Source organism: Mobula hypostoma, chromosome 2 (assembly GCF_963921235.1).
Source record: "Mobula hypostoma chromosome 2, sMobHyp1.1, whole genome shotgun sequence".
Lineage (NCBI taxonomy): Eukaryota > Metazoa > Chordata > Chondrichthyes > Myliobatiformes > Myliobatidae > Mobula > Mobula hypostoma.
Window position 1 is genome coordinate 22,570,093 of NC_086098.1, and position 288,358 is coordinate 22,858,450.

The 288,358-nt window shown below is 42.2% G+C and overlaps 2 protein-coding genes across 14 annotated transcripts in view; one reads left to right on the plus strand and one right to left on the minus strand.

The window, feature by feature from the left end:
* Positions 1-282: 282 nt before the first annotated feature.
* Positions 283-148,113, minus strand: trdn (triadin). 13 transcript variants are annotated; one of them, XM_063034112.1, is made up of 9 exons: positions 147,897-148,113; positions 69,249-69,455; positions 63,634-63,687; positions 45,596-45,649; positions 43,622-43,765; positions 35,149-35,178; positions 24,899-24,928; positions 18,227-18,256; positions 539-650 (listed from the first exon to the last, which is right to left on the minus strand). In XM_063034112.1, the coding sequence occupies exons 1-9, from the start codon at positions 147,916-147,918 to the stop codon at positions 583-585; spliced, it is 639 nt and encodes a 212-aa protein (XP_062890182.1). In that variant the 5' UTR covers positions 147,919-148,113; the 3' UTR covers positions 539-582. The 13 variants fall into 13 exon arrangements, 12 of the variants coding, with proteins under 12 accessions (XP_062890244.1, XP_062890182.1, XP_062890208.1 ...); XM_063034138.1 differs by lacking the exon at positions 539-650 and adding an exon at positions 9,928-10,132; XM_063034088.1 differs by lacking the exon at positions 539-650 and adding an exon at positions 10,143-13,990.
* A 96,564-nt stretch (positions 148,114-244,677) lies between these two features.
* The window catches only part of nkain2 (sodium/potassium transporting ATPase interacting 2), a 663,645-nt gene continuing 619,964 nt past the window's right edge, over positions 244,678-288,358 (plus strand). Inside the window, exon 1 of the mRNA XM_063034222.1 lies at positions 244,678-245,265. Within this exon, the coding sequence (XP_062890292.1) occupies positions 245,212-245,265 (54 nt within the window). The 5' untranslated portion in view covers positions 244,678-245,211. The remainder of the gene's footprint in view (positions 245,266-288,358) is intronic.

Consider the following 288,358-nt stretch of genomic DNA (forward strand, 5'->3'; position numbering starts at 1 on the left):
AAGAGTGAATAATGATCTCGATGGGAATAAACAATGACATTTCAAGCCTCAACACTAAAGACAGATGCTGCCTGACTTACTGAGTTCCTTCAGCATTTTGTGAGCATTGCTCAGGATTTCTAATATCTGCAGAATCTCTTGTGTTAATGATGTTGATGTTTTGTTTTCGCCTACACATGGAAGCTACAAATATTCCTTTGCCTCTGCAGGTTCTGGTTGGAGTTTACCTTTCAACTGAGCTTTTTGTTTCACTTCTTCTTTTACTTTGATCTTCTTTTCCGGTTTCATTTTTTTACTCTCTGTGTTAGTGAAAGTACAAACATTGAGGTTGAGAAAAGATGAAAAAATAAACAACAAAAGCAATAATGTTGTTGAACAACATCCTTTCTCAAGGAAAGCCAACTCTGTTAATAATGGTACACAAAACTATCTTTGTAACATCAAAATCTGGTTTATTTTCATCATGAATAGTAAACAGGCATTTAAAATAGATATCCAATAAAATGTTTTGGAAAAAAGTGCAGAATACAATTTCTTTACCTTATTGCCTGTATCATTACATGCTCTTATCAAGCAACACTGTCAGAGTTGCATCAAGTTTAAAGAACAAGAAAAATACATTGGAAGTTTCTTCTTACCTAGTGGTGGAGCTGAAGAAAAAGACAAAAACAAGGAAAATTATTATTTTACAAATAATTAATCTACTCCAAATATTATCCTTAATTAAAATTCAGAAATAACTTAAATTCACATGACTAGTTTCTACTTAACTATTTTTATAAATAGGTGTGTTACAAAAGCAAAGATTATAACTATGCAAACAATATATAAAAATGACCGTAAGGATTCAGTCAGCCCTCTGAAATTCTGCCATTTGAATGTTGTTCTTGTGAAGGACAGCACCTCATTTTTATTTCAATAGATTTTATTCAAATCTGCTTATAAAATGAAATCATATTGTCTGATCCCATGCGATACCAGAATGTTCAGCTGAATAGCAGTGAACCAGAATATCTCTTCCCAGTAACCTAACTGCTCAGTAACTCCTTCCCCACATTCAATTTACAGGAACAGTTTCACCAATACCATCTGTTTAGTAGTTCCCTCTTTCAACCCCCAAGACCAATATCTGACATAAACAGTGAGTTACAGTGCATAATTGTGCTGAAAACCGGTGAACTATCCTGCTTATTTGCAAAACAGGCCTTGTATATCATGTGCAAAATAAAAACCTCTGGAAAAGATTGTTATGAATTCCCTGAGCACAATAGTCTTTACATATGTTTCACATCAGCACAACTGTGAACTGATTCCACAACCTGTAGACCAACATTCAAGGACAACTCATGTTCTCAATATTAATTTTTTTTTAATCTGCACAGCTTGTCTTATTTTGCACTTTGGTGTTTGTCAATCTTTGTGTGTCATTTTTCATTGACTCTATTGTATTTCTTTGCTCTACTGTGAATGCCAGCAATAAAATGCATCTCAAGGTAATATATGATGACATAAAAATTTACTTTGATGTTTGATATTGAAAAATTGCTGTAAAATTATCTCAGACAATATCACATTTGCATCATTTATAACCAGCCCCAATGTAACCTCAGGCATGGAAAAGAAAATAAATATATCTCTATTCCAGGTAGCTGGCCTATCTACAATCAGGTGATCAGTGACAAGTTGTGACATAAAAACCGAAAAGGTGGAAATACTCAGCAAGTCAAGCAGCATCTACAGAAAAGGATTTAGGATCATCTAAGACCCTTTTTACAGAACGTAGAATAGGACAGCACAGTACAGGCCCTTCGGCCCACAATGTTGTGCTGACCCTCAAACCCTGCCTCCCATATAACCCACCTTAAATTCCTCCATATACCTGTCTAGTAGTCTCTTAAACTTCACGAGTGTATCTGCCTCCACCACTGACTCAGGCAGTGCATTCCATGCACCAACCACTCTCTGAGTAAAAATCCTTCCTCTAATATCCCCCTTGAACTTCCCACCCCTTACCTTAAAGCCATGTCCTCTTGTATTCAGCAGTGGTGCCCTGGGGAAGAGGCTCTGGCTATCCATTCTACCTATTCCTCTTATTATCTTGTACACCTCTATCATGTCTCCTCTCATTCTCCTTCTCTCCAAAGAGTAAAGCCCTAGCTCCTTTAATCTCTGATCATAATGCATACTCTCTAAACCAGGCAGCATCCTGGTAAATCTCCTTTGTACCCTTTCCAATGCTTCCATATCCTTCCTATAGTGAGTGACCAGAACTGGACACAATACTCCAAGTGTGGCCTAACCAGAGTTTTATAGAGCTGCATCATTACGTCGCGACTCTTAAACTCTATCCCTCGACTTATGAAAGCTAATATCCCATAAGATTTCTTAACTACCCTATTTACCTGTGAGGCAACTTTCAGGGATCTGTGGACATGTACCCCGAAATCCCTCTGCTCCTCCACACTATCAAGTATCCTGCCATTTACTTTGTACTCTGCCTTGGAATTTGTCCTTCCAAAGTGCACCACCTCACACTTCTCCAGGTTGAACTCCATCTGCCACTTCTCAGCCCACTTCTGCATCCTATCAATGTCTCTCTGCAATCTTCGACAATCCTCTACACTATCTACAACACCACCAACCTTTGTGTCATCTACAAACTTGCCAACCCATCCTTCTACCCCCACATCCAGGTTGTTAATAAAAATCACGAAAAGTAGAGGTCCCAGAGCAGATCCTTGTGGGACACCACTAGTCACAATCCTCCAATCTGAATGTACTCCCTCCACCACCACCCTCTGCCTTCTGCAGGCAAACTTGAATCCACCTGGCCAAATTTCCCTGGATCCCATGCCTTCTGACTTTCTGAATAAGCCTACCGTGGCTTATTCCGTTTGTAGATAAACATGGATCTGAAGTGTATTCACCATACATGGAACATGTTCCCATTAGTTTTGAAGAGATCTGAACTACATATTGACCTGCCCAATTCACAATTTCCCTGTCTCTCGGAGAGGGTACCACATTGAAAGGGATTTCTTCATGCTGCATGTTCTGGTGCACAATACCAAGTTAAACTGGGAAGCAAAAGCAAGAGTAAAAACAATGAATACCATTTCTTTACTGCTGAGTGCCAAACACACCTGTTTTATTTGTTTCATGCACTGCTTATCTTTGACTATCCAGTTCAAAGAGCTCTTTAGCAAAGAGCTCCAACACATTTAACATGCCATTTGAGAAGAATAAACAGTTGGCATTTCAGGCCAAGACCCTTTATCAGGACTGGAAAGGAAGGGGAAAAGTCAAAATAGGTGAGGGGGCGGAATAAGTGGCAGGTAATAGGTGAAACCAGGAGTGGGGTAGGGGTGATATAAGAACATAAGAAATAGGAGCAGGAGTAGGCCATCCAGCCCATCGAGCCTGACCCATCATTCAATAAGATCGTGGCTGATCTGTCCGTGAACTCAGCTCCATCTACTTGCCTTTTCCCCACAACCCTTAATTCCCCTATTATGTAAAAATCAATTGAACTGCATCTTAAATATATTGTGTGAAGAAGCCTCAACTGCTTCCCTGGCAGAGAATTCCACAGATTCACCACTCTCTGGGAAAAACCCATCCTACATTTTCTCCCCTGAATCTTGAGGCAATGTCCCCTAGTTCTAGTCTCACCTACCAATGGAAACAACTTTCCTACTTCTATCTTATCTATCCCTTTCAAATTTTGTATGTTTCTATAAGCTCCCCTTTCATTCTTCTGAATTCCAGAGAGTATCCTTCCAGGCGACTCAATCTCTCCTCGTAGGTTAACCCCTTCATCTTTGGAATCAACCTGGTGAACCTCCCCTGTACTGCCTCCAAAGCCAGTATATCCTTCCTTAAGTATGGAGACCAGAACTGCACACAGTACTCCAGGTGTGGCCTCACCAGTACCCTATATGATAGGCAGCATGACCTCCCTGCTCTTGAATTCAATCCCTCTAGCAATGAAGGCTAACATTCCGTTTGCCTTCTTAATAACCTGTTGTACCTGCAAGCCAACTTTTTGAGATTCATGCACAAGCACTCCCAAGTCCCTCTGCACAACAGCCTGCTGCAATCTTTCACCAATTAAATAATAATCTGCTCTTCTATTATTCCTTCCAAAGTGAATGATCTCGCATTTGCCAGTGTTGTATTCCATCTGCCAGATCTTGGCCTGCTCACTTAACCTATCTATATCCCTCTGCAGACTCTCCACATCCTTTGTACAGTTTGCTTTTCTACTCAGTTTAGTGTCATCAGCAAATTTTGCTACGCTACACTGAATCCTCTCTTCCAAATCATCAATGTAAATGGTAAACAGCTGCGGGCCCAGCACCACCACCGACTGCCAACACCCGTTTATACCAACTCTCTGCCTTCTATTGGTTATCCATGCCAATACACTTCCTCCAACTCCATGCATCAGTATCTTATTTATAAGTCTCTTGTGCACCACCTTATCGAACGCCTTCTGGAAATCCAAGTATACAACATCCACCTGTTCCCCTCTATCCACTGCACTCATTATGTCCTTAAAGAACTCCAGTAAGTTTGTCAAACAGGAACTGCCCTTTCTGAATCCATGCTGAGTCTGTCTAATGGAAGCACTCCTTTCTAAATGTTTCGCTATTTCTTCCTTAATGGCAGCTTCAAGCGTAAAGAGCTGGGAAGTTGTTTGGTGAATGAGATTGACTGGAGAAGGGGGAATCTGATCAGAGAGGGCAGAAGACTATGGAAGGTAGGGAGTGCCAAATATAGCTGTATTATTTATTTCATGCATTGCTTATATTTGACTGCCTGGACCAAAGATTTATTTACCAAAGAGCTCCAACATATATGCCATGCAATCTTCTGTTCTGTAAATGCCTGAGGTTGTACAGCCTCAGGCTTTTCAAAGTTTACTTCCTGGATAAAATATGAATGATTTCAGTTTCCTCAGATTGCCTGTCAATGAAAAGAAATGGTTCCTCTATTACTCAGTAATGTCTTTATTTTGTGGTTCCTTTGCTGATATTATGAAAGTAAATTTCCTTGACAAGTTTTCTACTTTGGCATTGAAATCCTTGGACGCTACTGATTTGTAACAAATTTCTTTTATTGTTATTAGTAAGCTTTTGACCTATATATGACTTTCACAGTAAAAGTGCATCACTTTTGGCCATTAAGATTTTATCTTTTGACCCACAACATCAGTTATTCTTTTTTTTTGAAGAAGTACATGATGATTTCTGCATCTCTCACAACAGATACTGTTCACAGGAGTATCTATAGAGTATCAGGCATCATCTTTGGAAAGGAATAAGCAGTCGATTGTTTGGTCCAAGCTCTCTTTGCTTCTCTGCTTCTTCATCTCAGATTTAGATTTATTTATTACATACAGTACTGTGTAAAAGTCTTAGGTACATGTAAAAAAATCTGTAAAGCACTGCATTGGCCACAGCTCTTCTGTGTCAGGAGACACGGCCGTTAGTATATAATCCCCGTGTCTGCACCATTCTAATGACAGACTAGAATTATTAGGCTGTTAACTGTCAGATTATATTTCTTCCGTCTGATATGTCACCTTCTGTTTGAACATCCAAAATGAAGGATTTAATATTGGCCTTCTTATGATAGTTAAAAAAATTTTGCAATTCTGAATGATCTAGTTTGACAAAGTATTTCTAAACTCCCATAATGCTGCAGTGAACCAGAATTACACATTTTACAGTGTGTCTGAAAGATGTATTTGCATCATAATTAATTTTCCAGTTGCTGAAAGGTTTTCTTCTATGTATCGCCCCTTTGAAATTTTGTGCCTCTATTCATTTTTAAAATAGCTCTTTAATGAGAGTGAGATTGCAGATGAAAATTCAAACCACATATCAGCTCTAATTGGCCTATCTCAATAGCAGATCATAGTGTTTGCAAATTCCCACTTGGCACTTTATTGCTTTAGTGATATGCCATCTTTTCCAAACACTGAATCATAAAAGCCAAGCTTCTTTTTCACCAAGTCTCTATCAAGTAATAAAGATTTGGTAGAAATTGTCTTCGGTTATCTTCATTAAATATGCAACGTGAAAGTGACTGCACATTGTATCCAGCTTTTGAAGTTCGGCAGACTCTGCAGCATCCATAGCACAGTGGATCTCACTTTGACACAGAAAAAAGGCCATCAATATCATAAAGTATCTCATCCACCTTGCTCAAGGACTGTTAGTCCCACTCCCATCAGAGAGGAGTCTACGTAACCTCCACACCAGAAACACCAGACTCAAAGACAGTTACTTTCCTCAACCATTAAGGCTGATTAACACCTCCATCCACTAAGCCATCCCAACCACCACTGCTTATCATTTCCTGTCAGAGTCACCTTACGTTCAGGCACTCCTGTGCTTAGCATCACTTTTTAGACATACAATCATTCTATGTATAGTAGCTACGTTACATAAGTTATATTTATTATGTATTTTTTATTGTTGTGTTCTTTATCTTATTCTGTTTTTTTGTGCTGCATCAGATTTGGAGTAATGATTATTTCATTCTACTTTACACTTGTGTGCTGGAAATGACATTAAACACTCTTGAATCTTGAAGTGCCCATCATTCTCAACATTTATCTCAACAGAACTCTGCTTCATCAAATTTAAATTTTGATTTATGCTACTGAGATACCCTTGACTCTGATCTGACTCACAGCATTCTAAGGTAATCACCTACTTTGAGATGTGAAGAAAAGTTCTAGCTAGTTCAAAGTCTGAAGAATGACAAACAAGCATTAAAAATTAATTCATATGAACTCACTGAAGGCAAAGAAGTGCTCACATTTCATCCCATCTGCTATGCTATTTATATAATGTAATTTTTATTTTTATTTCCTCTTAGATCATTAAACATCTTGGGTCTTCCAAACCATGGAAACCTCCGATTACACAATCTATGCTGCACCCTGGGGCAATCCCATTTCCTCCCGATGCTTTCCGATATTTTGGATAATTCAGCAACTTGGAAGAGCATTGTACAGTAGAACTCACAATCATATGAAAATATTAGCACCTTATCTTCTCGACATTAAACTGCATGTGACATAGACCCTCTTCAACAAGCTATTCAGGTCCTTAACCTAAACCCTTGCTTAAGCCCCTTACCAAATACATAGGCTTTTGAGGCTATCTGGCTCTCCTCCGGCATAAACCCATGAGATTTCTTGAAGTTAGTTAAGCCTGGAATTTCTGACTTGATCATCCACTTTAGGAGGCATAATGATCTGCACACTTACACTGATGAAGCATGATCCCAGTCTGCAATCTATTGATAACATTTGAATATAACGCATTACTTCATGGGTACTTATGTTGTCCACACAAGGAGAGAGAGCAGCTGGCATTAAGACAGATAGCCTTAATTTGGCAGCAATCTCACTATGACTTATTGCAGATGGCAAAAATGATATAATTGCACTGAAGGACAGTTCAAATACAGTAATTTATCTTAATCTCTCTCCTTTATTCATTATGATAGATTGTTGATAAAGTCTGAGTATAAAAGATGCATGACCAATAGATGTAATACACAAAAAATGATGAACATCATTCCATGTTTCCATAACAACCAATCTTGTTCTTTATTACACGACAATCAAGTTTATTAAAAAGCCCAATGAACTTGGCAATGTCTTTATGTAAAGTAACTACTCTCATTATGACAAATAGGCCTCCTATCTGCTCCTTGTTTCAACACATGCTGATTTCATCTTGATTTATTAATGTAAAATATCACAAATGCCGTTAATTATTATTCCTTTTATTGAAAATGATGAAACCAAAATTGCTGATTTTTTCATAATGACTTTCTCTTATTTCTCAAATCAGTCTGTACTGAAAACAATGTCCTTTAGAGTCAACAATGCCATTTTGGTAATTAGTATAAAACCTTTGGTTTTAGCTAAAGGCAATTAAATTTTAGGACATTAGTTACAGTCTGTTCCAAAGCATAATTTTCATGTCCCGTTTATTTTCTCCAACAAATGGTCCAGCACAGACTAGATAGGCCAAAGGGCCTATTTCTGTGTTGTACCTTTCCATGACTCTATGACCTTTGGGTAGCAATATCTCTCCTCCACTCATCAGTGCCAGCTACTTTATTCTGAGCTCCACAGTCAAGTCAACATAACCATGTTTTCAAATGATCATTAGACAATTGCTGAGACAAATAAGATCATTTTGCCTTGAGTTGCACATCATGATTCAATGTTAATGTGCAGAGCTCAGCTTCAGCTCAATGTGCTTTGTCACTCACACTCTCAGCCATTTGGCAAGATCCTCAAATTTACCAGATCTGGATCGCCGCAGTCAATCCTGCTGGCCGAGAGAGTCCTGTGTGATGCATGGGCCTCAAACCATGTGATCAAATCACCGCTGTAGGTCAGAACGAGTTCAGCTCACAAAACTCCTCTGGAAATCTTTGAAAGGTGGTGAGTTCTGGCCTCCAGCTTTACTCTCTGTCAAGGCTGTCAAGTTAATATTTTCAAGGCATATGAATGGCTCTCCCATGTCAAAATGGAAAGAACCACAAAAAGTAGTAGAGACAGCCCAGTTCATCACAGGTAAAACCCTCCCCACCATTAAGTACACTTACTAGGGGCACCATCATCAGGAAGCAGGATCAATCATCAGGGACACCCTCCCCACCTCCATCCAGGTCATGTGCTCTTCTTACTGATGCAGTCAGGAAGAATGTACAGGAGCATATGGACTTACACTACCAGGTTCCTCAAGCTTCAGGCTCCTTAACCAGAGAGGGTAACTTCAATCACGTCAGCACTGAACTGATTCTACAACATATGGACTCACTTTTAAGGACTCTGCAGCTCGTGCTCTCGATATTTATTGTTTATTTATTTACTATAATGGGGTCTATAACTAACCCACTACTTCCTTGGAATTGTGTCTTAACGGAAAGTAATTGTAGCTATTGAAAGCCAAACACGTGTAAGCTCGCTTCATGAAATATAGTAGCTTATTAATAATTTCAAAGAACAAGGACGCCGTCAAAACAGGGCTTTAAAACTCAGAGAAAGATGTTGAATTCTGATAATTGATTATTTGTCATAAGACAGATGAATATTTGACATCATGTCAATCGGAAGGCTGAGGATAGGTATTGAAATTTCACTCCTTTTTTCTGAAAGTGAAGAGTTTTAATTCACAGACTTCTATCCAATTTTTCAACAACATGACTGTTCTACATGAGGCAATTGAACACAAAGAATCGACAGAACATTCATCCTTCATGCTCCTGCATTCTCACCTTTATACATAAAGGCTTGGCCTCCACAGACACACCGATAACCTACATATTCTCTGGCTAAAGAAATTCCTCCTCATCTTCGTTCTAAAAGGATGCTCCTCTTTTCTGAGGCTGTGTCCTCACCACCATAGGAAACATCCTTGCCACATCCACGCTATCCAGGCCTCTCACCATTCAATAAGTTTCAATGAGGTCACCCCTCATTCTTCTAAATTCTGGAGGATACCGACCCAGAGCCATCAAACGCTCCGCATATGACAAGTCATTCAATCCTGGAATCATTTTTGTGAACTTCCTTCGAACCCTTTCCAGTTCCATTACATCCTTTCTAAGATAAGGGGCACAAAACTGCTCACAATACTCCAAGCGAAGCCTCACCGGTGCTTTATAAAGCTGCAACATTACATTGTTGTTTTCATATTCTAGTTCTCTTGAAATGCATGCTAACATCGCATTTGCCTTCCTCGCCAATCATCTTTCCTTTTAGTTTGGGAAGGCAAATGCGATGTTAGCATGCATTTCAAGAGAACTAGAATATGAAAACAACAATGTAATGTTGCAGCTTTATAAAGCACCGGTGAGGCTTCACTTGGAGTATTGTGAGCAGTTTTGTGCCCCTTATCTTAGAAAGGATGTAATGGAACTGGAAAGGGTTCGAAGGAAGTTCACAAAAATGATTCCAGGATTCCAACATGGTCAGCACAGACGATTTGGGTCGAAGGGCTTGACTCCATGCTGTATAACTTTATGAGAATCTCTCCAATCTGTCAGTCAGGCAAAGTCTGAGTGAGGACACTTCCCTTCTTATCCCAGTCTTCTAAATTTTCAGAAAAAAGTGTTTATTCATCTAATAGTTCACAGAGCCTCCCTTTGTTCTGCAATATTTCTCATCTAAAGTTGTTACAACACTTGGCACCAAACTAATCACAAGAAGCAAGCTGAAAAGAGGTGACTACATTGCAGGAGTGATTATTGTTATCAGACTGAAAATGCTTGTACCACGTAGGTTGCATCTGCTCTACTGTCTCCATAAACTGGATGGAAGGACAATAGATATTTTCTTATCTCAGTGGATGAATTTTGACTGGTCCACTTCACACAATCCAAAGCACTGACATCTATAATTTTCTTGCAATTGCTCTGATTCATACGTTCTTATTATCCTCACTGAATAACATTCTTTTTCAATTTCTCTGGTCTTCAAAGTTCAAATCTTCTTTTTTAGGCTTAAATCTCTTCATGCCCCAAATTATCTCTGTTACCTCTTCCATCCTGATCTAGCTTTCATTCTATCATTTTCAGCTGCAAATCCAATCCTGTAAGCCCTGTTCAATTCCTAACTTTTCTGCCTATCCTTTTATTTAGTTAAGTCTCTGGAACCAGTTCAATCATTCCCTCAGATCCACTTTTGTTCTTTGAAAAGGCTGGAATAGAACAAAGAACAAAGAATAGTCAAAGAACACTGAGGCTATCTACAAGAAGGGTCAGAGCCGTCTCTATTTCCTGAGGAGACTGAGGTCCTTTAACATCTGCTAGACGATGCTGAGGATGTTCTATGAGTCTGTGGTGGCCAGTGCGATCATGTTTGCTGTTGTGTGCTGGGGCAGCAGGCTGAGGGTAGCAGACACCAACTGAATCGACAAACTCATTCGTAAGGCCAGTGATGTTGTGGGGATGGAACTGGACTCTCTCACGGTGGTGTCTGAAAAGAGGATGCTGTCTAAGTTGCATGCCATCTTGGTCAATGTCTCCCATCCACTACATAATGTACTGGGTGGGCACAGGAGTACATTCAGCCAGAGACTCATTCCACCGAGATGCAGCACAGAGCGTCATAGGAAGTCATTCCTGCCTGTGGCCATCAAACTTTACAACTCCTCCCTTGGAGGGTCAGAGACCCTGAGCCAATAGGCTGGTCCTGGACTTATTTCATAATTTCCTGGCATAAATTACATATAACTATTTAACTATTTATGGTTCTATTACTATTTATTATTTATGGTGCAACTGTAACGAAAACCAATTCCCCCCGGGATCAATAAAGTATGACTATGACTATGAATAAGACTACTAGACAAGGTAACAGAATAGGACATGACTCGTCGAGTCTGCTCTGCCATGGCTGATCCAATTTCCCTCTCAGTCGCAATCTCCTGCCTTCTCCCCCACATCCCTTCATGCCCTGACTATTCAAGAATCCACCTGCCTTAAATATACCCCATGACTTGGCCTCCACAGTCCCTGTGGCAATGAATCCCATGGATTCGCCACTCTTTGTCCAAAGAAATTCTTCCTCATCTTCATTCTAAATGGATGTCCCTTGATTCTGAGGCTGTGTCCTCCAGTTTTAAACAATCTCACCATCGGAAACATCTTCTCCACATCCAAACTTTTGAAGTCTTTCAACATTCGATAGGTTTCAAGAGGGTCACCCCTCATTTTTCTGAATAAATATCAGATCAAACTTGCTCTCGCCATCATCTGTTCATAAGTTTCCACTATGTAAGGAGATTGGAGTGAAACACTCAATATTAACTTAGGGCCAGGAACATGATTAATTTAAACAACACACACAAAATGCTGGAGAAACTCAGCAGGTCAGGCAGCAACTGTGAAAATGAAAAGGCTGTCAACATTTCAAACTGAGACCCTTCTTCAGGACTGGAAAGGAAGGAGGAATATGCTGGGATAAAAAGGTGGGGAGAAGAGAAAGAGGCTAACTAGAAGGTGATAGGTCAGGCCAGGTGGGTGGGAAAGGTAAAATGCTGAAGAAGACGAATCTGATAGCAGAGGAGAGCAGATCATAGGAGAAGGGGAAGCAGAAGGGGACCCAAGGGGAGGTGAAAGGCAGGTCAGAAGAAGTAAGAAGCCAGAGTGGGAAATAATAGAAGAGGGGAGGGTATTCTTTACCAGAAGGAGAAATTGATATTCATGCTGTCAGGTTGGATGCTACGCAGACAGAATATATGGTGTTGCTCCTCCACGCTGAGGGTGGCCTCATTTTGGCACAAGAGGAGGCCATGGACCAACATTATCAGAAAGGTCCATGGCAGATGCAGGAGAGAGACCCGGAGCTGTGACAGAGAAGGGTTAACTTAACCCTTATCATCTGATTTCCAAAGGCCTTATCACAACTTGTGACCAACTAGCTTTAATGAGGTAACCAGTGAAGAAACAGACCTACCCACTTGCAATAGATCACAGGCTTCAGCGTAAAAAGGAACCTTCTAGAGCCTAAGGCCTGTGTTGACCTCTGTGCTGTGGGCTGGAGGAGACTTTTTAAGCGCTGTGTCTCATGTGTGCACAACCAAAAAATGCACTGGTACTATTAATGTGTTGCATTTAGTGTTTTTGGAAAAGAAAAGGAGATTAAATTCCTGCCAATAGCAGATCTGAATAATATCAAAGCCTTAGCAGTGGCAACAACTACACAATGTGTTCTCTAAAAATAAAACGATATTTTTAAAAAATGCTAGGTGTTTGGAAACTGTCATTTTTAAAGTTATACAACTCACTTGTTCAGCCAGTAAAACGATCAGCTATTTGTAAAGTACATGTGTAATAATCTGAAAAACTGTACATATAACAAATTCCAAATGAATGAACTTGGAATTACTTAAATACTCAGCTCATTATGTTGTACAAGGGCACCAACTGAAAAAAGATGGAGAGTTTCACAATTTCAGAGATATTCAGAACCAACTTTTTCTATTCAGTTTTGCCACTGTTAATGACTATTACTGCTTTCCCAGCTAGTCCAGCGAATTTAGCCATAAATCTGATTAAAAAAACTGTATGGGGCAGTAGAAAGATGATGCTGTGACTTTCCCCCCAAATCTTTCACCTTGATTTTCCTGTTCAATTCTATTTTCAAAAGCTGGTGTCTTTTAAAGGTGCCCAAAGGATTTCAAACATGTTGCTAATAGGATAGTTTTCTCTGGGAGTGCTCCCCTCCAAACTCAAATTGGAAAAGTGTCTTTAAAACTAATGAATAACAATTAGAATCAATCCACACTTGTTTTTGTTTTGTATCACACTGCGACATGTTTCAAAGCTGAGTGCCTGAGGAATGGTGGGATTTTCTTAGTACATGTGGTGAAGCCACTTGCATCTAAATTGCTGATGTTGCACAGTGAACTCACAGAAAAACCTTTTATTTTCCAGTGTTGACTGCGACCAAGAGAGATGGTCCTACTATTATGGGCATCAAAGGGTATGGGGAGAAGGCAGGGGAGTGGGGATGACTGGAAGAATTGGATCAGCCCATGATTGAATGGTGGAGCAGACTCGATGGGCCAAATGGCCTACTTCTGCTCCTATATCTTATGGTCATATATCCTCAAAAATAATTATCAAAATCTAACTCAAGTATCAAGACAACTGATATTTGCCACTGATTTTCTTTATATTTGTCAGCAATACGAAGGTCTTACTTATCATCTCCAGCCAAGTCTCGGCTAGTAAGCTTCTTATATGATGAGCGTAGAAAGAATAGACAGCCAACACCTTTTTCCCGGGGAGTGATGGGACAGTCAATACTTTTTCTGCAGGGCAGTGATGAGATTGTCAACACCTTTTCCTAGGGCAGTGATGGGACAGCCAACACCACTTTTCCAGGGGAGTGATGGGACATTCAACACCCTTTTTCTCAGGGCAGCGATGAGATTGTCATCACCTTTTTGGAGAAATTGTAAGTGGAGGTGAACACCTTGGAATTGTCAGTAAACAACTATAATGATCAAATTGCAAAGAGATAATAAAACAAATCCAGTAAGATGGTGGCTGTGCGAATACAATGGCCTCTCCGGGGCCAACCAAAGGCGCCTTTTTCTTTGTAAGATGTGTTTTTTACGTTCCAAAGACAATTCTACTCCAAGAACATCAGGTAAATGCAGAGCTTCTCCATCAGTGAACTGCTCATTGATCAGAGTAGCTGGACTAGTGTCTGTGGCGGAGCCGGCCAAGATGTCAAAAGGGGTCAGCCAAGGTGTCGAAGAAGCTGGTTGAGATCTCGGAGTAGCCATTCGGAGCGTTGGAGGAGCTGGTTTCAGTTCGAAGGAGCTGACCTAGCTGGAGATCTTGTTGCTTCCTGCGACTCAGCAGCATCAAAGTTGGTACAGTATAACTGTGGGAGATTGTCTCGTACATTTCACTTGTGACTGTTGGACAGTGATAATGTAAGTTGCCACAGGCCTGTTACCCTTGAATGGTGATGGAACAGACGACATGGGAGCTATGTAGCCTCGGTTGTAGCAGGGATATTGCACTGTTTTGTGCACTTTATGCAGTCCTGGGTAGGTCTGTAGTCTAGTGTGATTTTTGTGTTGTTTTACATAGTTCTGTGTAGTTTTTGTATTGTTTCATGTAGCACCATGGTCCTGAAAAACGTTGTCTCGTTTTTACTGTGTACTGTACCAGCAGTTATGGTCGAAATGACAATAAGAAGTGACTTGACCTGACTTGACTAGGCCTCAAGTCTCGGCCTTGCCTGTTGCTACAGACCAGGTGAGAGTCGCGGAAGTGTTTACAGCATGGCGTCCAAGCTCGACTGGGGCCTGGCATCTCCTGTCAGTGCCGCCCTCCCACTTTCAAGCAGTGGAATAACAGGCTGTATTGCATGTGTCTGTACATTGCCGGGAGAACATACTATCGATTGCTGGACGTTGTCACTCAGGACCAGTATATGTTTTTTTTCAAATGAATATGCTTCTTTGCTCACTATTTTGCATTATGTTACTCACTATTTTTGAATGTTTGCTTGCTATTTTGAATTTTTTACACCTTGGCCCCAGAAGAACGTTGTCTCATTCAGCTATGTATAATTTGAATGATAATCAAACTTAATTTGATTTGAGATCAGGATAGCCAAACAAGAATTCTCCTTGAGAAACTCTTGCAATTATGTCCTGGGGCTGGAATGATTAATCCCCTGCAACTCACAACATATTTTAAATTTTTTTTCAGGTATCCTTGTATCTTCTGGCCTGTGTCAATTTCTTCTCAGCTCAGATATGATCAAACACCTTGGTGTTACTCTCTACTTGATGCTGAAGGATAACTAATTCATACCATAGAATACTTATTGCACATTCACAACTGAATCAAACTGCACTCAGACCTGAAGCTGAGTATTGTGACATGGGAGATCAGATTGTCCCGCAATAGGAGGACTGATGATTGGCAGTACGTTAGGGTCTGTAATTGGATAGTTAGTTATATATCTGGGCGATCACCCATAGTGTCGAGCAGATGTTACATTTACAGCTGAAATGATACTGCTTGACTAGGTGATCAACCAGCACCAGTACTGAGTTCTTTAATCATTCAAAAATTGAGTTAATTTCGTTGTTAAGTGGAATGAACATTTGCTATTTACTCGTGAATTGCCCACCTCAGTTTGTTCAAAACTCTCTTCTGGAGTAATATTAAAAATACACTCAATGGCCACCTTAATAGGAACACCTATACGCCTGCTTGTTAATGAAAATATCCAATCAGCTAGTCATCTGGCAGCAGCTCAATGCATAAAAACATGCGGGTGTGGTCAAGAGATCCGGTTGTTGATCAGACCAAACATCAGAAAGGGGAAGAAATGCCATCTAAGTGACTTTGACCATGCAATGATTATTGGTGGAAAACGGGGTGGTTTGATTCTCTCAGAAATTACTGATCTTCTGGGATTGTCACACACAGCCGGCTCTAGGGTTTACAGAGAATGGTGTGTAAAACGAAAAAACATATCCAAAGAGTGGCATTTCTGTGGGTAAAAATGCTTTGTTAATGAGACAGGTCAGAGGAGAATAGCCAGACTGGGGCAGCAGTCTGGAAAACCACCGTAACTCAAATAACCACGCATTACAACTGCTGTGCAGAAGAGCATGGCTGAACACACACAACATTTTGAACTTTGAAGTGGATGGGCTACAGGAGCAGAAGACTATGAACATACACATAATGGCTACTTTAAGAGATATGAGATACCTAATAAAGTTGCCACTGTGTGTATAGCTCAATGTTACTCTATAAGAATAGATAAAATTACTTAACACACTTACAAAGCAGACTCTCTGATACATATTACAAGTCAAGTCAAGTCAAGTCACTTTTTATTGTCATTTCGACCATAACTGCTGGTGCAGTACACAGTAAAAATGAGAGAACGTTTTTCAGGACCATGATGCTACATGAAGCAATATAAAAACTACACTGAACTACGTAAAACAACACAAAAACTACACTAGACTACAGACCAACCCAGGACTGCATAAAGTGCACAAAACAGTGCAGGCATTACAACAAATAATAAGCAAGACAATAGGCACAGTAGAGGGCAGTAGTTTGGTGTCAGTCCAGGCTCTGGGTATTGAGGAATCTGATGAATTGGAGGAAGAAACTGTTACATAGTCTGGTTGTGAGAGCCTGAATACCTTGGTGTCTTTTGCCAGATGGCAGGAGGGAGAAGAGTTTGTATGAGAGATGCGTGGAGTCCTTCATAATGCTGTTTGCTTTACGGATGCAGCGTGTAGTGTAAATGTCTGTAATGGCAGGAAGAGAGACCCCGATAATCTTCTCACTATTCACTGCAGGGCCTTGCGATCCGAGATGGTGCAATTTCCGAACCAGGCAGTGATGCAGCTGCTCAGGATGCTCTCAATACAACCTCTGTAGAATGTGGTGAGGATAGGGGATGGGAGATGGACTTTTCTCAGCCTTCGTAGAAAGTACAGACACTGCTGGGCTTTCTTTGCTATGGAGCTTGTGTTGAGGGACCAGGTGAGATTCTCCGCCAAGTGAACACCAAGAAATTTGGTGCTCTTAACGATCTCTATGGAGGAGTTGTCGATGTTCAGCGGAGAGTGGTCGTCCCATGTCCTCCTGAAGTCAACAACCATCTCTTTTGTTCATTCAGTGGAAAGAACAATACACACAAAATGCTAGAAGCCTTGCTGAGGGGCCTCAACCCGAAACGTTGACTGTACCCTCTTCCATAGATGCCGCCTAACATGCTGAATTCCTCCAGAATTTTGTGTGTGTTGCTTGGATTTCCCGCATCTGCAGATTGTCTCTTGTTTGTGATTCAATGGAAATAAAGTGGTTTACTGCAGTACAGCCAATCAAATAAAGTTAGTTTTATAGCAAATTGGTAAATTCATAATACTGCATTAAATAACAAGAGTAAAAAAATGAAGCTCCTTTGAAATAGTCACTTTCTATACTTCTACAAGTAATGTAAAATAACAAATCCAAATAAGTCTTTATTTTTAGTAAAATAATGCTAAATTGTATCATCAATTGTAGAACTTATTGATCTTATGAAAATGATCAATATCAGGCTTAAATGCAGGTACTTCACAGAAGAAGAAACGTTCAAAAATGCTCTGTTGCTCAAACGGAATTAAATCAGTGCCAATTGCAGAAGTTATTTATCTACATTGTTTCATGGAAAATATTCAGTTGTAGATCCTCTGCTGACTAATAGACAATCAAATATGAGATCCCTTTCACTGTTCAATTGCAAATCGGCAATTTGGAAATTGAAAGGCCCAGGAGATATAGAGTGAATTTTGAAATACTTTAAATCTGAAGAGCAAAAATGCTGAAACTTCTGCATATAAGAAGATAACTGCATTCTAAGTAGTTCTGTAGTAACACATAATTGAGAAAGCTGAATTATTACTATATACCTCATATACACATAAGCACAATTTTATACAAAATATATAATTTAAATATTTTTTAATCATTGACAGCCAAAACAGGACAACTATAAAGTCAACAAAACCAGAATCCTACAAACTACTGAATACGATTGAGGCACTCAGAATAATTACAATGATATTTTAGTTTCAGGTTGGCAATATCTATTAAAAAAATTTTCATTGTACAATATTAAAGATGAAAAATCACTAACCTTTTCTTTTAGATGGAAGATGAATTTCACCTGGAGAAAACAAAAAGATTGTTGTTTTTTTTTGAAATGACATTTCCAGAAGGTGGTCCTAGAACATGGAAATCTACAGCACATTACAGGCCCTTCGGCCCACAATGTTGTGCCGACCATGTAACCTTCTCTAGAAACTACCTAGAATTTCCCTACCACATAGCCCTCTAATTTCCTAAGTTCCATGTACCTACCTAAGAGACTCTTAAAAGACCCTATTGTATCCACTTCCGCCACAGCCGCCAGTGGCATATTCCACGCACCCACCACTGTCTGTGTGAAAATCTTATCCCTGACATCCCCTCGGTACCAAGCACCTTAAAACTATGCCTCTCATCATCTTATACACCTCTATCAGTTCACTTCTCATCCTCTGTCACTCCAAGGAGAAAAGGCCAAGTTCACTCAACCTGTTCTCATAAGGAACACCCTCCAATCCAGGCAACATCCTTGTAAATCTCCCCTGCACTCTCTCTCTATAGTTTCCACATACTTCCTGTAGTGAGGTGACCAGAACTGAACACAGTACTCCAAGTGGGGTCCGACCAAGATCTTACATAGTTGTAAAATTACCTCACAGATCTTGAACTCAATCCCATGATTAATGAATGTCAACACACCATAAGCCCTCTTAACAACACCGGCAACCTGTGCAGTAGCTTTGTGTTTCCTATGGACTCAGATGCCAAGATCTCACTGATCCTCCACACCGCCAAGAGTCTTACCATTAATATTATATTCTGTCTTCAAATTTGACCTTCCAAATTGAACTAGTTCACACTTATCTGGGTTGAAGTCCATCTGCCACTTCTCAGTCCAGTTCTGCATCCTATCGATGTCCTGCTGTAACCTCTGACAACCTTCCAGACTATCCACAACACCCCCAACCTTTGTGTCATCAGCAAACTTACTATCCAACCCTTCTACTTCTTCATCCAGGTCATTTATAAAAATCACAAAGAGGAGGGGTCCCAGAATGGATCCCTGCAGAACACCACTGGCCACCACCCTCCTTGCAGAATACAAACCATCCACAACCACCCTTTGGCTTCTGTGAGCAAGCCAATTCTGGATGCACACAGCAAGGTCTCCTTGGATCCAATGCCTCATTACTTTCTGAAGGAGCCTGCATGGAGAACCTTATCAAATACCTTACTGAAATCCGTATACTCACCATCCACTGCTCTACCTTCATCAATGTATTTTGTTAAATCCTCAAAGAATTCCATCAGGCTTGAAATGCATGGCCTGCCCTTGACAAAACCATGCTGACTACCCCTAATCAGATTATGTCTCTCCAAATGCTCCTAAATCTTGCCTCTCAGGATTTTGTCCAACAAATTTCCCACCACTGAAGTTAGACTCGCTGGTCTATAATTTCCTGGGTTATTTCTACCTTTCTTGAACAAAGGAACAACATTTGCAACCCTCTCATCCTCCGGTATTTCTCCCGTCCCTATTGGATCATGGATCATTGCAAGAAGCTCAGAATCTCCTTCCTCACTTCCCACAGTAGCCTGAGGTATATCTCATCTGGTCTCAGCGACTTATCTAACTTAATGCTTTTCAAAGACCCCAGCACGTATTTTCCAGTCCAATGAAAAATAATCACAGTTCAACTCATAAGAGAGAGTTCTTGTAGAGTACAATTGTCAAGATAGCAAGATAATATTTTCCATGTTTCTATGCTGCTATATAGTATATAGATTTTTCTTTCCAATTTCAGATGTTGGAAATTTGAAACCAAAACAAAAAATGCTGATATAAGCCAGTCAATTAGGCAGCATCTATGAAAGAGAAGCAAGCAGTCAACATTCAGGGTCCATGACTCATCATTAGAACTAGGAATGTCAGAAATACTGGTTTATGTTGGCAAGCAATTTTGTTCTGGTATATTTAAACCTATTTCAGAATTCCTATGGTTGAATTTTCCAAACCTCTGCAAATCTCATGCAGTTATAGTCTTCCTCCAGATATGTCAAAACAAAACATTTACTTGCTCTCAATAAAATCAATAACATTCCACTATTTATTTATAACAAAATATATACCAGATTTAAATTAATTCCCAAAGCAGTTATCTTCATGGAATTATTTATCCTGGGAAACGTAAGGTAACAAAAAATAATTGGGAGCAGGAAATCCTCATTCAAGAACTAATGAACTAACTTTGGAAATATAATTCCCAAAGATGGCCAAATGCTTTCTGATGAATTCCATTCAAATGCTAAGTAATTATAGTCAGTAAATCTAACAAACATAAAAGAATCAATGACAAATGGCACCCAACAGGACAGACAAACAACCGATGTGCAAAAGGCAACAAGTGGTGCAAGGACAAGAGAAAAATAAAAGAAATAATAATAAATAAATAAGCAATAAATATTCAGAACATGAGATGAAGAGTCCTTGAAAGTGAGTCCATAGGTTGTGGGAACCGGTCTGGGATGGGGCAAGTGAAGTTGAGTGATGTTATCTCCACTGGTTCAAGAGCATGATGGTTGAGGGTTGTAACTTCCTGAACCCGGTGGTGTGAGGTCCTTTAACATCTGCTGGACGATGCTGAGGATGTTCTACAAGTCTGTAGTGGCCAGTGCTATCATGTTTGCTGTTGTGTGCTGGGGCAGCAGGCTGAGGGTAGCAGACACCAACAGAATCAACAAACTCATTCGTAAGGCCAGTGATGTTGTGGGGATGGAACTGGACTCTCTCACGGTGGTGTCTGAAAAGAGGATGCTGTCCAAGTTGCATGCCATCTTGGTCAATGTCTCCCATCCACTACATAATGGACTGGTTGAGCACAGGAGTACATTCAGCCAGAGACTCATTCCACCGAGATGCAAAACAGAGCGTCATAGGAAGTCATTCCTGCCTGTGGCCATCAAACTTTACAACTCCTCCCTTGGAGGGTCAGACACCCTGAGCCAATGGGCTGGTCCTGGACTTATTTCCCGTCATAATTTACTTTTTACTATTTAACTATTTATAGAAACATAGAAACATAGAAAATAGGTGCAGGAGTAGGCCATTCGGCCCTTCGAGCCTGCACCGCCATTTATTATGATCATGGCTGATCATCCAACTCAGAACCCCGCCCCAGCCTTCCCTCCATACCCCCTGACCCCTGTAGCCACAAGGGCCATATCTAACTCCCTCTTAAACATAGCCAATGAACTGGCCTCAACAGTTTCCTGTGGCAGAGAATTCCACAGATTCACCACTCTCTGTGTGAAGAAGTTTTTCCTAATCTCGGTCCTAAAAGGCTTCCCCTCTATCCTCAAACTGTGACCCCTCGTTCTGGACTTCCCCAACATCGGGAACAATCTTCCTGCATCTAGCCTGTCCAATCCCTTTAGGATCTTATACGTTTCAATCAGATCCCCCCTCAATCTTCTAAATTCCAACGAGTACAAGCCCAGTTCATCCAGTCTTTCTTCATATGAAAGTCCTGCCATCCCAGGAATCAATCTGGTGAACCTCCTTTGTACTCCCTCTATGGCAAAGATGTCTTTCCTCAGATTAGGGGACCAAAACTGCACACAATACTCCAGGTGTGGTCTCACCAAGGCCTTGTACAACTGCAGTAGTACCTCCCTGCTCCTGTACTCGAATCCTCTCGCTATAAATGCCAGCATACCATTCGCCTTTTTCACCGCCTGCTGTACCTGCATGCCCACTTTCAATGACTGGTGTATAATGACACCCAGGTCTCGTTGCACCTCCCCTTTTCCTAATCGGCCACGATTCAGATAATAATCTGTTTTCCTATTTTTGCCACCAAAGTGGATAACTTCACATTTATCCACATTAAATTGCATCTGCCATGAGTTTGCCCACTCACCCAACCTATCCAAGTCACCCTGCATCCTCTCAGCATCCTCCTCACTGCTAACACTGCCACCCAGCTTCGTGTCATCCGCAAACTTGGAGGCTGCATTTAATTCCCTCATCCAAGTCATTAATATATATTGTAAACAACTGGGGTCCCAGCACTGAGCCTTGCGGTACCCCACTAGTCACCGCCTGCCATTCTGAAAAGGTCCTGTTTATTCCCACTCTTTGCTTCCTGTCTGCTAACCAATTCTCCACCCACACCAATACCTTACCCCCAATACCGTGTGCTTTAAGTTTGCACACTAATCTCCTGTGTGGGACCTTGTCAAAAGCCTTTTGAAAATCCAAATATACCACATCCACTGGTTCTCCCCTATTCACTCTACTAGTTACATTCTCAAAAAATTCTCTGAGATTCGTCAGACATGATTTTCCTTTCACAAATCCATGCTGACTTTGTCTGATCATTTCACCGCTTTCCAAATGTGCTGTTATCACATCCTTGATAACTGACTCCAGCAGTTTCCCCACCACCGACGTTAGGCTAACCGGTCTATAATTCCCCGGTTTCTCTCTCCCTCTTTTTTTATGGTTTATTACTATTTATTATTTATGATGCAACTGTAAAGAAAACCAATTTCCCCCGGGATCAATAAAGTATGACTATGGCTATGACTATGACTATGTGAGCCCTGAGGCTCCTGTACTTTCTTCAAGACGGCAGCAGGGAAAAGAGAGCATGGCTTGGATGGTGGGGATCCTTGATAATGGATGCTGCTTTTCTGCAACAGTGCTCCATGTAGGTGTGTCCAATGGTGGGGAGGGCTTTTCCTGTGATGGACTGGGCTGTATCCACCACTTTCTGTTGGATTTTCCGATCATGGGCATTGGTGTTTCCATACCAGGATGTGATGCAACCAGTCAATATACTCTCCACCATACGTCTATGGAAGTTTGTCAAAATTTAAGGTCGGATTGAAGGTTAAAGGCCCTACATTAGAAGTGGTGAAGAGAGAAAATTAGTTTGGTTTATGCTGCAGGAAGTGTGGGAAACAGATGAATAGGGCAAAATCAGTTACTGCACAATGATGTTAGATATAGTTGCATCATCTGGATTCTTTAGCAATCAAACCAGGCCCTTGACAAGTTCCTTGTACCCAGATGCTATTATGTGTCCTTCTTTTCAGTTGGTAATGTGAGAAAAGTTGTATTAATGTCCAACATTCTTTCCCCTACAAAATAGCCAGGCTACATGTAGAGTGTGATATGAACTGGCAGCTCTTACAAATAAAATTCATGAGTTCAATTCCTCCATCCTAGATTGAAATCTATATCCCTTTTGGATCCTTGCAGAAATGAAAATGAACCATACAATTTCATCTTTTCCTGCTCAGACAATGTGAAGGTTTTAGGGCAAAATTAAATGAGATTTTTCTCTTTGGTGCAAAGGAGGATGATAGGTGACTTACTAAAGGTGCATAAGATGTTACCAGGCATAGAGACAATGAACAGTCAGTGTCTTTTATCCCCAGGACAGCCATGGCTAATAGGAGAGGACACAATTTTAAGATAATTCCAGGGAAGTATCTGGGGAGATGGCAAAGTTAGGTTTTTTTTTATACAAAGACCGGTAAGCACATGGAACACACTGTCAGGAGTGGTGTTAGAGACAGATATATTGGTTCATTAGTTATGTGCTGTGTTGTATGACATGGACGATCATGGTCTTTCCATTACCATGACTGTTCTCGGCAATTTTTTCTGCAGAAGTGGTTTGCCATTGCCTTCTTCTGCGCAGAGTCTTTACAAGACAGGTGTAAATTATCCACACCCAACCATTATCTCTTCAGAGATTGCCTGCCTGGCATTAGTGGTCACATAACCTGGATGTGATACGAATCAACTGCTCATATAACCATCCACCACCTCCTGCCATGGCTTCACACGACCCTGACTGAGGGGCTAAGCAGATGCTACACTTTGCCCGAGGGTGACCTACAGGCTAGCAGAGAAAAGGAGCACACTGCACTTCCTTTAGAAGAAATGTATCTCCACCCCACCCCCATGCATATACATTAGGGATATTTAAGAGACTTTCAGATAAGTAAATGGATGAAAGAAAATGTGGGGTTCTGTGGGAGGGAAGGATTAGGTTGATCTTGGAGTAGGTTATAAAGTTATTATGGGCTTAAGGGGCCTGTATTGTGCTGTAATATTCCAGGTTCTCTGATTGTAAAAAGAATGCATATGCATGCAAGGATATTTAAAAAATGGAAAAGGACATACTCTATTCTCATTGCTACCATTAGGTAGGAGGTACAGAAGCCTGAAGGCACACACTCAGTGATCCAGGAACAGCTTCTTTCCCTCTGCCATCCAATTTCTGAATGGACATTGAACCCACCTCGCTACTTTTTTAATTCCCTATTTTTGCACTATTTATTTATCTATATACATTTACTGTAATTCACAGTTTTTTTCTCTATTATCTTGCATTGCATTTTACTGCTGCTGTAAAGTTAACAACATATACCAACAATATTAAACCTGATTCTGATACCATCAGTTTGCAGAAAAGATCTGAACAAGACTTAAACACATTTATTCTAGTTAATCTGCATTCAAGTAAATTTGAGAAATTAAATTGAAGACAGTTAAGTTTGTACAGCTGGTGCAATTCCATCCTAATTCAATATGTCTACATATGGCTTTCTTTCAGTAATTAATGACTAAGAATTCAGATCACTAAGCATTGAGATTAATTTTACCAATAAAACCAATATTTTTTTTTACAGTGAGATTACCAACCTTTTCGTTTAGCTGGGGGGTGATAAACTCCTAAAATGGATAAAAAAAAGAGAAAAATAACCATCATTTAATATTACAATTAAGTATATAATTAGACCATTACTTATTTAAATACATTTTCAAAATCCATCCATATAAAGCAAAATGACTTATAATGTTGCAAAATTATAATTTATGGAATTCAATTTAAGATACTAGAATGGGGCAAATTTCACTTCAAACAGAATAAAGTTGGCATATGGAACATTTGGGAAATGGGATCTTCAGGCAACAGTAAAGCATACAGCAAGTCTAATTGTCAAAGCTTCCGTGGAACGTAAAAGATTTAAAGTTAATCAAAAAGCTAAAATTAATTAAAGTAATATGTTTGGCTTTGCAAACAGAGGACTTGAGTATAAAAATGATCAGGAATAATATACAGACTTCAGGGCACTCTACTTCCAAAAGATTTATGTTTGGCACAAAATTTTCAAGGTTTCAGTACTTACGGAGCTTCAATGCTTATAGAGCTTGCATTGACTAGTTAAACGATATGTGGAAAGTTAACATGTGAATCAATATTTTTGAATTTTGAGTGAAATTGAATAAGAAATGAAGAGCAGCTATGTCCATTGGACTAGAACAAGGTTTCAGTGAGAGCTGCTAGGTTGAAACTCCAATCTGTCTCTCAAGTGAATATAGATGTTATTAGAATATCTTGTGTATTATGCCTAACACTTCTCTATCTGTGGTAAACCATATATATGTTGTAACTGGGTTAACTGTCTGGGCACGCCCCTCTGCTGACTGCCCCTGTGGCTCCTCCCACAGACCCCTGAATAAAGGTGATTTCACCTTGCTCCTCCCCCTCAGTCTGGGGACAGTCACTCAGCATGGAAGTCGTATTTTACTACAATTAAAAGCCTTTCAGTATTTGCTTTACTTCAGTCTTTCGGAGTTATTGAAGGTGCTTCACTATCAACCACCACAAAATAGATTAATTGATTAATTGATCAATTATTTCTGTCTTTGGATGTTTGGAATGCCTAAATTGATTGGCGTGATTATCCTTAAATTACATACAAGCATGGTTATATCTCAGAAAACTCAAAATGTGATGAATACAAATGGATTCGCAGCTGGATTTACTGAACTCACTTTGGTGCAGATTTGTGGCAAGGAGTCAGGGAGCCGCGGATATCATACAACCTTGGCTGTGGGGGGGGTGGGCATGAGGGACAAATGACTGAGGAGCTCATTGCCCCGTGGATTTTTTAAAAAAATGCACTTTACTTCAAGAGGAATGATTGCAGTAACAATGCTGGTGGAACTTCACTGCCAGGCTTTCTCAACGTAGCCCCGATAGGAACGTGGAATGTGGCCTTTAAGTAAAAGCAGATGATAATCGTCACGAGTATCTCACACTCATAAACATGGGGGATTCGATAGTTAGGGGGACAGATAGGAGGTTCTGTGGGAGAGATCGAGAATCCAGATGGTCTGTTGCCTCCCTGGTGCCAGGGTCTGCGATATCTCAGATCGAGTTCTCAGTATTCTCAAGAGGGAGCGTGAGCAGCCAGATGTCATGGTCCATGTAGGGACCAGTGACGTGGATAGGAAGAAAGAGGAGGTCCTGCAAAGAGAATTTAGGAAGTTAGGTTCCTAAATTGAAGGACAGGACCTCCAGGGTTGCAAACTCAGGATTGCTATCTGTGCCACATGCTAGTGAGGCTAGAAATAGGAAGATAATGCAGCTAAATACGTGGCTAAGGAGTTGGTGCAGGAGGGAGGGCTTCATGTTTCTGGACAATTGGGCTTTGTTCCAGGGAAGATGGGACCTGTTCCAACAGGATGGGTTGCACCTGAGATGGAGGGGGACTAACATCCTTGCAGGAAAGTTTGCTAGTGCTGCTCCGGGGGGGTTAAACTAAATTTACAGGGGGAGGGGAACCAGAGTGTTAGAGCAGATAGTGAGGTGGAGGAGGATAAAGGTCATGCGAGAACTGCAAGTATAGTGCATGGAGTAAAGCCAGATCAAAAATATAAAGAGGCTTTGAGGAAAGAGAAACAGAATAAACAGTGTAAAGGTAGTAAGGTAGAAGGGCTAAAGTGTGTGTACTTCAATGCAAGAAGCATCAGGAACAAAGGTGATGAACTGAGAGCTTGGATACATACATGGAATTATGATGTAGTGGCCATTACAGAGACTTGGCTGGCACCAGGGCAGGAATGGATTCTCAATATTCCTGGATTTCAGTGCTTTAAAAGGGATGGGGGGGGGGAAGGGAAGGAGGGGTGGCATTACTGGTCAGGGATACTATTACAGCTACAGAAAGGGTGGGTAATGTAGCAGGATCCTCTTTTAAATCAGTATCGGTAGAAGTCAGGAACAGTAAAGGAGCAGTTACTCTATTGAGAGTATTCTATAGGCCCCCTGCCTAGCAGCAGAGATACCGAGGAGCAGATTGGGAGGCAGATTTTGGACAGGTACAAAAATAACAGGTTTGTTATCGTGGGTAACTTTAACATCCCTAATATTGATTGGCACTTGATCAGTTCCAATGGTTTAGACGAGGCAGAGTTTGTTAAGTGTGTCCAGGACGGATTCCTGTCACAGTATGTTAACAGGCTGACTAGGGGGAATGCCATACTAGTTCTAGTATTAGGTAACGAACCGAGTCAGGTCACAGATCTCTCAGTGGGTGAGCATCTGGGGGACAGTGACCACCGCTCCCTGGCCTGTAACATTATCATGCAAAAGGATAGAATCAGAGAGGACCGGAAATTTTTTAATCGGGGAAGGGCAAATTATGAGGCTAGTAGACTAGAACTGCAGGTGTGAATTGGGATGATGTTTTTGCAGGGAAATGTATTATGGACATGTAGTCGATGTTTCCGGATCTCTTGCAGGATGTTAGGGATAAATTTGTCCCAGTGAGGAAGATAAAGAATGGTAGGGTGAAGGAACCATGGGTGACAAGTGAGGTGGAAAATCTAGTCAGGTGGAAGAAGGCAGCATACATGAAGTTTAGGAAGCAAGGATCAGATGGGTCTATTGAGGAATATAGGGAAGCAAGAAAGGAGCTTAAGAAGGGGCTGAGAAGAGCAAGAAGGGGGCATGAGAAGGCCTTGGTGAATAGGGTAAAGGAAAACCCCAAAACACTTTTCAATTATGTGAAGAAAAAAAAGGATGACAGGAGTGAAGGTAGGACCAATTAGAGATAAAGGTGGGAAGATGTGCCTAGAGGCTGTGGAAGTGAGCGAGGTCCTCAATGAATACTTCTCTTCGGTATTCACCAATGAGAGGGAACTTGATGATGGTGAGGACAATATGAGTGAGGTTGATGTTCTGGAACATGTTGATATTAAGGGAGAGGAGGTGTTGGAGTTGTTAAACTACATTAGGACAGATAAGTCCCTGGGGCCTGATGGAATATTCCCCAGGTTGCTCCACAAGGCGAGGGAAGAGATTGCTGAGCCTCTGGCTAAGATCTTTATGTCCTCGTTGTCCACGAGAATGGTACCGGAGGATTGGAGGGAGGCGAATGTTGTCCCCTTGTTCAAAAAAGGTAGTAGAGATAGTCCGGGTAATTATAGACCAGTGAGCCTTACATCTGTGGTGGGAAAGCTGTTGGAAAAGATTCTTAGAGACAGGATCTATGGGCATTTGAAGAATCATGGTCTGATCAGGGACAGTCAGCATGGCTTTGTGAAGGGCAGATCATGTCTAACAAGTCTGATGGAGTTCTTTAAGGAAGTGACCAAGCATATAGATGAGGGTAGTGCAGTGGATGTGATCTATATGGATTTTAGTAAGGCATTTGACAAGGTTCCACATGGTGGGCTTATTCAGAAAGTCAGAAGGCATGGGATCCAGGGAAGTTTGGCCAGGTGGATTCAGAATTGGCTTGCCTGCAGAAGGCAGAGGGTGGTGGTGGATGGAGTACATTCAGATTGGAGGATTGGTGTCCCACAAGGATCGGTTCTGGGATCTCTACTTTTCGTGATTTTTTATTAATGACCTGGATGTGGGGTTGGAAGGGTGGGTTGGCAAGTTTGCAGACAACACAAAGGTTGGTGGTGTTGTAGATAGTGTAGAGGATTGTCAAAGGTTACAGAGAGACATTGATAGGATGCAGAAGTGGGCTGAGAAGTGGCAGATGGAGTTCAACCCAGAGAAGTGTGAGGTTGTACACTTTGGAAGGACAAACTCCAAGGCAAAGTACAAAGTAAATGGCAGGATACTTGGTAGTGTGGAGGAGCAGAGGGACCTGGGGGTACGTGTCCACAGATCCCTGAAAGTTGCCTCACAGGTAGATAGGGTAGTTAAGAAAACTTATGGAGTGTTAGCTTTCATAAGTCAAGGGATAGAGTTTAAGAGTCGCGGGGTAATGATGCAGCTCTATAAAACTTTGGTTAGGCCACACTTGGAGTACTGTGTCCAGTTCTGGTCGCTTCACTATAAGAAGGATGTGGAAGCATTGGAAAGGGTACAGAGGAGATTTACCAGGATGCTGCCTGGTTTAGGGAGTATGCATTATGATCAGAGATTAAGGGAGCTAGGACTTTACTCTTTGGAGAGAAGGAGGATGAGAGGAGACATGATAGAGGTGTACAAGATAATAAGAGGAATAGATAGAGTGGACAGCCAGCGCCTCTTCCCCAGGGCACCACTGTTCAATACAAGAGGACATGGCTTTAAGGTAAGGGATGGGAAGTTCAAGGGGGATATTAGAAGAAGGCTTTTTACTCAGAGAGTGGTTGGTGCGTGGAATGCACTGCCTGAGTCAGTGGTGGAGGCAGATACGCTAGTGAAATTTAAGAGACCACTAGACAGGTATATAGAGGAATTTAAGGCGGGGGGTTATATGGAAGGCAGGATTTAAGGGTCGGCACAACACTGTGGGCTGAAGGGCCTGTACTGTGCTGTACTATTCTATGTTCTATGTTCTAAAATTGCAGGAGGGACTTTAGTTGTGTACATATTACTCATTGTCTGAAATAACTTAAATGTGACCAGATGTCTCCCTGCAAGAACATCCCATGAGGTCAAGACCACAGTTCCACAAGCATTTTATGTATGAATTTTGCACAGCAATCAGGCTTCAGATTGAATGGCATGATGTTGATCTTAACAAAATAAAAACATGCAACAGAATGTAAAAATATTGCACAGTCTCTTGCATCTTTTGATTGGAAGACCATTATGAATCTATATAATTTATATTGGATACTCTTATGATGACCGCAAATTCTGGGGACATTTATGTAGTACTTACACTAATCTTCCTGAGAAATGCAAACTGTCTGCATGCTCTGAACATCCTTCAAAGCTCAAAGTAAATTTATTATCTAAGTACAGATATGTCATCGTGTACACCCGAGGTTCACTTTCTTATGGGCACTCTCAATAAAACCAATATAACAATCAATGAAAGATCACATCAATGGTGGCATTCAGTCTTGCAGAAGACAACAAACTGCACAAATACAAAAAGAAAGAAATAATAATAGCAAATAAGCAATAATTATTGAGAACTAGAGATGAAGAGTCCTTGAAAATGAGTCCATAGGTTGTGGGAACATTTCAATGATGAGGCAAATGAAGTTGAGTTAAGATATCCCCTTTGGTTGAGGAATAATAACTGTTCCTGAACCTGGTAGTGTGAGTCCTGAGGCTCCCTTACCTTCTTCCTGATGTCAGCAGCAAGAAGAGAACATGACCTGGGTGCTGGCTGTCCCTGATGATGGATGCTACTTTCCTGTGACAACACTCAGTGTCAATGTGCTCAATGGTGGGAAGGGCATTACCCATGATGGACTGGGCCATATCCACTACATTTTGTCGGATTTTCTTTTCAAGGGCATTTGTGTTTCCAAACCAGGCTGTAATGCAGCCAGTCAATGTACCCTCCACTGTGCAGTTGTAGAGGTTTGTCGAAGTTTTAGATATCATGCTGAATCCTCGCAAACTTCTAAGGAAGTAGAAGTGCTGTTGTGCTTTCTTCATAATCGCACTCATGTGCTTGGCCCTCCAACATGATAACCCTGTAGAATTTAAAGTTGCTGACCTCTCCACATCTGATCCTCCAATGAGGACTGGCTCATACACCTCTGGTTTCCTCCTTCTGAAGTCTATAACCAGCTCCTGAGACTTGCTGGTATTGCATAAGAGGTTGCTGTTGTGGTACCACTCAGCCAGATTTTCAATCTCCCTCCTATATGCTGATTCATCATCACTTTTGATTCGGCCTACAACAGTAGTGTTGCCAGCAAAATTGGATATGGCCTTGGAGCTGTGCTTTGGCACACATCGTAAGTGTAAAGTGAGCAGAGCAGGGGCCTGAGCACACAGCCTTGTGAGCACCTGTGCTGATGGAGATTGTAGAGATGTTGTTGCCAATCCCAACAGTCTGGGGACTGCAAAAGAGGAAATTGAGGATCCAATTGCACAAGGAGGAATTGTGGCCAAGGTCTTAAAACTTATTAATTAGTTTTGACAGGATGATGGTATTGAATGCCATGCTATAGATGATTAAGTGCAGCCTGCTGTACGCACTTTTGCTGTCCAGATATTCGAAGACCATCGGCAGTGGAACTTTGCTGACTGCATTCTGGCACTGAATCCTCATGGATTCTAGCAGTAATGGAGCCAAACGTTTCCAGTAATCGGAATGATGAATGTGTCTGCTGAGGCCATGCTAAGTTAAACTTGGACTGGAACAGCCACTTGACACTTTTGAATTGAATGGATTGCAATCTCAATAACTTCCAAAGAGTTAAATACCTTTAGAAGACATAAATAGCATTAAATAATTTAGATTTTAATTGAATAAGTTTGCTTAAATGTTTTAAATCATGTGCCAATGTGTTTATGTTTTAATTTTTATGACTTAAATTTGTTAATAGTTTAATTCATTTTTTATATGTCTCAGTAGCAATGAAGGGAGGGTGATATATGATCAAAGATAGAGTGTAACTTAAAAGGGAAAGTATGAATGGTGTCATTCCCAGGCACCTGTTACATTCGCAATGGTGGTTTTAAATTTGGAAGGTGATAAAGTTAGATAGAGTACAGTTTAAACAGAGCATTGTTGGACATGCATTCATCTAACTGAATTGTGAGTCTTCCCTTGTGCACCTCACGTCCACCTTGCAGATGGGAAAAAGGTTTTACAATGTCAGGAGATAATTCAGTAATTGCAGGATGCCCATCTGACCTTCAGTCTCTCATATTTATGTGGCTGGCTTGGGTGAACTTCTGTTCGACAGAAACCCAAAGATGTTGATGGTGAGGAACTCCACAATGATATTGCATGTTGGAATTGGTCAGTACTTTCCCATGTCTATATATTCGCTACATCTTCCACATAGGCTGCTTCATTTACTAAGGAGACGCAAGTGTAGTTGATCAATGATCTATAATCAGCAGAGATGCTGACAGTGGAAGTAAGGTCATTGGTGAAGTTTAGGCCCAGAATACCACCCTGAGGAAATCCAGCAGTGTATCCTGAGGGATAGTTTTCTATTGTAATAACATTTCAGAGGATATGTCCTGGGGCCAGCACGTAGTGCCATTATAAAGAAGGCACTGCTGCACATCTACTTTCTTAGAAGTTTGCACAGACTTGGCACGTCATCTAAGGCTTTGAAAATTTTCTATACATGCACAGCGGAGAATATCCTGACTGGTTGCATCATGGCCTGGTATGGAAAAGCCAGTACCCATGAACGGAAACATCAACAAAAAATAGAGGGTACAGATCAGTCCGTCACAGGAAAAGCCCTCCCCACAGTTGAGCACAACTACAAGGAGCAAGAAAGTAGCATCCATCAACAAGGGCCCCCACCATCCAGGCCATGCTCTCTTCTCACAAACAAGAGAAATTCTCCAGAAGCTGGAAATCCATGCAACACACACAAAATGCTGGAGAAACTCAGGAGGCCAGGCAGCATCTATGGAAATGAGTAAAAAGTCAATGTTTCGGGCCGAGGCCCTCCATGAAGACAGGAAAAAAAAGATGAGAAGTCAGAGGAAGAATGTGGGAGGAAAGGAAGAAGAAACAGAAGGCGATGGGTGAAACTGGAAGGGGGAGAAGAGTGAAGTAAAGAGCTGGGAAGTTAATTGGTGAAAAAGCTAAAGGGCTGGAGAAGGGGAAATCTGACAGGAGAGGACAGAAGGCCATGGAAGGAAGAGAAGGGAGAGGAGCACCAGAGGGTGGTGATGGGCAGGTAAGGAGATAAGTAGAGAGAGGGAAGTGGGAATGGGGAATGTGAAGGGGGGGATTAATGGAAGTTTGAGATATCAATGTCCATGCCATCAAGTTGGATGTTGCTCCTCCAACCTGAGTGTGACCTCGTGGCAATAGAGGAGACCATGGACTGACATTTCAGAATAGGATTGGGAAGTGGAATTTAAATGGGTGGCCACTGAGAGATCCCACTTTTTCTGATGGACGGAGCATAGATGCTGAGCAAAGCAGTCTCCCAATCTACCTCTGGTCTTACCGATATACAGGAGGCCACACCAGGATACAGTAGGAGTGTCCCCATTGGACTCATAGGTAGTGTCGCCTCACCTGGAAGGACTGTTCGGGCCCTGAATGGTAGTGAGGGAGGAGATGTGGGGTCAGGTGTGGCACTTGTTCAGCTTGCAAGGATAAGTGCCAGGAAGAAGATCAGTGGGAGGGATGAATGGACAAGGGAGTCACGAAGGAAGTCATCGCAGAAGAAAGCAGAAAGTGGGGGTGGGGGGTGGGAGGAAATTATGTATGTGGTAGTGGGATCCCTTTGGAGATGGCGGAAGTTACGGAGAATTATGTGCTGGACATGGAGGCTGTTAGATGAGGACAAGAGGATCCCTATCCTTGGAGAGGTGGTGGGATGATGGGGTGAGGGAAGCTGTGTGTGAAATGGAAGAGATGCAGTTGAGGACAGCGTTGAAGGTGGAGGAAGGAAAGCCCCTTTACTTGAAGAAGAAGGACATCTCCTTGGTTCTTGAAAGGAAAGCCTCATCCTGAGAGCAGATGTGGCACAGGTGGAGGAATTGAGAGAAGGAGATGGCATTTTTACAAGGAAGAGGTATAGTCCAGGTAGCTGTGAGAGTCAGTGGGTTTATAAAAGACATCAGTGGATAAGCTGTTGCCAGAGATAGAGACAGAGAATTTGAGAAAGGAGAGGGAGGTGTTGGAAATGGATGCGTTCTTCTCACTGCTGCCATTGGGAAGGAGGTACAGAAGCCTTCGGACCCACACCACCAGGTTCAGGAACAATTAATACCCTTCAACCATCAGGGTCCTGAACCTATCGACTCACTTTCAAGTACTCTACAATTTACGTTCCCAGTATTATTTATTTATTTATCTCAGTAGTTTGTCTTCTTTTGCACATTGGTTGTTTGTCAGTCTTTGTGTATAGTTATTTCTCAATTCCATTGTGTTTCTTTGTTCTATTGTGAATGCCTGCAAAAAAATAAATTTCAAGATACTATATATGGTGGCATACACATAGATAATAAATTTATTTTGAACTTTGAACTCTAAGCTACTCAGTACTTCATTATTTAAAGCAAATAATATTTAAATAAATAATATTGCAAACCCTGAAAATGATTCAAGAATAGATTTTTCTAACTTTACAAAAAGCTAATAAGCAATGCCTAATTGTGTTCTGCTGATACAAAGTCACACCCAGCAGATATCAGAGGCAGGATCAAGGAGGGTTAGAAATCTCCTATGAAAATGATGCAGTTATTTATTTTCTTTCAGTTTCCGTACAGTCTGTGGATAATATATTTTTGAATAAATCATATCTTTCTTATACTGAAGTACCTCTACTTTACATTAATTTTATATTTTGGCAAAATCATCATGTTCCTCCGATATAATTATTTCATCCTGTCTCTTTTGAAATATAGCAAGTATTAGAGACTTCCTCAGCACCATTTTTAATATAATTAATTACAGCTTGAAAAATCTAATGAGCAGTGCACTAAGAATCTGGACCGCTCGTGTTTTACAAAGCAATGCTTTCAGGAATTCTGCATTTCCTCTGGCCTGTGAAGGCATTGTGCGTTATGGTTAACAAAGCATTAAGGGTCTGTCAGTTAATTATTACAAGTACAATCTAGTTAAGATTGAATTGCCCCATGAAAAGACCCCATGTCACTCATGCAGTGTTCAGCTGACTTGAAACTTGAAAATGGCACCACTAACAACATTTCAAATTGTCTCTGTTTTCAGTGTGCACATGTAATGCTGTAAATCACCCACCTTTCTTTTTTGTCTGAGATTCAATTTCACCTAAACCAGAATAAAGACAAGATGAGCTGGAGTAATTATGTTGTGCGGATAAACACAAGATTAGGGTGTCAAAATATTACACAAATCTATAATCATCCAACAGAATAACATGCTAAAAATAACAATGACTTGGGATAATTAAGATTAAAATTCCAACATATTACTGAGTTCTCTATTTTCTGCTATATCCACAGAATGTGCATGCAACACATAAGCAGTTAAGCATCTCAACACTTCCTCCTCAGAAAAGAATGGAATAAAATCATTAATGAAAAAAATCTATCTCTTCATGCTCACTTTGGATTCATATTAAAGAGAAAGTTAACTATTTTTCAGAATATTACATATTCTCAAATTTGAAAAAGTAATACAAATTTCAAATTCCAAGTTTAAAAAAATGTGTATCATCAGTAGAAAATTAATGGACCATTGTTTTAAAGCAGTATTTTTACAAATATTTTCGAGTTCCAATCTACAAATGAAATAACTATTTATCACTTCCTGTTGTTACAATTGATAAGAATGTAATCAATCTATTTTGGGCATGGCAGCAGTACAGTTTGTGAGTATGATCCCTATCTCTTTCCACAGTGCACTGAAAATGCAACAGTAAAGTCACCTTCAGTGTGATGGGCTGAATGGCCTAATTCTATTCCAATGTCTTATAGTTTTATGGAATTTCACAACTCCTAGCCTTCCCAACAAAGGTAAAGTATTCCTGAGCAGTGTGAAGTAAAATGTATAAATGATCCAGATGGTTCTTGAACTTCCTTGAGAATTTCATAAATTTGGTTTAGAACCTTTTAAACTTCATTGCAAAAAGAATATGGGTTTCCTCTGGGTGTTCTGGTTTCCTCACATAGTCCAAAGACATATCAGTTGGAAGCTTAATTGGTCGTTATAAATTGTTCTGTAATAAGGTTATGATTAAACCACATCACCTTGAGAATTGTGAGCAGTTTTGGGCTCCTCTCTAAGAAAAGATGTGCTGGCATTGGAGAGGGTTCAGAGGAGATTCATGAGGATGATTCCGGGAACAAAAGGTTATTAGAGGAGGAATATTTGATGGCTCTGGGTCTATACTTGCTGGAATTTAGAAAGATGAGGGGAGATCTCATTAAAACCTTTCGAATGTTGAAAAGCCTAGACAGAGTAGGTGTGAATGGGGATGTTTTCCATGGTGGAGGAGTCTAGGACAAGAGGGCAGAGCCTCAGAATACAGGGATGTCCATTTAAATACAGAGAAACTTCTTTAGCCAGAGGGCGTCAACTGTGGAGGCCAGGTCATTGGGCAGAAATTGGTAGGTTCTTAATTGGACACGGCATCGAAGGTTACAGAGGGAAGGCCGGGAGGTGGGGCTAAGGAGGGGAGGAAAAGGATCAGCCATGATTAAATAGCAGAGCAAACTCGATGGGCTGAATGGCCTCATTCTGCTCCTACGCCTTATGGTCTAAATTGGGGGTTACTGGGCAGTGTAGCTCAAAGTGCCAGAAGGGCTAGAAAGGCCCATTCCACGCTGTATGTCAATAAAGAAATAAGTTCATAATTTTTCTTTAATTCTCAAGTATAACAAAAACTAATGCAATTGCCTGTGCTCAAACACATTGAAAGCTAATAGCTTAGTCAGAACTAAAATCGAAATCAGAATCAAGTTTATTATCATTGGAATATATCATGACATTTGTTGATATGTGGCAGCAGATGGATAGAGAGTAATATAATTGTGTATGAGTTAAAGGTAATCATGGGTTAACTTTTGAAGGAAATTACAGAGAGTGCAATGTGAATAAACAGGCTGAAAAAGATATGAAAGCTGGTGTACTAGCAATGAACAGTCCTCACACCAAAATGAGATCAATGAGCAAATTCCAAAATGACTGTTTATACTTAAGGCGGTTAAGTGAGAGGGCTCTGGAAACAAATATTTAATGGAGCTTTGGATTAACAAGATGAAGTAAATCCAAATCAAAGATCAACAGGAAAGCCTCCTTTCTAACTATATTTTATGGATTTTTCAGAATTATATACTGAAAATCTGATGTGAGTTAGTTTTCAGACACAGGGATAACACTCCATTACATTTTATGGAGAAAGCTATATGTGGCATAGAAAACATATAAAAATAGAATGCAAGATATCTTCAGAAGAGTCTCCTAATCTGTAATGAACTGAATTAATAACATTCCTGATCCCTGAAGGGTGTTTAACTTGTGAGTGTTGTAATCATATCAGAATGGTTGAATTCTTATACAGATTCCGTATATTCTTATATTGTTTTCCATACCCGTATGCTTTAAGCTTTCTTCCCCTACAGTTTAAATTAGTAGAGTCAGCAGCATTGATTGGAGCCTTCTTGCTGCACCTCACAAGCCACAGACACTGGTCCGAAATAAAAATCTATTGCTTAACAGAAGCTAAAGAATAATTTAGCTTTATGGTCTCTGTCTAACTACATTTTAATGATTCCAACCTGATTAGCCAATTGTGCCAGTCTCATTTAGGAATAATCACATTTTCAGGCACTTTTAGATTTGGCAAAAATCCCATTTACTTTTATTGCTGTTGTAGCCACGGGAATATTCTTCCTGCAGGAGAGGAACACTGAATACTTCAATCAGCTTAAAGCCCACTGTTGCAGTTTAGACTCTGCCTTCTTGCACAGTGATTCACACAGTCTCTTGGTACTACTTTGATATATTCAATAATGTCCTATGAATTCTGCTCCACTGCATATTACAGTCATTTTCTGCAACCAAACCCATTAAGTTGCTCAATAACAATAATCTGCAGTGATCCGAGGCACCAACAGTGAAGCCAAGGGAAAAATGGAGATTTTGTTTCTGATGCAACGCACATAAAATGCTGGAGGAGCTCAGCCTGTCAGGCAGCATCCATGGAAACGAATAGACAGTCGATGTTTCAGGCCAAGACCATTCTTCAGGACTGAGTAGGAAGGGGGAAGATGCCAGAATTAAAAGGTGGCGGGGCGGGGGGGGGGAGGCTAGTTGGAAGGTGATAGGTGAAGCCAGGTGGGTGGGAAAGGTCAAATGACCATAGGAGAAATGGAAGGAGGAGGGGACCCAGGAAGAAGTAATAGGCAGGTGAAAAGAGGTAAAAAGGTCAGAGTGGAGAATAGAAGGAGGTGGGGGGGGTGGTATTTCTATCTCTGACACCTACTAAAACTCAAGCACAAGGTGTAGTAAGTTGTTGACGTGTCACTGCTCACTTTGTGTGTTAAGGCACATTTTAACCACACATAAGCCATTCCTTTTCATAGTACCTATCATATATCTTTTACTATTCAGTAACATTTTAACTGATATGGAATATATATTCATTCAATGCTTACTGGTTGGATCACTGCTTTTATAGAGATACATTATCTAGAACAGGAGTCCCCAAACTTTTTTACACCATGGACCAATACCATTAAGCAAGAGGTCTACGGACCAGAGGGAGGGAACCCCTGATCTAAACCCTTGATCATTACTGAACCTAGTTGATGGAATACCCCTCAGCTAGAGACATAAGATTAAACCTAACAAGTAAATTGAGTGACCTGGTCTAACGATAATTAAGGATTTAGGCCACAAAGTAGGGAAGAGTTGAGTTGGACCACCAAACCTGATCGTATTGAATGGTGGAGAAGACTACAAGAGGTTACCAGGCATCTATTTTGTATACACTGTTTTCTCTATTCAAAAGGATAAATTAGTAAATATTTTATTGACTTGGGGATTCTTCAGTATTATTAAAAATGCCATTAGGGAACATACCAATAATAATGCCAGTCATAAGCCTACCATAAGCCTACGTGTGGGCACGTGGCCAAGTGGTTAAGGCATTGGATTAGCGGCCTGAAGGTCGTGAGTTTGAGCCCCAGCCTAGGGAACGTGTTGTGTCCTTGAGCAAGGCACTTAACCACACATTGCTCTGCGACGACACTGGTGCCAAGCTGTATGGGTCCCAAGGCCTGAATCACCAGGTACTGTGGAGACTGAAGATAAGAATGTGAAAATGCACCTTCCTGTATCTAGAGCAGGTGTTCCCAAACTTTCCATGCCATAGATGTGCACCATTAGCCAAGGGGTCTGTGGAAACCAGGCTGGGAACCCCTGATCTTGAGACTGGAAAATCAGAATACAGGAAAACTGATCCCAGGACATGGCTGAAAGATTCAATGGGAGCAAAGAGGGCAGGAAACATATTGGAACTCAATAGCATAGGGCCTGGAGTCTTTGAGAGTGGGTCTAAAGCTTGGCAATGCAAGTTCAAAGGTGATTACTAGAGGAATGGACAGGGTTGCAGGTTGTCATCGGGGAGAGGTTGCAAGATAAAGAGTTGCAAGATCAGTGTTGAAGGTTTGTTGATAAGTGTGGAAAGTGTAGGAATCAGCATAATGGGGATTGGGATGGGGATTCAGGAGAGCAGATAACCTGGTTAGATCTTGGTCTAGGAAAGCAGAAAACATGGTTGCTCTGGAATTCTCAAGTAACAAGAAGACCTAATTTCCCAGCCTTGCATCCATATTGTGCCGAGAATAACATTGTTCTCTGCATGATTAATAGAGTAATCACTTGGTCAATGCAAAGGTGATTTGTTACTGCTAGAGCTGAGTCAAAATTCTGCCGTGGTGCCGTTTCGACCCTGAAATGGTTGCGGTTTCCTTCCACCATTAAATAAGTGAAGAACAGTCACACATCACTGACAAGAAGCATTAACCAACTCAATTTTTAGGTCATTAGCAGTTCTGCTGACTTAATTGATCTCACATAGAAACATAGAAAATCTACAGCACAATACAGGCCCTTCAGCCCTCAAAGTTGTGCTGAACACGTCCCTACCTTAGAAATTACTAGGCTTACCCATAGCCCTCTATTTTTCTAAGCTCCATGTACCTATCCAAAAGTCTCTTAAAAGACTCTATTATATCCACTTCCACCACTGTTGCCGGCAGCCCATTCCACGCACTCACCTCTCTCTGCGTAAAAAACTTACCCCTGACATCTCCTCTGTACCTGCTCCCCAGCACCTTAAACCCATGTCCTCTTGTGGCAACCATTTTAGCCCTGGGAAAAGGACTAAGCTTATAACAGGTGTTAATGACCTTAGAGTGAATGGAGAGTTGAGATTCTGTCTATAACCTGCTTCCACCTCCAGTTTCCCTCACCTGCACTGACATCCTCATTCATGCTTTTCCTACTTTTCTCCAGACTTAGGTATTCCAATGTCCTTCTAATTTCCATAAGACATGCCTTTTCCCTCAGTTGCTCAAGTACAGGGGTTCCCAACCTGAGGTTCACAGACCCCTTGGTTAATGGTAGGGGTCCATGGCATAAAAAGTGCTGGGAACCCCTGTTCTAGAACATTCATCCGCTTATCTTTGTTTTTTCTTAATTTCTTTATCATCCTCCCTGACCTTTCTCAATCCTATTTTTTGTTTTTCTATACAGTACTTACTCACTTACTGCCCATTATGCCGGTGGAGTTTAGAACCACAATGAAAGTGCTCCATCTCTGTCTGTAAAGAAGGAGTCTTCATTGCTGTTTCTGTAGCAATTGTTTTTTTCACCAGTCAGGGTTGTTGGCCCTGAGCTGAACCCATGAATATGGAGAACGAGTGGAATCCCCTAAGTCTGGCCTCTACCCTTTGACTTGCTTGGCATGAGTGAGCCTACCAAGAGCCAAAGCACAAGGCCAGCATAGCTCTCTGGGTCATTGAGGTATGAAAGGCTCCAAACCCTATGACAAGTCCGTGGTCTTCTTGGAGGTTTGTTTGGCTATAGACTCATTTATTCAAATTCTGTCCACTTTCTCATCCCAACATTTTTATTCCTGCATATGGGGACTGTGGTTTAGCTAATCTAAACTTTGATCAATCTAAAGCTACTGCACCCCAAGTTTTTTCTTGTAAAATAGCTTTAAATCAGGGGTTCCCAACAACTTTATGCCATGGAGCCTTCCCATCAACTGAGGGGTCTGCAGAGCCCAAAATGGGAACCGCTGCCTTAAATCAACTTCATTTTGTTTACACTTCTGTAAGGTGCTTTGGAAGTATGGGAAGGGGCACAAGTTAGGAGTACATTTTCTGACTGATATTCACTGAATTATGTTGAAAACTGCGAATGTACCAAGACTGAATTAGATTCGGGTTAACAATAATCAACCCAATCATGGTGTTGTTTTCTTTCTTGGCTGTCTGTGAGAAGACAAATCTCAGGGATGTAGAGAGCATACATACTTTGATAATAAAATTTACTTTGAATCTTTGAAGGAGAATAGCGATAACAATAAGATGTCCCCAGCAACAGATCTGAGAGCCACTAAGTGGAGCATATGAATTGAAAAGCAATTTACAGCATTAAACAAACCACTTAGTTTGGTGGGGGTGGGAGAGTCTACTGCACAGAATCAAAGTAAGCTGCAGAGAGTTGTAAGCTCGTCAGCTCCATCATGGGCACCAGCCTCCATAGTATCCAGAACATCATCAAGGAGCAATGCCTCAAAAAGGTGGCATCCATCATTAAGAACCCCTATCACCCAGGACATGCCCTCTTCTCATTGCTACCATCAGGGAGGAGGTACAGGAGCCCGAAGGCACACAGTCATTGATTCAGGCACAGCTTCTTCCCCTCTGCCATCTGATGTCTGAATGGACATTAAACTCATGAACACTACCTCACTACTTCCTTTATTTTTATTTGTGAACTACTAATTTAACTACTTTTGTATCTCAAGTGTTGTGTATTACATTGTACTGCTGCTGCAAATACAACAAATTTCATCACATATGCCAGTGATATTATACCTCATTCTGATTCTGATAAATTTCTTCTTTGACTTTCACAATCACATTCAAAGATTTAATTTTAGTCAGAGCATCTTTAGCATATCTTTACTAGCACTTACTTTTATGAGGAGTTATAGATCAAAGTTCAAAATCCATGCTACTGTATATTAATCATATACACTGAATTGGCACGCAAACTCACAAGGCATCAACATAGTCAAAAAGCATTTGATTTCTCTTTCCACAACACACTGACTAGAAACTGGCTATTTGGAAAGAAAATTAGACATTCAAAAGGAAGAATGATAACTATAATCAAGAACATCAACATGGCACAAAGACATTTTAACCAAAAAATCAATCCAAACATGATCATCCATTCACAGCATGTCTCGGATGGCATTTTTTATCCTTCCCGATGTGAAGGAATAGTGTGGTGACAAAAATGATTTTGGGATCATGTTAAGACGGGAGTTAAAACAAAATGGGATTATGGCTCATTGCTATCCCAGTATTCAAACCTGTTAATAGGGCAGCCAGATCTGTTTCAGGCAGTTTCAGGAAATAAAGCATTGGATTGTTTTCTTTTTACACATTTTTGACAAAACTATGTACCTTTTTTCACTTAGATTTAAAAAAATATTAGATGTATCATATTTGTTTTATCCTCTGGTTATTTTCAGTTAAAAAAAAAGCTTTTAATCTTTATTTACAGGCAAGTGTTAGGCAGAGCTAATTAAAAATTGATGGGGGCAATCTTATAAAATATAGATTACCACCTTAGATTCTTACTCGTTGACAATATAAATTATATCTCAGACTTCTTGCTGATGCAAGTTAATGAATGGAAATCCTTTATAAATATATATCTGAATATGTATATATACTGTATATAGGACACGCTCAGTAGGAGATGCTTCGTGCTAGAAGGATAGATTTGTTACAACACTAGAAATGTGAATTGTTTTCTTTTATATATTATCCAATTGTTTCCAGGTTTAATGTTGCCTGAATGAGGTGTTTGATCAAGCTCACTCAAATCTGATACAACAAATATGCTAGGATTTTAGATACCTTCTGGGTCAATAAAGTATTGCAAGTTATCTTCTGAACATCTTAAATCAGTGTGGTTGTTTGGTGTGAAATGACATTTTCACCCTGTTGTAACGTTATCAGGAGGGAAGTGGTTTGTAGCAGATCAAACAAACTTCGTACTGAACGTAACAATAGGAGATTTTCATCTTATCAGACATTCTTGGGATAAAATGGAAGTTCCTAACCCATTGCTCCAAACAATTTGTAATACTCATAAAAAGGTAGAAGCACAAAATAGATTGTTTGCCTATTTAATAAAATACAATTAATAGTTTTAATATTTTGTTTTCTACTCTCTGAACTGATGGAGTTAAGAGATGATAACCGTCACTATACCTGGCAGTAAAACAGAAATGTACCACGTATTTTTTCAATGCACAAAGTTTCCAAATTCATGAAGAACCAAATAGTTGAATGGGCAAGCTTAGAAATTAAAATTAATACTCAAGTTTAAATGATGCCACAAATATTAACTGTAATTACTCTGTGTTTATATAATTTAATCATCCTAAACATTTTTTAATGTACAATGTGCAACTGCTACAGATTCTGAATACCTTCATCCATATCGTCATCAGGGTATTCTTTTGTTGATAATATATCAGACAGTAAAGATATAAAGCCATAGATCCAAGTTGAGGTATCCTCCACAGCCTCATCTATGACTTTCATAGGATCTGAGCTTAAATCTTTAAAACCTCCTGAATGCATATAAGGAAAGAGCAGTAAGAAATAAAGAACATGGTTCAGAGATTAAAAGGAGAAATCAAACATAAACAAAATCATGTATTGTGTGAACTCTCCTTTACAGAAATAAGTTGTTAAGGTTTACCCAGAAATATTATATATATATATATTTCATAACAGTGCCAGGGAAATCTCTTTGAACTAGTTTACCAGATGCAGTGAAAGAAATTAAAAAGCATCAGGCATTTTTTTAATTGTACATATGAATATTCACTTAATGAGTGAAACCATAGATTTTGATGAGGTGCTATTTATTTATAAATAAAATCAAAAATCTTTTAATTTTTCCCAATAGCACAAAATGTTATTTTGAAAACATTTTATAAAGATTATATTTAAGATGTGTAGTAAACCAGTTAGAAATGTTTTTAAAAATAGAAAATAACATTCATCAATGAGACTGGCAGAAAACTAGCATTGATTTTATTCAAATCTGAAATTCATGTTGCTTTGATTATACCAATGTAGATCCATTTATGCAAACAGTGTTAATTTGTGCGAATGTGTGAAAACGTGACACAAATATTAATTCTGGAAATTCCATGGAGTATCTCTCTCCAAGTACATGAATTGATTTGCTCAGGAATTTTTATGGGTACAAATAAAACTATGGAATTTCAATTGATTTAGCCACGGTTGCTTTGGAATGCATGTTTGCTAAATAAGTTTTGTGATATTCTCTCTGTGATTTGGATAATTTGATGAAGGAAGTATGAAGCCCAGAATGAGAAAACAGACTCTACAATTTATTGTAATGAGAAGTAATGGCATTATAGATTAGATTTATATCGTCACTGCTCCGAGTTCAAATCTCAGTGGGAAGACAAACCTAGACAGTGGATCAACATGGTATAAAGCCTTTACACTCCTCATCCTTCCCCCAGTCCTACCCAGCTAAAAATCAGCTGAAAGGTTCTGTGATCAGTGACTTAATGCTTACACCAGGCAGTCAAAATGAAAATCCACTCCCATATGCTTTGAGTCCTCAGTGTTCACAGAATATGCACAGAGGAATTTATTGAAGGATTGAGGCCATTGCTACCTTTAGGGGGATGTAAAAATAACAACTGATTCCCTGATTCTCTGTGTGAAGCCTGTATATACTGCATTTTTCCAAGCAAGCAAAAGTGCTACAAAGGCAGAAGCAGACAAGTAAAGACGGAGATGCAATTCATTTGGAAAACGTGCAGTGAACATCCACAAAACCAAAAACCTATGTGTTAGTGTCTAAACATTTCAATACGTGTTAGGAACAAAGTAAAGCTCTCTTATCTCTCCGATCAGTGAATGGGAACAGCCTAATCAGCCCCGGTCAGTTGTGCTAAACGTAGTATGCCAGGATGTTATCATTCATTTTGGATATTCATTATCTTAACCTCACTGAATTTCTATGTGGTACAATCTGATTCCTTTCCAATCAACCCGTTTTCATGGAATATTGAAGTATTTTAATACATTCCACCCTGTCAAAATAACCAGTGTGGAGAACATCTAGTAAAATCAGACATAGATTGAGGAGTAATATGCTTGATGTCACAACTGATGAAACTCATAATGCAAACATTTTAAAGTCACATAATCCATGTTCAAATCACTGCAAAAATACTTCCCTTCAAGGAATACAATTTTTCTATTGATCACACCTTTTGGTCAATGGTAGGTCACAATATTTTATGAATGCATTACTATTTACCACATTGATTTGGGATAGAAGCTCAGGTGATAGAATTCCTTGAAGGTAATGCCAACAAAATTCTAGTGAACAACATAAAACCAGTTCTTGCCTTTTAGGCTCGGTGCTTCTTTTAAAACTTTGTCGACACCAACTTGCTGTTTTCCTGTTAGGATGAGATGAATTAAGAAAGGGAGAGCAACGAGTAATACAAACTTGCAACACAGGAAAAAATCAAAAGAGATCATTTAGTCTCCTTGATACCATGTTTGTGGTGTAAGTGACAGGAGCTGATAATGCAAAAAAAATTCCTCACAAGCTGGTAGCTAACACTTTACACTGATTCAAAGGGAGATAAAACTGAGGCTTTAAAATTCATTCTACTCAGTTAATTAATCACTAAGACCTCCGTGTTATTCATTAGACTCTTTGTGGGACTTCCTTAACAATTCAGATGCAATTTATTTTTTTTAAATATATCGATAGATGAAGAAATGGTGCAGAATTACTGTTCTTAGGTTTAAGTAGCATGTGATATTTTATTGAATGAAGCAAACATAAAATAGTTAATGTCATATTTTGATATGAGTTGGCAAATTTATCTTTCAGCAAAAGAGTGGGATGCCAGGTACATCTATACTGTATTGTTCAAGCATTTAACATTAATTATAGCATAATTAGAGAATACAATTCTAATTGTATTTTTATTTGCCGTGTAAAAGTATAAGACCCATTCTCTTCGTGATTTTTATAAATGACCTGGATGAGGAAGTGAAAGGATGGGTTAGTAAATTTGCTGATGACACAAAAGTTGGGGGTGTTGTGGATAATGTGGAGGGCTGTCAGAGGTTACAGTAGGGCATCGATAGGATGCAAAACTGGGCTGAGAAGTGATAGATAGAGTTCAACACAGTTAAGTGTGAGGTGGTTCATTTTGGTAGGTCAAATATGATGGCAGAGAATAGAATTAATGGTAAGACTTGGCAGTGTTGAGGATCAGAGCGATCTTGGGGTCCGAGTCCATAGGACACTCAAAGCTGCTGCATAGGTTGACTCTGTGGTTAAGAAGGCATACAGTGTATTGGCCTTCATCAACTGTGGGATTGAGTTTAAGAGCCGAGAGGTAATGTTACAGCTATATAGGACCCTGGTCAGACCCCACTTGGAGTACTGTGCTCAGTTCTGATCACCTCACTACAGGAAGGACGTGGAAACTATAAAAAGGGTGCAAAGAAGATTTACAAGGATGTTGCCTGAATTGGGGAGCATGCCCTATGGGAATAGATTAACTGAACTTCGCATTTTCTCCTTGAAGCGACGGAGGATGAGAGGTGACAGGATAGAGGTGTATAAGATGATGAGAGGCATCGATCGTGTGGATAGTCAGAAGCTTTTTTCCCCAGGGCTGAAATAGCCAACAGGAGAGGGCTCAGTTTTAAGGTGCTTGGAGTAGGTACAGAGGAGATGTCAGGGGTATGTTTTTTACGCGGAGGGTGGTGAGTGCGTGGAACAGGCTGCTGGCGACGGTGGTGGAGGCAGATACAATAGGATCATTTAAGAGACTCTTGGATAGGTACAAGGACCTTAGAAAAATAGAGGGCTATGGGTAACCCTAGGTAAGCACAGCACCGTGGGCTGAAGGGCCTGTATTGTGCTGTAGGTTTTCTATGTTCAATGTTCTATGTAAAGAAAATTAAGTAAGAAGTGAAAATTCAGATGATTTAGCCTGTTAAACTGCCAAAGATCCATGAAGAAGCCCCACTATTCAGAAATAGTGACGTAGTAGAAAGGGTCTCCTGTTTCAAGTTTTTGGGGATGAACATCACTGAGGAGTTGTCTTTGTCAGTCAGCACAACCTCGAGAGTAGAAAAGGAACAACAGTGACTATACTACCTGAGGTGCTTAAGGAGAGCTAAACTGCCCCGAAAATTGCTGGCCAATTTTTATTGATGTGCAGTAAAGAGCATACTGACATACGAAGTGACAGTGTGGTACTCTAGCTGCAGCAAGACAGATCACAAAGCACTCCAACGGGTGATTAGAATGGCTCAGCACATTATTAGAACTCAAACACTGGACTTAGAGACAATGTACCACTCTTGATGACTTTGGCACGCTTGTAACATCATTAAAAGATCCATCCCATCCTGGATACTGTCTCTTCAATCTCCTGTCATCAGGTAGGAGACGCAGAAAGATCTTAGCTAAGACAGTAAGACTGAAAAATAGCTTCTCCCTGAGGGGTATTGTACAGCTGAATAATGCAACTCCCCAGCTTGCCAATGGCCTTTGAGTGATATGGACTATTAAAGTCACTTGTTGCATGTCAATATGGGATTTTTAAATTAAGTCATAGCACCACAATCTCTTTGTCTTGATCAATGAAAATAAAGTTCTGTGGCGACCCACTTTCTGGCACCCACGAACCGGCTCACGAAACAGCGCGCGCAGGCAGAGGGCCGGCAGCAAAAAGGGCGCCAGGACATCTTCACCAGCAGGGGGAAAATCCCGCGCGCAGAAAGGGTCTGGGAATATGCATTCCCCACAGTAGTCCCGCCCAGGGAGGGCGGGAACGGGAAGGCTTTAAAGCGGGCCGCGAAGTTTGAATAAATCTCTTTCATCGCAACTCTAACTCACCGACTCCGTGTGGTTATTCTAGCGAATTGGTGACCCCGACGGCCCAAACGATATTTGGACCAGAGATGACCGACGCTGCATCTGTTCACGCAGTTTCGTTAAAACTGCCAAGCTTCTGGACGCTGCGACGCCATTTATAGTTCGAACAAGCAGAAGCACAATTCCACATTCGGCAGATAACCTCGGAGTCCACTCGCTACTACTACGTGCTGAGCTCCCTCGACCAGGAGACTGCTGCACAAGTTGAGGAGTTTATACAGTCGCCCCCTGGACGGCAAATACACAGCATTCAAAACCCTGCTCATAAGGACTTTCGGACTCACGGCGCGAACGAGTACGCCGCTTAATGCACCTGGATGGGTTGGGAGACAGGCCGCCGTCAGCATTAATGAACGAAATGCTGACCCTGGCTGAAGGACACAAACCCTGCCTCATGTTTGAGCAGGCGTTCCTAGAGCAACTGCCCGAGGACATATGCCTGCTGCTGTCCGACGCAGATTTCAGCAAACCCCGGGAGGTGGCGGCCCGGGCAGATGTGCTGTGGAATGCCAGGAAAGAGAGAGGGGCATCCGTCGCACAGATCACCAAGCCGCGTGCCCAACGACAGACCAGACCAGGCCCGGCAGCAGAGCCTACAAAACCCGGCGACGGGAGTGAGAAGCCCAACGAACAATGGTGTTTCTACCACCAGCGGTGGGGCACGGAGGCCCGCCGCTGCAGACCACCCTGCAAATTCCCGGGAAACGCCAGGGCCAGCCGCCGCTGATGGCTACGGCGGCTGGCCATCAGGACAGCCTCCTGTACGTCTGGGACAAGCAGTCGGGACGTCGCTTTTTGGTCGACACCGGAGCGGAGATCAGCGTCTTACCTCCAACGAGTTACGACACCCGCAACAGAGAACCGGGACCCACCCTGAGGGCCGCTAATGGCAGCACAATACGAACCTACGGCACCCGCACGGTGCGGCTATAGTTCAGCTCCAGCCGGTTCACGTGGGACTTCACACTGGCCGCCGTGGCCCAACCACTCCTGGGGGTGGATTTTCTACGAGCCCACAGCCTGCTGGTCGACTTGCAAGGGAAGCGATTAGTCCACGCCAAGACTTTTCAAACGTTCTCCCTGGGTTTAGCACAGTTGCCAGCCCCACACCTGGACTCCATCACGCTGTCCGACGACGAATTCACCAGGGTCCTGGCAGATTTCTCATCAGTACTGACACCGCAGTTCACGGCAGCCATGCCCAGACACGGAGTACAGCACCACATCCCGACCCAGGGACCACCCCTCCACGCCCGTGCTCGAAGGCTTCCCCCGGACAAGCTCCGACTGGCGAAGGAGGAATTACGGATCATACGACGGTCCGACAGCCCATGGGCCTCCCCCCTTCACATGGTGCCCAAGGCAACGGGGGGGCTGGAGACCATGCGGTGACTACCGCAGACTGAACGAGGCTACAACGCCAGACCGCTACCCTGTGCCGCACATTCAAGACTTCGCAGCAAACCTACACGGCGCAAGGATCTTTTCCAAGGTAGACCTTGTCCGGGGATACCATCAAATCCCTGTACATCCGGACGACATCCCCAAAACAGCACTCATCACCCCGTTCGGACTTTTCGAATTCCTCCGAATGCCGTTTGGTCTGCCGCACAGACTTTCCAGCGGCTAATGGACGCGGTGGGACGCGACCTGGACTTTGCATTCATCTATTTGGACGACATCCTCATAGCCAGCAGTAGTCGGCAGGAGCATCTGTCCCACCTCCGCCAGCTCTACTCCCGCCTGAGCGAATTCGGCCTTACAATCAACCCAGCCAAATGCCAGTTCGGACTCGACACCATCGACTTCCTGGGCCACAGGATTACTAAAGACGGGGCAACCCTGCTGCCCGCCAAGGTAGACGCGGGCCGCCACTTCCCCCGACCCAATACAATCAAAGGCTTGCAGGAATTCGTGGGTATGGTGAATTTCTACCACCGTTTCCTCCCCTACAGTTCTATTCTATTCATGAGCATAAACCACAAGATGTAATCATGTATACTTTTTTCTCGAAACATAAGACCATAAGACAAAGGAGCGGAAGTAGGCCATTCGGCCCATCGAGTCTGCTCTGCCATTTTATCATGAGCTGATCCATTCTCCTATTTAGTCCCACTCCCCCATCTTCTCACCATAACGTTTGATGCCCTGGCTGCTCAGATACCTATCAATCTCTGCCTTAATCTCGGCCTACTTCTGCTCCTTTGTCTTATGGTCTTAAATACACCCAATGACTTGGCCTCCACTGCTGCCCGTGGCAACAAATTCCATAGATTCACCACCCTCTGACTAAAAAAATTTCTTCGAAATCATGGCTAATTCAAGGATGCATAATTTTACGATAATTGGAGGAAAGTATAGGGATGCTGGAGGTAACTTTTTTTACACAGAGGGTGGTAGGTGCATGGAACATGCTTCCAGCAGTAGGGTAGAGACAGATACATTAGGGACGTTTAAGGCACACAAGTGAAACAAAAATGGAAAGCAATGTGGGAGGAAAGTTTTAGATTGATTTTGTATACATTAAAGAGTTGGCAAAATATTGTGGGCAGAAGGGCCTGTATTATGCTATACCATCCTATGTTCTGTGTTCTCTAAGTGAAAATGTGTTAAAATGGGGGAGATGCAGATCAGAATCAGAATCAAGTTTAATATAAGACCATAAGGAAAGGAGCAGATTTAGGGTATATGGTGTCATCAAGTCTACTCCACCATTCAATCACAACTGATTTATTATCCTTCTCAATCCCATTCTCCTGCTTTTTCACACCATAACATTTGATGTCCTGACTAATCTAGAAGCTATCAACCTCTGCTTTAAAATATTTGACAACTTGGCCTCCACAGTCAAACATGACAATGAATTCCACAGATTACCACACTGGCTAAAGAAATTCCTTCTCATCTCTACTCTGAGTGGACGTCCATCTATTCTAAGGATGTGCCTTCTGGTCCTAGACTCAATCACTATAGGAAACATCCTCTCCACATCCATTCTATTGCGACCTTTCAATATTTGAAAGGTTTCAATGAGAAACCCCTCATTCTTTAAACTCCAGGGAGTACAGACCCAGAACCGTCAAACACTCCGCATATATTAACCCTTTCATTCCCAGGATCATGCTCGTGAACCTCCTCTGCACCCTCTCCAATACCAGCAGATCTTTTCGTAGATAAGGGGCAGAACTGATCACAATACACAAAGTGCGGTCTCAAAAAATGTCTTATAAAGACTCAGCATCACATCCTTGCTCTTATGTTCTAGTCCTCTCAAAATGAATGCTAACATTGCATTTGCCATCCTGACCACCAAATCAACCTCCAAATTAACCTTCAGGGAAACTTGTGCAAGCACTCCCAAGTCCCTTTGCACCTCCAAGTTTTGAATTTTCTCCCCAATTTGAAAGCAGTCTATGCTTTTCTACCTTCTACCTTCTGTACCGCCTCCTTGATGGTAGCAATGAGAAGTGTGCATGTCTGGGTGATGGGGGTCCTCAATAATGGATGCTGCATTTTTGAGGTATCACCTTTTGCAGATGTCCTGGATGCTGGGAAGGCTATTGCCCATAATGGAGCTGGAAGAGTTCACAACTTTCTGCAGGTTTTTCTGGCTCTGGGCAGTGGCCCCTCCATAACAGACGGTGATGCAGTAGTCAGAATGCTCTCCACGGTACATCAGTAAAGCTAACATAGCAATTCTCCTCAAATTCCTAATGGCATATAGCTGCTGTTGTGCCTTCATTGTAATTCTATCAATATGTTGGACCCAGGATAGATCTTCAGAGATGTTGACACCCAGAAACTTGAAAGTGCTCACCCTTTCGACTTCTGATCCCTTGATGGAGACAGGTATATGTTCCCTCGTCCTACCCTTTCTGAAGTCCACAATCAGCCCCTTGGTCAGTGTGAAGCTGAGTGCAAAACCACTCAACCAGCTGATCTATCTTGCTCCTGTACGCCTCCTCATCACCAAGTAAATACTGCTGACAGTAGTTGTGTCGTCAGCAAATTTATTGATAGTTTTGGAGACGTGCCAAGCCACACAGTCATGGGTGTAGAGAAAGTAGAGCAGTGGGCTAAGCATACATCCTCGAGGTGCACTAGTGTTTATTATCAGCGAGGAGGAGATGTTGTTTCTGATTCGCATAGACTATGGTCTCTCAGCGAGGAAGTAAAGGATCCAACACCTATTGGTGCTCACTCTGGTAGTCTATGTGGATTGTGCATATGTCTAATTCTGATATTTTCCCCAGCAGCACAAGCTCAAGTAATATTGAGTATTCTGCACACAAATAAACTGACCTATGCTAATTCAAATCATTCTGCCATTTCTTAAAGAGCAGGTAAGCAGTGAATGCAACCTCTGCTGATAAGTCAGGTGTAGCTTGGGCAGCATTGCCTGGAGGTGTGGCTGTCACTTCACAGAAAACAACAATCACCCTGATCAATGAGGAGGCCAGGAAGACACTGAGGACAAATCTGAAACCGCAGAAAGGAACCAGGAGTAGTGGGAAGTGGGTTGTCTGCACCACTCTCTGCAGAGTCCTGCGATTGAGGGAAGTACAGTTCCCATACCAGGCAGTGATGCAGCCAGCCAGGATGCTCTCAACTGTGCTCCTGTAGAAAGTTCTTAGGATTTGGGGGCCCATACCAAACTTCCTCAACCATCTTTTGAGGTCTTTTGAGAAATTTGGTGCCTTTGAGGAATTTTAAGGTGGGTGATTATTTTTCATCAAGAAGGGACTGTAATAATTATCTTGTGAATTGTTTGATAAGAATGACAAGCATTGTCTGAAAGTATATTGGCCTGAGATTTTGATGATATTTGAAAGGGCTTGCTTAATAGTTATTATGTACTGGATCAACATTTAGTGCACTGCTTAATTCCTTCATAGAACGTCACTAAGGAATTAAGAATGAGCTATTCATGATGTGGTCTTTCTAATGAGAATTCACTAATATAGAGGACACAAAGGAATTCTGATACATGTGGGAATTGATATATATGTCAAAATAATGGGTGAATGGCTTAAAGGTCGGGAGGATTGGTGGGCCAGTATCTGAGGGGTGGTTGATAAGCTCATGACCTAAGGTAGAAGGAGATATGCTATACAGCTCTTAAACTTTATAACTCTCCTGCACCTTTCGAGTTGCCCCAGAAACTCATTCCTGTTCTGCTGTCGTCCCTGCTAGTGTCCCTTTTCCAAACAACTTTGGCCAGTTCCTCTCTAATGCCTCTGTCATTCCCTTTACCTCACTGTAATATTGATGCATTTGACTTTATCTTCTTCCTCTCCAACTGCAGGGTGAATTATGATCACAGCCTCCTTAGGATCCTTTTACTTTAAGCTCCCTAATCAAATCTGGGTCACTACATAATACCTAATCCAAAATTGCCTTTCCCCTAATGCACACAACCACAAGCTGCTCTAAAAAGCCATCTCATATGCATTCTATTAATTCCCCCTCATGGGATCCAGCACCAACCTAATTTTCCCAATCTACCTGCGTATTCAATTTCCCATGACCAAGGTAACATTGACCTTTTTGCATACTTTTTCTATCTCCCACTGAATTTTGTATACCATGACCTGTCTATTGTTCAGGGGCCTTTATATAACTCCCATCAGTGCATTCCTACCCTTGCAGTTTCTTAACTCTACCCATAAGGATTATACGAGGGGTGATTGTTAAGTTTGTGGCCTAAGGTAGAAGGAGGTGAGTTATACAGCTCTCGTTACATGCATGTGCAGTTCAATTCTTTGAGTGATTATGCAGAAAGTTTGAGGTTAATAGCTCATCAGTTAATAACTCATCAGGGGTGATTGATAAGTTCGTGGCCTAAGGTAGAAGGATGGGTTATTATCTTCAACCTTTCTGCATAATCACTCAGTGTTGAACTGCACATGCATGTAACGAGAGCTGTATAACTCATGTCCTTCTACCTTAGGCCACAAACTTATCAATCACTCCTGCTGTGGACCACTCTAGACGTCCAAGACGCCGACTTCTACAAAGAAGGGATCTTTATGCTCCACGACCGCTGGACTAAGTGTGTAAATGTAGGAGGGGACTATGTTGAAAAAGTAAATGTGCTAGGTTTTCTAAAATTGACTCTTTCTGCTTAGGCCACGAACTTATCATTCACCCCTCGTATTGTTTAGTCAAGCAAGTGTCGTAGGATTCCACGTTACAGGTTTGGGGTCATGCCAGGGATGTATCAGCAGCAGAAGTACTGGAGTCAATAACTGGTGGTGCAGGGTTGCAGGCTTCTGAGTGGGGGGGGGGGTCAGTAATTAGGCAACATTGGGCATTGACCATTGGGCAGCGGAGGATTGCAGTCAGGGATCTGACTGCTGGAGGAGGCATTGCAGAAAGGTGGTAGGACATAAATATCCTGACGAATCTCATGGATAAATTTTAGAATTATCAAGTTCCCAAGTAAACTGGCTCAGATCAGAGGATGGAGTGCAGGGCAAGGTTTGCGAGCTTGAGAGGGAGTGTTGAGATGGGTACCGAGACAAAGTCTCAGTGGAGTACCTTTAAGTCAGAGGTAGGCTCCACAGTAACTCTGAAACTTTATCATAAGTGACCCACAGAGAGTATGTGCCACGGCATTCAGACATGGTGCTGCACATCATTTGATTCTATAATGCTTGTCCAAGGTCCTATATGCATTTTGGCACCAAAAACACAGACACAAAATGATGATAGTAGGTTTTGTGATCAATGGGGTAAATCATCAATTTTAATAACATTTTAATTCTTACAGAAATTGGATCACCCAACATGCCAAAAGAACAATATCCAATCAGATCCCTTGAAATTTAAAAAGTGATTTATGTTTGTAGAATCATTTTGTACAAGAAGTCCTCAGCTAGTACGTTAAACTTGTAATCATTTAGAATATTGATTATCTCATATGTATGATACAATATTTATGTATATTTGGTAGAAATATAAAAATTGTACATCAACGATTTGGATTATGGAACAGATGGCTTTGTGGCTAAGTTTGCTGATGATATGAAGATAGGTGGAGGGGCCGGTAGTGCTGAGGAAACAGAGAGTCTGCAGAGAGACTTGGATAGATTGGAAGAATGAGCAAAGAAGTGGCAAATGAAATACAATGTTGGAAAGTGTATGGTTATGCACTTTGGCAGAAGAAATAGACGGGCAGACTATTATTTAAATGGGGAAAGAATTCAAAGTTCTAAGATGCAACGGGACTTGGGAGTCCTCATACAGGATACCCTTAAAGTTAACCTCCAGGTGGAGTCAGTAGTGAAGAAGGCGAATGCAATGTTGGCATTCATTTCTAGAGGAATAGAGTATAGGAGCAGGGATGTGATGTTGAGGCTCTATAAGGCGCTGGTGAGGCCTCACTTGGAGTACTGTGGGCAGTTTTGGTGTCCTTATTTAAGAAAGGATGTGCTGACGTTGGAGAGGGTACAGAGAAGATTCACTAGAATGATTCCGGGAATGAGGGGGTTAACATATGAGGAACGTTTGTCCGCTCTTGGACTGTATTCCTTGGAATTTAGAAGAATGAGGGGAGACCTCATAGGAACATTTCGAATGTTGAAAGGCATGGACAGAGTGGATGTGGCAAAGTTGTTTCCCATGATGGGGGAGTCTAGTACGAGAGGGCATGACTTAAGGATTGAAGGGCGCCCATTCAGAACAGAAATGCGAAGAAATTTTTTAGTCAGAGGGTGGTGAATCTATGGAATTTGTTGCCATGGGCAGCAGTGGAGGCCAAGTCATTGGGTGTATTTAAGACAGAGATTGATAGGTATCTGAGTAGCCAGGGCATCAAAGGTTATAGTGAGAAGGCGGGGGAGTGGGACTAAATGGGAGAATGGATCAGCTCATGATAAAATGGTGGAGCAGACTCGATGGGCCGAATGGCCTACTTCTGCTCCTTTGTCTTATGGTCTTATGGTCTAAATTCAAAAGCCACAGGATAAAAGGTCACTCTTGGCAGTAAAATTAGTATTCTAATAAGCATAAAAGTTTCAAAGTTTATTTCCAAAAATTATAAAGACTTTTCTGTTTAATTTTGATGATTGATTATTAAGATGAAAGGAATGTGTTTTTCTTTCCATATTATAACCAAACTTTGCAAAAGAAATTTAATTATATTTAAAATTAATCCCTCTTTATGGAATTTATGTACTTAGGCATATCTCAAAATAAAACCATTTGAATTCATTGCAATCAATATCACTGAGTATTATATTAATAACATAAAGGTAAAATATGCTAAAGAACTTTAACTGCTACTTTTTAAATAATTTGTTCAAAAGCTAAAACTGATGCAAGATTAAGGAATAAAAGTATAATTCATAAAGTATTCTGGCATCACTGGTACTGACAATGTTGTAAAGCCTAATAACCCTATAATTTATTGTGTTTTTTTGTACAATCAGTTCACTGTGCTCAGTGTGCTGTAATAGAGAATTATCTCTGACAATCCAATAGAAAAAGCTTATCAGAACTGTAAGGATTACTGACAGTAACAACAGAAATAATACTAGCATGATGCATCACTTCTGAAGTCAAAGGTAAACACGCATTTGTGTGAAATCCAGTGCATTGGTATTTCAAAAGGTACTGAGAAAATACTACGTTTTCCTATTTTATATGATTTTTCTGTATTTTACCATATTGACTGTCTTTCTCAGGGCAGAAAAAAGATAGCAGATCTCAATTGTAGGTTCCAAAATTCTAGTCCAAATTAAGCCATATGACTAAAGCTATGATTTCAGAAGGCATTAGCAGTAACTAACATGACAAAGCAGATAGCTCTACAATTACAGAAATCCCTTCTGCTAAACCCTCTCTAGAACTGGAATCAATATTTTTCATAAAATTACTGTATGAACCTTAAATTTCACTGGACTTTCCTGTGTGGGAATATACTGTACTCTTTATGATATTACAACAGAGACTATATTTCATTAACTGTAAAGTGCATTTACACTTTAATGGATATTAAGAATCTCAAGCATGGCAGGTTTACCCAGCTCAATAGTGGTGCAGCTGGATTTGTTGCCCATTGTTTTGCAGGAGGTATCAGAGGCCGTGTGTGGCTAACAAATGGTGGAAATGACTGGCTTGGACATTTGTATTTACAAACACTCTGCGGCTGTGGGCTTGCTTTCGGAGACTCGGCACTCCATGGTCCTTGTGTTTATTTGTTTACTTATTTTTTCCATTTTTTGCGAACATCAGCACAGCGCTGAGGATTCACTTTTTGGATCCCTGATATTTGTTTACTTTTTATCGTTTGCACGGTTTTGTTGTTTTTTTCTCACAGTTCGTGTTCGATGGTCTTGTTTGGGGTTTTTCTTTGAATGGGTTCTGTTGTGCCTGTTTTGTGGCTGCCTGCAAGAAGACGAATCTCAAGGGTGTATGCCGTATTCAAACTTCGATAGTAAATGTACTTTGTGCTTTGAACTTTATTGTGATCTCAAGGCCCTGTCGGACATTGCTAGTGTAGAACACTATGAGTCCGATTCACTAGTTCATTGGCGAGACCAAAGCTGGGGGAATTGCATGGCCTCAATGGAGGCGTGGACCAGGTCCTCATACCTGTTGCATCCACCGGGGAAGGAGTCACCACAGCTGTGTGCCAGTGGATTCCGTACTGGGCTGGGGGCTGGCCCCTCCAGTGTTCACTCCTGTGAAGACAAGCTAGATTGCATTTGTGTGCAGCTGCGAGATAAGGCACTGCTGCAGGCTGTTCTTACAGAAATGTGGCTCCAGCACAACATCCATCAATCTACAAGCCCTGACACCCAGAGACGTGGGCTATATATTATTATTAATTTTTAATCTTTTTGTAGCTGTATGATTTTCTGCCATCATAATTGTACTGCATGCGCTATGTGTGCTGTGTGTAACTGTTGGTACTCTGTTTTGCACTTTGGCCCCAGAGGAAAGCTGTTTCGTTTGTTTGCATTCATGTATATGGTTGAATGACAATTAAACTTGAACTTGAACTTTAGATGTTCTGAGCTCATGAAAATCACCAAATAAATGTGGCTATTCAGTCAATTAATTAATTAATTAGATTAGATTAGATTGACAGCCAAAATAGATTAATCAATGCCATATCTTCTCATCCATTCATCAAAGAAAAGATGAATCTGATGGGAATACTAAAACACTCAGAAGTGTTTCACAGCTGGGGTCGCTCGAACAAGAACACCATCAAATAAATGTTACGGTTTCCTATATGCAGTCATGATAACGAATACAGAGAAAGCTGTGAATCAGAGGTTGGCTGGGAGAGTTTGATTATATTGTGTTATGGAAGTAAGATTTATCACTTACACTGTTTAAGGTTTTAATTTGTTAATTGCAAAGATGCTAAGATAAAAGAAAGCAATTTAGAAGGAAATATGAAGGCGATGCAGCACAGGGGGAAATTTATTGATGTGGGAAATCATTTGCTGAAGATGTTTAATGACTGAGTCCAAGGCTGAAAATAGTTGAAGAAACTGAAATGGGCGGTCATCAGTCCAATAGATCAAGAAGGAAGTTAAGTCCACAACAAAGGATGTTGCACAGATGGTTCACAGTTCATGTCACGTACTAAGCAAGAATGTAATGGAGGACATAGAAATAAGCACAAGATTATGAGGGGCATAGTTATAGTGGACAGAGAGTATCGATTTCCCAGGGTCTAATACCCAAGGGCATGCATTGAAGGCAAGACTGGATAGGTTCAAGGGGAATGTGAGGGTTAAATTTTTCACTCAGAGAGTCATGGATGCCTGGAATGCGCTGCCTGGTATGGTGGTGGAAGCAAATTCATCAGAGGTGTTTTAAGCGACATTTGGATGTAAGGAAGTTGGAGGGATATGGACATGGTGTAGGTAGCAGGGATTAGTGTGTGGGTGTTTTTGATTTGCTCTTTAGCTGGTTCGGCACAACACTGTGGGTCGAATGGCCTGTTCTTGTGCTAGACTCGTCTATGTCCCATGTTCTATGTTAAGAAACTAGACATTAGTGCTCAGGAAAGGAAAATTATTTCCCCACTCATAAACTAAATTTAAAAGTGCACAATATCCTTTTTAATCATATGGAATGTTTAGGGAACAGATCCGCACCATCCCCCATGTGAAGTCAACTAGTTCTTCTATTTGTACAAAATGGGGATATGGGTGATAAAGGTTGGGTGAATGAAAAGCTACTACTGTAGAACAGAAGAATGGCACCTCAAATCATTTATTCTGTTTGCTTTGTGGAACAGTTTTGCCCAAGGAATCTAAACATATGACTAGTGGAGTGCTGCAGGGATTGGTGCTGGGTCTTGTTGTTTATCATCTCTATCAATATTTTAGATGACTATGTGATTAACAGCAAATTCACAGATGACACCAAGATTAGAGGTGCAGTGGATAGCAAGGAGGACTATCAGAGCTTGCAGCGGGATCTGCACCAGCCAGAAAAATGGCAGGTGGAATTTGATGCATACGTGCGAGCTGCTGCACTTTGGAAGGAGCAACCGGGGTAGGTCTTTCTCAATGAATAGTACAGCACTGAGGAGTGCTGTACAACAAAGGGATCTGGGAATACAAGTCCATAATTCATTGGAAGTAGTGTCACAGATGGTGTCATAAAGATAGTTTTTGCCACATTGGCCTTCATAAATCAAAATATTGATTTATGAAGCCCAATTTATTGATGGGAGGCTATGATGAAGTTGTGTAAGGTGATGGTGAAGCCTAATTTGGAGTATTGTGTGCAGTCTTGGTCACCTATCTACAGGAAAGATACAAACAAAGTTAAAACAGTACAGAGAAAAATTCCTGGGTCTAGAAGACCTGAGTTAGAAGGAATGATTGAAAAGGTTAAGGACTTTATTCCTTGTAACCTAAAAGATTGCGAGGAGATTTGGTAGAGGTATACAAAATTATGTGGGGTATAGAGAGTATAAATGTAAGTAGGCTTTTCTGCTGAGGTTGTTGGGACTAAAACCAGAGGTCATAGAATAAGAGTGAAAGATGAAAAGTTTAAGGGGAATGTGAGGGGAAACTTCTTCACTCAGAGGGTCATGAGAGTGTGGAATGAGCTGTCACCACAAATGATGCATGCGAGCTCGATTTCAACATTAAGAGAAGTTTGGATAGGTGCATGGATAACAGGGATATGAAGGGTTATGGACCAGGTGCAGGTCAATGGGATTAGGCAGTTTAAATGGTTCAGCATGGACTAGATGGGCTGAAGGGCCTCGTTCTGTGCTGTACTTTTCTATCTATGAAGCTATGAATTCCGCAAATAGAACTAAGCAGTCTAGCCTCTGTGACCACTGTAAGCAGCTATGCAATTCAAGAGAAAGTCTGCAGATGCAGGAAATCCAAAGCATTACCTGCAAAATGCTGGATCAGCTCAGTAGCTCAAGCAGCATCTATGGAAATGAAGAACAGTCGACTTTTCAGGCCAAGACCCCTCTTCAGGACTGAAATGGAAGGGGAAGATGCCAGAATAAAGAAGTGGGAAAAGGGGAAGGAGGTTGGCAAGAATGTGAAAGGTGAAGCAAAGTGGGTAGGAAAAGTAAAGGCTGGAGAAGAACAAATCTGATAGGAGAATAGAGAGGACCACAGGAGAAAGTGAAGGAGGAGGGCACCTGGGGGAGATGAATTCATGACCCGGGGGGCAGGTGAGGAGAGGTAAAAAGTCAGAGTGGGGGAAAAAAAAGAGGGCAGGGGGCAGGTAAAAAACTGATTCGTTTCTATCTTTATGTGATTCATATCTGTCATTATATGTTTTGTTGGTCCTTTGAATATCTGGTTCAGACCAGACATAGATGCTAGCAGATTGTTCAAGCGGATATAGGGAAGCCTAGGCAGGGAATGGATGAGGATATGAGGGAAACATTAGGATTAGTGTAGATGGGTGATTATAGCATAATCATGGTGGGCTGTGCAACTTTTTATGTTGTACTTTGATTCATATTTTTCTTAAGCTATAGAAGAAGAGCATTTGGCCCATCAAGTTTATACTGACTCTCAGACCAATCCCATAAATCCAAATCCACCCATGGATTTTCCAAGAAGCACAGTCTACGTATGCCTAGCAATTCATCCCGTGATTTTCCTACCACCACCTACGTAGCGACAATTTACACAAACCGGTTAACCTATCGGCATGCCTTTTTGTGATGTGAGAGGAAACTGGAAGAGCCAGATGGAGAACTCCACACAGGGGTCAGTATTAGATCTAGGTTTTGAGCTGTGAGGCGGAAGCTTTAATTAGACCATAGGACACAGGAAAAGAATTAGTCATTGAGTCTGCTCTGCCATTCCATTATGGTTGGTTTATTAACCCCCACAGCCCCATTTTCCTGCCTTTGGTGTTCTTAATAATCAAGAACCTATCAACCTCAATAATATCTGAGTAATCTTCTGCATCAATATTGGTTAATTTAAATTATTGTTCATTTAAATAATTCATTACAGGCTATATGTATAAATACATGAATTAAAGACAACATGATGCTACCACAAAGTTAAGCCTACATTCCTGGACTCCTGTGTCTTCCTTTGAATTAATTTAATGTTTTGGAGTTACAAAATATAACACTCATCTTTAAACATGCACGATGACTTGGCCTCCACAGCTGTCTGTGACTATGAATTCCACAGATTCATCATAATCTGACAAAAGAAATTCCTCCTCACCTCTGTTCCAAATGGACATCTCTCTATTCTGACGCTCTTTGGTGCCAGACTCCCCACCAGAGGAAACACCTTTCCCTCATCCACTTTCTCTTGGCCTTTCAATATTCATTTAGTTTCAATGAGATTCCCCCTCATTCTTCTAAACTCCAGCAAGTACAGGCCCAGAGCCAATAATCCTTTCATTCCCAGAACCAATCTCATGAACCTACTCTGATCCGGTTTATTTCTGCTAGTGCTACTCCATGACTTGATAGCTCTGTTAATCAATTCCTACGAGAAGAGTCTTAGTTAATAGCAGTGACTGACACCACTGAGAGGATATATGAATTCATGATCTGAATTCATACAGAAGTATTTTATTGACCATAGATATTCATAGTTACTTTGGCTTAATCTATAATTCTGAAATCTTGTGGAAAGCAATTACTCATACCTTATCAGAGAAATAATAATACTGTCAAATTTTTTTGCACCAAATATATTACTTTTGCAATTCTACAGATGCTAGAGTTTGTTAAATGTGCTTTGATTTCACTAAAGTATCCAATACCAATTTATCTTTTGATGATGGTTCACCTTTGACTTTACATACCATAAGACAATCAGAAATCATAAAGCTGGCATAAATGCAGCCTGAAACATTTGAAAATGGAGCAAAAGCACTCTGAAAGCTATCTTTGCTTGGATTTTACAAGTTCCACTGTGTGTGTAAGTACCATTTTATGATAGCTATTCAGTTATGTACTTATTGGTACCTACTGCACTATCAAAGTGGTTCTGTTGTTTTACTTACTTACTGCCCTTTATGCTGCTGGTGATTAGGGCAGCAATGAAGGTCCCCCATCTCTGTATGTCCACACAGATATAGAAGGATTCCTCACTGCTGTTTCCATAACAATTGTGTTTCACATGTTAGTGTTGTTAGTGCTGAGCTGAACCCCCAATCCTGGAGGATCAGTGGACCACTTGGTAGGGTCACCCACGTCGAACAGGTCGAAGGCCTCTATCCGTTTGGCGTTGCTGACCCTGCAAGAGCCCCTGACTCCAGCCGACATAGCTCTCCCTGTTATTGAGGCAGTGAAGCTCCAAACCCTACAACAAGGTTGTGGTCCTTTTGGAGGTCTGTTGTTTTAACTATCTATTTAATTCATTCACTGTTGTACATTACATTAGATCTGCTCCTGACTACCTTTTGTAAGCAATCCAGAACCAGCTGTTGTTAACTTTTAATAAAGAAACCAGCCTTTTTCATGCGCTGTGATAATAAATTTACACAAATATTTTTTGGCATAATAACACATTAGCAGTCAGTATGACACAGATGAATGTAAGAGTTGATTATAAGTTGTCTTCTTCTTTCCTTCCTCCTAATAAACGTGGTTAAATCCAATATATAAATAAAAGATCAAAGTTCATGCTATGATTTTCCTTGAATAAAAGCAGGCTGTTAGATCCCTAATCTCAAGAAAGTTAAATAAGCTTTCATTCTTTCTAATGAGCATGGTAAGTCTGTGTTGAGTCATATGTATTAACCATCCAGCTACAGGCATCTGGAGACATATTGAGAAACATTCAGTACATTGCTGGCATAATAGAAGTTAATTATTTATAGATCATCTCCATAATTGGGGAGGTAGAAATGTTTGATTATTTTTGGAAAATCAGCCATGCCAGATTAGGATCAATTAACTAGCTAGACCTAAATGTATTTTCAAACACTCCAGAATTAAAAGCAATCCAAACAGTTCCAACATCACTACTGCATGCAGTATGTCTTTACCAGGTGGCAAACAGGGCTCATCACAGTACAGAGAATAGGCAGGATCTAAGTCAGCTTTAGAAACCAGGATGCCAACGAGATGAAGTGTGTCATGATCGATCGAGAGAGGAGGAAAAGCATTAAAAATAATGAGGACCCAGGAATGACTCAAATGCCAATGGAATGCAGAGAAACATTCATCACTTCAATGAAAGGTGACAGTAAAAACATCAGGAAATGGCTACATTGCAATGTTTTTGGGTGTGCATACATTGTAGGGCAAAGCCTACTGGAGCCAGGTGTCATTTTAACACATGAAAGTCTTCAGGTACTACCCATTGAATTAATACTTTAAAAGCATTAGCAATTGATATTTTTACTGTTTAGAACTGCAGCAAAAATGAAGATATTCAATATAAACTGTTAATATAGATTTTATTGTTTTGATAGCCAATCAAACTTCAAATAGGTTGCTTAATTTTCTGACTTCATTATCCCTTTGTGGAACATTAATTGCTCAAATAAGATGTAAGCATTTATGAATTAGTTAATAAACCTGTGGAAAAAGATGAAGGCTGGAATAGCTTGAGTCATTTTTTCCTTGTTTTACATGTTTTTAATTTTATTTTACATTTTTTAAATTAAAATATATTTGTATCTAGCCAGTGACTTAGTAACTCGGTTTCTTAACGTTGTCATGACTGGGGGCGGTAGTGGGGATAAGCTCCCACTGCCTATTAAATGCTGCCAATGGTGTGCGACTCAAGTAGCCTCCGAAAACCAAGTCCAGCTCCTGGCCTTCATGTGTGGCTTAGCTGTTAAGCCCAGTGGAGCCGTTCCTACTGACAGGAGAAGGGACAGAGGCAGGTCACCGCCATTTTAAAGCCAGTCGCTTTGGGCAGATGGAACTTGTCAGCCGTAATTGGCAGCTCATCTAGAAGGAAACTTTGATCTCAAACTTCCGCTGCCTTGAGGCAATACACAGTCATGGGGAAGGCTTCAGGAGTAAACCCTGATTGAGCATGGCTCAATTGCAGGCATTGATAACCATTGTCTTCAATTAACTGTAATCTATGGTAAAACTCTCTTATTATGTGTAACTTTTCTCCTGTACTGGCCATTGACCACTGGTCTGGTGGAAGACTTTGTTCTATCACAGTATCAGACGAGGATAGGTACACCACAACAGTCCAGCACATCCAGATTCTGACTCACGGCAGCTGTCTATGAGGAGTTTACATCTTGTCCCTGTGAGGGTATGCATTTCCTCCAGATGCTCCACTCTCCTCCCATATTCCAAGGACATGCAGGCTAATTGGACGCTATAAATTGTCCATGCTGGGTAGGTGAGCGGTAGAATCTGTGATACTGGATGTGATTGTTAGGAGACTAAAATGAGATTAACATGGGATTAATGAAAATCAATTCTGAGTCATTGGCATGGATTCAGGGGGGTGAGGGGCCTGTTTTCATCCTTTATGATTCCATGACACAATGAGGGAAGTTATGCATTCTATACCCATCTCATCAAAAACAATGGCACCTAGCAGTTCATCTGTGCCTGGCAGAATAAAGCAAAGTTGATCTGCCTACAATTCTACTGACATCATTGGAATGAATTTTAGTAACAATGTATAAAGTTTTGATGTGACTAGACTTCATCTTTTGTCCATCAGTTTCTAAGCTAAAAATAAAGGTATAATTTACTTGAAAAGTCTGTCTTTTTTTCATTCAATACTTTAACATTGGGAGCATCTACACATGGGTTTGAAATACTGTTGTCATAGAAACAGCTTTATCTGTATGGAGGTTTACAATGCAAATTTATAAATTAAGGAGATAATAAGTATTTCACAAGACAGGACAAAATAAGCCTGTGAAGTAGAACTGCAATTGCTTTAATGAGATGGGATTGATGCAAAACTCCATGTATTACAGATTAATGAAAACAAGTATATGTCGCTATATCAGTCACTCATGTTTCCATCCCTGCAGTTTTTCAAAGAAGCAGTTAAAATCACCTGAGTGTGGTCTAATTAGCTGTTAGTTATTTAGAATGTCTTCTAAACTCTCAAGCATACTAAGTTGAAATTAAGCTCAATGTTTTCTATAAATAAATTGACTACACAGCTAATATGTAAATAGAAACATGTCAATTAGTAGACAGCTTCCCTCCAACTTAATTATCCTATTAAGTGAAATGTGCTAATCTATTAAAGACAGTCTTATAATTAGCAACAATGCCCTTTAAAGCATCATTGCCTGATAGCTGTATAAATTGTTGATTATACCTTCAACTCCCAGTTTGGCTCACTTCCATTTAAACTGGCTCAAAAATCATTTGCTGGGAAGATTAGCGTCCCTCTAAATGATGCTAACAGCATAGCCTCTCCAGTTGCCTTCCCTATCTTCATCAACACCCACAAGAGATGATTCATTCCTTTTAATTATGATGATGTGGTCACAACTTTGACCTCACTGTCATTGGAGCACTTTATTTCCTTTACAGAACTCTTAGAATGTTTCACTTTCAGAATGTATCTGTTGAACACAGTATATTGCGGGCCATTTCCAACTAGGGGACAGAATATCTACCGTCTACAGTATCATTTCTGCAGACTTTTTTTGTGTAGAAGTCGTTCTATCACTTGTTATATAATTTTTGTACGACAGAAAGGGAGGTGCAATACGTTAACAAACTATTTATGACTCCTTGTATCTAGTATGCTGTTTAAAATCAGAAAGGATTTTTAAAATTAAAGATTATTTTTTGAATTATTTCTTCAATTTGCTGATACAGAATTTCTGGAGAGATAACACAATGATAATATAGAATTAAATGTGACCAAATAGACATTAATTTTGCTATGTTTCTGATGGCTACGATGTCAACCATTTTAGATAATGAGTGTTACAGAAGCCAAAGCAAGAAGAAATTATCTTTGACATGCAGTATAATTGTACCAAAATTCACTTTAATATGTAGCTGATATTATATAGTACACTCAAAATGAGTGCTAGCTCAATCTTCAATCGTGCATTTACTACCATTAACTTTTTTAATTAATTCTGATTATGATGCAATCTGTCTAAAGACAATTTCCAGCTATACAAGTTTAGTGCAGATGCAACACCAATAGAACAAAATCTTCACTGCAACCAGCTCCTTATGTGGAACAAAGGTGTGGATATATTTTACTTCAAAGTAGGTAGATACCTTAAAATTAAGTTACTACTTTTTACTGGCTAGTATGAATTATTATTGGAAATATTTTGCTTTGTCATTGGTTTTAATAAGACCTGCCTGCCAATGCCTTATTGCAATCTCTGCGGGCTGTATATTTTGCTGCTGTTTTCCCATCTGATCTGTTTGATTTTCTGGATCAGACTGAAGTTATTATTATGTTGACTAATTCATCAGCAAAATCCTGTAAACTCTCTGAAAATTTTCCGTCTGGTTGTTTCACAGCCAAGCAAAACTATCAGAAAATGGGCCCAGTCACCTTAGGAGGCCAAAATGAGAAATGGTTAGAATATCATCTGTGCCAACTTTGTGACCTGCTAGACAGGGTTTAGGGAGTGAATCGTGAAGCAGTGCAAGCACCACTTTCAAAGTATTTTATGATTTAGACAAAGGACATTTGTATTTTAATGATATCTCATTTAATACCAGCAGTCCTTAAGGACTAGAACCTCAATGATATTGGACACTCATCTGGTGCCATGAAGCCACAGGACTCCACACCTCAAAATACTTGTGAACTTACTAAATAAGCAAAATGATTCCAATGCATGGAAGGTAGAAAGCACTAATTATTTTAGATTGCTTTTAGGGAACAGGTGCTATTGTTAAGTATAAGTGGATTTTTCTGCATATAAACTTCTCATGCCATCGAATTTCATTCGTAAGGCCAGTGATGTTGTGGGGATGGAACTGGATTCTCTCACGGTGGTGTCTGAAAAGAGGATGCTGTCCAAGTTGCATGCCATCTTGGACAATGTCTCCTATCCACTACATAATGTACTGGTTGGGCACAGGAGTACATTCAGCCAGAGACTCATTCCACTGAGATGCAACACAGAGCGTCATAGGAAGTCATTCCTGCCTGTGGCCATCAAACTTTACAACTCCTCCCTTGGAGGGTCAGACACCCTGAGCCAATAGGTTGGTCCGGGACTTATTTCCTGGCACAATTTACATAATACTATTTAACTATTTACGGTTTTATTACTATTTAATTATTTATGGTGCAACTGCAACGAAAACCAATTTCCCCCAGGATCAATAAAGTATGACTATGACTATGAATTTGAAATGTATTACATTGACAGGCAGTAGTCAACATCTGATAATAAAAACGATTGGAAATCTGCTGCTAGTACGACTAGTCTATTTTACAGCATCAAAGCTTAGTGAGAAAGAGGGCTTTATAACACACACAAAGCGCTGGAGGCAGTCAACAGGGCAGGCAGCATTTATGGAGGGGAATAAACAGTCTACATTTTGGGGCCAAGACCCTTCATCAGGAATGGAATGGAAGGGAGACAAAGCCAGAGTAAGAAGGTAGGTGGAAGGGGAAGGAGTACAAACTGACAGGTGATAGGTGAGAGCAGGTGAGTGGTAAGGTAGGTGGATGGGTAGGGGAGGGGGATGAAGTGAGAAGCTAAGAGGTGATAGATGGAAGAGAGTGCTTTACAGTGGGTAAGACTGAGGTTCTAGAGCAACTGAGTTTAAGAGGTCACATATTCCTGTTGAACTACATTAAACCTCCGCCAATAAAAGTAAGAGTCAGTAGAATACCTCACCAAAATGATAAAAAGTAGTGATTTTTTTTCAATTATACATCATGATATTCATCAAGCAAAAACTAAAATAATATTCATGACCAAATTGAATGTACCTTTCTGCTGATTTTCTTGAAACAATAAAGATTGGTTTCAGAAATCTTCAATTTGCAATTTTGTTAATGGGCTAAAAGTACCTATTAGCTCAAAATTAAATTAATTATGACAAAAATAATATTCACACCTGATGCTTTTTTTGTTCATGGGTTGAGAGAGGGGATACTTCTACCACTGCATTTGCAAACTAGTGAAACACCACCCAGTGTTATAATATTTGATCGTCCCAATTTCAGCACTTGGCATTTTCAATGAGTGTTTCTTTCTCAAAAATTTCACCAGATAAGAGTGTATATCATAAATATTGGCTTGTGTTCAGAATATTAATTTGAATTACTAATATGCACAGTTTGGCAAATGAGTTTCTTCATCAGTATTGCAAAATTGGAGAGGTATCTTCTTTAATGAGCATCTGGTAAACTCCTGCAATTTACTGAAAATTATCAGCTCCAGTTTTGTAAGTATTCGATCCAGTATCAAGAAAAAGAATTTTCAACTGTCTGTTTCGACTAGCTTTGGTAATATAATGCTCTTTGAGAGAAACTCTCAAATTAAAACTACCTTAGTAGTTAACTTAAAATAGTAAAATCCTATTTTGAACAATGTTTAAAGACATTGAAGATGTTTCCACCCACTTTTATCATAATGTACAATAAGCATATGCTTGTTTGTACACTTCTTCCATTTTTATCTGCAAATTTGATGCAATATTTCTCGTGGATTGCTTTACATACCAACAAGGTTCTTGTAGTCCATCAGGTCAAACATGACAATAGCCACTGCGGACCAAGTTACAATCAAAGCCACGACTAGGAACCATGCTGCTGGAGAGCTGAAAGTTGAGGCCAGGTCATCAGACACAGATTTTTTCGACATCTTTGCCATATGTGTTGCAACAGCTCCATTCTTGTCATCAAAGCCAGCAGTGCTCACTGGGTAACCTGGATAATTAATGTTATAATCACCATTATAATCCAATATTTGTGAAAACGAATCAATAATATATAGATAACCTGATGAAAATCTTTAAAATGTGCTACAGTTTTTATAATCATCTGACATAATTTTTAAATGCTCTAAACAAGTGGTGGGTTTTAATCCATTCCACACAGTGGGAACAGTGTGGAGGACATTAAAAACTGGGAGTTTATGTTGTCATAAAACTGCAAAAGGCAGTCATTCAGCCATCATACCAAAAAATCAACTACTTTTCCCAGCTTCTGGTGTGGAACATTGTAAGTTCTAACTTGTCTAATACTTCACCCCCACCACCCCAAGTACTTGCTAAGTGTGGAGAAAACTTATGCCTCCACAATCCTTTCAGGCAGGGAGCTACAAACCTGCACCCGAACCCCACCAACCCAAACCCCAATCCCCTTCCCCGCTCCACTCCACCCTACTTCTCATTGAGTGAAAAATTATCTCCTCAGATGCCTTCTTTAAATTTGACCATTTAAATTTGTGGCCCTTAGTTACCGTCCTTTCTACTATAGGAAAGTAGACCATGTTGGCCTCTCTCATGATTGCACAGTACATCCCACAATCACTTCTCCCCTCAGTTTCCTTTGTCTCAAAGAAATCAAACCTGAGCCAGTTTCTCCTCAGGCAACATCCTAAACACTGCTCCTTGGACCCTCCCTCACTCTGTCACAAGCACAAGAGACTCTGCAGATGCTAGCAATCCAGAGTAACACACACAAGATGCTGCAGGAAATCAACAGGTCAGACAGTATCTATGGAAAAAAATAAATAATCAATATTTCTGGCCGAGGCCTTCATTAGCACTTCCATATACTTGATAACCAGAACTGTACTAGCTGTGACCTTTTAATCAGTTCCAGCATGATGTCTCTGCTCTTGTATAAAAAGACTGTGCTGCATGTTTCAAGGATTTCCACATATGTTCTTCAAGAACCCTTTTGACCTACACATCTTTTAGTATACTACCATTTTTTAAGTAATACCCTAAAAATGGTAACTTGACAACAGCCCATGAATTCTACCTCATTATTTTTGTTCTTTTTTTAAACATTTTAATTTATGTATATATTTCTTTCTGTAACTTATAGCTTTTTGTGTATTGCACTGTACTAGTGCCGCAAAAACAATAAATTTCATGACGTACAGTCTGTGGCCACTTTATTAGGTATCTCTGTGCCTAATAGAATGGTCATTGAGCTCAGGTTTGTGGTCTTCTGCTGTAGCCCATCCTCTATGAGGTTCGATGTGTTGTGCATTCAGAGATGCTCTTCTGCACACCATTGTTGTAATGCATGGTTATTTGAGTTACTGTCACCTTCGTCTGCTTGAACCAGTCTCCTTGTTTCCCACAGAACTGTTGCTCACTGGACTTTTTTTAGTTCCTTGTACCATTTTCTGTAACCACTAGAAACTGTTGGGTAAGAAAATCTCAGGAGATCAGCGGTTGCTGAGATACTCAAACCATTCCATCTGGCACCAGCAATCATTCCGCAATCAAAGTCACTTGGGTCACATTTCTTTCCCCCATTCTGGTGTTTGGTCTCAGCAACAGTGGAGTCTCTTGACAGTGCCCACAAGTTTTTATGCATTGAGATGCTGCCACATGATTGGCTGATTAGATATTTACATTAATGAGCAGATGAACAGGTGTAGCTGCTAAGTGGTCACTGAGTGTACGTCAGTGATATTAAACCTGATTCTGATTCTGATTCGGAAATGGAATTGCTGATTTTTCTCCACAATGATGTCATTTGTAGTGCATTAGTACTTTCATGTGACTACAACCTGACTGTGTGTTAGTACTTTCATGTGACTACAACCTGACTGTGTATCTCTTTAAAACTCAGATTGGTCACTTTAAGACAGAATTTAAAGAGAAGAATTAGCTTTATTTGTCACGTGTATGTTAAAGCATGCAGTGAAATGTATTGTTTGCGTCAATGAAACAAGGTGGAGCTCAGGAGGGTTAATGGTGCCTAACAGCCACTCCTTTGCCTGCATTTTCGGAAGCAGCTCTATTTCCATCTTTAATATCTCTATTCTTTCCCTTTCAGGGTTCTTTTGAAGACCCTGACCTGGAGTTACATGCTGACTATGGTTCTTTGCAGGAATGGGACCCGATTTCGGGGTTTTACATCTGGCCGTTGTTCTGCACACCAAGGGCTCAGCCTAAGAGCTCCGCTCCCCTTCTGAGGCCCAGGATCTCGTGGCTCTGGAGACGGGAGGATTGGAGGTCGGTGCCTCTGCAGGAGATAGGTATGTCATTGGAGACGGAAGATCTCTGGCTCTGTGCCCAGAAACCTGAGATCTTTGGACACAGAGCTTGGAAAAAGCGATGCAACTGACTCTTAACATTGTAAATCAGCAAATTGTTTATGTCTCCCCTTTCGCTGTGAAACGGAGACATCTCTTTCTCCCTTATTAGGGAGAGAGATCACTTATGGTATGTCAAATGCCGGGTGAACAATGTAGTCTTTGGAGTACTGCAAGTCTGTGTCTTTGCTGTTGCCTTGCTCATGCCTGAGTGCTCGGTGGCGGGTGCTGATGCTTTTTTTTTGCCGGTGGGGAGAGGGGGATCATTGCTTTCTGCCGCTTACACGCGGGAGGGAGGGGAGCTAGGGGGAACTTTGAGGTTCTAACACTTAAACTGTTGTCCATTCTCTGGGGGCACTCCTCTGTTTTCTTGAATGGTTGTGAAGAAAAAGTACTTCAGGATGTATATTGTATACATTTCTGTGACATTAAATGTACCTTCGAAAACTTTTGAGCAGCACAGACCGAGGTTGCGGTGAAGGCAGCCCACAAGTGTCACCACACTTTCAATGCCAACATAGCAGACACACAGCTTACCAACTCTAACCTGCACGTCTGTAGAATGAGGGACAAAGCTAAAGCACCCAGAGGAAACCCACGTGGTCCCAGAGAGAGCATATAATCTCCTTACAGACATTGGCAAGAATTGAACCCTGGTCGATGATCACTGGCACTGTATGGCATTGTGCATATGATTGTTGTTGAAAACTCCCAAGCTGTACTGCCATATATCAATTGAAATGCCAAAAGTAATATTCCAATATTGTCAGTGGTTACTGGCAAAATAGATTCACCTGGCAACTACCATCCGTGACATGAATGGATATTTACTTAACCTGTTAAACTAATTCTCTGGTCTAAACTTAATTTCTCTTCCAAACACGTATGGATATATGGTATATGGTCACCTTCTGACCATCGACTATGTGCAAATCTCGCCAGGGAGACTGGAATTGTTTCTAGATACTTTATATTTCAAAGGTTGATTTATGTGCTTTAGTCGATTCAGAAGTTTAGCCTAGAATCAACAAAGGCAAAAAGAAAGAAGAGCTTTTGAGGAAAGGGGAATATAGTAGAGGCATTTAATATGCGAGCAGTATTTACATAATATTTCTGCAGCAGGTGTGAACAAGAACAAAGGGACCAAGAGCAGGACAATTTGTCCCTGAGCCCGCTCCACTATTCGTCAAAAGCTCCATCTTAAGGACATCACCATGGCCTGGTGGAGAGGCTTGTGAACTCCTGAGATCTCTCGAGCGATGCTGACTGGAGCCCAACTCCTGTGGGTCACCCATGGCGACAAAGTCAAAAGGGAAGTTTCGGAAAAAGAGCGATCCCACCAAGATTTTAATGGTGAAGCAGGCAGAAGACGATGCCACATCATAGTGGAAGTGAAAATGTAGAACGGCTGCAGCCATCTTGCATATCATGCCACTGGACCCTGATTCCAATCTGTGATAGACTACGTGACGTCTGCCTCCCCATGTTAAGCAAAGTCATGCACAAGTATTCTATGTCAAGGCAATAACTCCTTGGGGGAACATCTTACTTGATTTGAGTGATCGCACTACAGTATACGAAGGCCATTTATTGGCCCAATCCCTGTAGCTCTTTATTCCTTTAATAACCAGAAATCCAACTGTCTACGGTTTGAATAAACTCCATAGCTGAGTTTCCACAGCCCTGTAAGTTGAGAATTTCAAAAAGCTCTGCTGCTCTGTGCACTTCTTCTTGCAGTCCTAAATGGGCTACTCCATATTGTAGGATGCTAGTTCCTGCTTCTGAACTCCTGAGCCCCAGAAATACAAATCATGCAACCAGCCTGTTAAGTGCATAAGATTTTTAGAAGTTTTAGTCAGATCTCTTTTCATTTCATTAAATTCTTGAAGATATAGAGCTGGTCTACTCAATATCTTTTGCATTAATTATACATACCATTTCTGGGATCAGTCTAGTGAATATTGGAGTCATAGAGAAGTACAGCACAGAAACAAGTCCTTCAGCCCATCTAGTCCATGCTGAAACCATTTAAACTGCCTACTCCCAACGATCTGCACCTGGACCATAGCCTTCCATAACTCTACTATCCAAACTTCTCTTAAACGTTAGAATTGAGTTTACATACACTACTTGTGCTGGCAGCTTATTCACAACCCTCTGAGTGAAGAAGTTTCCCCTCATGTTCCGCTTAAATTCTTCACCTTTCACCCTCAATCCATGTCCTCTGGTTGCAGTCCCACCCAACCTCAGCGGAAAAAGGCTGCTTGCATTTACCTGTAATGCCCTAGTAAAGTGGTTACCCCTAATGTTGTAGGGTATTTCGTGTAATGGTTTTTTTGTAGAAGCAATGTGTTTTACTGGCAGTGTTTGGGTTACTGTTAAAAATTAGAGTTGCTTAGGAATGTTGTGTCATCCAATCAGCAGGGTCAAACTGGGACAAAGTTCTAGAGAACGCTGGGGGAGAAGTTTTTGTGATGGACACTGAGGTGGGTCGAGGTCTTTTTTGGCGGGAGATGGAACAAGAAGGAGCTCAAGAGAACCAGCCGTAGAATTTGATCAGGCAGGAACGCAGAATGCAGTGAATATGAGTTGGTGTAGTGAGTACATCAGACACAATGGCTTTTGGAAGATTTGAGCGCCAACTGTGTACCTTTGACTATTTAATTATAATGGGCCCTTTCTTTTTGTTTTTTTTATTATTTCTTTTCTTTCGTAACTGTTTGGTTAAGATAACATTCATAAACATACTTTCTTTATAAATATATGCAGTGTATGATCTGTTATTTCTTGCTGACGGGCAATTGCTTGTAAAGCTCACAACATTCACACAAACTGCGGTTTGAGTGGGTGAAACATCCCAAACTCATGGGTTTGGTGGGACCCAAACCATATCTACTCCAGACATAAGGAGTCTGAGAAAAGTGGTTTTCTCAATGCTAAGTCTGGTAGCGAGGGATTGATGAGCCACATCCAAAGAGATGCCCTGTAAAAGGGGATTCCATACCCTACCTATACCTCGCATAACTTTGTATACCTCTATCAAATCTCCTCTCAATTTTCTACGTTCTAAAACATACAGTCCTAACCTATTCAATCTTTCCTTATCACTCAGGTCCTCCAAACCCGGCAACATCCTTGCAAATTTCCTCTGGACTCTTTCAACCTTGTTTACATCTTTCCTGTAGGTAGGTGAACAAACCTGCACACAATGCTCTAGATTAGGTCTCACCTACATCTTATACAACTTCAACATAACATCCCATCTTCTGCACTCAATAAACACACCCAAAATGCTGGAGGAACTCAGCAGGCCAGGCAGCATCTATGGAAAAATGTACAGTTGACGCTTCGAGCCGAAACCCTTCGGCCGGACTGAATTTGGATTGCTTGGATTTCCAGCATCTGCAGATTTTCTCTTGTTTCTGTACTCGATACATTGATTTATAAAGGCCAATGTGCCAAAACCTTTCTTTATGACGATAACTACCTGTGACACCACTTTCAATGAATTATGTACCTGTATTCCCAAATCCCGTTGTTCTACCAAATTCCTCAGTGCCTTACCATTCACTGTGTAAGACCTACCCTGTTTGGTCCTACCGAAGTGCAAAACCTCGCACTTGTTTGCATTAAATTCCATCTGCCATTTTTCAGCCCATCTTACCAGCTGCTACAGATCCCTTTGCATGCCTTGATAGCCTTCCTCACTGTCCATGACACCCCCAATCTTGGTGCCATCTGCAAATTTGCTGATCCAGATCATTGATATACTGTAGATGACCAACAACAAAGGACCCAGCATTGATCCCTGAGGCACACCACGGGCCTCTGGTCAGAGAGTCAACCATCTACTACCACTGTCTGGCTTTTCTCACAAAGCTAATACCTAATCCAATTTACTACCTCATCCTGAATGAAGAGCAACTGAACCTTCTTGACTACCTCCCATGAGGGACCTTGTCAAATGCCTTACTAAAGTCCATCCACTGCCTTGGCTTCATCCACTTTCCCGTTAACGTCCTCAAAAAACTCTATAAGATTGGTCAGACATGACCTACCACATATTAGGCCATGCCTACATCCTTATCACCATGTTCATACAAATACTTATTTATCCGGTCTCTTAGGGTACCTTCCAATAACTTTCTCACGTTTGATGTCAGACTCACCAGCCTATAATTTCCTGGCTTCTGTTTAGAGCTGTTTTTAAACAGCAGACCGACATTGGCTATCCTCCAATCCTCTGGTACTTCTCCTGTTTTAAGTATCTCTGCTAGGGCCCCAGCAGTTTCTGCACTTGCGTCCTGTAGGGTCCAAGGCAACATTTTGTCAGGCCCTGGGGATTTATCCAGGGTAGCAAATGCCTCCTGCTCTGTAATCTGTATAGGATCCATGAAGTTGAAGCCACCTAGCCTCACTTCTATCGACTGCATCCATCTCCCAAGTCAATACAGGTGCAAATAATGCACTTAAGATATTCCCTATTTATTTTGGCTCCACACATGGATTATCATTCTGGTCTTCCAGAGGACCAGTTTTGTTCCTAGCAATCCTTTTGCTCTTAACATACCTGTAGAATCCCTTGGGATTCTCCTTCACCTTGTCTGAAGCTTTGTACTTGCAAAGTTTTGTTACTTTCCAAGTACACCTTTGTCAGAAAACAGCCTTCTCAATTCACACTTGCCAGATCATTTCTGATACCATCAAAATTGGCCTTTCTCCAATTTTGAATCTCAACCCGCAGACCAGACCTATCTCTTTGCATATTTACTTTGAAACGAATGGCATTGTGGTCACTGGATGCAAAGTGTTCCCCTACACAAACTTCTGTCACCTGTCCTATCTCGTCCTCTAATAGCAGATCCATTATTACATGCTCTATCATTGGGACTCCTACGTACTGACGAAGGAACACTCACAACACGCTGGAGGAACTCAGCAGGTCGGGCAGCATCCGTAGAAACAATGAGTCGAAGTTTCGGGCCGGAATCCTTTGTCAGGACTGAGTTCCTCCAGCGTGTTGTGAGTGTTGCTTTGGCCCCAGCATCTGCAGATTATTTTGTGTTTACTGACGAAGGAAGTTTTTCTGAACACGGTTGACAAAGTCTATCCCATCTAGTCCTTTTACAGTATAGGATTCCCAGTTAGTATGTGCAAAGTTTAAATCATCTACTGTCACAATCTTATGTTGCTTGCAACAGTCTGTGATATTCTTTTGAAAATTTGTTCCTCTAAATTCCTAGAACTGTTGGATGATCTATATTATAGCCCCATTAACATGGTCTACCTTTCTTATTTCTCAGTTCCACCCAAAGCGACTCAGTAGTCAAGTTTTCCAATATCTGAGGAGAACTGCTGTGATATTTTCCCTGACTAGTAACACCACTGTTCCTCCTTTAATCTCTCCTATTCTGTCACATCTAAAACAACCGAACCCCAGAACATTGAGCTGCCAGTCCTGCCCCTCCTGCAAACAAGTCTTACTAATGGCTACAATATCATAATTCCAGATGTTGATCCATGTTCTGAGCTCATCCGCCTTTCCTACGATACTTTTTGCATTGAAATATATGCGGCTCAGGACACAAGTCACACTATGCCAAACCTTTTTGTTTCCCAACATCTGCCTCCCCAACCATTCCACTAACTGTTCTAGCACTCTGGTTCACTTCCCCCCTGCAACTCCGGTTTAAATCTCACCGTGCAGCGTTAACAAACCTTCCCACTAGGATGTAAGTACCCCTTCTGTTCAGGTGCAAATTGCCCTCCTGTACAGGTCCCACCTTCCATGGAAGAGAGCACAATGATCCAAAAATCTATTGCCCTCCCTCCTGCATCAACTCCTTAGCCACGTACGAAACTGTATAACTTTCCTAGTTCTGGTCTCACTAGCACGTTGCCTGGGTAGAAATCCTGAGATCACAACCTTGGAGGTTCTACCCTTTAACTTAGCACCTAACTCCCTGAACTCCCTATGTAAAACTTTGTCACTCTCCCTACCTGTACCATGACCTCTGGCTGTTCACCCTCTCACTTTAGAATGATGAGGACTCAATCCAAGATGTCCCAGGCCCTGGTACCCAGGAGGCAACATATCACCTGGGAATCCCATTCTCAGCCACAGAACATCCTGTCCGTTCCCCTAACTAACAAATCTCCTGTCACCACAGTGAGCCTCTTCAGCCCCCCTTCCCTTCTGAGTCACAGAGGCGGACTCAGTGCCAGAGATTCAGCCACTACGAGTTTTCTCTTTTAGATTATCCCCCTCCCCTAACAGTATCCAAAATGATGTAACTGTTGATGAGGGGGATGGCCACAGGAACTCTGCACTCGCTCCTCGACCCCTTTCCCCTTCCTCACTGTCACTCAGATTCCTGTGTCCTGCACCTTGGGTGAAACTACTTCTCTATGTGTCCTATCTATCACCCCTTCAGCCTCCCAAATGATCCGGAGTTCATCCAGTTCCAGTTCCAACTCCTTAGCATGGATTTTTAGAAGGTACAGCTGGATGCACTTCTCATAGTTGTAGTCGTCAGCGACGCCGGAGGTCTCCCTGCCTTCCCACATGAAGAGCATTCAGCTCTCTTGCCTATCATCTCTACTGTCCTAGCTAAGCAGAAGGGAAGGGAAAAAAAAACTTAGATTATTTTCTTTTCTTTGCTTTCTCTGACTGAAGCCCCGAAGAGCTAAAGCCTCAAGATCATCATTTTGACTCTGTCCAATCAGATAATGGCTACTGTTTCCTCTATTCTAATGTTCTTGTAACTATCCTAATCACTTGCTATGCCTTTAAAATTATTTTCACCAACGTGTGCACACAGACATCCTGATTCGAACAACAATATTAAATGTTCTCCTACCATATAAAAAGTACTTTATTTTCTCTGGGGAAACACACAAAAATTCACCTCACCCTCCATCCAATGCCCCAACACTATACTGCCAGATCCTTAATCTATCATAATGAACAGAAATCATTTCAATTTCCCTCCTGACTAAAGGACATGAATTTTAGCAGCCACACTTTAAGGTTTTCCTCTGAACCCAAAAAATACACAAGGCTTACGTTTTAACTTACGTAAGGTTGTCAAGTGATGTATAAAATGACATTTTTGTAGCCACCTTCAGTACTTCTTCTGTTGAATAGGTTTTGCCCTCACAGAAGACAAACGCACAGAGAACACAGACAAATGCTGATCTATTTATATATGTATATACAGGATTATTTCTGTCTGTCCTACTATGGTATGTTCCCTTGGTCACTAACTAAATATCAAACATCAAGCACTCTGCCAGCACAAAGTTCAATGACTTCTCTATGCTCACAGATAAGTAGGAAGGTTGATGTCCACAATATTTCAGTGCAGGTCATATTTTCTTGTTCCAGTGTTTCCCTTCCAACAGATTTCCTTTTTAATATCAATTTGCAGGGAAAAAAAACTGCTTCTAGCACAAGGAGAGTAACTGAAGCAGGAAATTGCTTTCAGAGTAATGAATATGGAGATAATAGAGCATCTCTGGGTGGTGGGGTGGAGATCCATCTCTTCCAAAGGAGGTGCAAGGCTCTCTTTCCCGTTGCTAGCCTGCAGGTCACCCTTGGGCAAGGGGGAGCACCTACCTAAACCCCCCCTCCCCACAATTAGGGTCACGTGAAGCCACGAGAGCAGGTGCTGAATGGTCACATGAGCAGCTGGTGCATATCACAAGTCCCAGTTATGCGACCACTGACACCAAGCAGACAATCCCTGAAGAGTATTGATACTGGCTGAGGTCACTCATCTTGTGATGACACTGCCCAGTAGAAGGCAGTGGCAAACCACTTCAGTAGAAAAACGTGCCGAGAACTATCATGGCCATGGAAAGACTACGACAAGGCACGTAACAAATGAACAAGGAAAGTCATTGTGGGAAGGTGGTCAGATGTTTCCATAGGTTCTTGGCTGATATTTCTTGCTTTTCACTTGATTCACACATTTGTTCCCTTGCAAGGTGGGTTGCATCCACATGGTAATCATTCCTCATGTACAGCAGTGTTTTAAAAATATATCCGTACAAACACCGCAGTGTATGTCCATCCTTTGATGCACTACTGTGTAAATCAATGCTAAACCAAGAAAGACGCTAGACCTCACATCACCCTGTGTTATACCAGGTTCAGATTCATGGCTTGTGGCTGTGAATTTGTTTTGCGGAACTTTAAGTCTCATTCAAAGATTCAAGATTCAGAAAACTTTATTGTCATTCTAACCATACATCAGCTCTGCAGGGCAGAATGAGACAGCGTTTCTCAGGGGCAGTGCAATCATAACATAACAAACGCAACACTAAATAATAAACATAACAATAAATAGTAAAACACAACAGCCATGTGTCAGTTAAAATCAGTTATAAGTGTCCAGCGCAAGTTAAAAGTGTCCAAAACAGAGTCAGGTAGAGCAGCTATTTAGCAGTCTGACTGCCTGTGGGAGGAAGCTGTTTAGTAGCCTTGTGGTTTTAGTTTTGATGCTCCTGTAACGTTTGCCTGATGGCAGGAGAACAAACAGTTCATGGTGAGGGTGTGAGGGGTCTTTAATGATGTACCGTGTCTTCTGGAGGCATCGACTCTGAAAGAGGTCTTGGACAGAAGGTAGGGAGACCCCAATAACCTTCTCTGCTCCCCTAACCACCCTCTGCAAGCCTTTTTTGTCGACAGCACTGCAGCTGGAGTACCAGGTTGTGATGCAAAAGGTCAGCACACTCTCAACCACGCCTCTGTAGAATGTAGTTAAGATGTTAGTGGGGAGTGATGCTTATTTAAGCTTCCTCAGAAAGTGCAATCTCTGCTGGGCCCGTTTCACAATCCCAGTGGTGTTCCTGGACCAGGTGAGATTGTCCGAGATCTGCACCCCAAGGAACTTGATGTTTTCCACTCTCTCCACTGTGGAGCCGCTGATGCTGAGGGGTGTGTGCTCAGGCTGAGACCGTCCGAAATCGACGATCATCTCCTTGGTTTTGGTGACATTAAGCATCAAGTTGTTATCCCTGCACCAGCTCTCGAGGTGTTTGACCTCCTCCCTGTACATAGAATCATCATTTTTGCTGATGAGCCCCACCACTGTGGTATCATCTGCAAATTTAATGATCAGGTTCTCCTTGAATCTGGCTGCACAGTCATGTGTTAGCAGTGTAAACAGCAATGGGTTAAGCACACAGTCTTTTGGGGATCCAGTGCTCAGTGTGATGGAGTCAGAGATGTTCCTGCCAACACAGATTGACTGTGGTCTCTCTGTCAAGAAATCCAGAATCCAGTGACACATGGCAGTGCTAAGGCCAAGCAGCGACAGTTTCTCCACTAGTCTCTGCGGGATGATTGTATTGAACGGTGAAATGAAATCAACGTACAGGATTCTGGCGTAAGTGTCCAAGTGAGAGAGAACTGTGCGCAGTGTGGTGGATACTGCATCCTCCGTAGAGCGATTTGGTCGATAAGCAAACTGTAGAGGATCCGGTGGTGAGGGGAGGCTGGCTGTGATATGAGGCTTGACAAGCTGTTCAAAACATTTCATCACTATGGGGGTCAGGGCAACGGGATGGTAATCATTCAGACAGGCTACAGCTGATTTCTTTGCTACAGGGATGATTGTGGAGGTTTTGAAGCATCTGGGGACAATAGCTTGACTAAGGGAGATGTTGAAAATGTCTGTCAGGACATCTGCTAATACATCAGCACACTTCAGCCCATGTTGTATGTGTTACTGTTTACTGGTTACTGTTTCTGGGCAGTCTGATTGAGGCAATTGCTTATGACGAGGGAGTGTCGGTGAAGGGTGGCTCTGCAGCCTGCAGTTGGGGAGTGGCGCTGAACTGAACTAAACTGAGTGCTCCCAGGCTCCTCGTTTGATGTTTGATATTCTATGTGTTGTTTGCTCGCTCTTCGCAATTTGCACAATTTGCTCTTTGTTTCCCGTGTTAGATGTTTGATGCTTTTTTTGAACGGGTTCCCAGGTTTCATAGCAGCCTGCGGGAGGACAAATCCCAGAGTTGTATCCTGTGTACATACTTTGATAGTAAATGTAAACAACAACAATAACCAAACAAGCCACTTTCTTTCCTCCCACCTTCTCCCGCACACATACAGTCCTCCAGCCCCAGTACAGGCTGCCTCCAGACCTCCGGCCTCCAATGGGCTCGCACACATGCAGACATCGGCCCTTTGATTTCTCCCCCCAGGACCTACAAAGTCGTGGATCCAGGGCTTCCGCGATCAGCCCTCTGGACTCGTTGACTTCGATCTTTGATATAGACCCCAGGACTTGTCGATGACAGGATCCCGAACTCCAGACTCACCAGTGACAAGACTCCAAACTCCAGGCCATGAACTCTGCACTCACCAATGAGAAGACCCCAAATCCCTGGCCTAGAACTCTGGAAGTGTGATTGTTCTCTCAGCTTTATTACCACAAAGAAATACACTTCATAGTAAGTGATCCTATAATTACAATATTAGATCTATCATGCTTCAGGTTCAATTGGGTGTCGGCTGCCAGAATAATGAGATGTGTTATTCTTTGAAACTATCAGCCTAAGCAACTTCTATAATACTCCACTGTGCCGGACATGAAGAAGAAGAAGACACTAGACTAGCAACAAGGAGCAGATAGCCACTGTAATAGTCTGTATTTCCAGAATCAGCAAAGTAAAGAAAGATTGGTAAAGCAGAAGGTTAAATCTCTCAATACTGAAATAGAGAATTAGAAAGTATAAGCTGGCCTCTATATTTTCATTTATTGAGATATACTGCAGAATTGGCCCTTCCATCCCTTCGAGGCCTGCCACCCAGCAATCCCCAGATTTAATCCTAGCCTAATTATGAGGTGGATTACAATGACCAATTATCCTACCAACCAGTACGTCTTTGAACCACTGGAGGAAACCGGAGCACCCGGAGGAAACCCACACAGTCACAGGGAGAACATACAAACCTCTTACAGGCAGTGGCCGGAATTGAAGCCCGGATGCTGGTACTGTAAAGTGTTGAGCTAAATAGAATACACTGGAACACTGGAAATATGTCAGAGCACAAGAGACATTTCGGACTTAACTTGATTGACTGAGTTGATATTTTCTTCCCAGCAAATAACCTTTTAGAAAATACAAATGAAAATGCTGAAGAACAAATGCTGTAGACTGTGAGTGAAAGGAAGTTCTACCATACCATGAGTGGAAATGGCATGAATATTTATGCCCACAAACATTCTGGCTCATACAACATGGTGGATGTTCCATCTAATGAGATGGCTCCGATATTAACGACTCATTTTCATCTGGTGTCATCTCAAATATTTTATCTGGTATCTTTAGCCAAATACCAGAGAGATAATCAGTGATAACATTGTGAACTTAAAAAAATAGTGAGTCTTTAGGCCTAAGGTGATTTACATCCACTTGCACTTGGTGTGTTCTCAAAGTTCAAAGTTCAAAGTAAATGTTATTATCAAAGTACATAAATTTCACCATATACTTCCCTGAGATTCATTTTCTTTTGGGCATACTTAACGAACTATAGATTAATAACTATAACAGAATCAGTGAAAGAGTGCCCAACCAGGGCGTTCAACTAGAGTGCAGAAGACAACAAACTGTGCAATTACAAAAGAAGCAACAACAATAATAAATAAATAAGAAATAAGTATCGAGAACATATAAGATGAAGGGTCCTTGAAAGTGAGTCTATTGGTATGGAAACATTTCAATGATGGGGCAAGTGAGGTTGAGTGAAGTTACACACATCAAAGTTGCTTGAATTTCCAGCATCTGCAGAATTCCTGTTGTTTGAGTGAAGTTACCCCTTTTAGTCCAAGAGCCTGGTGGTTAAGAGTAGTCACTGTTCTGTTAATAAAGCGAATGCAGCAGCCAAAGACTCCTCCACAAATTGAGCAGATGGTGGCTGGATGGTTGTGTGGGAGGAGGGGGATAGGGGTCATTTGTATGGGAAACTTGTGTGGTGGTTCTCTCTTTCTGTAACTCACACAGGTGTTTCATGCATCTACATTGATGAATACACTGGTGTGTGGACTAACTGAAAATGCAATTTAGTGAGGGTACTCTCCTTAGCCAAAGCATGAGGAATTTCTGATAAATCTGAGATGGCAGAAGTAAAATAGGTTAATCAACACAGACTTCCAAAATGTGGAAGGCTACATATACAGGACGGTATTGTCTTCATCTGCTACATTACATTGAGGTGTGGTGAGGTGAGTATAAAGGGTAGGAAACCACGGACTATGTGGCACTGAAAGGCAGAGAAGACTAGAGATCTGGTCATGGACATCCCTCCAAACATTATATTGAAGTAGGTAAATGTGTATGTGATAAATGACACTCACGCAACAACTGATGACCAGGTACATCTGTCAGTACTACATACACAAAATTCTGCAAGAGCTCAGCAGGTCAGGCAGCATCTATGGAGGTAAATCAACATTCAACATTTCAGGCCAAGAACTTTCGTCAGTACGGATCTTGTCCCAAAACTTCAATTGCTTGTTTCTCTCCGTAGATGCTGCCTGATCTGCTATGGTCTTCCAGCATTTTGTGTATGTTCCTCTGGATTTCCAGCTTCGAAAGAATCTCTTTTGTTTTCATCAGTAGAACAGATATTTACAAGTTAAAAATTAACACTGACACAGCTGTTTGTTCATTCATTATGTGCTGTGTTGTGTAATGTGGTCCATCGTGTTCTCTCCATTACCATGACGGATCTTGGCAAATATTCTACAGCAATGGATTGCCACTGCCTTCTTCTGGGCAGTGTCTTTACAAGTTGGTGACCCCAGCCATTATCAGAGATCATTTGCCTATCGTCAGTGGTCGCATAACCAAGGCTTGTGATATGCACCAGCCGCTCATACAACCTGCTTCCTTGGCTTCACATGACCCTGATTGGGTGGGAGGGGGGCAAAGCAGGTGCTACACCTTGCCCAAGGGTGACCTGCAGGCTAGCGGAGGGGAGCCTTGTACCTCCTTTGGTTGAGATGTAACCCCAGCTGTAGATTCTTCAATACTGGGAAGTGATGCGCATATGCAGAAGTTCCACAATATTTTACTGACCAGTAGCAACAGCAAATTGCTGACCCAGTCAGTAATGATACTGAAGAGCTTGGGTAAAAATAACACTCATTGTTCTGTATGATGGTAGAAGGATTACAATACCGACCATTCTTGCAAGCAATCCACATGTAACCACATTCCTGAATAGGGACTGCATACAACTACTTCAATTCAACTGGGCACATAATATTACCTGATCAAGGCTGATTGATCTGTGAATTTGTTTAATTAATCTCAGCGTGGAATAACTGGGCTGTATAAAATTATTATTCAATAGATGAGAGTAAGGGGAAACATAGATTAAAATATATAACCACCTACTGCATCTTTTTTAATATTTCTCTTTGCAGGAAGAGCCTTTAATCAAGGAACAGTTAGAGTTAATGCAGTACTTACTGGAACATGTTTCTTGACATGGTCACACAACAGCCGCAGAATTCAGGAAAGTAATTGCGTAGCTCTCTGATGGGGAATGACACCAGCAGTGCAGGAATGTGTGACCTTTTCTCTCATCCCCTTGATTTTAATCAGTGCAGTTACAAATTTGAAACTACTGTGAAATGATTTAATGATGGCTTGGTATCATTAGATTTTTGCTACCATAATTGGAGGGCAGCATTAAAAGATCTGAGAAAATCTTGGTTCCTGATATTATTCAAGAGAATGATTAAAATAAAGCTTCAGAAGGCAAGATATTTTACCTCCTTCTCAAACTTTATGCTGATAATGTATTCAGAATTAACTTTGAAGTTTCTGCTTAGAAAACCCTTGTAGATTATTCAATGATTTAAAAGGAATGAACTTTTGAAAAGTACAGCATAATAAATGGGGGTACTAATTAAAGTACAGTACTTAAAGTTTGAGTCAACAAACAATTGGAAGAGTGACATTAATTTTGTTCGTGCATGACTAGTAACAACAAGGAGCGTAATTAGGTAACTGGTCTGGCAACTTGAAAGAAGAATCAGTTCAGGGCTGTAATATCTGGGAAGCTTGTATTGTAATCAAAACATGAGGTGATATGAAGACAGTACGGATTAAAAATACCTTGATTGGCAACATAGCCTACTTCTTTAGAAATGTTTTACTTCCATGTTTGGTATCATTCTTGCCCGTTATAATATAAATCTTGGAACTATTTTTCAGCACAAACTATTTCACACCATTTAGCTCTTGAAATGTATTTCAACGGGAAGATAAAACGTTGCTGCCGTATAATTTAGGCAACCAATTCAAAATAGAAGAATAAAACCAAAGCATCAAATGGACCGTGTAGACTTGCTACAATGCAATAAATCTACAACAGTACAGTGAACAATTGCCTGCATTATATTCAGTCATTAACTCATTAATATCTTGCCCTCAGCTACAATGGGCAAACAATGGCAATTACTCTTGTTAATGATTTTATTTCAACAGGTGGCACAGAATAATATTTTTATGTATTACAGCATTTAAAAAGACACTAAAATTGGTAAGAAGAAATACATGTAGTGAAGAAATAATCCACAGTAAGTCAATGGTGCTTATAATTCCCATCCCATTATAAGGGATGTGGAACCAGAACCTGAGAATAGGATCAAATGTCCGGTAGCAACATGCCATTGGGGGTTTAGCTCAGGGCTAGCTACTTTGACTGGGCAAAGAAAACTGTTCCAGAAACAGCGATGAAGAATCATTTGAGTGCAACAGTATTCCTCAGTCTCCACCCAGGACTTACATGGCCTAGAGTAGTGAAAACCAAAAGGAAGCTAGTGGCACGATGAAGGAAGCCCTGAACACTGCCAAGGAAATGGAGGAACCTCATTGCTGCCATAAACAGGCAGTAAGTAAATAAATTACACTTGTGGACTGTCAAATGACAGGAAACAATCTTGAATCTTGAAGATTTTCTTGTTGCTACTGGCTTCACTGTGGACATGTTCTAACTTAATTGAAGATCATCTTCGTCCTTCTAAACAAATGTTGGTTATTTCACCAAAGAGGAATGTAAAAATAGATTTAGCATTCAGGGTTTGGTTAAAATACCATTGGGGTCTCGTAGAAGCAATTGTCCAAATTTTGTATAAATGCCTTTTGCTCCTGCATGGCTATGTGACTGCCTCAAATCTCTGCTGTGATTCCGATTGTGCCCACTCAAGAAAAAAGAGTGGTGAATAGTTAAATTAAGAGTATCATTCTCAATGAAGTGTTACTGATGTATTTGAAGTCACTGCCATTTATTAACTTTAGCACTTTGATCTTGGCAATGATGGTAGAAAGCGGCAGTTGCTCATGTTGGGAACCTTGGAGGTGCCTGTGACTAGTCACTTCTAGGTACTCGAATATGTGAGTGTTTGACTGCGTACATCTGCTGCTGCCAGGATTGTCTGGTCCAGTTGGCTTCCTGTCATACTGGTCAGCATTACAATGCCAAAAGAGCAGATGTTCTGAGAGAAAGCAGCACTCAAAGCTGCCTTAATGTGACTGCCATTTCATTACTTCTGGGTTTTGCCAGTTCCATTGATGTGCTGTAGATCAGTGCCTCTTTGAAAAAACCCAATTATCTCTTCTTCTGTAATGTGTTGCCTTTCCAATACATAATACAGGTTTAAGCCCATTGTTGCTGTGACAACCAATGCAGCTTCTACCAGCGTTTCATTGGTTGATAATATTAAATATCATTATTGTGTCTTGGATGTGGACACACTCACTCGGTAAGAGATTTTTTTATTTAATTATTCAATTTTTGGGCAGGTACATCACTGGAAAGTCCAGTATTTATCCACAGTTCTCAACCTGATAGTACTGTTAGTAACTGTGACGAAAAACCAAGTTATCAGAAGATTGATGCTAATGAGGGAGAGATAAGTGAGTCAATGGAGAAACATTCAAAATGCTAAAAAGAGAGAAGAGAGAGATTAACGAGAAAGAAGCACATTTCAGAATATTGACAGACCGGTTGCTTTGAACCTGAACTGTTTGAAGTTTGATGGACAGGCAATACCCCAGCAGGGGGATAAAAAGAACAGGTTTGCTAAGGCACGACACACACCATGAGATCACGAGATAACGAGACCCTGGAAGAGCGGTGTGCCCCCACAAGTTAGTGGGAGTTGGAGGTCTGGTTCGAGGGAACCGACCATAGACTGACAGGGTGAAAAGGGACGATCAGCGGGAACCTGGTGTGTGTGCCGCCCTTGCCTGGGTGCCGGGTTCACCGCGGAAGAACGGTCGTATCCGTAACGGAGGGGTCACAGTCGGTGACCACAGAAGACATAAAAGGGTTCGCCTGAAAGCTAACTGCGAACAACATCAAAGGTCCGTTTGAACCAAAATTTGCATTCTCTCTCTCTCTCCAACAGCACAACAGCGATTACTGCGAACTGTACTAAGCTGAACTGAACTCTGCATCACTTGAGACTGATCATTTTACCCCTAGACTGCGATAGAGCTTGATTGATTCCTATTACCCTAGTTCTGTGTACATGTGTGTTTTATCATTGCTAACCTGTTGCATTTATATCCTTACGATTAGAGTACTGTGTTACTTATTTCTTTAATAAAACTTCAGTAGTTTCTGTTAAACCAGACTCCAACACATGGTCCATTTCTGCTGGTTTGGCAACCCAGTTACGAGGTACGTAACTTAAGTGGGGATCTCGTCCGCGATTTTGAACGCCAAATTTGGGACTGGGTGAATTGATTGAGTTAAAATTCCCGAAAGAAAGAAAGGTGCGAACAGCAGAAATGGAGACTGAGGAATTTCTAAAGGCGCCAACCTTGGAGGCATTACAGGATGCCAGGAAAACAGAATTGGCAACTGTTGCCAAACGGTTGAATCTTTTTAAGGGGAAGCCGACAATGAGGAGAGCGGAGATGCACAGAGCTATCATTGAGCATTATGTATCTAAAGGTGTGTTTCCCCAAGGGGAGCTGGAGGTGGTATCTCTGGGCAAACCTGGTGGAGAAGCAGTACAGCTGCAGATGGAAAAATTGAGACTCGAGCACGAGTCCCGGTTAAGACAGCTGGAGCGAGAAGAGAGGGACAGGCAGTTAGAACGAGAAGAGAGAGAGAAACAGAGGGAAAGGGAATTTGAGCTAGAGAAGTTAAGGATGAGGCTAGCGCAGGGGCCCATGCTGAACCAAGGTGGAGGGCTCAGGGCGACCCAGGAGGTTAGGCTGATTCCCCCATTTGAGGAGGCCGATGTTGATCGGTACTTTCTACATTTTGAAAAAGTTGCTGCAAGTCAGGACTGGCCAAGGGATAAGTGGGCTGTTTTGCTTCAGAGCGTACTTAAAGGGAAGGCTCAACAAGCTTACTCGGCCTTGTCCGCAGAAGATGCCCAGAGGTATGATGTGGTGAAAGAGGCGATACTCAGGATTTATGAGTTGGTCCCGGAGGCATACCGGCAGAGGTTCCAGAATGTGAGGAAGCAGTGGGGCCGCACGTATTTAGAGTTTGCCCATGAGATGCAGATATATTGTGAGCGTTGGTGCGCCTCGAAAGGGGTCAGTGAGGATTATGACAGACTGCTACAGCTAATACTGATTGAGCAGTTTAAAGATTGTGTCCCTGAAGGTATGAGACCCTACCTAGATGAGAAAGAGGCAGACACCTTAGCCGCAACTGCTAAGTTAGCGGATGAGTACGCGTTAACACACAAGGCGAAGTTTACCCCGAGTAAAAGCTACCGCAAGGGTAGTCGAGAGGGTGGAGAGAGTCCACCGGGAAAGTCAGAAAGTAAGCCGGGGACTAGTGAGAAGGATAAGGAAGACAGGAAGCAGTTTGGTAGGAAGTCTCCTGGGGTCGTATGCTATAATTGTGGGAAAGCCGGTCACTTTGTGTCCAGGTGTTTTGCCCCAAAGAAGGAGACGGGGAAACGAAAAAGGACTCCGACTGGCTGTATTGAGCTGGCAAACAAACCGCTAGGGGAGAAGAGGTCTGATACAGTTCAGGAAGGGCACGAGAAGTTTATTTCGGCCGGATTGGTGTTGGTGAAGGAGGGGTCAAACCCAGTTCCAGTGTGGATCTGGAGAGACACTGGAGCTTGTCAGTCACTGATCTTAAGGAGTGTTTTAGACTTTAGTTCAGAGACCGAGACTGGGGAGGTCAGTGTGATAAAAGGCATTGGGAAAGGGACTGAAGCAGTACCTTTGCACCAGATACACCTAAAAAGCGACTTGGTCTCTGGACCGGTCACGATTGTGGTGAGGCCCGAACTACCGATGGATGATGTGAGGTCTTACTCAGTAATGACCTCGCCGGCGGAGAGGTGTACCCAGCAGTAAGATTGACAAACCAGCCTGCCAGCATTGAGACCCCGCCCATGGACTCACAGGTATATCCCGTTTGCGCAGTGACTCGGCGCATATCCAGAAAGGCTGCAGAAGCGAATGTAGATTTAGCTGAGACGTTTTTACCAGCCTTGTACCAGGAGGGGTTAGAAAGTGAGAAGAAGGGGCGTAGTGAAATGGAAGTTGAGGTAGACTTATCATTAGCAAGGAAGGAAATTATACAGGCACAGGAGCGAGACGAGGAGCTGATGGTTTTGGCGGAGACAGCTCTCTCCGAAGCAGAATTAAAAAGAGAGCCAGTGGGCTATTATGTGAAGGAGGGAGTACTAATGAGGAAATGGAGACAACGTACCATGCCCGCAGATGAGGAATGGGGGGTGGTACACCAGGTGGTAGTGCCGAAAATTTATAGGGGCGAGATTTTTAACCTGGCCCACGAGATACCCCTTCGGTGGACATTTTGGGACGAGGAAGACAGTCGATAGAATTATGAAAGAGTCTTACTGGCCGAACATGAGGAAGGATATTGTTGAATATTGTAGGCAATGTCATTTATGCCAGGTGGTAGGAAAGCCAAATCAGGCCCTGCCTAAAGCGCCCCTTCGACTGATACCCGCTTTCGGGGAACCTTTTTCCCGAATAATTGTGGATTTTGTCGGTCCCCTGCCCAGAACTGCAAGTGGGCGAGAGTATGTGATGACTACGATGTGTGCCACCACCAGGTTTCTGGAGGCGGTGCCCCTGGCAAGCGTCAAGGCTCCCGCAGTGGTAAAGGCGCTTGTGAAATTTTTCACTACGGTGGGGCTACCCAGGGAAATCCAGTCAGATCAGGGGAGTGTCTTCACATCTCACACATTCCGACGGATGTTGGATGAGATGGGAGCAAAGCAGATTTTGGCCTCTGCATACCAGCCAGAGTCCCAAGGGGTGTTAGAACTATTCCACGTAACATTAAAGACTATGATCAAAATTTACTGTCAAGAGAACGATAAGGGCTGGGATGATGCTTTGCCCCTTTTGCTACTTGCCATGAGGGACACGGTTCAGGAGTCATTGGGGTTCAGCCCATTCGAGCTCGTCTTCAGTCATCGGCCCAGGGGCCCCATAACCTTACTGAAAGAGCAATGGTCCAGTCCAGCAGTCCAAGTTAATGTGATTGATTATGTTTTAAAATTTCATGAGAGGTTTAAAAGGATCTGTGACCTTGCCAAAGAAAATCTGCGACACTCCCAAACTAAAATGAAACAATGGTATGACAGGTGTGCCCGCGTACAAGTGTTCCAAGTGGGCGATCGGGTCTTAGTACTGTTCCCAGTGGTAACCAACCCCCTCCAGGTGAGATTCCACGGTCCGTACAAGGTAATTAAAAAGATAGACTCTTTGAATTATGTTATCGAAACGCCGGACAGGCGTAAACCCACGCAGTTGGTACACATTAACATGTTAAAAGCTTACCACGATCAGAAAGCAGATCTAGTTGGTGTTATCACAAAAATTAATGAGACTGGGGTGTCAAATGATACGGGGAAAACCCATCTTGAAAAGATGAATATGGTGCCGACCCGATTGGAGAACTCTATTGTTTTGGCCAATTTTGCTGATAAGGTCTCTCACCTAACCCCCGAACAGAGCAAGCCGCTGATAAAGCTAATTAACCAGCACGCAGATGTATGTCCCGATGTCCCGAGGCAATGCAAAGGGACAGTGCATGATGTTGTTGCACCTCAGACCAGCCTATTCAACAACACTCCTATAAGGATGAACTTGGAGAAGGGCAAGCTAGTGGAGAAAGAAATTGAACACATGCTAGCCACAGATATTATTAGGCCATCCAAATCGGAATGGGCGTCCCCCTGTGTGGTTGTCCCAAAAGTTGATGGGAGCATACGATTCTGTACAGATTACAGAAAAGTGAACGCCATCACAAAAACTGATGCTTACCCCATCCCAAGGGTAGACAATTGCATCGATAAAGTGGGGAGAGCTACGTACATCACAAAGATCGGTTTGCTGAAAGGGTACTGGTGCATTCCTTTATCTGACCGGGCTAGAGAAATCTCAGCATTTGTCAGTCCATCCGGGTTATACGAGTATAATGTTTTACCTTTTGGCATGAAAAACACCCCAGGGACCTTCCAGAGGATGATTAATTCAGTGATAAAAGGGTTAAAGAATGCAGAAGCGTATATTGACGATCTAGTGGTCTGGAGTGACACGTGGGAGGAGCACATTGTGGCAGTAGAGGACCTGTTTAAGAGGCTGTTGGAAGCCAACCTGAGAGTGAACCTCGCAAAAAGTGAATTCGGCCACGTAAAGGTCACTTATCTGGGATTTGTGGTAGGACAGGGGCAGCTGGCACCAATGCAGGCTAAGGTGCGGGCTATCTCTGAAGTCCCCACCCCGACAGACAAGAGAGCCCTGAGAAGGTTCTTGGGGATGGTGGGGTACTATAGGAAGTTATGCAAAAACTTTGCAGATATTACCCTCCCTCTTACTAAGCTCTTGCCAAAGAATGTGAAGTTTGTGTGGAACGACCTTTGTCATCAGGCCTTCGAGAGTCTGAAGGCGATTGTGTGTCACCATCCTGTGCTGAATGCGCCTGACTTTTCAAAACCCTTCTCCCTAGCACCAGATGCTAGTGACGAAGCATCCGGGGCGGTGCTGTTGCAGACAGACAAAGAGGGGGTTGACCACCCAGTAGCTTATTTTTCTAAGAAATTTAATATCCATCAGAGAAATTATTCCACTGTGGAGAAAGAGTTACTGGCCATCATACTAGCATTACAACATTTTGAGGTTTATATTTGTCCGGCACGGAAACCACTGGTAATTTACACTGATCACAACCCATTAGTGTTTTTGGCCACTATGAAGGATAAAAACAAAAAGTTGCTAAGTTGGAGCCTGGTCTTACAGGAATTTGATATCAAAATAAAACATATAAAGGGAACGGAAAATGTGATTGCTGACTGTCTGTCAAGGTGTTGAAAACGTAAAGTTCTCTGTATTAGCCGAATAGCTGATGACCATGTATATTAGTGTGTATCTAATAATGTATTCATGCCCATAATTTTTACCCCGGTAAAAATCCTTTGAAGGATAGGGGTGTGACGAAAAACCAAGTTATCAGAAGATTGATGCTAATGAGAGAGAGATAAGTGAGACAATAGAGAAACATTCAAAATGCTAAAAAGAGAGAAGAGAGAGATTAACGAGAAAGAAGCACATTTCAGAATATTGACAGACCGGTTGCTTTGAACCTGAACTGTTTGAAGTTTGATGGACAGGCGATACCCCAGCAGGGGGATAAAGAGAACAGGTTCGCTAAGGCACAACACACACCACGAGATAACGAGACCCTGGAAGAGTGGTGTGCCCCCACAAGTTAGTGGGAGTTGGAGGTTTGGTTCGAGGGAACCGACCATAGACTGACAGGGTGAAAAGGGACGATCAGCGGGAACCTGGTGTTTGTGTCCGCCCTTGCCTGGGTGCCGGGTTCACCGTGGAAGAACGGTCATATCCGGAACGGAGGGGTCACAGTCGGTGACCACAGAAGACATAAAAGGGTTCGCCCGAAAGCTAACTGCGAACAACATCAAAGGTCTGTTTGAATCAAAATTTGTATTCTCTCTCTCTCTCCAATGGCACCACAGCAATTACTGCGAACTGTACTAAGCTGAACTGAACTCTGCGTCACTTGAGACTGATCATTTTACCCCTAGACTGCGATAGAGCTTGATTGATTCCTATTACCCTAGTTCTGTGTACATGTGTGTTTTATCATTGCTAACCTGTTGCATTTATATCCTTACGATTAGAGTACTGTGTTACTTATTCCTTTAGTAAAACTTTATTAGTTTCTGTTAAACCAGACTCCAACACGTGGTCCATTTCTGCTGGTTTGGCAACCCAGTTACGGGGTACGTAACAGTAACCCACACTCCCGAATCTCAGGGAATAATCCTTCAGGTGAAGGTACTTCCACAATGTTGTTGGGTTGTGTAATAGTTACCACGATGTTATTACAGCTTGAGGTGTTCAGAGTTGAACTCCGGCGCTGTCCTGTAATGAGTCTCAGTACATCCTCCCTGTGGTGAGGAAGGCAAATGTAATGCTGGCATTCATTTCGAGAGGACTAGAATATGTGTGGCGCATGGCCAAGTGGTTAGGGCGTTGGGCTCGCAATCTGAAGGTCGTGGGTTCGAGTCTCGGCCAAGGCAGCGTGTTGTGTCTTTGAGCAAGGCACTTAGCCACACACTGCTCCAGTCCACCCAGCTGAAAATGGGTACCAGCAAATGCTGGGGGTTAACCTCGCGATAGACTGGTGTCCTATCCGGGGCAGGGGGAGGGGGAGTCTCATACTCTCAGTCGCTTCACGCCACAGAAACCGGCATAAGCACCAGCCTGATGGGCCACAAGTTTGGGACGGACTTAAAAGAAAAGAATATGAAAGCAAGGATGCAATGTTGAGGCTTTTTGAATCAGTAGTACAGTGAGCAGTTTTGGGACCTTTATCTAAGAAAGAACATTCTAACATTGGACAGATTTCAGAGAAGCTTCATGAGAATAATTCCAGTAATGAAAGGTCCAATTGATGGCTTTGAGCCTATGTTTCAGAAGAATGAGGTGGGGGCGGGAGAGGTAGAATCTCATTGGAACCCATCAAATGTTGAAAGGCCTCCGTAGAGTGGATATGAGAGGATGTTTCTGGCGGTGGGGATGGCTTGGACCATAGAGGGCTGTCCATTTAGAAAGGAGATGAGGAGGAATTTCTTCAGCCACAGAGTGGTGAATCTGTGGAATTCATTGGCTATGGGGGCCAAGTCATTATGTATATTTAAGGCGGAGGTTGATAGATTTGTGATTAGATCATAAGACCATAAGACATTTTGGCCTATCAAGTCTGCAGCGGAATTCAATCATGGCTGATCCTTTTCTCCCCTCCTCAGCCCCACTCCCCAGCTTTCCCATAACCTTTGAGGCCATGTCCAATCAAGAATCTATCAAGCTCTGCCTTAAATATACACAATGACCGGCCCTCCACAGCTGTCTATGATAATAAATTCCACAAATTTACCACCCTTTGGCAAAAGAAATTTCTCCACATCTCTGTTCTAAATGGATACCCCTCTATCCTGAGGCTGTGCACTCTTGTCCTGGACACCCCCACCATTGGAAACAACCTTTCCGCATCTATTCTGTCTAGGCCTTTCAACATTCAAAAGGTTTCAATTAGATCCCCCCTCATCCTTCTAAGTTCCAGTGAATACAGACACAGAGCTATCAAACGTTCTTCATATGATTACCTTTTCTTTCCTGGAATCATTCCTGTGAACTGCCTCTGAACTCTCTCCAATGCCAGCACATCTTTTCTTGGATGAGGAGCCCAAAACTGTTCATAGTACTCAAGGTGAGGCCTCACCAGTACCTCATAAAGCATCATATCCCTGCGCTTGTATTCTAGATCTCTTGAAATGAATGCTAACATTGCAATTGCCTTCTTCAACACCACCTCCACCTGCAAGTTAACCTTTAGGATGTACTACACAAGGATACCCGAATCCCTTTGCATCTCAGATTTTTGGATTTTCTCCAGTTTTAGAAAACAGTCTGCACATTTATTTCTACTACCAAAGTGCACGACCATGCATTTTCCAACATTGTATTTCATTTGCCACTTTCTCACCGATTCTCCTAATCTTTATAAGTCTTTCTGTATCCTATCTGTTTCCTTAACACTACCTACCCTTCCACCAATCTTCGTATCATCTGCAAACTTGGCAACAAAGCCATCTATTCCATCATCCAAATCATTGATATACAGCATAAAAAGATGCAGTCCCAACACCAACCCTTGTGGAACACTAGTCACTGGCAGCCTACCAGACAAGGATCCTTTTATTCCCACTCGCTGCCTCCTACCAGTCAACCAATGGTCTTACCATGCCAGTAACTTTCCTGTAATATCATGGGCTTCTCGTCAAAGGCCTTCTGAAAGTCCAAATATACAACATCGGCTGCATCCCCTTTATCAATGCTATGTGTAATATCCTCAAAGAATTCCAACAGAATTTCCCTAAAGAAACCATGCTGACTTTGTCCTATCTTGTCCTGTGTCAGCAAGTACTCCATAACCTCATCCTTAACAATTGACTCCAACATTTTCCCAACCCCTGAGGTCAGGCTAATTTCCTTTCTACTGCCTTCCTCCTTTCTTAAAGAGTGAAGTGACATTTGCAATTTTCCTGTCTTCTGGCACCATGCCAGAGTCCAATGATTTCTGAAAGATCATTACTAATGCCACCACAATCTCTAATGCTACCTCTTTCAGAACCATAGGGTGTAGTTCGTCTGGTCCCGGTCACTTATGTACTCTTAGGTCTTTCAGCTTTTTGGGCATGTTCTCCCCTGTAATAGTAATTGCAGTCATTTCTCTTCCCTCTCACCCTTCAACATCTGGCAACACTGCTAATGTCTTCCACAGTGAAGACTGATGCAAAATACTCATTTAGTTCATCTGCCATCTCTTTACCCCCTGTTATTATTCTCCAGCCTCATTTTCTAATGGTCCTATATCCATTCTCAACTCTCTTTTATTTTTCACATACTTGAAAAAACTTTTACTACCCACTTTGATACTGTTTGCTAGCTTGCTTTCATATTTCATCTTTTCTCTCCTGCTGTTCATTTTAGTTGCTCTCTGTAGGGTTTTAAAAGCTTCCCAATCCTTTATCTTTCCAGTAATTTTTGCTTTGTTGTATTGCCTCTCTTTTGCTTTTACATTGGCTTTGACCTTCCTTGTCAGCCACGTTTGTACTATTTTGCAATTTGAGTATTTCTTTGTTTTTGGAATATATCTATCCTGTACTTTCCTTATTTTTCCTAGAAACTCACGCCATTGCTGCTCTGCTGTCATCCCTGTCAGCATCTCCTTCCAATTTACTTTGGCCAACTCCTGTCTCATATCACTGTAATTTCCTTGACTCCGTTGAAATACTGCTACATCAGACTTTACTTTCTCCCTATCAAATTTCAAGTTGAATTCAATCATATTGTGATCACGGTCTCCTAAGGGTTATTTTACCTTAAGCTCCCTTATTAGATAACACCCAATCCAGTATAGCTGATCCCCTAAGTAGGTTCAATGACAACCTGCTCTAAAAAGCTATCTCGTAGGCATTCAACAAACTCACTCTCCTGAGATCCATTTCCAACCTGATTTTTCCAATGGACCTGCATGTTGAAATCTCCCGTGACTCTTATGACATTGCCCTTTTCACATGTCTTTTCTATTTCTTCTTGTAATTTGTGGTCCACATCCCAGCTACTATTGGGAGGCCTGTATAAAACTGCCATCAGGGTCCTTTCTTCACTCAACCTACAAGGATTCAACATCTTCCAATCCTATGTCACATCTTTGTACTGATTTGATGCTATTCTTTACCAGCAGAGCCACAACAACCCCTCTGACGACTTTCCTATTCCTCTGATACAGCGTTTAACCTTGGGCATTCAGCTCCCAACTACAACCATCTTTCAGCCACGATTCAGTGATGGCCACAACATCATACCCGACAATCTGTAAAAGTGCAACAAGATCAGCTACCTTATTTCTTGTACTCGGTGCATTGAGATACAACACTTTGAGTACTGTATTTGCTACCCTTTTTGATTCTGCATCTCTAATGCACTGATACCCAGCCTGCTGGCTGAAATTATGTCCCATTGTCTGCCTGTCCTTCCTGACAGTCCATTGCATGCTATCTTTGTTTTTTTACTATCCGTCCTACCCTGAGTACCTTCACTCCAGTTCCCAACCCCTTGCTAAATTCATTTAAACCCTCCCCAACAGCTCTAACAAACCTGCCCACAAGAATATTGGTTCCCCTTGAGTTCAGATGCAACCTGTCACTTTTGAACAGGTTTTATCTCCCCAAGTAGAGAAACCAATGATCCAGGAGCCTGAACACCTACCCCCCGCACCAGCTTCGCAGCCACACATTTTCAGCCATGATTAGTCAGGGCATGAAGGGTTATGGGGAAAAGGCAGGAGACTGGTGCTGAGATGAAAATGGATCAGCCATGATAAAATGGCGGAGCAAACTTGATCAGCCAAATGGCCTAATTCTGCTCTTATAGTCTTATGAATTGTGTCGGTTTCCTCAAGGCCCAACTAGATTGTAGGGAGGGTTGTGTCCCTGATGGAGCTGGACCAGATATAGCCTTCTGCAGCTCCTTTTGATCCTACAATTTGGAGCATCTACTTCAGGGAGTGATGTAGGCAGTCAGATTGACCTTCACCATGCAAGAAACGTTGTTGACATACCGAAGCTCCTCAAACTCCGAATGAAATGGAGCGGCTGGCATGCTTTATTTATGATTGCAGCAATGTGTTATGTCCAGGATAGATCCTTGCAAGGGTTCTCCCTCCTGAAGGATGTTCTGACATTGGCCTCTGAGACAGAAATCACAGGGTTGCCGGATGTAGTGGGGCTTCGCATAGCTGTGGTGTTATTCTGTCTTCCAAGGTGTGCATGAAAGCATCTCGATGCGGTGAACTGGCTCCATGCAGAGAATTGTCAAGCCCCAGTCTGGGCTCTCCCTATGCCTTTGACAGCTCATGCTATCAAAATATTAAGAGAATAAATACGACCGGACCAGCTACATATTCCAGCCATGACTGACAAAAAGCTGCACAGTCTTCAGTTAATTGAGTATCAAACCTGGCATGGTCTACTGGGCAGCAGTGATCTCTGCCATCCCACATTCTTGTGAGGCTAGGACCACCTACAGCAGAAACCTCAAAGCACTGGAGAGATAACACCAAATCCTCCTCTGAGAAATCTAACTAATTATTTTTTTAATTTTCATTTTTTTTATTTCTACAATTTGTCATGTTTGCACATTGGTTGTTTGTCAGTCTTTGCTTCTGTATAGGTTTTCATCCATTCTATTGCATTTCTTTATTTTCCTATAAATGTCTGCGAGAAAATGAATCTCAAAGTAGTGTCTTGTGGCATACAGTATACGTACTTCTATAATAAATTTGACTTTGAGTTTATTCACCAGAAGGGTAAGTTAAACAATAACCATGTCTTCTCCTAGTCAATATTCCCAGCATTAGGGCCCTAGTTAAATGAGGGTGGCTGTGTTAGGCAGGCTACATCATTTGAATGCTGACATCAGAATCCCAAAACAGACACTCTATTTCAAGGTCTGTCATGGGTAGAAATTGCCAGGTAATCAGAAAAAGATACAAAGCATGCTTAATGACAGCATTACGGGCAGCGATTGGTTTATCAGCAAATCACAAAGGTTTATCTGATTTAACTTCAGCTGATCTTTAATATTTTGAAAATAACATTGCACAATGGGATAACAAACAATTTGCCTGAAGTATACATTAAGTATACTAATAAAGTGGCCACTGATTATATGTTTGTGATCTGCTGTTGTAGCCCTTCCACTTCAAGGTTCAACATCTCGTGCATTCAGGGGTACTCTTCCGCACAGTACTGTTGCTTTCCTGTCGGCTTGAACCAGTCTGGCTATTCACCTCTGACCTCTCTTATTTTCAAGGCATTTGTGCCCACAGAACTGCTGCTCATTGGATGTCTTGGTTTTGCTTTTCATACCAATGTCCGTAAACTCTATGGACTGGCATGCATAAAAATCCCAGGAGATCAGTGGTTTCTGAGATACCATCCTGTCTGGCATCAACAATCATTCCATGGTCAGAGTTAGACCACATTTCTTCCTCATTCTGAAGTTTAGTCTGAACAAAAGCTAAATCTCTTGACCATGCCTGCATGCTTTTATGCACTGAGTTGTTGCCATAATTAGCTAATTAGATATTTGGATTAATGAGGTATCCGGGTGTACCTAATAAAGTGGCCACCGAGTGTATGTTTTTTTTAAAATCATTCTAGTTTAAGCTCCTTCAGCACCTCCACTGGCTACTAATGAAGTAAATCGAAGGGTCATTATGATGTAGAGCACAAGATAAATGCACTCCTTACGTGCGCGGATTCACACACGCACAAACGTTACCTTGTCAGGGTGGACATAGCGAAGGATTACAAATACCTGGGGATACGAATTGACAATAAACTGGACTGGTCAAAGAACACTGAGGCTGTCTACAAGAAGGGTCAGAGCCGTCCCTATTTCCTGAGGAGACTGAGGTCCTTTAATATCTGCCAGACGATGCTGATGATGTTCTACGAGTCTGTGGTGGCCAGTGCTATCATGTTTGCTGTTGTGTGCTGGGGCAGCAGGCTGAGGGTAGCAGACACCAACAGAATCAACAAACTCATTCGTAAGGCCAGTGATGTTGTGGGGATGGAACTGGACTCTCTGATGGTGGTGTCTGAAAAGAGGATGCTGTCCAAGTTGCATGCCATCTTGGACAATGTCTCCCATCCACTTCATAATGTAATGTTTGGGCACAGGAGTACATTCAGCCAGAGACTCATTCCACCGAGATGCAACACAGAGCGTCATAGGAAATCATTCCTGCCTGTGGCCATCAAACTTTACAACTCCTCCCTTGGAGGGTCAGACACGCTGACCCAATAGGCTGGTCCTGGACTTATTTCCTGGCATAATTTACATATTACTATTTAACTATTTATGGTTTTATTACTATTTATTATTTATGGAGCAAATGTAACGAAAACCCATTTCCCCCGGGATCAGTAAAAATATGACTATGGCTATGACTATGACTATTTGTCATTCTGCTGCTGTTGTACTGAGTGTATGTAATGTCTTCCCTGGAATAGTCTCATAATTCGTCCTAAACTGAGCTGATGCATTTGGGTTGGCTTTATGGTGCCTTTCCCACCATACACAGTGGATGCAATGAGGATGCGTAAACGTGTATACATTGTTAGTATACTGTATTTAAGGTGGATACTTCTGTTTATTTTGTAATTTGATTATAACTACATTGTGGGGTGCATCATATTCTGTCTTAAGTTAACTTTGTGAGTATTTAAAGATGGTATATCCTGGTGCCTAATAATTGGGGTTCCTCACCCTCAATGTGAGAGAGAGAGAGATCAGGGTTGTCAGGAGTTCACACTGGACAAGAATAAGTATGGAGCTATTAGTGTGTCTTCTGGCAAATATCTTTTTGTAAGTATTAGCAGTTTTCACTATTTTCACTAATTTTTGTTAGTTTTATTTTTTGCCCTACCTAATAAACACCCTCGCACTAAAGTGCTAAGTGACTCCAGACATTTTTCCCTTTGGTCATAACCCATGTGTCTAACAGTAACAGTGCGCAGTTACACAACAATATCACATAATCTAAACTTTAATGATAATTGTCATATACTGCACATGAACAAACATCTCCAAAACATAAACATTTCTATGGCAATACAAACCAAAGTCCAAATATCAGTACATATAATAATGAAAGCAGTTTTAAAGTATATTGATTCTTCAGTCAGAATAATTTCTAACCGTGTTGTACAAATTAGTTTGAATTGTTGCTGGGTGAGCAATCAGGAGAATAATTTCTTTTGTCTTCACAAGATTTACTGTAATATGGCATCACCACAGCGTGTTTCAGTCATTAGTTTTTGATATGTTTTTATGTCAGAGAAATTAAATTCTCCAGATGTTGTGAAAATACTAATTGATCTCATTGAGCAGTTCTCATCAAAGGTTCAGAATGAAACCTTCATTTACCTAAAGAGTACGGAAATACACAAATCAAGACTATAAAAGAAGAAACTCAACTTAAAAAAATCCTGCTTCCATGGTCTTCTACCCTGTCCTATCAGATTCCCCCTCCTCCAGTCCTTTACCTCTTTCACCAATCAACTTCCTACCTCTTTACTTCACCCCTCCCCCTCCCAGTTTCACCTATCACCTACCACCTCGTTCTTCTTCCTCCCCTCCCCCCACCTTCTTACATCTGACATCTCATTTTTTTTTCCAATCCTGATGAAAGGACTCAGCCTGAAACGCCAACTCTTTACTCTTTTCCATCGATGGTGCCTGGCCTGCTGAAATCCTCCAGCATGTTGTGTGTGTTGCTAAGCCCACAATTTAACTACTGAGAGCAAGCTAGGAAAATTACAGAAGGCCAAGCACACAATGGGGGAAGATGCCCATATTCAAGAGATGGCCAAATTTAATGGATGAGCAACTTCTAAGGACACCAACATATCCCTGGAATTTAAAAAATCTGAAATGGTACAATTACTTGAGATTCTCTGTCATTTGGACACATAAATATCACAGCATCTCTGATTATTATTTGTTTTATCATTTAGCTAAAAAACACTTTGTCATGGATTAGCCAGAATAACGATTAACTACTCTACGATGCTTGTTATTAGATCCATTTCTCCACAAGTCACGATCTCATCCATTTTCAAGAGGTGTCAAGCAAATGTAATCGGGGGACTAATCACACTACATAATATCAATGGGGTATTTTTGTCGTTGTTCCTCTCTATGCCTTGCGGCGCAACAGACGGCATTCTTGCAGGTTCCTTAGCATTTGTCTGTTTCTTACAAAGCCGAGTTGCTAGCTTGACCCTCAACCCAGCACAGATGGAAAGCATGCAAGGAGCCAACCAGATTTGATCCTGGGGCCACTTGCCTCGAAGTCCAGTGTGGATACTACTACAAACACCAGCCGGGTAAATTAGGGCGTTGCGGTGTTCCCAAAATGCATTCCATTTTGCTCTCCTGATATGAATCCACTTTCTATGCCAATATGTTCACTTCATAGATATTGGCTGCACTGATATTATTCAAATAGATCAAGAGTACTAAAGCTGATATTATGGCCTGCATCACTCGTTTTGTTAACAGCCACAAAGAACTGTTTTGAATAAATGTGCAAAAACGCTCCTCTGATCATGCAATTTTTTTTGTTCTTTAGCTAGAATTATCAATGTGTTAACTGGTAGTTTGTTGTGAAGATGTTAGGCTATTAGAAACATAGAAAACCTACAACACAATACAGGCCCTTCGGCCCACAAAGTTGTGCCGAACATATCCCTACCTTAGAAATTACTAGACTTCCCCATAGCCCTCTATTTTTCTAAACTCCATGTACCCATCTAAAAGTCTCTTAAAAGATGCTACTGAATCCACCTCCACCACCGTTGCCAGCAGCCCACTCCACAAACTCACCACTCTCCGAGTAAAAAACTTACCCTTGACATCTCCTCTGTACCTGCTCCCCAGCACCTTAAACCTGTGTCCTCTTGTGGCAACCATTTCAGCCCTGGAAAAAAGCCTCTGACTATCTACACAATCAATGCCTCTCATCTTATACACCTCTATCAGGTCACCTCTCATCCTCTGAGCTTTAAAGAATTACTTCCCCGTTGCCATGACGATGATGGAATAGAAGTACAGATGTGCACCAGTCATCAAACAAGAAGAAAACTGGAAAGGAAAATAATTTGTCCTTTGCCGAGATTTTCTGATGAGCATGAATGGACCTGAAGTGGGGGAATAGTTTCCAAAGGAAAATATCTTAAACACGGAAGATGTTTCGAAAATGCAGGGACTGACACTTTAATGAGATTAGTCCTTATCTAATGCTATTTTTGGTTTGCTCTCATTACTTGGAACCTTGGTTTGTATATTTGTTTATTCTCTTTCAGTATTTCAGCTTTGCTGCTAGACACCACACAGCTCAAAAGCCTTTGCCTGACTGTTTCTTCTGGCTCTGAGAAATATATTCTTTCTTCTCAGCTCAGCAAAAGCAAATTAGCACAAGTGGACACTTTCAACCTTTTGTCACCAAGAAGATGACTTCCACTTTAAGATGTATTGCTTCATATTTCATATTTAAAATTTCATCACTCTCAACTCCTCCCAGTACTCACTTCCCAGTAAGTGTACTACTGTAAATCTCTAATAATCCAGCAAATTGGTGAAACCAGAAGGGCTGGTCTATCAGGGCTTCTAAACTTATTAGGGGTTCTTAAGACCCCAACACATCATTCAAGTTTTTTTTAGATGTTACTCTGTGTTATAATAAACAGTAAGTTTAAGGGCGCATGGGAACAAAGGCATGGGAACCATGTCTGAATGTGGGTCCTGATTAAGTCGAAAGGGAACATGTGAAATTGGGTTCCTCCGAGTTTTGAGGGAATGTGGTAAACCTCTCCTAATTTACCAGATGCCAAACACTCAGGATTTCTGAATAATTGAGTAGTAAGTTATCAAAGATTTAATGTAGCTAGATTTAATGAGAAGCTAATGAAATATCAATGAATGTGTACGACTCTTGTAAAATACTTTGGGAACAACAGGCTAATGTTATGGAAGTGCCAGTGGAATTATGGCTGAATATAAATGAAATACCTGAGGTTAATTGCCAGATACCATACCATTTTCCTGCTTAAAGTCCCAAAGAATTGAAATTTCTATTGAAAAACAAAGATCTTCAGTAATTTTTTTCCATATAATATATTCATTCTCAATTACAAAAAGACTTAGAGTTAGCCAAAAGATGCATCAACATTTGGAGAATAAAACAAAAGATCAACACTTCGAGTTTTGATCTCCATCAGAACAGTTCTGGCAGAGTATCCAAAATGCTAATGGACTTGTTTTCAGTTTTGTAGACAGATGGGAGTATTCCAACATGCACTGGAATGATGCTTTGATCTCCGAGCCACAACATCAAACTTCATTTATCACTAAGGCTTTGGTTCAATTAACTATGCTCATATTTAAATGCTTGCAAACGTACTGGTGGTCTTCCTAGGACAGGCCTCAGTCATTGGTGGTTTGAATTCCAGAGAGCAAGACTTTTGATGCCAAGAGGGGAGGTAGGCTAGGAAACTAGCTGGGAATATGGGAACTGGGAATATGAGGAGTGGGAAACAAACTGGGAGGACTATCATGGGGTTAGCGATAGGGACTCAAGAATTTCTTAAATATATTACTTGCTTGCACACTCGTCGGGTGAGGTAAGGGCAGCAGGGTGGTGCAGCAGTTAGCGTAATGCTTTACAGTGCCAGCAATCTGAAGATCAGTGTTCAATTCCCGCTTATGTATTGTAGGTATGTTCTCCCCATGACTGTGTGGGTTTCTTCTGGGTGCTCTGATTCATCCCACATTCCGCAGATCAGCACCAGAATCAGGTTTAATATCACAAGCATATGTCGTGAAATTTGATGTTATGCGGCAGCAGTACAATGCAGTACATGATAATAAAGAGAAAAAAAACAGTGAATTACATTGGGGGTGGGGAACGTAGACTCAGATCATGAGAGGCCTTGTGTTGGGCACGTGGCCAAGTGCTCAAGGCGTTCGTCTAGTGATCTCAAGCTCGCTAGTTTGAGCCTCAACTGTGGCAACGTGTTTGTGTCCTTGAGCAAGGCACTTAACCACACATTACTCTAGTGTCTGTGCGAGGAATGGCGCCCCACACAGACTTCCAACCTGTGCTTTGTAAGGCATGAAAATGCCTGACGCAGGCCTCTCATGGTCTGAGTCGACGTTCCCTCCCCCGGATTACATTAATTATATATCTATATTAAATAGTTAAATGAGTAATGCAAAAATAGCAATTTAAAAAGTAGTGAAGTGGTTTTCATGGGTTGCATGTCCATTCAGAAATCGGATGGCAGAATCTGTTCCTGAATCATTGAGTGTGTGCCTTCATGGTTCTGTACCTCCTCCCTGATGGTAGCAATGAGAACAAGGCATGACCTGAGTGATGGGGGTCCTTAACGATGGATGCCTCATTTCTGAGGCATCGCTCCTAGAAGATGTCCTAGTTATTACAGAGGCTAGAGCTCATGATGGAGCTGACTAAATTTTTACAACTCTCTGAAGCTTACTTTGATTTTGTGCAGTAGCTGTCACATACCATACAGTGATGCAGCTAGTTAGAATGCTCTCCACACATCTGTAGAAATTTGAGTGTTTTGGGGTTATGGTTATTAGGGCTTTCATGATGTATGGGTTATGTACATGCTATGTTGGTGCCAGAAACATGGTGACACTTATGGGCTGTCCCCAGAACATTTTCAGAATGTATTGGTCATTGACACAAATTATGTATTTCACTGTATGTTTCTATGTATATGTGACAAAGAAAGCTAAACTTAATCTAATCTTTAAGTGATGGGAAAACAGTTCAACGGGAGTTATGGAAACAAACAGACATAAATGGGATCTCAGTAGGTGATAAGATGAGGCAGACTCAAATTGCATGTATGTTATGACAGGTATACAAGGATGCTCAAATCAGAGTCAAACAGGGCAGCAAGGCTATGAAAAGGAAGTGCAGAGGGGGTTCAGCAGGTTGATACCAGAAATAAGGTGGGGTTGGGATATAAGGAGCAATTGAATCACCTGGGACTATACTCACTGGAATTCAGAATGAAAGGTGTTCTGATAGAAACATACAGTATAAAATTATGAGAGGGATAGATAAATAGAGGCATTTTACATTGTCGAGTGTAAAACTGGGGGACATAGCTTCAATATTCATGGGAATAGGTTTGGAATGGAGATGAGGAAACAACCCTTTTCCCAGAGAGTAGTGAATCTCCGGAATCCTCCGCCCAGGGAAGCAGTAGAGGCTACCTCATTAAATATATTTAAGATACAGTTACATCAATTTTGCAAAGCAGGGGAATTAATGGTTTTAGGGAAAAGGCAGGTGTGTAAGTGGAGCTGAGTCCATGGTTAGATCAGCCATGATCTTATGGAATGGTGGAGCAGGCTCAATGGGCCAGACGACCTACTCCAGCCCCTATGTCATTATGACAACTGGCAGGGAGCAGGAAAAAGACAAGGAACTAAGCTGGTCATAGAAAACTACAGCACAGAAACAGGCCCTTCAGATATATAGTCTGTGCAGAATCATTTAAACTGCCTAGTCCCATCGACCTATGCCCAGACCATAGCACCCCATGCCCCTCCCATCCATGCACCTATCCAAACTTCTCTTAATCATTGAAATTTAAACCACATCCACCACTTGTTCCACACTCTCACCACCCTCTGGTTGAAGAAGTTCCCCCTCTTATTCCCCTTTCACCCAAAACCCATGACATCTAGTTGTAATCTCACCGAACCTCAGAGGAAAAAGCCTGCTTGTATTAACCCTATCTATACCCCTCATAATTTTGTATACCTCTATTAAATCTCCCCTCAGTCTTCTATGTTCCAAGGAATAAAGTCCTATTCTATTCAATCTTTCCTTATAACTCAGATCCTCCAGTCCAGATGACATCCTTGTAAATTTTCTCTGCACTCTTTCAATCTTATTTACATCTTTCTCATAGGTAGGTGACCAAAACTGTGCACAGTGCTCCAAATTAGGCCTCACCAACATCTTATACATCTTCAACATAACATCCCATAGTCTAAAGGCCAGACTTCAAACTTTTTTTGCATAAGGATATGAAGATTGGGTCACATTTGGAACAGGCACTGAACACCTTCAGATTTACTTACATGTTCCAAATGCATTCATGACATTACTGCTATTTGCATGTAAATCAGGACTTTAATCATAGCCGACAGTTGAATGATTTCCTACTGTGCACATCAGACATTAAGTAAGCACTAGTAAATGGTAGCACAAGCAACACTGCAGGAAGTCCTCCAGCACAGCATTCCCAGAGCAGAAATTTTTTAATTGTTTAATCAATAAACTTCTCCTTCTAGAAGGTCACAAGTGGAGATGTTCTCCAATGATTACACAATGTTCTAGTCTCTTTGCAACCCTTCAGCAGATGAAACAGTCCACACCCTGCATCGAATAAGAGCAAAGCGACTTTCAGGCTCGGGCTATTAAGGGGTAGATAACAGCTATGTCGAAAATGTACTAGAGCATCTCCACAAGTGAACCTAGCCGCCTGCCCCAAACATTGATAAGTGCTCCCTCACTCATTACCAGTAATAACCTGGGAACTCAGTTTGACCAGCAATGTAACTATTGCGTCTTCAGGAACACAGCAGAAGCTGCAGTAGTGGCCTATACCCCATTCTTGCACCGTAGAGTCACACAACCATCTTCTATTTTATCTAGGGATCCAGAATGGACATCTTCCTTCAGACCATGATATACAAGTCTCCTGATAAAAGAGGGGAAGTGTATCTAGCATAGTCCTCATCCTAAAGGTCACCTTTGTTTATGGTTGTATAAAACTTTGTGAAAAGCCAGACTACACAAATATCAAGTATCACCATATTCTTGTTTTAATTGTCCTTGCTGTTGTGACTAATAGGCCTGATCTCGCTGTCACACAACATTCAGTGAAACACAGATCCATCAAACAGTTGTCCGTAGGTCCTATAGTAGAAGGACATGGTGGTTCTGACAAGATGGTTGCCATGAAAGACTGTGAAAACCATTTGGCAGAACGTCTCATTGCCAGAGTTCACAACCACCAAGACCTTACATGGCTGACAGTGAAAAAGAGCTCTACACATCATATCCTTCCTGCACAGTGAGTCTCATTCCTGCTGCATGCTGTCCCAGAAATAGCCATTGTCCAATGAAATGATCATCTACTGTGTGTCCTGTTAGACTGTGCTTTACTAAGATATGGACACGTATGCAAATTTCATACAGAGGTTTGCCCTAGGCATTTGCTTAACATTGTTCCTGAGACAGTTAACAATTGCTATTGGAAGACCACCAACTTAACAAAAAGCATTCCTTGGTCTTCCTGTAAACCTTCGGTTTTTCACTATCGGGAGGTGTCCATGTGTGAGTGCTGACAGCTGGCACATTCTAAGGTGCAAGAGTAAGTGCTGAGACACACACAGATGCTCAGTTCAGCCATTGTGGAAACTTTCCAGAGAGGACCAGAGTTTAGAGCCCTACCACCCCTGGACTCTGAGAGGCTGAACCCTGTCTACAAGCTCCCAAATGCATTCTCTCTGAAAACAATGGTGCATTGTTATTGGAGGGGATGTGACTGGCTTTGATGCGTTGTAAGGTATTGAATAGATGGTACAATGAATGCACAGAAAAGCATGTACCAATTGTATTACCGTATAAATACCAAAAATAAGGTTTATTTTTAAAATTAAGAGGACTGAATATTCCATGACAAGTGTTTCACTTCTTCATGTGGTTAAAAATTTCCCTCATCTCAAAGGCATTCCACTAGTGTAATGGAAATTTCTCCACTTGTCTGAATGAAGGTAGTTCTAACAACACTCTAAAAGCTCAATGCAGCCTGGTTGATTGATACTTTATCTCCTTCAATCACCAGTACACATTTCTTGCCGTTTATACCTTCTACAAAATTCAGTGAGACTAGATTACTTTGACAGCATCTTACAAATTTACAGCCTGTACCATTGAAAGGGACAAGGGCTTCAGACACAATCAACCATAGAATATTGCAGTTCCTGCTCTGAAGCATCACCCAGACTTGGAAAAATATCACAGTTCCTTCATTATCAACGGGCCCAAATGTCAGAACTCACTGCAAAGCACCTTCATTAAATGGACAGCAGTGGTTCAAGAAAATGTCTCACTACTATGACAGTAAATACTCACATTGCTATCATTCTAAATCTCCCAAAATAACAAAAAGAATAATTTAAGCATCAAAGGTGTCTTGCAGAAGCAAATCAATATCTATACTTCCCGACTTGAAGACACGTTCTTGCCACGAAAAGATGCACTCTGCACATGGGTGAAGAATCACTCAAGAGAGGTGCCAATAAAACTTCTGATGTAAGTTAGCTGCCTATCTGCCCATTCAAACAGAAAATGTATAAACAGTGTAAGGTTAAGACAGCTTACTCTCCAGTCATCAGAAACAATGCAGCAGGACACATTTCTAATTTAACAACATTTTATTGATTCTTGCAGCCTGTCATATGTTCAACTGTATTTAGAGTATATATGACAATTCATATTATACTTTGAAGCCTTTCTCTTTATGATTCTTTCTCCAGCAGAATTAACAAGCAAAATGGTTGACTGCTGTGCCCCAATACATGCTTTGGAATTGGAATTGGGAGTTGTTTATTATTGTTCCATGTGCCAAAATACAGTGAAGAGCTTGTCTTGCATACTGTCCAGACAGATTAGATTATTGCACAGTGCTTTGAGGTAGAACAAGGTGAAAAAAATAACAAGGAAAAAGAAAACGTAACAGCTACAGAGAAAATGCGGTACAGGTGAATAATAAGTTTACCTGAACTGGAAGCGGAATGAGATACGTGGTGAGGTCAAGATCGATTGTATTAGACTATAAGACCACAATATATAGGAGCAGAATTAGGCCATTCAGCCCATTGAGTCTGCTCTGCCATTCTATCATGGCCTATTCCCTTGCCATATTAGTTTAAGCCACTCTCAACAGCTCTAGCAAGCCTCCCCACAAGAATATTGGTTCCCCTCAAATTCAAGTGCAACTCGTCCCTTTTGTACAGGTCACACCTGTCCCAGAAGAGGTCCCAATTATCCAGAAATCTGAATTCCTGCCCCTTGCACCAATTCTTCAGCCACACATTTATCTGCCACCTCATTCTATTCCTATCCTCACTGTCGCATGGCACAGGTAGCAATCCTGTCTCTGGCACAAACTTCCTCAAAGAAGCTGGATCCAACCTGGCTGGCAACCTGCCCAGGGCCCCATCTATCAATGATTTCACAGAACTTTGACAATCAGTGAAGCAAGGTGAAATCATCTGTCCAAAAGTAGAGTAGGTTAGTTATTTGTCTGTTTGTTTGTTTATTTATTTACATTGTGGAACAGGCCCTTCCGGATCTTCAAGTCATCCCAGCCAGTAAATCCCAATTTAACCCCAGCCTACCATGGGACAATTTACAATGTCTAATTAACCTACCAACTGGCACATCTTTGGACTGTGGGAGGAAACCGGAGAATCTGGAGAAAACCAACATGGTCATGGGGAAAACATACAAGCTCCTTACCATGGCAGCAGGAATTGAATCCAGGTCCATAAGACAGTAAGACATAGGATCAGAATCGGTCCATTTGGCCCATCGAGGCTGCTCTGCTGATTCATTTTCCCTCTCAGCCATAAATACCTTAACCTACTTCCTGTGTCTCTTCATGCCCTGACCAAACAAATAATCTATCAACCTCTGCCTTTAATATACATAAAGATGTCACCTCCACAGCTGCTTGTAGCCATGAATTCCACAAATTCAGTGCTCTCCGGCAAAAGAAATTTGACCTGCCTCTCGGCTTTTTTGCACTACCTTATTTTCCATTTTTCTATTTTCTATTTATGATTTATAATTTAAATTTTTAATATTTACTAATTTTAACTATGTTTAATATTTTTAATATTTGTAATCCAGGGAGTGGGAAGTGCAGAGTCAAATATCGCTGTGATGATTGTACGTTCTAGTACCAATTGTTTGGCGACAATAAAGTATGAAGTATGAAGTATAAAAGAGATATTAATACAGATAAAAAAAATACAAACAATGTAATTTAAACATAACATAATAAGGTAACATAATAGTATACTAATTTATATATATATATCAATAGAGAAAAGGAAAAAAAAAACCCCAAAAAAACCCACCGTGCAACTAAACTAAAAGCAAAGCAAAGCAATGGGCTAACTTGGAACCAAGTAGAGTTAAAGAATTTAAAATCACGTCCTCAAACTCGACCTCCATTAAAAACAGTAAAAAAAAAACAAGAAGGGAATATAAATATGGAGCAAAAAAGAGAAGAAAAAAAAATTACATTAAATGAAAATATTGAATAAAAGATCTCCAGGTCTGTTCAAATTTAAATCATAGAGATTGCTTCTAATTTTCTCCAAATTCAAGCATAATATCGTCTGAGAAAACCAAAAAAAGGTAGTTGGAGCATTAAGCTCTTTCCAATGTTGTAAGATACATCTTTACGCCATTAAAGTAAAAATGCAATCATTCTACGGGCTGAAGGAGAAAGATTACTGGAAATCTTAGGTAGTCCAAAGATAGCAGTAATAGGGTGAGGAGGGATATCTATATTCAATACCTTTGAGATAATATTAAAAATGTCTCTCCAAAAAGTTTCCAGAGTAGGACAAGACCAAAACAGATGAGTTAAAGAGGCTATCTGCCCCGGACATCTATCACAAAAAAGATTAATATGAGAATAAAAACGAGCTAATTTATCTTTGGACATATGTGCTCTATGAACAACTTTAAATTGAATTAGGGAATGTTTAGCACGGATAGAAGAAGTAAAATCTGCCCCCAGTCATCCACGGAAATGATAGAACCCAATTCCTGTTCCCAATCTACCCTAATCTTATCAAATGGAGCTTTCCTAAGTTTCATAATAATATTATAAATCATACCCGATGCACCTTTCTGACATGGATTAAGGTTAATTATAGTATCTAAAATATATGTAGGAGGAAGCATTGGAAAGGAAGAAAGTATAGTCCTTAGGAAATTTCTAACTTGTAGATATCTAAAAAAATGTATTCTTGATAAATTATATTTATTAGATAATTGTTCAAAAGACATAAGGGAACCATCTAAAAATAAATCCAAAAACCATGAAATACCCTTAGTCTTCCAAATTTGAAAAGCACAATCTGTGAAAGAGGGAGGAAAAAATATGTTACCTAAAATAGGAATCGCTAGCCCAAATTGGTTAAGATCAAAAAATTTTCTGAATTGAAACCAAATACGTAAGGTATATTTAACTATCGGGTTAGAGACCTGTTTGAGACGTTTCAAATCAAAAGGAAGAGAGGAACCTAAAATAGAGCCAAGTGTATAGCCCTGAACAGATTGTAATTCCATTGCTACCCACTTAGGAATGGATAGTATATCCTGGTCAAGTAACCAAAATTTCATATGTCGAATATTAATTGCCCAATAATAGAATCTACAGTTAGGTAATGCTAAACCTCCATCTCTCTTAGCTTTCTGTAAATGTATTTTACCCAGTCTCGGGTTTTTATTTTGTCAAATAAATGAAGAAATTTTTGAGTCAACTTTATCAAAAAAAGATTTTGGAACAAAAATCGGTAATGCCTGAAATATATAGAAAAATTTTGGCAGAAAAAACATCTTAACTGCATTAATACGACCAATCAAAGTTAAATGTAATGGAAACCATTTAGATGAAAGTTGAATAATATGGTCAATTAAGGGTAAAAAATTAATCTTAAATAAATCTTTGTGTTTACAAGTAATTTTAATCCCAAGATATGAAAAATAATTATTAATCAATTTAAACGGAAAGTTATGATACAAGGGAAGTTGTTTATTAATTGGGAAAAGTTCACTCTTACTAAGATTTAATTTATAACCTGAAAAAGAAAATTGTGCTAATAAATCTAAAACAGCAGGGATGGATTTTTGAGGATTAGAAATATATAAAAGCATAGAGTGATATTTTATGGGATTTTAAGCCCCGAGTTATCCCAGTAATATTTGGAGATTCTCGAATGGCAATTGCAAGAGGTTCTAATGCAATATCAAATAATAAAGGACTAAGAGGACAACCTTGTCGAGTACCTCGAAAAAGAGGGAAAAAAGGTGAGCTTAAAGAGTTAGTACGGACTGAGGCCACAGGAGAATGATATAACAGTTTGATCCAGGATATAAATTTCGAGCTAAAATTAAACATTTCAAGCACCTTAAATAAGTAAGGCCATTTTACTCTATCAAAAGCTTTCTCAGCATCTAAAGAGATAACACACTCAGGAATATTTTGTGAGGGGTATAAACAATATTTAACAGTGTGCGAATGTTATAAAAAGAGTAACGACCTTTAATAAAACCCGTTTGGTCTTCCGAAATAATAAAAGGAAGTACTTTTTCTAATCTGTTTGCTAATAATTTAGAAAAAAATTTAGAATCAACATTTAATAAAGATATTGGTCTATAAGATGCACATTGAGCAGGATCTTTATCCTTCTTTAATATTAGAGAGATTGACACTCTATTGAAAGGTTCGGGAAGTTTACCAAGTTCTAATGAAGCCTCGAAAACCCTACAGAACCAAGGGATTAATGAAGGTGCAAAACATTTATAAAATTCTGCGGTAAACCCATCAGGGCCAGGAGCTTTCCCCAGGTTCATAGAGGAAATAACATTCTTAATCTCATCAGTGGTAATGGGAGTATCTAGCATAGAAGACATATCCTGTGAAATCTCAGGGAAATCTAGGTTATCTAAAAAATCATTCATATATTTAGAGTCTCGAGAAGACTCTGATTGATATAAGGAAGAATAAAAATCAAAGAAGATTTGATTAATCCCCGCATGATCAAGTATCAGTCGATCATTTTGATTATAAATCTGATTAATTTGAGATTTAGCATAATTAGACTTCAATTGGTTAGCCAACAGTTTGCCAGTTTTGTCACTGTGTACATAAAATTCACTTCTTGTTTTCTTTAATTGGTTTACAATCCAGGACGAAAGTAATAAACTGTGTTCCATTTGAAGTTCAGTTCTTTGTTTATATAACTCCTCAGAGGGAGCTGTAACATATTTCTTATCAATTTCCTTAATCTTCTCCACAATTACCAACTCCTCCTGCTTCAGCTTCTTCCTCAAAGCAGCAGAATACGAGATAATCTGACCACGAATATAAGCTTTAAAAGTATCCCAAAGAATGTTCACAGAAATATCCTCTGTATAGTTGATTGTAAAAAAAAGATCAATCTGTTCATTCATACAGTTAACAAAGTCCAAGTCCTGAAGCAACAGCGAATTAAAACGCCATTGTCTATTATTTTGTGTATTGGCCTGAATTTTAATAGAAAGCTTAAGTGGAACATGATCCGAAATGGTTATAGAGTCATAATCACATTTAATCACTGAAGAAATAAGACGAGAGTCAATAAAGAAATAATCAATTCTTGAATAGGAATGGTGAACATGTGAAAAAAAAGAAAAATCTTTTTCCTGAGGATGCAAAAAACGCCAAATGTCCGTCGACCTAGAATCAGAGAGGAATGAATTAATCAAAGTTGCCGATTTATTAGGTAAGGTCCGTAGAGGAGCCGAACGGTCCAAAGCTGGAGATAAACAGGTATTGAGATCTCTGCCCCAGATCAATGAAAACTCATTCAAATTCGGGAACTGATTGAATAATGATTTATAAAATTCCGGACAGTCCATATTGGGAGCATAAACATTAACCAAAACTACCTTTTTATTAAATAGTAGACCACTAACCAGTAGAAATCTACCATTCGGATCAGAGATAATATCATGTTGTATAAAAGTAACTGAGGAGTCTATAAAAATAGAGACGCCTCGAATCTTAGCGTTAGAGTTCGAATGAAACTGTTGTTCCTTCCAGAATTTAAAAAAACGTAGTCTGTTCCCCCCTCATGGGTCTCTTGTAAAAATAGAATTTGTGCTTTAAGTCTCCGGAACACTTTAAAAACTTTTTTCCTTTTAATAGGATAGTTAAGACCATTAGTATTCCAGGAGACAAAATTAATAATAGACTCCATAAACCCTAAAGTCAACCCGCAAAAAGGAGGATTGACGATAGGCTCGACCCACGAACCCAGAAAGGGAACAAAACAAGCAAAAGATACCGGGGAGGAGATCGCAACCAATACTTCAATAGTGTAAATAGCCCAAGAAGAAAAAAACTAAAATGTGAAGCCCCTCCCACCACCCCACCCCAAGACCCCAAGGCTAAATCTAAAACAGACCAGCCGGAAAGAAGCAAGCACTAAAACTACCCCCATGACTTCCGATAGACGCTCACTAAAAAAAAGTGTAAATATAAAAAAGATCAGCTAGTTATAAAACAGTAAAAGAATAAAAAAAGTAAATCAATTAAAACAAACACAATATAACAGAGAAAAAGCCAGAAAATATAAAAAAAATCGCAACAAACCCTGGACCCTATGAATAAACAAAAAAAAGAAATAAAATTATTAACATAAACTAGTTATGAAAACCTACAAAAAAAAAGTAGATTTAAAAACTACAAAATTTAAGGCCTCAAAGGAAATACGCAGAATGACGCTGAGGAAATAACCACCCAGAATCCCCTGGGAAAAAGAAAGGAATGATGCAGATAGAAAGAAAGTTTAGCAACCATATTAATTAATCAAAAATAAACTTTTCTGCCCATATAAGGCAAAAAAAAATTAAGGCCGACAGATTCACTACCTCCGATCAAACAGAGATAGTTAAAAATTACGATTAAGATGTTGAAGGTGAAAATTGATCCAGATAACTCTGGGCATCCGATGGAGATTCAAAAAAACGGAGGGCTCCATCCAACGTATGAATCCTTAGACGTGCTGGGTAAAGCAGTGCTGGTTTTAAATCCATCTTGTAGAGTTCCGACATCACAGATCTGTAACGAACCCGTTGATCCCGAATTGGTTTGCTGAAATCCTCCACGAACCGGAAATGAAGATCCAAAAAATCAATATAACCTTTAGATCGAACGAATCGAAACAGTTTCTCCGTGTCTTGAAAGTAATGAAAACGTAAGATGGCATGTCGAGGTTTATCTGACTTAGACAAGTCTGATGGAACTCTGTGAGCCCGATCCAATAATGGTGGTTGGTCAGGAAATACAGTAGGAAATGCATCTTTTAAAAGTTGAGAAAAAAACTTCATAGGGTTGTCAGATTCAACAGCTTCACACACACCAATCATTCGAAGATTCTGCCGTCGCATTCTGGATTCTAAGTCAGAGTTTTTAAAGGTCAGAAAGTCAAGTTTTTTCTTCATTATAGTAATTGTTTCTTCAATTTTCCCCATCTTGAGTTCATTTTGTTGCGTGGATTTTTGAAGATTAGATATAGCCGACTGATGTTCCGTGATAGATGTTTGTATTTTATCGATTGAATCGGCAATTTTCTGAAAATTAATTGAAATTTCCGCACAAATCAGCTCCGTAATAGAGGTTGAAATTTCCCTTTGAATTAGATCCGATATAGCTTTCAAAGTCACCGGTGATTCAGTCGGAGGAAAATCGGTACCTTTCGGTCTAACCGGAGGTTTGCCGTCTTTCCCATTTTTTCCATTCTTAGACATAGCAGACCTTAAAAGCATCCGATTATCAAAGAGCCCAATTTTGTCCTTTCAATACAATGTGTATCCTTGGTCTTTAAGCTCCCAGCTATAATCTCCTTTCAGCGATAATTCAGTGATGCCTACTACATCATACAATGCTACACATGCAAAATGCTGGAGGAACTCAGCAGGCCAGGTAAAAAGAAATGGTTATCTCAGGAGAGCCCAACTTTAAATGTACGGATGGAAATTACAATGGGCATTTACAAAATGAAGAAGATAACAGCATTTGTTAAACATAAGTAGGAACAATTTGATTCATACTGGGAAAATGGTTTAACTACATAACACCTCACAGGCCCGATTTTATTCTCACACGTCAATGAATATGTTGTTAAAAAAAAAGATCACTCCCTACTTTGTACATAGTTTTCTTCTTTTGATTGTTCTTTCTTTCATCTCCTTTCCATAAGTGTACACCTCAGATAAATATTATGTGGAGATTTATGACAAATATGACTATATGATATATATGTACAGTATCTGAAATACATCAAATGCTTGTTTGATGATTAAATTCAATAAAAAATAAATTACAAATACAAAGAAAGTACAGTCTGTACATCTTTCCACAAATGCTGCCTGGCCTGTTGAGTTCCTCCAACATTTTGTGTGTGTTGCTCGGATTTCCAGCACCTGCAGATTTTCTCTTGTTTTTGACATCATACATGCCAATCTGTAACTGTGCTACAAGTTGATTTACCTTATTCTGTATAACACCTTTGTCTGTCTTTTACATTGCAACTCATCCTGCTGACTGCAATTTTGCCCTATCGTCAGCCTCTGCTTGCTTGGAGTCTCACCATACATTGCTCTGTTTGTAAACCAACTACCCCATCCTCAGCACTATCACTCTGGTTTCCAACCAGCTGCCAATTTAGTTTAAACCCTCCCAAGCAACTCCAGCAAGCCTCTCTGCAAAGATATTGGACCCCATCAGGCTCAGGTGTAACCCATTCCTTTTGTACAGGTTATACCTTCCCCAAAAGAGTTCGTAATGATCCCCTACACCAGTTCCTCAACTACGCATTCACCTGCCCTATCATCCTATTCTTACCCTTACTGGCACGTGGCACAGGCAGCAATCCAGAGATCGCTACCTTGGAGGTCCTGCTTATTTTCTACCTAGCTCCCTAAAATCTCTTTTCAGGACCTCCTCGCCTTTTCTACCTACGTCATTGGAGCCAATATGTACCATGACTCTGGCTGCTCACCTTCTCCCTTGAGAATGCCATGGACCCAAGAGGAGACATTCCTGACCCTGGCTCCTGGGAGGCAACATACCATCTGGGTGTCTCCATTACACCCACAGAACCTCGTCTCTGTTTCTCTACCTATGGAATCTTCACCTCTCTTCTCTTCTGAGCCACAGCACCAGACTCAGTGCCAAATACCTGGTTATTGTGGCTCTTCTCTGGTAGGTCATCCCCCTCAATAGTCTCAAAAATTGTATGCTTATTATTGAGGGGAATGGCCACTGGTGTACTCTGCACTGGCTGTGCATCTCCCCTCCTTCTCCTGACAGTCACCCAGTTACCTGTCTCCTGCAACCTAGGGGTAACTACCCCCTGTTGATCACCTCCACATTTTCCCATACGAGTCGAAGGTCACTGAGCTGCAGCTCCAGTTCCTTAATACGTTCTCTCAGGAGTTGTAGCTTGGTGCTCCTGGTGGAAATGTCCTTATCCAGGAGACTGGCAGACATCTAGACTTCTCACATCCCATGCATAGTACATTATTCTGCCCCTGGATCCATTCCCATGACACTCCTATGCCCTAACAGATAAGGATGAACAAATATGGACAGAAGGAGAGAAACTTACCAAATATTTTACCTCACCTAAGCTTGATGAACGAAGGCTACTCTAAACACTGGCACTCTCCAAACAATGGCCGCTCCACTTGCACTTGCATTATTTTTAATGCCCTTTTCCAATGAATCCCTCTCACTGATTGGTCTCTCCACAGCTCAGAGAAACCGCCACAAAGCTCTGTCTTTCTCAATCTCAAGTGTGAAGTGGTTCATTTTGGTAAGTCAAAAATGATGGCAGAATATAGTATAAATGGTAAGATTCTTGGCAGTGTGGAGGATCAGAGGGATCTTGGGGTCCGAGTCCATAGGACACCCAAAGCAGCTGCACAGGTTGATTCTGTGGTTAAGAAGGCGTACGGTGTATTGGCGTTCATCAATCATGGAATTGAATTTAGGAGCCGAGAGGTAATGTTGCAGCTATATAGGACCCTGTTCAGACCACACTTGGAGTACTGTGCTCAGTTCTGGCCGCCTCACTACAGGAAGGATGTGGAAGCCATAGAAAGGGTGCAGAGGAGATTTACAAGAATGTTGCCTGGATTGGGGAGCATGCTTTATGAGAATAGGTTGAGTGAATTCGCCCTTTTCTCCTTGGAGCGACGGAAGATGAGAGGTGACCTGATAGAGGTGTATAAGATGATGAGAGGCATTGATCGTGTGGATAGTCAGAGGCCTTTTCCCAGGGCTGAAATGGTTGCCACAAGAGGACACAGGTTTAGGAGCTGGGGAGTAGGTACAGAGGAGATATCAGGTGTAAGTTTTTTACTCAAAGAGCGGTGAGTGTGTGGAATGGGCTGTCGGCAACGGTGGTGGAGGCGGATACGATAGGGTCTTTTAAGAGACTACATGGAGCTTAGTAAAATAGAGGGCTGCAGGTAAGCCTAGTAATTTCTACGGTAGAGACATGTTCAGCACAACTCTGTGGGCCAAAGGGCCTGTATTGTGCTGTAGGTTTTCTATGTTTCTATGTTTCAATCAAGAACATGGACCTGATTGAAACGTAGCTCTTTTTACGCACTGCCTCTTGCTAACTGGCCGCTCCGCAACTCACCGGTATTGTGCTAGCCACTACACTGCAGTGCCGCCCACAACACAGCTGACAGTTGCAATAAGAAAAACGATTATAAAATTACCAGGAATTGAACATTAACCACAAAGGTTAACACCAGTGCATCACTTTGAGTCAATTCAGAACCAATTAACCGTGAATAGTCTGTGAGAGATCTCACAAGGAGAACTCGCCAGTCACAGAGAAATAAATGGAGAGTTGAAAGTTCTATACACATACAAGGTCAAATTGTCCATCATTGTACTGAAAGCAAACAAACCTTGAAAGAAAAAAATGGTTACATTCTTTGAAGATAAAGTGAACTGAATCATACAGTGCTTTAACCAAATTCACATCACAAGACAAGGTCATGAGGGTACTTTTAAGTGTTTATACTGACACCAGCACTCCAAGGATTCAAGGCAAAGAGAATGTTGAGAGGAATCTATACACATCACCACATGTAATACTCTGTGCTCTGAGAGAAAAATGTATAGCAAGAACTGAAATACATGACTTCACTCTAAAACATTTCTTCCAAGTTTGAGTGAAGGTAGACCCATATTTATGATGGTAAAGTCCAATGGTTGTGTGGTAATATGTGATGATTATAAAGCAATCAGGTTGTTGAATGTTAACCATGTGATACTTTGGCAATTGAACACCATGTCTGAACAATGATTTAGGAGCCATACAGGCGGAATTGAGGTGGTGGAGTCCAGGCCCCAAAGCATATTGAGGGGACTGAACTTGATGTTTGGACAAGGATTTAAACACCAGGCTGAATAAGAAACGTTGGGTACAGGCCGAATTGAAGCAGTGGAGTCCAGGCGCCAGAGCACACCGAGGCAACTGAACTTGATGTTTGGATGTCGATTTTGGTACTGGGCCAAGTTTAAATGGTCAGGTTATCAGGGCCCGAGGCGAAAGCTTGCTGTTCTGCGACTTTTACTCGGCTCTTCGCTAAAGTATGGATCTCAGACTCAGACTCTTTTTGTGGACTTCAGTTCAGAGAGCTATTTGCCTACGGTTATTGTTTGCATGATTTGTTTATTTTCTCTTTGCACATTTGCTGTTTGATGGTTTTCCTTTTTTATGGGTTCTTTTGGGTTTCTTTGTTTCATGGCTGCCCATTAGGAGACAAATCTCATGGTTGTATAATGTATACATACTTTGATAATAAATATACTTTCAATCTGAACTTTGAAATTGTCACAACCCTGACGAGAGACTAGATTTTTTTCAAAGTTAGGTTTCACAATGCCTACTTTCAACTTAGTTGGATAAAAGGTCCAACTCATTCCAAAAATAAATCCTGGGTCATTTTCAGGTTAATTAGTTGCCATTTCATGTTTGATTCAAAGTACATTTATTATCAAAGTATTTATGCAGTATACAACCCTGAGATTTGCCTTCCCACAGACAGCCACAAAACAAAGAAACACCATGGAACCCATTTAAAGAAAACATCAAATATCCAAACAAAAGAACAAATCACACAAACATCAAAATATGAGCAAGTAACATACAAAATATTAAACATCAGGCCACAGAGTCCTTGGAACTGTCTTGGGATGTTCAGTTTAGTTCAGTTTAATGCCCTGTTGTTCGTTGACCTGGAAGCTGCAGAGCCAGTCCACCCTAATCAAAATTGGGCAAAGTAGCAATTAAAAAATGAAGTAACCAGAAACATCAAGCCTCCTGCACCTTCTTCTGGCAGTAGCGAGTGAGAGGGAGAGAGAGACGGACCAAACACAGGGTGATGCGCTGAACATGCCTTCCACTCTCGTCCACATTGATTTCAATCATTCTCAACGCTTTAATCAGCAAGTTGGTCAAGAATTGGAGCCAATCATGGGTTTGCGCTCTGCCATTAGGCCGCACACTCCATTCCCAACCTCACTCTCAACTACACCGTATACGCTCGGAGAAAGCAAAAGTGCCCGATCCCTTAGTCAGCCCGAAAACACATTATCAAAATGCAAATTATAGGAGCTAATTGCACACAGATTAGTAGCAGACATATATTAAAAGAAGGAGAAGAAGAAATAGTTTTGTGAACTGTCTGCAGGACATCACCGTTAGTTGCATTAGTTGCTGACACCATCTTGCACCACTCAGTAAAAGCTGCAGAAAGTGGAAAACTGAATTGAAATCAGAAAATTTGGGAAAAGCTAAGCAGTTCAGTCAGAAACTTCAGGAAGGAAAACAGTTAATGTTTTAGGTTTGGGACACTTCAGCAGACCTCATTAAGTACCTGATGGTCAGCCTGACATAAATGGCAGATGGTCCAGTCTCTGTTCTGTATGACTTTAAGTCAATGACTACCTATGACAGAGAGGCTGTGATACAAGTCAGTCTCAAGCGAAGAGATGGACCACCTAGGGCTGAAATAAGGAGAAATTCCTTCAGTAAAAGGTTAGGCAATATAGGATCCTTGCAAAATAATGACACTCAGTGGCCACTGTCTTAGGTATTTCTTTGACCTAATAAAGTGGCCGCTGAGTATATGTTCATGGTCTTTGCTGCAGTTGTCCATCCGCTTCAAGTTCCAATATGTTCTATGTTCAAAGATGCTCACCACTGTTGAAATGTGTGGTTATTTAAGATACTGTCACCTTCCTGGCAGCTTGAATCAGTCTGGCAACTCTCCTCTCATCTTTCTCATCAACAAGGTGTTTTCACCCATAGAACTGCTGCATACTGGATTTTTTCTCTGTAATCTTTCGTGACTGCTTTCTGTTATTCCACAGTCTAAGCCACTTAGGTCATATTTCTTCCCCATTCTGATATTTACAGGTCAGTCTCAAGTAAAGCAAAGTCTAAACAACAGCTGAACCTCTTGACCGTGTCTGTATGCTATTATGCATTGAATTGCTGCCACATGATTGGCTGATTAGATATTTGCATTAACAAGCAGGTGTATAGGAGTACCGGTGTACCAAATAAAGTGGCCACTGGAGCACTAGAATGTAAAGGGTAGATTATGTTGCATATACACATATCGCTGGTTGGACTACAGCAGGGTTGCTGTATGATTTCCAAGCATCTGGGCACCAGCCACACCTGACAAAGGACATATTAGATGAGATCTTTTGTTGCCCAGCAACATCTCTGACCTCACCAATCACTTGTGCTTGAACTGTGCTGTTTCTTCTCGGGAAGACCAGCTCCCAACTGATCAGAGACTCGGTGTCTCACTAAATGAAGGTGGCCAGACGCACTCCCATAATATTTCAGTGCCAAAGATATTCACAAACATTCCAAAATATAAAAATAAGATTTAAGCAAAAAGTAGATTTAAAGCATTCGTAAAAAATAAATGTTCTAAAGCACTGGCTTGAACATTTAGAAACCTTTCAAATATCCAAATTAAAATAGATTAAAAGGTCTATCAGTCCTCTGGAAGACTTTGTTGATCCTTTGAACTGCTAAACTTACACTAAACTTACTCTTTCATTCTCACGTTTGAGGAGCAACATTCCGTCTGGCTAACTTCCAACCTGATGGCATGAGCATTAATTTGTTTAATTTTGGATAATTTTCCCCCTTCCCCGTCCATCTTCTTCCATTCCCCACTCTTATCTCCTTTTCCCTCCTCGCCTCCATATGTTCCTGCCTTTAAGCTCTTAAAAATCCTGTGCTACAACACTGATATCAACAATTTCCAATCAGAAAACAGTGGGTTCTGTTATGTGCAGGCTTTTAATTCTAGCAAAAGTGAAAGGAGTAAATGTTGAATTGGGAATTGAGAATCAGAAATGTTACCCAAATGTCAAGGACAGTCACAGCTTTAACTGACTTTGTGAACTTGCATTATTAATATCCCTGTGCTGGCACAGCTACTGGTATTTGTTACTTCACACATTTGACAGTTGACATGGTCAGCATTTTGATATGTCAACATACTTCTGACAATGTAGGTTTAAAAGGAGGTCCATTTGTCATCATTCACAGCTTTTTGTTTTAGCAATTGTGTTCTTAGTTTACAATTAAGAGCAATAAAGATGTTTGGCAAGATAACCAGCTTCCTTACATACTGCAGTGCCCTTTCAGGTACAACAATTATTCAATGTCTTACTTCAGTCGCTGAAATATGATATTTTCCCAGTTCTAATTCTCTTCTGTGCCAAGTGTTGGCCAGAAAAAAACGTGCAATCTATAAATCAATGAATTGGAATGAATCATGGACTGTGGAAACAGACTGACCCATTGCCTTTGCCCTTGCCATGTGCTTGGGGATGGAGGCTGCCATTTTATGAAGACACTCTGCTCTCCATTTTGTGAGCTTAAGTTGTTTGGCTTGATCATTGTTTTAAAGAAGACACAATGATGCTTCAGGGAATCTGCCAGACTAGAGATTATTTCCAAATAAGAAGTTATTTGTGAGATGTTTGATGTTCGATGTTCGAATATAACATGCAGATTTTTGATTGTTGGAGACTGTATCTGTTCTGCATGATCCACGCTGGTTGCTGATTGAGAACAAAGCACCATAAATTACCAATTGTCACTTGTTGGGAAGAGGGAAATACATAGATGCTGGCCTGGAGCAGAGCCAATTACAAGGAACAGCAGAGCAAGATAAAAAAAAATCTTTTATTATTTCTGATATTAGGAAGTGAAGATAAAACTTACAATTTTTGATTCATATGCAAATGAAGGATATAAAAAGAATTTTAAATGAGTGCCTTGGAAGCACGACTGAAACTTCAGGAAAAGTCTCCACAGAGATCTTTAATTTTATTTTTTTGGATCCGGGCATCAGTAATGAGGCTGGCATTGACTGTCTAATCCAAACTGCCATGTGCAGGTCTTGATCCACCTTCTCAAACTGGACCATAAGACGACAGAAGCATTGGAGTAGAATTCCATCATTCGGCCCATCAAGTTTGGCTGCCGGTGACTAGTGATGTTCCACAGGGGTCTGTGTTGGGTGCACTTCATTTTAGTTTGTTTGTCAATAATTTGCATGATGAACTTGATGGCTTTCTGACCATGCTTGTGAACGATACAAAGATAAGTGGAGGGGCAGGTAATGCTGAGGAAGCAGAGAGACTACAGAAGGACTTGGACAGATAAGGAGAATGGGCAAAGAGGCGGCAGATGGAATACAATATCAGAAAATGTATAGTCATGTACTTTGGTAGAAGAAATAAAAGCATAGACTCTTTTCTAAATGCAGAAAGACCCAAAGGGTTTTGGGAGTCCTCATGCAGGATTCCCTACAGGTTAATTTGCAGGTTGAATCGGTAGTGAGGAAGGTGAATGCAACGTTAGCATTCATTTCAAGGGGACTAGAATATAAAAGCAAGGTCCTAATGTTGAGGCTGTATAAGCCACTGGTGAGACCTCACTTGGAGTATTGTGAGCATTTTTGGGCCCCTTATTGAAGAAAAGGTGTGCTGACATTGGAGAGGGTTCAGAAGAAGTTCATGAGAATGATTCCAGAAATTAATATGAGCAGAAATTGAAGGACGTGGGCCTGTACTCAGTGGAATTCAGAAAAGTGAGAGGGGGATCTCATTGAAATCTATTGTATGTTGAAAGGCCTCAAAAAGTGGATGCGAAGAGGATATTTCCATTCGTGAGGAAGTCTAAGAACAAGGGGCACTGCCTCAAAATGGAGGGATATCCCTTTAGAATGGTGAGGATTTTCTTAGCTGGGGGGTGCTGAATCTGTGGGGTTCATGGCCACAGCTGGCTGTGTGCATTTAAGGTGGAGAATGATAGGATCTTGATTAGTCAGGGCATGAAATGTTACAGGGAGAAGGCAGGAGAATAGAGTTGAGAGGGAAATAGATCAGCCATGATGAAATGGCGGAGCAGATTCAATGGGCTGAGTCACCTAATTCTGCTCTTATGTCTTATGATCTTTATGTTCTTATGGTCTTACATCTGCTCCATCATTCCATCATGGTTGATTTATATTCCTCTCAACACCATTCTCCTGCCTTCACCCCATGACCTTTGACGTCCTTACTAATCAAGAACTTATCAACCTGCTCTTTAAATATACCCAAGGACTTGGCCTCGATAGCCATCTTTGACAATGAAGTCAACAGATTCACCACCCCTCTGGCTAAAGAACTGCTACAGTTCGTCCATTGAAAACACTCCCACAATGACCTAACGACCATGAACTTACATTCAAAAATGATGAACATAAATGACTCAAAAATGATGAAAGCACTGTTGCTGAGGAAGAATTTTCAGATTAGACCCAACATTGATCAAGGACTGCAGTGTCACTGCAGAGCCATGAGTAACTTGGAGGGGAGCCTGCAGGTGGTCGTGTCTCCATGATTCTGTTGTGCTTGCATTTCCTAGTGAGGAAAAAGCATGGTTTTCAGCGATGCCCTCAGAGCAATCCAAGTCAGTAACTATGGTGTGCTTTGTTTATGCTGCACACTGCGACCACTCTGCCCTAGTGATGGATGAAATGAAATTTTAAGATGGTTGAGTGAGACATCCTGTCCCAAATGGTGAAGGTTCTCTTATGATTGTCGATATTGCATTCTTCCAGGCAAGTGGGAAATATTACATTATACACTTGACGGGCCTAGATAGAGTGGAAAGGGTGTTTCAAATAGTGGGAGAATCCTTTGTAGGTAGGTACATCCTATCCCAATAGCAGGACAGATCCACCAGAGGTTGTTGCACAGTGAAAAGGAAGTAGAGGAAATAGCCCTTAGTATCTTCATGTTGACTCAGTATCCATGAAGTCTCATGCCACCAAGCAGATTATCGGCACCCAATTGCCCACCATTGAGAACATCTACCATAAACACTGCCTGGGCAGGGCGAAAGGCATTATCAAGGATGCATCTCACCCTAACCATGGACCTTTTACTCTCCTCCCATCCGGTAGGCGCGACAGGAGCCTCCGCTCCCGCACCAGCAGACACAGGAAGAGCTTCTTCCCTGGGGCTGTGACACTGCTGAACCTCTCATCACAGTGCTAAGCAGTATTGCATCCGTATTGTACTGTCTCAGTACTTTTATATTTGTGTGCTGTAGCACTTACTTTTTATTTGGAGTTATTTTGTAAATAACACTATTCTTTGCATTTCTGGTCAGATGCTAAATGCATTTAATTGGCTTTGTATCTGTACTCGGCACAATGACAATAAAGTTGAATCTAATCTAATCTAATCTATGATGCCATCAGAACATCAAGTTTTACATGGTGATGGAAGCCTCCTACTTACCATGTACCAGTTCCTTTAGCCCATGAATCAATGCTGTTGAATATGTTGAAGTTAACCAAGTTGAATAACACCTGGAAGAATTACTGACCAAACAGATTACTCAGCTGGTCAAGTCTCTGGTAATGTCTTGATTAAGTTATGGGGAGAAGGCTGGAGAATAGGGTTGAGAGGGAAAATGAATCAGCCATGATGGAATGCCAATGTAGACGCGATGTGCTGAATGGCCAGATTCTGCTCCCATGTCCTATGGTCTAAAGTGTCAAAGTCCCTAAGCTGCCTGATTGAGTCTGTGGCAGGGAGTAAATGATGTAACAGGAGGATTCAACCTATTTGGTCATATGCTCATGTGGAGACGAAGTCCCATCTTCACCATTGTGGTGCATAGAAATTAGATATCAATAAGCACTGTGGACTATCAGCAAAACCAGGCGTGTATATCACCTCAATGAATAATTTCATGGCCCAGCGTATATCTCATTATCAAACCAGGGTCCATTCCATTCATTATACGCAATGTAAATTTGTAGCAACCAGCCTTTGAACAAAGTGTTCTCATTAGTCCAACGCTTGCTGCCTGATAACTATTCCGTTCCAGTTGCTAAATAATTTCTAGACTAATGTGTTTCCCATTCACGTCCCATGTGGTGGCACTTGTATTAAAAAAAAAGGAGAATGTGCATTAGAACCATCAGTGGCAGTGGTGAAGTTGGTAGAGCTCAGGACTCCCAATTGTGAGCACATCAGTGAAGGAGTGTCACTGATCAGTTTTTATTTATTCAATGTTTTTATTTCGAGATACAGTGCAGTACAGGCCCTTCCCGCCCAGCAACCTGCTCTGCCCAGCAGCCAACTTACTTGACACTAACCGAATCACGGACAATTTACAATGACCAATTAACCTACTAATTGGTAAGTTTTTGTACTGTGGGAGTAAACCAAAGCACCCAGAAGACACCTGCAAGGTTCATGGAGAGACCATACAAACTCCTTGCAGAGGGCGCCAGAATTGAACTCTGACCGCCAGAATACCCCGAGCTGTAATAGCATCACACTAACAACAAGGCTATCATGACACCCTAACAGTGTGTGTTATCAAATACGGGTTGCACTTGAACAGGGTCTTAATGAAACAATTCCCTGGATCTTTAATATCACTCATTTGAAGTTAAATATTTCACTTCTAGTCTTTTAATAAACTATCAATCTCTCTCCAAAATCTGAAAAGCTTTCCTTCCTTTCCTCAAGGTCATCAACAATAATTGTATGTGCTTAACCCTAGGCCAGACCTAGATAAATAGATTATTTTACAAAAATAAAGTTGTGTAGATTTAAGAAATTCGATGTAAAAATTTTTAAAAGTGCTAGTAAAAGATCAACAAGCCAGACAAAACATCTTCAGAGAGATGTTTTATGCTGCTGATCTCCCAATTTCTCAACATCCACAAACTTACTGAGCAAGCCTTGTGCATCCACAGTTAAATCATTTACATAAATGATGAATAATAAATGTCCTATCACTGACCCCTGCGGCACAGCTCTAGTCACTGGCCTCCATTCCGAGAAATAATCCTCAACTATCACCTTCTGCTTCAACTTTCAGGCAATTTTGAACAACCTAACTATTTCTCTCTGTATTCCATGGGACGTAACCTTCCACACCAGCCTACCATGTGGGATCTCATCAAAGACCGAGCTAAAGTCCAAATAGACAACTTTCCACACACATAGCTATGCAAACTCCTAATCAGACTCTGTCTATCCAAATGCTGGTAGGTTCTGTCCCTCAGAAATCCCTCCATAACTTCCCTGCAGCTAACGTCAGGCTGATCAGCCTGTTGGTCCTTGGTTTGTCCTTATCATTCTTAAACAACAGAACAATATTGGGAACTTCACCAATGGCTAACAATGAAACAACTATCTCCACACGGGCTTCTGTGATTTCTCCTCTAGCCTCCCACAATCTCAAATTCAAGTACAAGTTTATCATTATTCCCCCATGTATGCAGCTAAACAAAACATTTCCTCTGGGGTCAAGATACAAAACACAGTACATACAGTCACACACAGCACCTGTAGTTACAATCCAGCACATACAGTCACAAAATAATATTAACACAAGCCAGTGAGTGACAAGACCTGAAGATTGTTAGGTTGACATTAAGTGCGAGGGGCACGTTTATATAAGACAGATTTGAGGATGCATTTGGTCAGGCCCTGGAAATTTATCCACCTTAATATGTTGTAAGACTGTGAATGCCTTCTCCCTGGTAATATGAATGTTCTCCAAATCATCACCACTTGCTTCTTTTATCTCAGTAAACACTGATGAGAAATATTTGTTAAAAATCTAGTTCATCTCCTGTGGCTTGAGGTAGGGGGCCCTGCTGGCCTCTTAAAGGACCTACTCTCTCCTTAGTCACTCTTTTATTCTTAATCTAGCTGTAAAACCTCGATTTTCCTTAACCTTACCTAGCAGTTTCATCTCATACCCTCTCTTTGCCCTCCTGGTTTCCCTCTTAAGAATATTCCTAATCTTTTTTATCGCGATTTTATAATGTTGACTTAGAATGCGTGAATTTCTAAATTCTAGAGCAGTTCTTCATTCATTACATGGTGCTTTGAAATAATGCATTGCTTAAACATCCTCTGATGCCAAAATCTAATGGCATTATCTTTTCACTCGCTCGTTTTTTTTCAGGACATGTATCACTGGGAAGGGAAGATTTATTGTTCATCCATTGTTGCTTCTGAGAGTCAGAGCCATCTTCCTGAACCACTGTTAAACAGCCGCCCCAAGCCATAGATAACAAAAGCAAGTATGGTTCATCGATCAGCAGTAACCCTCAAGCAAACTTAAATATCGAAATCAATATTTCAAGGAAATGGCTACATCTGCTATATAAAGTCAATTAGCCTTTCACTATGAGATAAATGTACTTCAGTCACCACTGTGGGAATGAGGTGATTGCATTGGGGAGGTTGTAGAAGAAAATTAACAGAACGTTGCCAGGCTTACAGCATCTCAGTTATAAGGAGAGACTGCTAGGCCGGGTCAGTTTTACCTGAACTGGAGGATGCTGAAGGGTGATAAAATTATAAGGGAGATAGATAGAGTATATTGTAAGGTTTTTGCTCATGAATGGGTTGTCTGAAGCAAAGGGATATAGGATTAAGATGAGAAATAAGACGTAATTGAGAGATGGGAGGTAACAGGAGACAGGAGATAGAGGAGTTGTTAAAGTCTGGACTTCTCTGCCTGAAGAAGTAATGGTAACAGGAGACAGGAGAGGTAACAGGAGACAGGAGACAGAGAGTTGTTAAAGTCTGGACTTATCTGCCTGAAAAAGTAATGGTAAAGGTCGCCTGACGACGTTTAAGAAGCATCTAGACAAGTACAGTACTCAAATCACCAAGGCGTAGAAAGCTATGAGACTAATGTTGGTAAATTGGATTAACATAAAAAGATACAGTGGCCAGCATAGAGATGGTAGGCCGAAGTTTCTGCTCTGCACGGCTCCATGACTCTGTAATTCCTACAACTTTCCAATGGTCCATTTTGAATACTGGGCTGTCCTGGCTCAGCCAATTTCTTCCCATTATCAAACACTACAGAACAGCAGCTGAATCCAGGCTACCAGATTTTAATGGCTCTGTGTCTGATGGAGGCAGGTTTCTGACAAGGCCACTGGAAGGGGAAGGGTCCATTGGACCTGCATTCACAACAATCTCTGCTTCCTTATGGAGGCCAGAGGAGCTCTCCTCCTCCTGCTAATGTCACAAGGATTAAATTTAACTTAGCTCTCAAATTCTCTTTGGCTCAGCCGCCATCAGATACTGAGCTGAAATCTGTCTTAATCAAAGTGGTACTGAAATCCTATTTGGTCTTATTGGATCACAGTACAAATATTTCAATCAACTTAGCAGCCTATTTTTTTTCTTTCACAGTTGCCTGCAGCAATAAGTTTCACAGATTCACCACCCACTGGCTCAAGAAATTCCTCCTGATCTCTGTTCTAAATGGACATCCCTCTGTTCTGAGGCTATGCTATCGAATCAGAATCAGAATCAGGTTTATCATCGCCGCATGTGACGTGAAATTTGTTAACTTAGGAGCAGCAGTTCAAGGCAATACATAACCTAGAAGAGAAATTACAGTATGCATACATTGAATAGATAAAAAAAGTGCAAAAACTGAAATACTGTATATTAAAAAAGTGAGGCAGCGACCAAGGATTCAATGTCCATTCAGGAATCAGATGGCAGAGGGGAAGAAGCTGTTCCTGAATCACTGAGAGTGCGTCTTCAGGCTTCTGTACCTCCTACCTGATGGTAACAGTGAGAAAAGGGCATGCCCTGGGTGCTGGAGGTTCTTAATAATCGATGCTGCCTTTCTGAGACACCACTCCCTGAAGATGTCCTGGGTACTTTGTGGGCTAGTACCCAAGATGGAGCTGACTAGATTTACAACCCTCTGCAGCTTCTTTTGGTCCTGTGCCGTACCCCCCCCCCCACCCCGCCCCATACCAAACAGTGATGCAGCCTGTCAGAATGCTCTCCAGGGTACAACTATATAAGTTTTTGAATGTATTTGTTGACATGCCAAAACTCTTCAAACTCCCAATGAAGCATAGCTGTTGTCCTGCCTTCTTTTTAACAGCATCAATAACTTGATGAATATCAGAGATCTTGACACCTAGCTACTTGAAACTGCTCACTCTCTCCACTTCTGATCCTTGTAGGAGGATTGGTATGTGTTCCTTCGTCTTACTCTTCCTGAAGTCCACTATCAGCTCTTTTGTCTTACTGACGTAGAGTGCCAGGCTGTTGCTGCGGCACCACTCCACTAGTTGGCATATCTCACTCCTGTACGCCCCCTCGTCACCACCGAGATTCCATCAACAATGGTTGAATCGGCAGCAAGTTCATAGATGGTATTTGATATGCTTCTTGTAATAAAACTGCCACAAATCAGCAGATTGTTTCAGAGGAAAATAAAACAGTTTTCAGTTAGATAGAACTCCTCAAATTATTTGACCTTTCCATGTAAACAGACTTACTACTTATTGCTTGGCAAGTATCCTTCAGTTCCCCTCCTCCTTCCTTTTATCCCATGCTCTTAGAACTTTTTCTTCAGACCTTTACCTCTAACTTCATTACCTCTCCTCCACACATCCACCTTGCCCTAATCTGGTCTCAACTATCCCATGCCAGCATGTCTCCTTTTCCTGCCCCTTCCTTCTTATTCTGGTTTCTGCCCCCTTTCTTTCCATTTCTGATGGGGGGTCTTGGCCTGAAATATCGACTCTTTATTCTCCTTAATAGATGCCTGACTTGCTGAGTTCCTCCATCAATTTGTGTGTGTTGTTCAAGACCTCCAGCACCACAGGTTCTCTCATGTCTATCATAATTGATTGTTTTGTGTTCATTATATCCATTGAGAAGATTATGCCAAATGAACTTTAGACCTTCATTCCTTAAAACACATCCTCCATCAATGTGGTTTAATGAACTATTATCACAAACAAGAGAAAATCTGCAGATGCTGGAATTCCAAGCAGCACACACAAAGTGCTGAAGGGACTCAGCAGGCCAGGCGGCATCTACAGATAAGAGTAAACAGTCGACGTTTCAGGCCGAGAGCCTTCACCAGTGCTTGTTGGTGTAGGGAAAAAGTGTGCAGAAAATGTCACAGACAAGATCACATAGACAGAGTGTGCAAGTCAGACAAAAAGCGCAACCAAACAGAAAAACCACACTAAGTGAAGAGCTTCACACACAAATCTGAACAATTACATAAAGTGACTGAATGTGAAACAGACAACACAGAGGGTGACAAAGGTGAGCTGTCATGTCTAAAATTGCATAGTATTTCTGAAGCAGATGACAAAATCATATGGATCATAATAGCTGTGTCTGCTGTAAAACTGAAAATGGAGTTGAACAGAAGGTCAGCTTTGTCTGTAATTTCAGAGGCTGACTACAACAGACTGTTTTCTAAGATACCATTAGAGAAGACCTCAGTGATACTAAAGACCAACACAGGTGAAAAGTGTCCCCTAAAGGCAAACTGAAGGTAAATATGATGTGTGGAAGTCAAACCCAGCAGTTAGAGCTTTATGTATTGGGAAGTGGAGGGCCAACACTTCTCGAATTTAAATGGTTGAGAAAAATCCAGCTGGACTGGCACTCAATCAAAGCTCTCAATGTGACATGAGCAGGCAATGGCAGCACTAATCAAACACTGGCACAGCTGCTTAATGCTAATCGGAAGGTATTTGAGAAGGGAATAGATAAACAGATCGAAGACCTGGCCAAAAACTGTTCGACAGGCCAAAAGGTTCAAAATGCACCCCCACAGGCTGCATTACACCCATGAGAGTGGCCATCTTCACCATGGCAACAAGTACATGTTGACTTTTCTGCACCATTTATGGACTCCATGTTTCTGATTGCTGTGGGTGCTCATTCAAAATGGCTGGAGGTTATACCAATGAAGTCAACCACCTCAGCAAAGACTGTCTCCGCTCTGAGGACTATCTTTACCAGAAATGCTTACCCAGAACAAATTGTGAGTGACAACGGACCACAATACATGTTAGAAGAATTCAGACTGTTCATGAAGAAAAATGGCATCAGACATTTCAAGTCAGTTCCTCATCACCCAGCAACAAATGGGTTAGCTGAAAGGTTTATCCAAATCTTCAAGAAGTTCATTAAAATGATGGTCAAGGAGGATATTTCTCTACAGCACAAAGTGGACAATTTCGTTTTTGTGTATCAGAACTCTGTCCATGCGATGACAAATCAAGTACCTGCAATGCTGTTCATGAACAGGAATCTGAGATCTTGCATAAACCTCCTGAAACCAGACCTCTGGAGGGAAGTGCAGAATAAACTATTCAGCCAGATGCCAAGTGTTGCAGCAAGGACCTTCAGGATTGGACAGAAAGTCCTAGCATACGATTACTGAGAAGTTAAGTGGACAGCCAGTAGGATAGTTTCAAGAATTGAACCACTGATGTACACAGTGGATGTTGGAGATCAGGCATGGAGAGATCATGTGAACCAGATACTGGATGCCCAGCTGAAGAACACACCTGAGCTGATTGCATGTACAAGACAGACACATTACAGTCACTGGATTTACCTCACAGTGATGATCATGTCACTGACGTGTCAAAGTGTGAACGTGACACGGGAAACAAGAATGTTGTCTTCGGCAAGACACCTATCAAACCTGATGCCACTCCACAGGTCCTGAGGCGCTATCCTGAAAGAAACAGAGTGCCACTCAAGAGACTGAACCTTTAGAACTGTGAAGTTACAAACGTCTGCAGTTATGGACTGTTATTGTGAAGGCATGTTTATTTGGAATATGGGTTTGTGAAAGGGAAATTGAATGTTTTGTCCATATTCAGTTTTACGTTGCATAAAGGGGGAGGAAGTGTAATGTATGGGTCTATTTCTTTTAGAGCAATGACTGCCCCCTCTATGTCTTGACCTGTTGTTTGCGCATGCACAATGTTCTCTCTCCCCCTCGCTGCAACATGAATGCACCAATTAAAGCCATCACCCACATGTATGCTTTTATTTAATTAATACGTAGTTCTGCAGAGATGCAGCAAGAACAATCAAGTAACAAAGATCACAGTGATAGCAGATGGATAATAATTTTATGCAATTCCACTAAAGGTAACTATGAAAATCTTCAAGTCCAATGGGAAGTTTGAAATGGTGTCTTCAGGCCTGTCCTGGGGTTAATGGACTGTGTTTGTGCTTGGATGGGAGGGAGGAACAGGGCTTGCTTTGCAACTTTTACACTGGATTAAAAGTGGCATCACTTATCACTCATCTACTAAGAAGAAGCATTTATTTTCTTAGCTTGATACATGAAAAATTGAGGAACGTTCACTGGTCATTCAAAGCTTGTTCAGAGCAATAACATACAATTTACTCATACTGTCTTAGCTCACTCTCAGCACCAACCATGCTGGCTCCAATGTTCCTGTCAATAATAAGTTATGCATTTCCTGGGAAAAGTATTATAAATTGAGAGAAAATTGCAGTAATAATTTCATATGCATCTGGGCACCAAATTCAAAGCTAAAATGCATTTTGACACAATTGATAGAAACCTATGGGAAAGCTCCTCTTGTAAATACACATCTTCAGAACAGATCTGTAATTTCACTTCCAAATCTGAGAAAGCTGGTGAACCAAAAGGAATTCTAAATTCTCAAAACATTGTCAGTCAGAGAAACTGCTGTTAAATTTATAATTTTAAGCATTTATGGCTTTTCTGTAATAATGCAAATTGTTAACTGCTGTCTCTGTAACTTCCCACAATTCACATTCTAATCTTGACCGTGTAGAGCACCATGTGACTGCAGAATCAGAATCAGAATCGGGTCCACTACCGCTGACGTAGGCAGTGAAATTTGCTGTTTTATGGCAGCAGTACAGTACAATACATTAAGATTAAAAAATCTATATATTACAATAAGAAAATATATTTTAGAAGTTAAATTAAATAAATAGTGCAAAAAGAGAGCAAAAGAAAGAAGCAGTGAGTAGTGAACGTGTATTCATTGTCCATTCAGTAATCCAGCGGCAGAGTGGAAGAAACAGATTAACAAAGAATGAGTCTGAGCTGTGGATCTAAGACTTGTAAGTCGTGTGATGAGCAATAAGCAGCTATATGTTCAATCAAGCAATGAAGTCAATTTACTTCAGTTTCTACATAAGGCTACCATAGGGCTCAATAACCATGCCTGTGTTCTTCTACAGTTACCGGAGTGACAAGCTTCAAAGATCAAGGTTCGAAGTATTAGTCTTAGTCATAGTCATACTTTATTGATCCCGGGGGAAATTGATTTTTGTTACATTTGCACCATAAATAATTAAATAGTAATAAAGCCATAAATAGTTAAATAGTAATATGTAACTTGTGCCAGGAAATAAGTCCAGGACCAGCCTATCGGCTCAGGGTGTCTGACCCTCCAAGGGAGGAGTTGTAAAGTTTGATGGCCACAGGCAGGAATGACTTCCTATGACGCTCTGTGTTGCATCTCAGTGGAATGAGTCTCTGGCTGAATGTACTCCTGTGCCCAACCAGTACATTATGTAGTGGATGGGAGACATTGTCCAAGATGGCATGCAACTTGGACAGCATCCTCTTTTCAGACACCACTGTCATCAAAGTACTCAACGGTTTTCAGAGTATTTATACATTATACAGCCTCGAGATTTCTCTCCTTACAGGCCATCACAAAAAAAAGAGACCCAAAAGAACCCATCAAAAAAATACCATCGAACACACAATGTGCAGAGAAAGAGAGAAAAACAAATTGTGCAGACCATAAAAGCAAACAAACTTGCATTCAGAACCGAAGCTCATGAAAGACAGCCCATCCACAGACACGAAGCTACAGCCTCAGATCAGCGCAGAGCCAGGTAAACATTGTGGAGCAGCGAGCCGAACTGGCCTGTCCCTCACCTCCGGCTCCGACACCCTAACATTTTCTATCTGGCTCGGCAGCTGAACATCAGCTCTTTCCTCACCCTCGGACAAGTGCTCTGCTGCCTCGATATGCTCTGGGGCCTGCACTTCGCTGCTTCGATTCAGCCTGGTGTTTAAATCAATCAATCCACCTCAGCTTTGTCTCACCTCGCCTCGGTTACGCTGCATTGAATCGCCTCCAAGTCCAAAGGGAAGTTACAGGCTGTTGTTTGCGGTGAAAGTTTACCATAAAAGGTGTTATTTATAAAGTATTGAGTTGTTTCCTTTGTTTTGTTTGGTGACGGTAAGTGGTCTCTGAGCTTCACCAGCACCGTCAGATTCAACATTCAAGATTCGAGTTTTATTTGTCACATGTACATTAAAAACAAATGTGAAAAGCATCATTTACGCTAGCAATCCAAACGCCTAAGTGAGTCTGGAGGAAGCCCGCAAACGTTGCCACACATACTTGCACCAACATAGCATAGCCACGATGCTCAGCAGAACAACACAGAACATAACAAGCAACAACAGCAGAAACAAGCCCCATTCCTCCCCCGACCCATGCACATACACAGTCACTTAACACCAGGACTGGCCTCCAGTGAATATGGATTCAGGCCTGCAGTCACTGGCTTTGACCTCTCCATTCAACCCGCAGAGGTTCTGATATGACCATCGGCCTTCAATCCCAGGCCATACCAATAACCAAACACCAGGCCTTGAACTCCAGACTCAACAATAACCGGACCCAGAAAACTGGGGCTTCAGCTCCAGTCTCACCGATTTACAAACCCAAAGGGTCATCAGGACTTGTCCCTCCTACCCACACAGAGCTCCAACTCCTGAACCCGTTGACAACACTGATTCTCTCTGTCATTCTCTCTGTTAGTCTGACATCTAACTTCCGACCATGGATGTCCCATGTCCATATCACTGGCCTTCGAACATGGAGCAGAAAATTAGACTTCGGCCTGACCTTTAATTCCCCTACATGCCTGTCCCTAATCCAGAACCTGACTCCACTTCCCCTCTCCATCCCCAAAAACCATTCTTACTGATCTAAGAGACATATAAGATTAAAACAATCTGAGCTGCAACTCAACAGAGATTGAACCTTAATATTAGATTTCCGAATGCAGAAGACCATGGAGCCAAGCACCATGGTGTGATATTTCCAGAAGTGGAAACCTCAACCAAGTAGAATAGTTAATATGCTCCATTTTGACAAGAGGAACAGTAAGTACAACCTGACAGGAACATCTGCAACAGCATTGTGCTACTAGGCTCCTCTCTGGACCTTAGCGTAAACCAGGAGCACATGCTAACCTTCCATAGATACTTGAAGGAGGTATCCACTAAGATGAAAAGAGTCATCCTAAAATGGGATGCACATGGATTCTGAGTTTTTTTAAAGTTCTGTTTGTCCCATTATTGGTGCTACTGCATCACGAATAAATGGAGTTTGCCTTCAGTGAGAACACAGGACAAAAATTCTGCACGTTCCATGCTATTATCTCCCCAACCAACAGAGATAAAGACAGAGTGAGTGACGCACAGAAAATGCTTGAGGAACTCACTATGCCAGGCAGTATCTATGGAGGGGAATGAGCAGTCAGTATTTTGAGCTGAGTCCCTTCATCAGGACTGAAAAAGAAGGGGGGAGGAGGAGAAGTCGTACAAACTGACATGGGATAGGTGAGACCAGGGGAGGGGGAAGGTGGAAGAAGGGGGAGAAGAGTGATGAAGAAGCTGGGAAGGGATGGGTGGAAGAGATAAAGGACTGAGGAAGAAGGGATCTAATTGGAGAAGACAATGGACTGCAGAAGAAAGGAAAGTGGGGGGGGGGAACCAGAGGAATGTCCATTCTCCATTCCTGCTTTCCCTCTCACCCCTTCTCTTCCTTTCACCTGTCCATTGCTTTCCTCTAGTGCCCCTCCTGAGATCGTAGAATGGTAAAAATGAGGTCAAAGGTCATCTTTAAGGATTCAAAGTCTCATTCTCTCGTGAGTCTCATCACCTTAAGTATGTCAGGTTTCTTTCTGCGAATATTTAATGCCACTTAGAAAGCTTAGGCAAGAACATCCAGATGGTCCTGCAGAAAAATTTGCAGAACTTATTTTACTTGCGGTTGCAGGTCACCCGGCTGGCTTTATTATTGTTCTGCTTTTCATTGTGGTTTGCTGCAGACCGGTCTCTTGCCAGCCAGCTGAGCGTTCCGAGTCTCTCGCAGGATAGATCGTTTTTTTTACACAAATCTAGAATGTTCTTTGTCACATTATAGCACTGACATTTCATTTCAGGTTTGTTTAAAGATTTGATCATTTTTAACTCAGTTGTCAAGGCCTAATGGATTATTAGTCTGGTATCAGACCCACTTTGCTATTATATTCTGATCAGGTTGTTCAGCCCAGCATCAGAATGGTACACTCCTCTACTCCTGACATCTTCAGCTTAAACACTCGAATGCTAAATTTTAATTGTCACACTCCTAATTCAGCTATAGGGGGAGAAAAAAAAGAAATACGGAATTAAAAGCACAAAGGGTGTCATTTTTGGTGTAACTGCTACAATTTGCTAAAACTTTCGCAGGACAAAAGATAGACAGATAGATACTTTATGGATTCCAAAGGAAATTACAGTGCCACAGTAGCATTACAAGTGCACAGATATACAAATATTAGAATGGAAGTAGAAAGAATAAAAAATAAGTTACTACAAACAGTCTAACAGGAGGGGTAATCACTTCCCCAGCTATAGGTTGACTCATTATGGAGCCTAATGGCCGAAGGTAAAAATGGCCTCTTTAAAGCAGCACAGTTGTCTTAGTCTATTACTAAAAGTGCTCCTCTGTTCAGCCAAGGCGGCAGGCAGAAGGTGAGAAACATTGTCCAGAACTGGCAGGATTGCTTGAGAAATTTTCAATTTAGTTTGAAGAAATGGGCTTCACAATATGAGTCTCCCTGAGTTTGGGACGATACAAGGAAGATTATGAGATAAAGGAAGGTGCCAGATTGATGAAAGTGAGACTGATGCATCATCAGGTCTGTTAGTTTCTATCACACTGCCAGCTTGCTCATAGATCTTACAAGCCCAGTTTTCTTATGTGGATTTCTCTATCCTTCAAAACTCCTGATGACAGCACTTTCCTCACTCAGAGAACTATGGGTTCATTTGCTTCAAATGCTGCAGCCTATTTCAGTGAGAAGATCAGTGTTATTTTCATCAGTGCAACTAACTTAATGCCTTAAACTTTATATCTGGATTATTCCAGACAGCCTCAGGTGACCTTTCCCCTGACGGTCTGATAACATTTCATTGCAGTATAAATAGTGTGTCACTATGTCCCAGCAACTGAGTGGATCTGCAAAGCAAGTCAAATCATTTCTATAGGGCAGCAGAATTCCCCCAGATACAAGACAACATGGACAGAGACATATGACCTTGTGCATCCCTCTAATCTAATAAAAGAAATAGTTTTCACTCTGTCAATACCAAGCTGGTGTGCAATCCAATCATCTTACGCTGCACTTCTTTATCTGTCATGAATGGTTGGCTAGACTCTTTTAGATATTGCACTACACGTCCCCCATGGCACTGCAAATTATTCAGTTTCAAATGCCTGTCCAATTACTTACTGAATGCACTGGTTCTCTTTCCACCATATTTAATGGCTGTAAATTCCAGATCTTAACAACTCTATGTACAAAGCAAATTATCCGCACTTCCCTCACAAAAAACAAAGCTCCAAAGGGAATTACCTCAATGTCTCCTATATAAACTTACATCTGTGAACCAAAGCACCAGAACAGATCGTGGAGTGTTTGTGGAGAAAGAGATTGCTAAAGCCTATATACAATGTCAGGAATGGAAAAGTCGAGCATCTCCGGAGGGAAGGCCCCAAAATCCCCGGCTTTGCCTGCTGCTGACCACTGAGGCTGGGGTCAAAGCGTTCCATAGAGATGGTGCTCGGTACTCGGTGTTGGAGGGCTGATCAGAGCTCAAAGTTTTTGGACGACTCAGAGTCAGACTGTGGTCAGACATGGCAGGAAGAGTTTTCTTCCTTCTCCAATCTGCGTGAGATATGGGACTTTCGAGAGACTTGGAACTTTTTTACTGTGCCCATGGCCTGTTCATCAAGTTATGCACTGTTGTAATTATATGTTATAATTATGTGGTTTTTGTTAGTTTTTCAGTCCTGGTCTGTCCTGTGTTTCTGTGATATCACACCAGAGGAATATTGTATCATTTCTTAATGCATGCATTACTAAATGACAATAAAAGAGGACTGTATGTCCTCATAATCTAAGCTAATCTAATATACAATGTCAGGAATGGAAAAGTCGAGCATGGTGGGACTAATATTTTGAGCTGTTTATATTTCATTGCAAGGAGTACTGTAGGGAAGGTGGATTGATTTAGGGCATGGATCATCACATGGAATTATGACATTGTAGTCATGAGTGAACCTAGTTGCAGGAGGGGCAGGCTCAATGTCCCAGGGTTCTGTTGTTTTCATGATAGAGCAGGAGGGATTAAAGGGGCACTACTAGTCGGGAAAATTGTCATGGCAGTGCTCAGATGGGACAGGACAGAGAGCTTGTCTAGCAAGGCTTTATGGGTAGAACTGAGGAATAAGAAAGGTATGACCATGTTATTAGGGTTATGTTATGGATCGTCCAGAAGTCCACGGGATTCAGAGGAGTAAATTTGTAGAGAGATTGCAGCCTGTTGCAAGGAACATAAGGTTGTGATGGTAGGTGACTTCAACTTCCACACGTTGATTGGGACTCCCATACAGTAGAAGAGTGGATAGAAAATAATTTGTCCAATGTGTTTAGGAAAGTTTCCTTCATCAGTACATAGTAGTCCCAGCTAGGGAGAGTGGGCAATATTGGGTCTCCTTTTAGGGAATAAGACAGGGCAAGTGACAGATGTTTCTGTAGGAGAACACTTTGCATCTGGTGATCACAATGACATTAGTTTAAAGGTAATTATGGAAAAACATAGAAACATAAAAATATAGAAAACCTACAGCACAATACAATGCTGTGTTGAACATGTGCTTACTTTAGAAGTTACCTAGGGTTACCCATAGCCCTCTATTATTCTAGGGTCCATGTACCTATCCAGGAGCCTCTTAAAAGACCCTATTGTATCTGACTCCACCACAGTCGCCGGCAGCTCATTCCACGCACTCACCACTCTCTGTGTAAACAACTTACCCCTGACATCCCCTCTGTACCTACTTCAAAGCACCTTAAAACTATGCCCTCTTGTGTTAACCATTTCAGCCCTGGGAAAAAACCTCTGACTATCCACACAATCAATGCCTCTCATCATCTTATACACGTCTATCAGGTCACCTCTCATCGTCCATTGTTCCAAAGAGAAAAGTCCAAGTTCACTCATCCTGTTCTCATAAGGCATGTTCCCCAATCCAGACAACATCCTTGTAAATCTCCTCTGCACCCTTTCTATAGTTTTCACGTCCTTCCTATAGTGAGGTGACCAGAACTGAGCACAGTGCTCCAAATGGGACCCAGCCAGGGTCCTATATGGCTGAAACATGACCTCTCAGCACTTGAACTCGATCCCACGATTGATGGAGGCCAATGCACCGTATGTCATCTTAACCACACAGTCAACCTGCACAGCAGTTTAGAGTGTCCTATGGACTCGGATCCCAAGGTCCCTCTAAACCTCCACACTGCCAAGGGTCTTATCATTAATACTATATTCTGCCATCATATTTGGTCTACCAAAATGAACCACCTTCCACTTCTCAGCACAGTTTTGGATCCTACCAAATGAACTCCACCTTCCACTTCTCAGCACAGTTTTGGATCCTACCAATGTTCCGCTGAAACCTCTGACAGCCCTCCACACCATCCAAAACACCTCCAACCTTTGTGTCATCAGCAAATTTACTAACCCATCCCTCCAATTCCTCATTCAGGTGAGTTAAAAAAAATCACGAAGAGAAGGGGTCCCAGAACAGATCCCTGCGACATACCACTGGTTACCAACCTCCATACAGAATATGAACCATCTACAACTACTCTTTATCTTCTAGCATGCCAATTCTATATCCACAAACCAAGGTCCCCTTGGATCCCATGCCTCCCTATTTTCTCAGTAAACCTTGCATGGGGTACCTTATCAAATGCCTTGCTGAAACCCATATACACTACATCTACTGCTCTACCTTTATCAATGTGTTTAGTCACATCCTCGAAAAATTCATTGTCTCATAAGGCGCAACCTGCTGATTATTCCTAATAATATTATGCCTCTCCAAATGTTCATAAATCCTGCCTCTCAGGATCTTCTCCATCAACTTACTGAAGTAAGATTCCCTGGTCTATAATTTCCTGGGCTATCTCTACTCCCTTTCTTGAATAAGGGAACAACATCTGCAACCCTCCACTATTCTGGAAACTCTCATGTCCCCATTGATGATACAAAGATCATTGCCAGAGGCTTAGCAATCTCCTCTGTCACCTCCCATGATAGCCTGGGGTTTATTGTATCCTGTCCAGTCCCGGTGGCATATCCAAATTGATACTTTCCAAAAGCTCCTGCTGATCCCCTTTCTTAATGTAAAAGGATAGGTCTGGTCCTCAGGTTGAGATTCTAAATTGGAGAAAGGCCAATTTTGATGGTATCAGAAAGGATCTGGCAAGTATGGATTAGAACAGGTTGTTTTTTGCAAAGTCATACTTGGAAAGTTGGAGGCTTTCAGAAGTAAAATTTTGAGAGCACAGAGTTTGCATACTCCTGTCAGAATAAAATGCAAGGATAACAAGTTTATGGAACCTTGCTTTTTGAGAGATAGTGAGGCCCTGGTTGAGAAAAATAAGGAAGTGCATAGCTAGTATAGGCCGATAGGAATAAATAGGTACTTGTGAAGTATAAGAAATGCAAGAGGAAACTTAAGAAGGAAATCAGGAAATCTAAAAGAAGACATGACATTGCTCTCACAGGCAAGGTGACGAAGAACCTTAAGACCTTTTACAGATTTGTTAAAAACAATAGGATAGCGAGGACAAAATTGGTCCTCTGGAAGATCAGAATGGTAATCTATGTGTGGAGCTAAAGATAGGAGAGATCTTAGATAGGTATTTTGCACCTGTATTTATTCAGGAGACAGACACAGAGTCTATTGATCTGAAGCAATGCAACAGCGAGACCATGGACCATATACAGATTACAGAAGAGGACATATTTCTGTCTTGAGGCAAATTAGGATCGATAAATCTCCAGGGCCTGACAGTCTGTTCCTTCGGACCCTGTGGGAGGCTAGTGCAGAAATTGTTGGGCCCCCTAGCAAAGATATTTTCAACATCGCTAGCCATGGGTGAGATGCCAGAGGATCGGAGGATAATTAATGTTGTTCAGTTGTTTAAGAAAGGCTCTAAGAATAAGTCAGGAAATTATAGGCTAGCTGTGGTAAAATTACTGGAAGGCATTCTAAGGACCGGATATAAAATTCTTTGGATAGGCAAGGACTGATTAGAGATAGTCAACATGGCATTGTGCACGGTGAGTCATGTCCCACTATTATAGAGTTTTTCAAAGAAGTTACGAGAAAAATTGATCAAGGTAAGGCAGTGGATGTTGTCTGCAGCAAGGCCTTTGACGAGGTCCCGCACGGGTGGTTGGTCAAGAAGGTTCATTTGCTTGGCATTCAAGATGAGGTAGTAAATTGGATTAGGCATTGGCTTTGAGGAAGAAGCCAGATTGGTTGTAAATGGTTGCCTTTCTAACTGGAAGCCCATGACTAGTGATGTGCCACAGGGATCAGTGACGGGTCCATTAATGTTTGTTGTCTATATCAATGATCAGGATGATAATGGGTAAACTAGATCTGCAAATTTCCAGATTACATCAAGATTGAGGGTGTAGTGGACAGCGAGGAAGACTCTCAACAGTTACAACAAGATCTGGACCAGCTGGAAAAATTAGCTGAAAAATGGCCGATGGAAGTTAATGCAGACAAGTGTGAGGTGTTGCACTTTGGGAAGTCCAACCAGAGTAGGTCTTAAACAGTGAAGAGTGGGACACTGAGGAGTGCATAGAACAAAGGGATCTGGGAATACAGATCCATACATAACTCCTTGAAAATGGTGTCACAGGTAGATAGGCTCATAAAGAAGGTTTTTGGCACATTGGCCTTCATAAATCAATGTATTGAGTACAAGATTTGGGAAGTTATGTTGAATTTGCACAAGACATTGGTGAGGCCTAATTTAGAGTATTGTGTTCAGATTTGGTCATCTACCTACAGAAATGATATATATGAGATTGAAAATGTACAGAGAAAAATTTACAAGGATGTTGCCAGGACTTGAGGACCTGAGTTATAGTGAAAGATCGAATTAGGATTTTATTCCCAGGCCAGAAAGATGATTGATGGAAGAATTGATGATGGTATTCATAATTATAAGGGATATAGAAAGGGTAATGCAAGCAAGCTTTTTCCACTGAGGTTGGGTGAGACTAGAATTAGAGGTCATGCGTTAAGTGTAAAAGTTAAAATATTTAAGGGGAACTTGAGGGGGAACTTACTCGCTCAGAGGGTGGTGAGAGACCGGAACGAGCTGTCAGCACAAGTGGTGGATGTAGAGCCGATTTTGACACTTAAGAGAAATTTGGATACAGACATGGATGGGAGGGGCATGGAGGACTATGGTCCTAGTGCAGGTTGATGTGACTAGACAGATTAATGGTTCAGCATGAACTAGGTGGGCCAAGGCATCTCTTTCTCTGCCATAGTGGTCTATGACTCTTATATGGTTCTATCTGAAACCTCCACTCACTAGATTCTTTAGGTTAAGTCTTTTCTGCACTCTCTCTAGGACCTACAGACTCTCTCTTAGACACAAATCCAAAATTGGAAGCAAGACGCCAATAAAGACCTACTATCATTGTGTATCTGAAGGCACAATATAGGCTAGAAAATGAAAAGAAAAAACAGCATAGTTTCTTCCCTACATGGACATAATGAACATTTATGTTTTTCACAGCAGCCTGGTAATTTCCTGGTCACCGTTAATGATGTCAGCCTTGTATTCAAGGTTTATATCTTAATCAATTAGCTGGATTGAATTTTCTAGATACCATGGTATATATTGAATTTACCTATAGATCAATAGTCTGGACCTTTGGATTTTCTAGTCCAGGAACATGTGGTATTTCTATCCTTTTGTCACAGAAAGCCCTTTCTCCATTATTCTTATCACTGAAAAAAACCTCATTCAGAGACTTCCTCAGTGTGATGTTAATCCTGAATTTTTCATCAATTATTTTTGCTAAAACAAGCTATTGCAAACTCAGTGTAGGATTGCACTCAATACTGCCTCCCAGGCTGAGATCAGCTGGGAGTTGGCTCCTAAAGCAAGAGAATACATGTTAATGTCTGACAATCAATTCACTGCTCTCTATCATTTAAATTTAATGTAACAAAGGATATTTATTTATTGAGAGCACAGAGAAGGTCTTTCTGGGTCTTCGAGCCATGCTGTCCAGCAATTCCTCAATTTAATCCTAGCCTAATCACAGGACAATTTGCAATGACTAATTAACCTACCAACCTGTACATCTTTGTATTGTGGAAGGAAACCCTTCCAGTCATGGGAAGAAAGTACAAATTCCTCACAAACATCTGCGGGAAATAAACCTGGGTCATCTGTACCTTAAAAAGTTGTGCTAACCGCTACGCTACCGTGCCAAATTCTTTTGACCCAACATGCAAAACAGCTAAAGCTTTCAGAAGTTCTAATTTCAGATATTTGTTTGGAATCAGCATTGTTTTCGTTAGAGAGACAGAAAGCTTGACTTCCCACACCTAGAGAAGCTGCTCAAGGACACATTTTTGTGCAACCTGTGGCCATAACATGGGTATCCTTGCCTTGCAGTGTCAAGCATGAAGTATTTGTCTCCATAAACCCAGAAACATGGAAAAGATTGTAAAAATAACAACCTCCTGCTCTGAAAATCAGAAAAAAATATTATCACCATTTCTTGATAAACCTTTTTAACAATAAACAGCAAATTTTCCTTTTAAAGCAATGCTCACAAAATGCTAGAGGAACTTAGCAGGTCATCAGGCAACATCCATGGAAAAGATTCAGGCTGAGACACTTCTTCAGGACTGAACCCTTCATATATAAAGAATTGTCTGCATGCATTATGTGGAAGAAAGTTGAGCAGGGTTGAATAAATGTCCTAAACAGAACCCAACCCAGCATCTACCCACTTATATTAATAAATAGGATATCAAGTGGAATCGTCCTCAGTAAGTTACACTCGGGCCATTCTTACTGTCTCAGTCTAATGAAAATAAAATTCTGAATATAATATTTTTGTGGATATGCAAGGAGATTAAATTCTCACCTTTCCTTGGTTTGAAGTAGAGAGTATAATGCACTCCACATAACTGTCCAACTTAATTAGTTTATTTTATGCTTTGCCACAGCTTGTATGATTCAAATTCAACTCATTGAAAGTATTCAGCAAAAACAGTTTACTGCACTGTTTACACTATTAATGGAGTAGTGTAATTTGAACAATTTTATTATTATCTTCCTAAATAATTTGAACAATACATCTGGCCTTTCCAAATAATACAATTAGTATTCTTTAGCCCACATACTTGTTGAGTAAAACATAATGGATAATTTTTAATCAAAGCACAAATAATGGTGCTTTTTAACTAATTGATATCAATCTCTTTCTTCGTATCTAATGATTTTTTAATAAACAAACAAATAAATAGATGGAGTAAATATTAGCGATCTGTTTAATGTTGCCATCCATGAGAAATCTCAACAATGCTGCCGCAATCATTATTACCCTAATTAATTTGAAATGCATGCATCTTAAATTAATTTGCCCATCTCCCTCATACTCTAGCTATAACTCTCCCACATAATTTCTCAGACTGCGCAATCTGTGCTATTTTTAGAAAGCTATGGTAATCTAATTCTGATGCAGTAAATTCCAATTCACACAGTAACTTGGAACTTCTTTTAACAGCACAACATGGATTTTTTTTCTTTAGAACATTCAAATGCAGACATTAAGCACATGAAACAGATTATTTCTTCAGTCCTTCACAGTACCTTCAGCAGTGATTTCAGTCATAATGGCCAAAATTCCTATTTCCACTTTCCTGGCAGTTCAACGAACTTCTTCAAGTATGTAGAATTTGGTTACTTAGTACATTGCCAATATTAAGAAAGGAGGAGGTGATCTTTCATGTCTAGAGTGGTACTGTGGAGATCCTCTGTGTCCTTTGCAGAGTCCTCCCCCCAGCAAGAGCTTTCACAACTGGATGCTTGTTGCTTGCAATAAGGATATCAACTTCAATCTAAAATAGAAATGCTTCACAATGTATTTCTATGCTCCAGTTTTAGAATCATTAGTATCAGAAGGGACTCAGCAGAAAGGACCAGCAAAGCAGGTTTGGGCACTAAAAAGCACAGCTATTCTGTGGCACAGTTCAATCCCTTAAACTCATGAAACGACCCTTCTGTATTTACAACTGCCTAAACTTCAGGTCAAAAATGAAAAAATGTTTACTTCAAGGTAACCTTATCCATTATTAGTCAATTATATTATTAGAACAGTTAATACTCAGTCTATTCTGCATTGCCTTTTTAGGCAGGGGAGGGTCATGGCACAACGGGTGACAGAAGCAATGAATTATGGGTACTGAGCTCATTTTTTATGTTCCTGCTGATTTAAATTCCAGCTGCCAAGAGGAGTTTATAGGAATAGAAGATTAGTTTTGTATTAAGACAGATTATACAATAAAGCTTCATTTTTTCTTGTTTTTCTTTGCATTTATGTATATAGATGAATGCAAATTATTTGCGTGCATTTTCTTTCATTCATATGTGATTAGTAATTTGCTTTCACCTTGTATAAGCAGTGAACGGTACCTCCATTGGTTTACAGTTGTCCCAGTAATGCTTGGCTTCAACTGAGCAACATCTTCACTACAAAAAGGTGATAAGCACTTTTCACAAACTCAAGCACACTTCAGCCAGTGAATTACTTTTGAAATGTAGTCATTGTTTTCATGCAGAAAAAGCAGAGAGTAATTTGCACATGAGAAGATTTAACAGCCCACAACCCAACTCACTGTCTGCAGGTCTGTGGAAGGAGTTGTTTCCAAGATCTTGTTACCATGGCCATCTGCAAAGCTCCAGACTGTCAAAGGCCAGTGTAGTGCTTTCAAATGTTTTTGACACGTTGAAATCTCTTTAAATGGATTTCAGAGATTAGAGATTACTGTTACATGTACATTGAAACATACAGTGAAATGCATTGATTTTGTCAAATCAAATCAGTGAAGACACAAGTGTCGACACCTTTCTAGTCCCAACATAGCATGCCCACAATTTACTAACCCTAAACTGTACATCTTTGGAATGTGGGAGAAAGCAGAGCACTTGGAGGAAACCCACACAGTTATGATGAGAACATACAAACTCCTCACATAGGCGATAGATATAGGCACAAGTAAGTGATGTATAGGCAGTGGTTCAGGAAGCATGCCCAGTCCAACATAATTGAGTCCACTATTAGTTGCCCCATTTTGTCAACAATGCACTGCCACAAAAGGTTCAAAGCTTCATTTTATTCTCAAAATGTGCATGTAGAATACAACTCTGGGATTTGTCTTCTCCAGACAGCCATAAAGTTCAGAAAACCATAGAAGTAGTTGAAAAAAAGACATCAATGCCACTCCCATGCATGAAGAGAAAAAGAAACAAAAACTTTCAAACCCCAAACACTTCAAACCCTCCCTCGCACAATAACTAACAGATCGTCCACATGGAGAAACAACAACAGAACAACAAACCCCAAACCCCAGCCCTCCAATCGACAACAAGAGAGAATGGGCGACAACACGAAAAAAAACATGGAACTCAAAGAGGCCAATATGAAGTACAGCTAGCTTGAACTACAGTCCAATCCATAAATTTCGGTAACATCACCAAGAACACTGGGATCCAGCAACCCCTCTGAGGCAGCAGCTTGAACCCAGCAACCTCTCCGAGGATCATTTGCTCTTCTCCACATTTGCCTCTATGTTTCAATCTTTCTCAGCACTTTACTAGGTGAGAAATGTAATTGATCATGGCCTGTCATCTTGTCTCTGAGCTCGTGTAGCTCATCACGAGGCTCATTCAAGGTCACTCACCTTCAATGTCCACTAAAGCAACAGGCCATCAACAAAGTCACGCATGTTTCATATGTGGAATTATCGTACCATTGCCTACTAATCCAACCCAGAGCAAGCTGTTAGGCACTGACATGAAAAACTCCAATTCTACCTTGGAATATACCTCCCTCAATTTGTACTAATGTTGTTACATTTATTTCGCGTAGGTTATGTATAATTTATGTTCATTCATGTAATTATGTTTGTAATGTAGTATACTGCCGCAAAAAGCTACATTTCATGACATTTATACTCTGGGTACATTTGCCTTGACAGAACTTGAACTTGAGTTTCTTTCAACAGTGACAACTTCAAACTATCCATTGCAGAAACTTTTATGGTCCTTTGGAAACCCATATGACCTATAGGTAACTAGTAAGGGGTGATTTATTTGTTTGTTTGTTTGCTTAGCAATACAACGTGGAGTAGGCTCCTCTGCCCCTTTGAGGCACCCCGCCCAGAAATCCCCGACAAACACCATTAACCTAATCTAAACATGTGACTATTTACAATATCCAATTAACCTACCCGGTACATCTTTGGACTGTATTCCGAGCTCCGGAGCACCCAAGCTGTAATAGTGTCACGCTAACCATACGGCGCCAAGCTATGAGTAATCAGTAGGTTCAGGAATCTAAAATCCAATGCAGTACATACAGTCAAACACATGAAACATGCAAAGCTCAAGCAAATTGTGTGTGTTTATTCAAAGGTTCTTCACAGCCAGCCATTCTGGAACTTCTCTGCAATCCAGAGAGCAGTTAGTCACATGGTACAAAGAGAGTGATTGCCTTAAATTAACGACAATTGTCCGCATCCAATATCACATATGTATGTACCACTACGAGTTAAGAGATGGATGGAAATAAACACTAACATCTTATTTCTAGACAACACAACCTTCTTGGGTCACATGGAACTTTGGGGAAGATTACTAAGTGAATGAATAAAAACAAGCATGGTGAATAGAGTTACATCACAGAATGCTGGAAGAACTCAGCAAGTCAGGTAACATCTATGGAGAGGAATAACAAGCCAAGAGACTTCATCGGGACAAGTCCTGATGATGACAAGTATACCAATTCTGATGAAGGGTCTTGACCCGAAATGTTGACTCTTTATTCCTTTCATTAGATACAGCCTGACCTGCTGAGTTCCTCCAGCATTTTGTGTGTGTAACTCTGGGTCTCCAGCATCAGCAGAATCGCTTATGTTTAAACATGGTGAACAGAAAGGAAACATCTTCTAATTCATTTGTAGCAGATACCTCATGAACAAACCAAAACTGCTGAGAGATTGAGTGAGGGTATTAACAATGTGTGTCGCGCTTCCAAATAACCGTGTTCCAAGTTGACAAAAGTACTTTTGATTCTTTATTGTGAAACCAGCAAAGACGAACAACAAAAACAATCAAAAACGGCAATAAAAACTAATGAAACTAGTGAAGCAATAACAAAATTAGAGACGCAAACAACAGGAATTCTGCAGATGCTGGAAATTCAAGCAACACACATCAAAGTTGCTGGTGAACGCAGCAGGCCAAGCAACATCTCTAGGAAGAGGTGCAGTCGATGTCCTGACGAAGGGTCTCGGCCTGAAACGTCGACTGCACCTCTTCCTAGAGATGCTGCTTGGCCTGCTGCGTTCACCAGCAACTTTGATGTGTGTTGACAAAATTAGAGATGTCAGCAGTCAACAAAAAAGATCTATGGTATTGGGGGCAGAGTACTGACATGGATTGAAAATTGGCTGGCTGACAGGAAACAAAGAGTACCGATTAATGGGTCCCTTTCGGAATGGCAGGCGGTGACCAGTGGGGTACCACAGGGTTCAGTGCTGGTACCGCAGCTGTTTACAATATTTATTAATGATTTAGATGAGGGAATTAAAAGTAACATTAGCAAATTTGCTGATGACACAAAGCTGGGTGGCAGTGTGAAAGGTGAGGAGGATCTTATGAGAACGCAAAGTGACTTGGACAGGCTGGGTGAGTGGGCAGATGCATGGCAGATGCAGTTTAATGTGGATAAATGTGAGGTTATCCACTTTGGTGGTAAGAACAGGAAGGCAGATTATTATCTAAATGGAGTCAAGTTAGGAAAAGGGCAAGCACAACGAGATCTAGGTGTTCTTGTACATCAGTCACTGAAATTAAGCATGCAAGTACATCAGGCAGTGAAGAAAGCTAATGGCATGCTGGGCTTCATAACAAGAGGAATTGAGTACAAGAGCAAAGAGGTCCTTCTGCAGCTGTACAGGTCCCTGGTGAGACCACACCTGGAGTACTGTGTGCAGTTTTGGTCTCCAAATTTGAGGAAGGACATTCTTGCTATTGAGGGAGTGCAGCGTAAGTTCACAAGGGTAATTTCCGGGATGGCGGAACTGTCATATGTCGAAAGATTGGAGCGACTGGGCTTGTATACTCTGGAATTTAGAAGGCTGAGAAGGGATCTTATTGAAACATATAAGATTATTAAGGGATTGGACATGCTGGAGGCAGGAAGCATGTACCTGCTGATGGGTGAGTCCAGAACCAGAGGCAACAGTTTAAGAATAAGGAGTAGGCCATTTAGAACGGAGTTGAGGAAAAACTTTTTCACCCAGAGAGTGGTGGATATATGGAATACTCTGCCCCAGAAGGCTGTGGAGGCCAAGTCTCCGGATGCTTTCAAGAAAGAGATGGATAGAGCTCTTAAAGATAGCAGAATCAAAGTTCATGGGGATAAGGCAGGAACTAGATACTGATAGTGGATGATCAGCCATGATCACAGTGAATGGCCATGCTGGCTCAAAGGGCCGAATGGCCTACTCCCGCACCTATTGTCTATTGCCTATTGTCTATTATCTATACCCTTGCTCCCCCCACTCAAACTGCACAATGGCACAAAGGGTGAATACATGACTACATTCATTTACTTCTACCGTGCCCAAACCCACATGACAAATTACCGTAACCCATACTAAAAATGCACAACACAAAATATAATACAGACAGAAAATAGATGCAAATTATTATATTGAACATTATCTAACCAACAGAATGCATGCCTAAATTAACTCATCAGCTGTACCAAGTAAATTATATCTGTACTGACTGGATGAGCTTGACAACATACAGTACATGCTTTTAATTAGTATATAGCACTTACTATCAAGTATTCACATATGATTTAATTCTCTAAACCTTTATTTTATCCAGGACCTACATCTGTTTAAATGTATGCTTTTAAAGAATGATGTGTAATTCATTTATAAATGAATTTCAAGGGAATGCACATCACATAAGGAATGATCTTCTATTTAAAAGACTGTGTAATCAATATGGCCAGAGAAAGCTACTGCCAAAAATAAAGGAGAAATGAGACCCAGGTGAAATCAGCATTTTATACATGTATGACCAAGGCTTACTTAATAACCTAATCACATACTATCAGCTAAGCAGCTCAGAGTCTAGAGACTAAAAAATAGTTCAAATTATTCCGATCATATTGAACCAGAGATAAATGTATGGAAGTGAAAAATAACTATGAATTTGTATCAAAGCAAAAGGGAATGCTTCATCCCATTCTTAAAAAAAAATAAATATTCACTAACTGGAAAGGAATTTAAAAAGAAAAAGTTCTAAGTTCAAAAGTTCAAAGTACTAAGTAAATTTATTATCTAAGTATGTATATGTTACTATATACAATCCTGAAATTCATTTTCTTGTGGGCATACTCATTAAATCTATAGAATGACAATGACAGCAGAATCAATGAAAGACTGCCCCACTTTGTCATTCAACCAGAGTGCAGAAGACAACAAACTGCGCAAATACAAAAAGAAAGAAATAAGAATAATAAATGTGTAAGTAATAAATATCAAGAACATGAGATGAAGAGTCCTTGAAAGTGAGGGCAATGGTTCTGGGAACATCTCAATGATGGGGCAAGTGAAGCTAAGTGAAGTTTTCCTCTTTGGTTCAAGAGCGTGATGGTTCCGTGCTGGAACCAGGGCAGGTCCTCTGAAATAATAACATTGAGGAATTTGAAGCTGCTTAACCTCTCCAGTTCTAGTTCACAGACCTCTGGTTTCCTTCTCTTTAAGTCAATCATCAGATCCTTGTTCTTGCTGATATTGAGTAAGTGGTTGTTGTTATGGCACCATTCAGGTATATTGTCAATCTGTGTCCTATACAATCTCTCTCCTATATATTTGAAAGGTCAAAAATAGATTTTTGTGTGGCAAAGGAAGCACCGACACCCAGGGACAATTGAGGCTTCGTAAGGTAAACAAGCACTGCTCATTCTCCCTTGAGCACCAAGTGGGCTGCGGACGAGTAGAGGCACCTGCACCAGACTTCGAGGTGAGTGGTCCTGGGTTTGATTCCGGCAGGCTCTTCAACATAGAAACATAGAAAATAGGTGCAGGAGCAGGCCATTCGGCCCTTCGAGCCTGCACTGCCATTCAGTATGATCATGGCTTGAAATGATCATCCAACATAGAACCCTGTACCAGCCTTCCCTCCATACCCCCTGATCCCTTTAGCTACAAGGGCCATATCTAACTCCCTCTTAAATATAGCCAATAAACTGGCCTCAACTGTTTCCTGTGGCAGAGAATTCCACAGATTCACCACTCGCTGTGTGAAGAAGTTTTTCCTAATCTCGGTCCTAAAAGGCTTCCCCTTTATCGTCAAACTGTGACCCCTCATTCTAGACTTCACCAACATTGGGAACAATCTTTCTGCATCTAGCCTGTCCAATCCCTATATGTTTCAGTAAGATCCCCCCTCAATCTTCTAAATTCCAATGAGTATAAGCCTAGATGATTCAGTCTTTCATCATATGAAAGTCCTGCCATCCCAGGAATCAATCTGCTGAACCTTTGTACTCCCTCTATGGCAAGGATGTCTTTCCTCAGATTAGGGGACCAAAACTGCACACAATACTCCAGGTGTGGTCTCACCAAGGCCTTGTACAACTGCAGTAGTACCTCCCTGCTCCTGAACTCGAATCTTCTTGCTATGAATACCAACATACCATTCACCTTTTTCACCACCTGCTGTACCTGCATGCCCACTTTCAATGACTGGTGTATAATGACACCCAGGTCTCATTGCACCTCCCCTTTTCCTAATCGGCCACCATTCAGATAATAATCTGTTTTCCTGTTTCTGCCACCAAAGTGGATAACCTGACATTTATCCACATTAAATTGCATCTGCCATGAATTTGCCCACTCACCTAACCTATCCAAGTCACCCTGCATCCTCTTAGCATCCTCCTCACAGCTAACACTGCCGCCCAGCTTCGTGTCATCCGCAAACTTGGAGATGCTGCATTTAATTCCCTCATCTAAGTCATTAATATATATTGTAAACAACTGGGGTCCCAGCACTGAGCCTTGCGGTACCCCACTAGTCACTGCCTGCCATTCTGAAAAGGTCCCGTTTATTCCCACTCTTTGCTTCCTGTCTGCCAACCAATTCTCTATCCACATCAATACCTTACCCCCAATACCATGTGCTTTAAGTTTGCACACTAATCTCCTGTGTGGGACCTTGTCAAAAGCCTTTTGAAAATCCAAATATACCACATCCATTGGTTCTCCCCTATTCACTCTACTAGTTACATCCTCAAAAAATTCTATGAGATTCATCAGACATGATTTTCCTTTCACAAATCCATGCTAACTTTGTCCGATGATTTCACCACTTTCCAAATGTGCTGTTATCACATCTTTGATAACTGACTCCAGCAGTTTCCCCACCACCGATGTTAGGCTAACCGGTCTATAATTCCCCCGTTTCTCTCTCCCTCCTTTTTTAAAAAGTGGGGTTACATTAGCCACCCTCCAATCCTTAGGAACTAGTCCAGAATCTAAAGAGTTTTGAAAAATTATCACTAATGCATCCACTATTTCTTGGGCTACTTCCTTAAGCACTCTGGGATGCAGACCATCTGGCCCTGGGGATTTATCTGCCTTTAATCCCTTCAATTTACCTAACACCACTTCCCTACTAACATGTATTTCCCTCACTTCCTCCATCTCACTGGATCCTCTGTCCCCTACTATTTCTAGAAGATTACTTATGTCCTCCTTAGTGAAGACAGAACCAAGAGTAGTTATTCAATTGGTCTGCCATGTCCTTGTTCCCCATAATCAATTCACCTGTTTCTGTCTGCAGGGGACCTACATTTGTCTTTACCAGTCTTTTCCTTTTTACATATCTATAAAAGCTTTTACAGTCCGTTTTTATGTTCCCTGCCAGTTTTCTCTCATAATCTTTTTCCCCTTCCTAATTAAGCCCTTTGTCCTCCTCTGCTGAACTCTGAATTTCTTCCAGTCCTCAGGTGAGCCACTTTCTCTGGCTAATTTGTATGCTTCTTCTTTGGAATTGATACTATCCCTAATTTCTCTTGTCAGCCACGGGTGCACTACCTTCCTTGATTTATTCTTTTATTCTTTTGCCAAACTGGGATGAACAATTGTTGTAGTTCATCCATGCAACCTTTAAATGCCTGCCATTGCATATCCACCGTCAACTCTTCCCACGCTTTCCATCTGTACTGGGTTGCACATCGAGTTAGCTGCTCTGTAAAAATCAGACAAAAACTCTAAAGAAACAGCAAGGTTGCTCCCCGATGCGCCACAAGATGCAGAAAGGAAGAACAAAAACAACAAGCAGGCAGGATGCTGCAGAGACTGAGGATGAAAGGACAATATGCTGCCATGGAAGTAGACATGCAAGGGGTAAACTTCTTCAAAGATTCCACTAAACAGCTCAGTCTCTGGCAAGTAACAAAGAAACCAATTGTCTTGGCAGTAATACTCTTGATGAATCACATTTTACACTAAATGTTTTCAGCCAACTTTCAAAAATAAACATCAATATGATCACATAAGTTCAGGCTGTTCTGCAAACTCCCTGTGGATCAGATGGAAAGATCACGTAGTAATGCAATCATTTCCATCAAATTACCCAAGGGTTAACACATAATACTTTTGTAACAGATTTCTTCAGAGAGTCATAGAGTAATACAGCACAGAAGCAGACTTCTCAGCACAGTTTAATCACGCGGATTAAGATGGCCATCTATGCTAGTCTGATTTGCTCATATTTGGCTCATATCTCTCTAAACCAGGGGTTCCCAACTTTTTTTATACCATGGACCCTTACTATTAACTGAGGGGTCCGCAGACCACAGGTGGGAACTTCTGCTCTAAACCTCTCCTATCAATGTACCTGTCCAAAAGTCTTTTAAATGTTGTTATCGTACTTTCTTCCACCGCTTTCTCTGACAGATTTTTCCATAGACACTCAGATCCCTTCTTCACACTCCGCACGATAAAGTTGCTCCTCAGGTCCATTTTACATCTTTCCCCTCTCACTTTAGACCTATGCCCTCTAGATTTTGATTCCCATTCCTTGGGGAAGAGACTGTACGAAGTCACCACAACTGCCCCACACAATCTGTGTGGTCTTCCCTCAGTCTCTAATACTCCAAAAAATAAAGTCCCAGACTGTTAGTCTTTCCAACCTTTCCCTGCAACTCCAGCCCTCAAGCCCTGCCAACATCCTTGTAAATCTTCTTTGCACTCTTTCTAACTTAATGACATAATTTTTATAAAAAGATAATAAATAGTGCGGGAGGAGAAGATGGCGGCGCGCCTGCGTGTGCGCAGCCCTCCGGTGAAAAATGATATCGTATCTGTTAAATAGGGGCCGTGGACAATTCTGATTTGATGGAGAGTGGACGTGAAGGCACAGAGGAACATCTGGAGAAATCTCTGAAATGCCCGTTCGCTGCTGTCGTTACTGTGTGGTTGGGAATCTTTCGGAGGGTAGGCCTCAAAATCCCCGGCCTTGCCTGCTTTTGGCGACTGAGAAAAAGGTCGAATCATTCGGACAGAGGGGTGTCGGAGAGCTGATTAGAGCTCGAAGTTTTCGAATGACTCAGAGTCGGACCGTGGTCGGGTATGGCAGGGAGAGTTTTTCTTCCTTCTCCCATCTGCTTGAGATATGGGACATTTGAGAAACTTTGAACTTTACTCTGCTCATGGACTTCTTCATCAAGTTATGGTATTGTTGCACTGTTTGTAACTATATGTTATAATTATGTAGTTTTGTCAGTTTTTTCAGTCTTGGTCTCTCCTGTGTTTTGTGATATCACACCGGAGGAAATAATGTATCATTTCTTAATGCATGCATTACTAAATGACAATAAAAGGGGACTGCGTGTCTTCATAATCTAAAAACTATCCACAATGCACAAGGTACAGGTTCACCAACACCTGATGAAGCTGCAACATAGCATCCCATCTCCGACACTCAATGCCTTGTCTGAAGGCTAACATGCCAAATGCCTTCACTACCATGTATAGTTGTGATGCCACTTTCAGGGAATTATGTACTTGTAATGTTAGACACAAGACATTCTGCAGGTGTTGGAAATCGAGACTGAAGCACACAAAATGCTGGAGAAACTCGGCAGGTCAAGGCAGCATCCATGGAGGGAGATGTTCAGCACAACTTTGTGGGCTGAAGGGCCTGTATTGTGCTGTAGGTTTTCTATGTTTCTATGAGATGAACGGACGATGTTACAGGCTGAGACAGTTACGAGGACTGTCTTGGCCCAAACAGTCAACTATACATTTCCCTCCACAGATACAGCCTGACCTGTTGAGTTCCTTCAGCTTTTTGCATTTGTGCTTGTGTAACGTTCCATTATATTGGCTCGTATATGTCTAGGGGAAATCCCACCCAGCACCTGCCTCAATGCTCCCCACAGGGTCGGTTGCCGACCGAATCAAGCCCAAACATCAATCATCAGCCAGCACACCCAGTAAATTTTAACAAGTACACTTTATAGATATTACTAATTCTATGACATTAATATAAATTCGATACAGAAAGGGAAGTAATGAAAAAAAGGGCACCAAGACTTATCAAAGTCCAACTTCTTCGCGCACAACCGTCGGAGCTCAATCGATTCCTGACGACCACCTGGATCCTGTCGACTCACGGCTTGGGACCACCCGGAGTGATCGACCGGAGCCTTTCCGCACGTCCGCCGTCCTCCCCGTCTCTCCTCCGACTCCCCGTCTCTCTGGCGTCCTCCCCATCTCTCCACCATCCTCCTCATCTCTCCTCCGTCCTCCCCGTCTCTCCTCCGACTCCCCGTCAAAAACCCCGTCCACCGTCCTCCCCGTCTCTCCTCCGACTCCCCGTCTCTCTTCTGACTCCCCATCTCTCCACTGTCCTCCTCGTCTCTCCTCCGACTCCCTGTCTCTCGGCCGTCCTCCTCGTCTCTCCTCCGACTCCCCCCCAAAAATCCATCCGCCGTCCTCCTCGTCTCTCCTCCGACTCCCCGTCTCTCCTCCGACTCCCCCCCAAAAACCCGTCCACCGTCCTCCTCGTCTCTCCCCCGACTCCCCATCTCTCCTCCGACTCCCCCCCAAAAACCCTGTCCACCGTCCTCCCCGTCCCTCCTCCGACACCTCGTCTCTCCTCCGACTCCCCACCAAAACCCTGTCCACCATCCTCCTCGTCTCTCCTCCGACTCCCCCCCAAAAACCCCGTCCACCGTCCTCCCCGTCTCTCCTCCGACTCCCCCCCAAAAACCCCGTCTCTCCTCCGACTCCCCCCCAAAAACCCCGTCCACCGTCCTCCTCGTCTCTCCTCCGACTCCCCACCAAAACTCCCGTCCGCCGTCCTCCTCATCTCTCCTCCGACTCCCCACCAAAACCCTGTCCACCATCCTCCTCGTCTCTCCTCTGACTCCCCCCCAAAAACCCCGTCCACCGTCCTCCTGGTCTCTCCTCCGACTCCCCCCATAAACCCCCGCATGTCCACCGTCCTCCCCATCTCTCCTCTGCCCCCCCCAAAACCCCGTCCACCGTCCTCCTTATCTCTCCTCCGACTCCCCCCAAAAACCCCCGCATGTCCACCGTCCTCCTCATCTCTCCTCCGACTCCCCACCAAAACCCCGTCCACCGTCCTCCCCGTCTCTCCTCCGACTCCCCACCAAAACCCCCGTCCACCGTCCTCCTGGTCTCTCATCCAACTCCCCACCAAAACCCCCGTCCACCGTCCTCCTGGTCTCTCCTCTGACTCCCCCCAAAAACCCCCGCACGTCCACCATCCTCCCCGTCTCTCCTCCGACTCCCCCCGAAAAACCCCGTCCACCGTTCTCCTCGTCTCTCCTCCGACTCCCCGCCAAAAGCCCCGTCCACCATCCTCCTCGTCTCTCCTCCGACTCCCCACCAAAACCCCGTCCACCGTCCTCCCCGTCTCTCCTCCGACTCCCCCCCAAAAACCCCGTCCACTGTCCTCCTCGTCTCTCCTCCGACTCCCCACCAAAACCCTGTCCACCATCCTCCTCGTCTCTCCGACTCCCCCCCAAAAACCCCGTCCACCGTCCTCCCCGTCTCTCCTCCGACTCCCCCCCAAAAACCCCGTCCACCGTCCTCCTCGTCTCTCCTCCGACTCCCCACCAAAACTCCCGTCCACCGTCCTCCTGGTCTCTCCTCCGACTCCCCCAAAAACCCCCGCATGTCCACCGTCCTCCCCATCTCTCCTCTGCCTCCCCCCCAAAACCCCGTCCACCGTCCTCCTCATCTCTCCTCCGACTCCCCCCAAAAACCCCCGCATGTCCACCGTCCTCCCCGTCTCTCCTCCGACTCCCCCCCAAAAACCCCGTCCACTGTCCTCCTCGTCTCTCCTCCGACTCCACACCAAAACCCCCGTCCACCGTCCTCCTGGTCTGTCATCCAACTCCCCACCAAAACCCCCGTCCACCGTCCTCCTGGTCTCTCCTCCGACTCCCCCCAAAAACCCCCGCATGTCCGCCATCCTCCCCGTCTCTCCTCCGACTCCCCCCCAAAAACCCGTCCACCGTTCTCCCCGTCTCTCCTCTGACTCCCCGCCAAAACCCCCGTCCACCGTCCTCCTCGTCTCTCCTCCGACTCCCCGTCTCTCCTCTGACTCCCCGCCAACCCCCCGCACGTCCACCGTCCTCCTCGTCTCTCCTCCGACTCCCCCCGAGAAACCCCCGCACGTCCACCGTCCTCCCCGTCTCTCCTCCAACTCCCCCTAAAACCCCGTCCACCATCCTCCCCGTGTCTCCTCCGACTTCCCCCTAAAAACCCCATCCACCGTCCTCCTCGTCTCTCCTCCGACTACCCCCCAAAAACCCCGTCCACTGTCCTCCCCGTCTCTCCTCCGACTCCCCACCAAAACCCCCATCCACCGTCCTCCCCGTCTCTCGTCCGACTCCCCCCAAAACCCTGTCCACAGTCATATGATACAGCATTGTATCCGAAAACAAAACGATACATGACCACCCATTGGTTAATAGCACCCTGCTATCTCTATTAACCCAAGCAACTCTCTAGTTAGAGACTTTCTCAGCATTCCCCAGTATAACATAACAAAAGAAGCCATTTTAAATTTAACAAAAAAGAAAGACCCCATGCACTCTCCCCCCACCAATAAAAGTCATGCCCTCATGACGTTAACAGAGTTCACCAGTGCTCCTTGTAAAACACAAAACCAACCCAGGTGCATAAAGCAGTGACATAACTTTACAGGGCAGTTGAGCTCACACCCTGTTCTCCCGGCGCTGTATAAGTTAGTCTCTCCAGGGGATGCCTACTCCTCTGAGGCCTCTGGACTTCCTGTGCTGACTCTCCCTGTTCAGACACACCAGGTGACCCCCCGGGCCTATCTGTCAGACCCTCCCCTTCACCGGGACCCCTCAGCCCCTGTGAGCCCTCTGGCTCGGGTTCTGCCTCCACCCTCTCCTCCCCCAGTCCCGGCTGTAATACAGGCGGCTCTGCAACACCCTCCCCCAATCCCGGCTGGAATACAGGCGGCTCTGCAACACCCTCCCTCGGTTCCCCTGACTCAGTGATGGAAGGGCCAGGAGCCTCTTCTCCTGGCACCAGGGAATCAGCGAACGGAAACAGGTACCACACGTCCGAATCATCATCTTCTGATGACGTATCCCTTCTCGAGGTGGGGACCGGCCCCGTCTCCTTCACAGCGGGCTCTTCCCTCGCCCCACGCCCTCGCAGAGTCCTCGTACTAGGCGTAAACTCCCATTCGGGCTCTGGGTCTACCTTCACCTCTCGACCCAGAGGCAACAGGTGGTTCCGATGTAGTACCTGGACAGGCCCCTTCCCATCCTCGGGTCTCACCCGGTAAACAGGGAGATTCGGCATCTGACTCTCCACCATGTAGGGGGTGACTGCCCAACGATCCCCCAACTTGTGCTTACCAGGTAGTCGTAAATTCCAGATAAGTACTCGGTCTCCTGGCAATAGCTGTACGAACGTTACTTTCTGATCATACCTCTTCTTATTCCGCTGGTTCTGCTTGGTGGCTGCCGCCTCAGCCAACTCGTACGCACTCTTCAACTCTCTCCTCATATCGGACACGTACTTCAGACATGGCTTCAAAGGTATTTCATCCGCTTCAATCCCAAAACACAGTTCAATGGGCAACCTCGCTTCCCGTCCGAACATCAGATAGCAGGGTGAGTACCCCGTAGCATCATTGCGTGTACAATTGGAACAGTGAACCAAATGGGCGATGTGCTGACTCCACTTACTCTTCTGTCCAATCTCCAAGGTGCCGAGCATGTCCAGCAGGGTCCGGTTAAACCTCTCGGGCTGAGGATCACCCTGCGGGTGATAGGGGGTGGTCCTGGATTTCTCAACCCCAAGTATACCCAGTAATTCATGGATAAGCCTGCTCTCGAAGTCCCGTCCCTGATCACTGTGGATCAGCTGGGGAAGGCCATAATGAACAAAGTACTTCTCCCATAACACCTTCGCCACTATAGTCTCTTTCTGATCCTTAGTAGGAAAAGCCTGCGCATATCTAGTGTAGCGATCCGTGAGGACCAAGACATTCGCGGTATTGCTGGTGTCTGGCTCAATAGACAGGAAATCCATACACACCAGGTCCATGGGTCCCGCACTCTGCAAATGGGACAACAGAGCCGCCTGTGCAGGCAAGGTCTTCCTCCTGACGCAATGGCTACAGGTCTTACAGTATTCTTCCACCTCCCCCCTCATCCGGGGCCAGTAAAACCAGTCCTTGAGTAATCCATAGGTCTTCTCTACCCCCAAGTGCCCGGAATCATCATGTAGAGCCTGGAGCACAGTCTTCCGATACATCTCAGGCATGACCAGCTGCCAGCGCCGGGGGTGGTCCGGAGGCGACGTGACTCGGTACAGGACGTGGTTCTTCAGCTTCAACCGGGGCCACTCCTTCAGTAGTGGGGGAACAGAGGCATGCTTTGCCTTCTCCACCTGCCCCATATCACCCTGGCTAACCGCGTACCAGATAGTGCCAATGCTCGGGTCATCACGCTGAGCCGCCCCCACTTCCTGGGGGCTCAACTCCGGCAGCTGCCTGTTCCTCAGAGCAGTCACATTACAGTAAACAGTGGGTAGCGCGTCATCGTCAGCCCCCAGGTGATCTACTGCCCGATCCGTTCCCATCTGTGCTCCTACTTCCCCGTCGCTCCCAACTTGACACATGGCCTTTACTCCCTGGGCGGGGACACTCTTCCACTCCTCGGCCGTGCCCGACTCTTCGTGCGCCCGACGAGACAGGGCATCTGCATCGATGTTCCGACTCCCCGGCCGGTACTTCAGGCTGAACTCATAGACAGACAAGGCTGCTAACCACCGGTGCCCAGTAGCGTCCAGCTTTTCCAAGGTCAGGATATAGGTGAGGGGGTTGTTATCAGTTCTCACCTCAAACTGGGCCCCGTATAGGTAGTCACTCAACTTGTCCACCACCGCCCATTTCAATGCCAAGAACTCCAGCTTGTGAGTGGGATAGTTTCTCTCAGATGGCGACAAGCTCCAGCTGACAAACGCCACCGGCCTCAATCCGTTGCCCTGTTCCTGGTACAGAACAGCCCCCAGACCCTCGTGACTGGCATCAGTGTGTAGAACATACGACTTCCGGAGATCAGCAAAAGCCAACACTGGGGCCTGAGTCAGCGCCCTTTTTAGAGTTTGGAACGCCTCCTCACATTGAGCATCCCACCTCAATCCAAAAGGCTCCCCCGGGTTCAAGTATCCTCCTACCTCCGGCCCTCAGTCTCCCTTCCTTTTCCTTCCCACAGGTGGATAACCACAAAACAGTTGGTTCAATGGGTGACTTATTTTCGCATATCCTTTCACGAATCGCTGGTAATATCTGCAAAACCCCAAAAATGAGCGTAAGGCGCTCACCTTCTGAGGTCTCGGCCAGGTGGTTACAGCGGCTATCTTACCCGGATCAGTGGCCACTCCATTTCACGAGATTATGTGCCCGACATAACTGACTGATGTCTTACAGAACTGAAATTTATCCAGGGAAAGTTTTAACCCTTCCTCCTTCAGCCGGCTCAGCACCTTCAGCAGCCACTCCTCATGTTCCTCCAACATAGATCCAAATACTATCAGGTCATCCAGGTACACCAATACCTCCAGCTGGACTCCAGTTCTTTCCCACACCTTCTAGCTATAAATTCTACCTGCCCGATACCTTTAATCATACACAACCCTGGCACTAGTACATCTGCCGGAATGCGAAAATCGACCCCACTTAGCACGCATGCCTGATTCACCAGTACCTCCTCTAATTCACACCAACTTACAATCTTATCTCGATCCATCTTTGCACCACTTAACGCGACAACTATACAGCTTTACCAAAAATCCAAACCCAGATCCGGATGGTAGCCCCCACTTGTACCATTCAGTTATATTGGCTCGTATATGTCTAGGGGAAATCCCACCCAGCACCTGCCTCAACACTCCCCACAGGGTCGGTGGCCGCCCGAATCAATCCCAAACATCAATCATCAGCCAGCACACCCAGTAAATTTTAACAAGTACACTTTATAGATGTTACTAATTCTATGACATTAATATAAATTCGATACAGAAAGGGAAGTAATGAAAAAAAAGGGCGCCAAGGCTTATCAAAGTCCAAGTTCTTCGCGCGCAACCGTTGGAGCTCAATCGATTCCTGACGACCACCCGGATCCTGTCGACTCACGGCTCGGGACCACCCAGAGTGATCGACTGGAGCCTTTCCGCACATCCGCCATCCTCCCCGTCTCTCCTCCGACTCCCCGTCTCTCCACCGTCCTCCCCGTCTCTCCTCCGACTCCCCCCAAAAACCCCATCCACCATTCTCCTTGTCTCTCCTTCAACTCCCCCCAAAAACCCCGTCCACCGTCCTCCCCGTCTCTCCTCCGACTCCCCGCCAAAAACCCCGTCCGCTGTCCTCCCCGTCTCTCCTCTGACTCCCCACCAGAAACCCCGTCCACCGTCCACCCCGTCTCTCCTCCGACTCCCCCCCAAAACCCCATCCACCGTCCTCCCCGTCTCTCCTCCGACTCCCCCCCAAAACCCCATCCACCGTCCTCCCCGTCTCTCCTTCGACTCCCCCCAAAAACCCGTCCACCGTCCTCCCCGTCTCTCCTCCGACTCCCCATCAAAACCCCATCCACCATCCTCCCCGTCTCTCCTCCGACTCCCTGCCAAAAACCCCGTCCGCTGTCCTCCCCGTCTCTCTTCCGACTCCCCACCAGAAACCCCGTCTCTCCTCCGACTCCCCCCCAAAACCCCATCCACCGTCCTCCCCGTCTCTCCTCCGACTCCCCCCAAAAACCCCATCCACCATCCTCCTCGGCTCTCCTTCAACTCCCCCCAAAAACCCCATCCACCGTCCTCCCCGTCTCTCCTCCGACTCCCCGCCAAAAACCCCGTCCGCTGTCCTCCCCGTCTCTCCTCTGACTCCCCACCAGAAACCCCGTCCACCGTCCACCCCGTCTCTCCTCCGACTCCCCCCCAAAACCCCATCCACCGTCCTCCCCGTCTCTCCTCCGACTCCCCCCAAAAACCCCATCCACCGTCCTCCTCGTCTCTCCTTCGACTCCCCCCAAAAACCCCATCCACCGTCCTCCCCGTCTCTCCTCCGACTCTCCATCAAAACCCCATCCACCGTCCTCCTCGTCTCTCCTCCGACTCCCCGCCAAAAACCCCGTCCGCTGTCCTCCCCGTCTCTCCTCCGACTCCCCACCAGAAACCCCGTCCACCGTCCACCCCGTCTCTCCTCCGACTCCCCCCCAAAACCCCATCCACCGTCCTCCCTGTCTCTCCTCTGACTCCCCCCAAAAACCCCATCCACCATCCTCCTCGTCTCTCCTTCAACTCCCCCCAAAAACCCCGTCCACCATCCTCCCCGTCTCTCCTCCGACTCCCCATCAAAACCCCATCCACCGTCCTCCCCATCTCTCCTCCGACTCCCCGCCGAAAACCCCGTCCGCCGTCCTCCCCATCTCTCCTCCAACTCTCCGCCAGAAACCCCGTCCACCGTCCTCCCTGTCTCTCCTCCGACTCCCCGCCAAAAACCCCCGCACGACCACCGTCCTCCTCGTCTCTCCTCCGACTCCCCCCAAAAACCCCGTCCCCAGTCATATGATACAGCATTGTATCCGAAAACAAAATGATACATGACCACCCATTGGTTAATAGCATCCTGCTATCTCTATTAACCCAAGCAACTGTCTAGTTAGAGACTTTCTCAGCATACCCCAGTATAACATAACAAAAAAAGCCATTTTAAATTTAACAAAAAATAAAGACCCTGTACACTTGCATTCCTCGTCCCCTCTGTTCTACAACACTCCCAGGGCATTACCATCCACTGTCAAAGCCCTACCCTGGTTAAACTCCCCAAAGTACAACTCGCAGCACTTAAATACATTGAACACCAGTTACCACTCCTTGGCCCACTTACCTAACACTCCACTCTGCTCCTTCCATGTGGCTCTCCCCTGGGTTAAGTAAAGCTGATCATAGAATCATTTACGGCAAAGAAAGAGACCACTTGGGTTCAGATTCATCATGTCCATCAAAACATACAGTGAACTATGTCATTTGCATTAACCAACAGCACAACAATGTAATTTTTCATTGATTCTATTTTATTCCTTTATTCTACTGTGAATGGCTGAATGAAAATGAATTGCAGGTTAGTAAATGCTGACATAAATGTACTTTGATAATAAATTTACTTTGAACTCTGAACATAAGGATGTACAGGGAAAGCTCACGTGTTGCCACACATTCTGGTGCCAACATAGGATGCCTAATATGTTCAGCAGAACAACACAGGCAACAATAATACAATACCATCGACTAAACAAAGCAAACCAACAGCAAAACAAGTCTCTTTTCTCCTTCGCACACACCCATTCGAGCTGCCTCCAGGTCTCCAGCTTCTAGTCCCTGGCCCGGACTCACAGAGACCAGCCTCCATCTTCCAGCCTCCCCTGACCAATTAGGTCTTGACTTCAACACTTCACGACTACGGCAAGAAGAGGCATCTACCCTAAATTCATTTCATAGATTTCAATCCCTTGTCTTTTTGCCAATGGTTTATACGATCATCCAAATAATCTGAAAAGCAGTAACTATTCTGTCTTTACTATACTTACAAAATGAAGTTTTCAGACCACTGTGTGGAAAAGTATTATCCTCCTCTCCCTCTAATGTTCTAAGCAAATACTTTAATTATTTACTGTCTAGTTATTAACTTTTCTGCAATGCAAAATAGTTTCTACCCATTCTGTTTTTTAATTTTATACACCTTAATTAAATCTTCTCCCAATACCCTTTTTCAGATATTAGCTCACCAAATCCTCTACGCTAACAGTATCTGCCAATTCTATGGTATCAAACACCAAGAAAAAAAGAAAAAGACGTCAAAGTAAGAATTGAGTTTATTGTCACATGCACACATAAGGTTCAGAGGGCACAGCCTCAAAATTGATGGATGTCCACTTAGAACAGAGATGAGGAAAAATTTCTTTAGACAGAGGGTGGTGAATCTGTGGAATTCATTGCCACGGTTGGCTGCGCAGGACAAGTCGTAAGGTATATTTAAGGCAGAGGTTGATAGGTTCTTGATTAATCAGGGTGTCAAAAGTCACGGGGAGAAGGCAAGAGAATGGGGTTGAGAGGGATAATAATTCGCCCATAATGCAGAGTGAATGGGCCAAATGGTTAATTCTACTCCAGTGTTTTACGGTCTTATAGTAAATTGAAAAACACAAGCAGCAGTAGCAGCAGCATAGACACACAAGGTCAGACAAAGAACATTCTTAAGAAGAACACAATTTAAATATAAGTTAAGAAAGAACAGAAAAATATCAAGTCTATTGTGGTGCAAAGTGGTCAAACTGGCTACAGTGTCACTAAACTCAGGTGGAGATTTGGGTTATGCCAGTTGGTTCAAGAAACGAATTAATTGAATTGAATTGACTGTTTCTTACAGCCTTCACATACATGAGGACTGGAGGGAATTAGTGGGTTTTGAACCTGTAGTACAGCAAGTCAAAAGCCAACAGACTTATAGAAACTCCATCACTACATGCAGATTTGCTTCCAAGTCTTGCACTATCTCAACTTGAAAATACATTGCCTTTTCATCTTCAAAGTCTGGTCCAAGTCCAGGAATGTTCAACCCAGCAACACAGAAGGAATAAGATGGACAGCAATGATTCAAGAAGGCTACTCATGACCACATTCGTATGAACAATGTAGAATAGGCAACAAGAACAGACCTTGCCAGTAATGCTCACATTGTGCAAATGGGTAATTGAAATATACGAGCAAGATTTCTAAACCCCTCACTATGCAGGAGTCAACAGCCCATTTGGTTAGAAATCAAACATGGTTTACATTACAGCCAAGTGGGAGGAATGGAGAGAACAAACTCAATGTCTACGGTATGGTGGAGACCAAGAGAGATTAATTAACACAATCACTAATACACGATTTTGACCCTAGACATCAACAATTCCTTCCAACCCTCTACAGATTCTGTTCGACCCATTACTTTCCTCCAGAAGATCGTTTCCTCCAGATTCCAGCATCTGTCACTTGCATCTTAAGGTACTTCTATACTCCCTGCCTGCTCTTCCCTGTCTATCTAATGGTCACACATCCTCTTCCTACTTGCACATACTTCAGCAATGTGGGGTGCATGAGGGGTAGCCAATGTTCAAGCAACACTGCAACAATTAGACACAAAATTCTCTGCAGATGCTGGGGTCAAAGCAACACGCACAACACGCTGGAGGACCTCAGCAGGTCGGGCAGCATCCGTGGAAACGAACAGTCAATGTTTGGCATGAACATTGAAATCTTCAACTTCCGGTAATTCCCTCCCCCTCCCTTCCCCTATCCCAGTTACACTCTGCCCCCTCCCCCAGCTGCCTATCACCTCCATCATGGTTCCGCCTCCTTCTACTACCCATTGTGCTTTCCCCATTCCTTCTTCACCTTTCCTGCCTATCCCCTCCCTGCTTCCCCTCCCCCACCCCTTTTTCTTTCCCCTTACTCGTTTTTCACCTGGCACCTACCAGCCTTCTCCTTCCCTCCCTCCCTCACCTTCAGTTCTGACGAAGGGTCTTGGCCCGAAACGTTGACTGTTCGTTTCCATGGATGCTGCCCGACCTGCTGAGTTCCTCCAGCGTGTTGTGCGTGTTGCAACAGTTAGACAAGTAGAAATGCATCAGTGGACATGTTGCAAAATGGAGGTGATGAGGTATTGTGGGATGTGACCACAATCCTTTTGTAGTTTCATAAACAGAACTGATCAGCTAAGTCCCTTATCAGCACTAAGGCAGTTCAAACTGAATATACAAAGTCACCTGATGCACAGTCTGAACACTAGGGCCTTTTGTTTTGGCTCTGGGACAGTGGACAGGATGATTGGTAACCAACATAGGATGACCTAGTGCTGTCTATCATCTACGCAGAAAGTAATCAAAATGTTATATGTCATTATGGGTATGCACGTAATCAATTGTTAGTATTGGTCTATAGCCAGCAGTGGATGAACTGGAAAAAATATATAATAAAAGATGCTTTCCTTTGTTCTGTAGAGAAGTCATCTAAAGCACACTTCTCTGTATGTGATATACACGTTCATAAAAATACCTATGAAATAGAAGTTTGACGCTTGAAACAGACATGGGTCCCATATGATTCTCAGCCTTTGATTATCATAACTGGGGTCTTTATTTCAGAATACGTGAGCAATGTGGCTTCCAACCTTGTGAATACATTGCAGCAACTCTAGCAGATCCTCATATTCTGAAGCCTACAATTGCAGCTGATCCTTCCTTTGCATCCGTTCTCCTGGACACAAATAGAATGTTTGAGTCCCACATGGTGAAGATTGTGTCTTTAACAGTTCCATGGTACCTGATGTTACCTCAATATATCAGAGTAAACTAAGGTTTGCACAATCATAAACATGGGAAAACCTGCAGATGCTGGAAATCCAACGCAACACACACAAAATGCTGGAGGAATTCAGCAGGTCAGGGGAGCATCCTCGATGTCATTATTTCGGAGGACCTATCTTGGGCCCAGGACGGAAGTGCAATTACAAAGGAAGCGTGGCGGCACTTCTACTTCCTTAGGAGTCGGTGAAGATTCAGCATGACGTCGAAAAATTTGACAAACTTCAATAGATGTGTGGTGGAGAGTACATTGTCTGGCTGCATCACAGCCTGGTATGGAAACACCAATGTCCTTGAATTGGAAATCCTACAAAAAGTAGTGGATACAGCCCAGTCCATCACAGGTAAAGCCCTGCCCACCATTGAGTGCATCTACAGCAGGGATTCACACCACCCAGGGCATGCTCTCTTCTCATTGCTGCCATTGCAAAGAAGGTACAGGAACCTTAGGACTCATACCACCAGGTTCAGGAGCAGTTATTACCCCTCATCCATCAGGCTCTTGAACCAAAGGGAATAACTTCACTTGCCCCATCATTAAAATGTTCCCACAGCCAATCGACTCACTTTCCAGGACTCTTCATCTCATTTCTTGATATTTATTACCTAATTATTTATTATTATTATTTCTTTCCTTTTGTATTTGCACAGTTTGTTATCTTCTGCACTCTGGTTGAATGTCTAAGTTGTGTGGTCTTCCATTGATTCTGTTATTGTTACTACTGTATTCTATAGATTAATTGACCATGCCTAAAAGAAAATGAATCTCAACATTGTATATGGTGACATATACGTACTTTGACAAAAAATTTAGTTTGAACTTTGAGATGTAAAGCGATACTGAGGGATGAAAATAATCGTTTTTGCTTGCACATTGCTGAGAATGTTAATGATACAAAGTGTTGTGAGATGGAATAGAAATTGCTGATGATACTCACAATGTCAATGGAGAGAGAAAACATTTTTATAACATCATCAGAATATTAATCACTAATAAACAATTTAAATCATTGTAGCATGAGAGAAATGTATTTTTTTTGGAGATAGAAGATGGTAAGAGACCCTTTCAGCCTATCAAATCTGTGCAGCCCAATTACACCAATGTGGCAAATTAACTAACTAACCCGTACATATACACATCATCGAAGATCTTACCTGGACTGTACACACCGGCTGTCTGGTAAAATAAGCACAACAGCATCTCTTCCACCTTTAGCGACTGAAGAAGTTCAGCATGAGCCCCCAATACTCAAGAGCTTCTACATGGGCACCACTGACTGGCATACTGACTGGTTGTATCACCGCTTTGGACGGGAGCTGTACCAACCTTGATCGCTGGACACTGCAAAGAGTGGTAAAGACAACCCAGCGCATCTATGGACGTGAACCTCCCCCATTGAGAATATTTACAGCAGCAGGTGCAGAAAGAAGGCCTGGAAGATCATCAGGGACACCAGTCACCCCAACTATAAACTGTTCCAGCTGCTTTCATCTGGCAAATGGTACCGTAGCATTAAAGCCAGGACCAACAGGCAGCTTCCTTCTACAAGCCATTAGGCTTATAAATTCACATCTCTGTACATTGCGATGAAGTCATAACGCAAAGATTTTTACTCCCTCAGGTTGTGGGATGGATGTAAGATTTAAATAAATTCAAATTAAAAATCTTTGGGACGTGGGAGGGAACCCACATGGCCACAGGGAGAATGTGCAAAAAGTCATTACAAACAGTGATGGAATTGAACAAGGAGCGTAAGTACTGTAATACTTGGTTATGCTAACTCTCTATGCTACTGTACTGCTCCCTGTATTGGGGAAGGGATTCTCTTCTAATAAGACATGAAATTAATGTCTCAAGTTTCAGTTATTACAGTATTTTTTTTTTATTGAGATACAGACATTTATTGAGAAGACCTTTCTAGCTGCGCCGCCGAGCAATCCCCCAATTTAATCCAAGCCTAATCAAGGGACAATTTACAATGACCTACCACCTACCAGCTGGTAGGTCTTTGGACTGTGGGAGGAAACCGGAGCACTTGGGGGAAGCCCACGAGGTCATGTGTTCGCAAAGGTAGCAACAGTAATGGAGCTGGAATTGCTGGTACGATAAAGTGTTATGCTAACCACGATGCTACCATGCCATCCCTCGGATTGATTTTAAATAATCTTATGATGCTGTTCACAGAAGGGGAGTTCCATCTGCTATACCGATTGCATTGTCTCTCAGCCTAAATCAGTCCTGCCAAAGAGTTTCGGCCCGAAACGTCGACTGTACTCTTTTACATTGATGATGCCTGGCCTGCTGAGTTCCTTCAGAATTTTGTGTATGTTGCTCTTTAAATTCAGATTACTTCATGACTTGTTTGTACAGTAATTTCTGGCTGGGTGAAAATTGGCTGCTACATTTTTGCGTTATAATAGCGAACATGCTGAGGAACTACAAGTACTTAATTGGCTGTGAATTTCTTTGGGACATGTTGATAAATGCAAATGCTGCACTTGAAAGAATAACAATGCATTTCTATAGTCCCTCTAACTCAACCAAACTACCAGAAAAGCTTCACGTTACAGTTACCAAATACATTTTGACATTAAGCCACTTTCCAACTACGTGAGAGGTATTAAGATGGACGATCAAAAAGCTTGGTGAAAGGGGATGGTTTTAAGGAGAGTCTGAAAGAAGAATATGGAAGTTGAGTGTGGAAAGATTAAGGGACACATTCCAGACTTTAAGGCCCTGGCCTCACCAACCAGGTTAGAACCAGTTCAACACACAAAATGCTGGATGAACTCAGCAGGCCAGGCAGCACCTATGGAAAAGAGAAAACAGTCAATATTTTGGGCCGCGACCCTTCTGCAAGTGTCCTTTGCATTTTGTTTGTGTTGCTTTAGATTCAAAGTACATTTACTATCAAAGAATGTATGCATTATACAACCTTGAGATTTGTTTGCTTACAGGCAACCACAAAGCAAGGAGCCTGAAAGAACCCAATAAAAAATAATAAAATGAAGACAAACACTTGATGTGCAGAGAAATGGTGGGGGGGGGGGCGGGGGGACACGCGAATCATGCAAACAATAGAAGCAAGCAACAACATTATGAACCACATTGAGTCCTTAGATTTGAACCTTGAGTAGCCCAGCGTAGGCCCAAGCCTCAGTATCAGTCCATCATATTACCCGGCACAGATCACAGCAGCTGGAGGCAGTCTTCATAGCCTCAGTGCCATGGAGAGAGGAGTGAACGTCGTGGGAGAGTGGGCGAAATCAGCTCTCACCTCCGAACCCAATGCCCTGTCTTTCCAGTATATTGTTTAAATTGTCCAGACAGCATATCATGCCTCACACTGGGACCTAGCCTCCGCTGCAGCAAAAGGTTCCAGGCCTAGAACATGTCAACCAGCAACTTGCTCCAGGTCCAGGTTTTGCCTCCCAGCCTGAAGCTGTTCTCGATTTCTCCAAATCAGCTCAATGGTTAGAGTGATCCAACCTGACTCCCGGGCCAGTCGTACAGGCATTGGAACTTCTCTGCCTCGACTTCTCCTCTCCAAATGGCTCACTCTATCTGTGTTGATTCTGCAATGTACCAGCTCGGTTCATCCCTCGAATTCACCTCACCTTTGCTCGTCTCTTCATTGTTTGCAGTGATAATTTACTACAATTTACTTCAGAAAAGATGTTATTAATTATTGTTTTTTGTCCAATTTCTTACTTTGTGAACTGATGCATGCGTTTGGTTAGCGCCATCTTAAACCCGATTTCCAACATCTGCAGATTTTCTCATTTTTATTGAACCTCCTTGACTGGAAAAGTTGCACCTAAAAACATGCAAATCCAGGAGATGGGGGAAATAGTGGGATTGGGAGATCCAATACTCCCTATTTCCAGTCATTTACTGCACCGTAAAAAGAAAGACTGCAATTCCTGGCATCTGAAACTCACGCAAAAGATGTTGCATACTCATAATGAATCAATCAACATCCACAAAGTGAAAAGATCATTTTGTGGTTGGAATGGAGATATGTTGTCAGAATTATTCCAGGTTGAATTCATCCATTTTGTGTGTGTTGCTTTGGAATTCCAGGTCCTATTTATGAAATTATTCTGTTTAATGTGCAAAGCTCTTTTGATAACTTGTTGGGTAAAGGCATATCTTGGTGCAATAATATGTCATACAGACAAGATAGAGCAATATCTGATTTATTATCGTCCTGATTGGGTGACATTCAAGGTTTTACAAGTGATCTCTATATTAGGATAATTGGCCATGGCTGTTGTAATTGATGGCTATCTCATTATCTCAACTGTAAAGATTATTTATGTGAATTTTATGTTGAGGAGATAAAAAGGGAAATTTTAAAATGGAAGTGACTATACAATACACGATGTTTTTATCACGATTCTCTGTTGTCCTCATCAGATTCAATGGTTGAGGGTACTGTGAGTAGATTATTGCTTAGTGTGCTACAGGCTTGCAACATACGACCTTGGCATGTTATTCTCTAGATAAGTAAGAACGACAGATGATGGGGAATAAGTGTACCACAATATCTGACACTCTTACTAATTTCACACTGAATATTTGGTGTGGGCTTAATGTTGACAAAGAATCATATTAAAGCATTCATCTCCAAAATTTCAGATACTATAAATCTGGAAAAAAATTATAATGTATATTTAAGTAGAATCAGGTTTAGTATCCTTTAATTTCTTTGGTGTCCACATTTCCGAGGATCTCACCTGGTCTCGGAAGTCCTCCATCCTGAACGAAAAGGCATAACAGCGCCCTTATTTCCTGCGGAGCGTCAAGAAAACTCACCTCTGTCCCAGGGTACTGACGGACTTTTACCGCTGTACCATTGAGACCATACTCACCAACTGCATCTCAGTGTGGTATGGCAATTGTCCCATATCAGACCGCAAAGCACTCCAGCGTGTGGTAAAAACTGCCCAGCAGATTATCGGCATGCAATTGCCCACCATTGAGAACATCTACCATAAACGCTGCCTGGGCAGGGCGAAAGGCATTATCAAGGATGCATCTCACCCTAACCATGGACTTCTAACTCTCCTCCCATCTCGTAGGCGCTACAGGAGCCTCCGCTCCCGCACCAGCAGACACAGGAAGAGCTTCTTCCCTGAGGCTGTGACCCTGCTGATCCTCACATCACAGCGCTAAGCAGTATTGCACCCATATTGTACTGTCTCAGTACTTTTATATTTGTGTGCTGTAGCACTTACTTTTTATTCGCAGTTATTTTGTAAATAACACTATTCTTTGCATTTCTGGTCAGACACTAACTGCATTTTATTGGCTTTGTATCTGTACTCGGCACAATGACAAAAAGTTGAATCTAATTTAATCTAATCTAATCTAATCTAATATCACTGACATACAAGGGGTGATTGATAAATTCGTGGCCTAAGGTAGAAGGAGTCAATTTCAGAAAACCTAGTACATTTATTTTTCAACATAGTCCCCTCCTACTTTTACACACTTAGTCCAGCGGACATGGAGCATACGGATCCCTTCTTTGTAGAAGTCGGCATCTTGGACCTCCAGTAAGTGGTCTAGAGCAGTGATGATTGATAAATTTGTGGCCTAAGGTAGAAGGAGGTGAATTATACAGCTCCCGTTACATGCACGTGCAGTTCAACTCTTTGAGTGATTATACAAAAAGTAACAACAGGTACTCCTGTTTGAGTACTGTTGGGGGGGGACAGCTTACCCGGGGGAAGCGACAGTGGCCCTGCCTCCGGCACAGAGTCTGGCCCTGTAGCTCAGAAGGGTAGGGCAAGGAAGAGGAGGGCAGTTGTGATAGGGGACTCGATAGTAAGGGGGTCAGATAGGCGATTCTGTGGACGCAGTCCAGAGACTCGGATGGTAGTTTGCCTCCCTGGTGCCAGGGTCCGGGATATTTCTGATCGTGTCCAAGATATCCTGAAGTGGGAGGGTGAAGAGCCAGAGGTCCTGGTACATATAGGTACCAATGACATATGTAGGAAAAGGGATGAGGTCCTGAAAGAAGAATATAGGGAGCTAGGAAGGGAGTTGAGAAAAAGGACCGCAAAGGTAGTAATCTCGGGATTACTGCCTGTGCCACGCGACAGTGAGAGTAGGAATGCGATGAGGTGGAGGATAAATGCATGGCTGAGGGATTGGAGCAGGGGGCAGGGATTCAAGTTTTTGGATCATTGGGACCTCTTTTGGCGCAGGTGTGACCTGTACAAAAAGGACGGGTTACACTTAAATCCTAGGGGGACCAATATCCTGGCAGGGAGATTAGCGGGGGCTACTGAGGTGACTTTAAACTAGAATGGTTGGGGGGTGGGAATCAAATTAGAGTGGCTAGGTGTGAGGAGGTTAGTTCACAACAGAGGGATGGGAACCAGTGCAGAGAGACAGAGGAGTGTAAAGTGAGCGTAGAAGCAAAAAGTACAAAGGAGAAAAGTAAAAGTGGCAGGCCGACAAATCCAGGGCAAGCATTAAAAAGGGCTAAGAGAGTTGTAAAAGAGCGCCTGAAGGCTTTATGTGTCAATGCAAGGAGCATTCGTAATAAGGTGGATGAATTGAAAGTGCAGATTGTTATTAATGATTATGATATAGTTGGGATCACAGAGACATGGCTCCAGGGTGACCAGGGATGGGAGCTCAACGTTCAGGGATATTCAATATTCAGGAGGGATAGACATGAAGGAAGGGGAGGTGGGGTGGCGTTGCTGGTTAAAAAAGAGATTAACGCAATAGAAAGGAAGGACATAAGCCGGGAAGATGTGGAATCGATATGGGTAGAGCTGCGTAACACTAAGGGGCAGAAGACGCTGGTGGGAGTTGTGTACAGGCCACCTAACAGTAGTAGTGAGGTCGGAGATGGTATTAAACAGGAAATTAGAAATGTGTGCAATAAAGGAACAGCAGTTATAATGGGTGACTTCAATCTACATGTAGACTGGGTGAACCAAATTGGTAAAGGTGCTGAGGAAGAGGATTTCTTGGAATGTATGCGGGATGGTTTTTTGAACCAACATGTCGAGGAACCGACTAGAGAGCAGGCTATTCTTGACTGGGTTTTGAGCAACGAGGAAGGGTTAATTAGCGATCTTGTCGTGAGAGGCCCCTTGGGTAAGAGTGACCATAATATGGTGGAATTCTTCATTAACATGGAGAGTGAGGTAGTTAATTCAGAAACAAAGGTTCTGAACTTAAAGAGGGGTAACTTTGAAGGTATGAGTCGTGAATTAGCTAAGATAGACTGGCAAATGACACTTAAAGGATTGACGGTGGATATGCAATGGCAGGCATTTAAAGGTTGCATGGATGAACTACAACAATTGTTCATCCCAGTTTGGCAAAAGAATAAATCAAGGAAGGTAGTGCACCCGTGGCTGACAAGAGAAATTAGGGATAGTATCAATTCCAAAGAAGTAGCATACAAATTAGCCAGAGAAAGTGGCTCACCTGAGGACTGGGAGAAATTCAGAGTTCAGCAGAGGAGGACAAAGGGCTTAATTAGGAAGGGGAGAAAAGATTATGAGAGAAAACTGGCAGAGAACATAAAAACGGACTGTAAAAGCTTTTATAGATATGTAAAAAGGAAAAGACTGATAAAGACAAATGTAGGTCCCCTGCAAACAGAAACAGGTGAATTGATTATGGGGAGCAAGGACATGGCAGACCAATTGAATAATTACTTTGGTTCTGTCTTCACTAAGGAGGACATAAATAATCTTCCAGAAATAGTAAGGGACAGAGGGTCCAGTGAGATGGAGGAACTGAGCGAAATACATGTTAGTAGGGAAGTGGTGTTAGGTAAATTGAAGGGATTGAAGGCAGATAAATCCCCAGGGCCAGATGGTCTGCATCCCAGAGTGCTTAAGGAAGTAGCCCAAGAAATAGTGGATGCATTAGTGATAATTTTTCAAAACTCGTTAGATTCTGGACTATTTCCTGAGGATTGGAGGGTGGCTAATGTAACCCCACTTTTTAAAAAAGGAGGGAGAGAGAAACCGGGGAATTATAGGCCGGTTAGCCTAACATCGGTGGTGGGGAAACTGCTGGAGTCAGTTATCAAGGATGTGATAACAGCACATTTGGAAAGCGGTGAAATGATCGGACAAAGTCAGCATGGATTTGTGAAAGGAAAATCATGTCTGACGAATCTCATAGAATTTTTTGAGGATGTAACTAGTAGAGTGGATAGGGGAGAACCAGTGGATGTGGTATATTTGGATTTTCAAAAGGCTTTTGACAAGGTCCCACACAGGAGATTAGTGTGCAAACTTAAAGCACACGGTATTGGGGGTAAGGTATTGGTGTGGGTGGAGAATTGGTTAGCAGACAGGAAGCAAAGAGTGGGAATAAACGGGACCTTTTCAGAATGGTAGGCGGTGACTAGTGGGGTACCGCAAGGCTCAGTGCTGGGACCCCAGTTGTTTACAGTATATATTAATGACTTGGATGAGGGAATTAAATGCAGCATCTCCAAGTTTACGGATGACACGAAGCTGGGTGGCAGTGTTAGCAGTGAGGAGGATGCAAAGAGGATGCAGGGTGACTTGGATAGGTTGGGTGAGTGGGCAAACTCATGGCAGATGCAATTTAATGTGGATAAATGTGAAGTTATCCACTTTGGTGGCAAAAATAGGAAAACAGATTATTATCTGAATGGTGGCCGATTAGGAAAAGGGGAGGTGCAACGAGACCTGGGTGTCATTATACACCAGTCATTGAAAGTGGGCATGCAGGTACAGCAGGCGGTGAAAAAGGCGAACGGTATGCTGGCATTTATAGCGAGAGGATTCGAGTACAGGAGCAGGGAGGTACTACTGCAGTTGTACAAGGCCTTGGTGAGACCACACCTGGAGTATTGTGTGCAGTTTTGGTCCCCTAATCTGAGGAAAGACATCTTTGCCATAGAGGGAGTACAAAGAAGGTTCACCAGATTGATTCCTGGGATGGCAGGTCTTTCATATGAAGAAAGACTGGATGAACTGGGCTTGTACTCGTTGGAATTTAGAAGATTGAGGGGGGATCTGATTGAAACGTATAAGATCCTAAAGGGATTGGACAGGCTAGATGCAGGAAGATTGTTCCCGATGTTGGGGAGGTCCAGAACGAGGGGTCACAGTTTGAGGATAGAGGGGAAGCCTTTTAGGACCGAGATTAGGAAAAACTTCTTCACACAGAGAGTGGTGAATCTGTGGAATTCTCTGCCACAGCAAACTGTTGAGGCCAGTTCATTAGCTATGTTTAAAAGGAAGTTAGATATGGCCCTTGTGGCTACAGGGGTCAGGGGGTATGGAGGGAAGGCTGGGTTCTGTGTTGGATGATCAGCCATGATCATAATAAATGGCGGTGCAGGCTCGAAGGGCCGAATGGCCTACTCCTGCACCTATTTTCTATGTTTCTATGTTTCTATAATCTCCTTCTACCTTAGGCCACGAACTTATCAATCACCCCCGCTGTGGACCACTTCTACAAAGAAGAGATCCGTATGCTCCACGACTGCTGGACTAAGTGTGTACCTGTAGGAGGGGACTATGTTGAATAATAAATGTGCTAGGTTTTTCAAAATTGACTCCTTCTACCTTAGGCCACGAACTTATCAATCACCCTCGTATATCATGAAATGCGTCCTTTTGCAGCAGTAGTGCATTGCAATACATAAGAACAAAAAACTATAAAATACAATAAGTGTATGTCTAAAATTAAATTAAATAAGTAGGGCCCAAAGAGAGCAAAAACTATAGTGGGGTCGTGTTCATTGGTTCATTGTCCATTCAGAAATCAGATGGTGGAGGGGAAGAAACTGTTTCTGAAATGTGGACTATGTGTCTTCAGGCCCCTATATATCTTCCTTGATGGGAGCAATGGAAAGAGGACATGTCCTGGATGACGGGGGTCCTTACTGATGGATGCCACCTTTTGGAGGCATGACTTTTTGAAGGTGGTGTCTGTGCTGGGGAGAGTTGTGCCCTGGATGAGTTTACAACTCTCTGCCACTTTTTACAATCCTGTGCAGTAGTCCCTCTGTACCAGCTGGTGACGTAACGAGTTAGAATGCTCTCCATGGTACTTCTGTAGACATTCATGAGAATCTTTGATGACATAGCAAGTCCCCTCAATCTCCTAATGAAATATAGCCGCTGTTGTGCCTTCGTTGTAATTGCATGAATATGTTGGGCACAGGATAGGTTTTCAGAGATGTTGACATTCAGGAACTTGACACTGCTCTCCCTTTCCATTACTGATCCCCCAATGTGCTCCTCGACTGCCCCTTCCTGAAGTCCACAATCAATTCCTTGACCGTACTGACACTGAGTGCGAGTTTATTGATGCAAGACTACTCAACCAGCTGGTCTATCTCACCTCTGCATGGCGCCTCATCACCATCTGAAATTCTGCCAACAACCTTGCACTCCGTTCTGTCATTGGCAAATTTATAGATGCATTTGAGCTCTCAGACCATAAGACATAGGAGAAGAGCAGCCACTCAGCCCATCGAATCTTGGACACTCTGATTAATCAAGAAACTATTAACCACCGTCTTATGTACACCCACTGACTTGGCCTATGAAGCATTCTGTGGCAACGAATTCCTCTTGCTAAGGAAATTTTTCTTCATCTCTGTTCTAAATGGATGTCTTTCTGTTCAGAGGCTATGCCCTCTGGTTCTAGACTCCCCCACTACAGGAATCATCTTCTCCACATCCACTCTGTTTAGGGCTTTCAATATTTGATTTGCTTCAGTGAGATCCCCCTCATTCTTCTAAACTCCAGCAAGTATAGGCTCAAAGCCATCAAATGCTTTTCAGATGTTAACCCCTTCATTCCTGGGATCATTCTCGTGATTCTCCTCTGAACTCTCTCCAATGGCAGCTCATCTTTTCTTCAAAAAAGGGCTCAAAACTGCTCACAAAAGTTCATGTGCTGTCCGATGAATATCTTCTAAAGCCTCAGCATTATATCCTTGCTTTGGTAGTCTAGTCCTCTCTAAATGAATGCTAGCATTGCATTTTCCTTCCTTACCACTAACTCAACCTGCAAATTTCCTTTAGGGGATCCTATTCAAGGACTCTCAAGTCCATTGCACCTCTGATTTTTGAATTTTCTCCCCATTTAGAAAATAGTCCATGACTTATTCGTTCTGCCAATGTGCATGACCATACACTTCCCTTCACTACTCTATATTCTATATTCAACTTTTTTGCCCATTCTCCCAATCTAAGTCCTCCTGCAGACACCCTGTCTCCTCAATACTATCTATGCCTCCACCTATCTTCATAATGTCTGCAAATTTGTCCACAAAGCCATCATTTCCTTCATCCAAATCATTGACGTATACTGTAATGTGAAAAGAAACAGACCTAACACTGACCCCTTGGGCACACAACTAGTCATTGGCAGCCAATGAGTAAAGGTCCTTTTTATTCCCACTTTATGCCTCCTGCCAGTCAGCCAATCTTCTATTACTGCTGGTATCTTTCCAGTAATACTGTTAAGCAGCATCATGTGTGGCACCTTATCAAAGACCTTCTGAAAATCCAAATAAACACCTTCCACTGACTCTCCTTCATCTATCCTGCCTGTTATTTCCTCAAAGAATCCCAATAGACTTGTCAAGTGAGATTTCCCCTGAAGGAAACCATGCTGACTATGGACCATTTCATCATGTGCCTCCAAGTACCCGAAACCTCATCCTTAATAGTAGACTTTAACATCTTTCCAACCACTGAGGTCAGGCTAGCTGGCCGATAATTTCTTTTCTACTGTATCCCTCTCACCTTAAACCGTGGCGTGATATTTGCACATTTCCACTCCTCCAGAACCATTCCCGAATCAAGTGATAACTACTAATGCTTCCACAATCTCTTCAACTACCTCCTTCAGAACTCAGGGGTGTAATCCATCTGGTCCAGGTGATTAATCTACATTCAAATTTTTCAGCTTCCCAAGCACCTTCTCCTTAGTAATAGCAATGGCACTTACTTTTGCCCCCTGACACTCTCGCATTTCTGGCAATTTGCAGTGTCTTCCACAGTGAAAATTGATGCAGTTCATCCACCATTTCTTTGTCCCCTACCTCTCCCTAATCAAATCCAGCATTTTCCTGTGATCCAATATCCATTCTCTCTCTCTCTCTTTCATTTTTTATATATCTGAAAAATCTTTTTGTACTCTTTTGTATTATTGGCTAGCTTACATTCATATTTCATCTTTTCTTCCTTTATGACTTCTTTAGTTGCTTTCTAGTTGGTTTTTAAAAGGTTCTTAATCCTCTACATTCCCATTAATTTATAGTACATTATTTGCCTATCTTTTGCTTTTACACAGTCTTTGACTCCTTGCCATGCACGGTTGCCTCATCCTCCCTCTAGAATACTCCTTCATCTTTGGGACTTATTTATCCTGTACCTTCTAAATTCAGAAACTACAGCCATTGCTGTTCTGTCCTCATCTCTGCTAGTGTCCTATTGCAATCAACTTTGGCCAACTCATCTCGCTTGTCTCTATAATTCCCTTTACTCCACTGTAATACTAATACATTTGATTTTAGCCTCTCTTTCTTGAACTGCAGGGTGAATTATATCATATTATGATCACTGCCTCTCAAGGGATCCTTTATCTTAAGGTCTGTAATCAAATCTGGGTCATTACATAACACTTTGAATTGTTAACCCAATCCTGAATTGACATTGCCTAGTGGGCTCAACCACAAGCTGCATTGAATAGCTGCCTCCTAGGCATTCAACAAATTCCCTCTCTTAGGATTCAACGCCAACCTAATTTTCCCAATTTACCTGCATATTGAAATTCCTCATGCCTATCACAGCATTGCCCCTTTACAGGAAAGGAGAAGATGGCGGCACGACGCAACTCACAGCGGCCGCTCTGGTGGTGATGTCTGTTATTTGTCAAGTAGGGTGCCGTGCACAATCCTGATTTGATGGAGACGGACGTGAGAGCACGGAGGAACATCTGGTGAAACTTCTGAAATACCTGCTTCGCTGCTGCTGCTACTGTGTGGTCCGAAATCTCCGGAGGGGAAGGCCTCGAGTCCTCGGCTTTGCCTGTTGCTCGATGGCTGGGGCAGGGTTGAAGCGCTCGGTGCTCGGTGTCAAAGGGCTGGTCAGAGGCTCGAAGTTTTCGGACGGACTCAGAGTCCGCTGCGGTCGGGTGCTTCCAATGGTGCTGCATCACCAAGTTGGCGGCGCTTGAAGGTTCATGGCACGGAGAGTTTCTCCCTTCTACCATCTGCATGAGATGATGAGGCTATTGGGACCTTGAGTCTTTTTTTTTTACCATGCCCATGGTCTGCTCTTTATCAAATTACGGTATTGCTTGGCACTGTTGTTACTATATGTTATAGTTATGTGGTTTTGTCAGTTTTAGTCTTGGTTTGTCCTGTGTTTTCTTGTGATATCATTCTGGAGGAACATTGTATCATTTTTTAATGCATGCATTTCTAAATGACGATAAATGAGGACTGAGTGTCCTCATAATCTAATCTAATTTAATCTACATGCCTTTTCTAACTCCTGCTGTAGTTTGTATCCTGCATCCAGGCTACTGTTCAGAGGCCTGTATATAACTCCCATCATGGTCTTTTTGCCCTTTCAGTTTCTTAACTCTACTCACAAGGATTGTATATCTTCTGATCCTATGTCACCTCTTTCTGAAGATTTGATTTCATTCTTTAACACCCAAGATACCCCACCCCCTTTGCCTATCTGCCTGTCCATTCGATACAATGTGTATCATTGGAAGTTAATCTCCTAACTATGATCTTTTTTCGGCCATGACTCACCTATGCCCACTATATCATTGCTGCCAATCTCAAACTGCGCTACAAGATCATCTACTTTATTCTGTATACTGTATACATTCAGTATGATTCTACCCCCACGACTGTGTGTAGAGAGTAGAGCAGTGGGCTATGCGTGCTTCTTTGAGGTGCACCAGTGTTGATTGTCAGTGAGGAGGACGCATGTTTTCTGATCCTCGGACTGTGGTCTCCCAGTGAGGAAGTCAAGTTTCCAGTTGCAGATAGAGGTACCAAGGTCCAGGTTTTAGAACTTATTGATTAGAACTGAGGGTATGATTGTGTTGAATGCTGAGCTTTAGATATAAATGGCACCTGATGTAGGTATTGCTATTGTCCAGATCATCCAAGGTCAAGTGGAGAGCCAGTGACGTTGCATCCACTGTAGACATATTGAGGTGACAGGCACATAGCAGCAGATCCAGGTCCTCGCTTAGGAAGGAGTTGATTCTGGCCATGACCAACCTCTCAAAGCACTTCATCACTGTAGATAAGAGTGCCTTTGGGCAACTTACCCTGCTCTTCTTGGGCACTTTTGTTGCATTTTTGAAACAGGTGTGAAGCTCTGACTGCAGCAGTGTGATATTGAAGATGTCCATGATCACTCCCACCAGTTGGTTGGCACAGGTCTTCACAACCATAGCAGGTACACCATCAGGGTCTGACTCCTCACAAAATTCTCCCTCTTGAAAAGGAAGAGTGGTCGGACATCAGCCTTCGAGACAGAGATCACTGAGCTGCCAGATGCTGCAGGGATTCACACAGGTGCAGTTTTGTTTTCCCTTTCAAAGTGTGTGTAAAGGCATTGAGCTCATCTGGGAGTGAAACATCACGGCCATTCATTCTGTTAGGTTTCATCTTGTAGGAAGTAATGGCCTGCTAACTGACCCAGAGCTGACGTGCATCCAAATCTGTCTTTAATTTTAATCAAAGTTGTTCTTTTTTTCTTAAAATAGCTTCCATAGTTCATACCTGGACTTCATATATAGTTTTTCATCACTAGTGTTGAATGCCATAAACCTAGCCCTCATCAGACTACGAATCTTCTGGTTCATCTACGGCTTTTTGTTTGAGTGTGTCCGGCATGTTCTCGAAGGCGCGCACTCATCCACATAGATCCTGATGAAGTCGCTGACGACTGAGGCGTATACATTCAGATTTGAAGATCAATCCCAAAATATTGTCTAGTGCGCTGACTCAAAGCAATCCTGTCAGTGCTCATCTGCCTCTTTTCTTGATCCTCACCACTGGTGCTTCAGTCTTTAGTCTCTTCCTATACACCAGGAGTAGAAGTACAGCCAGGTGATCGGACTTTCCAAAGTGTGGGTGTGGTATGGCACAATTAGCATTCTCGATGGTGATATAACTGTGGTCAAGAGTCTTGGCTCCTCTGGTTCCACAGGTGATACATTAGTGGTAGTTGCTCAGAGACTTCTTCAAAATGGCCTGAATGAAATCTCCCTCAATCCTGTAAATCCCTGGCTAGATGTTCCAGGTTGGATAAGCAGGATTGAGACAGAACTGTCACCTCTGAGATGGAGAGAATGAACTTTACCTGTGAAAATGTGATAATTTTATATTCAAAAGCAGATATTTTTCCAAATGCATTGGTTAGAAGAGATTAACATAAAAATCATACATTTAGATTCCATTGCTTAATCAAATGTCATTTATTTTGTATTCATCATATCAGATTCAAGCGAAAAACAAAGTTATCAATCTGAAAAGTCCAAAGTATATGAAGTCACTGTTAAAGTATTTGACACTCATTAGAGTATTTTGATAAATAGTAAAGTTATTGTAACAAATTCTATATGAATGCTGGAGGTGGCAGTATTAGAATGGGCATAGTTAACCACTGGTGCATACAGTATTTATGCCTCTCTCAAAAATAGAATGAATTGTGTCAGCAACACGAGCAACGAACATTTGCCAAAAATAGAACTCATGGTTTGCAGAAAATTGCCAACATTATTTACATTGAATTTCAAGTTGTTACGTAAATATGCTCAGCAGGTGATTTCAACCCTTTTGTTAAGTTCTCTGTGACTATAAAATGCTTCTGACATCACCACACTGTCTAAGAAGTTTTGTAACTGCAGAGTTTATTTGTGAAGTGTGTAAATTGAAACTTGGTTATTATAACTTAGAAATTCGAAACACGTAGGTAAGTATGCTCTAAAAGGGTTGTATCTTTCTCACAAGATATTCATGCACAAAGCTAATTTCTCTCAAGTATCAATCGTTCAAGCTGTGCCAATTACAACCCTTTACCTTTGTGGACAAATTAACCACAAGTAATTTCATGACTTTTGTGCATTAAAAGAATGTGATCCATATAAATTAACATCATAGCTGCAACTCTGAAAAGGGAAGTGATTGGTTTTATCAAAGCACAGTAACCAGAATCTTTTCTCAAGCCCATCACTCCCACTGGGGCAACTTGCCGGTCATCTTTTGATTCCTAGGTGTAAACCATCTTACGTCTTCTAAATGAAGATTCTTCTATTATTGACAGTTATTTTAGTGTTTGCACTTTGTCACATGAAACTTCTGTCACAATTTTGGGATTGTTACTTTAAATCCTAACACCGTAATCATCCCATAACAATAAACTTTTGTAAGAATTGACTAAAATTAGCTTTAATGCGCATTCATTAAAATAGACTTCATTAAGGTTCAAGTTTCAAGATTGTTTAATGTTATTTTCAGTACACAAGTGTAAAGGAGAACAAAATAATTGTTACTCCAGATCCAAATGTTGCAGATAAAAAACACACTTAGATAAAAGGATGCAACAATGAAAATAGCACAATACATATAAATAGATATAGATATACAGTAAAAGTATAAATAAATTATAATCTATTATGAAGTTTTACACTACCTTGTCTAGAATACAGAAGCTAAAAGTTTCAGTTGGGAATGCTAATCACATCACATTTTCTTTCGTAATGATGGGGAAATTGACAGCACTTTCTGGCATTAATCTGCAGTTTCTGGTGTCTACATAAGTGCAAATAAACACAGACAATCAGAAGCTGATGTACAACACAAATGTATGAGTAAATAGCAAACTGAGTTATAATTTCTGAACGTCTGTGATTCTGGAAAAAGTAACATTAGTATCTGTATTATCACTTGTTAAGAATACCATTTGTAAATATAAAATAAAGAAAAATACTTTTACTTTTTGCATGCTTACAATATTTCAGCTTCTACCATGTATTTTTTTTAAATCCACTAATTGCCTGAAAGGTCAAATAAATTATAACTTTTTTCAACTTTCCAGTCTGCTGTCTTGGAGAATTCTTGCCTGGGCAGCTTGATGATATCACTATTTCTGGATGCACAAGTGCCCAACTGATGGTATGTGACATGTTTGCTGATATACCAGTCAATCATCAGAATATTAGCTTGTCTAAAAGCATTTGACCACAAGAGGGTGGCTCTTCTATCTTCATTACAGCTTACCAGAAAGCAATATTGTGTCTTTGATTGATGACTAATCTCACAAGCTTTGGAGTGGAAAAACAATCTTTATAACTGTATTGAGCCAAAACAACCCTGTTAAGTTTATTAGGTTGCATGCCCTCCCTGTAAGCATGTGGATTTTCTTTGGGTGCTCTAGTTTCCACCCACACTCCAGAGGTACCGGTTAGTAGGTTAACTGGTCATTGTAAATTGTCCTATGATTGCTCTGGGGTTAAATAGAGCAATCTCAGGACAATTCAGGTCACTGGGTGGTGTGGCTCATTAGGCCAGAAGGTCCTGCTCCACACTGTGCCTTGAAATAAAATAAGTAAGTAATTTATAGATACATAAATAAATAAGTGATTTATAGAGAGATGTAGAGACACAAAAATCATACAACATGGAAAAATACCTTCATTCATTTGAAAAGTGATTTATATGGATCCGACACAAATGCCATTTTATTCTCCCATGTTCCCATCATCTTCTCCCAGATCTTACCATGAATCAAAACACTAGAAAGAATTTACATGGGCTAGTGAAGCTACCAATTTCCTTTTCTTTTGGGATTTAGGAGGAAATTGGAGCACCAGGAGAAAGCTGTGTGGTCATTGGGAGAATGTGAAACCTCCACACAGACAGCTCTGTAGGATGGAATCATATTTGGGTTGCTGGAATTTTAAAGCAGCAGCTCTGTTAGTTGCTCTATTAGGGTCCCCTCTTCCTTCCCTTTCTCCTATGGTCCACTCTCCTCTCCTATTAGATTCCTTCTTCCCCAGCCCTTGTCCTTTCCCACCCACCTGGCTTCAACTATCTCCTTCCAGCTAGTCTCCTTCCCCCACCCTTATATTCTGGTATCTTATTCCTCCCTTCTCAGTCCTGAAGAAGGGCCTAGGCCCAAAATGTTGACTGTTTATTCCTCTCCGTAGATGCCGCCTGACCTGCTGAGTTCCTCCAGCATATTGTGCGGAAGCTCGATTAGCTGCTGTTACTTTACTAATGAAACAAAAGAATGAATGAATTGTTTCTACCACACTGACTCCTAAATCTCTAGCTATTATGTACATCCCATTACATGATTGGTACTCTATGTTCCATGGAAGGAAATATCAGGGAAATTACAATTTAAATTAGTAAATCTTACATTAGATTTTCTATAATGTGTAGCAACATCTTAACAACTGTAGTGTTTCACTGTGAAAATTAATGTCTCAGATTTTTCATAGTGAAGAACAGTGTGTATTAAAATATAACCAAATAGGCATCACTTTGAAGCAGAGCTTAAACATCTAGTGTTCAGAATCAGAAATGGGTTTAATATCACTGATATGTGTTGTGAAATTTGTTGTTTTACAGCAGTGGTACATTGCAATACATAAAATAAATGCTAAATCACAACAAGAAATAAATATTAAAAATTAAATTAAATATGTAGTGCAAATAGATGGAAAAAATAGTGAGGTTGTGTTCATAGCTTGGATCATTCTTCATTCAGGAATCTGATGGCAGAAGGGAAGAAGCTGCTCCTAAAACTTTGAGTGTGTGCCTTCAGGTTCCTGTACCTCCTCGCTGATGGTAGAAACGAGATGGGGCATGTCCTGGATGATGAGGGCTCTTAATGATGGATGTCGCCTTTTTGAGGCATCACCTTTTGAAGATGTCTATGATGTTAGGGAGGCTAGTTTTCATGATGGACCTGGCTGAGTTTGCAACCCTCTGCAGCTTTTTCCTATCCTGTAGAGTGGCCCTCCCACATCATTCAGTGATGCCGCCAGTTAGAATAATCTCCATCATATATATGTAGAATTTGCAAGAGTCCTTTGTGACATGCCAAATCTCCTCATGCTCCTTATGAAATACAGCCTCTGACATGCCTTCTTTGCAATTGCATCAATATGTTGGGCCAAGGATAGATCTTCAGAGATGCTGACATCCAGGAACTTGAAACTGCTTACATTTTCTACTGTTGACTCTTTGATGAGGACTGGTATGTATTCCCTTGACTTCCCCTTCCTGAAGGCCACAATAAATTCCTTGGACAAACAAGAGAGAATCTGGAGATGCTGGAAATCCAAGCAACACACACACAAACACGGGATGTTTCAGATCACGTCTATGATATCCTGCGGTGGGAGGGAGAACAACCAGAGGTCGTGGTACATATTGGTACCAATGACAGAGGGAGGAAAAGGGAAGAGGTCCTGAAAACAGACTACAGGGAGTTAGGAAGGAAGTTGAGAAGCAGTACCACAAAGGTAGTAATCTCAGGGTTACTGCCTGTGCCACACAACAGTGAGTACAGGAATAGCATGAGGTGGAGGATAAATGCAAGGCTGAGGGATTGGAGCATAGGGCAGGGATTCAGATTTCTGGATCAGTGGGACCTTTTTTGGGTTAGGTGTGATGTGTACAAAAAGGATGGGTTGCACTTGAATCCGAGGGGGACCACTATCCTGGCGGGAAGGTTTGCTAAGGCTACTGGGGAAAGTTTGAACTAGAATTGTTGGAGGGTGGGAACTGAAATGAAGAGACTGGGGAAGAGGCAGTTGGCTCACAGATAGAGAAAGCTTGGAGACAGTGTCTGAGGGAGGATAGGCAGGTGATAGAGAAGGGATGCGCTCAGACCAACGGTTTGAGATCTGTCTATTTAACACAAGGAGTATTGTGAACAAAGCAAATGAGATTAGAGCATGGATCAGTACTTGGAGCTATGATGTGGTGGTCATTACAGAGACTTGGATGGATCTGGGACAGGAATGGTTACTTCGAGTTCCAGGTTTCAAACATTTAGGAAAGGACAGGGAGGGAAGCAAAAGAGGTGGGGGTGTGGCACTGTTGATCAGAGATAGTGTCACGGCCGCAGGGAAGTGGGATATCATGGAGGGATTGTCTATGGAGTCTCTGTAGGTGGAGGTTAGGAACAGGAAGGGGTCAATAACGTTACTGGGTGTTTTTTATAGGCTGCCCAATAATAACAGGGATATCGAGGAGCAGATAGGGAAACAGATCCTGAAAAGGTGTATTAATAACAGAGTTGTTGTGATGGGAGATTCTAATTTCCCAAATATCGATTGGCATCTCCCTAGAGTAAGGGGTTTAGATGAGGTGGAGTTTGTTAGGTGTGTTCAGGAAGGTATCGTGACACAATATGAAGATAAGCCGACAAGAGGAGAGGCTATACTTGATCTGGTATTGGGAAATGAACCTGGTCAGGTGTCAGGTCTCTCAGTGGGAGAGCATTCTGGAGATAGTGATCATAATTCTATCTCCTTTACAATAGCATCGGAGAGAGATAGGAACAGACAAGTTAGAAAAGTGTTTAATTGGAGTAAGGGGAATTATGAGGCTATCAGGCAGGAAATTGGAAGCTTAAGTTGGGAACAGATGTTCTCAGGAAAAGTACGGAAGAAATGTGGCAAATGTTCAGGGGATATTTGTGTGGAGTTCTGCATTGGTACGTTCCAATGAGACAGGGAAGTTATGGTAGGGTACAGGAAGCATGGTGTACACAGGCTGTAATAAATCTAGTCAAGAAGAAATGAAAAGCCTACAAAAGGTTCAGAGAACTAGGTAATGGTCAAGATAGAAACCATAGAAACCATGGAAAAACTACAGCACAGAAACAGGCCTTTTGGCCCTTCTTGGCTGTGCTGAACCATTTTCTGCCTAGTCCCGCTGACCTGCACACAGACTATATCCCCCCATACACCTCCCATCCATGTATCTGTCCAATTTATTCTTAAATGTTAAAAAAGAACCCGCATTTACCACCTCATCTGACAGGTCATTCCACACTCCCACCACTCTGTGTGTGTAGAAGCCCCCCCTGCCAATGTTCCCTTTAAACTTTTCCCCCTTCACCCTTAACCCATGTCCCCTGGTTTTTTTTTCTCCCCTTGCCTCAGTGGAGAAAGTCTGCTTGCATTCACTCTATCTATACCCATCATAATTTTATATACCTCTATCAAATCTCCCCTCATTCTCCTACGCTCCAGGGAATAAAGTCCTAACCTATTCAACCTTTCTCTGTAACTGGGTTTCTCAAGTCCCAGCAACATCTTTGTAAAACTTCTCTGAACTCTTTCACCCTTATTTATATCCTCCCTGTAACTTGGTGACCAAAACTGAACACAGTACTCCAGATTCGGCCTCACCAATGCCTTTTACAACCTCATCGTAACATTCCAGCACTTATACTCAGTACTTTGATTAATAAAGGCCAATGTACCAAAAGCTCTCTTTACGACCCTATCTACCTGTGACACCACTTTTAGGGAATTTTGTATCTGTATTCCCAGATCCCTCTGTTCCACTGCACTCCTCAGTGCCTTATCATTTACCTTATATGTTCTACCTTGGTTTGTCCTTCCAAAGTGCAATACCTCACACTTGTCTGTATTAAACTCCATCTGCAGCCCATTTTTCCAGCTGGTCCAAGTCCCCCTGCAGGCTTTGAAAACCTTCCTCACTGTCCACTACACCTCCAATCTTTGTATCATCAGCAAATTTGCTGATCCAATTTACCACGTATTCATCCAGATCATTGATATAGATAACAAATAACAATGGACCCAGCACTGATCCCTGTGGCACACCATTAGTCACAGGCCTCCACTCTGAGAAGCAATTCTCTACTACCACTCTTTGGCTTCTTCCATTGAGCCAATGTCTAATCCAATTTACCACCTCTCCATGTATACCTAACGACTGAATTTTCCTAACTAACCTCGCAAGTGGGACCTTGTCAAAGGCCTTACTGAAGTCCATGTAGGCAACATCCACTGCCTTCCCTTCATCCACTTTCCTGGTAACCTCCTCGAAAAACTCCAATAGATTGGTCGAACATGACCTACCACACACAAAGCCATGTTGACTCTCCCTAATAAGTCCCTGTCTATCCAAACGCTTGTAGATTCTGTCTCTTAGTACTCCCTCCAATAACTTACCCACTACCGACGTCAAAATTAGCGGCCTATAATTTCCTGGATTAATTTTCGATCCTTTTTTAAACAATGGAACAACATCAGCCACTCTCCAATCCTCCGGCACCTCACCCATGGACACCGACATTTTAAATATATCTGCCAGGGCCCCTGCAATTTCAACACTAGTCTCCTTTCCAAGGAGATACTCTGTCACTATTCCGAGGGAATACTTTGTCAGGTCCTGGGGATTTATCCACTTTAATTTGCCTCAAGATAGCAAGCACCTCCTCCTTTTCAAGCTGTACAGTTTCCATGATCTCACTACTTGTTTCCCTTAACTCCATAGACTTCATGCCAGTTTCCTTAGTAAATACAGATGCAAAAAAACCATTTAAGATCTCCCCCATTTCTTTTGGTTCCGCACATAGCCGACCACTCTGATCTTCAAGAGGACCAACTTTATCCCTTACTCTTAATATACCTGTAAAAGCTCTTTGGATTATCCTTCACTTTGACTGCCAAGGCAAACTCATGTCTTCTTTTAGCCCTCCTGATTTCCTTCTTAAGTATTTTCTTGCACTTTTTATACTCCTCAAGCAGCTTATTTATTCCCTGTTTCCTATACATGTCATACAACTCTCTCTTCTTCTTTATCAGAGTTGCAATATCCCTTGAGAACCAATGTTCCTTATTCCTATTCACTTTGCCTTTAATCCTGACAGGAACATACAAGCTCTGCACTCTCAAAGTTTCTCCTTTGAAGGCTTCCCACTTACCGATCACATCCTTGCCAGAGGACAACCTGTCCCAATCCACGCTTTTTTAGATCCTTTCTCAGTTCTTCAAATTTGGCCTTCTTCCAGTTCAGAACCTCAACCCTAGGACCAGATCTATCCTTGTCCATGATCAAGTTGAAACTAATGGTGTTATGATCACTGGAACCAGAGTGTTCCCCTACACACACATCCGTCACTTGTCCTAACTCGTTTCCTAACAGGAGATCCAATATTGCATACCCTCTAGTTGGTACCTCTATATATTGATTTAGATGGGAAGTTGATTGGTGAAAGAGGCAGAAGGCCATGGAAGAAAGAAGAAAAGGTGGGAAGGAGCACCAGAGGGAGGCGATGGGCAGGCATGGAGATGTGCTGAGAGAGAAAAAGGGGGATGGGAAATGGTGAAGAGCTGGGGGGGTATTACCGGAAGTTTGGGGAATTGATGTTCATCCCATCAGGTTGGAAACTACCTAAATGGAATATAAGGTGTTGTTCCTCCAACCTAAGTGTGGCCTCATCATGACAGTGGAGGAGACCATGGATGGACATATTGGAATGGGAATGGGAAGTGGAATTTAAATGGATGTCCACAGGTAGATCTCGCTTTTTCTCGCAGAGGGAGCGCATGTGGTCAGTGGAGCGGTCATCCAATCTACGTAGGGTCTCACCGATGTACAGGAGGCCTCACCCGGAGCACCAGACACAGTATATGACCCCCCAACAGAATCACATGTAAAGTGTTGCCTCACCTGGAAGGACTGTTTAGGGCCCTGAATGGTAGCGAGGGAGGAGGTGTAAGGGCAGGTGTAGCATTCGTTCCACTTGCCAGGAGGTAGGTCAGTGGGGAGGGATGAATGGAGAAGGGAGCCGCATAAGGAGCGATCCCTGCAGAAAGCAGAAAGTGGGGAACAAGGGAAAGACGTACTTGGTGGTGCGTTCCTGTTGGAGATACTAGAAGTTTTGAAGAATTATGTGCTAGATGCAGAGGCTGGTGGGGTGGTAGGTGAGGACAAGAGGAACCCTATCACTGGTAGGGTGGCGGGAGGTTTGGCCATACTGACATTGAGAGTAAGGGTGTTGTTACGACACCAGTCAACCAGCAGATGTACCTCACTCCTACTTGCCTCTTTGTCACCAATCAAGATTCTGCTAACAACAGTTGCATCATTGGCAAATTTATCAATGGTGTTTGAGCTGTGCCTAGCCACAAGGTCATGGGTATAGAGAGTTGAGCAGTGGACTAAACACATGTCTTTTATGTGCATCGGTGTTGATTCTCAGCGAGGAGGAGATGTTATTTCCAATCCTTGGCTGAGTATCCAATTGTAATATAGAATTTTCAATGAGTATAAACAAACAGGGAAAAACTACATTTTTCAATTAACCTTTGTCGGCTTTACTGAGCACCATATAATGAGCAGCACATAAATATATGCTCAAGCTGAAATATATAAATGAACTTATTTAAACATTTTTATTGCTTTATTATCTGTTAGCCAAGAAATTCAATCACACAAGAAAATATAGTGTGTGTTAAAATATTGCCTTGCTGGCAGCCAATGTTTGACTATCCTGGTGCTATCACTGTGTGATTTGCATTTCTTCACCTCTCATAAAGAGTTGAGAGCTAAGGGGATAATAACCACAACGTATTTTCTCATTAAATTGTAAGTGCAAGTGAATTCAGGAATCACTACATTAATTCAAAATAACTCATACTAATACACATCATGACTTCACTTCTTACACGGCACTTAATCCGGCTCCTGCTGCAAGTCATTGTGCAGCTTGGGAAGCACTATCGAGAACGTTAGCATGTCTGGAGGCTTGGTGCAGCCACCTCAAGAGTTTGGTGGGAGAGGATCACAGTTTAGGGTTCTTCTGTAACTGGACAGGGTAGGGCTAGTGTGGGTGAGGAAGCCCTTCAATTATTGTGGTAGAGTACTATCCCTTAATGCCACATGAGCGGCACTGGTCCCATTGATTTTAGGAAATGTAATTGAACATTAAGAATGAAAAGGCATTGTACAGTTTATTCTTGTAAATATATTTTTATTATGAGTAAAGTTTATTTTGTTGAATAAAAATATATCTTTAGCTCATTCACTCAGGATTCTGGAGGAAAGTCAATTAACAAAACTTTGTTAAATCAAAAAACATACAGGCAGAAAGAAAGCATTCTGTCTTATAGGTTAAACTTAGATACCGTCCAGTTCTCCACTGGAACATTTGTGTCAACACACATTTGTTATGTGTCATAATTCTTAAGGGACTTCTCACCCAGTATGTTCTCAGTCAAGAGACCAAAATAACTGCCCAGGTTCTGTGCACTTTGACACCCAGGTACTGGGAATAACCCTGCAGGTAACAACTCCACAGCTCAGCAACAGGCAATGGGAGAACCACAACCAGATAGCACTGAGACAAAGTTTCTGGGTCAGGCTGACGAAAAAATCTGTTTGTGCATCACCACTGTTCAGAGTGGTTGTTGAATGCGTCACTCTCTCTGTTCATCCATGTCAAAACTGTACAAAGGTAGCCCTTGCCTGCATACCCACATCTGAGTCTGCAGCTGAATGTGAGTCCACTGGAGAATGGAAGCTGAAGAATACAGACTGTCTTGGGGTTAGAAGATTGTATATACACATGGATAGGAAGGAGGAATGGGGCTTATTTTGCTGTTTATATTGATTTACCTTTACAACCTATTGTATGAAAAGCCTGCATCTAATGCATGAAAAGTGCTGTATAAATATAAGTTATTATTATTGTTTACAATTCTTCTCTCCTTGGTTTTCCATTGTAATTGTAGCTTATCCCTTTGCAACTTTCTTTGACCACCATTAGTCTGATTTGCTCTGATCTGCCTAGTCTTACACATAGAGTTCCTATATCCATGTTTGCAGTAATGAAGAGCTCTCCAGTGACAGGCTTGAGTTGAAAGATTTTTTTGCCAATGGCAGCAGGATTTTCTTGTTATCATCACATACAGTGTCTGTAAAAGTATTCATCACCCCCCCCCCACCCCACCCCCGGAAGTTTTCATGTTTTATTGTTTTACAACATTGAATCACAGTGGATTTAATTTGGCTTTTTTGGCACTGATCAACAGTAAAAGACTCTTCTGTGTCAAAGTGAAAACAGATCTCTACAAAGTGATCAAAATGAATTACAAATATAAAACATAAGACAATTGATTGCGTGTGTATTCACACCACCCCCCCCCCCCCGCCTTAATATGACACTTCAAATCATCACTGGTACAGCCAATTGGTTTTAGAAGTCACATAATTAGTTAAATGCAGATCTGTTTTTGGAGACCTGTGTGCAGTCAAGGTGTTTCAATTGATTGTAGTAAAAATACACCCGTATCTGGAAGGTCCAACTGCTGGCGAGTTAGTATCCTGGCAAAAGCTACACCATGAAGACAAAAGAACACTGCAAGTAACTCAGTGAAAAGGTTATTGAAAAGCACAAGTGAGGAGATGGATACAAGAACATTTCCCAGTCACTGACTATCCCTTGGAGTATGATTAAGTCAATCATCAAGAAATGGAAAGTGTATATAAAACTGTCTAGAGCAGGCCATACTCAAAATCTGAGTGACTATGCAAGAAGGAAATTGGTGAAGGAGGCCACCAAGAGACCTGTGACAAATCTGGGGGATTTACAAGCTTCAGTGGCTAAGAAGAGGCAGACTGTGCATATAGTTGCTGCCCGGGTGCTTCACCAGTCAAAGCTTTATGGAAGAGTGGTAAAGAACTGTTGAAAAAATCTCACATGAGGTCTTGGCTAGAGTTTGCCAGGAGTCATGTGGCAGACTTTGAAGTCACCTGGATGAAGATTCTATGGTCTGATGAAACCAAAATTGAGCTTTCAGCCTAATTGCTATGTTTGGCACAAGTCAAACACTGCACATTATCAAAAAGACACCATCCCTACCATGAAGTATGGTGGTAGCTGCATCATTTTGTGGGGATGCTTCACTACTGCAGGCCCTGGAAGGCTTGTGAAGGTAGAGGGTAAAATGAATGCAGCAAAATACGGGGAAATCCTGGAGGAAAACCTGATGCAGTATGCAAAAGAATTGCAACTAGAGAGAAGATTTGTTTTCCAGCAAGACAATGACACCAAAGCTACACAGAAATGGCTTAAAAACAACAAAGTTAATGTCCTGGAGTGGCCAAGTCAGAGTCCAGACCTCAATCCGATTGAGAATTTATGGCTGGACTTAAAAAGGGCTGTTTATTCATGATCCCCATGCAACCTGACAGAGCTTAAGCAGTTTTGTAATGGGGAAAAATTGCCGTGTCCAGATGGGCAAAGCTGATAGAGACCTCTCTATACAGACTTAAGCCTGTAATTGCTGCCAAAGGTGCATCTACTAAATACTAACTTCAAGGGGTTGAGTAATTATGCAATCAATTATTTTGTGTTTTATATTTGTAATTAATTTAGATCACTGTCGAGATCTGTTTTCACTTTGACATGAAAGAGTCTTTTTCTATAAACATGCATATAACTATATAATTATAGGAAAAGGACAATACTTTATACTTTATACTTTATTGTCGCCAAACAATTGATACTAGAATGTATAATCATCACTGCGATATTTCCCGCTCCCTGGATTACAAATCGATAGTAAATATTAAAAATTTAAATTATGAATCATAAATAGAAAATAGAAAAATGGAAAGTAAGGTAGTGCAAAAAAACCGAGAGGCATGTCCGGATACTTCGAGGGTACGGCCCAGATCCGGGTCAGGATCCGTTCAGCAGTCTTATCCAAGTTGGAAAGAAGTTGTTCCCAAATCTGGCTGTATGAGTCTTCAAGCTCCTGAACCTTCTCCCGGAGGGAAGAGGGACGAAATATTTCTCTGAACCAGGGTGTAAAGCACAATAGTACACATAACACATGATAACTTATGAATATAAGGATAATATTTACATTGGAATAACATTAATAACAAACTGAAGTGCATTAATATTAAATATTGTAAGGTACCGAACAGATTAACCAGTGACACTTTGAATACGATGCAGCAGGGAGTTCATAAGCCTAATGGCCTGAGGGAAGAAACTATCTCTCATCCTGACCGTTCCTGTTTTTATGCATCGTAGTCTCCTGCCTGATGGTAGAAAGAGGATGCTGGATGGGTGGATGGGATCCTTAATAATAGTATGCAGCGCTCCTGATAAACGTCCTCGATGGATGATAGGGAGACCCCTAAGATCCTCTCAGCTGTTCTCACAGTCCTTTGTCGGGACTTCTGGTCCGATGCTCGACTGCTCCCATACCAGGTGGAGATGCAACTTGTTGGGATACTCTCAATGGTGCTCTTGTAAAATGTATTTAAGATAGTGGGGGTGGGAGCCTTGCTTGCCTCAATCTTCTTAGAAAGTGATCTAGGTCTAGATCAGGGGTTTCCAACCTGGGATCAACAGACCCCTTGGTTAATGATCCATGGCATAAAAAAGGTTGGGAACCCCCAGTCTACATAGTATAGGAACTATTTCCATTGACTGAAGAGACAAAAACTAGAGGACATAAGGTGACGGTGATGGGAAAAAGAAGCACAAGGAAAATCACTTGTACACAGTGAGTGCCAGGGGAGTAGTGGAGATTGTATCAATTATGTGATTTTAAATGGAACTTGTTAGGCATTTGTAAGGAAAGATTTGCAGAGCTAGGAAAGGAGAACATTTCATGGAGGATAAACTGCAGTGAATAGAGTCCACATCAAATGAATGGACTGAATGATGTCTGTCCACGTTCTAACATTGCTGTATTTCTATTGGTTTAGAGTCATAGAGTATGACTAAACAGAAAGAGGCCCTTTGAATTTATGGATCTGAATTTTCAGATCCCCTGTTCTACCACACACCATGTAAATCCTACCCTGGTTTGTCCTGCCAAGTTGTAACACCTCACACTTCCCTACAGCATCTGGCATACCTATGACTTCTGTCATACAGTTATAGAAGCATTGAACAACAGACTACAAAAGCAGGCCCTTCAGTCCATCTAGTCCATGCTGAACTATTAATCTGCCTAATCCCATCGATGTGCACCTGGATCATAGCCCCTCCATACTCTTCCCATCCATGTACTTGTCCAAATTTTTCCTAAATGTTGAAATTGACTCCCATTCTCCACGTGCTGACAGCTCGTTCCACACTCGCACCACTTTCTAGTGAAAAAAAACCCCGTCATATTTCCCTTAAACATTTCACCTTTCACGTTTAACCCATGACCTCTAGGTGTAGTCACACTTGACCTCAGTGGAAAAAATCTGCTTGCATTTACCCTATCTATACCCCTCATAATTTTGCATACATCTATCAAATCTCCTCTCAATCTTCTATGATCTAGTGAATAAAGTCCTCACCTATTCAACCTTTCCATCTCACACAGGTCCTGGAGTCCTGGTAACATGCTGGAAATTTTTTCTCTTTCAATTTTATTTGTATCTTTCCTGTAGGTAGGTGACCAAAACCATACACAATACTCTAAATTAGACCTCACCAATGTCTCAAACAACCTTTACCATCTCAAGTACTGTACTCAATACATTGATTTATGAAGGCCAATCTGCCAAAAGTTCTCTTTACGACCCTATCTACCTTTGACACCACTTTGAAGGAATTATAGTCTGTTTTCCCAGATCTCTGTGTTCTACCACACGCCTTAGTGCCCTACCACTCACCATGTAAGACTTATACTGGTTGGCAATACCAAAGTTCAACCCCTTACATCTGTCTGCATTAAATTTCATCTGCCATTTTTCTAGCTAATACAGACCCTACTGCTAGCTTTGATCATCTCCATGGTTCACTACACCCCAAATCTTGCTGTCATCAGCAAATTTGTTGATCCAGTTCATTGATAAAAATGCCAAGCAACAATGCACCCAGCACTGATCCCTATGGCACTCCACTAGTCACATGCCTCCAGTCAGAGACACAACAATCTGCAACTACACTCTGGCTTCTTCCATGAAGCCAATGTCTAATCCAATTTATTACCTTATCTCGAATGCCAAGTGACTTGATTAATCCCTAAAGCGGGACCTTGTCAAAGGCCTTGCTGAAGTGCTTATAGACAGCACCCACTGCCTTGCCTTCATGAACTTTCCTGGTAACTTCCTCCTGGTTAGACATGACCTACCAGGCACAAAGCCACGTTGACAATCCTTCATCAGTCCTTGTCTATCCATCCAAATATTTACAGTACCTTGTATTCATGCCCCAACCCTTTGTTCACATAAATTTGATCAATTTAACTGAGAATTTTTATTTGTGAATCACATGCTCCAAAAAAACCCAGGAAAATTATAAAGCATGAAAAACTAAAAATTCAAAAGCTGAAATGTCAGAAGTATTCATCCCTTTGCTCAGTACTTAGTTGAACCATCCCTCACAGATACTACAGCCAGTAATCTTTTTGGATAAGTCTCTATTAGCTTTGCACAATGTGAAGGAGCGGTATTTGCCCCTTACAAAATTGCTCAAGCTCTTCCAGGTTATTTGGGGATTGTGGGTGGGCAGCAATCTTGAGGTCATGCCCAATTGGATTAAGGACAGGACTCTGAGTGAGCCACTCGTAGATATCAATTTTGTTCATTTGTAGCCACTCTATAGTTGTTCTGGCAGTGTGCTTTGGGTCATTGTCCTGCTGAAAGACAAACTTCCTCCACAGTTTACACTTTCCAGCAAAGCCTAACAGGTTTTTATTTAGGATTTCTCTGTTTTTAGCAGCATTAATCTTCCCATCAATCCTGACCAGATTTCCAGTCCCTGCTGCTGAAAAGCATCCCCATAGCTTGATGCTACCTCAATCATACTTTACAGTTGGGATGGTGTTACCTTTCTGATACACAGTATTAGATTTATGCCACATGTACCACTTAGTGTACAGGCGAAAAAGTTCCATTTTAGACTCATCCAACTCCAAAATCTTCTTCCACGTATTTACAGTATCTTCTCAGAGATGCTTTGCAAAGTCTTGACAGGCAAGGAAATGATTTTCTTTGCCACTCTTCCATAAATACCATTTTCGCGCAAGGCCTTAGAGGTTGCGAAACCATGAATCTCATCTCCAGTTGCAGCCACTGACCTGCTGCATGTCACTCAGAGTGACTGCTGCTGTTAGAATAGCCTCTCTTACAAGTCCCATTCTTCTCTGGCAACTACATTTAGGGGTGTGGCCTGAACTAAGCAGTGTAGTTGTGGTTTCTTTTTTTTTCCACTTCTTCATAATGGTCTACACTGAGCTCTGAGGTATGTTCAGTGCCTTTGAGATGACCGTGTACCCTTCCCCAGATTTGTGCTTCGCTATATTATCTTGAATGCTCTTTTGACTTCCATTTTGGTTTGGTCTGTTGAAAATTGACCATACTGTTGGAATTTACAGAGGGAGTATGAATTCATTGAAAACAGCAGATATCTCCAAATTTATGCATCAACAAATTGTGTAAGTTGGTAAGGTAATACACAGTATTGCATCTGAGGAAAGTTAGTGTAGGAATTACAAAAGGGATGAATACTTTTACAGTCTCACAATTTTGGTTTTTAATTTTTAGCAAGTTGTTTGTTAAGTGTTGACAGGTTTTGGAATTTATTCTTTTCATTTAACATTATATACAAATGTTTTGTAGATTAGCTCAAAAATTCTAATTCAATATATTTTAAATTTAGAAAATGTGAAAAGAGTTGGTAGGACCGAATACTTTTTTACGGCACTGTTTATATCCGGTATCGTAGAATATCTTCCAATAACTACCCACTACAGATGGCAGGCTTACTGGCTGACAATTTCCTGGCTTATTTTTAGAGATTTTTTAAACTATAGAACTTCAACAGCTTACCCTGCAATTTCTGCACTAGCCTCCCTCAGGGTCCGGAGGAACATCTTTCCAGGCCTGGTGATTTGTCCACCCTAATTTGCCTCAAGACCGCAAACACCTCCTCCCCTGTAATCTGTGTACTGTCCATAACCTCACTGCTGCTTCGCTTCACTTTTATAGACTCGATGTCTATCTTCCAAGTAAATACAGATGCCTAATATCCACTTGAGATCTCTTGCGTCTATTTCAGCTCCATATATAGATGACCACTCTGCTCTTACAGAGGACCAATTTTGTCCCTTGCCATCCTTTTGCTCTCAACATATCTGTAGAAACCCTTGGGACTCTCCTTCACCTTGTCTGCTAGAGCAACTTCACGTCTTCTTTTAGCCCTCCTGATCTCCTTCTTAAGTGTTCTCAGGCTCTGTGGCTCAGAAGGGGAGAAGAGGAGTAGAGTAATGATTGGGGATTTCATGGTTAGAGGAGCAGGCAGGAGATTCTGTGCACGTGAAAAAGACATCTAAATGCGTATGGAGCTGGAGGAGGTAGTGGAGGTACTTAATGAATACTTTGTTTCAGTATTCACCATTAAAAAGGACCTTGGCAATGGTGGGGATGATTTACAGCGGACGGAAACGCTTGAGTGCAGAGACAGTAAGAAAGAGGATGTGCTGGAGCTTTTAAAAGGTATTAAATTAGATAAGTTGCCGGGACCAGATGAGATATACCCCAGGCTACTATAGGAAGCGAGGGAGGAGGTTGCCAAGCCTCTGGTGATGATCTTTGTATCATCAATAGGGACAGAAGAAGTATCAGAGGATTGGAAGGTTGCAGATGTTGTTCCTTTGTTCAAGAAAGGAAGTAGAGAAAACCCAAGAAATTATAGACCAGTGAGTCTGACTTCAGTGGTGGGCAAGTTGTTGGAGAAGATCCTGAGAGGCAGGATTTATGAGCATTTGGAGAGACATACTGTAATAGGATAAGGGACAGTCAGCATGTCTTTCTCAAGGGCAGGTCATGTCTTACGAACCTGATGGAATTCATAGAAACATAGAAAACCTATGCTGTGCCCACAATTCAGGCCCTTTGGCCCACAATTCTTTGAGTATGTAACAAACACATTGATGATGGTAGAGCAGTGACTGCAGTGTATATGGACTTCAGTAAGGTATTTGATGAGGTTCCCCATGCAAGGATCCTTCAGGAAGTAGGGAGGCATGGGATCCCTGGAGACCTTGCTTTGTGGATCCAGAAATGGCTTGCCAACAGAAGGTGGTTGTAGATGGTTCGTATTCTGCATGGAAGACAGTGACCAGTGGTGTTGCACAGAGATCTGTTAGAAACATTAGTTTCAAAGTAATTAACACAGAAAACCTACAGCACAATACAGGCCCTTTGGCCCACAATGCTGTGCCAAACATGTACTTACTTTAGAAATTACCTCAGGGTACCCATAACCCTCTATTTTTCTAAGCACCTTGTACCTATCCAAGAGTCTCTTAAATGTCCCTATTGCATCCACCTCCACCACTGTCGCCGGCAGCCCGTTCCACGCACTCACCACTCCCTGTGTAAAAAACGTACCCTTAATATCTCCTCTGTATCTGCTTCCAAGCAGCTTGAAACTGTGCCCTCCCGTGTTAGCCATTCCAGCCCTGGGAAAAAGCCTCCCACTATCCAGACAATCAATGCCTCTCATCATCTCATACACCTCTGGCAGGTCACCTCTCATCCTCCATCACTCCAAGGAGAAAAGGCCACATTCACTCAACCTATTCTCTGGTAATTTTTCACACAAGGAGTGGTGGGTCCGTGGAATGCACCGCCAGCGATGGTACTTCTATAGTTGTACTGTGGAGAGCATTCTGACAGGCTGCATCACTGTCTGGTGTGGAGGGGCTACTGCACGGGACCGAAAGTAGTTGCAGAAGGTTATAAATCTAGTCAGCTCCATCTTGGGCACTAGCCTATAAAGTACACAGGACATCTTTAGGGAGCGGTATCGCAGAAAGGCAGCATCCATTATTGAGGACGTCCAGCACCCAGGGCATGCCCTTTTCTCACTGTTACCATCAGGTAGGAGATACAGAAGCCTGAAGGCACACACTCAGTGATTCAGGAACAGCTTCTTCCCCTCTGCCATCTGATTCCTAAATGGACATTGAAGCTTTGGACACTACCTCACTTCTTTTTTAATATACAGAATTTCTGTTCAATATACATAATTGATTTACTTGTTTATTTATTATTATATTTTATTTTATTTTTCTCTCTCGCTGCTAGATTATGTATTGCATTGAACTGCTGCTGCTAAGTTAACAAATTTCACTTCACATGCCGGTGATAATAAACCTGATTCTGATTCTGAGAGGCAGATATAATAGAGTCTTTTTAGAGACTCTTGGATAGGTGTAAGGAACTTAGTAAAAAAGAGGACTATGTGCTAGGGAAATTCTAGGCAGCTTCTAGCCAAGGTTACATGGTCGGCACAACTTTGAGGGCTGATGGTCCTCTAATTTCTGTGTTCTTTGCTCTACGCTCTATGATGGTATTTTGTCTCCCAGGCACCAAGGTCAGGGATGACTGGGATCAGATTCATGCATTCTAAAGGGGAAGGGAAGGAGACAGAAATCATGGTACATATTGGCCCCAATAACATAGGTAGGAAAAGGGAACAGGTCCTGAAGAGAGATAACAGGGAGTTAGGTAGAAAGCTGTAAAGGAAGACCTCCAGGGTAGTAATATTTGGATTGCTGCCCGTGCTACATGCCAGTGAGGGTAAGAATAGGATGATTTGGCAGACTAATGTGTGGCTTAGGAATTGGTGCACAGGGAAGGGTTTAGGTTTCTGAATCATTGGGATCCCTTCTGGGGAAGGTATGACCTATACAAAAAGGACAGTTTACACCTGAATCTGAGGGGGACCAATATTCTTGAAGGCAATTTAACTAGAGTGGTTGGAGAGGGTTTAAACTAATTTGGCAGGGGTATGGGGACTGGAGTGATAGGTCTGAGTTTGGGGCAGCTGGTATACAAGTTGATGCAGTATGTGATGTGACTGTGAGGAACAACAGGCAGATTATAGAGCAAAATTGCGATCAGTGGGAAATGTTTAAGTGTAACATTGGGAAAAAATTGAAAAGGGCGCTGAGCATGGGACTGAAGGTATTGAAAGCATGCGGTATACGGAATAAGGTCGATGAATCTGTAGCACAGATGGAGATTGGCGGGTACAACGTTCATTGAGTGTGGCTGACAGAAGAACATAGTTGGGAGGTTAACATCCAAGGATACACATTGTATTGAAGGGACAGGCAGGTAGGCAGGGTGGGATGGTTCTGGTGGCAAAACTTGAAATCTAGTTCTTTGAAAGAGGTGACATAGGTTGGGAAGACACACGAGGGGTGATTGATAAGTTTGTGGCCTAAGGTAGAAGGAATTGATTTTAGAAAACCTAGCACATTTATTTTTCAACATAGTCCCCTCCTACATTTACACACTTAGTTCAGCGGCCGTGGAGCATATGGATCTTGGACCTCCAGGGGTGATTGATATGTTCGTGGCCTAAGGTAGAAGGAGATGAGTTATACAGCTCTCATTACATGCATGTGCAGTTCAACTCTTTGAGTGATTATGCAGAAAGTTTGAGGTTAATAACTCATCAGGGGTGATTGATAAGTTCGTGGCCTAAGGTAGAAGGTGATGAGTTATTAACTTCAAACTTTCTGCATAATCACTCAAAGAGCATGTGCATGTAACAAGAGCTGTATAACTCATCTCCTTCTACCTTAGGCCATAAACTTATCGATCACCCCTCATATAATCCTTATGGGTAGAGTTAAGAAGCTGCAAGGGTAGGAATGCACTGATGGGAGTTATATAAAGGCCCCTGAACAATAGACAGGTCATGGTATACAAATTTCAATGGGAGATAGAAAAAGTTTGCAAAAAGATCAATGTTACCTTGGTCATGGGAGATTGAATATGCAGGTAGATTGGGAAAATTAGGTTGGAGCTGGATCCCATGAGGGGGAATTAATAGAATGCATCTGGGTTGGCTTTTTAGAGCAGCTTGTGGTTGTGTTCATTAGGGGAAAGGCAATTTTGGATTAGGTGTTATGTAGTGACCCAGATTTGATTAGGGAGCTTAAAGTAAAAGGACCCTAAGGAGGCAGTGATCATAATTTATCCTGCAGTTGGAGAGGAAGAAGATAAAGTCAGATGTATCAGTATTACAGTGAGGTAAAGGGAATGACAGAGGCATTAGAGAGGAGCTGGCCAAAGTAGTTTGGAAAAGGGACACTAGCAGGGACGACAGCAGAACAGGAATGAGTTTCTGGGGACAATTCGAAAGGCGCAGGAGAGATATATGCAAAAGATGAAGAAGTATTCTAAAGGGAGAATGAGGCAATTGTGGCTGACAGGAGAAGTCAAAGACAGCATAAAAGGAAAAGAGAGATTATATAATATAACCAAAATTAAAGGATTGGGAAGCTTTTCAAAACAAACAAAAGGCCACTGAAAAAGCCACAAGGAGAGAATAGATGAAATATGAAGATAAGCTAGCCAATAAAATAAAAGAGGATACTAAAGTTTTATTCAGATATATACTGTAAAGTGTGAAAGAGAGCTGAGAGTGGATGTTGGACCATTGGAAAATTATGCTGCAGAGGTAGTAATGCAGGACAAATAAGTGGCAGATAAGCATTTTAATAAGCATTTAATAAGAACTTAATAAGCATTTTGCGGCAGTATTCCCTGTAGAAGACAGTAGTGGTATGCCAGAAATTTGAGAGAGTCAGGGGGCATAAATGTGCATAAATACAATTACTAAGGAGAAGGAGTTTTGGAAGTAGGAAGGTGAGATGGATCAGATGGACTACAGCCTAGAGTTCTGAAAGTGGTAGCTGAAGAGATTGTGGAGGTATTAGTGTTATTTTTTTAAGAATCACTAGATTCTGGTATGGTTCTGGAGAACTAGTAAATTGCAAAGGTCACACCACTCTCCAAGAGGGAGTAAGGCAGAATATAGGAAACTATAAGTCAGCGAGTCTGACTTCAGTGTTTGGGAAGAGGTTGGAGTCCATTATTAAGAGTGATGTTTCGGAATACTTAAAGGCATTTGATAAAATAGGCCAAAGTCAGCATGGTTTCATTGAGGCAAAATTGTGGCTTACAAATATTTAAGAATTCTACCAGGCAGGCAGGATAGACAAAGGAGAATCAGTAGATTTTACTGAATTGGATTTTCAAAAGGCCTTTGACAAAGTTCCGTGCATGAAACTGCTTAAGAAGATAAGAGCTTAGGATCTTACAGGGCAGATACCAGCATGGTTAGAAGTTTGTTGACTGGGAAGAGGCAACGAGTGGGAAAAAGGGGGCCTTTTCCGGTTGGCTGCTGGTGCTAGGTTTGTTCTTCAGGGGTCTGTGTTGAGACCACTTCTTTTCACATTATATGTCAATGATTTGGGTGATGGAATTGATGGCTTTGTGGCTAAGTTTGGGGATGATACAAAGATAGGTGGAGGGGAAGGTCGTGCTGAGGAAGCAGGGGTCTGAAGAAAGACTTACACGGATTGGGAGAATGGGTAATCAAGTGGCAGGTGGATTATGGTGTGGGGAACTGTATGGTTATGCACTTTTGTAGAAGAAATAAAAGGGTAGACTATTTTCTAAGCTGGGAGAAAATTCAAAAATCAGAAGTGTGAAGGGTTTTGGAAGTCCTTTTGCATGATTCCCTAATGGTTAACGTGCAGGTTGAGTCGGCGGTAAGGAGGGCAAATGCAGTGTTAAAATTCTTTTCAAGAGGACTAGAATGTGAGAGCAATGATGTGATGCTGAGTCATAACTAGTCATTGATCACACCATACTTGCAGTATCATGAGCTGTTTTGGGCCCCTTATCTAAGAAAAGATGTGCTGGCATTGAAGAGGGTCCAGAGGAGATTTACAAGAGTGATTCTGGGAGTGAAAGACTTATACATTGAGAAATGTTTGATGGTTCTAGGCCTGCACTCACTGGAACTCAGAAGGCATAAAATAAAAAACAGTCACACCAGCTTTCAATTAGCAATAATTCTCCAGAAATTCCTAAGGGCGATCCTTTCTCTGCCAGGGATGAAGACTTTGGAGCTTCCATTGGTGTTTCTGTATCTCTGGGATTTTATGGGATGCAATTGCGACCCTCATTTCCAACCCTCCTCCTTTCACAGCTCTGCGTGAGACTGTCCATAGCAGAGATATCGGAGAGTACACCAAGGGAAAAATTGGAGAAAATATTCCACAATTTGGGAAGAATACTTGGATACTTTGGGGAATTTGCACGGGAATGACTGGGGACACAAACATCTGTAAGAAGAGCTCACCAGAATTGTTTTCCTTATCGATTATTACGGGAGGCATTTTAGATGTACCTGTCTTGCTACAGTTAATTTCATCCAAGTTAATTAGCTTCCTCTAACCCAAGTAGTTTGTCGATGTCATGATAACCTGTCCACAGAACCTTCTGGCGGGTATTGAAGGATTTCGGGGCCATCTATATTTACATATTTTATTTTCACCAGTAAATAAGCAGGCCACTACATTTACCTTTTCAATGTTTTCTTGAATACAATACTTACATTGGTAAGTTACTTACTTAAGCCCATCACCCATAATGAGGCAAAGGCCACTGACAGCAGCTCATCAGAGTCCTTTGTCCTGGGCCAGTCTTTTCAGTTGACCCCAGGTGTAACACATCTCCGTCTTCTAGACTAACATCTTTCCTCTCTCAGGGATGAGGTCTTTGGAGCTTTTGTGCCATTTCTGGTAGCTCTGGGTTTTTATGGGGTCGCTCGCCCCATGTCCAACTGTCCTCCTTCCACAGTCGGGATTGAGACTGTCCATGACAGGGTTATTGGAGTGTACGCCAAGGAAAACATTGGGAAACATATACTACTGGTCATCTCGGGGCATCGGAGTTCGGAGTTCAATTTCTCTAAGAAGTTTGTATTTAGAGACAGACCAGTTAATAGGTTATTTGCTCATTGTTGATTGTCCTGGGATTAAGCTCGGGATAAATTGGTGGGTTGCTGGGCATTGTTGCTCATTAGGATGGAAGTGTCTGCTCCATGCTGGTATCTCTAAATAAAATACTAAAATAATCTCAATACCAACACTATAACAAAGCAAAAATTGGCATTCTCCAGGCATTCATGGCAAAGACATTTGGCTATATACATGCAATTAGAATGATTACAGTTGGTAGAACAGATTGCTTTCTACATTATGCTCCTATAATGTTGTGAAGCTGAAAGAGCTCCTTACATTAATTCAGGAATATTGCTATTCAGAGCTACCTAGATCCCATAACCAACCATGATATTGCGGAGCAAACAGATTTTGTTGTGTAATCTTCTGCGTGATTTAGTATTACGCCAACTGTGCATTCAAGTGCCCCAAAGCTCCATGAACAATAACTGAAGAATAAAAACAAATACAAGAAATGTAAATCATTTTAATATGCATTCTTCACAACGCCATTAACGCTTAATCCAAATGTTAATTTCCTGCTTCTGCAATTTACTTATTCATACCAAGATAAACGAAACTGTGTCATAATCACTGTTTAAAAACATAGTACTTCCCAAGCTTTTCCCCATAATGTTTGCCAAATGCATAGTGCTGAGCAAAAATGAACATAAATAATAACTACAAAAATGAAGAAGGTCTAAATATTCATGTCCTTGATTCTGAATGTGGAATAAAATCTGTTCCAACTAAAGATTAATTGTAAGATGCACTGAGAAATTGTATCCAAATGTCATGAAAAAATGTAGCTGTAAAATTGTAACTTAATTAGCATATGCAGATATAAAATCTATTAAAACAGGCTGGCTATTAGCATATACAATTAGGGATGGAGGAATATGCCAAAGTTGTCATCTTTAAATTATTCATTATGCATCCAAGTTAAGTTTAACATCATCAATACCAGGTGAAGATATGAATGCTAGGCTAAAAGTTGGATCTTGTTGCACCAGTTTATGAATCTGAGCTAAGCTACTGAATGATAGAATGGAGAGTTAGAAGAATCTTAGTAAAGTATAGAGAAGGTTCTGAAAATAAAAAATACAAATTCTGGACATCTGAAATTTTTTAAAAAGCACTGGAAACACTTCAGGCAACTGGATCTGAGCAGAGAGAAGCCAAGTTAATATTTCAAGGTGGGGACCCTTTGTCAGTAATGAGAAAGACAGGTTAAGCTAGTTTTTGTTCACAGAAAATGGGGGAGGGTTGGATGGGACTCTAGAGCAGAAAAAGTTAACATTTCAGGGTAGAAACCCTTTGTTAGAATAGATTTTTTAAAAAAATCCTGTTTAACTCACTACCACATCACAGCCTTTCATGTGTTCTCTGTTTTCCCAGTTCCACCCAAGTGTTCAGCACAATATTGTGGACCAAATGGTCTGTTCTTGTGCTGTCCTGGCCTGTGTTCCATGTTTAAGTGTCTTTAACGTGCTACCTGACTTACTGAGTACTTTAAACATTTTTCTGAGAATATCACATACATTGTGAAAAGCAACATAGCACTTTACTCAGAATTCTTTTATGTTTCATATGTACCTGGAATTATATCACTCAGTACAAACATATATATCTTACTAATTGTATCAGTGGGTGAAAGTGGGTAATTCAAATTAAATTCCCTCCTATTAAGACCACAATGAGGTCTTGTACCAAGGAAGATCTCAGCTACAAGATTTTCAAAAAAAAAAATTATAAAAATATCACAGTCTGCTTAGTTATTTTAGAATGAATTGGTGTCTCAGAAGGGTCCGGAGGATACAAAACAAGGAATCAAAGGAGGCCTTACACATTAGGGAAAATCTGCAGATGCTGGAAATTCAAAGCAACACATACAAAATGCTGGAGGTACTCAGCAGGTCAGGCAGCATCTATGGAAAAAAGTAACAGTCAATGTTTCGGGCTGAGACCCTTCTCCAGGACTGAGAGGGAAGGGGGGAGATGCCTGAATTAAATAGCGGAGGGAGGGGAAAGAGGCTAGCTGGAAGGTGACAGATGAGGTCAGGTGGGTGGAGAAAGGTCGTGGCTGGAGAAGAAAGAATTTGATAGGCGAGGAGAGTGGACAATAGGAAAAAAGGGAGGAGGAGGGGACCCAGGGTAAGTATTAGGCAGGCGAGAAGAACTAGAAGGCCTCAGTGGAGAATAGAATAAGTGGGGAGGGGAGGGGCTTTCTTATTTCCCCCTAACATAGAAGGCAATTCAGTCCAGTGTGTCTCTCCTGGATCTCAGAGCATTTTTATTAGTCTCATTCTCCCATTGATAACCATATAGTCTATTCCCATTCACATGCCCGTCAGCTCCCCATTGACTCATCCACCACCCAGCTACACTGGGGATAATTTACAGTAACCAATTAACTTAAACAGTATGGATAATGAGTTTGGGGAAACTTCAGCAATCGTGCAAACTCCGCAGACGCTACCAGATGTCAGGATCAAAACTGGGTCCCTGAAATTGTGAGGTAACAACTGCTGTACATCTGTGCTGCCCTTAGTATCTCATTTAAACAATATTTGAAATTGAAAGTGTTGTCTTTCAATTTATATTTCCTTCAGTCAATATGCGCTCTCTATTAATACTAGAATAACAACATAATTATACTATCATAAACAAGAGAAGGGTGGAAACTTGAGCAAATTAACAACAAAAATCATTGTAAGGGAGCTAAGAAAATTATTTACAGGCCCCAGATGCACAATTATGTGTACGGTAAGATGAATGATTATGTCAGCAATATAAGCCACATAATCAAACAAAAAATGGATAATAAGCTTTTTATAACAAAAATCAATGACTTTTCCTATCACAATCTAGCTTGTACTCCCACTCCCTCCTCCATCTTATTCTGACTTCTTTGCACTCACTGTGTTTTCAGTCCTGATAAAGAGTCTCAGCACAAAATGTCAACTGTTTATTCATTTCCATAGATGTTGCCTGACTTCCTGAGTTGCTCCAGCACTTTTTGTTACTCTGCAGACGACCCTACTGAATATTTCTAGCATTTTCTGCTTTTGTTTTAGACTCCTGCTGTTTTTCAAAAATTTCACCTGGATATCCTTCTCAGAAAGTACATACGGTAGTAGGTAAATACATTTTATGCAATGCAAAGGCAGTCCTAACCTGAGGTAAAGATTTACTACCAGGGAGAGTTGTGGGCTAACAACTGATATTCTCCATTGGCTCCAATACATGCCCACAAAATACGCATGGCCTGAGAACTTTGATGACCATGAGAACTCAACTTTACATTTCCGCATTTCTGACATTTCCCTCCCCTTTCTCAATCTCTCTGTCTCCATTTCTGGAGACAAACAGTCAACCAACATCTTTTAAAAGCCTACTGATTCTCGTGGTTGTCTTGACTACACCTCTTCCCACTCAGTCTCGTGTAAAAATGCTGTTCCATTTTCTCAGTTCCTTCACCTCCACCGCATTTGTTACCAGGACAAGACTTCCATTTCCAGGAACTGAGATGTCATCCTTCTTCAAAGGAAGGGGTTTCCCTTTGTCCACCATTGATGCTGTTCTCACCCACATCTCCTCCATTTAGAAACATAGACACATAGAAAATAGGTGCAGGAGTAGGCCCTTCGGCCCTTTGAGCCTGCACCGCCATTCAGTATGATCATGGCTGATCATCCAACTCAGAACCCTGTACCAGCCTTCCCTCCATACCCCCTGATCCCTTTAGCCACAAGGGTCATATCTAACTCCCTCTTAAATATAGCCAATGAACTGGCCTCAACTGTTTCCTGTGGCAGTGAATTCCACAGATTCACCACTCTCTGTATGAAGAAGTTTTTCCTAATCTCGATCCTAAAAGGCTTCCCCTTTATCCTCAAACTGTGACCCCTCATTCTGGACTTCCCCAACATCGGGAACAATCTTCCTGCATCTAGCCTGTCCAATCCCTTTAGGATTTTATACGTTTCAATAAGATCCCCCCTCAATCTTTTAATTTACACTCACCACATCTTTCTATCACATTAGTAGGGATAGGTTCCTCTTGTCCTCACCTTTGCACCCAACACATCATTCTCCGCAACTCCTGCCATCTTCAACGGGATCCGACCATCAAACACATCCTTACTACCCCTACACTCTTCGCAGAAATGGCACCCTTTGTGATACCCTTGTCCATTCATCCCTACCCAATAGTCTGCCTCCTGGCATTTATCTCCGCAAGTGACAGAAATGGGAGGAGAAGATGGCGGCGCGACGCGTCTCGCAGCGGCCACTCCGGTGGCGAAATCTGTTATCTGTCAATTAGGGTGCCATGCACAATCCTGATTTGATGGAGACAGACGTGAGAGCATGGAGGAACATCTGGTGAAACTTCTGAAATGCCTGCTTCGCTGCCACTGCTACTGTGTGATCCTGAATCTCCGGAGGGGAAGACCCCGAGTCCTCGGCTTTGCTTGTTGCTCGGCGGCTGGGGCAGGGTCGAAGCGCTCAGCAGAGGATGGTGCTTGGTGCTCGGTGTCAGAGGCTCGAAGTTTTCGGACGGACTCAGAGTCGGCTGCGGTCGGGTGCTTCCAATGCATCGGCAAGTTTGCAGCGCTTGGAGGTTCATGGCAGGGAGAGTTTCTCCCTTCTACCGTCTGTGTGAGATGGCCCATGCTCTGCTCTTTATCAGATGTTATAATTATGTGGTTTTGTCAGTTTTAGTCTTGGTTTGTCCTGTGTTTCTGTGATATCTTTCCGGAGGAACATTGTATCATTTTTTAATGCATGCATTTCTAAATGACAATAAATGAGGACTGAGTGTCCTCATAATCTAATAACCTAATCTAATCTAAATGCTACACTTGCAAATTTACCTCTTCCCTTACGTCTTTTGAAGGCCCCAAACAGTCCTTCCAGGTGAAGCAGCACTTCACCTGCAAATCTGTTGGGGTCATCTACTGAATTGAATTGATTTGAAATTGACTTTATTTCTTACGTCCTTCACATATGTGAGGAGGGCAAATCTTTATGTTAAATCTACGTGTGAATGTGCAATGTACAAATTATAGTAATTTGTTATAATTAGTATGTACACTAAGACATACAACAAAACAGTCAATAAAGCTTAGAAGTACAATTGTGTCAGTATGAATTAATCAGTCTGATGGCTTGTTGGTCCTGGCTTTTATGCTGCGGTACCGTTTCCCAGATTGTAGCAGCTGGAACAGTTTGTGGTGGGGTGACTTGGGTCTCCAATGATCCTTCAGACCCTTTTTATGCACTTGTCACTGTAAATGTCCTGAATAGTGGGAAGTTTACATCCACAGATGTGCTGGGCTGTCCACACCACTCTCTGCAGAGCCCTGTTAACTGATGCTCCTGATGTGGCCTCCTCTACGTTCATGAGACCCAACATAAATTGGGGTATCGCCTTGTCAAGCACTTCGGCTCCATACACCAAAAGCAGAATTTTCCAGTGGCCAACATTTTAAATACCTATCCCCAATTCCACTTCTAACATGATGGTCCATGGCTCTTCTTTTGCCATGATGAAGCCATCCTCAGGGTGGAGAAGCATCACTTCATGTTCTGACTAGGTGAGCCTTCAACCTGATGGCATGAATTGAGGAGGTGGAGCAAAGTTAAGATGGCGCTAAATGGCAACTCCTTTGCTTGCATCTTCAGAAACAGCTCCATTTCCATCTTTAATATCTTTATTTTTCCCTTTCAGGGTTCTTTTGAAGACCCTGACCTGGAGTTACGAGCTGACTTCGGTTCTTTGCAGGAATGGGACCTGCTCTCAGGGTTTCAGGACTGGCCATTGTTCGGCAGGCCAAGGGTTCGGCCTGAGAGCCCGGCCCAAATTCAGACACCAAAGATCTCAGGGCTCTGGAGACGGGCAGATCAAGGGTCGTTGTCACAGCAGGAGACCCGTGTGTCGTTGGGGGACTCAGGATATCTGCTGTGGGCCCATAGACCCAGGATCCTTGTGATCTTCAGGCACAGAGCTCGAAAGACGATGTAATGGACTTTTAACGTCATAAACCAGTGCGTTGTTTGTTATGTCTCCCTGCTCACTGGGAAAATGGAGACACCTTTCTCTCCCTTATTAGGAAGAGGGAGAATCTGCGGTATATCAAATGCCGGGTGTAACGCAAAGACTTTGAGGTAAGTACAAGTCTGTGTCTTTGCTATTGCTTTGCTCACGCTTGAGAGCTCGGTGACGGTGCCAATGCTCGCTTTTTTTGCCGGTGGGGGAGGGGGAATTGCTGCTCACTGCCGCTTACGTGTGGGAGGGGGGAGTTGGGGGGGACTGTGGGGTTCTCACCTTTAACTGTCATTCATTCTTTGGGGCACTTCTCTGTTTTCATGGATGTTTGCGAAGAAAAAGCATTTCAGGATGTATATTGTATACACTTCTCTGACATTAAATTGGACCTTCGAACTTTTGAAACTTTGAACATCAACTTCTCCTTCCGGTAATTTTTTTCTCCTTCTCTTTCCCTCTTCATTATTACCCCATTTTGGCTTCTTACCTCTTCTCCTCACCTGTCTATCACCTCCTCCTGGTGCTCCTCCTTCTTCCCTTTCTCCTATGGTCCAGATTCCTTCCTCTCCAGCCCTTTACTTTTCCCACCCACATGACTTTACCTATCACCTTCCAGCTGATCCTCCTTCCCCTCCTCCTATCTTTTTATTCTGGCATCTTCTCCCTTTCTTTCCGGTCTTGAAGAAAGGTCTCAGCCCAAAACATTGACTATTCATTCATTTCCATAATGTTGCCTGACCTGCTGAGTTCCTCCAGTATTTTGTGTGTGTTGCTTTGGATTTCTATTATCTGCAGAACCTTTTGCTTAAACTCAATGTTTCTTGAGCACTTCAGCCTGCAGGCTGCTTTAATTTCAATGAAGCTGAATCTATATGGTATTTAGTAGCTAATCTGGGACACGTCAGCTTATGACCATGGGGTGATGTAGAGTGAAATAAATCTACTAATTATCAGAAAAATGGGAAAATTAATTAAAAGTCCTGAAACAGTAGAATATACTAATAGGCATCCGTTAGTCTCATGAGACCATGGATTTGCGCCTTGGAAGGTCTCCAGGAGGCAGGCCTGGGCAAGGTTGTATGGAAGACTGGCAGTTGCCCATGCTGCAAGTCTCCCCTCTCCACGCCACGGATGTTGTCCAAGGGCACTAGGGCTGATTCAGCTTGGCACCAGTGTCGTTGCAGAGCAATGTGTGGTTAAGTGCCTTGCTCAAGGACACAACATGCTGCCTCAGCTGAGACTCGAACTAGCGACCTTCAGATCACTAGAACAACGTCTTAACCACTTGGCCACGTGCCAACACAAAATACTGTACTGTGCAAAAGTCCAAGGCACATATACTGTATATATTAAAGGTACTGTAGTAATCTTGTGCACTGTAGTGCACTATACTGGTGCCACAAAAAAAAAACCCATGGCATATGTGAGGGATCCTACACCTGATTCTGATACGGGCCTCTATTGAGGACTGAGAGTGGGAAGGGGGCAGGGAGAGGGGGATCCTGATTGGGAAAAGGGGAAGGGGAGGGGAGGGAGCAGGAAGCACCAGAGAGATATTCTGTAATGATCAATAAACCAAGTGTTTAGAACCAAGTGACCTTGCCTGGTGTCTCAGGGTTGGATGTGTCTGTACTCATGCTACGCCCTGCCCCGGCACTCCTTCTCTGTCATCTGTCCCACACCCCTCCACCCTCATCATTCCCAATATCATTTTCTCCCATCAGATTTACAAACTCACTGTCCGCTCCAACTATATATGCCTAAGACTTTTGCACACTAATCTATTTGCTTTTATAACACAAATATTTATTTCCCCTCTGTCTTCACAGGAGAGAAAGCAGCACTCCACATGCAGCCATTTTCCCAGTTTCCAGCAACTCAAGACACAAGCAAGGCTTGTACTTTACTAAAATAGCCTTTCATTAATACACCAATTTTAACACAGAGGCTCCTAGCAAGATGATGGTCATTTGGCAAACAATATACTCCCCATTCCACTTATTTTCCACATTTCCTTCTCGCTAGTCAGTCTGCTCTTTCTTAAACAAGTTGCTGGTGTTGTTCACTGTCAAACGCAAAAAGCTCTCTTTGTAAAAGGAACTATGTAACTTGAAAGTAATTAAACTGTTTGCTGGTGTGAACAAATTTCTACTCAAATGACCATGATCTCATAATGTTGAAACCCCTTCACAACCACTGAAATAAAGTAATTTTCCATGGATTGCAAAACTCCATCAGGAAGAATCTGCAATAGAGACAGAAAATGCTTAAAAGACCCACTACCGCAGCCCGTATCCTTCATGGAAACAACTGCCCCCTCCCCTTCATTCCCCGTTCCTGTTTCCCTCTCTCAGCTATCTCCTTACCTGCCTATCACCTCCCTCTGGTGCTCCTCTCCCTTTTCTTTCCATTTTGGGCCCTTCATCTAAGAAAAGTTGTGCTGGCATTGGAGAGGGTCCAGAGGAGGTTCACAAGGTTGATTCCAGGAATAAAAGGGTTATCGTACAAGGATCGTTTGATGGCTTTGGGTCTGTCCTTGCTGGAATTCAGAAAGATGAGGGGGAGATCTCATTGAAACCTTTTGAATGTTGAAAGACCTAGACAGGGTAGATGTGGAAAGGATGTTTCCCATGGTGGGAGAGTCTAGGACAAGAGGGCACAGCCTTAGGATAGAGGGGCGCACTTTCAAAACAGAGATGCGAAGAAATTTCTTTAGGCAATGGGTGGTGAATTTGTGGAATTTGTTGCCAGGTGCAGCTGTGGAGGCCAGGTCTTTGGATGTATTTAAGATAGAGATTGATAGGTTTTTGATCGGACTTGGCATCAAAGGTTATGGGGAGAGAAGAAAATTTTTAAAAAGGATCGGCCATGATTGAATAGTGGAGCAGACTCAATGGGCCAGATGGCCTACCTCCTCTTATTTACCCCTCGATCGTGACCCCACTAAGGAGCACCAGGCCATTGTCTCCCACACTATCAACGACTTTATCCGCTCAGGGGATCTCCCATCCACTGCTACCAACCTTATAGTTCCCACACCCCGCACTTCCCGTTTCTACCTCCTACCCAAGATCCACAAACCTGCCTGTCCTGGCCGACCTATTGTCTCAGCTTGCTCCTGCCCCACCGAACTCATTTCTGCATACCTCGACACTGTTTTATCACCCCTTGTTCAATCCCTTCCGACCTATGTTCGTGACACTTCTCACGCTCTTAAACTTTTCGATGATTTTAAGTTCCCTGGCCCCCACCGCTTTATTTTCACCTTGGATGTCCAGTCCCTATATACTTCCATCCCCCATCAGGAAGGTCTCAAAGCTCTACGCTTCTTTTTGGATTCCAGACCTAATCAGTTCCCCTCTACCACCACTCTGCTCCGTCTAGCAGAATTAGTCCTTACTCTTAATAATTTCTCCTTTTGCTCCTCCCATTTCCTCCAAACTAAAGGTGTAGCTATGGGCACCCGTATGGGTCCTAGCTATGCCTGCCTTTTTGTTGGGTTTGTGGAACAATCTATGTTCCGTGCCTATTCTGGTATCTGTCCCCCACTTTTCCTTCGCTACATCGACGACTGCATTGGCGCTGCTTCCTGCACGCATGCAGAACTCGTTGACTTTATTAACTTTGCCTCCAACTTTCACCCTGCCCTCAAGTTTACCTGGTCCATTTCCGACACCTCCCTCCCCTTTCTAGATCTTTCTGTCTCTGTCTCTGGAGACAGCTTATCCACTGATGTCTACTATAAGCCTACTGACTCTCACAACTATCTGGACTATTCCTCTTCTCACCCTGTCTCTTGCAAAAACGCCATCCCCTTCTCGCAATTCCTCCGTCTCCGCCGCATCTGCTCTCAGGATGAGGCTTTTCATTCTAGGACGAGGGAGATGTCTTCATTTTTTAAAGAAAGGGGCTTCCCTTCCTCCACTATCAACTCTGCTCTTAAACGCATCTCCCCCATTTCACGTACATCTGCTCTCACTCCATCCTCCCACCACCCCACTAGGCCTCACCTACCACCCCACCAACCTCCGGGTCCAACATATTATTCTCCGTAACTTCCGCCACCTCCAACGGGATCCCACCACTAAGCATATCTTTCCCTCCCCGCCTCTCTCTGCATTCCGCAGGGATCGCTCCCTACACAACTCCCTTGTCCATTCGTCCCCCCCATCCCTCCCCACTGATCTCCCTCCTGGCACTTATCCGTGTAAGCGGAACAAGTGCTACACATGCCCTTACACTTCCTCCCTTACCACCATTCAGGGCCCCAAACAGTCCTTCCAGGTGAGGCATCACTTCACCTGTGAGTCGACTGGGGTGATATACTGCGTCCGGTGCTCCCGATGTGGCCTTTTATATATTGGTGAGACCCGACGCAGACTGGGAGACCGCTTTGCTGAACATCTACGCTCTGTCCGCCAGAGAAAGCAGGATCTCCCAGTGGCCACACATTTTAATTCCACATCCCATTCCCATTCTGACATGTCTATCCACGGCCTCCTCTACTGTAAAGATGAAGCCACACTCAGGTTGGAGGAACAAAACACCTTATATTCCGTATGGGTAGCCTCCAACCTGATGGCATGAACATTGACTTCTCTAACTTCCGCTAGGCCCCACCTCCCCCTCGTACCCCATCTGTTACTCTTTTTAATGCACACATTCTTTCTCTCACTCTCCTTTTTCTCCCTCTGTCCCTCTGAATATACCTCTTGCCCATCCTCTGGGTCACCCCCCCCCCGTCTTTCTTCCCGGACCTCCTGTCCCATGATCCTCTCGTATCCCCTTCTGCCTATCACCTGTCCAGCTCTCGGCTCCATCCCTCCCCCTCCTGTCTTCTCCTATCATTTTGCATCTCCCCCTCCCCCTCCAGCTTTCAAATCCCTTACTCACTCTTCCTTCAGTTAGTCCTGACGAAGGGTCTCGGCCTGAAACGTCGACTGCGCTTCTTCCTATAGATGCTGCCTGGCCTGCTGCGTTCACCAGCAACTTTGATGTATGTGGCCTAATTCTTCTCCTATATCTTATAGTCTTATAGTCTCAGTATCTGAAGATGACATGTGGATTGCCTTCAAGAGAGTGAGTCTAAGAAAAGCATCCAGTCCGGATGGAGTAGCTGGAATGAAGACCTGTGCTGACAACTGGTTGGTGTGCTCACTGATATTTTCATCCTCTTGCTTAGGCAGTGTGTGATACCCACCTGCTTCAAGCAGGCTTCAGTCATACTGGCACCCAGCGTTCTCTCTAACTTGTAATGATCAGTGTGCACAAAAATCTTGTGCTGTGCAAATTTTTTGCCCAGTCTAATAATGCGTGGGCACTGAATAATTTCTTTAATAAAAGTAGCATAAATAAGCCAGTCCTAAAATCTACAGACAAATCATTGCAAGCTTCACGTTGTCAACGCTGTCGGCATCAGAAACCGGAAAAGAAAATGTGATTGTATATGATCATGAAACATACATAACATGCCAATGAAGTAGAGGGTGACAACCTTTCGTGCAGTTTAAATTCCTTTGTGTGCTAGTAGCAAAAGGTGAATGCACGTGCACACCTTAAAGGGAACGTTGTTGTTACCCAATAAGAGCAGGGTAACCTATCTCAATGACTAAACACAAAACAATCTGCAGACGCTGGGGTCAAAGCAACACTCACAACGTGCTGGAGGAACTCAGCAGGTCAGGCAGCATCCGTGGAAAAGATCGGTCGATGTTTCGGGCCGGAACCCTTCATCAGGACTGTTCCGGCCCGAAACGTTGACCGATCTTTTCCACGGATGCTGCCCGACCTGCTGAGTTCCTCCATCACGTTGTGACTATCTCAATGACTGTTGTCCAGTGACACTACATCCACAATGATGAAGTGTTTTGAGAGGCTGATGTTGAAATGTATCAGCTCCTGTCTGAGTGGTGACTTGGATCCACTCCAATTCGCCTACCAGCACAAGTCCACAGCAGATGCCACTTCATTGGCTTTTCACACAACCCTGGAACATCCGGACAGCAAGGATGCATACATCAGGATGCTCTTTATTGATTACAGCTCAACATTTGATACCATCATCCCCTCAAAACTAATCAGTAAACTCTAAGACCTGGGCCTCAGAGCCCCCTTGTGCAATTGGATCCTGGATTTCGTCACTTGCAGACCCCAGTGAGTTCAGATTGGCAAAAACATCTCCTGCACAACTTCCATCAGCACAGCTGCACCACAGGGTTGTGATCTTAGACCTCTGCTCTCCTCACTTTACACAACGTGGGTAACTACAGCTCCAACACCATATTTAAATTTGCTGATGACACCACTGTTGTGACCATATCAAAGGTGGTGATCAATCAGCGTACAGGGAGGAGAATGAAAACTCAGCTGAGTGGCGTCATAACAACAACCTCTCACTCAATATCAGCAAGATCAAGGAACTGATTCTAGACTTCAGGAGAGGGAAACCAAACGTCTATGAACCTGTACTCATCAGAGGATCAGAGTTGGAGAGGGTCAGTAAATTTAATTCCTGTGTGTCACTATCTCAGAGGACCTCTCCTGGACCCATCATATAAAAGTAATTGAAAAGGAAGCATGACAGCACTTCTACTTCCTTGAGAGATTCAGCATGCCATCTAAAAACTTGACAAACATCTATAGATGTGTAGTGGAAAGTGTATTGGCTGGCTGCATTACAGCGTGGTGTGGGAACACTAATGCCTTTGAGCAGAAAATCCTACAAAAGGTAATGAATTTGCACCAGCACATCACAGGCCCTCCCAATCATTGAGCACATCTACATGAAACGTTGTCATAGAAAAGCAGCACCCATCATCAAAGATCCTCACCACCCAGACCATGCTCTTTTCTTGCTGCTGCCATCAGTTAGAAGGTACAATTGCCTCAGGACTCGCACCACCAGGTTCAAGAAAAATTACCACCCCTCAACCATCAGGCTCTTGAACAAAAGAGGATTCCATTTCTGGCGTTCCTACAACCGATGGTCTCACTTTATGGACTGTTTATCTTGTTGTTTCATGCTCCCATTATTTATTGCTATTTATTTATATTTGCATTTGCACAGTTTGTTGTTTATTGATCCTGTTTACAGTTACTGTTCTACAGATTTGCTGAGTATGCGCGCTGGAGAAAGAATCTCAGGATTCTATGTGGTGAGTTGTATGTACTCTGATAAATTTTACTTCGAACTTTGAACTTTCTGTTTTATTTAGTTGTATAAGTCACTGCTGAGGCCTAATTTGGAATATTGTGTGTAGTTTTGGTCACCTACCTACAGGAAAGATGCAAATAGGGTTGAATTACAAGGATGTTACTAGGATTGGAGGGCCTGAGTTATAAGGAAAGATTGAATAGGTTAGGACTTTATTCCTTTGAATGTAGAAGATTGGAGGGAGATTTCATGCAGGTATACAAAATTATGAGGATTATAGATAGGATAAATGCAAGTAGGCTTTTTCCACTGAGGTTGGGTGGAACTATAACTAAAAGTCATGGGTTTAGGGTGAAAGGTGAAAAGTTTAAGAGGAACATGAGGGTAAACTTCTTCACAGAGTTTTGTGATAGTATGGAATGAGCTGCCAAGGCAAGTGATGCATGCAAGCTCGATTTCAACACTTAAGAGAAATTTGAATGAGGACAGAGGTGGAGTTAAAATGGGGGTAAACAGCGATTCCTTTGCTTGCATCTTCAGAAACAGCTCTATTTCCATTTTTAATATCTTTATTTTTCCCTTCAGGGTTCTTTTGAAGACCCTGACCTGGAGTTACACGCTAACTTCGGTTCTTTGTGGGAATGGGACCCGTTCTCGGGGTTTCAGGACTGGCCGTTTGGCATGCCAAGGGTTTGGCTTGACAGTCCGGCTCATATTTGGAAGCCTAAGATCTCGGGGCTCTGGAGACGGGTGGATCGAGGGTCGGTGTCACAGCAGGAGACCCGTGTGTCACTGGGGGAGTCAGGAAGTCTCCTGCTGTGGGCCCGAAGACCTGAGATCTTTGTAATCTTTAGGCACAGAGCTCAAAAAAAGTGACGTAACAGACTTTTAACATCATTAACCAGCGAGTTGTTTGTTATGTCTCCCTGCTAGCTGGGAAAATGGAAAATGGAGACACCCCGTCTCCCTTATTAGGGAGAGAGAGAGAACCTGTGGTTTGTCAAATGCCAAATGAAATATGAAGTCTTTAGGGTAACTGCAAGTCTGTGTCTTTGCTATTGCCTAGGTCATGCTTGAGTTTGATGCTTGCTTTTATTTTGCTGGTGGGGGGAGGGGGGATTGTTGCTCGCTGCTGCTTACACGCGGGAGGACGGAGGGGGGACTTCTGGGGTTCTCACGTTTAACTGTCAATCATTCTTTGGGGCACTTCTCCATTTTTGTGGATGTTTGTGAAGAAAAAGCATCTCAAAATGTATATTGTATACATTTCCCCGACATTAAAGTGAACCTTTGAACTTTTAAACCTTTGGATGTCTTGGTCCGGATCGGGGTCCCTTTTAAATTTACCTTGTTTACGTTACGATCCAGACCGTTGATTCCCTGTTTTCCCGTGTCCCTCGACTTTAGTGATTAGAGGCAATGAATGCTCGGCTGAACTGGTAGTTTATAGTCTCCGGCTTTCAGCCGTTCGGTGCAGGAGTGTTTGCAAAGTCATCTAAAGTCACGGCGTCCCAATGTCATCTGGCCGGAGCAAGCCTAGTCTCTGCCGAAGCGAGTGCCGGTAATTCGCCTTTCCTCACCGGAGCAACCCTGTCCAGTTACCTCACCAAAGCGAGTCTGCAAAGTTTCCTCACTGAGGTGGGTCCGTCAGTTAACCCGCCGGAGGGAATCAAGAACCGCTGTCTACTGTTCCCGGGCCGAGTCGAGAGCTCGCCACTACCTGGAGGCTCCAAGTCAAGTCCTGGCCCCGGTGGCATTCAAGCACCAAGTCAAGTCCTGGCCCTGGCGGCATTCAAGCACCAAGTCAAGTCCTGGCCCTGGCGGTCTGTGATTCCTGTCCTACCCCCTTGTCTGAATCCCTTCTCTGCCCCTCTCGCCTCTAGCCCTTGTCTGCAGCCCCTGCCTGCACTTCGGTCTAGTTCCATCACTGGAGCTAGATAGGTATTGTCTGATGTTCATTTGTGTTGGTCTTGTCTTGTGTTGTCCTCGCCTCTGTGGGGTAAGTCAGGCCGTCTTGCAGTTGCCCCGCGGAGGGTCATGAGTCCCGGCCCTATGTCCTGTACCCAAGGAGGTGTCCTGGCTCTCTGTTCTGTGTGTGAGTCCCGGCCCTATGTCCTGTACCCAAGGAGGGGTCCCGACTCTGTGTTATGTGTATGCGTCCATGGTTCCATGTATCTGCTCTCCCGAGACCGAGGCTCTGTTTTCCATGTTCCTCCTCTCCCTAGCCCATGTCATGTCCATGCCTGGTTCTGGGGTCCGAGCCTGCGGCAAGACCCAGGTACTGGGTCCTTGCCCAGTCTCGGGCTCGGAGTCCATACCCTAGCCTCTTCATGACTCCTCTAGTTCTGGGAGCTGATTCCGAGTCCTAGCCCAGACCCTTGGTCCCAGCCTGGTCGTAGTCCTCAGTCCTTGTCCAGTTCGCTACTCCTGCTCCTGCCTAGCTCTCATGGTATCAAACAATGAACTAAATCTAAGTAACCTCACAAGATGTGTCTTGCATTTGGGTCCACTCTTGCTCCCTATGCCCCCGCCCATTGTGACATTGGAACATGAATTGTAGAGGTATGGAGGTGAATGGAGTAGTTAGCTTAAATGGTTCAGTACAGACTAAATGGGCCGATGGGCCTGTTTCTGTGCTGTACTTTTCTATGACTTTATTTCACAGTTTGTTGTTTGGCCATATCTAGAAACTCAGTTTTGACACACACTGTATTGCACAATAAGCAAAATACAACTTTCACTAGGTAGAGTGCTAACATTGGCATGGGAGATATTTAAGGACTCAAAGGTATGAGAAACTGCAGATTGTGAATAGTGATTTAAGAGTTAGGATACAGTATGTGTGATAGTCTAGTCCATGTTATGATCTTCAAAAAGGTTTTTAAAGTTGCTACAATTGAGGTAACAAGGCAGGATACAGAACAAGGTTTACATGAAAAGAGAAAAACAATAATATTAATGGCAGTAAAACTAGGAACATATGGAACACCTGAGTGTTTATTAGTGCCACAAGTCCCTTGGGAGCATTTGTCAAAACTTTGAAGGAGCATGTTAATTTAGTACCTTCAAGCATTTTCCTGATTTATATTTTGACATATACAACCAGAAACCAGAACAAATGGTGAAGAGGTGCAATAAAGAGTGATATTTTTTAAGATTATGTACTGTGATATTGATTAGTGTGTAAATTGATTACAGAATTCAGAGCTGCTTGATGTAGACAGATTATGTTCAAGTGAGCATGTGAGTTTGCCTGTACTCTGAAAATGATATTCCAAAATATGGGATGAGCTACAGTTGTGGTGTAATTCAAGAGGAGAACGATAATGGTTGTGCTTCCTGTTTTTGCCTGCAGCATTGCATCAGGTGGTCACAAGAAGCATCTTTGGCATGATATTCTTGGGTCACAAAGGCATGAGAAGCACTAAGGACCCATGCCTCCAGGTGGAAAGTCAGAGTCCATAAAGTAATAAAATTCATGCCAACCATTGCAATCTCCCTGTTAGTCCAAAATACGTGTGTTCTGCCCATAACCCTCAAAGTCCTACCCCTCCATGTACCTATCCAAATGCCTCAAATGTTGTAATTGTATTCACCTCAAGCACTTCCTCCGGCAGCTCATTCCAGGTACTCAGTACCCTCTGGGTAGGAAGTTACCCCTCAGTTCTCTTAAATCTCTCTACACTTGGCCTCCATGGCTGCCTAATTATCTATAATCTTCTTAATTTTATAAACTTCTGAAGTCACCTTCTTTCTGTGCTCCAAGGAGAAAGATCTATTGTGGCTAGCTAAGGTTCTCTCATCTGGATAACATCGTTCTAAATCTTTTCTGCACCCTCTCCAGCTTGACAATGCCTTCCCTATAGTGTGTATGAGATAAATGGAGAGATTTAAAAACGCTGTCATGACAACACCACAACAACAATGCTTTTCCTGCTTCTGCTTGGTACTACACAAGCACTGCCAGACGGTTGTTATCAGGCGCAGTCGGTGTGAACGGCGTGAGGGTTAAATTGTAAAGTGAGCTTTTTTGACTATTTAAAAACGCTGTCACGATGTGCTGGAACAGATGGCCGCAGCGCGGCATTTTGTTGTTTTCTTGAACGCGACCCCCCACACACCCTAATGTAACATTGTATGGAAATACAAGATAACACTGATGCAGCAATGTTTTATACACTTAACAAGGTGCTTTATTAATGCAACAGAGTTAGTTAGTTTTTCAATGTTTGTCGTCAGCCGGGTCATACTGTCCGTGAATTCCCTGTCGGTTGCCTCCATACGCTCCAGTATTTGTTTTTATTTAGTTTTAAGTCCTCCTGCGCGAGAGCCAAGAGCAATTCCTTTTAAGATTTTCTACTCTGTAACTGGGCAAATGTGCACTAAGTATACCGTTTCCTCTTCGCTTGTTTTTTGTGTGTCCTGCGCATGCCCAGCAGAGGAGATTCGCCCAAATATCCGTGTTAATGTGGACAGAGATATTTTGAAAAATGCTCAGTGTGTACGCCTGTCGTTTTTACTCAAAACCGGCGTTTTCAAAGTTATCCGGCGTAGTGTGGATGTAGCCTAAGTTTATGTGACGCCTAACATTAGGAGGTGTTGATAGTGAAAAGATTATCATAGATTAAAGAAGGGTATCTTGGGTATGACAAAGGTCAGTAAAAAATCCCATCTTTGAGGCACTCAGATGAGATTGATCTAGATGAGATTAATGATGAGTATATCCAACTCCATCTTGAGGTCCTTCACCCAATCTGTCAGGAGCTGATGCTAAGGCACTTCCCACAGATGTAGTCATCAGAAAGACCACGAGTTTCCCTGACTTCCTACAACTTGCAGGAGGAGCATTCCACTACGTTATCTACTATCCTGCCAACACGGAATCTGGTACTAAGGATCAACAGCAAATTAAACCTTACCCGTGTATCCATGCCAAAGCCTTTTTAAAGATTCGCTCCCACTTCCTACATTTGGGCTACTTGCTCAGCTCCTCCCAAGGGCTCAGCCTCCCACTCCTAGAATGGCCACTCTTCTTCTCGCAAAGTTTCATGGCAGTTGGCAGACCAACATTAGGTGTATTACCGCCACCTACTGAGTTGGAGTGTAGAGCAAAGAGACAGGAAGTATATCCACTAAATCACCCCTTCAGAAAAAATCTCAAATAATATCAAAAAGTCTAATGCTTTACCGTAAGTCAAATACACATATATATATATATATTACATTGGCAGTGATATCCTATGTTAAACTGTGTCCATTAGACCATAGGATTAAGAGATGTAGGAACAGAATTAGGCAATTCAGCCTATCAGGTCTGCTTTGCCAGTTGATCATGACTGATCCATTTCCCATTCAACCCCATTTTCCAACCTTCTCCCCGAAGCCTTCTCTGATTTATTAGTAATCTATCAACCTCTGCCTTAAATCCACCCAATGATCTGGCCTCGACAACTGCCTATGGCAACAAGTTCCACAGATTCACCACCCTTTGGCTACAGGAAAATTTTCCCCATTTCTATTCTAAACAGATGTCTCTCTGTTCTGAGGCTGTGCCCTCTGGTCCTAGACACCCACACTATACGAAACATCCTCTCCACATCCATTCTATCTCAGCCTTTCAATATTCGAAAGGTTTCAGTGAGATCCACCCCCGCCCTATTCTTCTAAACTCCAGTGAGTACAAGGCCAGAGCCGTCAAATGCTCCTCATATACCCTTTCATTTCTAGGATCACTCTCATGAACTTCTTCTGGACCTTCTTCAATGCCATCACATCTTCTCAGCTCACAATCCTGCAAGTGCAGTCTGACCAGTGCCTTATCAAGTCTCAGCACTGACAAAATCTGCAAGCTAACCATTAAGAAATCATGCACAAGAACTCCTAAATTGCTTTACACCTCTCACTTTTGAATTTTCTCCCCATTTAGAAAATAGTCCTCACTTATATTCCTTCTACCAAAGTGCATGACCATACACTTCTCAACACTGTATTCCACCTGCCACCTTTTTGCCCAGTCTCCTAATCTGTCTAATTCACTCTGTAGCCTCCCTGCTTCCTCAACACTACCTGCACTTACACCTGTATTTGTATCGTCCACAAACTTGGCAACAAGCCCATCAATTCTGTCATTTATGTCATTGACTTATAACATGCAAAGAAGCAGTCCCAAAACCATCCCCTGAAGAACACCACTGGTCACCAGCAGGACCAAAAAAGGCCCCTTTTATTCCCACTCTTTGCCTTCTGCCAGTCAACCTATCTTCAATCCATGCTAGTAACTTCCCTGTAATACCATGTACGGCAACATCCACGAATTCTCCTTTGTCTATCCAGCCTACTACAGAGTCCATAAAAAGTATTCACCACCCCCTTGGGTGTTTTCATATTTTATTGTCTTACAACATTGAATCATAGTGAATCTTGGCTTTTTTTGACACTGATCAACAGAAAAAGACTCTTTTGTGTTGAAGTGAAAACAGATCTCTACAAAGTGATCTAATTTAATTACAAACATAAAACACTAAATAATTGCTGCATAAGTATTAACCCACTTTAGTATGTGGTTAGTATAGGGAGAAGAGTAACTGACATGTTTCAGTATCATCATGGAATAAAGGGAATTACAGAGGCATGAAAGAGGAGCTTGCCCAGGCGGGTTGGAGGAGGATACTGGCGGGGATGACAGCAGAGTAGAGAGGGCTGAAGTTTCTGGGAATAGTCCACAAGGCGAAGGATGGGTATGTCCCACAGAGGAAGAGGTTCTCAAATGGCACTGTGGCTGACAAAGGAAGTTAAGGACTGTATAAAAGCCAAGGAAAGGGCATATAATGTAGCAAAAGTGACTGGGAAGTTGGATAATTGGAAAGCTTGTAGAATCAAACAAAAGGCAACTAAAAAAGCTATAAGAAGGGAAAAGCTGAAATATGAGGGCACACTAGCCATTAATATAAAGCAGGATACCAGAAGTTTTTTTCAGTTATATAATGAGTAAAGGGGAGGTGAGAGGTGATATGGGACCACTGGAAAATGACACTGGTGAGGTAGTAATGGGAGGCAAAGAAATGGCAGATGAAATTAATGCAACACACACAAATTGCAAACACAGATTGATTTCTGGGATGACAGGACTTTCATATGATGAAAGACTGGATGAACTAGGCTTATACTCGTTGTAATTTAGAAGATTGAGGGGGGATCTGATTGAAACATATAAAATCCTAGAGGGATTGGACAGGCTAGATGCAGGAAGATTGTTCCCGATGTTGGGGAAGTCCAGAACGAGGGGTCACAGTTTGAGGATAAAGGGGAAGCCTTTTAGGACCGAGATGAGGAAAAACTTCTTCACACAGAGAGTGGTGAATCTGTGGAATTCTCTGCCACAGGAAACGGTTGAGGCCAGTTCATTGGCTATGTTTAAGAGGGAGTTAGATATGGCCCTTGTGGCTAAAGGGATCAGGGGGTATGGAGGGAAGGCTGGTGCAGGGTTCTGAGTTGGATGATCAGCCATGATCATACTGAATGGCGGTGCAGGCTCGAAGGGCCGAATGGCCTACTCCTGCACCTATTTTCTATGTTTCTATGTTAAAATGCTGGATTTTGTGTGTTGCTCGGATTTCCAGCATCTGCAGATTTTCTCTTGTTTGTGAGATAAAATTAATAAGTACTTTGCATCTGTCTTCACTGTGGAAGACACTAGCATTGTGCTAGAGGTCCATGAGTGTCAGGGAGCAGGAGTGAGTGCCATTGCTATCACAAAGGAAAAAAGTGCAAGGCAAACTCAAAGGTCTTCAGGTGCACCAGTCACCTGAACCAAATGAACTACATCTCAGTGTCGTGAGAGAGGTTGCTGAAGAGATAATAGATGCATTGGTTTTGATCGTTCAACAATCACTTGATTCTGGCATGGTCCAGGAGGACTGGAAGATTGCAAATGTCACTCCACTCTTTAAGAAGGAAGGCAAAAAAAAAGGAAATTACAGGCCAGTTAGCCTAACTTCAGTGATTGGGAAAGTGTTGGAATCTATTATTAAGGATAAGGTAATGGGGAACTTGGAGACTAATGATAAAATGTCAAAGTCAGCATGGGTTCTGTAAAGGGAAATCTTGCCTGTTAGAGTTCTTTGAGGAAGTAGGAAGCAGAGTGGACAAAGGAGAGTCGGTGACTGTCACTTACTTGGAATTTCAGAAGGCATTTGATAAGGTGCCACACATGAGGCTGCTTAACAAGATAAAATCCTGTGGCATTACAGGAAATATACTGGAATGGTAGAATAATGGCTGACAGGCAGGAAGCAGTGAGTGGGAATTAAAGAGCCCTTTCTGGTTGTTTGTCGGTGACTAATGGTGTGTCTCAGGGGTCTATATTGGGACGGCTACCTTTCACACTGTTTGTCAATGGTTTGGATGATGGATTTGGTGGATTTGTGGCAAAGTTTGTGGATGATACGAAGATAGGTGGAGGAGTAGGTGGTGCTGAGGAAGCAATGAGATTGCAGCAGGACTTAGACAAATTGGAAGAATGGGCAAAAATAGTGGCAGATGGAATACAGAGTTGAGAAATGTATGATAATACATTTTGTTAAAAGGAACAATAGTGTGGACTATTATATAAATGGGGAGAAAGTTCAAACATCAGAGGTGCAGAGGGGCTTAGGAGTCCTTGTGCAAGATTTGCAGAGGTTAATTTACAGGTTGAGTCTGCGTAAAGAAGGAAAATGCAATGTTGGCATTTATTAAAAGGAGAATAGAATATAAAAGCAAGGAAATAATGCTGAGCCTTTATAAGAAGCTAGTCAGCCACTCTTGGAGTATTGTCAACAGTTTTGGGCCACATATCTCAGAAAGGATGTGTTGCCAGTGGAAAGAGTCCAGAGGAAGTTCACGAGGTTGATTCTGGGAATGAAGGGGTTAACATACAAGGAGCTTTTGGCAGCTTTGAGGCTGTAGTCACTGGAATTTAGAAGAATGCATGGGGATCTCATTGAAACCTACTGAACGTTGAAGGGATTAGATAGGGTGGATACGGAAAGGATGTTTCCTATGGGACTAGAGAGCACAGAACTAGAGGGGAGACCCTTTAGAATAGAGGTAAAGAGGAATTTTTTTTGCTGGAGAGTAATAAGTCTGTGGAATGCTCCACCGCAGGGAGTGGAGGCCAGTTTCGCGCATATACTTAAGGCTGTAGTTGCTCGTTTCCTGATCTGTCAAGGCATCAAAGGATATGGCGAGAAGGCAGCTGTATGGAGTTGAATGGGATCTGGGATCAGCCATGATGGAATAGCGGAGCAGACTCAATGGGCTGAATGGCCAAAATCTGCTCCTATGTCTTATGGTTTTATGGTCTTACGGACACACTAAATCATCACTGGTGTAGCCATTTGGTTTTAGTTTGGTGAAATGGAGATCATCTGTGTGCAGTCAAGGTTATTCAATTGAATGTATTAAAAATACACCTGTATCTGGAAGGTCCAACTGCTGGTCAGTCAATACCCTGGCAAAAACTACACCATGAAGCCAAAAGAACCCTCCAAGCAATTCTGTGAAAAGGTCATTGAAAGGTTACAATGACTGCCAAGCAAAAAACCAAAGATACACAGTAATGGCTTAAGTTAATGTCCTGGAGTGGCCAAGTCAGTCTAGACCTCAATCCAATTGAGAACTTGTGGCTGGACTTGAAAGGGGCTGTTTAATCATGGAGCCCATGCAATCTGAGAGAGCTTGAGCAGTTTTGTAAAGAAGAATGGGGAAAAATTGCAGTGTCCAGATGTGCAAAGCTAATCGAGATCTATCCACACAGACTCAAGGCTGTTATTGGTGCCAAACGTGCATCTACTAAATACTGACTTGAAGGGGGGAATACTTATGCAGTCAATTATTTTGTGTTTTATATTTGTAATTAATTTAGATCACTTTGTAGAGATCTGTTGTCCCTTTGATATGAAAAAGTTTTTCTGTTGATCAGTGTCAAAAAAGCCAAATTAAATCCACTGTGATTCAATGTTGTATAAAATTAAAACATGAAAACTTCCAAGGGGGTAAATACTTTTTATAAGCACTGTATTTTCTCAAAGAATTCCAACAGCTTTGTTACGCAAGATTTCCTCTTAAGGAAACCTTGGTGATTTTGGCCTATTTCCTCATGTGTCTCTATGTACCCCAAAATCTCATTCTTGATAATAGACTTCAACTTCTCTCAAGCCACTGAAGTTAGGCTAACAGGTCTATAATTTCCTTTCTTCTGCTTCCTTCCTGTCTTGAAGAGTAGAGTGATACTTGCAATTTTCCAGTCCTCTGGAAATATTCCAGAATCTAGCGATTCGTGAAAGATCATTACTAATGCCTCCACAATCACTTCAGCCACCTCTTTCAGAACCCTAGTGTGTAGACCATTTGGTCCAGGCGATTTTTCAGCTTTCTAAGGACCTTCTCCCTAGTAATAGCAATGACACTCACTTCTGTTCCCCGATAGTCTCACATTGCTAGCTTTCTGCTGGCAGATTCCACAGTGAAGACTGACACAAAATACGTAAGCTCATCTGCCATTTCTTTGTCCCTATTGCTACCTCTCCAACATCATTTGCTAGCTGTCCAATACCCACTCTTGTCATTTTATTTTTCAGTCTTTATATATCAAAAAATTATTTTGTATTCTCTCTTATTATTGGCTGGCTTACCTTCATATTTAATCTTTTCTTTACGATATTTTTCAGTTGTCTTCTGTTGGTTGTTAAAAGCCTTTCAGTCCTCTACTTTCCACTAATTTTTGCTGTATTTTACACTCTCTCTTTTCCTTTTATGCTATCTTAGAGTTACCGTGTCAGCCATGGTTGCTTCATCCTCCCTTCAGAATATTTTTTCATCTTTGGGATGTGTCTATCCTGTGTTCTGAATTGCTCCCAGAGGCTGTTCTGCCGCCATCTCGACTAGTGTCCCTTTCCAAATCATCTTTGGCCAGCTTCTCTCTCGTAGAACATAGAACATAGAGTAGTACAGCACAGTACAGGCCCTTCATGCCACAATGTTGTGCTGACCCTCAAAGCGTGCCACCCATATAACCCTCCACCTTAAGTTCCTCCATATACCTGTCTAGTAGTCTCTTTAATTTCACTAGTGTATCTGCCTCCATCACTGACTCAGGCAGTGCATTCCAACCACTCTCTGAGTAAAAAACCTTCCTCTAATATTCCCCTTGAACCTCCCATCCCTTACCTTAAAGCCACGTCCTCTTGTATTGAGCAGTGGTGCCCTGAGGAAGAGGCACTGGCTATCCACTCTATCTATTCCTCTTAATATCTTGTATACCTCTATCATGTCTCCTCTCATCCTCCTTCTCTCCAAAGAGTAAAGCCCTAGCTCCCTTAATCTCTGATCATAATGCATACTCTCTAAACCAGGCAGCATCCTGGTAAACCTCCTCTGTACCCTTTCCAATGCTTCCACATCCTTCCTATAGTGAGGAGACCAGAACTGGATACAGTACTCCAAGTGTGGCCTAACCAAAGTTTTATAGAGCCGCATCATCACCTCGCGACTCTTAAACTCTATCCCTTGACTTATGAAAGCTAACACCCTATCAGCTTTCTTAACTACCCTATCTACCTGTGAGGCAACTTTCAGGGATCTGTGGACATGTACCCTGAGATCCCTCTGCTCCTCCACACTGCCAAGTATCCTGCCATTTACTTTGTACTCTGCCTTGGAATTTGTCCTTCCAAATGGTACCACCTCACACTTCTCCGGGTTGAACTCCATCTGCCACTTCTGCAACCTATCATTGTCTCTCTGCAATCTTCGACAATCCTCTACACTATCTACAACATCACCAACCTTTGTGACGTCTGCAAACTTGCCAACCCAGACATCTACCCCTACATCCAGGTCATTAATAAAAATCACAAAAAGTAGAGGTCCCAGAACCGATTCTTGTGGGACACCACTAGTCAAAACCCTCCAATCCAAATGTACTCCCTCCACCATGACCCTCTGCCTTCTGCAGGCAAGCCAATTCTGAATCCACCTGGCCAAACTTCCCTGGATCCCATGCCTTCTGACTTCCTGAATAAACCTACCATATGGAACCTTGTCAAATGCCTTACTAAAATCCATATAGATCACATCCACTGCAGTACCCTCATCTATATGCCTGGTCACCTCCTCAAAGAACTCTATCAGGCTTGTTAGACATGATCTGCCCTTCACAAAGCCATGCTGACTATGCCTGATCAGACCACGATTCTCTAAATGCCCATAGATCCTATCTCTAAGAATCTTTTCCAACAGCTGTCCCACTACAGACGTAAGGCTCACTGGTCTATAATTACCCAGACTATCCCTACTACCTTTTTTGAACAAGGGGACAACATTCACCTCCCTCCAATCCTCCGGTACCATTCCCGTGGACAACGAGGACATAAAGATCCTAGACAGAGGCTCAGCAATCTCCTCCCTCACCTGATGGAGCAGCCTGGGGAGTATTCTGTCAGGCCCCAGGGACTTATCCGTCCTAATGTATTTTAACAACTCCAACTCCTCCTCTCCCTTAATATCAACATGCTCCAGAACATCAACCTCACTCATATTGTCCTCACCATCATCAAGTTCCCTCTCATTGGTGAATACCGAAGAGAAGTATTCATTGAGGACCTCACTCACTTCCACAGTCTGCAGGCACATCTTCCCACCTTTATCTCTAATCGGTCCTACCTTCACTCCTGTCATCCTTTTGTTCTTCACATAATTGAAGAATGCCATGGGGTTTTCCTTTATCCTATTCACCAAGGTCTTCTCATGCCCCCTTCTTGATCTCCTCAGTCCCTTCTTAAGCTCCTTTCTTGCTTCCCTATATTCCTCAATAGACCCATCTGATCCTTGCTTCCTAAACCTCATGTATGCTGCCTTCTTCCACCTGATTAGATGCTCCACCTCACTTGTCACCCATGGCTCCTTCACCTTTATCTTCCTCACCGGGACAAATTTATCCCTAACATCCTGCACGAGATCACTAAACATCAACCACATGTCCATAGTACATTTCCCTGCAAAAACATCATCCCAATTCACACCCGCAAGTTCTAGCCTTATAGCCTCATAATTTGCCCTTCCCCAATTAAAAATTTTCCTGTCCTCTCTGATTCTATCCTTTTCCATGACAATGTATTCAGGAATGTTTCCTTTATCAGTACATGGAAGTCCTAATGAGATAGTGTGCAATACTAGGTCGGCTGTTGAGGGATGTGACAGGGCAGGTGACAGAAGTTTCTGTAGGGGAACACCTTACATCTAATGGTGACAATGCCATTAGTGTCTAGGTAATTATGGACAAGGATGAGATGCCAGAGTATTGGAGGGTAGCTAATGTCCCGTTGTTTAAGAAAGGCTCTAAGAATAAGCCAGGGATTTAAAGGCCAGTGAGCCTGACATCAGTAGTGGGAAAATTGTTGGAAGGTATTTTAAGGAACCGGATATATAAGTATTTGGACAGACCGGGACAGATTAGGGTCAGTCAACATGACTTTGTGCATAGTAAGTCGTGTCTAACCAAACTTAGAGTTTTTCAAGGAAGTTATCTCGAAAGTTGGTGAAGGCAAGGCAGTGCATGTTGTCTACATGCAAGGGTTTTGACAAGGTTCCACATGGGAGGTTGATCAAGAAGATTCAGTTACCTGACTTTCAAGATGAGGTAGCAAATTGGATTAAACACTGGCTTCACTGAAGAAGCCAGAAAATGCTTGTCGATGGTTATCTCTCTGACTGGAGACCTGTGACTAGTTGTGTGCTGCAGGGTTTGGTGCTGTGTCCACTGTTGTTTGTCAGCTCTGTCAATGACCTGGATGTGAACTGGATCAGCAAATTTGTGGATGACGTCAAGATTGGGGTTGTAGTGAACAGCGAGGAAGACTATCAAAGCTGGTGGCAGGATCTGGACCAGCTGGTGAAAAGGGCTGAAAAATGGCAGATGAACTTTAATGTGGACAAGTTTGAAAGATTGCTCCTTGGGAGGACCTACAGGGGTAGGTCTTACACAGTGCATGGTGTGGCACTGAGGAGTATGGAAAAATAGATGGATCAGGGAATACAGATCTATAATTCCTTCAAAGTGGTGTCACTGGTGATAGGGTCATGAGGAATGCTTTTGGCACATTTCCCTTCATAAATCAATGTATTGAATACAGGAGGTGGAGTGCTAAGTTGAAATTGTATAAGACATTGGTGAGGCCTAATTTGGACTACTGTGCAATTTTTGTCACCTACCTACAAGACAGATGTAAGTAAGACTGAAAGAGTACAGCAAAGATTTACAAGGATGTTGCCAAGACTGGAGGGCCTGAGTTATAGGGAAAGATTGAATATGTTAAGACTGTAATCCCTAGAACGTAGAAGATAGAGGGGAGATTTGATAGAGGTACACAAAATTGAGGGGTATAGATAGGTTAAATGCAAGCAGGATTTTTCTACTGTGGTTGGTTGAGACTAGAATTGGAGGTGAAAAGTAAAATGTTTAAGGGGAACATGAGGGACGACATTTTCATTCAGGATGGTGTGAGTGTGGAATAAGCTGCCATTGCAAGTGGTGGAAACAGGGTTGATTTTAACATCTAAGAGAAATTTGGATAGGTACATAGATGGCAGGAATATGGAGGGCTATGGTTCAGTGCAGGTCAATGGGACTTGGCGGATAATGGTTTGGCAAGGGCTAGATGGGCTAAATGGCCTGTTTCTGTGCTGTAGTTTTCTATGAGTCTATGATTGCATTGCTGGTGGTTGTAGAGATTGGTAAAATAGGAATATTTATGAGACACTTAGATGGACACATGGATGTAAGAAAAATGAAAATTTATGGGCTGTGTAGGAGGAAAGATTAATAGATTGTAGATTGATAGTGTAAATAGGAATATAAACCAGCACGATGTTGCATGCCAAAGGGTCCGTATTGTATTGTTCTATGTTCTAACTCTTCTTTAAGAATAATAGTAGCAATATATACTCAGTGGCCACTTTATTAAGTACACCTGCTCATTAATGCAAATATTTAATCAGCTTGTGTAGCCAAGTTTCCATTGAACTCAATATATAAGTTTGCTGATGACATCAAGATTGTAGGCCGTATCTTGGGTAATGATGAGTTTGAGTACAGACAGGAAATTAAGAACCTGGTGGCATGGTGCAAAGACAGTAACCTATCCCTCAACTTCAGCAAGACAAAGGAATTGGTTGTTGACTTCAGAAGGAGTAACGGACCGCATGACCCCATTTACATCGGTGGTGCGCAAGTGGAACAGGTCAAAAGATTTAAATTCCTCGGAGTCAATATCACAAATGACCTGACTTGGTCCAACCAAGCAGAGTTCACTGCCAAGAAGGCCCACCAGTGCCTTTACTTCCTGAGAAAGCTAAAGAAATTTGGCCTGTCCCCTAAAACCCTCAACTAATTTTTATAGATGCACTGTAGAAAGCATTCTTCTAGGGTGCATCACAACCTGGTATGGAAGTTGCCCTGTCCAAGACCGGAAGATGCTGCAGAAGATTGTGAACACTACCCAGCAGATCACATAAGCCAATCTTCCGTCATTGTACTCAATTTACACTGCACGCTGTCGGAGCAGTGCTGCCAGGATAATCAAGGACACGACCCACCCAGCCAACACACTTTTCGTCCCTCTTCCCTCCAGGAGAAGGCTCAGGAGCTTGAAGACTCGTACGGCCAGATTTGGGAACAGCTTCTTTCCAACTGTGATAAGACTGCTGAACAGATCCTGACCCGAATCTGGGCCGTACCCTCCAAATATCTGGACCTGCCTCTCGGTTGTTTTGCACTACCTTACTTTCCTTTTTCTATTTATGATTTATAATTTAAATTTTTAATATTTACTATCAATTTGTACTCCAGGGAGCGGGAAGCGCAGAATCAAATATCGCAGTGATGATTGTACGTTCCAGTATCAATTGTTTGGCGACAATAAAGTATCGAGTATAAAGTATAATCATGTGGTAGCCACTCAATGCATAAAAGTGGTTCTGTTGTTTTTCAAACCAAACAGCAGAATGGGGAAGAAATGTGATTTAAGTGACTTTAACCATGGAATGAATGTTGGTGGTAGATGGGTTGGTTTGAGTATCTCAGAAATTGCTGATATTAACTCATAAGATGTAGGAGCAGAATTAGGCAATTTGGCCTATCCCTGATCTTCTGGGATTTTCAAACACAACAGCCTCTAGAGGTTACAGAGAATGGTGCAAGAAACAAAATACAACTAGTGGGTGGTAGTTCTGTGAATGAAAATGCCTTGTTAATGACAGGCAAGAGAAAATCTGCAGATGCTGGTAATCCGAGCAACACATAAAATGCTGGAGGAACTCAACAGGCCAAGCAGTACCTATGGGAAAAAAAAAATACAATTGATGTTTCGTGAGAGAGGGAAATGGCATGAAGATTGATTTCTCAAAATTCTGGTAATGGTCCCCACTCCCCCTTTCATTTCTCATACCCTTTTCCCTCTCTGTTTGCCTGCTTATTGCCTCTTTGGTGCTCCCCCTTTTATTTCTTCAATAGCCTTCTGTCTATTTCACCAATCAACTTCCCAGCTCTTTACTTCATCCCTCCCTCTCCTGGTTTCACCTATCACTTGGTCGCTCTCTCTCCCCATCCTCCCACCTTTTTAAATCTAGTCTCAGCTTTTTTTTCTCCAGTTCTGCCAAAGAGCTTTGGCCTGAAATGTCGATTGTACTTTTTTCTATAGACACTGCCTGGCCTGCTGAGTTCCTCCAGCATTTTGTGTGCGCATAATTGCCAGACTGGTTCAAGCCGACAGGAAGGTGACAGTAACTCAAATAACCATGCACTACAACAGTGGTGTGCAGAAGAGCATTGCTGAATGCACAACATGTTGAACCTTGAAGTGGATGGGCTACAGCAGATGAAGACCAAGAACATACATTCCGTTGCCAAGTTACTTGGTACAGGAGGTATCTAATAAAGTGGCCACAGAGTTTTCATGACACTATCTGCCAAAATCAACTGATAAAAGCATTTATTTACTTAAAGGTAAAGATACTGAATGCAAGGGTGGGTTGGCAAGTTTGCAGACAACACAAAGGTTGGTGGTGTTGTAGATAGTGTAGAGGATTGTCGAAGATTGCAGAGAGACATTGATAAGATGCAGGAGTGGGCTGAGAAGTGGCAGATGAAGTTCAACCCGGAGAAGTGTGAGGTGGTACACTTTGGAAGGACAAACTCCAAGGCAGAGTATAAAGTAAACGGCAGGATACTTGGTAGTGTGGAGGAGCAGAGGGATCTCAGGGTACATGTCCACAGATCCCTGAAGTTGCCTCACAGGTGGATAGGGTAGTTAAGAAAGCTTATGGGGTGTTAGCTTTCATAAGTCGAGGGATAGAGTTTAAGAGTCGCAATGTAATGATGCAGCTCTATAAAACTCTGGTTAGGCCACACTTGGAGTACTGTGTCCAGTTCTGGTCACCTCACTATAGGAAGGATGCGGAAGCATTGGAAAGGGCACAGAGGAGATTTACCAGGATGCTGCCTGGTTTAGAAAGTATGCATTATGATCAGAGATTAAGGGAGCTAGGGCTTTATTCTTTGGAGAGAAGGAGGATGAGAGGAGACATGATAGAGGTGTACAAGATAATAAGAGGAATAGATAGAGTGGATAGCCAGCACCTCTTCCTCAGGGCACCACTGCTCAATACAAGAGGACATGGCTTTAAGGTAAGGGCTGGGAAGTTCAAGGGGGATATTAGAGGAAGGTTTTTTACTCAGAGAGTGGTTGGTGCGTGGAATGCCCTGCCTGAGTCAGTGGTGGAGGCAGTTACACTAGTGAAGTTTAAGAGACTACTAGACAGGAATATGGAGGAATTTAAGGTGGGGACTTATATGGGAGGCAGGGTTTGAGGGTCAGCACAACATTGTGGGCTGAAAGGCCTGTAGTGTGCTGTACTATTCTATGTTCTATGTTCATCTGTTGCAAGACCGTGGATCTGCACCTGGAAATTCTTCACTCTCCAGGGTGCAGGCCTGGGCAAAGTTGTATGGAAGACCGGCAGTTGCCCATGCTGCAAGTCTCCCCTCTCCACGAGACCGATGTTGTCCAAGGGAAGGGCAAGGGCCGATACAGCTTGGCACCAGTGTCATTGCAGAGCACTGTGTAATTAAGTGCCTTGCTCAAGGACACAACATGCTGCCTCAGCTGGAGCTTGAACTCTCGACCTTCAGATCGTTAGTCGAATGCCTTAACCACTTGGCCATGTGCCCACAATTCAGCAACTAAAAACAAAGGTGATATATTATATAAACTAGTCTAATCTACATGAATTTGATAACCAGTTTAGCACTCTTAATATAAAACTACCTAATGATGGACTTTTAATTTGTTATTACCTTGTCCAAGTTTTGGTTATGAATGTGTTCAACAAGATGACATGTTCCAAGTGCATTTCACACTGACATCCTCTAACTAACCAAACACCAAAAAGTCAGAAAAAGTTTGCTAAGGTAAAAGCAATCAAAGCCTTTTGAAAATGTTGGTTGGTGTAGGAAGATAATGTTATGCCACAGAAATTTAACAAGCTTTGTGTAATATTAAATTATATACAAATGTAGTACTTGATTGGACACGAGCACTTTTGGTGACTAAAAGTTCACTTAAAATCACTTATTATGCACAGGCTCACAAAGAGCAACAACTTGTTTGATTAAGAAAAATCTAATGACTCAGATTTTCTCAGTCTGTTAATGTTAACTGCTTCTTTCTCAATTCTTGACTGGTTTATTATGGTCAGACTTAGCATTTGATATTTAGTACATTTGCTGCAATAATCATAGGCAAATGCACACCAGTCAATGCATGAATTTAATTTTTAGATGGCAAAACCAAACTCCAGAGAGTTGTTATAAATGTCAGCATGGTAAGTATGATAAGCTTACTTTATGCTGACCTAAGAAATCAAAGTGAAAATATAATCGCCAGAGCACAATACATTTATAGAAAAGCAAATATTGTTTTGATTCCAGCTCCAAACGTCAACACTTTCTTTCCTCCCACTATTGCTGCTCAAGTTCTTCCGGCAGATTGTATGTTGCATTCATACAAAATATCTTCATTCTATTTTAATAGAGATGTTAATCTATTTAAAATAATTGAGTTATAAATATCATTAAAACTGCAGGTGGAGGAACACATTAAATGTCAGTTTCATACTGGGATATAATTTCTACGTGGTGATCTCATTCAACATATATCAGCCTTCAAGGTGCGGTGAGAAATCTTTCAGTGTATTTTATATAAAGCAGTCTTACTAATGCATTCTCATAATGCATAATACATCTAATATTTCCCGTATAAATCCTTTCAAGACCAAACTGGTTTTCTTATTAAATGCTTTCGCTAAAAGACTACAGATACAAAAGGATTCTTTTCAATTACAGTACTAGAATCTAACCTTTAAATCTGTCCTCTTATGGTAACACTAATGCTAGATCGTTATTTTAGTGACAGCTAGTTAACAAGTACTCACTATAGGTTTATGATCTTGTGTAGATTGAAGCACAATTATTCTTACCAGCGGTTCTTTAAGGTTGTAATGGGGACAAGCTCACACTAGATATTAAATGTTCCCGATGACGTGCGCCTCAAATAGCCTCTGACAACCAAGTCCAGCTCCTGGCCTTCACGTGTGGCTTAGCTACTAAGCCCCCTGGACCCGTTTCTACATTCAGAAGGGGCAAAGGCGGGTGAATCGCGCCTTGAAACCAGTCGCTTCGGGCAGTTAGGGCTCGTTAGCCGTGGTTGGCAGCTCATCTGGGAGAAGGAAAACTCTGGTCTCGAACCCCCGCTGCCTTGCGGCTATACTCACTTATGGGGAAGGCTTCACGAGTAAATCCCCAGGGAAAAATCCGGAGCTAGAGTCCATAAGGATATCCTACATTGAGTTCAATGCTGACTGGCAACTCCCGCGATGCTGCTGGTACCGAACTGAATCGGTCTCTACCGTTCCTTTGGGTTCATCAGATGGGTGGAGAGGGGAGCTTACTCGATGGGCAACAGCTTGCTCTCCATATCGTACTGTCCAGGCTTGCGTATCTAGACAGCTAGGACGCAAAATCCATGGTAACTCCGACCGACGGAGGCCCTCACCTCACCCCTCATTCTCACCAGCAGTGACGTTTCATTCACCACAGAATACAATCTTCCCGGAAATTTGACAATCTGATTACCAGAATTTAGCATGGTTGAACGAACAACACCCCATTTCTAAACCTACAGGGTAAATTTTTCATCATATATTTTCACAATTAATTCAACTGGGGTTTAAGTTGAACCAGTTCTCGTCTCTCGTGCTACCCCACGTTTATTAAGGCTGTTGTTTTGCTATTAGTTGTGATGTGTTGTCTGATTATAAATGTAGCTGTAACGAAACATGCTTGCAGCTGAGCAACTGGGTCACAGTCTTTGGTCCTGCCGCCATTGGACTCTGAAAGACTAGGTCGTCTGTAACAGCCTCTCAAAGGCTTCAAATAATGCATTAAGGAGGAAACATGAGTGGTATTGGCAAAAGATTGCATTGAGCTGATGGCACCCTGGCTCTTGAGAAAGACCGCCATTAATTGCATTCATTGTGAATGACGAGTATTTTGAGGGGGAAAACTGCAAGTAGATTGCATGCAGGGACGACTTCAATGGCGTTTTCCAATATTGTCAGTGTTGAAATGGCCGGAAGAGGTCGCTTTAACAATCAGAAGTAAACTGCGGCCTCGACTGACAAATAGTTTCAATCTGAACCAATCGATATCCACGATAGTCATTGATTATACACAACTAAACGGCGTAGGATGTACTTAACGAAAGGACATCAATTGCAAATTACTATACTGCATTAAGACAACGGAACAAATCATATATGGATTAGACAGTGGCTGATACCTTGAAGAACTAGACTCCAAGATCATTATGGTATAACACTGATAAAATCGATATTATTCCAGGCAGTCATCTTTGATCAATCACAAACGATTACCAATTTGTTAGACATTTTTCGCAAGTTTGCTTTACTATTTATTTCTGCACTTTTTTTTTGGGGGGGGAGTACTTAACTCTTCCGAAAGAACTGGACATTTAGCGTTTTCGTGCGGAAGTAAGGATTAGACAAATCAAATCCTTTTAACACACGTCAAGTAGAGATGTAGAAGCCGAAAAGGCATTAAACAATGTACAGATATTTGACAAGAAATAAATGTATGTACTCCGTTGTAAATAAACCCCTCAATAGGTGTGAAAGGGGATTTTAAGACTGGCATTCCCACGTTGTAATAACGTTCTGAAACTTGATAAGTAATTTTCACGCAGAGGAATCAACGCTACATTTTCACTTCTTTTATCCTTACAAAAGATCGTGGAGTAATTTGGGCAGAACAGCATTCGTCATTAGAACACCTTTAAAAAGCATGATTTAATTGCTTTAAAAAAGTATTACAACTTTCTAGCTGGGGTTTCTGAGATGCACAGGAGTTCGTCGAGTCATTGGTTTAATTGTTCGTGATACAACCTCTCCATCATTAATAATGAAAACAGTACTGGATATGTTTCTGGATAAATAGTTAATTAAATGTGGTACTGACCATAGATTACGATCTAAAGCACACACGATACACGATCAATTTCTTGATTAACGTTCTTAATTGAAATTAGATAATCTAATTGTGGAAAGGGGTTTGTATCAGTGTGAAATATGTCCAAGACTAAAGATATCGCAATCGTAGGAAACTCACTTAGCTTCTTAAAACACTCGTGGAAACTGAAGACGATGGAATAATATATATTTTTTAAAAACTGTTCCATGCTACATGTTCCATTTCAAAGGCGTCCTATTACACTCAGATACGATGGCAAGACTCTGATTTCCACAAGGCGCTGACACTGTGTGCCTTTTGCTAATTTGTAGCGGCAGATGGCATATCTGCGGTTGCTGCATGGTGCCCCTGCCTGTGTTATCTCTATTGCTCTTCCTAGTCGGGTGAGAACGAAGAAGAAAATAACTGGAGGACATCGGACAAGCTGTCAGAGCGATTAATCCAGCCCCGCTAGCAGATTCGCTCCTGCCTGCCACCTCGGCAGGAGCGAGGTGGCAGCACACGGCTCCATTTCAGTGCTCGCACCAAGCGGCTCGAACAGAGCGAGAGGCTTGCAACAACCAGACAGACTGCGATCCGGGTTCGTTCAATCATCTCGCATCAGCCGTCCCCCAAATCCCCACCCCCCCACCCCTCTCTCCCGCCACCTCCGAGTCGCGGCGTCAGCACAGCTGCGAGCTGGGAAAGAATTCACCCCACAAACCATCGCCAGCGGTTAGCGTCAAAAGATAAAAAAAAGACGGCTCGCTGCTGACACTTCTCTCTTAAGTAAATGATCGAGAAGTGGCCCAGAAATCAGCGTGGATGCTTACACAACAACAGAAAGAGTTTTTTTTATACACATCCCAACTGCCACCTACCTCCCCCACGCCTTTTGCAACCCCCCGCTCCCAAACCCCTTTCCTCTTCGCCTGCCTTCCTGACGACTCCCGTGGCAGCGGTGCAGGTTGTGTGGCTGGCTTAACCCGGCGATGGTGAGCAGGAGCCGCTGCGCGCCGTAAGCGCCGCGGACGGCGGGCGCTGCCCAGCCCGGCGCTCGCTCGCTCGCTCACTCACTCAGTCGGCGCGCACACAGCCGCCAGGTGTTGCGGAGCCCGACAATCGGAGCGGCGGGGAAGGCGCAGAGGGAGAGACCGAGGCACCGGCACAGCGCGAGGGAACGGGTGCTCCGGACCCTCCCTTCTCCAACCATGGGCTGCTGCAGCGGCAGGTGCACTCTCATAGTCATCTCCAGCCTACAACTAGTAAGTGGAACCAGAAACTTTTTTTTCCTTAAAAAAATATATTGATATCTTCTGGCATATTTGAAAGAAATTCCGGGGTTTTTCCACTCTCTTACAACATTTATTCTTGTGTATCTGGTTTTAACAAAGTGGATGAAATAAACACTGAAAACTTTTTACGATGTAATTTTCAGGGCTTAAATATAAAAGAATATGACATCTTTGTTACAAGCACGCTTGGTTAGTGTGAAAAACTGTTCTTTGTGTTAAAACGCAAACTCACGTAAAACAGGTATTCAGCGAATGTCGGTGAAGTTTACCAAGGAAATCTGATATAAAGTGAGATATAATGCATGAAGTATTTATAAGAAGCGCTGATAATTTTTAGCTGTTTGCTTTTAGACAGAGACATCACGAATTTTACCGTTATCAATAACGTGGATGGTTTAGGTCCGGTCTTTTAGCAGGTCATATTTTGGACGAGAGTACTGAGTTGTCTAATAAGCACTGATAATGACGTTCGCTGTCCGGCCGCACAACTGTTTTATTTCCAGGTTATTTTAGTTTTGACTCGGGCACCTCAACATCCACAGTGTAGATGGTAAATCTGCACGCCAGCTTCCACTGATCTTCCGATTGGATTTGCTGTCAACTCTGACAGTAGCATTGTGTTGGTGCTCTGTATTGCAACTGAACGATAGATGTGGTCAAGTTGTGTACTGGCCATTCATTGCATAACACCTTCAAATAATATGTCTCCAGATACACTTGCCTGACACCAAATTTCAGAAACATACATTGATATCTGCACCTCGGCAAGAGAATTCCAAGAGGACTGAGGATATGCTTTACACATCCCAAACTCCAAACAAAAATAATCAATTCATCAGAACTTGTGGACTCTGTTCAAGATAGAGATGGAACATCTAGGCCCAAGAACATTGAAGTCACTTTGACAAGGAACGCATGCAAACAATGGAAGGGTTGCAAGACATCCGAAATGAGCCCAGCCATTCACCCTGGTGAGCATCACCTGTTCCACTTGTGGCTGGGCCTGTGGATTACACATAGAATTCGTCAACCACCTCAGGACCCACAGAACTAGCAGGGAAGCATGTATCCTTGACCCTAATCCACTGCCTACCAAGGAAAATAGATAAAATGATGCAATAACTTGTAAGCTCATTCCATTTCTCCCATCCTACGGTAATTACATCATATATTATCTCCCAGGAAGCTGATGTTCATGAGACTAGAAAGTTTTAATGGTGCTTTAAATTAATTTGCTTGTAGCTGATGTAAAAATAGAAGATAACTTTCTGACATTTGAGACAACTGTAACAATTGATATTGCTGATTTGGTGCCAGGATAAGGTTTTTTTTGCCAAAGGGGACCTAAATTGTTAAAAGCACTTACCGATTTCTCGAAATACCAGGCATCGTAAATCTGGTCCTAAGTAGACTAGGAGCAGTACAATGTTATTTTAAGCTGTCGTTTGCTCACTGAACCAAATTGATGCATCTAACTGTGCCTTATTTCTCTGTCAAAAGTTATTGCAATGGTGTCCTCTACATTTAAAAACAGTAGAAGCAGTATTCATTTTGAGCCACAGGGGGCCACTTACTTCAGTCTTAAAACCACTTCACTTGCACAGTCTCCTGTAATGAGGACGTACTGGATAGATGAGTGGCACCCACTCAGTGGAAACTATCAGGCCATCTTGCTTTTTGTGAGGAAGTTTGTCTGTATAATCATGGCATATCATAAAAAGGAGCTGTGTGAAACTTGTTAATTCATGCAGATATGTTTGAGCATGAGATACTTGTCATTTTGCAAATCTTTGAGATGTTTTTGAAGTAAAATGTTGACTGCATCAAAAGCAAGTTGAAAACAAAGTTGTTACATGTAATGTTCATTAAATTTAAGGTCTTTTTTTAATTTCTAATTTCTTTCTTTCTATGGATTAAATTATTGGAGTGCATGGCACCCTGGTTCTACAACTTGTCAAATAATCCCAAGGTATGAACTAATGATTTGAAAATGTGAGTTCAAAATCTTGCTCAGTTCAAAGGCAATTAAGAATGAATGATACAAGCTTAACTTGCCAGATCACACAAATTCAATGACTGAACAATAAAAGAGCACCAACTAATTCTGGTATTTAAAATGAATATTAGTTGTGATATAAATTATATATATATTGAATTTTATATTTGTTGAAAAAGTAAAATGAGAACCAAAGTACATAGCATTATTATACATAGCAAATATGGAGGGGGAAACGGTAAGTAGGTGTTTTGACAAAATTCACAGAAGATCGAGAGGAATGGAGATAATGAAGTTTGAACTTCATAGAAATCAGAATGCGAATTAAATTTCTGGAGGGATAGACATGAAGGAAGGGGAGGTGGGGTGGAGTTGCTGGTTAAAGAAGAGATTAACGCAATAGAAAGGAAGGACATAAGCCGGGAAGATGTGGAATCGATATGGGTAGAGCTGCGTAACACTAAGGGGCAGAACACGCTGGTGGGAGTTGTGTACAGGCCACCTAACAGTAGTAGTGAGGTCGGAGATGGTATTAAACAGGAATTTAGAAATGTGTGCAATAAAGAAACAGCAGTTATAATGGGTGACTTCAATCTACATGTAGATTGGGTGAACCAAATTGGTAAAGGTGCTGAGGAAGAGGATTTCTTGGAATGTATGCGGGATGGTTTTTTGAACCAACATGTCGAGGAACCAACTAGAGAGCAGGCTATTCTGGACTGGGTTTTGAGCAATGAGGAAGGGTTAATTAGCAATCTTGTCGTGAGAGGCCCCTTGGGTAAGAGTGACCATTATATGGTGAAATTCTTCATTAAGATGGAGAGTGACATAGTTAATTCAGAAACAAAGGTTCTGAACTTAAAGAGGGGTAACTTTGAAGGTATGAAACGTGAATCAGCTAAGATAGACTGGCAAATGACACTTAAAGGATTGACGGTGGATATGCAATGGCAAGCATTTAAAGGTTGCATGGATGAACTACAACAATTGTTCATCCCAGTTTGGCAAAAGAATAAATCAAGGAAGGTAGTGCACCCGTGGCTGACAAGAGAAATTAGGGATAGTATCAATTCCAAAGAAGAAACATACAAATTAGCCAGAGAAAGTGGCTCACCTGAGGACTGGGAGAAATTCAGAGTTCAGCAGAGGAGGACAAAGGGCTTAATTAGGAAGGGGAAAAAAGATTATGAGAGAAAACTGGCAGGGAACATAAAAACTGACTGTAAAAGCTTTTATAGATATGTAAAAAGGAAAAGACTGGTAAAGACAAATGTAGGTCCCCTACAGACAGAAACAGGTGAATTGATTATAGAAACATAGAAAATAGGTGCAGGAGTAGGCCATTCCGCCCTTCGAGCCTGCACCGCCATTTATTATGATCATGGCTGGTCATCCAACTCAGAACCCCGCCCCAGCCTTCCCTCCATACCCCCTGACTCCCATAGCCACAAGGGCCATATCTAACTCCCTCTTAAATATAGCCAATGAACTGGCCTCAACTGTTTCCTGTGGCAGAGAATTCCACAGATTCACCACTCTCTGTGTGAAGAAGTTTTTCCTAATCTCGGTCCTAAAAGGCTTCCCCTCTATCCTCAAACTGTGGCCCCTCATTCTGGAATTCCCCAACATCGGGAACAATCTTCCTGCATCTAGCCTGTCCAATCCCTTTAGGATCTTGTATGTTTCAATCAGATCCCCCCTCAATCTTCTAAATTCCAACGAGTACAAGCCCAGTTCATCCAGTCTTTCTTCATATGAAAGTCCTGCCATCCCAGGAATCAATCTGGTGAACCTTCTTTGTACCCCCTCTATGGCAAGGATGTCTTTCCTCAGATTAGGGGACCAAAACTGCACACAATACTCCAGGTGTGGTCTCTCCAAGGCCTTGTACAACTGCAGTAGTACCTCCCTGCTCCTGTACTCGAATCCTCTCCCTATAAATGCCAGCATACCATTCGCCTTTTTCACCGCCTGCTGTACCTGCATGCCCACTTTCAATGACTGGTGCATAATGACACCCAGGTCTCGTTGCACCTCCCCTTTTCCTAATCGGCCACCATTCAGATAATAATCTGTTTTCCTATTTTTGCCACCATGGCAGACCAATTTAATAATTACTTTGGTTCTGTCTTCACTAAGGAGGACATAAATAATCTTCCAGAAATAGTAGGGGACAGAGGGTCCAGTGAGATGGAGGAACTGAGCGAAATATATGTTAGTAGGGAAGTGGTGTTAGGTAAATTGAAGGAATTGAAGGCAGATAAATCCCCAGGGCCAGATGGTCTGCATCCTAGAGTGCTTAAGGAAGTAGCCCAAGAAATAGTGGATGCATTAGTGATAATTTTTCAAAACTCGTTAGATTCTGGACTAGTTCCTGAGGATTGGAGGGTGGCTAATGTAACCCCACTTTTTAAAAAAGGAGGGAGAGAGAAACCGGGGAATTATAGACCGGTTAGCCTAACGTCGGTGGTGGGGAAACTGCTGGAGTCAGTTATCAAAGATGTGATAACAGCACATTTGGAAAGCGGTGAAATCATCGGACAAAGTCAGCATGGATTTATGAAAGGAAAATCATGTCTGATGAATCTCATAGAATTTTTTGAGGATGTAACTAGTAGAGTGGATGGGGGGAACCAGTGGATGTGGTATATTTGGATTTTCAAAAGGCTTTTGACAAGGTCCCACATAGGAGATTAGTGTGCAAACTTAAAGCACACGGTATTGGGGGTAAGGTATTGATGTGGATGGAGAATTGGTTAGCAGACAGGAAGCAAAGAGTGGGAATAAACGGGACCTTTTCAGAATGGCAGGCGGTGACTAGTGGGGTACCGCAAGGCTCAGTGCTGGGACCCCAGTTGTTTACAATATATATTAATGACTTGGATGAGGGAATTAAATGCAGCATCTCCAAGTTTGCGGATGACACGAAGCTGGGTGGCAGTGTTAGCTGTGAGGAGGATGCTAAGAGGATGCAGAGTGACTTGGATAGGTTGGGTGAGTGGGCAAATTCATGGCAGATGCAAATTACTGTGGATAAATGTGAAGTTATCCACTTTGGTGGCAAAAATAGGAAAACATTTTATAATCTGAATGGTGGCCGATTAGGAAAAGGGGAGGTGCAACGAGACCTGGGTGTCATTATACACCAGTCATTGAAAGTGGGCATGCAGGTACAGCAGGTGGTGAAAAAGGCGAATGGTATGCTGGCATTTATAGCGAGAGGATTCGAGTACAGGAGCAGAGAGGTACTACTGCAGTTGTACAAGGCCTTGGTGAGACCACACCTGGAGTATTGTGTGCAGTTTTGGTCCCCTAATCTGAGGAAAGACATCCTTGCCATAGAGGGAGTACAAAGAAGGTTCACCAGATTGATTCCTGGGATGGCAGGACTTTCATATGAAGAAAGACTGGATGAACTGGGCTTGTACTCGTTGGAATTTAGAAGATTGAGGGGGGGATCTGATTGAAACGTATAAAATCCTAAAGGGATTGGACAAGCTAGATGCAGGAAGATTGTTCCCGATGTTGGGGAATTCCAGAACGAGGGGTCACAGTTTGAGGATAAAGGGGAAGCCTTTTAGGACCGAGATTAGGAAAAACTTCTTCACACAGAGAGTGGTGAATCTGTGGAATTCTCTGCCACAGGAAACAGTTGAGGCCAGTTCATTGGCTATATTTAAGAGGGAGTTAGATATGGCCCTTGTGGCTACGGGGATCAGGGGGTATGGAGGGAAGGCTGGGGCGGGGTTCTGAGTTGGATGATCAGCCATGATCATAATAAATGGCGGTGCAGGCTCGAAGGGCCGAATGGTCTACTCCACCTATTTTCTATGTTTCTATGTTTCTAAAATGAACATCCTGCAGTTATACTGACAAACAAGTTGCTTGCAGATCAACAGAATGTATGAAGCTGCTGTGAAATTCTATTATTGATATCAGCAACAAATATCTGTAGTCTCTTTCTGTGAAGTATTTTGTCAGTATTATAGGCAGTTACATGGTGTGTGGATTTTGTTCTCTGTAATCACAACTTGCATCTTTCCTCTTCAGGAATCTCTTGGGATGGAGGATGATTTTTCTTCTGCTCTACTTTTGTGAGGTCTAAGGTGGTTCTTTCGGTAGCTTCTGGGGCAGTTGTGTGGATAGTACATGAGGTGGTTTGCTCTTTCAGCTACTGACACGGTGCCTCCGTAAGCCCCTTTTTCATAGCACTGAAGTTATCTATACTATCCCAAATTCTCCTTCTCCTTCTCCTTCTCCATTTTCAGTGGACCTAGATCACTAGAATCAGTAGGGATGTTGCATTTCTTCAAGAAGGACCTGTGCATAATATTTCCTCTTTCTGCCTCGTAACTTCTTCGCAAAGTCAAAGTCGACAGCGCATGACGTTCATGAGTTACGTCAATGGATGGATAGGCAAAAGCTCTGAAGAGTTTATTTTAACTCCTCAGATAAAAGATAGATAGAAGACCTTGATCACCCATGTTATACGACTCATGTTATAATGAATGAATGAATCTCTTCCCATGACAAGAATTCGGATAGAGTGCCCATTTTGGTTATCTGGTGGCAGGAAAATGAATAACCTGGCCTGCCCTCCAGTGCCAACCAGTGCAACTGCACCTTAGTACTGTGGATGGTTGTCTGAAGATGGACACTCACAATTGTTCATTTGTTCTAACGATGAGCATGAAGGATTTTGCTGAGCTGGCACCAGCGTTAATTTTTCCGTTCCATATGATATCTAGTCCAGTGGTAACATGAGTTTTGTGTTAGGTCTGTGGTCATGAGCACCATACTGTCTTCAATCACACAAAGGCTGTGCTAGTGCATCAGAGGCAGGGGTGAGTTTCATCATTGATATCTGACTTCACACAAAAAATGGCTTCTGATGTGTGAACAGCCCCATGTTATTTTTTGTCAATGCACTGTCATTAACTTTTATTGGAGGAGAATACTATGCGAATCAGAGGCAGGTTGTTAGAACATCATTTTATCTTTGGATGCTGAGTGTAAGGTTCATCCTCTTGTATACTTCAGTGAAAGCATTGACAATGGCTTGGAACTCAGTACTAAACATGCTAATGACTGGCTAATCCCAGGAGTAGACAAAATGAATGAACTTGTCTGCGTTCTTACTGATTCGTCCTGCAAAATTAGTGAATGCCTTCAGCTCACTGCAGTAGAGAACCATATTACTGTACTGCTATCATCAGTGTATGCATCCAATCCTGGAAACTTCAATCAAAACCAGGAAGGGTTCCTACTCCGACTTTGAAAAGATACTGGGTGTTCCAAACAATGATTCGATGCTAGCTTAGGAAGGGACACAACCACCTTACAAGGATTGATCAACAGGGAACACATTGGAAAGGCTACTAAAGCAGGGTCCTTCCCAGGACAAAATACTTGTAGCATGACTGGCTATAAGGAGCACGTATTTTTATCAAGGAGTTAAAGCAGTTTGTAGCATCTACTCAAAAAAAACAACCTTGATTAGAGTCCAAGCACAGGGAATTATTCTGTATGATGCACCCTCTGATCCAATCCAATAATGATGTTCAAATAGTCAAATAAATGTACTTGATCCTTTATTAGCAACTAGCAAAGCATACAATTTTGAAACAATTACACTAATGAAACTAAAACTTGTGATCGTAAGTGTATTTAAATGAAGTTAAGGGATTTCAAATGTAATTAGGTGGTCAACAAAAGATATGACACTCAGTGGTCCCCAGCTTTCAAGAGCCCCAAACAAAGCATGAACACATAACTAAACTCTTCGGTTTTACCACGCCCCCACCCACATGACTAGCTACCGTAATGAACGTATCAAATGCACAGCACAGAATACAATGCAGATAGAAAACAATACATGGCTCCTTAACAGTTATTATTGTGGCAGCATCCTTGTCTAAGTGAGAGAAGAAAACAAACTGCTGGAGTAACTCTAGGCCTTCTAATCTAGAACATTCAAAATGTCACTGTTTTACAGAGAATGGAGTTTCCACCCCATTGCTATTGATAAAGCTCTCACACTCTGCTCTATCTCCCACACTTCTCTGCTCACCGCCCCCCCCCCCACTGAGGCATAAGAAGGATTGAGTTCTCCTCACTGTCATCCATTTCCACACCTGTCTCTATCTGCTCATCACAAACATTCCTTCCACTGGATACCATTCCCACCTCTCTCCCTTTATTCTATGCTCTGCTGCCCTCTCCTATCAGATGCCATCATTAAGCCCTTTGTCACTTCAATCTACCGCCTCCTAGCCTCTGCCATCATCCACATTCTCCTCCCTCTCATATTTGTCTATCCGCCCCCTCGCCTGATCAACCTGTCACCTGCCAGCTCTTGTTCCACCTCTTCACTCCACGTTTTTTAACAGTCCAGGCGAAATGTCTCAACCTGCATCATCAATTGTCTATTTCCCTCCATGGATACTGCTGTGTTCCCCCAGTAACATTGTTGTGTTGCTCAAGGAACTTGATGATGGAAATGGACAGCCAATGTTGTGTTGAGACCCTTTATCTGGACTTGGTAGCTCAAGATTTTGGTTCCAGCTCTGTCTTTTTCTCTCTCCAGAATCCAGCTTCTACATTGTCTTGAACTCATCAAACCCTAGAATGGACCTCCTTATATAGGAAAGATGAACTTCTGATCTCTCAATCTATCTCATCTCATTGCTCTTGTACTTTATTTGTCTACCTGCACTGTACTTTGTCTGCAACTGTAACACTGTAGTCTGCATTCTTTTTTTCATTTTTATATGCCTTAGGGTACTTGAGTATGGAATAAATTGTCTGGGTGGCATGCAAACAAAAGCGTTCACACTGTATCTCAGTACATGTGACAATAATAAACTTATTACCTACCTCTCATGTCTCCATTGTCCAATCACTGGTATCTACAGAATTACACCATATCCAGGAGAGGGACTGCAAAGATATCTACACTCAGTGGCCACTTTGTTGCATACACCTGTAGGTTAATGCAAATATCTAATCACCCAATCATGTGGCAGCAACTCAATGCATAAAAGCATGCTGGCATGGTCAAGAGGTTAAGTGGTTCAGTTGTTGTTCAGACCAAACATCAGAATGTGGGGGCGGGGAGGGAAATGTGATTCAATTGCTTTTGACCATGGGCTGATTGTTGATGCCAGACAGGATGGTTTGAGTGTCTAAAAACTTGCTGATCCCCTGGAATTTTCATCACAACATTTTCTAGATTTTACAGAAAATGATACAAAAACAAACAAACAAAAAATCATCCAATGAGGAGCAATTTTTGTGGATGAAAATACCTTGTTAATCAGAGAGGTCAGAAGGGAATGTCCAGACTGGTTCAAGCTGACAGGAAGGTGACAGTAGCTCAAATAGCCATGTGTTGCAACAGTGGTGTGCAGAACCACATCTCTAAATGCACAAGACATAAAAACTGGAAGTGAATGGACCACAACAACAGAAGACCGCACCAGGTTCCACTCCTGTAGCTCGTAGTGGCCACTGAGTGTCGTGTCAGTTGTGTGAGTGTATATCATCTGTGCTTTGGCATCACTGTAGTGCTGACTTCAATTAATCCACTGTATTGTCCTGATCCAAAACCATCACCTTCTACCCAAAAAGTTCACTGTCAAAGCTCCCAAGATCCCAAAAGAGGTAGCTCTTCTCAGATTGTACCTCAACCAGCCTGTCAGCTCCACTGCCTACAGAAACAGTGATACGTCTGCAGCCTATGGACTGCTCTGAATTCTTTCATCTTTGAAGAGAATTTGTGGCTTTTTCTAACAAGAAGAATTAGATCTAATCTGATGAGAATTATCGTGAGATTAAGGAGGTAATTAATCGCAAATGTAAGCATTCCTTGTTTCGAATAAGAAACAACTTGTGTATTATCCAGATGGCAGTTAATTTCATGAAGATATAATATTAACTTCTAAATAGAGCACTTTTCTCAATTACATTTTATCAATGATTATATATTTTTCTAAGAATAATTATATAACACTTTATACTGCATACATTATTTAAAAATTTCAGACTTAAGAAGGTAGATGAATCTTTGACATAAGCTCCTTCAATTTCCTATGTGAAAATTGTGCCAATTCTCCTGCTTTTTCTCTTCACTGAACAAAAAATAAGATCATTGGCACTGCAGCAGATGTTTGTGGCATCCTGCTCCCAGTCATGACTGCAGATACTTGAAGGCATTGACTCTTAACTGGCTTCTGAATTCTGAATTCAGGGTGGCTGGATATGGATATTAAATTCTAATTTTTGTCAGCAATGTTCAAGATGGCTGAATGCATGCATCAGCATGTGCGTGCAGAAAGTTATTTATGTATTTGTTGCTTCACAAACTACCATATGATTATGAAGACAAATTGTGAGGCATCTGTACTTTTTGTGCACCAACTATGTTGTTAAGATGACTTGAAGTACTTTGTTGCAGGTGATTGTTTGACATTAAGGGATCTCATAAATGATCATAGACTATTGCTGAGCCTGTCAAGAATATATCCTATCTGTAGATTGTAACATTGACTTGCCGGATTGGTATGGTTATGCTCTTGTGGAGTATATAATATGTTAACATCTTTCATGGACTAGAATATGTTCGCTTAATTTGACCCAGTTTCAGATTGGGGAAAAATTCTGATAGTTGCAAGGAAACCTTAAAGTTGCTTCTAGATTGAGAATCAGAATCAGGTTTAATATCAGTGGCAAACGTCATGAAATTTGTTGCTTTGTGGCAGTAGTACAGTGGAATAAGTAATAAAAAAAATTAAGAAATATATACTGTATAATCCTGTGTGTGACATATGTAATTCTAAGGTGGCCTCTCTGACATATGTTTTGGTCTTGCCCTCTTTTAGATAAATATTGGAAAGATATTTTTGATATTATTTCAACAGTTTTGCATATTAATTTAAAACCTCACCCTATTACTGCCATTTTTGGATTACCAATGACAGATGTTGGTCATTTATCTTTTCAGCTTGCTGTTTGATTGCATTTGTTACACTAATAGCTAAAAGATCCATCTTACTTAAATGGAAAGATTCTGATCCTCCTACTACTTTTCAATGGTTTTCTCAAACTATATTATGTTTAAACCTAGAAAAAAATAGGTGTGGTATGGTTGATGCTTCAGTTAAATTTGAAGAAACCTGGAGACGGTTTATTCAACATTTTCATATGACGTAAGTTGTGCCTTTCAAAACCCTTTTCTTTTTTAATAATCTTTTGTTTATCTATGGAGGAGCGGAGTTAATGACAAATAATGTTCTTATCCGAAGGAATAGGACATCCCAGCTTTGTTTTTTTTTCCGTTTAGGGGGTTCTCTATAAAATTCTTTTTTCATGTTTAATTACTTAGAGATCGGGAGGCTTGAATTATATATTTTACTTGAATTATGCTTGTACATGTTAACCATTATCAATGTTATACCGATCTCTTTGTATCACTAATATTGTTATGTATATTAATCTGAAACATAATAAAAAGATTATGTGGGCATGTGGCCAAGTGGTCAAGGCATTGGACTAGCGACCTGAAGGTCGTGAGTTTGAGCCCCAGGCGAGGGAACATGTTGTGTCCTTGAGCAAGGCACTTAATCACACATTGCTCTGCGATGACACTGGTGCCAAGCTGTATTGGTCCTAATGCCCTTCCCTTGGACAACATTGGTGTCGTGGAGAGGGGAGACTTGCAGCATGGACAACTGCTGGTCTTCCATACAACCTTGCCCAGGCCTGCGCCCTGGAGAGTGAAGGCTTTCCAGGCACAGATCCATGGTCTCGCAAGACTAACGGATGCCTAAAAAAAAATAAAAGGATTGAAAAAGAAAAAAAAATGAAATATATACTGTATAATCAAATTAGTGGAAAAAGAGAGCAAAAATAATAGTAAGGTAGTGCACTTGTGCTTATTGCCAATTCAGAAAACTGATGGTAGAGGGGACGAAACTTCTCCTAAGATGTTGAGTCTGTGTCTTCAGGCTCCTGTACCACCTCCTTGATGGTGGCAGAGAGAAGAAGGCATGCCCTGGGTGAAGGTGATGCCCGCTTTTTGAAGATGAACTTGATGCCAGTCTGATAATGAGTAATTCCAGGCCTTGTCATTTTATTTTCTGATGTTTTCTGAAGATGTGTGGGTTGCTGAGGAGGCATTAGTAATAATCTTCCACGAATCACTAGATCCTGGCATGGTCCTGGAGGGCTGGAAATTTGCAAGTGTCACTTCATATTCAAGAAGGAGCTAGAAGCTGGGAAAAAAAGGAAATGATAGGCCAGTTAGCCTGGCGTCAGTATTTGAAAGATGTTGGAGTCAATTGTTATGATGAGGTCTCAGGGTACAGTACATGATAAAAATAGGCCAAATTCAGCATGGTTTCCTTTAGGGAAAAGCTTGCATGGCAAATCTATTGGAATTCTTGAAAGAAACAACATGCAGGATAAAGGAGAATTGGTGGATGTTGTGTAGTTGGATTTTCAGAAGGCCCTTGACAAGGTGCCACACATGAGGCTGTATAACAAGACAGGATCCTACTGTAAGACAGGAAAGATACTAGCATGGATAGAGCATTGGCTGATTGGCAGGAGGGAAAGAGTGGGGGAAAAATGGATCTTTTTCTAGTTGGCTGCAGGTGACTAGTGGTGTTCTGTGGGGGTTGGTGTTGAACTTTTCACATTGTATGTTTTAATGTATTTCAATGATTTGGATAATGGAGTTGATGGCTTTGTGGCCAAGTTTGGGGATGATATGAAGATAGTTGGAAAGGCAAGTAGTATTAAGAAAGGAGGGGGTCTGTAGTAGGGTAGGTTAGGAGAATGGGCAAAGAGGTGGAAAGTGAAACAGTGTTGGGAAGTACAAGGTCATGTACTTTAGTAGAAGGAACAAAAGCATAGACTATTTTGTAAATGGGCAAAAAGTTTCAAAAATCTGAGGCGCAAGGGGACTTGGGAATCGTCAAGCAGGATTCCCTCAAGGTTAACTTGCAGGTTGAGTCACTGGTGAGGATGTCAAATGCAATGCTAGCGTTCATTTTAGAGAACTAGAATATAAAAGCAATTGATGTAATATTGAGGCTTTATCAGGCACTGGTGAGGCCCCATCTGGAGTATCATGAGCAATTCTGGGCCCTTTATCTAAGAAAGGATGTGCTGGCATTGGAGAGGGTCTCAGAGGAGGTTCACAAGAATGATTCCAGGAATGAAAGGGTTATCATATGAAGAGCGTTTGATGACTCTAGGCATGTACTTGCTGGAATTTATAATGATGAGGGGGATCTCTTTGAAATATATCAAACGTTCAAAGGCTTGGATAGAGCGGATGTGTAGAGGATGTTTCTTAGGACCTCAGAATAGAGGGACAGACATTTAGAACAGAGTTGAGGAGGAATTTCTTTAGCAGAGGGATGTGAGTCTGTAGAATTCATTGCTACAGGTGGCTGTGGAGACCAGATGATTGGGTGTATTTAAGGCGAAGGTTCATAGGTTCTTGATTAGATGCAGCATGAACGGGAGAAGGCAGTACACCAATGTTGAAAGAGAGAAGGCAGTACACTAATGTTGAAAGGGAAAATGGATCAGCCATGATAAAATGCTGAGCAGACTCAATGGGCCAAATGGCTTAATTCTGCTCCTATCTCTTATGATTTTATGGTCTTATGGAAAATTCTATGCAAAATGCCCTCTCTTGAGCAGTCTCTATAAGATATTAAAACTTATTGTACATGAACTACATGAATTTAAAGCATCAAAATATTTCTTTTAATAACATAGTATAATTGTAAATGTTTTATTTGTACCCATTATATACAAGATCATTTTATTTTACTTTCTTCCTGTGCTCTGTTTTACATAAACTTAGGGATGGACCTATGTAGAAACACATCAAAAATTAGTTATGACCTCAGATTTGACCATTGCTTGATTCATAATTTTTATATCTCTAACCATTTGATTCTGCTGAAAACTTCCCTCACAGATAGCTTTGTAGTGCTTGCCTGTAGTTAATCTGCACTGGGCTTAAAATGTAAGATTGAGTCTTTGCTTTTCTGCAGATTGCTGCTGAGGTTGATCTTTCATCCTGCTCTGTCATTTCTTAATTACTGAAAAAGGATTTATTAATGATGCCCAGAAACTTTTTAAACTTTTGAGGTTGTCCCTGTAATATTAATTTTTCCATTCCTTAGATTTGATTTACACACTTATTTTCTCTTCCACAAGGCTTCATTTGGAATATAAATAACAATACAATTAATTTAGTTTGACATATTCACTGCTATTAGCATATTACCCATCCTAACTGATATAAAACTGGTTTACAGTTTTATGCCAAAAGTTGGAAATCATCTGAACAATTGAATCAAAACATTTTTTCTGCTTAATATTATCTATGGACTAAGTCAAAAAAACTCAAGGAAAATATTTCACCCTGAATGTTATTGTTTCAGGGAAAACATAAGAGACTACCTTTTCAAAAATTATACAAAGTACACCAAACCATATGAGGAAGATTTTAAGTACTCTCCCACAGATCACTGCAGTGAAACTGTGGTAAACCATGTATATATGTTGTAACTCGGTTACCTGTCTGGACACACACCTCTGCTGACTGCCCCTGTGGCTCCTCCCACAGAGTCCTGTATAAAGATGTTCGCCTTGCCCCTCCCCCTCAGTCCGTCTGGGGGCAGACACTCACTGTGGAGGTCGTATTGTACAGCGAATAAAAGCCTTTTACCAAACCTCAGTCTTTTGGAGTAATTGAAGGTGCTTCAATTTTATTCGCTGTACATTTTAAAACATGGAACAGGCTCTGAGACCAGACAAATTAGACCTCCATCCGCAAATGCCTGACGCTGGAAACGCTTTCGAACTCTGGCTGGCCTGCTTCAAAGCGTATCTAGAGGAGATTAAAGCGACCGACCCCGTAGCGAAGCGCAGAGTTCTACTCTCCAGGGTCAGTCCACGGGTCTATTTGCTGATCAGAGACCAGCCGAACTACGATGGCGTGATGAACGCACTCAAAAGACAATACCTGCGGCCGATAAACAGCGTCTATGCTCGGCATCGCTTAGCGACATGGCAACAACGGTCCGGGGAATCGAGTGCTGAGTTCGTCCAGGCCCTACGGACGCTCGTGCGTGCCTGCAATTGCCAGGAGCTGACGGCGGCGTAGCATGCAGAACTCCTAGTGAGAGACGCCTTCGTCACGGGGACCAGGTCAGTGTACGTGTGCCAGCGGCTGCTGGAAAAAGCCAATCTTACCCTAAGTTCGGCGATCGAGCTGGCTGATACATTGGAGGCCGCTCTGCATAACTCCGAGGCTCTCCAGGCACGCGATCCCCCGATGGCCTCGTGGGCGCCGCAGACCCCGCAAGCCACCGGCGAATCAACCTCGGCTGCAGCCAGTCGTGAGTCCGCGAAGTGCTACTTCTGCGGACTGGAGAAGCACCCCCGGAAACGCTGCCCGGCCCGACAAGCTACCTGTTCCAGCTGCAGAAAGAAGGGCAACTTCGCCAAGGTCTGTAAGTCAAAACCACGAGCGGGATCGAGCAGCGCCGCGTGTGAGACGTGGGGGTCGCCATCTTCCCTGCACACTGCCACCACGTGCGAGACATGGGGGCCGCCATCTTCCCTGCTGCCATCTTCCCTGCACGCCGCCACCACGTGCGAGACATGGGGGCAGCCATCTTGGTCGGCGCCACCTCCCACCGCCTACGACTAACGGGTGCTCACGGGCCACCCCACCGCGCCGGACCAAGACAGCGACCCCACCCTGGCTTCCGTGACCCTCGACCAAAGCGCTCCCCACCAGCTCGCAAGGTCAATGATGGACATCCTGGTGGAGGGGCACAGGACAAGCTGCCTGTTTGACACAGGCAGCACGGAGAGTTTTATCCACCTGGCCACGGTGCAGCATTGTGGACTCATGGTACGGCCGGTAAGTCAGAGGGTCACCATGGCCTCCGGGTCGCATACAACAGACATCTGGGGGGGTTGTGTAGCGACGCTAGTGGTGCAGGGCACAGAATATCGGGACTTTAAGTTACTGGTCTTGCCTCAACTGTGTGCCCCTGTGCTGTTGGGGTTGGACTTCTAGAGTCACCTGAAAAGCGTGACAATGAAGTATGATGGGCCCCTCCCACCAATTACTGTCCTAAATCCCCTGTTTTGTAGAGATATGTCACGTACCCCGCTACTGACCACACACACACACCGACCCGCGCATCCCACCCAACATCATGCCAACTGCCGCACTACCGACACCACTTGCGGCCTCTCCACCCTCAGGATCCCTCCCCCACCGCTGTTCGCCAACCTGACCCCCGACTGTAAACCTGTGGCAACTAAAAGCAGGAGGTACAGCGCGGGGGACAGAGCTTTCATTAAGTCGGAGGTGCAGCTGCTGCTCAGGGAGGGGGTCATTGAGGCAAGCACAAGTCCTTGGAGGGCGCAGGTGGTGATTGTTCGGAACGGGGAGAAGAATAGGATGGTCGTGGACTATAGCCAGACCATCGATAGGTTCACGCAGCTCGACGTGTACCCTCTACCCCGCATCGCAGATATGGTCAATCAGATAGCACAGTACAAGGTGTACTCGACCATAGACCTAAAATCCGCTTACCATCAGCTCCCCATCCGCCAGGAGGACCGCCCTTACACTGCCTTCGAGGCTGACGGCAGGCTTTATCAATTCCTGCGCGTCCCCTTTGGTGTCACGAATGGTGTATCTGTCTTCCAGAGGGCAATGGACCAGATGGTGGACCAGTGCCAACTGAAGGCCACGTTCCCATACCTGGATAACATCACCATCTGCGGTCACGACCAGCGGGATCACGACAACAACCTCCAAAAATTTCTCCAAGCGGCCAAATCTTTCAACCTCACCTATAACAAGGACAAGTGTGTATTTGGGACCACCCGACTTGATATCCTTGGGTGTGTCGTGGAGAATGGAGTCATTGGCCCTGACCCCGACCGTATGCGCCCCCTGTTGGAACTCCCTCTTCCCAATACCCTCAGAGCCCTCAAAAGGTACCTGGGCTTCTTTTCATACTACGCCCAATGGGTCTCTAACTATGCAGACAAGGCCCACCCCCTGGTCAAGTCCACCACATTCCCCCTCTCTGCCGAGGCCCACACGGCCTTCAACCGCATAAAAGGGGACATTGCCAAAGCAGCAATGCATGCGGTGGATGAGGCCATTCCCTTCCAAGTAGAGAGTGACACCTCCAACTTTGCGCTGGCTGCTACCCTCAACCAGGCAGGAAGACCAGTGGCGTTCTTCTCCCGTACCCTTCAAGGCCCTGAAATTCAGCACTCTGCGGTAGCGAAAGAGGCCCAGGCCATAGTGGAAGCTATAAGGCACTGGAGGCACTATCTTGCCGGCAAAAGGTTCACCCTGCTAACTGACCAGCGCTCAGTCGTGTTCATGTTTAATAATCAGCAGCGGAGCAAAATCAAATATGATAAAATTCTGAGGTGGAGAATCGAACTCTCCACCTACAAGTATGACATCATGTACAGGCCTGGGAACCTCAACGAGCCCTCCGATGCCCCATCCTGGGGAACATGTGCCAGCGCGCAGATCGACCGGCTATACGCCCTACATGTAGACCTTTGCCACCCGGGAGTCACCCGGCTTTTCCACTTCGTGAAAGCCCAGAACCTGCCTTACTCCCTTGAGATCAGGATGATGACCAGGGACTGCCAAGTCTGCGCAGAGTGCAAACCGCACTTCTACCGACCCGAAAAGGCTCCACTCATCAAGGCCACCCGCCCCTTTGAGCAACTGAGTGTTGATTTTAAGGGCCCCCTTCCCTCCACCGACCGCAATGTGTACTTTCTTAACGTAATTGACGAGTACTCGTGGTTCCCCTTCGCCATCCCCTGCCCCGACACCACTACCACGTCAGTTATAAAAGCACTGCGCAAGCTCTTCACTCTGTTCGGATACCCATGCTATATCAACAGTGACGGGGGGTCCTCGTTTATGAGTGACGAGCTGCGCCAATATCTACTGGCTAGGGGAATTGCAACCAGTAGGACCACGAGCTATAATCCCCGGGGAATGGACAGGTAGAGAAGGAGAATGGCACAGTGTGGAAAGCCACACTCTTAGCCCTCAGATCAAAGGGACTGCTGGTCTCCCGCTGGTAGGAGGTCCTTCCCGAGGCACTCCACTCCATCTGCTCCCTGTTATGCACAGCCACCAATGCCACCCCCCATGAGCGGCTCTTTTCTTTTCCCAGAAAGTTGACCACTGGAACCACCCTACCAACTTGGCTGACATCCCCGGGGCTAGTGCTGCTTCGGAAACATGCGAGGAGCAATAAATACTCCCCGATGGTCGAGAGGGTTCACTTACTTCATGCGAACCCCCAGTATGCCTACGTGGTTTTACCTGATGGGCGGGAGAACACGGTCTCCATCCGCGACCTGGCGCCCGCAGGAGCTCCGGGCCCCTACCCCGAACACTCCGTGGTGACTATTGACCCCGTACCCACCAATGTATGTACCTACAAGACACCGTGCACCCCAAACCCTATACAGACACCGCACGACACTCCCATACCGGGCGCGACGCACACGCACGAGGGATTACCGACGCCTAATGTGCTGGCACCTGAAGTCAGGCCGGAGCCAGCACAACCACCATTGCCGGTGCTACGTAGATCACAGCGACGGACTCGACCGCCTGATAGACTTAAACTGTAAATATACTTCTTGTAAATATTGTCAGTCACTTCACCCCGCGGGACTCCTTTTAAAAAAAAAGGAGGGGTGAATGTGGTAAACCATGTATATATGTTGTAACTCGGTTACCTGTCTGGACACGCCCCTCTGCTGACTGCCCCTGTGGCTCCTCCCACAGAGTCCTGTATAAGGGTGTTCGTCTTGCCCCTCCCCCTCAGTCCGGGGGCAGACACTCACTGTGGAGGTCGTATTGTACAGCGAATAAAAGCCTTTCAGTATTTTACCAAACCTCAGTCTTTTGGAGTAATTGAAGGTGCTTCAGAAACATTGAGATGATTTGTTGGCTAAGTTAACTTGTCGACCCTATGGATATGTGCAAGTCTTATGCGGCGTTGTAGCTTATCGTGGTTAGTAACTATGATGGTAGACCATAAGACATAGGAGCAGAACTAGGCCGTTCAGTCCATTGAGTAAGCTCTGCTATTCCATTGTGGCTGATCCTGGATCCCACTCAACCCCATATACCTGTCTTTTTGCTATATTCTTTGATGCCCTGACCAGTCAGGAAACTATCAACTTCTGCTTTAAATATACCCACGGACTTGATCTTCACCACAGTCTGTGGCAGAGCATTCCAGGGATTCCCTACTTTCTGGCTAAAAAAAATTACTCCTTACCTCTATCTAAAAGGTTGTCCCTCAGTTTTTAGGTAGGACCCGCTAGTTCTGGATACCCCCACCGTAGGAAACATCCTCTCCACATCCACCTTATCTAGAAACATAGAAACATAGAAAATAGGTGCAGGAGTAGGCCATTCGGCCCTTCGAGCCTGCACCGCCATTTATTATGATCATGGCTGATCATCCAACTCAGAACCCAGCCTTCCCTCCATACCCCCTGACCCCTGTAGCCACAAGGGCCATATCTAACTTCCTTTTAAACATAGCTAATGAACTGGCCTCAACAGTTTGCTGTGGCAGAGAATTCCACAGATTCACCACTCTCTGTGTGAAGAAGTTTTTCCTAACCTCGGTCCTAAAAGGCTTCCCCTCTATCCTCAAACTGTGACCCCTCGTTCTAGACCTCCCCAACATCGGGAACAATCTTCCCGCATCTAGCCTGTCCAATCCCTTTAGGATCTTATACGTTTCAATCAGATCCCCCCTCAATCTTCTAAATTCCAACGAGTACAAGCCCAGTTCATCCAGTCTTTCCTCATATGAAAGACCTGCCATCCCAGGAATCAATCTGGTGAACCTTCTTTGTACTCCCTCTATGGCAAGGATGTCTTTCCTCAGATTAGGGGACCAAAACTGCACACAATACTCCAGGTGTGGTCTCACCAAGGCCTTGTACAACTGCAGTAGTACCTCCCTGCTCCTGTACTCGAATCCTCTCGCTATAAATGCCAGCATACCGTTCGCCTTTTTCACCGCCTGCTGTACCTGCATGCCCACTTTCAATGACTGGTGTATAATGACACCCAGGTCTCGTTGCACCTCCCCTTTTCCTAATCGGCCACCATTCAGATAATAATCTGTTTTCCTATTTTTGCCACCAAAGTGGATAACTTCACATTTATCCACATTAAATTGCATCTGCCATGAGTTTGCCCACTCACCCAACCTATCCAAGTCACCCTGCATCCTCTTAGCATCCTCCTCACTGCTAACACTGCCACCCAGCTTCGTGTCATCCGCAAACTTGAAGATGCTGCATTTAATTCCCTCATCCAAGTCATTAATATATATTGTAAACAACTGGGGTCCCAGCACTGAGCCTTGCGGTACCCCACTAGTCACCGCCTGCCATTCTGAAAAGTCCTCTTAACATTCATAATGTCTCAATGAGATCCCCTTGCTTTCTTCTAAATTCCAGTGAATATAGGCCCAAAGCTGCCAAATGCACCTCATATGTTAACCCCTTCATTCCCGTGAATCATTCTCATGAAGCTCCTCTGGACTATCTCTAATGACAACGCTGAGATATGGGGCCCAAAACCATTGACAACAATCCATGTGCGGCCTGACTAGTGTCTTATAAAGTCTCCGCATTATCTCCTTGCTTTTATATTTTATTCCCCTTGAAATGAATGCCAACATTGCATTGCCTTCTTTACCACAGACTCAACCTGTAAATTAACCTCAGCGAGTCGTGCACAAGGATTCTTAAGTCCCTCTGCACCTCTGATGTTTGAATTTTCTCCCCATATAGATAATAGTCTGCACTATTGTTCCTTTTACCAAAATGCATTATCATACATTTCCCATAACTGTATTGCATCTGCCACTTGTTTGCTCATTCTTCCAATTTGTCTAAGCCCTGCTGCAATTGCATTGTTTCCTCAGCACTACCTACCTCTTCAGCCATCTTCATATCATCCACAAACGTTGCCACAAAGCCATCAATTCTACTATCTAAATCATGAATAAACAAGGTGAAAAATAGAGTTGTCAGGTTATGACTCTTCAGGAACATAACTAGTCACTGGCAGCCAACCATAAAAAACCACTTTTATTCCCACTCACTGCCTCTTGTCTGTCAGCCATTCCTCTATCCATGCCAATATCTTTCCTGTAACGCCAAATGCCTTCTGAAATTCCAAGTAAATGACATCTACTGCCTCTCCTTTGTCCATCCTTCTTGTTACTGGCTCAAAAAGCTCTTAACAGATTTGTTAGGCAGGATTTCCCTTTACAGAAGCCATGCTGCTTTTTGCATATTTTATCATTAGTCTCCAAGCACCCTGAAACCTCATCCTTAAAAATAGACTCCAACACTTCCCCAACCACTGAAGCTCGGCTAACTGGCCTACAATTTGTTTTCTTTTGTCTTCCTCCCTTCTTAAAGAGTGGAGTGATATTTATAATTTTCCAGTCATCCGGAACCATGCCGGAATCAAGTGATTCTTCAAATCATGACCAATGTATCCATTATTGTCAGCAACCTCTCTCAAGGCTCTGGGATGCAGTCCATTTGGTCCAGGTGACTTTTCCATCTTAAGACCTTTGAGTCTGCCTAGCACTTTTTCCTTTGTAATAGCAATGGTCCTCACTCCTGCTCCCTGACAGTGACAGATCACTGGCACCCAGTGTCTTCCACAGTGAAGACTGTTGCAAAATACTCACTAAGTTCATCTGCCATTTCTATGTCCCCCATTACTACCTCACCAGTATCATTTTCCAGTGGTCCAATATCAACTCTCATCTCTCTTTTACTCTTTATATAACTGAAAAAACTTTTAGTATCCTGCTTTATATTATTGGCTAGTTTTCCCTCGTATTTCATCTTTTCCCTTCTTAAAGCTTTTTTAGTTGCCTTTTCTTGGATTTTAAAAGCTTCCCAATCATCCAACTTCCCACTCACTTTTGCTGCCTTATACAGTATGCCCTTTCCTTGGCTTTAATGCAGTCCATAACTTCCCCTTTCAGCCACAGTTGCCTGCCCCTGCCATTTGAGAACAACTTCTTTCGGGTTCATATCTATCCTGCGCCTTGTGAACTATTCCCAGAAACTTTCTGCTCTGCCATTATCCCTACCAGTATCCTCCTCCAATCCACCCGGCAAACTGCTGTCTCATGCCTGTCTACTTCCCTTTACTCCATTGTGTTACTGATACATGTGAGTTAGGCTTCTCCCTCTCAAACTGCAGTATGAATTCAATCGTATTATGATCACTGCCTCCTAATAGTGATGAAGTATCGGTGTCTTGTTTTCTTGGCAGATTTAAACGTAGCAAATTTTTGTTGTAAAATGAATATGAAAATTCAGAGGATGGAAAATGTCAGTGAAGGTTACCTTGGCACATCACAATAATTTGGAATTCCGCACCTTCTATCATGAACAGGCTTTCTAGACAGGGAGCATAATTGAGAAAGTGATGGTGTGGATCAGGTAGATATCATTCTCACATTATTATTTCCTTGTAGGTGATATGAATTCTAGCGAAACATCACATTATGTACATGTAGATGTTATAAAAGGAATTTAATCTGCAATTTATATGTTTGAATTAATTTCACACCTTTGGGCTTTCAGTGGGAAGACTATACTGACAGTTAATATTAATATTGAGGCAGGCAATGTAATGTTCTAATGACTCCCTTAAGTTGTCAGAAAATCATTGTGGCTTGACTCAGCTTTCAGATGAGCATGAGCAGTTAAAGCTTTTGACTGAAAATTTCCTTTTAAAATTTAGTACCAGTGACGCTATGAGAAATCCACACCAGGAGGAAGTATGTGCAGACGTCATAAAATATTAACTTATTTTATTACAACATAATTTTTAAGGAGATGCAAGACTGCAAATGCTAGAATCTGAAGTCACAAATGCTGGAAGTGGGTGTTATTTGAAACTGGAAAATTGATTGTGTTGTAGACTATCCAGGCTGAATACGAGGAGTTATCCCTCTAGTTTGCTGTAAGCCTCATCCTGGCAATGGAGCAGGCCAAAGATGGGCAGGTCAGTGTTGGAATGGGAAAGGATGCATCTAGAACCTTGGAATGGCCATGGCAAAAAGAATGGAAGTAATCTTCAAGTTAGTCTCCTCTTCTGTGTTTGGCCTTGTCAAAGTAGAAGCTGCCACATGGTAAGCTTTTCAAAAAAAAACAATAACTTTGTATTTAATTAGAATTTTCAGATAATAAAGTGTGTTACTGAAACAACTAATTGTTCAGTTAGCCAACACCAATAAACTATATTCTCTTCACTGGAATCTCAAAGTTTACAGACTACTTTCCTCCACTTCCCACAAGAGCTTCAGTTTTAAAAGTACTGACAATTTATGATCATGAAAAATGACTGCAAGATCACAATCAATAACAATTCTAGGTTACACTTCTAACATGGAATAACAGTATGGTTTGGAACTGTGCATTTCAATTTGTGTTATGTCAGTGATTTCAATTGTCAATGAATTTTATTTATCTAATAATGTGATTCAGTGAGAGGATAAGTTGTGCTGCAGAGAGTCCTTGGAGAATTTTGTTTTAAGGTGCCTAATCCTTTACAACATCTATCCCCCTGCTTTTCTTAGTGAATACAATACAGACCCAGTTCCCATTCTGTCTGTAAAATGATCAAGTATGTTGTAATCAATGCAAGGCACTCTTTGAACATATACTATCTGTCATGAGTTGAGTTTATTGTTTTCACTCTCCTTTGAACAATACTCTGACTCCTGTGTCCTATAGAGGAGCTCTTTGTTGTAGGATATGTGGAGGATTCTTGCAGTTTATACATTTTGTTGTCAAAGTTAAGGACCCCCACCACCCAGGACATGCTCTCTTCTCACTGTTACCATCAGAAGGAGGTACAGAAGCCTGAAGGCACACACTCAGCGATTCAGGAACAGTTTCTTCCCCTCTGCCATCGGATTCCTAGATGGACATTGAACTCATGAACACTACCTCACTACTTTCTCAATCTGTTTTTGCACTACTTATTTTAACTGAATTGTTTAATCTACATATATATAATTACTGTCATTCAGTTTTTTCCTATATTTACCATGCATTGCATTGTACTGCTGCTACATATTTAACAAATTTCACAATGTATGCCAGTTATATTAAACCTGATTCTGATTTTATACAACTTAACTTTTAGACTAGATAATGATCATAAAGCAATTCCAGCCCAAGGGTAGTAAAGCTAACCACATCCAAAATCTGGTGTAGTCTTTCCCTGAGCAGAATGCTTCAACTAAGAATGGTGTCAACACTGCACTGGTACAAACGTCTCCATCTATAGGATGCCTTGTAATAAGATTATAAGATGAGGCATACTAATCATTATACCTTACAGCAGTAGCTGTGGATGGAATCTGCTAATTAAGGGTCAAAAGTATAGGAGTTTACTGCAGAGAAGGGGACTATTCAGTCTGTGTTCTCAGTGCCAGTTCTTTGTGGGAATAATCAGCCTGACTGCATCTGTATGTTTTTGCATCAAATGTGTATAAACAAAGAATATTGTAATCTATGCATCAGTGATTGCCTCTGGCAAGCTTTCAGTGCTCTAACATTTTTTCAGAAAGAAATGTCTCCTACTCTTTCTCCTTACTCTCTAATCGATAATTTGAAGCAGATAATTCCTCAGTACTGATTTCAGTACTTCAGTACATTGTATTCAGTTGGGTATGTCACATATCCTCCCTTTCACTTATATTAGTATTTGGAAACTAGGGTGATAGAAATATACAGCACAGAAACAGGCCCTTCAGCCCATCTACTCCATGCCGGAATTTAAACTTCCTACTCTAATTGACCTGCACCCGGGCCATAGCCCTCCAAACTCCTACCATCCCATGTACTTATTCAAATTGCTTTTAAACGTTGAATTCAAAGTTGCATGTGCCACTTGTGCTGGCAGCTCATTTCACGCTTTCACAACCATCTGAGTGAAGAAAACTTCCCCTTAATGTTCACCTTAAACTTTTCACCTTTCACCTTAACCCATGACCTCCAGTATAACCTGATCCAGGATGCTCGAACTTTTGAGCAGTGAAACATTAAAATATGTATGTAATGGAGCATGAAATCTTAGAAATTTTTAAAAAATGCTATGTTGTAATGAAAAGTTTCTGCTTAATTGTAAATGAAAATTACTTTGGAAAAACAAACAAGAAGCCATACTAAAAATTTTTTAGTTCAGTTTTGTTTAAGATTGTGAGAAGGAAGCGGGAGAGATTTTTGTTGTTACATAATTTAAGAAGTAGACAGAAAGACAGAGACTAGCCATGTTGCATTTGGTTATATCAGGGGATGGACTCATCTGATCCAGAATGTCAATAGTATCTGAGTGAAGGGAATTGCATTTATACAGGAAAGAATATATTTACAAGGCACGGTGAAGGCTGAGGAATAAGAGTACACAGATAATTATAAAAATTCAGGTAGGTTGGGCAAATATCCACTTTCTGTGGTGTATGATGTTCAGGTCCACCATGCATTCCCCCTCATTAATTGTCAAGTTCTCTAATTCACCATATTTAAATGCTTTTACCATATCATAGCATATGGTAATGTAGCAGTCAGTGCAATAGCTAGCAACAACTGATTAGGAATCTGATTCCCACTGTTGTCTGCAAGGAGTTTGTACGTTCTCCCTGTCTCTGTGTGGATTTCCTCCAGGTGCTCTTGTTTCCTCCCTCATTTCAAAGACATATGGTTAGGGTAAAGCCTGATTTATACTTTTGTGTTAACTCAACGCCGTAACCTACGCAAGTGGCCTACGTGCGTTGTGAGCATTTATACTTGTGCGTTGGTGTGTCTGCATTGCTCTGCAATTCGTGCATGTCATGCATGCGCACACACCTGCTCGTGCAAGGCTTCAAGGTCATGGTAGTCTTTCTCGGGGTAAACAACAAGCGAGCGTCTTTTTTTGTTAAAGCGAAGTGTGTCCTCCATAATTTCGGAGGTCTGTAAAACTTTATGGAAAGCATTGCAGCCAGAGTTCCTTCCCTGCCCTTCAGTCGCCCAATGGGAAGCTATTGCAGCGTAGGAGGAAATACGATGCTACCAAGCGGACCAATCACAGTTGTTGCAGTCTGCGTTGCCGTGACGCGTAGTTACATTTTGGGAGAGGTGCGCGTCGCAGCAATGCAGGCTCTCATGTACGGTTCCACGTCGGCTTTGCGTAGGGTTTGCGGCGACGCAGTACTTGCGGTGACGCGTTGGCGCAGAAATATAAATCAGGCTTTAGTAAGTTCTGAGCGTGCCATGTCGGTGCCCGAAGTGAGGCATTTCACTGTATGTTTTCTAATCACAAGCATGAGAAAATCTGCGGATGCTGGAAATCTGAGCAACACACCCAAAATGCTGGAGGAACTCAGCAGGCCAGGCAGCATCTACGGAAAGAGTATAGTTGACGTTTTGGGCTGAGGCCCTTCATCAGGACTGGAGAAAGATAGGTGAATAGTCAGACTTAGAAGGTGCAGGGAGGAAAGGAAGAAACACAAGGTGATAAGTGTAACCGGTGGGGGAGGGCGGTGAAATAAAGTGCCAGAAAGTTTATTGGTGAAAGAGATACAGGGTTGAAGAAGAGGGAGTCTGATAGGAGAGGACAGAAGGCCATGGAAGAAAGAAAAGAGGATGGAGCACCAGAGGGAGGTGATGGGCAGGTAGGATATAAGGTGAGAGAGGGAAATGGGAATGAGGAATGGTAAAGGAGGGTGGGGGAAAGTTACTGGAAGTTCGAGAAATTGATGTTCATGCTATCATGTTAGAGGCTACCCAAACGGAACATAGTGTTGCTCCTCCAATCTGAATGTGGCCTCATTGTGACAGTAGAGGAGGCCATGGACTGACATGTTGAAATGGGAATCCAAAAGGGTGGCCACTGGGAGTTTCCGCTTTTTCTGGCAGACGGAGTGTAGGTGCTTGGCGAAGTAGTCTCCCAATCTATGGAGAGTCTCACTGATATACAGGAGGCCACACCAGGTACACCAGACACAGTATATGACCCCCAACAGACTCACAGGTGAAGTGTCACCTTACGTGGAGGGACGGTTTGGGGCCCTGAAAGGTAGTGAGGGAGGAGGTGTAGGGGCAGGTGTGACAAGAGTTATGCTCTATCCATTGGAAAAAGCTGGATCTTCCAGTGGGCACCCATTTTAATTCCTCTTCCTATTCCCATTCAGATTCCCATTCCACTGTTGTGATGAGGCTACACTCAGGCTGGAGGTGCAACACCTTATATTCTGTCTGGGTAGCCTCCAATCTGATGGCTTGAACATTGATTTCTCAAATTTCCGTTAATGCCCAACCCCCCCCCCCCACCCTCCTTCACAATTTAAAAGTTGCTGGTGAACGCAGCAGGCCAGGCAGCATCTCTAGGAAGAGGTACAGTCGACATTTCGGGCTGAGACCCTTCGTCAGGACCCTGACGAAGGGTCTCAGCCTGAAACAGCGACTGTACCTCTTCCTAGAGATGCTGCCTGGCCTGCTGCGTTCACCAGCAAATTTTATGTGTGTTGCTTGAAATTCCAGCATCTGCAAATTTCCTGGTGTTCGTTCCTTCACCATTTCCCCATTCCCTTTACCCTCTCTCACCTTATCTCTTTACCTGCTCATCAACACCCTCTCCCTTCCCTTTCTTCCATGGCCTTCTGTCATCTCCTATCAGATTTACCCTTCTCCAGCCTTGCATCTCTTTCACCAGTCAACTTCACAGCTCTTTACTTCACCTCTCCCTCCTTCCCAGTTTCACCTATCACCTTGTGTTTCTCTCTCCCTCCCCCTCCCCACTTTCTAACTCTTGACTCCTCGTCTTTTTTTCTCCAGTCCTGATGTAGGGTCTGGGGCCCGAAACGTTGACTGTACTCTTTTCTAGATGATGCTGACTGGCCTGCTGAGTTCCTCCAGCATTTTATGTGTGTTCACTGTATGTTTTGAGGTTTTAAAGTATGTGTGACAAATAAAGCTAATCTGCACTAACTGTACTTTACATCTATTCCTTTTTGCTGTTTATTCAATGAATTTCTAGCTTCTAATGGACTTCTTTTGTATAATTTCATACCCAGGATCTACCCTTGGTATCCAATACTTCTAGATTTCTGTCATTACTTCCCTTGCTTCCAGACATCTTTATGAACAATAATTTTTTTCTGCTTACCCAGGATCGGGCAACAGAAACTGCTACTAATGTGCCTAAGCCCATGTTGTTGTATATCATATTAGAATGCATTCATCAAAGCCAATTTACAATTATCAATATAATTTATATTTTAGTAATTGCTATACCCAGTAAATGACCAACATTCTGGTGGTTGGGGCCCGATCTTTGATAAGAAAGATGGTTGTGTTTCTTGCAGGTCAATAATCTCCACTTTGGGAAATGACAGCAGAAGTTCTAAGTTCAACCAATTTCAGCTGTTCCATCAATGATCTTCTTCCACCATAGGGTCGGATCTGGGGATGTTTGCTGATGTTTAGACTCTATTTGATTCCACTTGAAACTCCCTAGCTCAGGGATTCCCAACCTGGGGTCCACAGATCCCTCAATTTATGGTAGGGATCCATGGCTAAAAAAATTTTGTAACCCCTGTCTTAGCTATTGATGTCAGAAGGCCTAAAAATCATTCAGGTATGGACTCATAAGTGGTATAACAATTGGCCATAAAAGTGCCAAGCATTGACCAAGCAAAAAAAGAGAACCAAATCACCATCCATTCACATGTAATAGCATTATTATCACCAAGATCTCCAATTGTCACTCCTGACCAGAAATTAATGGACTAGTCACATAAGTATCATGACTGCAAGAGCGGACAATAAAATGGATTTTCTATGTTGAGGGAATTTCCGTCACTTACAAGACATAAATTAAGAAACATGACTGCAGTTCTGACAATTCACAGAAAATAATACCATCCTGGATAAAGCATTCGATTAATTGACACTCCATCCACAACTTAAGTATTTAATTCCCTCCATCATCAGTGCAACACAGCTGCAGTATGTACTGTCTACAGAATGCAATGCAGTTAATTAACTAGGTTACTTTGACAGCAGCTCCTTCTCCAGTACCAAGGACAAGTTCAGCAGGTGCATGGGAATACCACTTACAATAGTTTTCCTCTGAACTATGCATCAACCTATATTACTGTCCTTTTGGCTGTTGCAAGATATAAATCCTAGTATTTGCTCCTCTAGCATTATGGGGTACCTTTTCCAGAAGGACTTCGGTGTTTCAACGAACTAGTTTAATACTATTTTTGTCTGGGGAGGGGAAATAAATGCTGACTTTTCCAGGGATGTTCTGAGCATGAATAAAGAACTGGATAAATATATATCTCTCACATAATGAATTTATTGTGGAATCCTTTAATAGATGATATTGTATAAAATTTCCTATATGGAAAAACTGGTTTGGCTTTAAATTGTACATGAGTTTCAGTTTTAAATTTATAATAAATACATCCCCATTTAGGATCCTTGTGTATTTAACAACACCATAAAGAATAGCTGAGAACATGAGTGGAAATTGTAATTGGGATTATGAGCACAGCTTTGCATGCTATCACTCTTGCATTGCTTTTGGCATCTGTTGCTACTTCGAACAGAGTTAACAGATTTGCACCTATTTGTCGGCAATTGCTTATAAGATGTGACTCTAATGTTGCAGAAGTTCATTTTCAATAGTTGAAAGGTGTTTGACACAAAAACTTCCACACCATTAAAAGAAGAGTGCAAGTCATTTCCAGGTTACAAACAAATCTCTTATGGCCACCTCTCCATAGAATCGATCTATATTATTAAATTCAGAAGTCCAATGTGCAGTATATTTATTCCTTTGAATAACTAAACTATTTTCATCTCTCCACTTTAGTAATTTGCTTTATTATGAGTCTTATTTATTTTGATGCCTTTCGTTACAATACTGTTGAGGTATGGTTAATGTATTGAGTGATTTTTGTGTATTTTCTAAACTTCAACAAAATTTACTTATGGATGGCTGTAAAAATGGATAACCTCTTTCGCTGAAGTTTTCTTAAATCATAGTAGTAAAGGTATATCAAATTTAATGTTGAAATTACCCATCTAATATTAAATGACCAGTCTGTGAAATTAAATGCTCAATGAATTTTACCCTAAATCATTTTGTGTAATACATAAATCCTCTGCGGACAGGTAGAATTACCTCCAGATCGAGAAGTAACTCTTGTACAGAAGTAGTCATTCACTTCATCAGAACATTTTACTTTTCTAAATCAATCCTAATGATGCATGAAATTCGGCAGTATCTGCCCCATCTTTTAAAGTATCCAAAAGAAGGTAAAATGGGGCATTCACCAGCAACTTCTATGTGTCTTGCTTGAAATTCCAGCATCTGCAAATTTCCTCGTGTGTGCGTTTTTAAAATGGTGAAGTGTAGATTTAGAGGAAGCCTTTGGAGCAGTTGGCATCTCAGAAACTATGGATCTCTGGATTAAATTGATATATATTTGCCGTATACTGCAGTGCAATTTACAATTATTGGGGTATTGTTCATCTCATCTTTATACATGTACTGAAATATAACCAATATTTCAGAGCTTCACACTAGTATTACACCAACTGATAAATGTGATGCCTATATCCTTCCTCTTTTTCACCTAGCAAATTCATGGAGCTGTACCATGTCTGTGTGCTTTCTGCTTTCATCTTCATCACCTGCCTTCTCACAGTCCCCTTGGAATTTTTTTTTTAACTGCATGCTTCCAGTTATGAAAGACAAAGTAGTGGGGTGAACTGTGCTGTCATTCGCACTGATTCACTTTGGCATGTAAATATGGAGAACTTCCAATGGAGATAATTTAAGTTTTAAGAACTGTCAGAAATAGCGGGTTTGGTCTGTAATTTCAGTAAAGAGTGGCAGAGGTATTGTTCCAATATTGTTTAGAAACAGATTGTTTGATAGAAACAAGAATAGTAATTTACATTTATACAGCATTTTTAAAGTAGCAAAATATTCCAAAGTGACTGACTAGAGCCATATATTTGTATTAAAGAAAGATCTTAATTTCGCAATGAGGTATTTGAATGTAGAGATTGAAAACTATATTAAGGAGCATCTTAAAGAAGCGATAAAATGGCAAGTTCAGAAAACTCTTTCCAAAACTTCAGGCATCTGAAGCACAGCTTCAGAGCAATAATATAACATTGTGAATGTCAGGAATGCCAGCACTTGAAAGAGGCAGAGATTTGCGGAACTGGGGAGAGTAGGGAGGAGTGAGAAACTGAAAATGCGGATGAAGATTTTAGTATTGAGTTGCTATGGAATCAAGAACCTAGTTAACAAGTGAAGGTTGGGATTGTGCTGTTGATGTGGAGTTCAACCATAATCAAACTAAATGGTGGCGCAGATGCACTATTTTATGCTAAAAACCAACAAAAACAAATTTCTGTGATATTTTCTCTGACCAGAATTTCACAATCTATATGCTACTAAAACTCGCATGCTCTGTTTGCCTGTTTGTGACCTTCAATTAGCGCAAACGGTGCATTACAGCGGCACTTTTTTTGGCTAAGTCTAATTAAAATGCGCTAACTTACAAAATGCAGGCAAAGTTCAGGGTTATATATTCCTATAAAATTGCTCATTCGCCAAAAACCAACAGGCTACCTTTCACCCGAGACCCTATCGGCCATCATGGAAATCGGGACGCCATAGCCCAACGCATGCGCACGGCCAGCCTCAGCTGCGCCTCACGACGCTCACAGAGCCGCTTCCACCTTCCATGGAGACCGCGACGCCACAGCCCGACACGTGCACATGGCCAGCCTCACAATGCTCACAGCAGCCACACCAACCGCAGCAAAAGGGCAGGGCTATCACGTCCATTTAGGAGAGCACCAACCACATCATCAAGAAAAGTCAGCATCCTTTGGTGTTACTGCTTCGTATCTTCTATCCAGCATAAGGGGTAAAAAAAAAAGGTCAGCCTAATTATGCTGTGTGGAAAGGGAAAGGCGACATTACGGATTATGGTCAAGAGATGATGCCAAACGTCGTCGGGAAGCAGCAAGGAGAGGGAGAGAACAAGAATCAGATGAGACCAGGGCTGCACGACTCCAGGATCAAACAGTCAGGACAAAAAAAGATGACAGAAGAAGAGACAGAGGAGGAGAGGCATGCATGTCTCCAGGATCAGAGACAAACAACAAACAGCAGAAGAGATGAAGAGACGGGGGATGAAAGGACTGCACGTCTCCAGAATGACAATGAGAGGCACAAGGGTGGCAGATAAACCAGAAATGATGCCATCAAAAGTGTCCTTCATTAAATGACGAGCTGCTATATTTGCTTTGCTATGCGTCATTCTTCTTTAATAAACTGAGGTTTTCTACTTTAGTTTCCAAAGCAAGGCATACCAGTAGCATTCAGGGAAATTTAATGTTCATTCTGGTCACATCAGACTGCACTACCCTTCTTTCAAAGGGTGCCCCAATGGGTCACCCCGTTGTCTAGTAGCATCTAATGTTTGTGTGTTTTCCACATATTTTTAAGGTCTGCATAGGCACCATCTTATCCATACGTAGCCTTACTCTTTATGTCTCAAGGAATGTGTTGTCTTGTCTTTAACCATAATTCAAACCCTACAATATTATACAATAGTAATACATTTTGATCTTAGTCCTGCACTGAGGTCTGTATTAGCTGAGGTTGGTGGCCTCATGTGAAATATTTATCATTATCAAATTATTAGATTTTGTAACAGCTTCTTTCCCATCAGATTTCTGAATGGTCCATGAGCACTACTTCATCATTCCTTTCTTACGTAATATTTGTTTATTTCTTAATTTTTAATAATTTTTGTCTTTCGCATTGCAGTACTGCCACAAAATAACACGTTGCATGTCATGTAAATCAGTAATTATAAACTTGATTCTGATTAAATTTTTGTGTTATTTTTGCAAGAGCAAGGATTTTTTTTGTTTTATAGTAAGCACGGTGGTAGCTATTGTACTCATTATTTTATAATCTCTGTAGTTTATAATAAAATAATTTTTAAAAACTATCTTCAAATTCCATGAATTGCAAAGTGAGCAACACAACTGAATATTTCTGAAATGTTAGGCTAAGTTGGAGAATAGCATCAAGTCATGTGTGCAAGGATAAAGGATAAAGGATCTGCCATCCAAATCACTAAGCACTCAATGTGAGGTAGAAGAATGTAAAATTGGCATTCCAGTTTAGTAATTTGGATACTTATTGCTTCAAAGGAGTTATCTTTTAAGAGAGTTGACTGGTTAGATACATATACAAAAATATGTATGTACATTATTCAATCAGAGTAGAGCTATAGCTTTGTTCTCTGCAGTGCAAGAATTCTTGCAGTAAGGAAATAGGACTGAAAGTTGTATTAAGTAGAGAAGCTTACATATATTAATTATACATTATTAAAGAGAAATTTTAAAAAGTCACTTTTCAGGTAGTTATTTAGTCTGTTGTCCCCATGATAAATGTTTAAAGAAAACAAATCATAACAAAAGATGACTACCCAAAAGCTCTGAAATTATGCACCATCCTACTTGGAGGATTGAAATGCAAAATTAAATACCTTAAGATGAAATCTATTCAAAGTATAATTAAATTATCTTCTTGTGAGCAACAAATGAAATGTAATTTTAAAGCTGTAATAGTTATACAAGTTATCTTGTGGATGAAAACATGGCTACTGTAAAAGTTTTTTAAGGCAAAATAAGCTCTACTCGTATATTTGTTAAAACCATCGACAAAGCACATGAGAAATCTATCTTATGCCAAGACTGCTGAGTTCCAAATTAGATTAGAGTAGTGACTTGGATTTTCCCGAGAGTTGTCAGCACTTGCACAACACCTCCTTCCCCTGCTGGCGTCAGGAAATTCAGACAAGCGTGGAAGCCCTGAATTCTCTAATAGAAGTTTGTTGGGCTTCTGCAGATATCATTAAGCCCAGTGGTGGAGCAACAACTTGTAGTGCTGGAAAATTGACATGCTGAACTGTCACACTATCAGGGACCGTGGTAAGACCATATATTCTTTTGAATTGAGATTTCTTATATTTATGTCAGCTGTTTCAGCGTTTTAAAAGTACTTTTTTAAATATATATTTTAATAATTTTGAAATATTTAAAATGGCTTGATTAATTTTTAAATAAATTTTGAATGACATGTTTCTGAATTTATATGCAGCCTGCTAAGCAGGGGGATTATGTTCATAAATATGGGAAAGTTTAGGACTCCCATATGAATGTAGCAACTCTGAACTTACCGGACAAGCTTTGCTGGTATTTATCCAGCTGAGTTCCGTTGTTTGTATTGTGGTAGCACGGTGGTATAGTGGTTAGCACAATGCTTCACAGTGCGGGCATCCTGGGTTCAATTCCCACCGCTTCCTATAAGGAGTTAGTACATTCTCCCCATGATAGCCTGGGTTTTCTCCTGGTGCTCCAGTTTCCTCCTACAATTGAAAGATTTACTGGTTGGTAGGTTAATTATGTTTATTTTTAAAAAAGGTGATATTTAAAAATTGTTTTGTTTATTTTAACAGTGCACATGCGGTAGGAACAGTTTTAATAGACAGCAATTCTGAGCCTATGGTTTTACCACTTCTCAGAGATTCTCAGGGAAGTTTCATGTGTGGGGCTATATTGCTCAGCTACATCTTTCAAGACCTGCTGCTTGTAAGATTGTCCTTGGTATCTGAAGCAGCAGATGGGAATGACAAGAGCAAGTTGTGGACACCACTCAAGAAATTCCAGGCTTGAAAAGGATAAAGGTATTGACTTAGATTGAATCCAAGGAATCTTATGAAGCTGGATACATTTGATGTTGCCTCCCCTTGACCCCATCTATAAAAGCTCATGTGATACTTTAGCAGATCTAGTGCCTTGCTTTGTCATGGAATTATTAATTTAACATTAGCTGCAGGTAAGCTAAAGAAATGGGAACATAAAATGTTCTCTGTATAGTGACGGATGTTCATTACAAGCTAAGGAAACTGCAGCTTTGAAGCTGGTGTGTTGCTGCTATCTTAATAAATTGTATCAGGTAAGTTATCTGTTGCAAAGTTATTATCACACATTTGTGACTTCATTTAAAAACCTGCTGCAAGGATAAGATGAAGTTTGTTATTTTTAGCTCTCAATCTGAGTAAGTTACACATACACCAGTGTAGCAGAATCCAAAGTACATGGCACATGTGATGACAGTAGGGTATATGGAAGTCACAGGGTTTTGGAAGAATGGTTGAATTTGTGAATTTGCAGAAGCATAGAAAAAATGGGAGATAATCCTTGAAATCAAAATTAGTGCATACAAAACTGAAGTTCAATATGAGCTGGCAGGTAAAGTCATGTAGACTGTTTTGGAAAGATGAGGAAATATAAGAGCAAAAGGCATTAATGTTTATCTGCTGTAAAGGAGCATATTCCGGTATTAACAATATTGTGGATAGTGTATATACTCAAATAATAAAATAAGGTAATCTATAAAAGGTCATTTATTAATCAATGAAAGCTCTAACACTTGGATCATTGTCCGTTCAGAAATATGATAGCAGAGGGGAATAAGCTGTTCATGAAACGGTGAATGTGTGACCTCACGCATCTGTACCTCCTCCCTAACAGTAGCAATTAGAAGTAGACATGTCCTGAATGATGGGGGTCCTTAATGATGGATGCCACCTTTCTGAGGCATTGCCTTTTGAAGGTGACCGTGATACTGGGGTGACTATTGCTGTTGTCTAGGTGGCCCAAGGACGAGTGAAGAGCTAATGAGAATGCATCTGCTCTAGACCTATTGTGTCAATAGGCAAATTGCAGTGGGTACAGATCCTTGTTCAGGCAAGTGTTGATTCTGGCCATAACCAATATTCACTTATGGCACTGGCTATAAGTGATTGATGAAGAACAAAGCATTTCATCACAGTAGATGTGATTGCAACTGGGCAATAGGTGTTGAGACAGCTCAAACTGCTCTCCTGGGTTTCGGTATGATTAGCTGCTTTTGAGGCAGGTGGAAATCTGCATCTGCAGCAGTGAGAAGGTGTTCTTCAACACTCTTGCCAGTTGGTTGGCACATGTTTCCAGTGGTATATCAGGTATACCATCAAGACCTGAAACCTTGAAAAATATGTTCTGTCATCAGCCTCCAAGACAATCTTAGAGTTTAAGGAAGTTGCCTGGAAAGTTGATGAAGAAAAGATGGTAGATGTTTACATGGACTTCAGCCAGGCATTTGATATAGTTCTGCGTTGGAGAAGACAGTGGTAGTAAATGGTTGCCTCTCTGACTGGAGGCATGCGACTAGTGGTATGCTGCAGGTATCGGTGCTGGATCCTTTGTTGTTTGTCATCTATATCAACAATCTGAATGATAATATGGTAAACTGGATCAGCAAATTTGTGGGTGACACCAAGGTTGTAGGTGTAGTGGACAGCAAGGGAAAATATCAAAGCTTGCAGTGGGATCTAAACCAGCTGGAAAAATGGGCTGAAAAATGGCAGATGGAATTTAATGTAGACAATGTGAGGTGTTGCACTTTGGGAGGACAAACCAGGATAGATCTTACACTCTAAGTGATAGGGCACTGAGGAGTGGGGAAGAACAAAGGGATCTGGGAATACAGATTCATAATTTCTTGAAAATGGTGTCACAAGTAGATAAAGTCATAAAGAGAGCTTTTGGAACGTTCACCTTCATAAATCAATGTATTGAGTATCGGAGTTGGGATGTTATGTTGAAATTGTATAAGATGTTGATGAGGCCTACTTTGGAGTTTGGTATGCAGTTTTGGTCATCTACCTACAGGAAAGATATCAATAAGATTGAAAGAGTGCAGAGAAAATTTACAAGGATGTTGCTGGGACTTAAGGACCTAAGTGATGGGGAAAGGTTAGGACTTTATTCTTTAGAACAAAATGGTAGGGATGAGCCATGTTTTTGTGAAGCAAAGTACCTTGCAGTTTCTGATCTCCCTTTGGGACTGCAATCTTGCTCTGAGGACTTCAGTTTTATTTTCCAGAGACTATACATTCATCAACAAGATAGATCAACAAGATAGCAGGAAGTGGTGGTCTAAGGGTCGTGCATTTCAATCTTACTTGCAGCCCAGCATGCTTTCCATTTCCTTTAAGGGGCACAACAGTTGTGACCTGAGCCTGCAGTCTGGGGATGGCGATATTGAGTATCAATAGATTTTTTAAACTTCTTAAAACAATCTTGCTTACTGAAGTACCCCAGCTGTGACTGCGGATTTCAGCTGTAGTAGTTCTAAACGGGAATATTAGATGATTCCCTCTGGAATTGGCACGCAAGGAGTTGCCACTTTCTGGCGTCGTCTGATTATTTCAAATCATGAGCCCAACTTCTATGAATTAGGCTAGGATTAAATCGGGGTTGCTGAGCAACAGGACTGAAGGGACCGAAAGGGCCTAATCCACACTCCATCTCAATAAATAAACAAACAAATAAATAAATAAAAGCTGATGTCATCAATTGAATTTAGATATACCAGCCAACACGTTAATTTTGTTGAGGAACTAATGTTAATATTATAACTAACATTATAACAAGTATACTTGAAGTATAGTCATATGAGGAAATTTCCAGGAAGACAGGGTTATTGATATCTAGGACATTTTTAAAGACTCTTGGAGTTCATGTACTGAATTGGATGAGTACTTATATCAACATATCTCAGTCATCATGGAGCAGGTAAAATAATAATGAAGAACAACTTACAGACACAGGAAATTCCGCAGATGCTGAAATCCAAAACAGCATACACAAATTGCTGGAGGAACTCAGCCTGTCAGGCAATATCTATGGAAATGAACAGCAGTCAATGTTTCAGGCCAAGACCCTTTTTCAGGGCTGGAGACTCAAAACAAAGTCTTGACCCGAAATCTTGTCTGTTCATTTCATTTCCATAGGTGCTGCCTAACCTGTTGAGTTCCTCCAGCATTTTGTGTATGTTGCTTTGGATTTCCAGCATCTGCAGAACTTTTTGTGTTAATAGGTTGTTCTTCATTATTATTTTACCAGCTACACGATGACTGAGATATGTTGACATAAATCCCCATCCAATTCAGTACATGAACTAAAGTAGACTTTAAAAATGTCCTAGGTAGCAATAATGCTGTCCTCCTGGAAATCTCATATGACCATAAGAAGAAGAAGAAGAAAGCGCTTAACTCTGCATGGAGTCATCAGTAATCACAGGACGATTTACAATGACCAATTAATCTACCAACTAGTATACTGCCAACTGTTGTGCAGGCAAACGGATGGTCAACATTTTGGGTGAAAACCCTGCATCAGGACTGGGAGTGCTGAGGGAAGACAGCCAGTAGATAGATACAGGAGGGATGTGTGAAACAGAGGCTAGTGGATTGTAGGTGGAACTAGATGATAGGGGAGGAGATTTTGGGCAGATGGAACTGGGTGGGGGAGGGGTAAGTGTTGACACAAGCTGATAGGAGATGGGTGGAAACATAAGAAATAAATGAAAAATTAGCCAGAGAGAACCAGTTGGTGCCAGAGAAGCAGGGAAGATAGAGACAGACATAACGTGGTAGGTAGAATCAGATTAAATTAGATGCTGGGCAGGGGCAGAAGATCTCAGATGGGAGAGTGAATAGGAAAGGTAAACAAAGGGAGTTCACTGTGAAATTAGAAAAAGAGAAGCTGAAATCTGATGTGTCGGTGTTTCAGTGGAGTAAAGGAAATTACAGTGGCGTGAGAGAGGAACTGGGCAAAGTTGACTGGAAAGAGACACTGGCGGGAAAGACGACAGAGCAGCAGTGGCTGGAGTTTATGCGAAAAATGAGGAATGTGCAAGACAGGTATATTCCAAAAAAGAAGAAATTTTCGAGTGGAAAAAGGATGCAACAGTGGTTGACAAGAGAAGTCAAAGCCAAAGTTAAAGCAAAGGCGAGGGCATACAAGGAAGCAAAAATTAGTGGGAAGACAGAGAATTGGGAAGTTTTTAAAACCTTACAAAAGGAAACCAAGGAGGTCATTAAGAGAGAAAAGATTAACTATGAAAGGAAACTAGCAAATAATATCAAAGAGGATACTAAAAGCTTTTTCAAGTATATAAAGAGTAAAAGACAGGTGAGAGTAGATATAGCACCGATAGAAAATGATACTGGAGAAATTGTAATGGGAGATGAGGAGATGGCAGAGGAATTGAATAAGTATTTTGCATCAGTCTTCACTGAGGAAGACAGCAGGATACCGGACACTCAAGGGTGGCAGAGAAGAGAAGTGTGCGCAGTCACAATTACGACAGAGAAAGTACTCAGGAAGCTGAATAGGCTAAAGGTCGATAAATCTCCTGGACCAGATGGAATGCACCCTCGTGTTCTGAAGGAAGTAGCTGTGGAGATTGCGGAGGCATTAGCGATGATCTTTCAAAAGTTGATAGATTCTGGCATGGTTCCGGAAGACTGGAAGATTGCAAATGTCACTCCGCTATTTAAGAAGGGGGCAAGGAAGCAAAAAGGAAATTATAGACCTGTTAGCTTGACGTCGGTGGTCGGAAGTTGTTGGAGTCGATTGTCAAGGATGAGGTTACAGAGTACCTGGAGGCATATGACAAGATAGGCAGAACTCAGCATGGATTCCTTAAAGGAAAATCCTGCCTGACAAACCTATTACAATTTTTTGAGGAAATTACCAGTAGGCTAGACAAGGGAGATGCAGTGGATGTTGTATATTTGGATTTTCAGAAGGCGTTTGACAAGGTGCCACACATGAGGCTACTTAACAAGATAAGAGCCCATGGAATTACGGGAAAGTTACATACGTGGATAGAGCGTTGGCTGATTGGCAGGAAACAGAGAGTGGGAATAAAGGGATCCTATTCTGGTTGGCTGCCGGTTACCAGTGGTGTTCCACAGGGATCAGTGTTGGGGCCGCTTCTTTTTACATTGTACATCAACGATCTGGATTATGGAATAGATGGTTTTGTGGCTAAGTTTGCTGACGATACGAAGATAGGCGGAGGGGCTGGTAGTGCTGAGGAAACGGAGAGTCTGCAGAGAGACTTGGATAGATTGGAAGAATGAGCAGAGAAGTGGCAAATGAAGTACAATGTTGGAAAGTGTATGGTTATGCACTTTGGCAGAAAAAATAAACGGGCAGACTATTATTTAAATGGGGAAAGAATTCAAAGTTCTAAGATGCAACGGGACTTGGGAGTCCTCGTACAGGATTCCCTTAAAGTTAACCTCCAGGTTGAGTCAGTAGTGAAGAAGGCGAATGCAATGTTGGCATTCATTTCTAGAGGAATAGAGTATAGGAGCAGGGATGTGATGTTGAGGCTCTATAAGGCGCTGGTGAGACCTCAGTTGGAGTACTGTGGGCAGTTTTGGTCTCCTTATTTAAGAAAGGATGGGCTGACGTTGGAGAGGGTACAGAGAAGATTCATGAGAATGATTCCGGGAATGAGAGGGTTAACATATGAGGAACGTTTGTCCGCTCTTGGACTGTATTCCTTGGAGTTTAAAAGAATGAGGGGAGACCTCATAGAAACATTTCGAATGTTAAAAGGCATGGACAGAGTGGATGTGGCAAAGTTGTTTCCCATGATGGGGGAGTCTAGTACGAGAGGGCATGACTTCAGGATTGAAGAGCGCCCTTTCAGAACAGAAATGCGAAGAAATTTTTTTAGTCAGAGGGTGGTGAATCTATGGAATTTGTTGCCACGGGCAGCAGTGGAGGCCAAGTCATTGGGCGTATTTAAGGCAGAGATTGATAGGTATCTGAGTAGCCAGGGCATCAAAGGTTATGGTGAGAAGGCGGGGCAGTGGGACTAAATAGGATAAAATGGATCAGCTCATGATAAAATGGCAGAGCAGACTCGATGGGCTGAATGGCCTACTTCTGCTCCTTTGTCTTATGGTCTTATGGTAAACAAAGGGAGGAGAAATTTGGATAAGCAGGAATGTGGGTGACAGGCAGATGGAACCTGAGGGAAAAGGAAAAAGTGAACAGATGGAGAGAAACTTCAGGGGGAACTGATGGGAGCGCAAAAGGAACACAGGGGGAGTATGATTCCAGATACTGGAAATTCCATTGTTCATACATGAGTATCGTAGAGGAATCTGAGTTGCTGTTCTTCTAGTTCAGGGATTCCACGTACTCCTTGCTTAGCAACTTTGGCCCATGGCATAAAAAAGGTTCAGAACCTCCGTTCTAGTTTGTATTTAGTGTCACTGTGACAGTGGAGAAGGCTTTGGACAGACAGGCTTTGGTGTGGGAATGTGAAAGGGAGTTGACCCCCATCTCTCCTAGAACTGTACTATGGATATCAACTACTTTCTTTATTTAAAGGAAAAGCTTCCCCGCTGATCTCACTTAAAACTCCTTCCTTTTACCGTAACTCTCTTGTAAAAAAAAACCCTATCAAGGCAAAAGGATCTATCTACCCCGTCTGCACCTACTATAACTTTATGTACCTGTACCAAGCCACCTCTCAGCCTCTTTTGCTCCAGTGAATCCAAGCCCACCCTATCCAAGCTCTCCTCACGATCAAAGCACTCCAATCCAGGCAACATTCTTTGAATCTTTTCTGCACTCTCTCCAATGTAATCATATTCTTCCTATAGTGTGGCAGTCAGGCTGCACACAGTACTCCTAAATGTGGTAAATGGGCAATGTAAAATTTCATCTTTTGTATTCTAATATTCTATGCTCTGATTCATGAAGGCAAGAATTCTACACATAATCTTTCACACCCTATTTATCTGTGTTGTCACTTTCAGGGACCTATGGAAATGAAACCTAAGATCCATATATTTGTAACTTATTTACTGTCGATGTCCTATCTTTCTTGATTTCTCAAAATGCATAACCTTACACATGTTGGAATTAAATTCTATCCATCTTGTCTTCTGCATGTGAGGCATACAGTACCAAACACTTCAAAGAAGAAGTCACTGAAGTGGATAAATTGAAGTGCTGTCACCAAGTGTGCTCATATATAAACATTGTCTGCACACTATAATTTGATGATGGAGGTTGGAGTGATCTTGGTTCTGGAGTGGATGGAGGCAGTGGAAGTTGAGCAGTTTCCCATTGGTCTTGTTGAGCATATCTACATGAAAGGCTGTCGCAGCAAAGAAGCATCCATCTTCAGGGACCCCAGCCTCGCAGGACATGCTCTTTTCTCAATGCTGCCATCAGAAAAAAAAGGTACTGGAGCCTCAGGTCTCACACCACCAGGTTCAGAAACAGTTATTATCCCTCAACCATCAAGCTCTTGAACCAGAGAGGATAACTTCAATCAACTTCACTTGTCCCATCATTGGAATGTTACCACAATACCCAATATTCTTGATATTTACTGTTTGTTTGTTTGTTTATTTATTTATTATTTCTTTCCTTTTGTGCTTGCACAGTTTGTTGTCTTTTGTACACTGGTTGAACAGCCAAGCTGGTGCTGTCTTTTGTTGATTCTGTTATGGTTGTTATTCTATGGATTTATTGAGTGTGCTGCAAGAAAACAAATCTGTGGGTTGTATATGGTGATATAGATAGAAACATAGAAAACCTACAGCAAAGCAGTAACCCAGCTTTGGTGGAGCCTGGTCCACACTGGGATTAGGTTTGTGATTGACCTGATAGTTATGATGCACTTTCTTTCTCCGTACCACCATCAGGAAGGAGCCTGAAGATCCACACTCAGCATTCTAGCAACAGCTTTGTCCCCTCTGCCATCAGATTGGTGAATAGTTCTTTAAAGCTACCTTGCCATTCCTCTTTCACACTATATTTTGTAACTTATAGTCATATTTTATGTCTTGCATTGTACTGCTGTCACAGAACAACAATATCTGTCAGTAATAATAAATCTGTTACTGATTATTGATTCAGATAAAGTTT

Excerpts from the sequence above, each read along its gene's own strand:
- trdn (XM_063034088.1), bottom strand. The coding sequence starts at position 147,918 with ATGACTGAAATCACTGCTGAAG. Across the intron at positions 69,456-147,896 it reads GACTGAAATCACTGCTGAAG|GTTACCCAGTGAGCACTGCT; the intron begins GTACTGTGAAGG and ends TTAATTATCCAG. Across the intron at positions 24,929-35,148 it reads ATCTCAGACAAAAAAGAAAG|GAGTTTATCACCCCCCAGCT; the intron begins GTGGGTGATTTA and ends TATCCATTTTAG.